Raw genomic sequence first — 227,500 nt, 5'->3', positions numbered from 1 at the left:
TATTTCCCATCAAGCCTACTCGAGAATTTTGCACGTGCTTTGGTCGTAATTTTCGATTTCGGGCTCATTATCGATAAGAGCAACAGGGAGTGCCGGAGATTTATGTTAGACAGGCAGGATGGGGAGGTGTACACAGGAAGTCGTCAACAATTGAGTGTTTCCTTTTTCACTTGAGGTTGTCATATCAACGATACAGTAAACAATCAATCAAGCAAAGCGTAAATAGATAGCGACATACTCTGTTAAAAGATGTAAAACACTCAATACTTCTTAATATTCCCGTTGATTGGCTTCATTTAAAAGGTTAAAAAACTGTCAACATTTACTTGCCGGTTATAAACAAAAGTACTTTAATTTGGACAGATATTGTGATATCGCAGTGATTTAATACCGATGGTTTTCATAAAGCGTCTAGTTTCACCTTAAAGTCCAACAAATACAAGATGTCAAGATAAGAAAAAATTGTGCCGCCATTTTTACTGTATTTCTTGATTGTCCTGACGTCAAATTCAGGTCATTTTTTACACCTCTCATGTGCATGGATTACTTTTGCAGAACGCAGTATAATAGAAAAGGTGTTTGAAAATTTCATATTTTGTATCTTGCTATATATTTCCGTAGTATTGACATAAGTGCCAGTCAGTGAGCCATCTTTCTCTTTGCATCAGACATGACTGTTTGTGAATATTTGATATCTTAACGAGTGTCTGTCTCGGCAAATATTGAACAAACGTGAGGGCGGAACGTAGGGATCATTGCAAGCACACGGGGTCATGGAGTCCGACGGTGGAGGCCTCGGGGCGTAGGAATATGCACTTTTGCTGGTGTTCCTCAGATATAGTTTGTCATCATAGAAAGGTCCTTGTTAGGTGTTGCTGAACCTTTTGACAGACTTAACCGTCGAACACACTACTTTATTACAAATGTTTCGGTGTGAGGGAGAGATTGACATGTTGAACATGGATCGACTCAGTATATACGCTGCTGAAACTTACAGCAATATTCATGCACCGAGTCTTTCAAGTGTACGTGTCCTTCCTTCAAGTTGCGTAATAAAATACGTTTCTTTCACTGATAATAGCTTATAAAGGTTAAAAGTTAAACAAGTTTGGATATGGCCCACAGACGCACCTTTCTCGCGCTCTATGCATGTATAGATCACGGGAGTAGAAGCATATGAGGTGCGCCTGTGATGTAGTCGTCCCAAAGTGCATCCGCCGCGGTGTCATATAGATGACATCGGTAAACAACACTCGTTGACATTGAATATTTTCACAAGATTATACACATGACGCTTTCCTCGCCACTGCTGTGTCATCATGTGTTTGTTCCATTTATCGACTACATTTTAGTGCAACTGCTAAACCTTGGACCAGGAAGGTACTTGGTGAATAAGTGTGCCTGTGCATACTTAATGCATGATAATGAGGGGCTTGCCTCTGATTGGTCGCGATGTATGATACGGAGACCCAGGGTCTGCGACAAGCCCCAGTCACCAAGAAACCCTGTTAAAACCGGAACTCCAACGAGTTGTGCAGGGGATAGATGACCACAGCCCTGTAAATGTATAACTTAAATATTATTGGAAAAATTATGTCAATAAATGCAAAGCCATCATGACAAAATGTAGCGTACATGTATTCTTGCTAAAACAATAAATTGTGCTGCACCATTTATCAAATCGATAGCCGTGCTGTTTGCTCACTTAGTATCTAACACTTTGATTGCAAAGACAAGTAACAATGCATTAAGTCGCTTTTGCCAGTTCAAATGCGCTGTAACTAGCACTCTGAAAAATCGAATCCATTGTCATGCGATTGGAAATTCATGAGGAAGATAAGGAAATGTTGAGTTGAAGAAGTCGGTTGTTAAACCAATGTTATAACGAGGATTACGCCACATTTATTCGTCAATTGTTTCTCTCTGGGCTTCTTATCCAAAATAGTTCTATCATATGACATAATGGGATAAGATTCAAGGAAGACGTGCGGATATCTAAATCTGATTGGATCAAATATCAACGGGATGTGCTCATTACTTTCGAAACACTTGACGTCACTTCCTGGCCATGTTTATTCATGTCGAATTTATTTCACTGATCTGACCTGGCTTAAAATCTCGTATAGTTTCATCAGTAACGCAATGGTAATTAGATTTAAAACTGTTCTGTTTACGTGTTTCATGTTGATTGCACAATCCGTGGGAGTAATTTATGTTTTATTAACACCAGAGGGGGAAATCTACTTTAGTTACATTCTCAAATCGTTCCCAGTGTGTTTCATCTCTCACTCCGTTGATTGTCGGATGTTGCCCGAAGTAGAGATGATGTAAAACTATTTACATCATGTGTGTAGTGTTATTAAGCAGTGGAGAGCAGCTCCTTAATTCGATTATAGCTTTTTCATCCAATAGAGAGAGCAAATAGGATAATATATCCGTTGGGACATTCCAAATAAAAACAATTAAATAATGGACAATCAGTTCCACTCTGGATTACTCGCAGGAAAACGTTCAATTACATGACAAGGCTGCAAAGAAATTGTTGAAAGCATAACGGCTTAAACGGTCGTTTGTAGGACTTACTGTTAGGCTGCTTAAGTAAGCTGTGGCGTACTCGTTTTGTTTCAAGTGCAGTTTTACTGGGTCACTTAGACTTGGTTCAAGTCTGTGATTTGTGAATGTTTGAGTGGAGTGAACACAATGATTTGTATTTTGCTCTCATGTGAAACGCGCGTGTGAGTGGACGCGATGAGTAAGGTGAATGCGATGAGTGGAGTGAACGCTATACAGCGGAGTTTCACCCGGAATCACAGACTTGGCTTTCTTGCAGGGTTTGCGTTGCTATAAATTATTCATGAGATGACGTTTTCTTTACTCATATTTTATTCATAAGATGACATCACTAAATTTTACACATTGGGAGGAGTTACCAATTGACCCAAACGAGACGTGCATAAAACTCACACGGCGTTGTTGATTAAATGTCGAGTGCGGGTACGACCTCTGTTCTATCACCGAAAACGCGTGAAAATATCTGTGTTGTTTGTAGCTCTGCATGGCAGGGCTGTAACGCCGGTAACACACAGCCCTGCCATGCAGAGCTATGTTGTTTGTTGGGCCCATGTTACAAAATGCGAAAATCGTGGCCGGTTATTCAAGGATGGAAAAAGACACCGTCCTTACAGTTGTAGCCTGTTCTCTTACGTGCCCAAAGCGATGGAAATCAAAACAATGTGGAGCGACTTCGTATGTCAGTGATTTTCCGCTGCCGGTTGGTGTGCAGACGAACACATCTTTTCCTTCAATGTAACTCTCAACAAGCTTTCTTTGGTAATCTCGCATGATTAGCGGTGGTCGACCGATCAGTTGTAAAACGCGGTTGATGTACGAACTTGATGCCATTATTCGCCCAGATATAAAACGTACTCGATGTCTAGCTTTGCACGGAGATGACAACAAACTTTTTAATGCATGCAGAGGTTTATTAGCAAGCGTTCTTCTTATTGGCCAGAATAACGGCGGGGGCTGTCAATCATTTTGTATTTGCTCTACGTCACTGTGTACACAGTCCGTCTCACCGCCTGTACTTTGCAAGAAGTCCAAGTCGGTGAATCCGGCAGAAACTAACTCACTACTGCGCAGACTCAAACGTGACGCATTCAATCGCTGGGAAAACCTGGCGTGAGCTGCCAAATTCCGGATAGGTTTGTACGAAATAGGAGAGACACAAGAGAAACTATTATAAATGATTTTATTTTTTTTAAATTCACCGACTTGAACCAAGTCTATGGGTCACTCTCTGTCGCGGAAGTCCTGGCAGCTGTTTAAGAGTTTAAAGTATGACTACCCTCTTCAACTATACAAGGCCTCGTCGATGTTCAGCGAGTCCCTCAACAGTGAGCTCGGTCAATCACAGTAAAATGGTCATTCTATGTTGTGTGGCTGGGTTCATAAATTTCACCACCGAACGATAACGAACTGCGAGAAATGTGTGTTTTTAGAACTCAGCATAGTCTTTTTGATTCTGTCGTTCATTATAGTTCACTGGCGTGCGACAGAGAAACATCAACAAAATATATCAGAGTAAAGCATAAAGTACCCCATCAAGCACACACTTGCATAAACAATCAACAAGCTATTGCGACAGGCTAAAATATTTCTAGCATTGGAGTGTATACTCTGCCAGCAAAGACCACGGCTTAAACACTGTTTATCAAGTGTTCCATCAGTGTCTATATGCGTTGCAAGATATTACAGGGCGGATGTTAAAGGGTTTCCATGTATGTCTTTGTTCAACGTGATTTTTTGGAGCTAGACATCAATTCACATTTACGAATCATGAATCAATGTTTTCAGCCACTCCACTTCATGTGAAATTGAAAACCATAATCAAAATGGTGTTTTGCAGAGTCGATATTACGGTGCAATTATCAATATTCTTATGAAAGTTTCTAAAGTTTAAACTCTTATAGACTCCGCGCTGGACAATTAAAATTAATTTAATGATGCAAAAACAGCTTGACCTTTGAACCAATATTACTGACAGTTCCTCACTTCGACGGCAGCGGCGGACTAACATGCAGCCGGGGCATCGGTTGTCAAACGTCAATCACGAGTGAACACACCTTTGCCCTGCAAATCTGTGCGCTTTTTTGTGCGAAAAAGCTTTCGATGAGCTCAGGTTAGACCTCGTTTTCTGAACGGTATTAATTTGGACGTTGTGTTGACCTGTATGATACAGCAATTTAATTCTTCCGTAGCGGTTAATGCTCGGAGTGAAGTGTGCATTTCAATAACTATATTCTCTAATACGTGTGTGTATACTTGAGTGGACGCTCTAACTCAGATAAAACGGTTACTGAGTTCATTGCATTATGTGTCTGTTAGATTGCCAATTTACCTTAATTCTAACTTAATATTTTTTTCCAATTTCTTCATTTAGGTTGTCAAGACAACTGAGAGCTATCCGGTAGTGTACAAGACGGTTGTTTTAGTCAGACGGAGCGCAGATGTCGAGGAAGTCCATTGTCTGGGGGAAGTGTCATTGAAATACGACAGACTTTGCAGGAGCTAGAGACAGTCTGCGACGACCAAGTTGACAACTTTACATCCAGCACACATCGAAGTTATCTAAAGGAAATCAGTTGGAAAACATGGGGAGGAATGTAACTTGCCAAGTGGCGTTCCGATTTGGTGTTTGTTAACACCGCAAGATATTATGGCTACGCCATTTGCTGCAATGGATATACGAGTAAACATGAATCAGCGTCATCACCAACAGTACCCGATGCTGGCTTCAAATTCTCCGCCAAGCTTTTCAAGCAACAATGACAGGATACTTAGTTTCATACAACTTGAAGATTACTACGAGACTGTTAGAGAGCTAGGCAGTGGTACCTACGGGAAAGTCGATCTAGTTATCCACAGAGAGACTGGTACCAAGCTAGCGCTGAAATGTCTACCAAAGAAAACTACCAAATTCAAAGACTTCCAACGCGAGTTTACGCTTGGACTTTGCCTCTCCGTTCATCCAAACGTCATCAATGCTAACGACGTCGCCTTCGAAACTGCCAATGCATACGTATTTGCTCAGGAGTACGCGCCTTACGGGGATCTGTTCGAGGCGATACCACCGCAGCGAGGTCTTGACGAAGACATGGCCAAACGGTGCATTCAGCAGATTGCATCCGCTGTTGATTTTATGCACAGTAAAAACCTTGTTCATAGGGATATCAAACCGGAGAACGTTCTGGTGTTCACTCAAGACTGTTCTCAGGTGAAAATAATGGACTTTGGTATGACTCGACGAATTGGAACTCACGTCAGAAAGATAAGTGGGAGCATTCCATACACGCCACCTGAGATTTGCGAGGCGGTCAAGAATGAAGGGTTTTACGTGGAAACCAGTCAGGACGTATGGGCATTCGGTGTCCTCATATTTTGCATACTGACTGGAAATTTTCCATGGGAAACGGCTGTGCCCGATGACGCTTACTTCCTGGAGTTCGTGCAATGGCAACGGCGTCGAACAGCAATGGTGCCGACCCAGTGGAGAAAGTTCACGCCGCGCTTGATGCGAGCTTTCAGGAAGATCTTGGACATAAAACCAGAGAAGCGGTGTTGCGCTCGAGAGATTTACAAATACGTTGGCGACGACTGGATCATACACGAGAGAGAGCCTCCACCTGAACCTGAAACATTTCGCAGATACAGTAAATCCATGGATGAGTTGAGTGTGCTCCTGGAGGCACACGGTGTGAGCACGGCGTCCGACCCGAAGGGACGGGAGAAAATGACCAGCGAGTGGGTGCTCACGACAACAGAGAACTTTAACAAACGCAGCGCAGAGAACATTGTGACGGTCGGTACTCCACCCGAATATAGACACCAATACAGGCCAGCTATAGCAGAGCTAGAGGAGAAAAGAGACCTCCAACGAATAAACAACGACAAGACAACACAAGAACATTCGAATGAGGGGCATCGATTCGCTAGGAAGATATTGGCAAAGCTCAGACGATCAAAAGAAATTTTAGCGCCATCATGAACTGATGGTCGCTGCTTGCCTATGAAAGGCAAACTTCCAAGTCAGGCAAGACACGAAATGAAACAGCTATCAAGATTTTATTGTATTCCTCTCTAAAGTGGACACTTGAACATTTCAAAAGAGTGCAGGTGATATCCATAAAAAATTCTATGCTTTACTGCATGTAATCTGTCAGTGGCAATTATAACACTTGTCATAGCAATAGAATTGAGATAGAGGGGTGCTACCAATACTCTGCATACCCACACCATTGAAATATGACATTATTACCTTGTTATACGCATTTAATTTACAGCGTGTACTCCATGTGTTGTAATGTCCCATGTTGGGAATCAAGGACACTTCTTGTTCAGTCACATTAAATAGAAAATATTAATCTATAACTATTCAGTGTCTTGTCCGCACGGGTCTTTTTTGTATTCCCTTCCCGCTATTTCCCGTTATCTGTCTTGTTGAAGAGCGACTTATTAAGCAATAAATTGTCACATGGATCCGATTCGTCACTAAATTTTACTCACTCCCTTGCTAAAGAAACATCACTCTTTCTAGACGTGTACATCCGTTCTGCTTACTGACACATCAATATCTATTGACTGCAGTGAAGTTTCTTCCGTGATATTCAATACTTAAAGGTGCCCTTAAATGTATACAGCGTATTGAACGGAATTCCACAAACACCGAGTACACGTCCTGTGTTGGAAATGCCTCGCCTCCAGGAATAGAACCATCAGCGAAACGGTCGATAGTAAAGTGGCTGTGTGTAAACAGGGTTTTCGTGATCCTACATTATATTGGTGTCCTAATAACAACTCACCATTGAAAGACATCTTTTTCCGCTTAAAACAATTGCGAATCAATAATTCAACAGATGATTATAATTATAAATGCTTATTTTTACGTATTGTAGATTAAGAACTATCATTGAAAGTCTGCTTTAGCAACATATTTATTTTCCAAAAGATTTGCATGAACGAGTTTGAAATGGTTTATGTCGATGGTGAGTGAGAAAAATCTATTTTTGTCGGCCGACTCCATCATGACTCGATAAAATTCAACGGAAATGGAAATAAATCGGCTGTGTATTCGGTGTAGAATTTAATGGTGATGAAAGTACAGTGACTTTGCATTCTATGAAAACAAATTTGAACAAGTCTAAATCACAACTACATCAGCGTAAAGTCATCCGTTTTAGCTCCTTGAATTTCAAGATATTCAGTGAACCCGATAATGACGCTATTAGTAGAATAATAAAGGCAAATATGATATGCTAGGTACCCTATTTATCAATGTTCTCAACAGTATGCAACATAATCCATATATAAACTTTCAAACCTCACTGCAAAAGCTCCCGCGAGTTTGAAATGTGTCTAGAATAACACTACAATTTACATGTTGTTTACCTTTCTCTCCAGAGCTAGAGGAATAGGTCACCATAGGTAGTAAATCGATTCATGCACTATAGCAAGACAAACACTATTTAATGGGTTAAAGCACAGAAACGTTTAGCTGTAAAAATTCAAAATGGGCCTATTTTTAATTACAACTCATGGTGCATTATATATATATATATATATATATATATATATATATATATATATATATATATATATATAAGATTTTCGACAACTGTTTATCCTATATATATATATATATATATATATATATATATATATATATATATATATATATATAAGAATTTGACAAATGTTTATCCTGCCCAGACTGTTGTTAATTTTGTCCTTCAAATGCCCTTGACCCTGTTGCATGATGCCTTGTCGAATATCTTTTCGCAGATGTTAATTTAACCTGTACTCTGAAAAACTGAGTTTTAAAGCGATAATACTCACACACGTGAACATTAAACACTCAAAATATAGAAGAGCAAAGCGTGATAGAGTTCAATTATGTCGATATATAACGGTGACAGTGCCCTGTAAAAGGAGTTTTCAGCAGCTGAAGATACTCAAGATACTCACTTGGCTTACTTTTTAGTAAGAGAAACGTTAAATACTTTGAGCAAACGATCTCATTTCATCAGTTGATTTTCGCCTTACAATAAACATGACATTATAGTTAAGTCACTTCAATCCTGAAGATCTCTCTCTCTCTCTCTCTCTCTCTCTCTCTCTCTCTCTCTCTCTCTCTCTCTCTCTCTCTCTCTCTCTCTCTCTCTCTGTTTGCGTGAGTGTGTTTCTAGATTAAGATTATCGCCAATAAACCTACTTGTTGTTTGTTACAGTATGGTTAATAACAGCACTTTATAGAATTCTCTATCTTGCACGTCAATATTGGAAAGGGACAGCTGAAGCTTTTATCGTCATGACTGCTTGCACCAGCTTATACAGCTTTTAATTCCTAGAAATATTGATTCGCTATCGTTAGTTACAACACGTTTAATAAAAAACAATTTAATTCCTGCTGTCCCAATTATCTGCTGAACCACACAGAATCGAGAGGAGTCGTCTATATCTGAACACAGTTCAGGAGTCAATCTCGAAAAATGAGCTTCACAATGGCCATCAATTCCCTTCAACCTTTTTCCTTAACCATTTTCCGGTTTGCTGACGTCACCATGGCAATGTCTGTCTCACTCAGATCCCATTTCCGGCTGTACTAGATAGAGTTGTATTAGGCATAATCTAGACGAACAAGTCATGATGGCCATGTCAGTGAGATGTGTTGGAAATTTCCACCAGATTCAATTTACCGCAATCAACTGCAATCCATCTGATGATTAAGGTGGGAATAAGTCTATTCTTGCACGCCAAAGCAGACAAATGTCATCTAACGTTTAATTATGTGTTCAATAGTGTGACTTCACAACGATTATTTTGAATACTCTTAAGCGCTTTTGTAATATCTCCCAGCTTTATTGCCGTCCGCTGTCCGCTCTCTGTAGGGTAACTTTACCCCTGAACACTGTGTATAGTAACAGATAATGTGTAGGTGTTTGTGGATGGCTTAAACACTTTCCCGTCCTTGTATTTTTCCAAAATTTAACTTTTAAAAACTGGAAATTGTTCTGATTCAAGCGAAGACTCTAAATATTCAATAAAGTCCTTTATATTCTGTGCCTATGCCGCGATTCAGTCTGGACATTTCCAGTGATACTGTATTGGTATGCAATGATTATCAAAGATATTTTATGACTGATAATGGGAGATGTTGCATTTGCTCTCTCTGTGATATCGTTAAGAAGACCTGAAAACAAAGACTTTCTGTGGTATGCCAAAAAATTGTAGAATTTACTGCATTTTGATTTAACGGTGAGAGCGTCACACATTGTCCTACGACAGACAGTGACTGGAGCTCTGTACCGTGTCGCAGGCATGCACTGACAGTCACGATGACATGTAACTGTCAATTGTGTTCATCTCTAAAATCGATTTGATGACCAATTATGCATATTTTTGTCCTGAATGCAGCTTTAATATGCACCATTATTTCTGCATCTGCCTTCACCGACACCTGAATAGCTATTTAGACAGCTGCGTACGGCTAAACCTGGTGACGTTGACAATGAAGAATTTGCCGTCTCTCACGATCTATAGAGTAAAAACAGATGAGCCGTGCATTTTCAACACTCTGATCTGTACCTGTCCTTTAAGAGTGAATACGGCGGTCGCAATTTCCCCTGAGTCCACAGCGGATTGTGTCGTTTCGTCGCAGCCGGTGTTACCGCACTCCCATGAGAACTCCTCTCTGTTCTCCCTGAGGTTCCCGAACGTCGACCTGTCTCATTTGCAGTGACTTATCGATGACTCTGACATGGAAATGGGATTGTGAAAAATTATTGTACAGCTTCTGGCAACAGTCGCTCAGCCATTACACTGTATACATACTATCAGTGGGAATGCTAAATACGTTCAGATATATCGGTATAATTTATTGCCATCGCTATACAAATTTAAAAGCCTGCGGCAATTTTGCTTCGACTTCTGGTCTTAAATGCCTCAATATATCGGTTATCAATAAAGATTAAGGGTAACTTTCTGTAATTTTCTCATGTTATATCCTACCTGACCTATAAAACATCCTATGGTAGACGGATTACCAATTGCCTAATCATGTAATGTGTCTAGGGCTAAATTCAACTTTTGTAAACATTCATGGTTTTAACACAAGAGTGTTGATTTATGAAGGCGACTTTGCACTCTTGAATATGTTTGCAACAGCAATTTGTTCGAAACAAATAAAGACTGCCATCATGTAGTTACCGTTTCAGTAATCTCCGATGGCCAGTGATCAATCAGCCACGAATTAACCAAATCCTGACATAACCACTTACACGCTGAAACGAGTAAAATTAAAGTGCCCACGGCACTACAGCAAACGCTTAATTTCATCAACGAATCCCAGATCGAGACCTCATGTCGATGAATAGCGCCTCCAGGGAAGTGACGTCAGGGAAATTTCATGGCAACAAACTTAGACCAATTAGCGAAAGCGAGTCACCATTTGAACTGCTGACTCTCAAGAGTTGAGATCTTACAAGATACCACAGGCGATGTCTGAGTTTCGAAGGTGGTTTGACCCCCCCAAAATTGCTCAGAAAGTTGCCAAACGCATTGGTCTACATTTTGACATCGTTTGCTCGATTCTAGAGAAGAGGTTTCCTGATGTAATTGAGCTCACCACAAGACGTGTGTTCTCTCATTATTACATGTGTACGGAAATGTATCAACCAGGTGATCTGAATGCAGAAATGCCATACGAGCCATCCTAAAATATTGCTGTCAAAGTACACTTGACGAAAGCAAGGCCGATTATGCTAAGCAAAATCAACTCTAAAGAATTATAATAAATTGATCCCTTTGAATATACGTTTTGCAGCAAACGCGTGGTAGTTTTGAAAATACGGCGTCTAGAAAATGTCGGCCATTATTTGTTACCAGGTGAAAATACTGAATGCTTTGTCGCACTGATACGACATTTGGAGTTTGCAATGCACCCTGGGATGACGCAAAAAGAAGTGGTGGTGAGAAACTATGGCAGAAGATTCGGCTATTGGGGCTTTTGATCGTTAATGGTTGGAGGATGACTTATAAGCCCATCACGGTCACGTGACCGCGGTTACGTCAAGGCTAACAAAGTTATTTAGGAAGAGCAGTAGCAAATGTTTGGAAATTTAAAATGAAGACCATTTTCATAAGGGATTAACTTTGCTGGAGTCAATCAGAACTTTTTCTGCTTTTTGTGAAACAGTGAAAGTCTAAAGCTTTCCTTTATGACACGTTTAGTACCCTTGAATTACTCTTTCCATGAGCTGGTATTGTAAATGTTTCATTTTCAATGTATTGCATGATAACTCTGCGAATTACATCATCCTAATTTCGTAAGCTCTTCAAATTAGCTTTCGAAATTTTGAATGCCGCTCTACTCTAGTTGACTTGTGTGTCATAATCACGCTTTCATTTTTCTATTTTAGCTCTTTGCTGAAAGACTTCCACCGACTCCAGCCGAGGATTTTCTGAGTCTGCGCACAGTGGTTCGTCGGACCTTACTGTCGCAGCTACGACAGGTATCACCGATAAGAAATGCAGTACCACGACCGGATTCTATACTTACGGGGGTCTTCAGTGTTTTTATTTTGTACATGAAGTGAACTCTGCTCCTCAAAATTTCCATCGATTTCGTTTGTGTCGAATCACTGCAACGAATACTCTACAGTCATTGCATGCATAAACTTGAAACAAACCAACACAATACTACACACACCAAACAGTGCATTCAGGAGACTGATCGTGTCAACAAAACGCACTAATTAGAGGATAAGGTAATGTAAAGAGTTGTAGCTTAGTGTACTAGACAGAGCAAAGACGACAGCTTGTTCGAGGAAGCTTCGAAAAATACCTAAAATTATAATACTTCGACGATGCTGACCCTAGACAAACTTTTGAGCCTCGCTCATAATACAGATCCAGTACATACTTTTTCGAACAGGAACCAATGCATGATAGTAGTACTTGTTTCCAATAGCAACGCTCTACTTTGGGATTGACGGACAAATAGGGTCCGAAATTGCCTGTTATTACAGCTTCAACGAACTCGACCACAACGTTCTCTTGGCAGCTGATTACTTTTCCCAGTGTTGTCAAATGTCTGTCGGATATATAACTGTTAACAAGCTGTTGAAGTGCTATAGTAATTACAGTCCTGTCTTTTAATCTTTGCGGTCGATGGTGATCAGCAGAAGAGCATGCTCACCGTGTGATCCGGACAGAAGCGCCGCGCCCCGTGTTGCCACACGACACTCATGGATCCATTGAACGCCAGTCTGGTTGCATAGAGTGCAAGCAGACGAGATAAAATCGGAGTGCCACACTGGCCTGGGAAATGAATTGCCGTGCCCATCTACGGATTGCATTGCCTGAATCTACCTTTTATCTGTTACCTAATTATCGATACGAAAATTCCATGCTTGCTGAATGTAAACCCTAAAAAGTACGTTAAGACTACGTGTGTCGCATAGTGGAATATTGTAAACTCGAAAATGTCGGAATTATCGGCGATTTCTATCAACCTTTCGCGCACTTGTAAATCGCTGCACGTAAGACGAACAGACTTTGTTTTATGTGTACCACTTATTCTTACTGTTACCTGAGTATTGAGCTCCAATTGTAGGAACGTTAAAACCCCATTAATCTAATCTTTTCTTTTGCAGTTCACTTACAATGATACCCCTCCTTATCTCCCAAGGTATGTTTTATTTCATTTTGATTTTGAAATGTTATTATTTCAATCCTTGGTAAACGGTTTGGTTAATTAAATTTCAGGCACAACTAGGGCGGCAATATTGAATTGCTGGTCACAAAGTTAATAAGTTGTTAAAATCTACGTCGTGCTTCGTCGCCAATGTTTGGAAATGTTCTGTGGGCACATTGCAGTGAGCAGTTTAATGTAAGTTGCTCTCACACCATCTTATCATAAAAAATGCGGAAAAAGATACAGCAAATGGGCCTTTAAAGGTATACTGTCACCTGTTCCAATTTTGCCACAGTTACCATGGAAAGAGAAAATCTAACCAATCACAGATTTTAAGCGGGTGACCGCTTTTTAAAAACAGCGCCCTCACATGGGCATTTTGAATACCAAGGAACGCCCCTTTGACCATATATGGGCATATTTAGATTACAGGTGACTGTATTATTACCGTACCTTGAACGGTCGATAGTACTTCTTTGGAATCAGTATTCTCCACAGCTGTGAGAGTGGGGGTGTAAATAAATGGCACAACAATTAACAGCTTGTAGATTATTTTGTTGTGGAAATGTATTCCCTTGTTTGGTTATCAACATTTGAATAGATTACCAAGAACACAGAGGAGTGCCTATCCCTCAAAACCACTTGTGCAGAACCCTTGGAATATAAAACAAACACACAGGAATCGAATGATTGCTGACAGCATTACTTGACCAATAAATGCTTCTAGAAAACACTAATTGATGACACACCACTTAGGTGATACATCTGCTAGATACAACTGTAATTGTTTGAAAACGTGAACAAAAAATAATCATTGTCGAAAATTCAAAATGGGAAAAAATTATATTTAAGGTAATATGCACCTCGAAAGTGAAAGACTTAAACTTTTGCTCTAACTTTCCTCAAGGGATCTTTCAATCATTCTCTTTCAAAATCAAGAATAAAAATAGGGGTTCACCGTGCAAATTTTGGTACTAGAGAAACAAATTACCCAAGATTTACCGATATTAGAAATTCAAAATGGCCGCCATCCCTGTGTTAACTCTATGGAGAAAAATAAAAAAAAATTAATTTCGAAAAACTAAGCCGGTAAAAAGTTTTCTTTCACCAAGAGTTTTAAAATGATCCCCAACATGTGGTATATCAGAAGAGAATTGTAAAAGTTTGAGAGTCCGAATGTCTGTCCCCGAGGTGCGTTCTACCTTAACAGGAAACACGTAATCATAATCTTGATCATTGCCTTGTTCTTACATGTACTTATACAGTTGATTTTGTTGTTCGCTCCCGCGCATTGAATTAATGATGCAATACAATGCATGCGACTGCGACAAACACTACAAGTGGGTGTCCGTGTGTCTGCCTGACTTTGTCGTTTGTCGAATGGGGAGAGGTTTTGGTACACTAACTGTGGGCAAAAGGCTTTATATTAATTTGGTGGGTGTGGCTTGAATAATTGAACATAATTTGCCTAACTAATGTTTATTGGCTGAGGTAAATATATTCAAGTTGTCAACATAGTACTGTTATAATTGGAAGGACAAATCTAGACATCTTAAAGGCATACAGTCACCAGTAATCTAATTATGCCCATATACGGTCAGAGGGGCGTTACTTGGTATTCAAAATGCCCAATTGAGGGCGCTGTTTTTAAAAAGCGGCCACCCTCTTAAAATCTGTGATTGGTTAGATTTTCTCTTTCCATGGTAACTGTGGCAAAATTGGAACAGGTGACAGTCATAATGTCAGTTAATATTCTACCTGGGTAATTTTTGCATATGCCACGTTTTGTTACATTACTCTGAACTAGACATGATGCGGTGTCGACTGGACTGTTTTTTGGTTTTTGTGCTGTGATAAAGTCGATTCGACAGTAAATGGAAATGCTATAAATGTGAAAGTCCTTTTGGCATGAATGTTAAGTACGGTACCGTTGTTTGTTTTTTAAATACTACTTTGAAAAAAAATGTAACTAGCTTACACACAGTATTGAGTGCTGCTATAAGGTCGTCTTGACAATTTTTACTGTCGCACTTTTCACCGTATCAAAGTTTCTGGTTGACGAAGGTAATGCTTGCGCCATAGTCCTTGAAGGAACTCAAACTTGAGAATCGTTGACCACCATGCACTACACATTTACAGTGTAGAACTAATTTTCTGTCCAGGAAAGTTGCAATGCAAGATGATGCTATGATATTCCGCTTTGTATCACATAGCACATGAGCATGGTTGCTTCACTACAGAATATAGAAACATAATTGAATTTCTTGTTAGCCACACTGCTTCGATTCCCCCGCCCGGGGGCATGTTTATTCATTATTGTTGGCAAAGAGAGATTTTCAAATAGAAGCAATATGGTAATGCGACGTAAGGGATTGTGCACCACCCTCGAGATACATGGATATTCAATCTAGCAACCCCAGAGCGTTCAAGTTTACATGGTACACCCAGTCAGACACAAACTGTATCAAAGCGCACAGCATCGCCAAGCAGATTTTTCCAGCTTTGTTTCTGAGGTACTCGAGTGACCGATTCGATCGAGAAAATGGAATTAGCTTCAAAGTGTCACTTGGCTGTCTGTATAGATGTCTGGAAGCATGGTTTGGCGCCGTACCTAATTTGTCGCCAGTCGAAAACTAGGCAGCTTTCATTTTCATCTTCAGTTTTGGAAAAAGAGTCATTTTTTATTTCAATATCCGTCATCTGTTCAAATGTCGTCCGTATTGTGTAATATGCCTTTTAGAATCAGCTCACAGTAGGTTAATGCTTTGTTCAGATAACGTTTCACGGCAGAAATTATAGAGCCACTCAGTCCGCTCCAGAATCCTCAAAATACCCGGAAGAATGACGAAAATGATCATAAAGAGAAAAACACAGAGGTATAGGATTTCAAGAAAACCTGCCCTCCGTTAAAAGCTGTGCAAATATGGCATGGTAAAACCTTATCTCCACGCACTATCTCTTGTTCGAGATATCAACTCCCATCATCAGTGCTCTCAACGGTTGGGAAAAATAGAGGGATGGCCAATATACATAACAATGCATAATTTGCTTATATTTTGTTGATAAAATGTTTTCTTTGTATGATTATTCACGCTTGAATAGATTTCTTGAAAAACAGAGGGTTGCACACCCGTTAAAATCCCCTTATGAACAAATCTGCACATCCTCTTACATAGCTTTGACTTCGGCGCTAGATAAATTCAATATAGCCCATGGCCAACCACGGCGAAAAGAGCAAAATAGTCGAGCGTTGGAACGGGTATTGGAGTTTTTATAGGAATGAAAAGGAAAGATTATCGCCGGAGGAAAGGTGATAAATAATCCAAAAATAAGTTTATTCTCGTGAAATCGATAAAATTTGTATAAATAACCAGAAACAGTTGGGATACAGATAGAGCGTGTATCAAACCTTATTAAGAATGGATCGGTTATGTTATGCACGTGTGATTGTATTGCTTATGGAGAGAGTAATATTGTCTACCAGCATTAAACGAGTATCGTTACATCCATCAAAATCGTGAATCACATCAATTTTTCATTATTTTGGGAAAAATCATCAATGAAGCCAATATGCAATCTCGTTTTCCAACAAAATTGATTTTGCAGCTCATTTCGTCGTTGTCTGCGGTTTCCCGATGAGGATGAATATCTGTTCATTCATTCCGCCCTGTCATTTTTATTGTACCGTGTGTGCGTGTCTGCGCATGCCCGGCTTCAAATTGAAATATATTACGAGAATATAGTTTTTAAAAGCAGAAATCTTGCGACAAGTTGACATCGACTGCTATTCCTTTTATGTGATTTTATTCCTTTCTTCTCATTTGAAAGTTGTGTTCAGTAAATTTATTCAGAGATAAAACTGATAAAAATGTCCCTTCCCTAAACGAGAATTTCTGTGATTGTACAACTCATGCCTGTAACATCTACAAAGCCCCGCTATTAAGGACAAACCTCTTGGGATTTCTATTTTGATCACGTGCACATAACGAAACGTACAAGTAGGTAGATGCAGTGTCTTGATTATTCCATTTACAAGAAAGCATCTCTTATTCCTTAAAGGTTGAATTTCCTTCTGCGCATCCACTCATCAGACTGAGAGTTTGCTAAAATTCCATTTGTGGTTTGCTCAACTGCATACTGACTAAAGGGGTCTCAGATATGTTGCCCTCTGATAAATAAAACTCAAAACTTTTCGTTGATTATTGTGTTGATATCGCGTCCAATGTCGTTGCGATCGGCCTTCCCTGGAATCCACGGATGTATTTTGACTCCCCTGTGCTTGGCTTAAACTTATGCCTGGTGTACGCAACACACGCACTCACTGGAGGAAAGAAAGCACGGATAAGGGATATGCAGTACAAGATACGAGGTACATGAATAATCGACATTGATGAACATTTGCATAATATTTTAATACAAACAATTCATGAAGTTATCACCGAAAAAAGGATGCACGAGGACCTTAGGACTGCGTAAAGCGCACCGCTGAGGGGGTGGGGGGGCCTAGGCATGGACGCTTAGAAAGCCGTCATTATTTACGGCCTGGGGGGGGGGGGGGTCGGAGGAATTGCTTTAGAAACTCCAAAATTTCGAGTAACCCCCTCTGCCAACCATGACGTGTTTGAGTAACCCCCCTCTCTGCTACAGAAATTTTGAGTGACCCCCCCAAAAAAAGAAAAAATTGAGAAAGTTAAATATCTATACAGTAAAATGGATTGCTTCTGTGACAGACCCTGTACAGACCCTGATTAAACCCTGTGGTACAGGTCTGTGTCGGAAAGAGGTTCCATTGCTGTGACAGGGGCTGATGTACAGGTCTTTATCCAGTGCTCTGATGACATGCAGTGTTCTCCGTAGGATGTTTTTACAAGAGGGCGAAGATGTGGTGCGAAAGCACCACAAGCGACCGCGCAATGGGGGGAGGTCAGGAAGGGGATGTCCCCCCTCCTGCCTTTGGAGCTTTTGAAAAATAGAGATTAAAATGGTGTTATTTGGTGGCACTTGGGGAGTATTTTTTTCAGATTTTTTTTGTATAAAAACTCAAAGGAACAGAAATCTGAGACAGTATTCCAAAACTTATATCCCAGTTCACTGATTTCAATGAAGATTACATTTTTTGAAAACGAAAAAATACCGACAGACATACATTTATTCACATTTATTATTTATTATTATTTTCCTGCAATAAAAGATTGGTTTGTTGTCAAGGCATTCCACTGGTTTTAAACTTTATAGAATCAGAATTAGCTTGCTTTACACATTTTCCCCAATCGGTAACCTATACAATGTAGAATATAGAAAGCAGACGTTTCTCATGAATGATCAGGCAAGTATATCAATCTTTAATCAGGAAATACTGAAAAATGTACTCAGTACTAGCCTCTAACATCTTGCCACGTCAAATAGCTGACCATTCTCATCTGAAGATCACAATAACGTGAAACACACACACACACACACACACACACACTATATATATATATATATATATATATATATATATATATATATATATATATATATATATATATATATATATATATATATATATATATATATATATATATGTAATGAAGTCTATTACTTAAGTTTCATGCATCTTGCAATCCTCAGATAGAGGATTGCAAGATGCATGAAACTTAAGTAATAGATTTCATTACTTTGTATTTGAAGTAATCTGTTTATTTATAACGTTTTGCTTCAGCATTGAGCACTGTAATTTCCCACGAGGACATCTGTATACTTCGATATATATATATATATATATATATATATATATATATATATATATATATATATATATATATATATATATATATATATATGTGTGTGTGTGTGTGTGTGTGTGTGTTTGTATATATATATATATTTATTTATTTATAAATAAACAGATTACTTCAAGTACAAAGTAATGAAATCTATTACTTAAGTTTCATGCATCTTGCAATCCTCAGATAGAGGATATATATTTATATATGGCCATAAAGCCATTATGGTGATAATCGGGAGGGCACATTGTATACATTTTGTATATATATATATATATATTTAAATAATAACACATGAGAGCGAGGGCATTATCACGATATATTGCCTGCCCAAGGGATGGTGGTCATGATCGAAATATTGATGATGCCCGAGCCGTAGGCGAGGGCATCATCAGTATTTCGATCATGACCACCATCTTACATTCGTGACTTGGCTGTCATATGGGTCTAACACTGTTTTCGTGCATTGTAAACAATTTTCTTTCCGATTCATATGGAACGCTAAGAACGCACTTCTGTTGTTGCACTAACTTTCCACTTCACGTAGACATTCTGGCAATCGTCAAAATGGGTCTCTTGAAACGGTTTCAAACGTGAACGCGCAGATGCCGCAGTAGCATGCACTGCACATGGGGTATGTTGGGGGACCCCTGGAAACGGTAAATGTTACAGAACGAGCGTTCCGTACTGACTTTTTCGCACACGCAAATTTCTATTGTTCTCGATAGTAGGTGACTAATAAATTTGCTTAAAAGAATACTGGTGGTCTCCGTCACGCCTTGCACTGACGAGAGAAGACGAACTATAAACTGAACTTTCTCAAAGTACTCCGTCTCACAACGACAACACCATAACAACACTCAACCATTTTCTGAGCCCCGTGACCTGATTGGACAACAGTTTGAATACGCCAAATTTTGAAGGTCAGTACTGGCCGGAATTTTTGTCGATAAATGTCACCATGCTTTGCACCAAAGGCATCAATTCTATAAATAAATTGGAGAGTGAATTTGAAATCGTATTCATGGCATGGTAATGTACACAAATTAAGCTGACCTGCGTTAGCTCTAAATACATAAAATTGAAGTTCCATTAAGGGCTTCATACATGAACTGACCCCTTTTGAACTTCGTTGCAAAGTGAATGCTAATGTCATGAATCTAGTACCTGTGTTACACTCTAACCGCAGGTAGCGCCTTGGGGACAACTTTACCGCAGAGATTGGATATGATTCAAATCTTTTCATATTCGCTACATATCTGTAGGCTGTAGCCGTGCAATTAAAGCCACCATTCACCTTGGTGACTAATATCACCATGGTGACAGATGTCACCTTGGTGACAGGTGTCGCCTTGGTGACAGAAATTTGGATTCTAAAAATCTTACCCTTCATCAATCCGCAGTGCGTATGGAACAAGTCTGAACCCACGAAAAATATTTCAGTTTTCAGATTTATCTTTCTCTGACAGTTAAAAAATCAAGCTCTCTGTACAAAGTTAATTCAGAGAATGGGTGCTATTCTAATCTTTGGTCAACTTGATATGCACGATAAACCCTGATTTCCATTCTTGATTACAAATGATAGTTTTATTTCTTTGATCTTCCAAACAAATTTCCCAAAGCAGAGAACAAGTTTATAGAATTTAATTTGCTAAAGTGGTACTACTGTGTGTAAGATATTATATCTTCTACTTTGGAATAGTTGCATAATTATTAAAATCAGTGATGCTGTTTCACAAGTTCTACTATGCTCAGGGTCCTATACTTGTACAACATAAGAGACCTTTATTTTTTTCAACCTAAAGCATTATCAAAATGTAAAGTAATTTTATGCAATTATCAAACAATTATTAAAGGTATACAGTCACCTATAATCTAAATATGCCCATATATGATCAAAGGGGCATTCCTTGGTATTCAAAATGCCCATGTGAGGGAGCTGTTTTTAAAAAGCAGCCACCCGCTTAAAATCTTTGATTGGTTAGATCTTCTCTTTCCATGGTAACTGTGGCAAAATTGGAACAGGTGACAGTATACAGTACCTTTAAAACCGTTACCTCTTTACTCCACAATGAGAATCAGTGTTTCCTTCCATGTACTGTTTTTACGTGGAATGCTTTCTACGATTTCAAAGACCAAGTCCAGAAAATATTCACACTGTTTAGTAAAATTTGTAATTGATTCTTACGAATCTTGGCTCATCTGGGAGTCTTAGTGTAATCTCTATTATGAGTTGAGTTTCATACCTACATGGGTATGATTGACATGATTTCCTCAATAAATCAATCAATTCAAGTTTCAGAACAAAATTGCAACACACACATCCCTATCTAGAGGATCAAGGATTTTGTAAAAGTTCACAAGAGTGCAGCTAGAAGTTGACATCTAATTTGAAGAAACTTTCTTAGCCAAGGCTTTCAGGCACTTGTAATTACAAATCATTTGAAGAACACTGACCACTCAATGGTGTGTTTTCCAACTCATGAACATTTTGAGTCAATATTTCACAATATAAGGAAATTTCCTTGTGCTGAACTATATACAGTATATGAAAATATTCCTGCATCAGAACTTTTATTGAGTCTGTTGTGGATCAGTTTAAGCTGAGAAAGTGCTCTGCCACTGAATGATGAAAGCGGACACATGTGATCATCTTATACACAGTGTGAGACTGTCGGTGAAACAGATCTCATGAATTTTGGGGAATAATTTTGTAATCGCCAAAAGTTTCGACATATAGTTAAACCTGTCTTACTGGTCACCCTAGCAGAGTGGTCACATCTCTATGGTGGATACTTAAAGGCCCCCTACAGAACAACCTTTAAATGTGATCAGCACCCACATGTAATTGCTCTAAATTCTGATACAAATCTGTGTATAATGGTCAGCATATCTGACTCCAAATGACCTGTGTCAGAAAATGTTTGGACTGAAAGCAAGAAATAAGTCTGTTTTGATCAATTTTATATATCTGCATCACAACTGTTCTTGAGCTAAATGGATGTATTACTAGTATGATGTTCAAGAGATTTACGTTATGTAATTTGATTAGGCCAATAAAAAAAGTAGGGGTGACATGCCTCTGAAAATTAGGTTGGTGGAAATTTTTTTTTATTTTTATTTTTGTTGGCCGAGACCCATAAAATACAGTAAAAATTTAGAGAATTTAGCCAAATTTTGTTTTCAAAATGTGAAAAAAAATGTCAAGGGTAGGCAAGTTATTCTATGGTAGATTGGGTTACCAGAAACACACATATTTTTTATTTGGCCTTATTACTGTTATTACTGTTACACACAGTGCAGTTATTAAACTGAAAGTAATGCCACACCCACCCTCTATAGAAAGGCCGCCTAAATTTTATGGTCACTTTTTCTTGGTCCCTTTGGTGACCACTAGACACAGGTTTGACAGTAACATCACAATTAAACTTTATATATTTGTGATTCTTGTGTCTGTGTATGTCTGTGTCTCTGTGTATCTGTGTCTCTGTGTGTGTGTAATTATGATGTCCCTCTTCAAAGTAACATTAATTCACAAAGACCAGTGAAGCAAAATGACTGTCAAAACGGTGTGCAAAAAAAGAAAACCTTGATTGGATGTCTAACCACCACACAAGAAAAAAAAATGCCTTCCATCGTTAATATGCATTATGCATTTTATGTTCCCTCTAGAAATGTCTGTAAACATCACATGGCTTCAAATATTCATAAAATCATTTCATATTCTGCTATTAAAAAGGCCACTTATCGTTGATAGCCTTCATAATACATTGAAATTTACAGATACTGAAATTTACCAATCTGCAAAATAATAACGCTCAGAAATCATCTGAATTTACAGGACATACAATTTCTGACTAAAGCCTTTCTGTGTCCCGGTGAAATTGTGATAATTTCTGGCAAATGAAAAGTGACAGAAAATATGCCAGTACTGTGATGTTGAGAGCCATAACAGATCTTGCTAGGTGACATTAATGACCGTGTTGCTACAGACTGAAATAAGCTTTTCACTTGATGCATATTTCATGTCTAGTGTTGTTACAATATTGATGTACGGCTGCCCGCATCGCATGCGCCAATTATTTCAGCAGACGGCGATGTCTGTACCACATGCAGAGGTGTGGAAATCCCTACACAGATCCATCTGATGGGATGACAGGTATCGCTACCCTGGCATCGCTAACAAGATTTGTCATCTCTGTTCTGTTGTTTATTAGCATGTCAAATATGCACCTTGATGAGCAGTTAAATCTTTGCATTAGCATCTGTGCATCAAAAAATGTAAAGCTGTATCCATCTAGTCGCAGCAGTCGTAAATGTCTCAGTGTGACCTGAATGTAAATACTTCCAACTTGCTCTGCATCAAAATGAGGAATATGCAATCGTTTCGCAGTCCATTTCACAGCGGTTCCCACACAGATGGTGTAGCAATACTCACAATGGCTGTTCAATATTTGCTGTTTTTGTAAATTTCAAAGAGATATTGATTCAGCATTGGAAAAAAAAATTGTCTCCATTCCGAGAATGACTGTGCTTAAAACTTGTTCGATATTCCCAGAGTTGTAGTGCTGAAAGGCTGCATACCTACAGCATTGTAAACCAATTCTGTGCTACACAGTGTGTGGCTCCACTTCAAAGCATCATAATGGTACACACAGCAGAACTCCACTGAAAGTAGTTTGACATTCACAGTACATGTACACACAGTGAGACTGCACTGAAAGTAGTTTGACATTCCCAGTACAAGTTCACTCATTCTGAAGCCTTAAGCGATTTTTTTCACGTTCATGAATTGTCAATCAGCGTAAAGTGGAGAGAATTCGTGTCCTGCAAAGTGCTCACGTTCGTCATGTATTATTCTACATGACATGTTGCTGGGTATTTTGAAAAGCAAATGAAGAAATTGTTATGGCACTGCACAGATTCCCCAAGAGACTTTTAATGCATTGAAAGGGAGAGAGATGACAATATTCAATGATTATGACACAGGATTTACAGTGATGAAGCCTGACACTTTAAGATTTCTGCATCACCCTGGCAAACTTCTCATTACATGTCTGGCTGTACACGTTTAGTCTCTGACATCTATGTGAGTCATTTCAATCACATCACCTGGGGGCGGTAGAAATCCATGGCACTTTTCAGAAACAGCATCATCTGATAGTTTTTTTCTGGCATATCTTTTTTTGTCATCTCTTCAGTCGTCATCTCCAGCATCCATATGGTATGGTTGCCTGGGAGATTGGACTGAGCGATGGATTGAGAGTCTGCTTCAAATGATGGGAGTGAGATATGCAGGCACTGTAATTGCCACTTGTTCAGCAGAAATTCTATTGACCAGTCAGAGCTGAAAGAGATTTACAACAGACAACAGAGTTACGTTTCTTCTGTATTTCTATTTTTCTTCTCTGAGAGTCTGACAATGGATGACATCATGACTTATGCATTCTGTGATAAAAAGACTGAAATATGGATGTTTTCTGGTCCTATTAACAACCTGAAGAAGCCACACGCAGCATTGATCATGCAAAACAAAACACACATTATGTAGTCGTGATAACCAAGCCTATCACTATTTTCACCTGCCAGCTAACGCAAATGTCAAAGTGTAAAAATAAACATTGTAGATTGTTGGGCAATTACAGCAAGAGTAAAAATATCCACAGAGGCACACGACTCGGAACAAAAAACTGATGGAGTAAAATATTGTACCCATCTAACTTTTTGAATGATACAAACAAAATTTCTATTTGTACTTTCTGTTTTGTTTTACTTTTGTTATTATTATTATTATTATTATTGTTGTTGTTGTTGTTGTTATTGTCGTCATTATCACAGTTTGTTTTATCATTACTGTTGTTGTTGCTTTTGTTATTGGGTTAATGTAAACCTAATTTCTATAACTATATTTCACAACTCAGAAAATATTATTCATGGTTTATTTGGTTGAAAATAGATTTGAACAGAAAAGCAAAGAAAGAATTGTTGAGGTAGTGGTGCATAGCTGAATTTCCCAGAATCCAATCTGATCACAGTGTGATGAAGCAACTGATCAAAGCCTGATCTATGAATGCATGTCAAAGATGTGCAGGAAACTAAAAATTCCCAAACAACCTACATGCAGCAATTCCATTTGTGTAAAAAGAGGTTATCGGAAAAACATAATTTTTCTTCAATTGCCATGGATTTCTATAATGCATGCTGCCAGACGGTACCTTCCGTATTGCAATCGCATCGGCCATTACTTTGTAATGAGGGGTAAATGGTATAGAAAAGTGACTCACACTGCAAACTGATGATTTCTCAGGATATAGTGGTGTTGTTTGACAGCAATTTCACCAAAATGGAAAACTAGTGCCGGTATCTGCATTAGCAAACCTCACTTCACTAGCTCAGATACAGTCACGTATGATGGTATTAAAATATTTATGAAATGTCTGAAAATTATGAAAAACATGTTTTACAGTTCCTACTATGGCAGGTTCAAATGTTGCCAAAAACATTTTGTTGAATATAAGTGAACAAGTTAGAAATACTGACCATATGCAAAAACAATTATTCATTCATTAATTTATTTTTATTTTTCTAAAATTACATCAGAGTTGCAAATAGTCATGACTGCTGGCCATCTACAGTATCCAAGCTTTGTAGGGAATAATAAATTATATCACAGACCTTCACTCTTGGGTCAATGCTAATATTTAATTGGAAAAAATTTCAAACTACCTGACATGAGATACATGTGAATACTGAGAAACATGATGAAGCTCTTTGAGTCGTTTCAGTTCCAAGGATTTTTTAATTTTATGGTTTGAAGGGACAGTAGCTGTACCTTTTGATGATTTTCTTTCACTCTTTTTGTTTTTGATGTCAATTGAAGTTTCTTGTTCTACTCTCCAACGCATCTTGAGATACATAATGTTGAGCATGTCACCTGGACCTCTGTACAGTTTGTATAGACTGCACTGTTATGGTTGGTAAGTGAATTCTGGTCCGGACTAGAATTCATATGTAAACACTAACAGTGCATTTTACAAGTATAGAAGCTGTATTGGTAAGCTAAATAGAGGGTGTTTTACAGTATCATGATTTTGGGTGTGGACAAGAACTTGTGACTCACATATAAAACAACAGTGGTGAGAAAAAAGTCATCAAAAATTAGAGCTACTGGTCTCATGACTGAAGGGCCACACACAAATAGCCAGTTAAGGTAAAGGGCGACGAATTGGGACGCGCACACGCTTTAGAACGTTTCTGCGCAGATTTAACTCCAGCCTGTCGCAAATGGGTTACTTTGTAGCATGTATTTAACATCACCTGTCATTGTTGAAATTGCGCTTTTACCTAATTTTTTGACCCAGTCTCTTAGAAATACATGTGACCTATAACCTTGTCATATTTTGACCCCCTAGGAAGCTGGTTTTTATTCAATATGAGCGAAAAATTAACATTTCTCTCCCATTTACATGGCGCATATTACCCATTCATCTAGAGAAATTGTAAAAAGTAGCGTGGTGACACCCTTTTATTAAAAGAGTAAACTTAATGGTATTATGTCAGAATTTTATTCGCCAAGTTTGGTCAAAATGCCACCATTCAAAGCGACAGGAAGAAAGTTCGAAAATTATGTAGTGATATAATTTCGATACTGTCATTTTGTAATCGATACTTATATAAAAATTTCTTTACAAACATCATGAAAACTATACATTCGATAGATATGGATCTTAAGTCTTGGTATTTATTAAAATTAACTCATTTGCTAAGCTTTTTATAATTGCTTTCTTTAGTTTAAGTGAATTATATCATTTTTATTTATTTCTAGCGACGCCATTTTAACGTCCGTTTCCATGGAAACGAGCATGGTGACCCCCATTTTTTATTTTATTTTTGCACTTGCACAACTTCCAAGAATATTTTTGCAAAGTTTCAAGAAAATGACACCACAACTTAATTTTGACGTAATTCGTAGTACTTCACCTTAAAGAATGAAAAAAACCAAAATTATATACCATGTTCAGACAATCTACTTGAATCAATGAAATGCACTTTTAATAGGATTTGTTTGTTTGGCTGTCCTTGACTTTTCCTAAAACCTACCTTCCCACTAGGTGAAACAAGCAAACACAGAAATAAAACAATGTAAATACATATACTCATTTTCAAATGTTTCTTGATATACGACACAGAAAATAGCTATTTTTGATTTGCAATACCTTACACACTGTGTTTGTTTTTCATCATTTTGTTTGAAAACATACCTGTTAAGAGAACTGTTGACCATTCCTTTTCGTAAGCAAAAACAAGTCATCGTTGATGACACAGTCCCCACTTGTTAATAATGGGTACTTTGATGACATGTCCTCAGAGAGGATAGAGTCCTCTTCATTAATTAGGTCTGTGATAAAAATACTTTGATACAGATGGCGCTCAATGGCCAAGAATGAGTTCCATGGTGATGAAAACATAAAACCAATGTAGGCCACCATCCTAAAGTTCATAAAATGAGTCAACTAGGAATTAATCAACAGGATGTTGCAAAACTTTTTGCATACAATTCTAACACTTAACAGATTATCACTGGTACCATATTTCATAAAGTTTGATGCAGTATTTACAACACTATGAGATCAACATCTGTATCAAGTTTCATCACATTTGACGTTGTATTAATTTGTGGCTATATCACCCTAATTAGGAAAGTTCATTACTTATGCAATTACAAATTAATTAAAATGACACTGATAAATGTCTTTTTCAATGTTAAAGCAATGTGAGCTTTACATCGGTTAACATCTGTATAAAGTTTCATGAATTTGATGCAGTACATATTTCTTGACATATCAGCCTACTTACGAAACTTCAATAATTGACATGTTACTGCTACATGACGTGAAACAAATTGACGAGCATATGTATGAAATAGGTCAATGTCAACTTTGAATGATACTGGTGGAAATATGTCTGAGTTATGGCTCTGTACATGAAAACATCGTAATAAAATGGCTGCCTAGCGACCATATTGGATCGTATCACATAAAAAATTGACGTTCATATGTATGACATAGGTCAATGTCCTTGTACCAACTTTGAATAAAATCGGTTGAGATATGCCTGAGTTATGCCTCTGTATATGAAAAAATTGTAACAAAATGGCCACACAACAGCCATATTGGATCGTATCACAAAACAAATTGACGTGCATATCTATGACATTGGTCAATGTCCTTGTACCAACTTTGAATAAAATCGGTTGAGATATGCCAGAGTTATGCCTCTGTATATGAAAACATCGTAATAAAATGGCCGCCTAGCGGCCATATTGGATTGTATCACAAAACAAATTGACGTGCAAATCTATGAAATTGGTCAATGTCCTTGTACCAACGTTGAATAAAATCGGTTGAAACATGTCTGAGTTGTGGCTCTGTACATGAAAAAATCGTAATAAAATGGCCGCCTGGCGGCCATATTGGATCGTATCACAAAACAAATTGACATGCATATCTATGACATTGGTCAATGTCCTTGTACCAACTTTGAATAAAATTGGTTGAAACATATCTGAGTTATGGCTCTGTACATGAAAAAATCGTAATAAAATGGCCGCCTGGCAGCCATATTGGATCGTATCACAAAAAAAATTAACGTGCATATCTATGACATTGGTCAATGTCCTTGTACCAACTTTGAATAAAATTGGTTGAAACATGTCTGAGTTATGGCTCTGTACATGAAAAAATCGTAATAAAATGGCCGCCTGGCGGCCATATTGGATGGTATCCTAAAACAAATCGACGTGCATCTGTATGACATATGAAGTAATCCTTGTACCAAGTTTGAATGAAATCGCTTCTTGCATCTCTGAGATATCTGTGTGAACGGACGGACGCACGCACATACGCACGCACGCACGCACGCACGGACGCACGCACGGACATGACCAAACCTATAAGTCCCCCCGGACGGTGTCCGTTGGGACTAATAAAACTCAGGATTCAACGTGTAAATTCAGTACCAAAGAAACAAATTACTCTCAGTATATTTCCTGACACTTGAAATTCAAAATGGCTGCCATTCCTGTGTTAACTCCATGGGGAAAATTAAATTTGGGATTTTCTCAAAAGTAAAATGGTGAAAACTTTGCTTAATCCATTAGCTTCAAAATAAGGCCCACAAGATAACAATTCATCATTGAAGACACAGTCATAGAGAAGCTGATAAATGGAATGGCTGCCATGGGGCCATATAAAATCAAAATCAAAATCAAAATCAAAACAAATCAACACGCACAGTATGTATCTTATGTCGTGTTTTCTTTGAGCCAAATTTAAAGGAACGTCATGGCAACAATATTCACACACAGGCAATTTAAATTTGGATCAAAATACAAATCAACATGGTCATGTACCTTACACTAACAAAAATTGTACCATGGGTTTTACTTACTTCCTCTCTTGGTAAGTGCAAAGAAACCTTGCATCGGGATTTCGGTCCAACAAAAAATACACAGTTGCCAGAACATCCTCAAAATCTATAAAATAAATACAAGAGATGACAGTTGCTAGGGAAGTGTATGGTGTAATAGGAATGACAGAGACAGAAACACACAAACAGAAATATTTCATGGCTTTTGCAATGATGCAGATAAAATATACTGAGAGCAAGAACATTTGTAGTCATATTGTACTTTTTAGAATTTCAGTATTATTTTGTGAGAGAGTAAGTCTGAAACTGAAATTAATGACTCTGAAGAGAGATTGTTGTGGGCTGAGACGACCTTTACTATCATTGCAGACAAAACTCTGTGTTCTATGATATAATCAAGTACAGTTACACTAGCTGTGCATCCTGAGGACAATTCATGTCATGTCAATTATCGTTATGCATTGAATTGCTCTGCATTTCTTTCAAATGAAACAGAGACGATGTAAATAATTTATCCTGTTTTCATTTTTCAAATGTCAAATTTGTTCATGCAGTCAACCAATATTTGCTCAAGTGATGTTCTTTGTGGTGGAAAATGCCATCGATGATACACAGTTATTTTACCAGTAAAATTTCTGTACACTGGCAGTGAATTGGTGTCAAAGATCGGTGTGCCATAATACAAACCACAGCCTTGTACCCTGTTCTTGACCACAATGCTGTTATCTTTGCAACCTGGTGTTCACAGTATTGTATCACTTTATGATTATTCAAGTAACTGCTTTATACTGGTAGGAAATCTGGATAGCACACTGATATTACACACATACAATTAATTAACAGTTATAAGGCAATGGATATAGTGAATCTGTTGTGCTTCAAGTTCAATGACAGACGTGTGGACTATTAATCTGTTACAATGATTTTCTTATCTAATGCTTCGTGTGAGCTCATTTTGAAGCTCTTGGAATGAATAAAGTTTTCACTGTCTCATTTTTGCTGAAAATTGACACTTTAATTTTTCCCCATATAATTAACATATGGATGGCAGCCATTTGAATTTCAAATATCGGTAAATGTTAGATAATTTGTTTATCTCTTCTACCCTCATTTTTATTTGTGATTTTGAAAGAGAATAGTTTAAAGTCTCTCTCAGGAAAGTTTGAGCAAAGTTTAAGTCACTCAATTTCGAGGCGCATTCTACCTTCATATATTTTTTCCTCACTTGTTTATGTTGGGTACTTGAACAAAACAATACCGTCCATAAATTACCTTTGGTATCATAAAAGCAATCCGAAGCTACAATGAAATCCAGCGTAGGCAATTCAAACAACTCTCTAGAGAAATCTCCCCAAGTAATGCCAACGACATCAACGTCTTGTAAATCGTTTGCTTGGCAGCTTCTTTTACAGTTCTCCAGACACCGTGGAAACTGCCTGGCATCCGACAGTATGACTTTGGCTCCACATTTTGCCGCTACTACTCCGGGAAGACTGGTACCTGCACCGAGCTGAAAACAGATAACATTGACAGTCTATTAGCTCCGAGACCCTGGAGCAGTTCAGCACTTTGATTGGAGCCATCAGATATGAATGTATATCAGCTCCACTGAGCTGATGCTATCCATTTTGTTAAGAAAATGCCTCTAGCAATTGAGTGTTACAGATTGGCAAAATTTCACTGTATTTAAATGTTTGCCTTCAAATAAGAGTGTTGAAGCTTAACTAAGATACATGCACAGCCACATAAAAACAATATCCTGCTGTCACACTATACACGCTGTCAAGTATCTTTAGATTTATTAAAGTAAAGACCATTTTTCAGAAAAATATCTTTCTTTTCAACTCAGATTATTAAATTTTCCTTGTCAAGTTTTTTCTAACTTCTGCTTGACCATGACTGGAATATTTTTAGATTGTCTCGAAAATAATCTGAATATTTTTTAATGTTCTGATGATGGCTATCATGATAAGATCACCTTTCAAGTTCTCCCAGTCAATGACATACAAATATTGATTCCAAATAAATATTTTTAATGTCACCACATTTATCTCATTTTTACATATTTTTATGGTTGATAATTTTTTTTACCTCCTCAGTCTCAACCATTTTCATGATTTAATTTCATGTTAAGTTTAGTCACAGAGTTTGTCATTTGAATGGTGCAACTACAGTATTTACAGGAGATTGGGCTTGAAATGAACAATGCCATATATAAAACACAAAAGGGAAAATTACCCTCTGGCTCTTCTTTCCTAGACACTATCAGAACACATTAATTAGCCGATGCAGATGATTCATCTGACTAACTGCATTCAGAGGTGAACAAATCCAGTGGTCTGAATTCCAGGACTATCAATGTGTTTTGTTAAAACAATTGAGTTTGCTTTTCCTCTGGTTAACAGTACTGGGGAAAACTAAGGCACTTGTATGATATAGAATGCATGAAAGACTATCATTAAACTAGACTAGTGTAGGACTTTGACTTGCAAACAAGACTACATGACTAGCAAACTAGACTACAGGACTTGCAAACCAGACTACAGGACTTCAACAATAGATGGCAGAACTAGCTTAGTAGACTGTAGGACAAGCAAATTAGACTACAGGACTAGCAAACTGGACTACAGGACTAGCAAACTGGACTGCAGGACTAGCAAACTAGATGGCAGAACTAGCTTAGTAGACTGTAGGACAAGCAAATTAGACTACAGGCCTAGCAAACTGGACTACAGGACTGGCAAACTGGACTGCAGGACTAGCAAACTAGATGGCAGAACTAGCTTAGTAGACTGTAGGACAAGCAAATTAGAATACAGGCCTAGCAAACTGGACTACAGGACTAGCAAACTAGATGGCAGAACTAGCTTAGTAGACTGCTGCAGGACTAGCAAACTGGACTGCAGGACAAGCAAACTGGACTGCAGGACTAGCAAACTGGACTGCAGGACTAGCAAACTGGACTGCAGGACCAGCAAACTAGACTGCAGGACTGGCAAACTGGACGACAGGACTAGCAAACTGGACTGCAGGACTAGCAAACTGGACTGCAGGATTAGCAAACTGGACTGCAGGATAAGCAAACTGGACGACAGGACTAGCAAACTGGACTACAGGACTAGCAAACTGGACTACAGGACTAGCAAACTAGATGGCAGAACTAGCTTAGTAGACTGCGGAGCTGGTAAACTAGACTGCCGGACGCATTGGACCAATGTTGATGATGGTCTGTCGATTGTACTGGTAGGATTTGCTCACTCCTTACTGTCATGTCAAGTCCCACTACCTATATGCTCTGTTCAACCGTTGAGGGCGCACATCATTAAGAAGGAGTCAGCAAACATACTCGGGAATTATCTTCTTTTGTAGCAGGAACAAGAATTTTGATGGCACTTACATGAGTGAGATATGATAGAACTAGACTGCATCATTAAAAGGTATGAATCATGGATCTACGTGCTATAAAGGACACTGCTTATTTGAACACTCTCTCAATGCAATTCCGTGATACAATTTCATTGCTGACCCTCTAATCTTTTTCAAAGGAAGGGGCTTAGAGGCAATCATGGTATTTGTTAAAACAATTATCAATGAACTTAAATGATCATACAATTAAGCTCTTAGTAAAGCTTTTTATGGAAAATGTTGAACTATGATCACTTTCCTCTCACACGCAACTTTTCTTTTTATTGTTGTCATTTTCCTTTCACAATTCCCATAAGGTTTGTGACTTTTTTCAGTGCAGTCTCTGGATACCAAATATCTACAAGTGAATTACCTGGTATGTTGTGGAAGTATGAAAGTCTGTATAACATATCAGACAAATTTTGAAGGCATATTCAGACCACATTTGTAAAGCTAAAATATTATCCCAAGGTTGGGCCCATTACTATGTGACTTTAAAACTTCAAAAAATATTATTAATCTATGATATAGGAATGTTTTCTAATAAATTCACACGCAATGAGCCATTGAAGTTCCTTTTGGACAATTTCTCTTCAGGATAAAGTTTCAATTATTGCCGAGATGTTTACCTCCAAGATGCTACTTCCGTTGATCTTGTGTTTGTTGTACCATAAATATTGCGCTAAAACAGGTGCACACGGCCAGATGTACATCCCGTAATGGGGATCTAGAATCTGAAAGTTACGAGGAAAAAATTATTTAAAGCTTTAAACTGATAATAATGCCAGGGTAAATGACCATATCAATGCCTTGTCACAGATCTACAGCGTGTGTGCATGTCTGATAATCAGCATGATGACATACCAAAACTACAAAGAGATTTCATATCCTTCTTGTTTTCAGAAAACCGTTTATAAAGAGGCATATGCCTCATGACACTGAAAAGAAAACTTGATTGTATGGACAAGTTTGAAATTCAGAGGTAACCAAAATGCATCAGGTACTCCTGGAGAGCAGTGTGCATCGTACTTTTAAAGTTGTGTACCCTGAAATACCAATGCATGGAGCAGATGATTACTTCTACTCGGACTCTATTTCTTCAGGGTTCATGCTTCTCCTGCAGTTCAGGACATGCTTTATTCAGTTACATGTACACTCTATGGCCTACAATAATTTTTCATTTCCATATTCCAAAGGCAAAGGCAATTACACGTGCTATTATATTAAGTGGTGATACAATGACAGTACTCAAGAAATTAATTATTTTTATTTCAGCTAATTACATATTTGAATACTTAATGACCTTTAGAATTGATCTGTGGTGAATATGATTCATTATGTTGACCATAACACTTTCAGTTAAGTTGCAAACATGAGGCAAAGGTTCAAATTTGCACAGAAATGGAATACGTAATGAAACAAGTGAGCATTTTCAGTTCATATCTGGTTGAGAACAAGTTTTCTTGACCAAAAATGACAAAATTGTTTTGAAAATATGTTTTCTTGATCGAAAATTACAAAATTGTCTTAAACACACAAATTTGCATATTTCTGGACAATTTCCACATATCCAACTATTGTCATCCCTGGGCAACTGTACACCAAATGTAAAAGCTGTCTGTCCAACAGTTCTAAAGAAAAGATATTGTACAATTTTTTGACCAAAAATGACAAAAATTGCCCCATAACGGTAATTTTGCCAATTCTGTCATAATTTCAACAAATAAGAAGGGTAACACCCTTGCAAATATCCAACCCAAATTTGAGAGCAATTGGGCCAGCGGTTTCTGAGAAGAATTTTTACTTAAACTGAGAACCAAAAAATTCAGCAAAAATACAAAATTCAAGATATCTTCACGAAATGCATATAACTGTATAAGATCTACCTTAGGTACTTGCCCTCTAATTTTCAAAGCAATCAAAACAGTGGTTCTTGAGTTATTAATTTTTGACCATTTCCACATTTTTAAAGCTCATTTTCATAATTTGGCTATGCAAACTTCATTCGAACCAAATCCCATCTACAGCCCGGGAAGCATCAACACACTATATACCAAGCTGAAAAGTGCAGCGGTTCGCAAGTTTTTGATGTTGACAGACATACTATATGTACACACATACATACACATAGACCACATCGACTTCAACTTATACGATAACCTCACATTGGTATACCAAATGTGAGCTAAAAATTACATCTGCACTGGAATAACTTTATGGAAAGGATTCATGATTGAATTTTGACCAACTTCAGGCAGCCCGCAAAATCTGCAATTTCTGGATGACACTTCAGTTCCACCATTTTCAGTCTATCTGAAGTGTTATGAACTCTGGTATTAATTACTGTACACTAAAGTCAAAGAATTTAAGCATGTGCAGTGCATTTTCATGGACCTTCAACTCCCCTTTTTTATACATGTATTTGTGTGTTTCATTTAGTTTTAAAACTAGTAATAGTACGGCAAGGGACACATTAATTCGAGTATGTTACCACTGAACATGTAAAATAAGGGTTAGGACATACATATTTGCATGTAAATCCTAAATTTTACAATATCGCGTTTAGCTTACGTAATCTCTAGATGAACACTACATAACAGTGACCAGTAACATAACTAGGCGCGTGACGAAAAGCAATTATAATCTACTGACCTCTGGTATTGTGACCTCTAAACAGTCTTCTTTCTCTCCACCTGCACCGCCTTGAAAAATCAATTTTCGGTAATTAATGTTTGACGCCATTCACCAACCACAAACAAGGCCCATCTATTATCTACTCAGCTTTTTAAAAATATCTTTCCAAATTATTCCCAAACGAAGCCTTTGGATCTGAATCAGTCCTGCCCTTGCTGTTTTTCACGTAATTCTCTCTCCTCTGAAAGACGCTCCGTTAGTTCAATTTGATATTCCAGGTCTTTGATGTTTTGTTGTTTTCTTTCCCGACGTTCTATATCTCGAAGCACTCCTTCAAACATTCTCTGTTTAGTTGAAGTTTTGTATTGATGCACCCCATAAATGATTCCAATCGACGTGATCACTGAAAGCCCAAGGGCAACTTTTGAAGCAGTCGACATTTCGCGAGTCTTCGGCAGTCCTCAGATCATGCCACACGTTCCGAGCGATGGACAGCAGACTTCAAAGTCCCCACCTGGGAGTCACCAGCAGTTGAAGTTTTGTTAATGAACGGTAAGAGCCGTAAAGCGATGTTTTCGAGATTGATACGGACAGGAACACTTAGCGATCATCAAATATTTTGTTGAAAGTTGTTATGCACGCACGGCTACTTCATGTGCGCAGCCATATTAGTTTAACAATGCATTGTGGGTCAACCGGAAGCGTAATTTATTTACTTCCAACATGGCAGCAAACGATGCAGTTTGGCTTTGTCTATTTCTAGTAGTACAAGTTTCTTTTCCATGTAAGTATTCAGTAGTGTGTTAGTGGGTCGGTGTCGTCGTGTATGAAACAATGATTCTTTACTACTAGCATTCGGATGTATTTATTCCCATGATCCCGGAATCCTGACTTGCCTTGTACCATGGATTCACCCAATCGATTCCACACACGGGTAGTACAAATTCACAGAGACCACAATCTCCAACCCTTTCTGAAATGAGTGAGGTCACAATCCTACTATAATGCAACTTGATACTCCCACAGTGTGTCGCTATACTTGGAGTAGTCATGGAGCTGAAGAACGGTGTAGTTTATGCGAAGCCATTAATCGAAATTTAGTTTCAACAGGCATTCACATTCTCTTGCCTACAGATTCAAAGAGTGAAAAGGTGTCCATGAGACTTGTTGATGAACCGTCCAACTTTGGGTAAGTCTATATTTTGCATAGACTAGGTAGTCTATCATGCAGGGAGTTCCCACAGGGAATAGAGTAATCTTGGTATTTAATGCTATTGTTTTTGTTGTTTATTATGTTATTGGGTAATAAAATCGGATATAATTAACACAAATATTTTCTTTTTGTTTATTCTCTTCTTCTGTTAACCTTCAAAATAACTGTAAAAAAATAATTATAGAGCTTCCAAGGCTTTGAGGTGCCAAGAAGATAGAGTACAGGGCTTTATACAAACAGAACCCGTGCCGGCAGAGTGTCTATTCTTTCCTACGTGTATGTTGGAAAGAAAAGACACTGGCCTTGTACTCTATCTTCTTGGCACCGCAAAGCCTTTGAAGCGCCATAAAAACTGTTTTACCTGTGCTAAAACAGGTCCCATAAATAGCATAGAAGCCCAATACAGAGATAGAGATAGTTGCAAGAGTAGTGTAAATGTTTAGAATGTCGCTTTTAGCAGGCGTGATGTCCAAAGGGGATGTCTGTCTTGTATATCAGGTTTGACATCAAAATCATTACTCCAAAAGAGTACATCTTATAGTCACATTAGTGTTGCAGTGATATTGAGAAGTCATTTCATTTCATTGCAGATACAATCAGGATAGTTTGCAGCAACCGTCAAGTTTGGTTGCCAAGGTGAAACCAGCCAATGTATCAGGTAAGTCATCAACTGAAATACAAGAATTCTATAAATGGTTCTTTGTTACCAACATAGGTAATCCCTCTCCCCACCACATCATGTTTCAATCATAGAAAGAAAAAAACAATATTGGTCTGTAAATATTGAAAGAAGTACATGTATGTACACTTTATGTCTAGGAGTGATGAGTACACAGACCATTACTTGTACCGTCATAAATGAAATCACAGCCTATGTCTGAGTGTGTCTATTTGTAAGCTGTCAGTATTGGCCTACTGTAGAGTAAAATGTCGCACTCAGACTACTACAGTGTTCTATAGAAAATGGACATTGAAGATGCCAAGTGAAACTGGTCAAACAAATAAACTTATGCATAGGAATGCACAGAGTTACATCTATGTTTCTGCACTTTTCTTTGTGCAGTAGTTAATTGGAATATCCGTGAGTCCAGTAAACTCACTTGGGATGAAATGAGGAACTATTTTTAAAAAACCTTCATGATAGTTTGTAATCTCTCCAAATGAAAAAGATGTCAGGATTTGTATAAAACCAAGGGATCATGATTATACTAATATTGAAAGGTTTTCCATTACATACAAACATCAGAAGTTACATACATGGTGACTTCTGATGTTTGTATGTAATGGAAAACATCAGAAGTCACCATGTATGTAATTTCTGATGTTTGTATGTAATGGAAGTTACTAGCATGTTACTTATTCAAGGTACATGTGCTTGCATTTCAGGAAAGATTTCATTCATCGTTTAGTTACACTACACAAAAGTCTGTTCTTATTATCTTTTCCAGGTCCAGTTTTGTTGAGAAGGCTTGCAGGACACTGCATTGAGGAAGTTGAGGGCCAGTGAGTTATTTGTTTGTCGTAGTCAGATTACTCAGATTATATATTTTGTTGGGCTTCACTTGATTCAAAGTATAGTATTATTTTTTTGAAAAAGATACGTCAGTGATGAGAACAGTATTAGCGCCCTCACAGTTGACTTCTACCAAATCACATTTAAAGTTCTTCAATACGTCGGTTTCGAGTTGTCAGAAAACGCACGAATTTTTAACATCGGTTGCATGGGGGCGCTCGAGATTTTGCAAAAGTGAGGGCTAAAATTTTAGTCATGGAGGGAAGTCACAACATCACGCGTGAAGACGTCCGCAAAATGAACATGAAAGAGCTACGAGAATTTTTAAAAGCAAGAAAGATTCCCCTTTCCAAAGCTAAAAAGGCTGAGTTGGTAGAGCTTGCTGAGAAATCCATTGACCTTGGATTAGAAACTAATGTAAAACATGTGAAAGAGGCTCCCCACCATACTATCCAAAATGTTTTTTTTTTATGCCGAGTTTGTGTTTGATTCGTTTTGAATATGTGTTCCTACATTCTTATCCGATTGTTTGTGTTAATAAAAATGTTTGTTTCGTTTCGGATATTTGTAGGGAAGTTTGGATTTGTGTGTACGGTAATGTTTTGTTCATGTGGAGAAAGCTTATGGCGAGACGAAGCCGGGCCTATCGTGTGACAAAGTTGATAGAGTGGCCCTTTGATGCTTGCGTTTTGAAACCCGTGTGGTTTCTCATCAGTCGCAGTGTAGATTCTTTCCTTAGTTTGTGTTTGTGAAAATTTATTTTAATGCATTTTAATGACCTTGCTCTTCAAGTAGCGAGGCAAGTTCCCGTTTTACATGCGTTGGCAAGACGCCGACATCGAGACTGTTGCCGTTTCGTTTAGTATTATAAGAATCATCGCCCTCGAATAAGGTCGAATAATGTCGCTCACGCTTATGTTTTGGCGATGTGTCCGTCGAATTTGGCAGAAGATCACACGAAACGAGAGATTTTGAAGCAAATTAAGTACCAAGTATGAATTTTGAGAATGATAGGGAACGGTCGACGGTTACATGATAGATGAACTTGCTACTTTTCACAGTAAAATCGAACGTCGAAGATGACATGGTGGCATAATCCCTATATATAGGAAATATAGTCATTTGGTTTCCTGACATACTTTTTCTCAGGCATATGTACACACGTCTATGGGGCGCATAGTCTGAGAGCGGAATAGATCACAAACATGTGGAAACTGTTAGGTACCCAGCTAAGTTCACGTCGTATCATCCTTATCCATGTCGATCTCAGGCGTTTCTCTTTCTTAACATCGGGGAAACGGTGGAAGGTCATGCTATTCATCCATGGGTATTTGTCGAGTTTGCCGGCTTTGCAGTAAAAGTTTGGCATAGTCAAACGCTTACGGTGACAACAGAGCAGATGAAAGTAGACTAAACTTAGGTTAGGAATACGGAGTCTGTGTGTTATCGCAATGTACGCAGACCGAAGTCCAGAAAGTAGCCCTCACTTCCGGTCAAAGGAAGAGCGCCCCTAGTGGCGAAAGCTTAAAATCCTTGAATTACCGCATGGTCTTATGGTAACTCGAAACCGACGTATTTCAAAGCTACAGAGTTGATGGCTACATGTAGGACATTTTACACTGTCACTTAAAGATTTCAAAGTTAATCAATGATAATTAATCTAGTTACATATTTCAGGAAGATATTTATTATGTCTTTGTCTTTCAGGTACAAGTATATGTTTTGTCCATTTCATAATTTGACACAACATGAACAAAGTCTACGGTGGAATCCATACAGTGGCATTCTTGGGTAAGCCAACTTGTACAGAGATTCATGAAATCTAATCGAGAAATGATAGAACTAGATTTTTTGTTTATGAATGAATATTATGCCATTTATTGATATGGATCTTCAATAAGTTAAAAACTTCAGAAATTGTCAGTCATACCATGGTCCCTCTGTCAAACAGTCCCTCTATTGTGTAGAGGGACAGTTGTCATACAAACTGCGGGGAGTAAAACACAATATCATCAAAGCTACAGAAAATCAAGGGGGAAAAATTGCTGATAATCAGTCAAATGTCCACTCTGGGCATTCATGAATTCCGAATGTCTGCTTCAGTTTATGGTCGTGTGAAGATAAGAATGGACAGTGAAATTGATCCAAATGTTATCACACTTGTGTAATTGGTTTGTAAAGTTGTTCCAAAACTTGCTGCAGTATCAGTACTTGTAATTAACTTGAGGCAAAGAACAGACGGATGATAGTGTTGTTTCACAGCAGGCTTCAGCTGTAATTGCTGAAGTAAAGCAATAAAACCTGTCGGCCGGTAGGAACTGATTAGTGTCTATGTGTGGGATAAATGTTTCCTACAAGTGTACACACACTTGTATTTCAGTAGTGGCCATGGCCGAGTATATGTTCAAAGTCGAGTTCTCGTACTATTCCCAAACACGGATAGTGCCCGTCTTCATTTCTGAGGATGACTTACACAGCATGTCTTACACTGATGACTTGCCAATGCCGGTCACCATGCACTGATATCTGTCGAAATGACTTTCCATCCACGTACATTTCGAGAACTTTCTCACGTACTGCTTCTGGCGTATGTACACCTCTTTTCCCGTGGATCATGATTTCTTTTGCACAAAGAACTTCGTACAGTGCGAAGACAACAAGAGTCTAATGACAACTAAACACTGACTTGGCTGTGACACTCAGGGTGGCGGTAAGGAATGTAATATGATTCTGCATATGTGAAGTGCACCGCAAAGTGTACTCCCATGGTGTGTGTTTATTAGGGGTCCATAAAAGCTCTTTGATTTTCACCGCAATTACAACAAGTCCGTGTAACTTCTAAGGCCAGTTTTGAAACAACTTCACAAACCAATTACACAAGTGTGATAACATTTAGATCAATTTCACTGTCCATTCTTATTATGTTGTGTTGATATTTATGGAATGTAGAAAGGCCCAATGAGTCCTCATCTCTGATTGATGTTTCCATTGAAGTACTTGTATCTATGGTCAATGTAGCCCCATGTGGTGTATTACACTTTCTTTTAGTAGCTGGAAGTTTATCAGTCAAACAGACAAAGCTCTGCACAAGTGATTTTGTGAAAACATTTTTGTGTCTTGCATTGCTGCTTAGATACTGACCACGCTAACAAGGCAATACAGACAATATTTGTAGAATTGGTTGTTGATACTCCTCTTGGCATTAAAGTTTCTGTTTATGATAGCATGTTAAATCTACATTTTGTTTATTTCTCATGAATAGCATTTGGCAGGAATGGCTGATAGGGAACAACACATTCAAGGCTATGTTATTGAAAAGTGGTGATGCGTGTGGGGAAAGAAACAGACAAGCAACGGTACGGTAATAATATCTCACAGCATGTTAAACTCTACAGATCATAATCTGGGTTGCAATCCTCATTCCCTTATTCCTTTAAAGGTGAAATGTAAGAATAATTTTCAAATTTTCAAAAACTATAGCATTTTGCTTATCCTATCTCACATATGCTTGTATAAATAAAAAAATTGTCGGCGAGGCAAAAAATTATCGCAATTCTTGAAAAAGTAGTTGGGTGTCAGCCCCGCCCACAGACCCCAACAGACCCCAACACAGAAAGAAGCAGTCCAGAGAAAATATTGGCAGCTGAGTCAATACTCACGGCTGTGCATGTGTTCGGTGCACTTTGAAGACTCGGCATTTGTCGTTTCGCCGAGCATCATAGCATCAATTGGATTACAAAAAAGTCATTCCGCCAGAAGCCGGATGCTATTCCAACAATTTTTACTACCACAATACTGATGAAAACCATTTGAAGGCTCCTCCTCAGGCAAATACTCCAGCTAGATCGGAGAGGTGTACGTGTATGATATCGAACGACCGCGCACAAAAGGTTCATGCAGAAACATCGGCGAGAAAAAATTATCAGCAGGCCGGTCCCATGTTTTCCTTTTCCTTATCTTAGACTATTACTTTTAACTGTGACACTGGCATTACATTTTGTATCGGAGTCATTGATGATCGCGTGTACAATTCAGTCATAATTTTAAAGTAAAATTGAAATGTAGGCGAAAAAATCCGACCTCAGTCATGTTTTATAGCATTTAGAACTGCAAGTTGTTTGTTTACAGTCAAGTGGATTGTACGAAAAGACAGTCCTTCCTGTGACAGAAATAATAATTGTATTTTTCATATTTTCAGTGGTTTAGACCATTATGTTTTCAAACACAAAGTGATGAAAATTTTAATAAGTTTAGAGCCCCACAATCCTGCAAAATTCGGCTCGTTTGGCATCGCCGCCACTTCAATGTCGCAGCACAGCATGCTGCGGTTTAGAACACTGACCGCAAAAAGTAGCAAAATGTGTGACATGAATGCGCCAATTTTTGACAACGCTTGCATGTACTGTGTGTAGGACAAATGAACAAGTAAGTTTTCTGTGAGTGTCAGTGATAATCTTAACATTATTAAACAGATGATCCTCTTTGGGGGATGTGGTGGCCTGAAAGGGCTGTTTGGTTTTTGATCATCTAATGATCAGTATACTGCTTCAGTATCAGGCCATGGCCAAAATACCGTTGTTCTCTGGCAAAGTCTTCGCGATATGGTGTAAACGTTCTCGCTGTCACTGAGCGACATTATGTTTGACTCACATGACGCCACTAAACGCCCTCTGGTAGCGAATTTGAGAAATCGACTGGCAAACTGATTCTGGGTCAGTCTTTGAGATCGAGTTTTTGGCGAAAAGAAAAGTTGTTTTTTAGACGTTTTATTTAAACTTAAAATAAAACTTAAAATAAATCATCCCACCCATCAAGTCCCATTTCTCAAGATATCAACTGGTTTTACTGGCCATCCATTGAATTTTTTTATGTCAGTCTGTTATGCTTACAGGAAATAGCTCAGAGGGAAATTTGATGTGAAGCAAGTGTCAACAATGGAAAAGCTAAAAAATAGGTTTCGTGTGTGCAATCGAACTTTAATCTTCAATATTTTACCAATTTTTATGAATTTTTATGTAGTTTTTTTGATAATTTTGGACCAAATAGACATCACATTTCATCAGCTACAGCTTTTTATCAAAATTTTGGCACAAATCTGAAAAAAATGGATTGGGGTGTATTTTTTATGGTTGACACAAAAGTTGACTTTGGCGCTCAAAGGGTTAATCCTGCCATATTGAATGTTTCCTTATTGTATGCATTTCAGGTCTTTTTCAAATGTAACACTGAGAATAAACTAACAGAGATATCGGAACCGCAAACCTGTCAGTATGAGATGACATTCCAGACACCTTTAGTATGCCATCCACATTCAATGCTCGGTAAGAAATGGAGGTTTTTGGGTCATGGAACAACATTACAAAATTATGAGTGTAGCTTTATCTCAAATTTGTTTTGCAATTTAAATATTTGCCCAGGGTGACAGTTTGATTGTTGTTAATCAGTTTGAACCTAGAAAAGTACATGTATGCAGAGAACAAATACAACTGTTCTGTGTAGATTAAACCATCATGAGCAGTCTGCTTTTTCAAGGACTTTTTGTCTGTCCATTTATGATAAATACTTGGCACAGGCATTTTCTATTTACAAATAGTTGTAAAGATTATATCATGATCATCTTGATCATCTAGTATTTTTATACCTGCCAGTTTATCCAATATTATCAGAAGAGTTGCGAGATAAATGGGACAAACTGGAAGGAGAACTTCAAGAGGAAGAAATCACTGAACAGGTAAAATAGAAATTATAAGCGATACAAAAATAATTAGGTACTAATGAGTGTTTTCAGTAGAGTGACAATGTAAATACAGTAAATACCTGCTAACTGCCATCCTAACAGGGTAGCTGCTGTAACAAAGTATCCAGTTGTCTTCAGTGGATAATCAATCTTCACATAGCAGATTTCTACAGATAAAACAATATTACAGAAGTCAAAGTAAAGTTTTAGGTCATACAGGAATTTCATATCAGAAATGCCTTAAAAGTTGAAAAGATGTATGAGTTGAGCTAGTTTCACAAACAAACAGGACTTTTTGCCACGAAAATGTTTGCATTTACATTAAAAGTATTTATTAGATCACTATCTCAAACTCTGGCTGTGGTGAGAGGTTGACTTTTTACCCACAATGCATTTGAATATCATACAGTTGACCCCTTGGCACAAGACAAAAGCTATGTTCGGTAGTGAGAATTTTGTTCACATACAAAGCTGTGTTTTCTTATCAGGGTTATAATAAAAGTCTGCATACAATATTTGAAGAAGCTGGCTTTGTGCTTCCACCGGATAAAACCCTGACACCAGTGAAAAATGAAGATGAAGCTAGAGAAACAAAGAGTTTTAGTGATCTAGAAACCTGCAGTGAAGTGAGTAAACTTAAAGAGTTTTAGTGATCTAGAAACCTGCAATGAAGTGAGTAAACTTAAAGAGTTTTAGTGATCTAGAAACCTGCAATGAAGTGAGTAAACTTAAAGAGTTTTAGTGATCTAGAAACCTTCAATGAAGTGAGTAAACTTAAAGAGTTTTAGTGATCTAGAAACCTGCAATGAAGTGAGTAAACTTAAAGAGTTTTAGTGATCTAGAAACCTTCAATGAAGTGAGTAAACTTAAAGAGTTTTAGTGATCTAGAAACCTGCAATGAAGTGAGTAAAACTTAAAGAGTTTTAGTGATCTAGAAACCTTCAATGAAGTGAGTAAACTTAAAGAGTTTTAGTGATCTAGAAACCTTCAATGAAGTGAGTAAACTTAAAGAGTTTTAGTGATCTAGAAACCTTCAATGAAGTGAGTAAACTTAAAGAGTTTTAGTGATCTAGAAACCTTCAATGAAGTGAGTAAACTTAAAGAGTTTTAGTGATCTAGAAACCTTCAATGAAGTGAGTAAACTTAAAGAGTTTTAGTGATCTAGAAACCTGCAATGAAGTGAGTAAACTTAAAGAGTTTTAGTGATCTAGAAACCTGCAATGAAGTGAGTAACTTAAAGAGTTTTAGTGATCTAGAAACCTTCAATGAAGTGAGTAAACTTAAAGAGTTTTAGTGATCTAGAAACCTTCAATGAAGTGAGTAAACTTAAAGAGTTTTAGTGATCTAGAAACCTTCAATGAAGTGAGTAAACTTAAAGAGTTTTAGTGATCTAGAAACCTGCAATGAAGTGAGTAAACTTAAAGAGTTTTAGTGATCTAGAAACCTTCAATGAAGTGAGTAAACTTAAAGAGTTTTAGTGATCTAGAAACCTGCAATGAAGTGAGTAAACTAAAGAGTTTTAGTGATCTAGAAACCTTCAATGAAGTGAGTAAACTTAAAGAGTTTTAGTGATCTAGAAACCTTCAATGAAGTGAGTAAACTTAAAGAGTTTTAGTGATCTAGAAACCTGCAATGAAGTGAGTAAACTTAAAGAGTTTTAGTGATCTAGAAACCTTCAATGAAGTGAGTAAACTTAAAGAGTTTTAGTGATCTAGAAACCTTCAATGAAGTGAGTAAACTTAAAGAGTTTTAGTGATCTAGAAACCTTCAATGAAGTGAGTAAACTTAAAGAGTTTTAGTGATCTAGAAACCTGCAATGAAGTGAGTAAACTTAAAGAGTTTTAGTGATCTAGAAACCTTCAATGAAGTGAGTAAACTTAAAGAGTTTTAGTGATCTAGAAACCTGCAATGAAGTGAGTAAACTTAAAGAGTTTTAGTGATCTAGAAACCTGCAATGAAGTGAGTAAACTTAAAGAGTTTTAGTGATCTAGAAACCTGCAATGAAGTGAGTAAACTTAAAGAGTTTTAGTGATCTAGAAACCTTCAATGAAGTGAGTAAACTTAAAGAGTTTTAGTGATCTAGAAACCTGCAATGAAGTGAGTAAACTTAAAGAGTTTTAGTGATCTAGAAACCTTCAATGAAGTGAGTAAACTTAAAGAGTTTTAGTGATCTAGAAACCTGCAATGAAGTGAGTAAACTCACACTTTACAATATTTGCAATTCAAAATGGCCACCATCCCTGTGTTAGTTTTAGGGTGAAAAAATTAAAGGTTAGATTTTTAGGAAACTAAGTAGCTGATCAGAGACAATAATATCAAAATTGTTAGATCCTGATATGGCTTTGCTTACTGTCTCTATCCAAGGAATACAACAAATTGGTTGAGGAAGTTAACAGGTTACGGGAATTAATACCAGAAGACACAAAGAAGGAAGTTGGTGAGTGAAGTTGAGTTTAGAGTCCTGCAAACTTATACCAAGGGTTTTTCACGGTAAGAAAGCTCCAGTTTCTGCAAGGTTTCAACACATCCTGTCATTTTCCATGCATGTTACATGCATGTAAATGTCTTAGACGGTAAGAAAGTACCTTTCATGCAGTGTTTCAACACTGTCTGTCATTATCCATCCATGCATGTTTTGTCAGATGTATGCATATCACTGATCAACCAATTTGTCAACTAACAAAACACACTCATATTGAAAATCATTGTAATTGATCTGCAATTGACTACTGATTCCAATAATACATTATCCAAATATTATTGATGATTACAAAAAACTGGAAAATCTTGTTGTGCCATTTGCCAATGCTGTAAATTTTTAAAAGATTCACCTTTTAGTCCATGAAAACTTATAGAATGAACTCTTTGTATTGCTACCAATACAAGCATTTACAGCTGGAGCCCCATATGTCTCTACTCATGCATCTCTGACAGATAAGCCTGAACTGACTGAGAGATAATTAATTGTTGTACAACAATGTTTACACCCACTTAGCTATATACATGAAGTATTGTATACAGTTATTAAATTTTGCAGAAATTTGAGTCAATGATGCCATAAATATATCTACATTACGGCCAACTGCTGCTTAATATTCAGATAGTTTAGTGTTATACATGATGCACAAATCTACACCTTCAGAAAGGTTATCGGGTCAGTCGTGTCATCATGTGTAAAACATTGCCAGTAACTCCAGCAACATCTCCTATGACTTCATATTTATTCAGTTTTACAGTAATTTCAAGGATTTTCAGTTTGATGTACAAGAGTCACGGCAGTTCAGGCAGCAGTGCAATACGCAGAATAGCAATGTGTTGCCGACTCTAGTTTGCATGATGTGGCACCATTGATCTCCCGGACCTATCATGACTTGACACAATTGACCCTCAAGACCTATCATGATCATGGCACCATTGACCTACCTGACCTATCGTGATCATGGCACCATTGACCTGCCTGACCTACCATGTAAACCCAAGGCAATGCACAGAAGTGCAGATCAGCATAATATTATGAGAGAGCTGTTTGATGAATCAAATTTACCCCTAAGGAGGTAGCACGTTCATTCTAGTGTAATATCAAGAGTGACAGGTGCTGATAGGTATGATTTAGAATCAAAGCTTAGTCCTAGACATGTGCCAGAAAAGAGATGATGAAAAATGACTTGAAATCGATGTCTCATTCCAAACTGCAGGTAATGAAAATGAATTTGCATTCAAAGATGGAGACTTTGAACACTATGCAGCTGCCGATGGCGATGGAGAGCATCATATGTATGATGAATTGTATGACTATAGATGAAGGCCAGATTGACCAATCAGAGGTGACGCCCATGATGCAAAGCATGTCAAAGGTCAAGGTGGATAACACATTCAAGAAAATTCACGACGACTGTGAATATTTGTAGACTGAACCAAGACATCCACATTTGATGACTAAAACTCAACAGTCAACCTGCTGTCACTGTTCCTTATTCCAATTCATTTGTAAGAGTATACATATTTATTTATCCTATTAGATATTAATGTGGAAATAAAGTCAAATTAAAGGGTGAGCTATAAGAATAGCAGGTTTAGGGTTCCAAATCTGTGGGTCATAACCTACAGTAATGTTCACAGTAAGATAGTAGATGCCAATGTGTTACTGTTTTGTATGCATAGTCATCTTGGTTGGCCTTTTAATTGGTATGCCGGTTTTGGTTGTCCATCTTTTGTGAACAAATGTTTAAATTCATTTTTTCTGCAATTGCCCTTCAGTCATGGACTTCATGGTCTTTGAGTTTCTTATGAAAGTCAGTTGATATGTCACTTTGAGTCAGTTATGAAAGTCTGTAGATATGTGTGTCACATTTCCATTCTTTGAGTTGGATAGGCTAGATACAGCCTTGCTTTTTACACTGCATCATTGGCATTGGATAAAATCAACACAGGTGACAAAGAGCCAGTGAGATAGGTTTATCTGTCAGGGGCATACAGACAGCACTTCTTCAACTTTCAGTAAATGCAATGACAAACTTACAGTAATGGACTTTTAGTTTGAATTAAATAAACGTGAAAAAAATACTGGGTTTGTGTAGGTTCTCTTCTGATTTTTAGCTCACATTTGGTATATGTATGTATACCAAAAAGAGCTTGTATGGTAGGTCAACAGCGTCTGTATGTATGTATCGGTATGTATGTTAGTTAGTATATGTGAATGTATGTTCGACCACATCAAGAAGTCCAAATCTGCAGCACCTAACATCTTTGTATTTGGTGTACAGGTGCACGCAGGGGTGAAGATGTAAATTTATTTAAATGAACATGTCAGTGTCAAAAATATGCAAATGAGGTAAAGAAAGAGAAAATCTTGCAAATTGCTAAAACTCTGTAACCATTGGCTAGATTTGGTTGAAACTTGGTATGCAGGTTGTTTATGGTGACTTTAAGTTAGATTGTAAACATTGTGGTGAAATTTTGATTTTTGTAGTTTTGAGGAAATTTTTCCCATTTTTGGTCAAAAAAATCTTCTCTGAGAGCGCTCATCCCATTGCCTTGAAATTTGATAAGCATGATCCTCAGGCTGGCCTCTGTCGGATTTGTTCAAATAGTGGTGAAATAATCATACGTGTATTTTTTGTCAATTTTTCCCATTTTTAGTAAAAAAAATCATTTTCTCCCACTGTTCTTATTGGATTGCTTTGAAACTTAGTACTCTTGATCCTAGGGTTGTCGTCTGTCTGAATTCTTAAAATTGTGGTGAAATTATCATATTTGTATTTTTGGGGCAATTTTTCTCATTTTTAGTCAAAAAACCATTTTCTCTGAATTAAATATTCTGATTGCTTTGAAACTTGGTATACATGTACCTAGAGGCAATCTCGGTCGAGTACCTTCAAATTGTGGGTGAATTTTTTATATTTGTACTTTTGGGGCAACTTCCCATTTTTGGTCAAAATATCATTTGCTCTGAATTAAATATTCCGATCGCTTTGAAACTTGGTATGCATGTTTCCAGGGCTAAACATAGTTAAGTATACTCACTCTGGCCTGCCATATCGAATCAAGCGTGAGCCAAGTGTCATTGATACTGTTTTGTTTCAAAGCACTGTGGCAGTTATCTTATATGCAGTGTCAATATTTTGTATCATTTCTTGACTATTTATTTCAACATGAAATTTACATACAAATTTTCATCTCATCAATGTACCTAGTAATGAGGTATTTATAGCCAAGGTTCATATCAATGGCCAACACAATAAACACTATACTTGCTCCAAGTCTTTGGCTATATAAATATCAAAACATAATAAATTGAAGGACTAGACATCAGCAGAACGTCGCGCTAATATGGTTGGCTGTTGCGCTGCTCGTGGGGTGAACGTCTTGGCCAGCTAGTAACCCAGTTGCCGAGGAAAGCCAGAAGACTGGGAGCTAGTCTTCATAAACACCTGAATAATAATTTACTTGTTTGATTTCGCACAGTCCGTATCGCCATTGTACATCGTTCACAATTCTGAACCTGATCATTGACCGTTATGCAGCTGAATAATTGAGGTCAACGACCTCTGCAACAGTAAAACAGATATTCGCGCACATACGCAAGCTTTCTTGCGGGACACATACATAGTCTTCCACCGACGCGACCTGCCCTTACAAGATACAAAGGTTAAATTATATTCAGGATAACCGTAACGGCAGTTCAGGACACAGTTTGATGTACTGCAGGAAATCACCAAAATTATTACCAGGTTGTGTTGTCTTTCTCTTGAATATAAAGTTGACCAAGTAGGTTGCCAAAAAGCCATTTGCATCCCTTTCCAAAGGAGAACTTTCGAGAGGAAGACAGGAATATATTACAAACAGGAACCCATGGATTTATTCTAAAAAGAATAACAGAAATATGAAATTCCTCGTATAAAAATTTCTTACAAAATACCAACTAACACAATTGGAACTCATTTTGGATAATTGGATAGTGAAGTTCTGTCGATTTAATATGCAAATGTAAGATCATCTGCTTTCCTTTTTAAGTTATACACTTGTTTTTATGAGTAATTTGTAGTATTACAATATTCAGCTAACACTTTTGAGAAATTTGAACAATATGAAGATCCATTGTTCCAGTGGTGTTAACTCCACTAAAGATTCGCTAAGCGGCAACATGGACTAAATTTCTATTATTCCTAATCCGCTGAAAACCCACAATGTCAACTGTTTGTTTTCCAGCAAATGAGTTTCATTAACAGAAAAATGTAAGCGTTTACTGGTCAGGATTTTTCACGAAGGTTTGCGTTCCCTGCGTTCATCCACCAACGTTAAGATGCTCAATAAAGGCGGCTACACCCGGCGCTATGGTCTGTCCGTACTGACATTTTGTGCGCTCGACTTTCGCATGATCCTACTTTTTTATCGGCTGTTATTCGGAAATGTTGACCATTTGGTAACTTATATAGAAGGCTACGAGAGTTGAATTCGATAAGTCACTCAGTATGTGTTTTACATGACCGTAAGTAGACACGACTGAACTCAGCCGAAGCTTTCAAGCGATATGTTCTATTCGAAATACTTTTCTTTTTTGCTCATCATTTTCTAAGACAATTTTAACACCAGCTTATATTTCTTATTGTCGGCAAGGTGCACTCACCACCTGCATCACTTTTACATCATCGTCAACATCTTCACCAAACACAGAAATCAATCCATTTACTTTTTCAATGAGTCCTTCATTCTCGTCTTGCATTAGGCCCAAAGCTATTACTGTGATATATGTGTTGTCAACTGGGCTTACTTCTCTCGTACCTCGAGTGGGATTTTACCAGGTCCTCTATGTTAACCCTTTGAATCTTCTGATCCAAGTCCCTCAGCTTATTATTAGCATCGATTCGGCTAATTTCCAAAGTAAAAGCATCCCACAATTCTTTCAACGTTAACGCTATAGTTGTCGCCATAGTAGTAGTGGTAGCATTTTACAATCTTACAATTTCACTGTCAATGTTTCCACCATGGAGGTAGAATCTTTCTATCTCCATGGTCCTACCAACTCGTTGCTAAGGTTATGCCTATCACGATGGCCGTAAAACAATTTTTTACGTCCCATAGTCTATCGATATATCCATAGTGTCATAGGTCATGACATGTATGTTCTATTTTTACCTCCATGCTCCGTTCTTATCCTGATAGCGATATTTCGTGCGATACAAGAAGTTCTCTTCATTTTGTTGCTTTTATGGGGTGGCACTGGGCAGATACGTTCTAGATTTTGATTCACGATCCCAAGAGTGAGCCCACAAGCACGCACGGCTCTTCGCCGAGCTTCACGGCATTGGAATGGTGAAAAACTCCCGGGAAAACTATGCCCCATTTCATGCATATTTATGAAGCAAGATGTCAATTTGAATTATTAATCACAACTCGAACTCTGTAAAGTACACTTCAAGTCTGAGTTTCGCGAGCATAACACTACGTGACACCTACTCGTATCGACAGTCTAAACAACTGACTTGGAGGCTAGTCTGGGATTGTACTAGCATGGCTACATTTAAATACTTTGGCTACGCAAGTAATCTGCTGGAAGAACGTATCAGAGTGGGATGTCCAACGGTCAAATTCTGCACTATAGCCAAACTAAAGGTACGGTCATTGTGCATTTCCAATTGTATTTTCAGAAATTGCTTACGTTGTTTAAACAAATACTGTCCGTGATTTTCCTTGTGGGTCAACAACATGCGATAGATTGATGTCATTGAGGCATTTCACCTGATTTTCAAGATCTTTTCAAATCGCCTGTTCCATGTGACTGTAGATTTATTTACACCGAAATAAGGTATACCCATGATAAAATCGAAGATTTATGACACCCTCTTCGATAGACGGTCACATGGGAAAATCCACCTTTCTGATGTTATTTCTCGTTGGTATAGGAACCTCCGTGTTGGGTTAAGACCAACTGACTTTCTATGCAAGGGACAAACAATTTACTTCTTTTGACCGATAACATGGACCAAGACGAAAGGCGTCCATTTTATTAATGAACGTTAGGCCATGTTCTCGGTGTGAACTCTGTACTCTATTCAATAGCCAATGATGGGTGGCACATTTGATTGGGGGGGGGGGGGGCTGGACGATTATAAAATGTTGCTTGCCATTTTTAGGGAAAAAACGTTTGCCCAGTGGGCAAGGAAAAACATTTGCTTCAAGTATTACAAAGGCTGTAAAAATAATTTGAATGTACTAGTACCTAAGACAGCAAATTTTTCTTCAGTGGTATCTGGAGGTGCCGCGCCGCCAACGGCGGTTGATTACAGCCAGGCTTTCATAGATTGTTTAATACTAGTACTTAATCTGCTTGATAGGATATATGGTATAAATAGATGATTGGAAATATACAAGTAGAAACCTGAGTGTGCATGGATGTGTAGTTGTATTCTAGTTATAATAATAATTAATAATTAATAAAGTATTATATAGAAATAATAACACGAATAATAATAGGTTCAATTTCCGTGAAAATTTCACCATAAGGGTATTTTGGGTCAAAAAGGCCAAATATGATATCGATTTCACAGCCCCATGTTTCCATGGTAACCTTTTTAGGTGTTGAAAATTTCAGTTTTTCTAATATCCCATGAAAAGTTACTTTGATTGATATGAAAATTATCTAGCGGGGAAGTTCGGGTCAGAGAACAGAAATGCCAGACTTATTTTAATGTTTCGAGTTGCCATAGTAACTATTTTGGGATTGAAAATGTTACTTTTTCCCTAATTCCTATTAAAGAACTATGAATTGATGTAAAAAATTGATAATAAGGGGTTTTCTGGTTAGCACACCAAAAAATCACACTCACTTTAATGTTAGATGTTTCCATGGCAACCATTCAGGAGTAACAACACCTTTTTTCAGAAGTCCCACAGCTTCAATTAACTGTTTTTAGATTTCTATATAATACTTATAGCCCCTAAACTTGTAATAATAATAATAATAATAATAATAATAATAATATTTTATTGCTTGCTTGTAAATGTAGGATTTACATCACATTTGTGCCAATAAAAGTGTGATACAAAAATAAGTTCAAATTTTTCTTCAATAAAGATAAAGTAATACAGTATAATAATAGTAGCTAATAATAAATATAGCTAGGTATTTCTTTGGTTATTTGAAAGTTGTTTACAAATACATTAGTGCTAAGCATCAGAGATGATGCATTGTCAGTGTTTGTCAAATATCAGTTTAATAAGTGTATGTATGTTAAAGTTGAACTTTTTCTTTTGAACTGATTTTTATTGCAAAAGAAAGCACTGGTAATACCAACGACATATATGTTGTATGTCACTATTTGATAACTCATTTCATGAAGAAAATAAAACTTCAGCTGCAATATTAACTCAAATATCTGTAATAAGTTTGTTTACGATATTCATTGCATATGTCATTGCATCAACCAGTCTTCTGTCACAGATGTTGACACTGACTCGGTTTTTAAACAATGGTGGAAATAGTTAAAAGCAATAAAGCACACCCAGTGATGGTACACCATGAGATTTTTGACCAGTTCACGACATATAATGCACGACCAATGGCGAGTGCATACATGAAGTGGACTGGTCAAAATCAAGTGGCATACCGTCGTTTGGTGTGATTAATTGCTATTATATCATAACAGTATATTGGAATTCTGGGATGAAACGTCAAAAAAGGATTTTTGTACTTGCCGAGAGTTCGCGCGTGTGCCAACCGTGGTAAGGTTATCGCGAATATACCACGGTTCTTTTCACGTCTCGACCAATCGGATCGCTGCATTTGCACCATCAATATACTGGTATGATATAATAAAAGATATGAACTGTAACACTTTCAACACCCTTACAGGTTAAAAGTAAAAACCACGATATCATTCTACATCATAGAAACAACTCTCTTATTAAAGCAAACATTGTAAACAGTGGTGAAAACTGCTAAGGCATTGAAAGAACAACTAACATGCATGAAGCCTTACCAATAACCATAACCTGTAGAACTTTATACCAAAGTAAATCTTCGCTGAACCCAAAAACATTTCACAAAATTCAACGCTACAGACTTTTTAAACCCAAAAATGCTCACTATACATGAGGAAAAAGGTAAAAGAAAAGCTACTTTGTCCCTAAACAGCAAATTTCGTGGAATGCTTGGTAACTGTTCACCAAAGTTCAAACTTCAAACAATCAGAAAAAACATTTTCTGCAGAATATTTTGTTGATATCTGAAAAGCTAAGCTATATATCCTAAAATCAACACAGCTAATTTTGTCACAACTTACAAGTTTAAGTATCTGGATGTGAAAATCTGTAGCAACCAGCAAAGTGAATTTTAAAAGAACTACGCAAGCTGTTTCTAGGAAGATTTATTATGACCATTAATTAAAGATAAAGACAAAATATTATAGGAAATTGTAGATGGGAAGAGGTGAAATTATTCATGATTTGTATATATTGAATAATCGGGAAGTGTCCAGATATGTTTTGGGAAAGCCCACATGATGCACCCACATGCCAGACACCAGTTTTGGTCATTTCAAAATTTAGTGATGCTCCACAGTACCAATTGGAGATTCCTTAGTAAAGTTGACAATGTTTCCCGTTTGTTGTCAAATTCATAGATTAGTTTTGAAAATCTTGAAACTATGCTTTTGAGCACACCATTCTTCTCCATTCCAATTATGCTTGATTTTGAGAAGAGATAAATAATTTTGTAAAATTTCCCACAGGTTGTGTCAACAGCAATACAGAATTATGTAATGGAAAGCAGGGATACTACTAGTTGCACCTGTTTTATTAAACAAAAGGATATTGATTTTTTCCAATGGAAATGACAAAAGAAAGTTACAGCCAATACTCAGACAGGTTTTGACCAATGTCTTTCAAACTTGGCACAAGGACAACACAATATAACTTGCATTTTGATGTAATGATCCAATGTTGCTGCCAGAGGGCCATATTTGATTTTGTTAATGGTGTTTAATGAAAATGAGCTACAACATGTCAGGCCCTGTACTTTGTACCAGTCAAAATGTTGTTAGTAAATGCATGTTTGTTCGTTTGTTGTTATTGTTTTATTGAATAAAATTGACACAAGAATATCAGCTTTGGAAGTTTGCAGTGTATTTACTACGAATCCGATTTCAAAACTTTTCTGACTTTCACCATGACAGCTTAAACAAACTCTGAGTTTAAATATATTGTACACAGTTTTGTGAAATACAGTTTTGTTAGTTTTTATGATTGTATTGTCGAATAACAGTGAAGTACAGGGATGTCAATCGCCTTTTATGCAGAGTATTTTCTTGTAATACAACAGGGAAATTTGCTGAATCTCATTACGAATCTGAATACATTTTCGATAAAGCTGCTACATTGACAAATATAATTAACAGCCCTGTATTTCCCTTTGTGCTCTACACTTTCAAGTCAAGTTTTACTCTTGTTCTTGTAAAATTAAGCTTCATTCATTGCAAGGTCAACAATATGGAAACAATTACGATACCTACAGACACATTATCATTCCATTTGAGGGACTTCTACATATGTCCACAAATTTCCATCTTTATAACTCTCAGATTTCATATAACCGCATTGCAGTCGTTGATCACACACCAAACTACATTTCTGAAATCTAGCTAATTCCATCGATGCATCAGCTATCAATTACACATATACACCAATAAACGTATTCTCCACCATTGTCCGGACTTGTATCTGATGACCAATATCACTTCATCATCATTTTCATCAATGGTTTATTCATTGACCAGGTGGGGGCTGTCTCAGACATTGACTTGTTTAATACATTTTATCTCCAGGACTATAAGTTTTCCTTCAACAATGCACCAGATTTCGAGAGTCCTTGGCAAGGTTCTACAGCAAACATCCTACCCTCACCCGGTGACGTGACATGGGGCGCTGTTTGGGAGATCGGAACTCAGTACATTGACGCACTTAATCGGTAAGGGGTCACTAGCATATGACAAACCTTGCGTTTGATCTCAATTCCCCTCTCCATCTCTGAGGTTCGAACGAAAGCTAATGAAAGCTCATGGAGGTATTTTCATTAACACTTTAATTACATTTACATGCAATATAAACCTAAAACCACAATCGCTTGCGGTTTGGTACACGGCGAAATACTCTGTCCTAGGTGAAGGGGACATTCGCCGAGAACGTAACCACATGCAATACACAAAGACGGCTAATTTATTTATCATCAATTGTATCTTTTTGTCTTTCCATGGGGTTCACTGTAGGGAAGACGCAGTTGACAGGGGCATCTATCGCAATATCGAAGTCCAAGTGGAAACGCCAGAAGGTGAAAAAATATCTTGCCGCTGTCTAGAAATGTGTAGCCCACTGCCTGAGGTAGGATTTCCCTCCCCACAGTATCTGAGTGTTATCGTCGATGGAGCTGTTCAAAGAGGCTTGCCCGAAGACTACATCAAAATGTTGAAGTCAACTCCTCATAATGGGTTCACGGGCGAAGTTGCAATCATGGAAGAAATAAAAGAGAAAGGCAAAAATACTCATCCGTTGTAGGAGATGGTATACATCAAGACGAGGAACAAGTATCAAGTATATGAACCGATGTACATGTATATTCGAAGTTTCACAATATCACCGAAGCATTCTCCAACCAATCAACAACCTTGATTAAAACTGAAAAAACAAAAAAGTATTTATATAATTCATCCGAAGAATTAAATTGGAGATCGTGTGTTTTCTAGCATATGCATATGAAAAAGAACACTCCTAAATTGACACCAAGTGAGGTCGACTCTGAGTGACCCTTCGCCCATATGACGATTTCCCAACATAGCCCTGGATATATGTGAGTGGTGAGAGTAGACTGCTGCCATTTTTGTTTTCCATCACAATGGGCTGAATGAAATTCGAAAGCCTTGATAATCCCATCGGAGAAACTCTAATTAATTTAATAGCAAGCACGTGAAATGTTTGGAACAGCAGTCTTCAACGCTGTTTTGCAAGTGAAATATGAACTTCAAACGTTTCGTGACTTCATGTCTATCGATGATCGAAGTGACAATATTTTTCTCGTTATTATAAAGATGCTACCCAGGCCTTGCAGGTCTTTATATGTTGCGAGTACTTGTACGGGTAGACAGCTCGACAGCATGGTGTTCCTAGTAATGGGATAGGTCTCAGTAATTCGAAATATGGCGAATCTCTAATTTAATCTGTTTCTGTTATACAGTTTCGAAAGGGGGCTCGGTTATGTAGCTTTCCCGTTGACACAAACACAAAACAACAGTTACAGTGTGCTACAAAGACCTAAACTTTACAGCCGACCCATAAATATCAGCATTTGCGTCTCTTACCTACTTACATATACCCATACATATTAAGTATGTATTATATGAAGGAAGGAAAGGGTGGCGCCACAAACTGATGACGTAAATCGCCGTATACAATTAATACACAGGGCCATAATTACAACTCGAAGGCACGTAAGGCGTGATTACAAGGCGTCTGTGTTTTGTGTACGGCGATTTGACGTCATCAGTTTGTGCTAAAAAGGTACTGAGCGCAAGGTTATATATTTTGAGGTTACAACGTGAAAAAAAGAAGGTAGGAAAATTGGTCATCTATCCATGCGGTAAAGGAGATAAGGAATCAGAACAGCTATCGTCTAAATCTGCGAAATTCTCGATTGAAAGCCAACATAAATGACCAGGATAGGAGAAATTTTATTAATAAACACGAAGTAAATTTTTGTGCAGATATTTCATTTGAATGTTAAAATCAACATCTTCGTTCTTACTTATGACTTTATGACGGAATAAATGACTGCTAAGTTAAAATTTAAAGCCGGGTCACATACTTTGAGGTTGCAACGTGAAAAGAGGTAAGGAAACAATGAAATTGGTCATCTATGTGGTATGCTGTTTATGAACAGTAACGTAGTTATGTGTGCACAGATTTCGAGTTAGGTGCGGAATTGTGTCTCTCGTCGTGTTCCTGTTCTAAACTCTGTGTATTGTCAATGGGAGCTAAATAAGCTAAACACGATAAAACACAGCTAAACACAGCTAAATTACGATATTTAGCCCGATCTAGAAAGCGTTCTAAACTTTCTAATTTAGCTGGAGTTTAGCTCGGCCCTGAAGAGTCCAAAATTTTTTTCCAGCGATATATCCGATAATTACGATATTTAGCCCGATCAAAAAAGCGTTCTAAACTTTCTAATTTAGCTGGAGTTTAGCTTAGCCCTGAAGAGTCCAAATTTTTTTCCAGCGATATATCCGATAATTACGATATTTAGCCCGATCTAGAAAGAGTTCTAGGCTTTCTAATTTAGCTAGAGTTTAGTTCGGCCCTGAAGAGTCTAATCTTTTTTCCAGCGTTATATCCGATAATTACGATATTTAGCCCGATCTAAAAAGCGTTCTAAACTTCTAATTTAGCTGGGGTTTAGCTCGGCCCTGAACAGTACTCCAATATTTTTTCCAGCGATATATCCGATAATTACGATATTTAGCCCGATCAAAAATGCGTTCTAAACTTTCTAATTTAGATGGAGTTTAGCTCGGCCCCGAAGAGTCCACATTTTTTTCCAGCGATATATCCAATAAATACGATATTTAGCCGGATCTAAAAAGCGTTCTAAACTTTCTAATTTAGCTGGAGTTTAATTAGGCCCTGAAGAGTCCAAAGTTTTTTTTAAGCGATATATCCGATAATTACGATATTTAGCCCGATCTAAAAAGCATTCTAAACTTTCTAATTTAGCTGGAGTTTAGCTCGGCCCTGAAGAGTCCAAAGTTTTTTTTCAGCGATATATCCGATAATTACGATATTTAGCCCGATCAAAAATGCGTTCTAAACTTTCTAATTTAGATGGAGTTTAGCTCGGCCCCGAAGAGTCCACATTTTTTTCCAGCGATATATCCAATAAATACGATATTTAGCCGGATCTAAAAAGCGTTCTAAACTTTCTAATTTAGCTGGAGTTAAGCTCGGCCCTGAACAGTCCAATTTTTTATCCAGCGATATATCCGATAATTACGATATTTAGCCTGATCTAGAAAGCGTTCTAAACTTTCTAATTTAGCTGGAGTTTAATTAGGCCCTGAAGAGTCCAAAGTTTTTTTTAAGCGATATATCCGATAATTACGATATTTAGCCCGATCTAAAAAGCATTCTAAACTTTCTAATTTAGCTGGAGTTTAGCTCGGCCCTGAAGAGTCCAAAGTTTTTTTTCAGCGATATATCCGATAATTACGATATTTAGCCCGATCTAAAAAGCGTTCTAAACCCGCTTGGTTCCTTTTAACTAATCCTTTTTAACTTTTAAAACAGTCATGTTTTGTGGTTTTTTATCGTTCGTTTTTCTCGCTGCTTTTCTAGTCTGGCTGCTTTATTTGTTGTCTATAATATGTATCTATTCATACTTGCCTGTGTTCTTTTAATTATTACTTTTTTATACCATAGTAAGATATGTATTTTTGATATGGGATGTATAGATTCCTGAACTAAATAAATAATAATAATAATAATAATAATAAACTTTCTAATTTAGCTGGAGTTTAGCTCGGCCCTGAAGAGTCCAATTTTTTTTTCCAGCGATATATCCGATAATTACGATATTTAGCCCGATCTAAAAAGCGTTCTAAACTTTCTAATTTAGCTGGAGTTTAGCTCGGCCCTGAATTAGCTGGAGTTTAGCTCGGCCCTGAACAGTCCAATTTTTTTTCCAGCGATATATCCGATAATTACAATATTTAGCCCGATCTAAAAAGCGTTCTAAACTTTGCTAATTTAGCTGGAGTTTAGCTCGGCCCTTAATAGTCCAAATTTTTTTCCAGCGATATATCCGATAATTACGATATTTAGCCCGATCTAGAAAGCGTTCTAAACTTTCTAATTTAGCTGGAGTTTTGATTTAGATTTAGACAATTCTAATTTAGCTTTCTAGACTTCTAGCTAAACTTTCTAAAAACGATAAAATACATTTCCGCACCTTACTGCAGATTTCAATATTTTGTTTCTGTTTACACTGAGACTGCATAAACCCAAAACGAAACGACATATCCTTCGATAACATTAAAGTCATAAAAAACAGAAATTATTTTAAGTTTTGCTTTCAATAGCAAACTTTCATTCACTGTATTGATCGTTGTTCAAGTTCCAAACTTTTATATCTTCTTATTCTGATTCACTTTGACGATTTTTTTTATTTTTCATTTTCGATAGCTTCTTCCTTTCAGTGTTTATCATGTTTTATCAGGTGAGCTCCTAATTTAAAAGCCATGCATGCAACGGAATAATCAAACAATGAATAAATAAAGAAATAAATAAATAATAAATAAATAAATAAATAATAAATAAATGAGTAGTAGATTGTTCGCATAACTGTTATACTTTATTTATATACTATAAAACACTGCTCGCCTCTTGACCAATCTTACTGGCCATCTATCATACTCATAGCTGAATGTGTGAAAGAGCAATTATGGCGGAATCTGAATAGTGCATACTTGTATATATGGCTGGGGACAAATATTCCAACCCACTGATTTTTTACAATACGTAGCTCATTGTATCCTGGCAGCGTTGACACCTTTGGAGCAAAGGGGTTCATATGTATTGTTAAATTCAAACATTTCATCGTCCCATTTAGTAGAGTTTATGGGTCAGTATGGTGCAACTTTTGAATAGAGCTTTATCAATGCCATGCAAGATCTTGTTCTCCCTAAAGCGAAACACCGGTTATTCAGCTAGCCAACACTGGGTCTTCAAGTGTACAATGCACTGTTATTGTTGACATTTGTATTTTAGTACGGACCAGAATTCATTTATCATCAAAAACAATGTCGTCTACACATGTACAGACTGAGTTTACGAACTGACATGTAACATTGTGTATCCCTATATGATATGAGTAAAGCACGGATCGAATCCGTAGTTTACATTGAACACAAAAATAGAAGAAAAATTCATCACACGTTATAGCGACATCCCATTAGCTTTGTTACATGTATTTACAAAGAGCTCAACGATATTAATTATTATTATCATTGTTTTTGTTATTATTAGTGTTGTTATTATTATTATCATTATTGTTGTTGTTATTCTTGTTGTTGTTGTTGTAACAGCGTCGGTTTAAAATTTTCGGTAATTTGTTTCTGCCAGGACAAACATAGGCCTACACGGTGATTCCTGTTTTCACAATCTAGACTTTGAAGGGCAATCATGGTCCCCGGGTCATGGTCTCAAGCTTCCTTGAAGGATTTCAGCAAAAGCCGAGACGCGTCCAACCTAACAACAAGGTTTGACGTGTCAACGAACTATGTCGGCCTTGTTACAATGGGGATTGAGTTGTTTATCCATAAACGGGCAGCGCGCCCTCTGACTGCGCTGGTTTCACTTTTCGAGGGCACCGATAGGGTGATTATAAACCTCCAGAAATACACGGTCGACAGTGAACCTGCACAGCCAGCGATCGAGATTTGGTATTCTAACAGATGGAATTGGACGGTTTTGCTTCGGGGAGTGGCGGAGCTGCATCTAGCGCAGCTACAGTTCCACCGCCGTCCTATGAGGAGGCCGTGCCATTGCGTTCGCTCGAAAATACCGCGGAATCATCATCAGACAGGTCGTACGTTCTCATGTTCAGGGATTTCTTTCCAGCTTGCCTTCAACGGGGTGGATTCCTTAAGGAGATAATCTACGAGAGATTCAAGTGAGTCTCTTCAAAATATTTATGATATGCGCGATATACTTAATATGTACCAGAATGCAGCAGGCATTACAAGAGATCAGAACGTAACAGACGGCCCTTGATCTAATTGATGGGCCATGAACTTTGACGTAGAATGCAGCCACAGATGTTGGGGTATCTTTCAAAATTACTGCATTACTACTATCTTAAACGACCACCACCATAATCTGTAGACTACATTGTCTAGTCTGGCACCTTGTTCTTTAGCGGTCAATTTTCTCTCATCCCCCCTCGCAATTCTCACGTGTACACTGTACGAGTGCTGTGTCCTCGGCTTGTGTGGAGTCTGGGCCTATAGTCCCTGTGTTGACGATCGAACAAACTTACAAAGTCCGCTTGCGCAAAAATTTTACACCTCAAAGCTTAAACTAGTCATACAGCGTAACGAAAGTTGATAGCTTGGCAAAATCCTCGAGTCTCTTGACACTCGGTTGTTGGGAAAAGCATGTACCTATTCTGTAACTCTTGCCCCACTGGCTATCGTACGTCGGTATTTTAGGCAGACAAGGCATGAGGGACAGTTGACAGTCTAGGAAAATTACAGTATTCACACTGTTAGCAATGCGACGAGTTGCCATCTTATATCTTGATTCCCACTCGCCCAAATTCTGTTTTTATTTTTACAGGTTGTGTGCGCATTTACCAGCTACTTGACCAAGAAATGTTCGAGATTTTGTTTTAATGAGCGCTGAGGGCGGTATATCGTGTAGTAAGGGGTGGATCATTTGATATTCGGGGGGGGGGGGGTGTGCTGGAAGATTGATCAGGTAGCATTTTTACCTGATCCATTGTACATTATTTTTATTTTTTCCCCTCTTAATTTTGATGGATTTTCCCCAACAAATGAACTGAGTCCTTTACTACGTGTGGATTAAAATGTCGTACATCAGATAGTCACAATCTGTTGGGACACAAAACGTTATATTACTAAATTTACTGGCCAATATTATTGCACCATTTGCTATTCTCTGCTATGTGACAATCGATATTTTGTACCTAGGTTTTCGACACGTATAGAAGAATGCTCTCGCTTAGTTTACTTGTGAAAATTATTGCGACTGTTTCATCTCTGTATACGCTCCGAGGACTGTGCTCTGTGCAACTCAAATACCAAGTACTTGGTCCTATTAATGTTCAGGGAAAACGTAGTTCTATAAGTCTGTATTTTTTAAAAAATCTGTGCTTAGTGTGGTGATGGACAGGGCCAACGAATGGTTGCGTATCAACCCCAGTGTGGAAGTCAAGAGCTGCGAGAGTCTGGAGAAGAAGGCAGACCAGAACAGCCAGGTCGATCCTAATGAATCAACGAGGTACGAGAGTGGAAAAGCGCCACAGTACATGGTACGGGGGTTGAGGTAAGTAGCCCTGTTCAGTGCTACCATAGATTAGGGATGCAGATTTATCTACTACATGTAGTATGTGGCGTTTGGGTGTAAAAAGCATGGATCATCCTGCACGTCAAATGGCTCATTTTGTAGCGCTACAGAATGTTTCAGATGTTTTTGTGTTTCGGTGTGACCCGGAGAGAATTTTGGTATATGCAGGGCATGTTTATTCCAATCAACGAAGTAAATCCTCTAATAAGCATACTCACACAAGACTTTGTAAAGCGCCAATGGCCATTTTGATGGATACCAGGTGCTGTATTAATTTTCCATCGTACCGTACCGAATCATAGGTTTCAAGGTGTCATAAAACGTTGCTACTTTGACTATTTCATGCATTCATTTGTCAAGCACGCACCCATAATGCATCGATTGTCAAAACTCTCGTGAACACACCATTTCGGCAATGTAATGCACCCTCACGAGAACTATGATACCAGAACTTCCTCAGGTGTTAACAGGCATGTAGTTTCTTCAAGACAGCAGTCTTAATTTCAGCACCAGCAGGAAGAGAGAAAAGTCAGTCAAGCCGGACTCGGTGTTCAAAAACGGGGAAACTAAGTGGACGTGGACTTCCGACGATCCCAGCACTTACCGAAAGTCCATTGTACACGTATATATACAACAAAAATAAATTATTCATAAATACCTGGTCACGCAAATAAGCAAAAGAAAACAAAAAGAATGCAAGTGTGTTACCTGGTCACTAGTAAAATGATAGAGGGCGTTTTTCTCGTAACATAACACACCATTATTCTACCAACGTTTCTCATTACAACTGAAATGCTTGTGTTGTTCGATACGCAGGCTGTGGTTTTGTCCTCGACGTTCCCCTGGAGGACCTGACCAGCTGGGGTACATCAACTGTGTGCCGGCTTGTCTCAGAAAAGGCGGGTGGCTTCACTATCCGGAATTCGAAACGATGGGTGTCACGTTAGCCAATCTCAACAGATTTCTGAGAGAAAGGCCGATACCAGGTGTCATTTTTGTTTATTTTTTGCGCTTCAGGAGAAAGCACAATACTGTAGATGTCCCATAATTCATTACGATTTGTATCTTCAGCCACACAGAATGTGATGGAAAAGAGGAGACTAGTTGCACCTGTTTTATGAAATAAGGGGATATTGATTTTTTCCAAAAGAAGTTACAAAAGAAATTAGCATGCTAAGTTTTCTCAGAGAATGGCCCCTTCAGTTCGTCAAAACGTGCTGTACAAAAGTTGGCATTTGAAGTACCTGTTGAATGTGACTTTTACGGTTGTTTAATGGTTATATGGAAACTTTCACTAAAATATGTAAACGTACTTTTATCAGATATCATCTAACAATTATTCTGATGCATTATTGCTTATATGCAGAAGCAGAACTGAAAAAGTTACAAGAAAAGTAATTTTCAAAGATAGAAATCAAAGAGAATTGTGGGTAATGTTTATTGTTCTGTGGAAAGCATCTCAGATTGTTATACAAGCATAAATCTTGTTATTTTAGCGTTTTCTATACACTGATTCGGAACCGCACGTAGCACGCCAATTTGGTACATTTGTAAACTTAATCTTTCCTCGAGCAAGCAATTTTAATATCGTAAAGACATGTTTTCTTCTTTTGTAATGTATTTGGAACAACACATCTGGGACAGAGAATGTTGTAATAGAAATGAAGAGCTCAGATCAGAAATACAACATTGCTTGGAACTCTCATGATTACAATGCGCTGATTATATATATTGATATGATGTGATAAAATACCTGCAGTTGGTCATCAGCTCTTCAGAGAATGTACAAAATCAATTTTAATGTTTATACGACTGTTTCTTCTGTAAAAGGTCACATCGTAACAGTTGAAACACAGGATATTAAAGTTTATGGGAACTGGTCGGCGAAAGGAGTTGACCCTGATCAGAGCTGTTGGTATGAGAGCGGAAAAGCACATAAACTCTTTCTGTTTATCGTTCGTATTTTCTACGTCATTGGTCAGCCACACTACGAGCAAATAGGTAACAAATCAAATGAATATGTGTATATCCATATTTTGGCATGAAATATGAAGGATTTGTGTGGTTAACAGACTTTTTACCATTTTATTACGTATTTAGTGAAGAAACGAAACACTCCTCTCTTTATCAGAGATATGTGCGAGAGTGCAGTCACGTTTTCTTGTTTCTTTCGTTTCTATTGCCTTTCACCCGTTGCTGATAGCAACGGACAAGGGAGGAAGTCTCGCAAGCAAGATGAGTGATGTATATGTGATGGAAATGTCAGAAATCTCGCGAGATTTATGATTAAAAGACAAGCCAGGAGTAATCATGGCGGCCAGTTTGTCTTGCATCCTATGATGACAATTGAGTTTTCTGACAAGAGACAATTGACAGCGTTGATGCTATTCTCCTCTTTGCGTAGATATGGCAGACTTTGTACCGGAGGTGCTTGGTAAAGGGGGAATGTTCAGCGAACCAACCGCCGAGCCCTTCAGTGCAGTAGTAGCCAAAGCACACAACTGGATACAGGGACACAATGTCAGAGTCTCCAATGTTCAGACAGTTGATGTTAAAATACGCAGAGAGTCCTTCTCAGGCAAGTTTCATTTGTTCGTGATTGAATGTGCAGACATTATTTCCGCTGGCAGGCTCACGTGACATTTTAAAGGAGCGTCGCATTGTAATGATGGTTCTTGCATCTCAGGTTTTAAGATCGCTTAATTTGAAAATATCATCATTTCCATTGTAGTTACTTAAACTTTTTCTGTACATGAGTTGCTAGTACAACAATCCACAGGAAACTAGCGACCATCGGGCTGCAGTCAGGAGGAAGCTGGCACACTGAGCCAACTTTTGTCACAGATTTCTTTTCGATTGGCAACTTGAAAAAATAGTAATGAAGGTGTACATCAAAGTTACCATAATTCGATTTTGCAAGTGTTGTGTAAGACCACTGAATTTATATCTATTAACGTAAACATTGAAAATGAAACGAAAATGCTTCAAAGGTATCCTTTCACCAATTTTGCTCGTAAACCAGCGAAATGAGACAAATTCGTCGGTTATATCGGTCGCGCGGCAAAACACGGAACTAAACAAACACAGTGGTGAAATTATTTCCGTTTATGAAAACACATCAACTGATCATGGTTTTTTTCTTTGCAACAGTGATGACTTTGTTACATGGATGATCACAATACCAATATGTTTGGTCTACAATCCTAATTCATTTTTGACATTTTCAGGACCCCTTGTTATCGATGCACAAAAATCATCGTACACGGAATACGGCAAAGCTAACACCTACTTCATTCGCATACTTCGTGTTATATTACTACAGTCAGGTGTATCCATTCCACCGACTCCACCCTTGACCCTAACCTACCGGACGTTTGTTCCGTGCCAGCTTACGACCGGAGGAGCTCTAATTATGGCTCAATATGAAGATCAAAAACAGACAATGTTTAGGATAATGGCGTGGCTACGAACTACCGGTAGGCTATGTATGTTGTCTGTCAGCTGTGCTTCATATTGGTTTGCTATTAGACTGTAGACTGCCCTGCTCTTCAACTATTGCTAGCTTTTAATTTCTATGTCCGTAACCTCAAATTCTTTTTTTTTTTTCAAATTTGTAAACTACCAATTTCAACTCTCTTATCGTATTTGCAATTGCTATAACGTATTGCTGAAGATCGTTGACGTCATGCATGAAATGACACTACACTCTCATCCAGTCAGTCATAAGCAGAGTGGTAAAATAATTCAGTGTTTTTTTTCTTCCGTCCTAAGGAGCCGTTGTCTTCGGAGCAGAAACATTTGAAATAAAGCTATGGTATTACGACCGTTTTGCGGCGAACATAGAACGTACAATTTATTACGAGAGTGGCAAGGCAGCAGACTACTTCGTAACTGCCATTCGTGTCTACATAAATGGATCGTATCGAGAACCATCAGCGGAATTACTGCCCTCAGTTCCAGAGATTCGAAACGACGATTGCTGTCTCATACTGTAAGACCATACAGGGATAACAGCGTGTACATTTACCAAATGTTATTGTCAACGTCTGTCAATTTAACAGGAAATCTCGAAAGAAAATACAAATTGCCGGCGGATAGTGGCACAAGATCAATACAACACAAATATCAAAAGCTAAAAAAGAGACTTAAAAACGTTGCATCGATTCCCTAGTAACCACCGATTTTGAGCGTCGAAGTGATAAGCGTTTGAGTGTCAACATCAAAGTTGCTGACTATATTTGATGAATTGGCAATTCAGCTAACAGTCACTCCGATGTATTGTGCAGGAGAAGTAAAGAACGTCTTGTTTATAAAAGTAGAAACACTACAAAAACTCATCAAAACATAAAGCTTCTTCCAATGTAGTGTTTCTGATCGTTGTTTGTGGTGACAGTGGCTTTGTATATTACTGAAGAGATGAGGCAGTTTCCTGAAAGTGGACAATCGTCTTTTTTGCGGCAGTTGCACGAATTCTCTTGTTCTCTGTCTTTATGTAGTATTTGGTTGCTGTGGGCTTTAATTATGCTGCTCATGTTTCTGGAGGCTTACTTTTACGTTGTTTTTGTTGAAGAGCTTGTGTAGACGATTGTCCACTTTCAGGAGACTCACGGACTCAACCTTCAAACAAAGATACACGTATCACAAATACACATTCAAAACACCCTAGCATAGAAATGGCACAGAACTCTCAAAATTCATATGGAAACTCAAAGACAACAACAGAAACTACGATATCAAATGGTCAATTATCAACAGAGCTCCCCCCTATTCAAATAAAACCAAACGCTGCAATCTTTGCATAACAGAAAAACTCCATATAATTTATTCAGACAGCAAATCAGAATTCCTCTCAAAATGCACACACGGCAGCAAATTCCTCCTCATTAATAACTGACCTGCCATTGGCCGCAACCGCCTATTTGAATATGCATACTCACCTGAAACACAATATAGACAGTCCCATTCCCTCCAAATCCTCATTCCTGATGATTGCTTAGCGCAGGAAACAGCCTGTAGAGTGACAACTGGTTCCTAGATTCGTAGTATATATATATATATATATATATATATATATATATATAATATATATATATATATATATATATATATATATATATATATATATGTGTGTGTGTGTGTGTGGTGTGTGGGTGTGTGTGTGTGTGTGTGTGTAGATATATATATATATATATAGTTATATATATTAGGAATTTCAAAGTTTCAATTTTAAAGTTTGAATACAGTATTGAATGAGTGTATTTGAATGCTACTGTGAGAGTATTTCACACTTTCTATGCATAACCAGATGTCCAGTATTATTGTACATATAAATGGATGTCATCATTAATATCAAAGAGAGAACAGCAGTAAATCAAAAATTTCAGTTGGTAATTAGACTGTTGCCAGTCATCCAATTACATCTCAGAAGCCATACAGAGCTATTTTATAAGTTTTAGCCAAATCTGATGTGGCTAGTGTCTGAGAGGATCTGTTCTTTTAACATTCAAACCATAAAAACAACGGGTAACGATGACAAAAACTGCATTTTGTTAACATTTTTTACAATCATTTTACTCATGAAAAATACCTTTTACTTAAAAACCTGTGATATGGGTTGAGGGAATAAAGTTGCATCAATGAGAACGAAAAATATCTTGTCATTTTTTTCTTTCTAAAATATATCACTGTATCAAATGTATCTTGTGATATTAGTGCATGTTGCTCTCTTACACTGAATTCTCATAGAGAAAACAAAAGGATCAGGAATACTTGTCATGCTTTTCATATGAACAGCAGATTTCATAGTGATTAGTACACTTTGCAAAACAGACTTTCAATTTACAGACATCAAGATATTTCTGACATATATCTCTGATAAATTGCAACCGAAGGTCTCGTCGAAAACTATAACTGAATGATGCAATTTGTGACTGGTATGATGCTTTAACACCTGACGGCCTAAATCTTCACAGCTAGCTGCTCCTATTGTCTTTATTCAAATTCCAACACTAGCGCCCTCCCAGCCATACTATAAATACACATCCAAACATTCTCTCAATTGCCATTCAACATCTGAGCCATTCAAATAGGTAAGAAACAACTGTATTTTCACCATACTGTCACTTAGTATTTTCTCTGACATGTAACTTTTGTACGAAAAATACCAATGTAACTCTCTCCGAGTTGAAACTTTTTGTTCTGTAGCACCTGAGGAAGTCCTACTTTTAGGACGAAACGTTGTGAAGATATAATAAACTATTTGAACCAGCAGATTGGTACGTGTGTAATACCCTATACACGAATATTTCATAACCACGCCACCGACAACACTGAGGACAACCTGAAAAACCATAATCGAACATATATATTATATATATTTCAAAAACATAATGTAATGTACCAAGGTGTCAGATATAGATTGTTTTAGGGCGAGAATTGTTAGTAGTTTTTCCAATAGACTCGCGTGTATTATGATTTGATATTTTTTGAAAAAAACACTATATCGGCCACATCTTGCCATCTAATAGTTGCTCAAAAAATAGTGAATCTCCCTCAAGTGCATGCGTGAAATTTCATAAGCATTAAAAAATGCTTGCGCAAAAAAAAAAAAAAATACGACCCACTCGAAAATCCTTGCCCCACTTAATTTCTGTCCAGTCCCTCAGAGAGGGTTTGAAATTATAGCAAGTCAGAAGGGGGCACCTGAGTGCTTTTGAGTTTGTTTGGGGGCATTTGAAAAAATCAGACAACATTTTTGGATTCCCCCACCCCATCTTCCAATCGAAGTACATTCTTATTTAATCGTTACGAGGGTCTATGATTCTACCTTAACAATCTTGCGTAAACGTTTTCTCACCATGCTGCATCTATTAACTGAAGAGTTTGATTGCCTAAGTCGCAAAAGCAAGTAGGTGTAAGTTACTAATCTATCTGTGGACGCTGTCACCAGATAATCTCTGATAATCTGGTGACAGCGTCCACAGATTTGTACTTTGGCAAATTAGGCAATCAAACTAGTCAGATAATAGACGCAACACAGCGACAAAACTTAGCGTAAGATTGTCAAAGGACAAATAGGTGGCACGGCGAAGGAGAAAAATATATCGTTACGAGACCAGTGCTAAGACAAAGACACCAAAGCTGCAAAGAAAGGTTGGTAGTATAAATCTTTATTAGCAATACATATCATAGTCAAACGTATTAAAATAAAATAAACCATAGCAAGAATAACCTTGTGCTTAGACCAAGACACCCTTACCAACATCCCTACCCCTGGGACAGACTTTTTGTGCGATCCCCTATGCTCAAAACGAATGTGCAATGGCATTGTGTAAATACACCAGTATACAAAGAAATTGCAACATTTCCTTCAAACCCTTCCATCACTTTAATTTCGACAACTGCAATGCAGTATATATGCAGAACACTAGGTTTTAGTGTGTTGTCAAATGCGACAATCAATGTATGTATAAACAACTGTGAGATTTCAAGTGTTTCCAGTCACAACCTTCTCGGTATTGAGATTGACAGTAGTCTAAGTTGGGATAATCATGCAAATAAGTTGTGTAAGAAATTATCTATGAGAATAGGAGTCTTGCAAAGGCTGCGTCCTTTAACTCCTTATAGTGTCCTTATTTTAGTTTACAACGCCACTTTTCTTTCTGTTTTCGATTATTGCTGTACTGTATGGGGAAACACCACAAAGAGTAAGAGAATTTACAGGCTTCAAAAGAGAGCGGCCAGGGTTATTTTAGGTGTTGACATTACAGTTTCTACACGTTCACTTTTATCTCGCCTTCATTGGCTACCCATTGACTTTCGAATTGATTATTTCATTGCTGTAATGACCTTTAAAATCTCGAATCGGCTTGCACCTGATTACTTAAACCAGTTCCGTTATATCTCTGACGTGAATAATATTAATACCCGTGGTTTTAGAAACAGGAATTTATACGCTCCAATTTTCAAAACAGCTACTGGACAGAGATCGTTCATTTATCGAGCCACCACGATTTGGAATAAATATTCTTATTTCCATCCGAAGTGTTGAAATACTATCGCAGTTCAAATCTCAATTGCGCAATTTTTCTTTTTCTCATTCATTAATGAGGGTTCATCACTATAGATTAGATGTTTTCGTTGTATCCTTTCTGTTGATGTATAATTATTTACCTTGTATTATTTTGTTTGCTTTCTTGGCGAGGGCTCTCAGTGATGTAAATTACAATCATTTGTAACTCAGATTACCCTCTATAAATAAAGAGTAATAATAATAATAATAATAATAATAATAATAATAATAATAACATGAAAACGAACTGCACGCCAGGTGAGAAATCCAATATTATAGGGATCAGTTTCAATAAATTATTCTCAGTTTATGGGAACTGTAGCTGCAACCTCTATGTTAAATATCGTGGTAATATTTCTGCCTAAGTCAACAATACAATCTTCTCTTCAGCCTACCTTGTTCCACCCGGTACCAGCGACGGTATACAAGGGGGGTTTGATCAGTTCACGACAAATATGCACGAGCACCAATACTGCGATCTGTTTGGTCGAGACGTGAAAAAATACTTTTGTGATATAATAGCAACAAAGCACACCCATCGACGGTATACCACTCTGTTTTGACCAATTCACTTCATATATGCATCGCTATCGCTCGTGTACATTTAGTGAACTGGTCAAAATCTCGTTGTATGCTCGGTCCCTCCACAAAAGGACGGCTCAAAAGGACCGTGCTTAGATATATTTGCGTCACATGAACAATACGCAGGGTTATTATTGATTAGTGGATTCTACTCCGACTAAGATTCACGCACAATATTTTAATAGGGTATATCGACAAGTTGAACAATATATGTTTTCAAACAGAACGAACTAATGGAAGTACATGTACATTTTCACACAAAACTTTCGACCTAAGACGTGAGCTTCAAAGTGTTCGACTGACCTGTTTCAATAACGATTCATAGGTCTTCCTTTTCAGTCCTGATGCCTTTCAAGAGCCCTTCTCACGAAGACTTCCAACCTATGTTACCATTCTGATCTGCTGACTTAGCCACCTACAGATTGCCCAAGCTATCCCTACGAATACTTACTGGTTTTCACAAGCAGTGTCCCGTGTTTGTCCCTGGATAAAAACGATGGACCAAGATACACTGATTGGTTGATCAACTGTACGGTCCTATTTCGAAGTAAAGTTATTATGAAATTCAAAGTGACGACAAAATACAGATATAAAAGCTCCCACTATAACTCAGTGTCCAACCACATAATATTGTTTAATTTGGATGGGTATCATGACAGGGTTTTCACTAGGATATCTGACTGGGTGGAATTCTTGCGTGGAAAATTTTGAGAAAATGATGTGTGCAACGGTACAGTCTGGTGCAATCTAAGAGGTGTTTTTAATTTTCTTTTTTACTGAGTAAAACTGTAACAACACCACAAGGAGGGAGAGTACGAGAGGGGATTGTCCCCCCTTTCGCATCGAAAATTTTGTGAAATGTGTGCAATGCCGCAATGGTGCGATATGAGAGGTATTTCAATTTATTTCGCACCAAAAATTGAGTAACCCCATTCTTCCTCTCTACATTTTGAGCAACCCCCTTAAAGTTTTCATTTTTTAGTGACCCCCTCACATTCTTCCGACCCCCCCCCCAGCCGCAAATAATGACGGCTCCCTAAATACAAGCCATTTGCATCATTTGCATACAAAGCAAGCACAGACTTGGCGACGATTGTACTGCACTGTATGAGCTTGTTCAGTAACTAATCTAATAACAATGTAATGTTATGTAATGTGTCACACATGAGTAATTATGGTGTCAGGCAAACGGCAATGCATTGAGAATTGATAATTTAGGATAAAATTCTAATATCGCATTTGTTATTAGGGGCCCAAGCCTACCGGCTGGGCCCCTATTGGTTTCGTAGGAGTTCAATATTTAGGGGCCCAAGCCTACCGGCTGGGCCCCTATTGGTTTCGTAGGAGTTCAATATTCTTCTTCTTTAGGGGCCCAAGCCTACCGGCTGGGCCCCTATTGGTTTCGTAGGAGTTCAATATTCTTCTTCTTCTTCTTCTTCTTCTTCTTCCGCTCTTTTTTGTCGACCTAGAACTCAACCACCGCTTACCGCAAACTTCTGAAACTTGCAGGGCTAATAGGTACCTATGAGATCTCGTGCACCTGGGTATACAAATTTCGATTGGTCATGTGACCTGGCGGCCATATTGGATTTTCCAAAAACCTAAAATGGCTTCTCCAGAAGACCCAGGGGTCTAGTCGATTTGAAATTTTTTGTATAGCAAGCATGGCCTAAGGTCTTCAGAATTTGCCAATAAAATCGCATGCGGTCACGTGACCTTGGCCGCCATATTGATTTTGCGAAAATCGTGATTTAATCTTTAAAAACTTCTTCTCCAGAACCAAAACACCGATTTGACTGAAATTTCACATGTAACATCTTAAGTGTGATCTCTTTCAAGTTTGCGAAAGGCGTTTTGATCGGTCACGTGGTTTGGCCGCCATATTGGATTTGCAAAAATCGTGATTTAATCTTCAAAAATCTTCTTCTCCAGAACAAACACACCGATTCAACTGAAATTTGACATGTAGCATCTTACGTGTGATCTCTTTGAAGTTTGCGAAAGGCGTTTTGATCGGTCACGTGGTCTGGCCGCCATATTGGATTTTTGCGAAAATCGTGATTTAATCTTTAAAAATCTTCTTCTCCAGAACCAACACACCGATTCGACTGAAATTTGACATGTAACATCTTAAGTGTAATCTCTTTCGAGTTTGCGAAAGGCGTTTTGATCGGTCACATGGTTTGGCCGCCATATTGGATTTTGCGAAAATCGTGATTTAATCTTTAAAATCTTCTACTCCAGAACCAATACACAGATTTGATTGAAATTTGACATGTAACATTTTAGTGTGATCTCTTTCAAGTTTGCGAAAGGCGTTTGGATCGGTCACGTGGTTTGGCCGCCATATTGGATTTTTCGAAAATCGTGATTTAATCTTTAAAAATCTTCTTCTCCCGAACAAACATCGAATTGACTGAAATTTTGCATATACCATCTTTAAAGTGATGTGTTTCAAGTTTGTGAAATAGGTTTTGATCGGTCTCGTGGTTTGGCTGCCATATTGGATTTTCCGTAAAATATTAAATTCCAAGTGAAACGTACAGTAACTATTAGATGATGTTCAAAATCCTACTTTTTCAAGCTCGAATTTTGCACATAATATCATTATTGCAAGATTTTTCAACCATGTTCACCGCTTGGGCCCCGCCAACGCTGCTTGCAGCTTTAATTAGGGGCCCAAGCCTACCGGCTGGGCCCCTATTGGTTTCGTAGGAGTTCAATATTCTTCTTCTTCTTCTTCTTCTTCTTCTTCTTCCGCTCTTTTTTTGTCGACCTAGAACTCAACCACCGCTTACCGCAAACTTCTGAAACTTGCAGGGCTAATAGGTACCTATGAGATCTCGTGCACCTGGGTATACAAATTTCGATTGGTCACGTGACCTGGCGGCCATATTGGATTTTCCAAAAACCTAAAAATGGCTTCTCCAGAAGACCCAGGGGTCTAGTCGATTTGAAATTTTTTGTATAGCAAGCATGGCCTAAGGTCTTCAGAATTTGCCAATAAAATCGCATGCGGTCACGTGACCTTGGCCGCCATATTGGATTTTGCGAAAATCGTGATTTAATCTTTAAAAATCTTCTTCTCCAGAACCAAAACACCGATTTGACTGAAATTTCACATGTAACATCTTAAGTGTGATCTCTTTCAAGTTTGCGAAAGGCGTTTTGATCGGTCCCGTGGTTTGGCCGCCATATTGGATTTTGCAAAAATCGTGATTTAATCTTCAAAAATCTTCTTCTCCAGAACGAACACACCGATTCAACTGAAATTTGACATGTAGCATCTTAAGTGTGATCTCTTTCAAGTTTGCGAAAGGCGTTTTAATCGGTCACGTGGTCTGGCCGCCATATTGGATTTTTGCGAAAATCCTCATTTAATCTTTAAAAATCTTCTTCTCCTGAACCAACACACCGATTCGACTGAAATTTGACATATAACATCTTAAGTGTGATCTCTTTCAAGTTTGCGAAAGGCGTTTTGATCGGTCACATGGTTTGGCCGCCATATTGGATTTTGCGAAAATCGTGATTTAATCTTTAAAAATCTTCTACTCCAGAACCAATACACAGATTCGATTGAAATTTGACATGTAACATCTTTAGTGTGATCTCTTTCAAGTTTGCGAAAGGCCTTTTGATCGGTCACGTGGTTTGGCCGCCATATTGGATTTTTCAAAAATCGTGATTTAATCTTTAAAAATCTTCTTCTCCCGAACAAACATCGAATTGACTGAAATTTTGCATATACCATCTTTAAAGTGATGTGGTTCAAGTTTGTGAAATAGGTTTTGATCGGTCTCGTGGTTTGGCCGCCATATTGGATTTTCCGTAAAATATTAAATTCCAAGTGAAACGTACAGTAACTATTAGATGATGTTCAAAATCCTACTTTTTCAAGCTCGAATTTTGCACATAATATCATTATTGCAAGATTTTTCAACCATGTTAACCGCTTGGGCCCCGCCAACGCTGCTTGCAGCTTTAATTAGGGGCCCAAGCCTACCGGCTGGGCCCCTATTGGTTTTATAGGAGTTCAATATTTAGGGGCCCAAGCCTACCGGCTGGGCCCCTATTGGTTTCGTAGGAGTTCAATATTTAGGGGCCCAAGCCTACCGGCTGGGCCCCTATTGGTTTCGTAGGAGTTCAATATTCTTCTTCTTCTTTCTTCTTCTTCTTCCGCTCTTTTTTGTCGACCTAGAACTCAAACACCGCTTACCGCAAACTTCTGAAACTTGCAGGGCTAATAGGTACCTATGAGATCTCGTGCACCTGGGTATACAAATTTTGATTGGTCACGTGACCTGGCGGCCATATTGGATTTCCAAAAATCTAAAAATGGCTTCTCCAGATAACCTAGGGGTCTAGTCGATTTGAAATTTTTTGTGTAGCAAGCATGGCCTAAGGTCTTTAAAATTTGCCAATAAAATCGCATGCGGTCACGTGACCTTGGCCGCCATATTGGATTTTTGAAAAATACCAATTTAATCTTTAAAATCTTTTCTCCAGAACCAAAACACTGATTCGACTAAAATTTGACATGTAACATCTTAAGTGTGATCTCTTTCAAGTTTGCGAAAGGCGTTTTGATCGGTCACGTGGTTTGGCCGCCATATTGGATTTTGCGAAAATCGTGATTTAATCTTTAAAAATCTTCTTCTCCAGAACCAACACACTGATTCTACTGAAATTTGATAAATTGCATCTTAAGTGTGATCTCTTTCAAGTTTGCGGAAGGCGTTTTGATCGGTCACGTGGTCTGGCCGCCATATGGATTTTGCGAAAATCGTGATTTAATCTTCAAAAATCTTCTTCTCCAGAACCAACACACCGATTCGACTAAAATTTCACATGTAACATCCTAAGTGTGATCTCTTTCAAGTTTGCGAAAGGCGTTTTGATCAGTCATGTGGTTTGGCCGCCATATTGGATTTTGCAAAAATCGTGATTTAATCTTTAAAAATCTTCTTCTCCAGAACCAACACACCGATTCTACTGAAATTTGATATGTAACATCTTTAGTGTGATCTCTTTCCAGTTTGCAAAAGGCGTTTTGATCGGTCACGTGGTCTGGCTGCCATATTGGATTTTGCGAAAATCATGATTTAATCTTCAAAAACCTTCTTCTCCAGAACCAACACACCGATTCTACTGAAATTTGATATGTAACATCTTAAGTGTGATCTCTTTCCAGTTTGCGAAAGGCGTTTTGATCGGTCATGTGGTTTGGCCGCCATATTGGATTTTTGCGAAAATCATGATTTAATCTTTAAAAATCTTCTTCTCCAGAACCAACCCACCGATTTGACTTAAATTTGACATGTAACATCTTAAGTGTTGTCTTTTTCAAGTTTGCGATAGGCGTTTCGATCGGTCACGTGGTTTGGCCGCCATATTGGATTTTGTGAAAATCGTGATTAAATCCTTAAAAATCTTCTTCTCCAGAATCAACAAACCGATTCGACTGAAATTTGACATGTAACATAAAAAGTGTGATCTCTTTCAAGTTTGAGAAAGGCGTTTTGATTGGTCACGTGGTTTGGCCGCCATATTGGATTTCCGTAATATATTAAATTCCAAGTGAAACGTACAGTAACTATTAGATGATGTTCAAAATCCTACTTTTGCAAGCTCGAATTTTGCACATAATATCATTAGTGCAAGATTTTTCAACCATGTTAACCGCTTGGGCCCCGCCAACGCTGCTTGCAGCTTTAATTAGGGGCCCAAGCCAACCGGCTGGGCCCCTATTGGTTTTATAGGAGTTCAACTTTCTTCTTCTTCTACTTCTTCTTCTTCTTCCGCTCTTTTTTTGTCGACCTAGAACTCAAACACCGCTTACCGCAAACTTCTGAAACTTGCAGGGCTAATAGGTACTTATGAGATCTCGTGCACCTGGGTATACAAATTTCGATTGGTCACATGACCTGGCGGCCATATTGGATTTTCCAAAAACCTAAAAATGGCTTCTCCAGAAGACCCAGGGGTCTAGTAGATTTGAAATTTTTTGTATAGCAAGCATGGCCTAAGGTCTTCAGAATTTGCCAATAAAATCGCATGCGGTCACGTGACCTTGCCGCCATATTGGATTTTGAAAAATACCCATTTAATCTTTAAAAATCTTCTTCTCCAGAACCAAACACCGATTGGACTGAAATTTCACATGTAACATCTTAAGTGTGATCTCTTTCAAGTTTGCGAAAGGCGTTTTGATCGGTCACGTGGTTTGGCCGCCATATTGGATTTTGAGAAAATCGTGATTTAATCTTCAAAAATCTTCTTCTCCAGAACCAACACCCTGATTCAACTGAAATTTGACATGTAACATCTTTAGTGTGATCTCTTTCAAGTTTGCGAAAGGCGTTTTGATCAGTCACATGGTCTGGCCGCCATATTGGATTTTTGCGAAAATCGTTATTTAATCTTTAAAAATCTTCTTCTCCAGAACCAAAACACTGATTCGACTGAAATTTCACATGTAACATCGTAAGTGTGATCTCTTTCAAGTTTGCGAAAGGCGTTTTGATCGGTCACTTTGTTTGGCCGCCATATTGGATTTTGAGAAAATCGTGATTTAATCTTCAAAAATCTTCTTCTCCAGAACCAACACCCCGATTCGACTGAAATGTGACATGTAACATCTTAAGTATGATCTCTTTCAAGTTTGCGAAAATCGGTTTGATCGGTCACGTGGTCTGGCCGCCATATTCGATTTTTGCGAAAATCATTATTTAATCTTTAAAAATCTTCTTCTGCAGAACCAACACACCGATTCAACTGAATTTTGACATGTAACATCTTAAGTGTGATCTCTTACAAGTTTGTGAAAGGCATTTTGATCGGTCACGTGGTTTGGCCGCCATATTGGATTTTACGTAAAACATGCATTTCCCACTGACACATACAGTAACTATGAGATGATGTTCAAAATCATACTTTTGCAAGATCGAATTTTGCACATAATATCATTAGTGCAAGATCTTTCAACCATGTTATCCGCTTGGGCCCCGCCAACGCTGCTTGCAGCTTTAATCTTCTTCTTCTTCTTCTTCTTCTTCTTCCGCTCTTTTTTTGTCGACCTAGAACTCAACCACCGCTTACCGCAAACTTCTGAAACTTGCAGGGCTAATAGGTACCTATGAGATCTCGTGCACCTGGGTATACAAATTTCGATTGGTCACGTGACCTGGCGGCCATATTGGATTTTCCAAAAACCTAAAAATGGCTTCTCCAGAAGACCCAGGGGTCTAGTCGATTTGAAATTTTTTGTATAGCAAGCATGGCCTAAGGTCTTCAGAATTTGCCAATAAAATCGCATGCGGTCACGTGACCTTGGCCGCCATATTGGATTTTGCGAAAATCGTGATTTAATCTTTAAAAATCTTCTTCTCCAGAACCAAAACACCGGATTGACTGAAATTTCACATGTAACATCTTAAGTGTGATCTCTTTCAAGTTTGCGAAAGGCTTTTGATCGGTCCCGTGGTTTGGCCGCCATATTGGATTTTGCAAAAATCGTGATTTAATCTTCAAAAATCTTCTTCTCCAGAACGAACACACCGATTCAACTGAAATTTGACATGTAGCATCTTAAGTGTGATCTCTTTCAAGTTTGCGAAAGGCGTTTTAATCGGTCACGTGGTCTGGCCGCCATATTGGATTTTTGCGAAAATCCTCATTTAATCTTTAAAAATCTTCTTCTCCTGAACCAACACACCGATTCGACTGAAATTTGACATATAACATCTTAGGTGTGATCTCTTTCAAGTTTGCGAAAGGCGTTTTGATCGGTCACATGGTTTGGCCGCCATATTGGATTTTGCGAAAATCGTGATTTAATCTCTAAAAATCTTCTACTCCAGAACCAATACACAGATTCGATTGAAATTTGACATGTAACATCTTTAGTGTGATCTCTTTCAAGTTTGCGAAAGGCCTTTGATCGGTCACGTGGTTTGGCCGCCATATTGGATTTTTCAAAATCGTGATTTAATCTTTAAAAATCTTCTTCTCCCGAACAAACATCGAATTGACTGAAATTTTGCATATACCATCTTTAAAGTGATGTGGTTCAAGTTTGTGAAATAGGTTTTGATCGGTCTCGTGGTTTGGCCGCCATATTGGATTCCGTAAAATATTAAATTCCAAGTGAAACGTACAGTAACTATAGATGATGTTCAAAATCCTACTTTTTCAAGCTCGAATTTTGCACATAATATCATTATTGCAAGATTTTTCAACCATGTTCACCGCTTGGGCCCCGCCAACGCTGCTTGCAGCTTTAATTAGGGGCCCAAGCCTACCGGCTGGGCCCCTATTGGTTTTATAGGAGTTCAATATTCTTCTTCTTCTTCTTCTTCTTCTTCCGCTCTTTTTTTGTCGACCTAGAACTCAATCACCGCTTACCGCAAACTTCTGAAACTTGCAGGGCTAATAGGTACCTATGAGATCTCGTGCACCTGGGTATACAAATTTCGATTGGTCACGTGACCTGGCGGCCATATTGGATTTTCCAAAAACCTAAAAATGGCTTCTCCAGAAGACCCAGGGGTCTAGTCGATTTGAAATTTTTTGTATAGCAAGCATGGCCTAAGGTCTTAAGAATTTGCCAATAAAATCGCATGCGGTCACGTGACCTTGGCCGCCATATTGGATTTTGCGAAATTCGTGATTTAATCTTTAAAAATCTTCTTCTCCAGACCCAACCCACTGATTTGACTGAAATTTCACATGTAACATCTTAAGTGTGATCTCTTTCAAGTTTGCGAAAGGCGTTTTGATCGGTCACGTGGTTTGGCCGCCATATTGGATTTTGCAAAAATCGTGATTTAATCTTCAAAAATCTTCTTCTCCAGAACAAACACACCGATTCAACTGAAATTTGACATGTAGCATCTTAAGTGTGATCTCTTTCAAGTTTGCGAAAGGCGTTTTAATCGGTCACGTGGTCTGGCCGCCATATTGGATTTTGTGTGAAAATCGTGATTTAATCTTTAAAAATCTTCTTCTCCAGAACCAAAACACCGATTCGACTGAAATTTCACATATACATCTTAAGTGTGATCTCTTTCAAGTTTGCGAAACGCGTTTTGATCGGTCACTTGGTCTGGCCGCCATATTGGATTTTGCGAAAAAATCTGATTTAATTGTTGAAAATCTTCTTCTCCAGAACCAACACACCGATTCGACTGAAATTTGACATGTAACATCTTAAGTGTAATCTCTTTTGAGTTGCGAAAGGCGTTTTGATCGGTCACATGGTTTGGCTGCCATATTGGATTTTGCGAAAAATCTGATTTAATTGTTGAAAATCTTCTTCTCCAGAACCAACACACAGATTCGACTGAAATTTGACATGTAACATCTTAAGTGTAATCTCTTTTGAGTTTGCGAAAGACCTTTTGATCGGTCACGTGGTTTGGCCGCCATATTGGATTTTTCGAAAATCGTGATTTCATCTTTAAAATCTTCTTCTCCCGAACAAACATCGAATTGACTGAAATTTTGCATATACCATCTTTAAAGTGATGTGTTTCAAGTTTGTGAAATAGGTTTTGATCGGTCTCGTGGTTTGGCCGCCATATTGGATTTTCCGTAAAATATTAAATTCCAAGTGAAACGTACAGTAACTATTAGATGATGTTCAAAATCCTACTTTTTCAAGCTCGAATTTTGCACATAATATCATTATTGCAAGATTTTTCAACCATGTTCACCGCTTGGGCCCCGCCAACGCTGCTTGCAGCTTTAATTAGGGGCCCAAGCCTACCGGCTGGGCCCCTATTGGTTTCGTAGGAGTTCAATATTTAGGGGCCCAAGCCTACCGGCTGGGCCCCTATTGGTTTTATAGGAGTTCAATATTCTTCTTCTGGTTCTTCCGCTCTTTTTTTGTCGACCTAGAACTCAAACACCGCTTACCGCAAACTTCTGAAACTTGCAGGGCTAATAGGTACCTGTGAGATCTCGTGCACCTGGGTATACAAATTTCGATTGGTCACGTGACCTGGCGGCCATATTGGATTTTCCGAAAACCTACAAATGGCTTCTCCAGAATACCCAGGGGTCTAGTCGATTTGAAATTTTTTGTATAGCAAGCATGGCCTAAGGTCTTAAGAATTTGCCAATAAAATCGCATGCGGTCACGTGACCTTGGCCGCCATATTGGATTTTCGAAAAATACCCATTTAATCTTTAAAAATCTTCTTCTCCAGAACCAAAACACCGATTCGACTGAAATTTCACATGTAACATCTTAAGTGTGATCTCTTTCAAGTTTGCGAAAGGCGTTTGGATCGGTCACGTGGTTTGGCCGCCATATTGGATTTTGAGAAAATCGTGATTTAATCTTCAAAAATCTTCTTCTCCAGAACCAAAACACCGATTCGACTGAAATTTCACATGTAACATCTTAAGTGTGATCTCTTTCAAGTTTGCGAAAGGCGTTTTGATCGGTCACATGGTTTGGCCGCCATATTGGATTTTTGCGAAAATCGTGATTTAATCTTTAAAAATCTTCTTCTTTAGAACCAAAACACTGATTCGACTGAAATTTAACATGTAACATCTTAAGTGTGATCTCTTTCAAGTTTGCGAAAGGCGTTTTGATCGGTCACGTGGTTTGGCCGCCATATTGGATTTTGAGAAAATCGTGATTTAATGTTTAAAAATCTTCTTCTCCAGAACAAACACACCGATTCGACTGAAATTTGACATGTAACATCTTAAGTGTGATCTCTTTCAAGTGTGCGAAAGGCGTTTTGATCGGTCTCGTGGTTTGGCGGCCATATTGGATTTTCGAAAAATACCCATTTAATCTTTAAAAATCTTCTTCTCCAGAACCAACACACTGATTCGACTGAAATTTGACATGTAACATCTTAAGTGTGATCTCTTTAAGTTTGCTAAAGGCGTTTGAATCGGTCACGTGGTTTAGCCGCCATATTGGATTTTGCGAAAATCGTGATTTAATCTCTAAAAATCTTGTTCTCCAGAACCAACACACCGATTCGACTGAAACTTGACATGTAACATCTCAAGTGTGATCTCTTTCAAGTTTGCAAAAGGCGGTTCGATCGGTCACGTGGTTTGGCCGCCATATTGGATTTTCTGTAAAATATTAAATTCCAAGTGAAACGTACAGTAACTATAAGATGATGTTCAAATCCTACTTTCATGCTCGAATTTTGCACATAATATCATTAGTGCAAGATTTTTCAACCATGTTAACCGCTTGGGCCCCGCCAACGCTGCTTGCAGCTTTAATCTTCTTCTTCTTCTTCTTCTTCTTCTTCCGCTCTTTTTTTGTCGACCTAGAACTCAACCACCGCTTACCGCAAACTTCTGAAACTTGCAGGGCTAATAGGTACCTATGAGATCTCGTGCACCTGGGTATACAAATTTCGATTGGTCACGTGACCTGGCGGCCATATTGGATTTTCCAAAACCTAAAAATGGCTTCTCCAGAAGACCCAGGGGTCTAGTCGATTTGAAATTTTTTGTATAGCAAGCATGGCCTAAGGTCTTCAGAATTTGCCAATAAAATCGCATGCGGTCACGTGACCTTGGCCGCCATATTGGATTTTGCGAAAATCGTGATTTAATCTTTAAAAATCTTCTTCTCCAGAACCAAAACACCGATTTGACTGAAATTTCACATGTAACATCTTAAGTGTGATCTCTTTCAAGTTTGCGAAAGGCGTTTTGATCGGTCACGTGGTTTGGCCGCCATATTGGATTTTGCAAAAATCGTGATTTAATCTTCAAAATCTTCTTCTCTAGAAGAAACACACCGATTCAACTGAAATTTGACATGTAGCATCTTACGTGTGATCTCTTTCAAGTTTGCGAAAGGCGTTTTGATCGGTCACGTGGTCTGGCCGCCATATTGGATTTTTGCGAAAATCGTGATTTAATCTTTAAAAATCTTCTTCTCCAGAACCAACACACCGATTCGACTGAAATTTGACATGTAACATCTTAAGTGTAATCTCTTTCGAGTTTGCGAAAGGCGTTTTGATCGGTCACATGGTTTGGCCGCCATATTGGATTTTGCGAAAATCGTGATTTAATCTTTAAAAATCTTCTACTCCAGAACCAATACACAGATTTGATTGAAATTTGACATGTAACATTTTTAGTGTGATCTCTTTCAAGTTTGCGAAAGGCGTTTGGATCGGTCACGTGGTTTGGCCGCCATATTGGATTTTTCGAAAATCGTGATTTAATCTTTAAAAATCTTCTTCTCCCGAACAAACATCGAATTGACTGAAATTTTGCATATACCATCTTTAAAGTGATGTGTTTCAAGTTTGTGAAATAGGTTTTGATCGGTCTCGTGGTTTGGCTGCCATATTGGATTTTCCGTAAAATATTAAATTCCAAGTGAAACGTACAGTAACTATTAGATGATGTTCAAAATCCTACTTTTTCAAGCTCGAATTTTGCACATAATATCATTATTGCAAGATTTTTCAACCATGTTCACCGCTTGGGCCCCGCCAACGCTGCTTGCAGCTTTAATTAGGGGCCCAAGCCTACCGGCTGGGCCCCTATTGGTTTCGTAGGAGTTCAATATTCTTCTTCTTCTTCTTCTTCTTCTTCTTCCGCTCTTTTTTTGTCGACCTAGAACTCAAACACCGCTTACCGCAAACTTCTGAAACTTGCAGGGCTAATAGGTACCTATGAGATCTCGTGCACCTGGGTATACAAATTTTGATTGGTCACGTGACCTGGCGGCCATATTGGATTTTCCAAAAATCTAAAAATGGCTTCTCCAGATAACCTAGGGGTCTAGTCGATTTGAAATTTTTTGTGTAGCAAGCATGGCCTAAGGTCTTTAAAATTTGCCAATAAAATCGCATGCGGTCACGTGACCTTGGCCGCCATATTGGATTTTTGAAAAATACCAATTTAATCTTAAAAATCTTCTTCTCCAGAACCAAAACACTGATTCGACTAAAATTTGACATGTAACATCTTAAGTGTGATCTCTTTCAAGTTTGCGAAAGGCGTTTTGATCGGTCACGTGGTTTGGCCGCCATATTGGATTTTGCGAAAATCGTGATTTAATCTTTAAAAATCTTCTTCTCCAGAACCAACACACTGATTCTACTGAAATTTGATAAATTGCATCTTAAGTGTGATCTCTTTCAAGTTTGCGGAAGGCGTTTTGATCGGTCACGTGGTCTGGCCGCCATATTGGATTTTGCGAAAATCGTGATTTAATCTTCAAAAATCTTCTTCTCCAGAACCAACACACCGATTCGACTAAAATTTCACATGTAACATCTTAAGTGTGATCTCTTTCAAGTTTGCGAAAGGCGTTTTGATCAGTCATGTGGTTTGGCCGCCATATTGGATTTTGCAAAAATCGTGATTTAATCTTAAAAATCTTCTTCTCCAGAACCAACACACCGATTCTACTGAAATTTGATATGTAACATCTTTAGTGTGATCTCTTTCCAGTTTGCAAAAGGCGTTTTGATCGGTCACGTGGTCTGGCTGCCATATTGGATTTTGCGAAAATCATGATTTAATCTTCAAAAACCTTCTTCTCCAGAACCAACACACCGATTCTACTGAAATTTGATATGTAACATCTTAAGTGTGATCTCTTCCAGTTTGCGAAAGGCGTTTTGATCGGTCATGTGGTTTGGCCGCCATATTGGATTTTTGCGAAAATCATGATTTAATCTTTAAAAATCTTCTTCTCCAGAACCAACCCACCGATTGACTTAAATTTGACATGTAACATCTTAAGTGTTGTCTTTTTCAAGTTTGCGATAGGCGTTTCGATCGGTCACGTGGTTTGGCCGCCATATTGGATTTTCCGTAATATATTAAATTCCAAGTGAAACGTACAGTAACTATTAGATGATGTTCAAAATCCTACTTTTGCAAGCTCGAATTTTGCACATAATATCATTAGTGCAAGATTTTTCAACCATGTTAACCGCTTGGGCCCCGCCAACGCTGCTTGCAGCTTTAATCTTCTTCTTCTTCTTCTTCCGCTCTTTTTTTGTCGACCTAGAACTCAACACCGCTTACCGCAAACTTCTGAAACTTGCAGGGCTAATAGGTACCTATGAGATCTCGTGCACCTGGGTATACAAATTTTGATTGGTCATGTGACCTGGCGGCCATATTGGATTTTCCAAAAACCTAAAAATGGCTTCTCCAGAAGACCCAGGGGTCTAGTCGATTTGAAATTTTTTGTATAGCAAGCATGGCCTAAGGTCTTCAGAATTTGCCAATAAAATCGCATGCGGTCACGTGACCTTGGCCGCCATATTGGATTTTGCGAAAATCGTGATTTAATCTTTAAAAATCTTCTTCTCCAGAACCAAAACACCGATTTGACTGAAATTTCACATGTAACATCTTAAGTGTGATCTCTTTCAAGTTTGCGAAAGGCGTTTTGATCGGTCACGTGGTTTGGCCGCCATATTGGATTTTGCAAAAATCGTGATTTAATCTTCAAAAATCTTCTTCTCCAGAACAAACACACCGATTCTACTGAAATTTGACATGTAGCATCTTAAGTGTGATCTCTTTCAAGTTTGCGAAAGGCGTTTTGATCGGTCACGTGGTCTGGCCGCCATATTGGATTTTTGCGAAAATCGTGATTTAATCTTTAAAAATCTTCTTCTCCAGAACCAACACACCGATTCGACTGAAATTTGACATGTAACATCTTAAGTGTAATCTCTTTCGAGTTTGCGAAAGGCGTTTTGATCGGTCACATGGTTTGGCCGCCATATTGGATTTTGCGAAAATCGTGATTTAATCTTTAAAAATCTTCTACTCCAGAACCAAACACAGATTTGATTGAAATTTGACATGTAACATTTTTAGTGTGATCTCTTTCAAGTTTGCGAAAGGCGTTTGGATCGGTCACGTGGTTTGGCCGCCATATTGGATTTTTCGAAAATCGTGATTAATCTTTAAAAATCTTCTTCTCCCGAACAAACATCGAATTGACTGAAATTTTGCATATACCATCTTTAAAGTGATGTGTTTCAAGTTTGTGAAATAGGTTTTGATCGGTCTCGTGGTTTGGCTGCCATATTGGATTTTCCGTAAAATATTAAATTCCAAGTGAAACGTACAGTAACTATTAGATGATGTTCAAAATCCTACTTTTTCAAGCTCGAATTTTGCACATAATATCATTATTGCAAGATTTTCAACCATGTTCACCGCTTGGGCCCCGCCAACGCTGCTTGCAGCTTTAATCTTCTTCTTCTTCTTCTTCTTCTTCTTCCGCTCTTTTTTTGTCGACCTAGAACTCAACCACCGCTTACCGCAAACTTCTGAAACTTGCAGGGCTAATAGGTACCTATGAGATCTCGTGCACCTGGGTATACAAATTTCGATTGGTCACGTGACCTGGCGGCCATATTGGATTTTCCAAAAACCTAAAAATGGCTTCTCCAGAAGACCCAGGGGTCTAGTAGATTTGAAATTTTTTGTATAGCAAGCATGGCCTAAGGTCTTCAGAATTTGCCAATAAAATCGCATGCGGTCACGTGACCTTGGCCGCCATATTGGATTTTTGAAAAATACCCATTTAATCTTTAAAATCTTCTTCTCCAGAACCAAAACACCGATTGGACTGAAATTTCACATGTAACATCGTAAGTGTGATCTCTTTCAAGTTTGCGAAAGGCGTTTTGATCGGTCACGTGGTTTGGCCGCCATATTGGATTTTGCGAAAATCGTGATTTAATCTTTAAAAATCTTCTTCTCCAGAACCAACACACTGATTCTACTGAAATTTGATAAATTGCATCTTAAGTGTGATCTCTTTCAAGTTTGCGGAAGGCGTTTTGATCGGTCACGTGGTCTGGCCGCCATATTGGATTTTGCGAAAATCGTGATTTAATCTTCAAAAATCTTCTTCTCCAGAACCAACACACGATTCGACTAAATTGATTCGACTAAAATTTCACATGTAACATCCTAAGTGTGATCTCTTTCAAGTTTGCGAAAGGCGTTTTGATCAGTCATGTGGTTTGGCCGCCATATTGGATTTTGCAAAATCGTGATTTAATCTTTAAAAATCTTCTTCTCCAGAACCAACACACCGATTCTACTGAAATTTGATATGTAACATCTTTAGTGTGATCTCTTTCCAGTTTGCAAAAGGCGTTTTGATCGGTCACGTGGTCTGGCTGCCATATTGGATTTTGCGAAAATCATGATTTAATCTTCAAAACCTTCTTCTCCAGAACCAACACACCGATTCTACTGAAATTTGATATGTAACATCTTAAGTGTGATCTCTTTCCAGTTTGCGAAAGGCGTTTTGATCGGTCATGTGGTTTGGCCGCCATATTGGATTTTTGCGAAAATCATGATTTAATCTTTAAAAATCTTCTTCTCCAGAACCAACCCACCGATTTGACTTAAATTTGACATGTAACATCTTAAGTTTTGTCTTTTTCAAGTTTGCGATAGGCGTTTCGATCGGTCACGTGGTTTGGCCGCCATATTGGATTTTGTGAAAATCGTGATTAAATCCTTAAAAATCTTCTTCTCCAGAATCAACAAACCGATTCGACTGAAATTTGACATGTAACATAAAAAGTGTGATCTCTTTCAAGTTTGAGAAAGGCGTTTTGATTGGTCACGTGGTTTGGCCGCCATATTGGATTTTCCGTAATATATTAAATTCCAAGTGAAACGTACAGTAACTATTAGATGATGTTCAAAATCCTACTTTTGCAAGCTCGAATTTTGCACATAATATCATTAGTGCAAGATTTTTCAACCATGTTAACCGCTTGGGCCCCGCCAACGCTGCTTGCAGCTTTAATCTTCTTCTTCTTCTTCTTCCGCTCTTTTTTGTCGACCTAGAACTCAACCACCGCTTACCGCAAACTTCTGAAACTTGCAGGGCTAATAGGTACCTATGAGATCTCGTGCACCTGGGTATACAAATTTCGATTGGTCATGTGACCTGGCGGCCATATTGGATTTTCCAAAAACCTAAAATGGCTTCTCCAGAAGACCCAGGGGTCTAGTCGATTTGAAATTTTTTGTATAGCAAGCATGGCCTAAGGTCTTCAGAATTTGCCAAAAAATCGCATGCGGTCACGTGACCTTGGCCGCCATATTGGATTTTGCGAAAATCGTGATTTAATCTTTAAAAATCTTCTTCTCCAGAACCAAAACACCGATTTGACTGAAATTTCACATGTAACATCTTAAGTGTGATCTCTTTCAATTTGCGAAAGGCGTTTGATCGGTCCACGTGGTTTGGCCGCCATATTGGATTTTGCAAAAATCGTGATTTAATCTTCAAAAATCTTCTTCTCCAGAACAAACACACCGATTCAACTGAAATTGACATGTAGCATCTTACGTGTGATCTCTTTCAAGTTTGCGAAAGGCGTTTTGATCGGTCACGTGGTCTGGCCGCCATATTGGATTTTTGCGAAAATCGTGATTTAATCTTTAAAAATCTTCTTCTCCAGAACCAACACACCGATTCGACTGAAATTTGACATGTAACATCTTAAGTTTAATCTCTTTCGAGTTTGCGAAAGGCGTTTTGATCGGTCACATGGTTTGGCCGCCATATTGGATTTTGCGAAAATCGTGATTTAATCTTAAAAATCTTCTACTCCAGAACCAATACACAGATTTGATTGAAATTTGACATGTAACATTTTTAGTGTGATCTCTTTCAAGTTTGCGAAAGGCGTTTGGATCGGTCACGTGGTTTGGCCGCCATATTGGATTTTCGAAATCGTGATTTAATCTTTAAAAATCTTCTTCTCCCGAACAAACATCGAATTGACTGAAATTTTGCATATACCATCTTTAAAGTGATGTGTTTCAAGTTTGTGAAATAGGTTTTGATCGGTCTCGTGGTTTGGCCGCCATATTGGATTTTCCGTAAAATATTAAATTCCAAGTGAAACGTACAGTAACTATTAGATGATGTTCAAAATCCTACTTTTTCAAGCTCGAATTTTGCACATAATATCATTATTGCAAGATTTTTCAACCATGTTCACCGCTTGGGCCCCGCCAACGCTGCTTGCAGCTTTAATCTTCTTCTTCTTCTTCTTCTTCTTCTTCTTCCGCTCTTTTTTTGTCGACCTAGAACTCAACCACCGCTTACCGCAAACTTCTGAAACTTGCAGGGCTAATAGGTACCTATGAGATCTCGTGCACCTGGGTATACAAATTTCGATTGGTCACATGACCTGGCGGCCATATTGGATTTTCCAAAAACCTAAAAATGGCTTCTCCAGAAGACCCAGGGGTCTAGTAGATTTGAAATTTTTTGTATAGCAAGCATGGCCTAAGGTCTTCAGAATTTGCCAATAAAATCGCATGCGGTCACGTGACCTTGGCCGCCATATTGGATTTTTGAAAAATACCCATTTAATCTTTAAAAATCTTCTTCTCCAGAACCAAAACACGATTGGACTGAAATTTCACATGTAACATCGTAAGTGTGATCTCTTTCAAGTTTGCGAAAGGCTTTTTGATCGGTCACGTGGTTTGGCCGCCATATTGGATTTTGAGAAAATCGTGATTTAATCTTCAAAAATCTTCTTCTCCAGAACCAACACCCTGATTCAACTGAAATTTGACATGTAACATCTTTAGTGTGATCTCTTTCAAGTTTGCGAAAGGCGTTTTGATCAGTCACATGGTCTGGCCGCCATATTGGATTTTTGCGAAAATCGTTATTTAATCTTTAAAAATCTTCTTCTCCAGAACCAAAACACTGATTCGACTGAAATTTTACATGTAACATCTTAAGTGTGTTCTCTTTCAAGTTTGCGAAAGGCGTTTTGATCGGTCACTTGGTTTGGCCGCCATATTGGATTTGAGAAAATCGTGATTTAATCTTCAAAAATCTTCTTCTCCAGAACCAACACCCGATTCGACTGAAATTTGACATGTAACATCTTAAGTATGATCTCTTTCAAGTTTGCGAAAATCGTTTTGACGGTCACGTGGTCTGGCCGCCATATTCGATTTTGCGAAAATCATTATTTAATCTTTAAAAATCTTCTTCTGCAGACCAACACACTGATTCAACTGAATTTTGACATGTAACATCTTAAGTGTGATCTCTTACAAGTTTGTGAAAGGCATTTTGATTGGTCACGTGGTTTGGCCGCCATATTGGATTTTACGTAAAACATGCATTTCCCACTGACACATACAGTAACTATGAGATGATGTTCAAAATCATACTTTTGCAAGATCGAATTTTGCACATAATATCATTAGTGCAAGATCTTTCAACCATGTTTATCCGCTTGGGCCCCGCCAACGCTGCTTGCAGCTTTAATTTATATATTTGTTTTTCACGCACAACCAGCCTAGTCTAGTCACTTCCACTCAAATCATCTGAATTTTTCATCATGACATATGAGAAATTTCAGGTCCCTGTATACTCATTTCTTGATATCGAAAAAGAGTGCCATGGCAACTTCAAAGGCGACGGGCATCAAACCCCGGGCATCAAACACAAGGCGACTGACCCACTTCAGACGTGCAGACAGCGAGCTGCACTCTCACTGTGACATAATCATTCTTGACCTATCTTTGACCTCTATATATCTGCACAGACGCGTGGACGCCCTCTAGAGCTTTAGCTAAACAGGTTCTAAGCGTCTACCTCCTGTTGTTATATTCCTCATGATTGTCAGTAATCAGCGTAACAAGATCAAAATTTAATAATCGAAGTCGCTTATGCTTACAGATGGAAGTCGAAGCATTTCCTACCCAAAGTGGGGGAACTGCTCCAGGTGCAGCCACCGCCCAACCGCCGTCCTACTCCGAGGTGTCGGGTAAATATGCAGCGCCAGGGCATGAGTCCCCCTTCGTTCTCGCGTACGTAGATTTCATTCCTGCCTGCCTTCAACAAATGGGATTTGGTAAAGAAGTTATCTTTGAGAGGTTTGAGTGAGTATCTACATATTATGATGATTTTTACAACGTTTTAGCAACGACATTGCTGTTAACGCCTGAAGGTCATAAGGTCATCAAGGTACAAAGACTACGTACGTTTCTGTAATAGGTTTCAACGCACTACCTTATGCAAATTTTTGCTAGCCGTAATGAGGTCAGAATCACAGAATCAGCATAGTAACAGACAACGCTAGTTTTCGTTTACCGCCTGACAATTCAGCTCAAGGTCACAAGGTCACACTGTCAAATTCCTCGCGAGCGAAGTGGACCGGAACGTGTCTGGGTCATTCCATGGAGCCATCGTGAATTAGACATGATGAGACCATTTTACATCGCCATTCACACTCAGCTGTCAGCTGATCAACAACCGCAGCTGCTGTCTAAACTGCGCTTGCGCAAAACTTCCTGGATATTCGTGACAACTAGATCCAATCGCTTTGCAGAATTTATTGCAACAATTGCATCGTCTGCATGAATGGACAGGGTGATCTTGATTCCACCCGAATTGTAAATTAGAAAAATGTCACATTGATATTGCGTCCAATACTCATACGTTTCCTCTTTTCGTGTCTGTTTGACATATCTATTGCGGAAAATCATCTACTGGTACAGTTTCCCTATATCAGTACACCGCTCCGCACCGCTCACACCACAGATCCAGTAGGCATAATTTGTGATGATTTTTTCCTATTTTTATCATAAAAAATAATTATTAATATTAATAAATTATTAATATGAATGTTACAAAATATTAAAACTTTTTTACACACAATGTCGTCTACTTTGTGTAAATGCTGTCTGGAAACTCCATTGTTGTGATAATTATGATTATGAATAAATTATGATTATGATTAACAAAGTCATATTTTACACATTGTAATGTGCTTATGTGAACAACCCTCTGGGAACCCTCATACAGTTTCACAATCTATGCCAAAATATACAAGTGACACCATTGCCCAGGTTCAGTCTACGGCGAGAGTTACCATTGCCCAGGTTCAGTCTACGGCGAGAGTTACTACACAGTGTATATAATGAGCATTTTTGAAGGGTCATAAAATTTTGGGCAAGGCTATGGGGAGGGTCACCTTTTTTCATGCATCAAAGCTGAAATTGCATGTCCACGTATTGAAGAATATGGAATACTGAAAAACGAAAAAATTTCCTTCTGGCACTTTCATTTTCTGCCATTTCCATTTTCGGCGCAGCCTTCGGGGCAAATTTCAGGTATAATAAACAATGTATTGATGATCCAAGCAGCCACATTGATTTATGTTGTCATGATTTCAACTTATTCAACTCCTCTATTGTGTATAAATGTCCCCTATAATGACTCTTTCAATAACAATTTGGGAGACCACTTATTTGACATCATTCTCTCATTGACAATACATTGGGTGTAGGTCGGTGTCAAACGTTCATGTCGCTGTATATACATTTTTTATTTTTTGAGGACATTGACAGAATACAAACTATTCAGAATAGTGCATAGTGTCATCAATAACAACTGCAAGCTTCAGGTCGAGCTACTTTTGAATAACAATTTAGGATCAGATAACCTATGAGTTATTTGTAGTGTTCTCACAATGCATAGTGAATCAACATTTCGGTGAAATTCCAAAATCAAATTTCTTGCACAACCATTGACTTGAAACCACTCTAGTCTAATCATGAATATTAATACTAATAATCAGGTGTGCATAAATGCACAGGTTTACCTAGTTTTGTATTGGAAAAAAATTATTCATAGGCATAGACTGCCATGTATAGTGAATCGACATTTCAGTGAAATTCCAAAATCAAATATTTGCCCAACCATTGACTTGAAACCACTCTAGTCTAATCATGAACATTAATGCCAATATCAAGTGTACATAAATGCATAGGTTTACCTAGTTTTGTATTGTAAAAAAATTATTCATAGGTTCATCTTAGACTGCCATGTATCTTGAGTTGACATTTCAGTGAAATTCCAAAATCAAATTTCTTGCACATCTATTGACCTGAAACCACTCTAGTCTTATCATGAACATTAATACCAATAATCAAGTGTACATAAATGCACGGATTACTTAGTTTTGTATTGGAAAAAAATTATTCATAGTTTCATCATAGACTGCCATGTATAGTGAAGCGATATTTCAGTGATATGCCAAAATCAAATTTCTTGCACAACCATTGACTTGAAACCACTCTACTCTAATCATGAACATTAATACCAATAATCAAGTGTACATAAATGCACAGATTTTCCTATTTTTGTATTGGAAAAAATTGTTAATAGGGTTTCATCATAGACTGCCATGTATAATGAATCAACATTTCGGTGAAATTCCAAAATCAAATTTCTTGCACAACCATTGACTTGAAACCACTCTACTCTAATCATGAACATTGATACCAATAATTGAGTGTACATAAATGCACAGATTTTTCCTATTTTTGTATTTGAAAAAAAAATTATCCAGAGGGTTTCATCATAGACTGCCATGTATAGTGAATCAACATTTCAGTGAAATTCCAAAATCAAAGTTCTTGCACACACATGGACGTGAAACCACTCTAGTCTAATCAAGAACATAAATATCAATAATCAAGCATACATAAATAAACAGATTTGCCAAGTGTTGTATTTTTAAAAAATTATTCATAGTTTCGTCATAGATTACAATGTATAATGGATCAACATTTTATACGAAATTCCAAAAATAAAGTTATTGTGCACAGATGCACGTGTTACCACCCTCTTCTAATCAAGCACAATTATGTCAATTATTCAGGGTCCATATATGCACAAATAGTGCATATTTTTAATTTTGTATTTTTTTTTTACAGTTTTGTCATAGACTCCCATGTATAGTTGATCAACATTTTGAGCGAAATTCCAAAATTAAATATCTTGTTCACATGTGCTCTTGTAAACAACCCATGCTAATCAAGTTTATCTATATCAGTTATTAAACATCTATAGATGAACAGATATTGCTAGTTTTATACTGGAAAATACATGTTCGTAGTTTTCTTATAGTCGACTACCATGTATAGTGAATCAATACGGCTAGTTTTCAATCGGGTTCGAACCCACAACATACGGCATCAGTCGCCTAGCAGAGAGGCCAAAGAGAGAACCGCTCGGCTAAATCTCCACTCCCAAGAAAGAGTGGTTCAATAGCCGGCTAAGTTGTTACATTTTTCTGACTGAGACCACTCCACACGTTGTAGAGTTCATGAAGCACTCACGCAAGCATGCTCACTATCACACATCGCACATACAAACTTTATTGAGGTGAAGAAACGAATTTCATTGCTTTAACTGGGCGAACGATAACCTCGATGAAAATTAGATTTTTTGTACAAGCATGCATTTTTTACCTGCCGCTTCAAGCAAAGTACATTTCCAAGGATTATCACACACATATGATGTGATATTTTTTGGACAACGTGTTATATTGGTCACATTTTGCCTTCCTTTCGGAAGGGTGACTTAAAAAGTATAGCAAGTCAGAAGGGGGTCTTGAACTCATTGCAGGTTTGTTTTGGGGTATTGCGTAACAGGCGATGGTCACTTATTTTCATGCACGGATAAGGGGGAGGGTCACTAATTTTTGTGCATGAACTTTTGAAGGGTCACTATTTTTGACGCAGCGGTGTTTTGAAAAACACCGCCCCCTGTAATTTATGTCAAGTCCCTTATATCTTTTGCATTTTAATAACTCTTCTTGGTCATTAAAAGTGTGTTATTTTTGCAATTCTGCGGACATACATGGACGTAGGAACTCATAGTGCCTTATTTAGCGTCAAAGGATACATGCACTAAACGTAACCGTTAACCGCCAACGAAATATCAAACATTGCTATTTTTGTCCCTTGTAAATGCCAAATACTACCGCCAACTTTGCTAATTATACACCGTACCATAGGACTTACCTAGATTTCGATATTAAGAAATATCACCCTGCTGCATCTACACTTTCACTTTTTACGTCAAACACATTTTCAACACCATGTGACAAAGATTTATCAGATCTTGAGTAAGCTTATTATCCGATGGGGAAGTCAATTTACTCTCGGAAGGGGTGAACATAATTCCGACATGCAATTGTTTTTTTGAATGCTAAATTTGATTTTTCTACCTTCAGAATTCTCAAGGAATTAGTCATTCTCTTGTTTTCTTCCCGGTATTCTGGAATTAAGCCTTTTGTTTTCAAATACACTAGCTCTTTCTATCTATCTGCCTTCATGTGAACATTTTCTCCTCTTAGAAAGATAAATTTTGTCCTATTTTCCAAGATGTCACGCTCGAGCTCTTTATTCTATCCACAGTGCGGTGATGGCAAAAGCCAATCAGTGGTTACTGAGCAACCCTAATGTCGAAGTCATGAATTGTGAGAGCCTTGAGAAAAAGGTAGAAGGATACGGTACGGTGGATCCGAGTGTATCAACTCGGGTCGAAAGTGGAAAAATTGGGCAGTACATGGTAAGGGTGTTGAGGTATGTAGTCCAGGTTTTAATGTTACTGCTATCATAATCTAAGCACGGCCACTGTAGATGGTTTGTCTGAATCCATCACACCTCAGTATTAATACTTTCATATGTTACTTCGCTAGATTTTGAAACTTTACAATAAGATGGTGAATGATCTAAGAGGGTCATTGAAGTTTTGTGGTATTTGAATACTGACATACGTTTACATGTAAATATATATCTTTGTGTTTATGATGCAATACTTGAATCTAGTCAACCATCTCTAAGTCCTATTATAACCTATGGAAACTTTCACTGTCATTTCTCAGAGCTTCAGCGACAGGGAATGAATGAATGAGTATATATATATATATATATATATATATATATATATATATATATATATATATATATATATATATATATATATATATATATATATATATATATATATACACATATATAATTTGCATATATAATGAGTTTTCACAGTTCGGAATAATTATATAGCTTGATCGAATGCATTTTACACTTGCTATACATAGTAGTGATAGAATGACAGCAGACAAAGACTTTTATTTTAACTAATTTATATCTTTGTATACTTAATAACCTTTTGAATTAATCTGTGGTGAATGTTGTTCATGGTGTTGATCATAACATTTTCGATGAAGTGCAGATAATATCAGTATATACTAAAACAGTGCCGTTTCAGTATATATCTGGCATTCTCGCTTGTTAACACTATATCTTGACACAAAAGTATGAAGGAGCCACATCTTCTGTAAAATTTTTGATATGACTCGTGGATGCCACATTGTCAAAATAAGTTTACAAGAGAACAATGTGAATTCGCTCATTAAAATATCTTTGTGCATGTTCTGCTCGTAAAAACATATAAAAACTATGTTTCCCTATTAATTGGCTGTGTTTTTCGACACGCAGGCTGTGGTATTGTCCACGACGTTACCCTGGAGGACCTGATCAGCTAGGATACATCAACTGTGTGCCGGCTTGTCTGAAAGGAGGCGGATGGACTCACTATCCGGAGTTTGAAAATCTGGGTGTTACATTAACCAATCTCAACACATTTCTCCAAGAAAAGCCTATTCAAGGTATACCTTTTTTGACAATGCCTTTGTCTTCAAGTACACATGTGTACTTTCATGTCTGCGTGGTATTATGTTGGGTTTGCATTTTATCTCTAGATCACTGTGCTCAGCAGCACCTTTGGCAACTGTTTCTTGAAGAGTATCAAAGGAATAATTGATGCATCTTTTGATAATTTTTATGTTTTTTCTTTTTCTAGAAAACAAGTTCGCTTGTTTTTATCTTCTTCTTCCCAAATATTTTGAAAGAGGAAGGACATGCCTCAGCGCTTTGACTATAGAAACTTTAAAAAGTTAATTCGAACAGATTGAAAACTTGCCGTATTTTCTACTCTGGGTTGATACATGTAGCTCTGCCGGTGGACAGAATTGTCCCCGAGGCTGTCTTTCCATGTATTCATTGCTTGGATAAAGTTTGTGTGCGACATGTGATAGTGCTGAGTGTACGAGTGTGAGTGCTTCTTAAACTCTACAACGTGTGGAGCGGTCGCAGTCACTCGGAAAAATGTAACAACTTAGCCCGGTTATTGAACCACTCTTTATTACAGTAGGAGTGGGGATTTGGCCGAGTGTTTCTGTCTGTTGCTTCTCCGCTAAGTGATGGATGCTGTATGTTGTGAGTTCGAACTCGATTGAAAACTAGCGTATTCTCATCCGTACCAAAATTCGGATCGACTGTAACTTAGACTTTGGCAGTAAAGTCACTCACTTCAATATGATTTGCTGAGTAAAGTGAGAAACTTGATTTTAAAGAAAGATCGCGTTCACAAGTACCTCTGGAGGGAGGGCGAAATAATATACAGAAGGAAATCCAAGAATAAATGGTTTTAAATCACTTTTAATATTTACCCGCATGCTATGTACAAAATCGTGGCTGTGTTTGTCTTTAATCAACCATCACACTTGCACTACAATTTTGATAAACATGGGGTCGATGAACATGGTCACCAGTAAGAAAGTAAAAAGTAGTTACACGATGGGTTATACACATACCATTTTGTTATCGTTTATACGAACAGTAAATTTCTGAATTCAGTTGCCCCAGTATGGTGGCCTGGAGTTGTCACCAATAAAAATCGTCAAAATTATTGGCGTGTTTAGCTTTATGTGAAATATCATTTTACAAGTGATTTTTATAAAAGAATTCACGCTAAATAAAGTAATGTCCAAACAAAAACAAAAAAACAATGCAAATAAATAAAATGAATTTGAGAAAAAAAATCGGTTTTTCAAAAGGAAAAATCAAACTATAGGATTGGAAACAAGAATTGTTTGTTTTATGTGTTTATTTGATGAAAAAAGCAGGAAACAAGTTTCTCGATATGAGAAACAAAAAAAATCGTAATTTAAATGAAAATCAAGATTAAAGTAAAATGAAACCCCCCAAAATAAAAGGGAAATAAAACAATGAAGAAATTCGAAGTAAAATGAATAAAATTCAAAGTAAAATGAAAATCCTCAACATCACCATCAAGAATGGAAGTGAACAAATGGTTGTATTTTGTAGCAAGTTTTCCAACAAATAATGCCAATAACCGTACATTAACAGACAGACGTTCCCCTATGTCGCAGGTCGCATCGTCACTGCTGAAACCCAAGAAATTAAAGTTTACGGAGGTTGGAAGACAGCGGGTGTTGATCCAGATCAAGGATGTTGGCATGAGAGTGGGGATCTTCAGAAACTATTGCTGTTTATCATTCGTATATTCTACGTCATTGGTCAGCCGCACTACGAACAAATAGGTAACAAATGTACCACTTTTTAGACTTATATTATATCTCATGAAACTGTTAATTCATCACAGTGTCTTTGTCTATGACTGACACTCGTTTTGTTCACATTAGCCCCTTTTTCTGATTTTTCATTGTCCATATGTACTCTGAGTCGAAGTGAAACACGATTTGCGAAAAGCTATTTTTTGACTCCTATTGCCATTTTTATCTTTTAACCGTACAACGTACACACTCTTTAATTGGCAATGAAATGAAATGAGATACCAAATCAAAGTTCCCGTCATTCCATTCGGTATGTTTGTTGTCATCGCATAATACAACATAAAAACTTCATGACGATAATTGAAATTCGATTTTCCAACCAAGAAAAACTTTCTGATTACTTCGCTCAGATATTGTGGACTTTGTACCAACTGTACAATTACCAGGCGGAGCGTTTGGCAAACCAACTGCCGAGCCATTCGCCCAGGTGATGTCAAGAACTCGTAATTGGATACAACAAACACCGAACATCAGAGTAACTAACATTCAGACTGTTAACGTTAAATTACGCAAGGATTCTTTCACAGGTAGGTTCTCCGCTGCTGGCACCAATGTTTGTATTTAAAGCTAGTTTCTTAAAATGACCCATGCAGCATGTAATATTGATTTAGACCCTGCAGGTAACTCGGACAAGCACTTGAAAGAATGTGACTCTCTGTCCGTTGATGGTGTGATCACATTATTGACACCTAAATTTCCATGGGCCAAACCTGTGAACAGTAGATGGTGGAAATGTATTTGCTTGATGGCTGTAAGAAACTGCGACGTTGAAGTGATTGAGTTGAAATGAGCACTTGGCTTAACATGAGTTTTAAATATTGATGGACCTTTACTCAGCATATGGTCAAAATGTGTGATTGACAAGTCGGTTGTGTTGCCATTTTTTCTACAGTCATAGTAACTGTACAGCAGTGGAGTAATTTAAACTCTGGCAGTTGTCTACAGAGGCCTCATGGATGGTTAATAATGATTTTGTTTCGAGTTAATTGTGATTTCAAGAAATACTAATTTCCAAAATAGGTAAGATGACTAAAATGGAAGTCGAAATAGTAATGGTTGTCTAGCAATGTTCAATGGAATCAAAAAGAATAATTTGATTCGTTTGAGTCGTTCTGTGCGCGTTAAGACTTATTCAACCCACATGTTTCTTTATTATTATTATTATTAATCTTTATTTAAGGCCATGAATGCCCATAATAAAAAATAATAGAAGCAAAAAAATATACAGAAGTTAAAAAGAGCAAAAAACTATGTGAAAGAATCAATTAAGGTCGCGATTTCAACAGTGTCGTTCGCAGTGAGTGTAATCTTTATTAATGCTATGAATATTTTGGATCTTCTGATAAGTTTATTTAATTTCAGGACCTGTTGTCATCGATACGCAGAGAATGTCGTTTTCTGAAGGTGGTGCAGGAGGTACCTGTTTCGTTCGCACGCTGCGTGTAGTGTCCGTGCGATCGAACGTCCCATTACCGCCAACCCCGCCATTAAATTTAACTTACCGGACCTTTGTCCCATGTCGTACGACCACTGGGGGCGCTTTCAACATGCCTAAGTTTGAAGATCATCAACAGACACTTGTTAGAATAATGGCCTGGCTCCAAGCGTCCGGTAAGCTACAAAATATTTTTATCAATCTGCTGTTTTGGCCAACCATGAACTTATTGTTAATGCTCTTTCCAAAAACATCGATATCTCTTCAGTTCTATGTGTAAGCACAACTTTACTCTCTAGGTTACTAAATTTTGCACCGTCAACGAAGTGGAGCATACTTTTTAAGAGACAGAACGCAGTTTTCGGTCAGCTTTTCTCTGAAACAGTTTGTGCGATAATCTTTTAAACTGGAGTGTTAGTTAGATTGCAAAGGTAGTAATCCAGGAGAAGTTAACGTTTCAAAAACCTACGAGTACTGGCGGTATACGGAAACTGGGCCAGTGACCGTTTATTGAAGCCCAATTCAGTAATTTCTAGATCGAATTCGAATTCACAACGTACGGCACCAAGTCATCTTGCGAAGATATCACAGTCAAAGAAGGTCGGGTGATTCAAAAACCGGAGCTACGTTGTAATTCATATATAATTATGCAAAAGCTTATCGTTACAAATTTTATGAATAAGAATGTCCTTTTATATCGTTAAATTGGTCACAGTCTTCGTGCCAGTTGTTAGAACAGCACGCAAATGTGAAACGGTAGACGCAGTTGATAATTCTTGAATGGATGGTGGTCAGACTTGAATTTTTAGATTCTCCAGGGTTCAGATTGATTTATGAGTTTCTGTGTTTGAAAGTTTCCGGGAGTACAGTTTAACGTCGGACTCGTCCTAACAGCTCTTCAAGATATCTTCCTGCTTGATTTTTAGAGGATGTGAACTGATTTTCAATGTAAATTGATGATATCCTTGTAAAATTGCCTGCCTTGTTGATATAGTCACATCATTACAAAGTCATGCTAAAAGCCCCCTATAGCTGTATGTTTTGCATTTTGCTTACCAGAAAAATACTGTCCCATATTCAGCGAGAGATTTTTGATTCCCGTTACGCCATCAAAAAGATACAGCGAATTAGGCTATAATATGCAGCAGTTTGGTGATTTAAAGATAAAGTCTGGCACTCTAGTAAAATATCACGGCAGGGCTAGTGTCCACTAATAAGCCAGGCCTGTTGGTACATCTGCCCTAATGCTCCGCAGTTTTGTTACATCATAAGCTCTTTGTATTTCCCCAGGGGCCCAAGTTGTTGGGGCCGAAACGTTTGAAATGACAATGTTTTACAGTGGCGGTTATATGGTTGATGAAGAAGCTACAATTCATTACGACAGTGGTATGACAGATTATTTCCTAACCGCCATGCGTGTTTACATCAACGGAACATATGAAGAGCCACCAGCTGAATTATTGCCAACATTGCCTGAGGTATCAAACGATGACTGCTGCAAAAATTGTCAGATCCTTTAAGATCGTGCAAGGAGTCGAAGGATGTTGACTGATAAAGTTCAATAGAAAGAAGTACTTGTACGCTTAGCTAAGCTAGACCGTCGACTGTTGTCAGCCTCTTGTGCCGTGACATAGTCACTGAATTTAACTTCCTAACGGTGGAAGATTTTACTTGGCACAACCTGCCTTGGAAACTTGCCCTCTAACCTTTGGGGTCTTGATTGTTTATGAAAACATACTAATAGTAGCAGCTACGTCGATGTTGAAACGGAAATTATAGCCACTGCCTCTATGGTCAATGCAACATTTCTGTATCTGTTCATATAATAGTCATTTAGATATTCCAATAGCTCATTAAACACAGTATTTACACCGCAGTATTGTAGGTTATTTATGCATTCACATTTAATGTATATGAGCCAATATTACAAGAAATAATAGATCTTTACACCGATTTTACATCTGTCTTCCGTAAAACATGTTAAGCTTTCCACGGGCACAGATATGCATGTATCCCGATACAGTGAAAAACATTCTCAAATATATAGAGTCATAAATTTGTTGACAGACCTGCGCAGCAGTTATAAATAATAGTTATTTATGATAGTGGTGACATTTTCCGATAAGATTTATGATTACTTGATAGTACTCACACATTTCTATAGGACATGATTTGTTAAATACTTCTGTTACCGCTTCGACTGTGACAGAGGACACTTAGTAATAAACACGATTGGAACTAATTCGGGATAATTGAATCTCTCTGTTTTTCACATTTCTCAAAAGTGTTAGGTGTCCTATAGCTGAATGTTCCAATATTACAAATTAGTCATAAAAACAAGTGTATCACTTAAAAAGAAAAGCAGATGAGATTACATTTGCAGATTAAACCGACATTACTTCACCATCCAATTGTTCCAAATTAATTCCAATCGTGATAATATTACGTGTGATAATTGCATAATGTAATCACTCCATTGTTGTTTAATATTTCACGATGATAATGTTATTTTAGAAGTTATCTTTGTAATTGATGATGTAATATGCGCGTTACTGAAATCTTCTTGTGTATGTAAAACTGCATTTACAAACACTTCTGGAGGAAGACCTAAGAATTGACGAGGGGTTTGAAAACATCAAGGGTATTATGGGGCATTTGAAAAGATTTGCGGACTTGACGAAACAAAACTGTCTGTGATCGATATGAAATGTTTGTTGGGTTGTCAATTTATAGCTGTAACTTTTGGCTTTTTTGGGTGGTTTTGTTTTGTGTATCCACTTCAGTTTCTTCTTCTACTCCCTGAAACGTGATTAAAAGTTCAGCTTTTAACTTAAAAACACAGCTAATTGTCTACTTTAAGTGTTGTTATTGTTTAAAATTGAATTCAAGTCCCTACTAGAATTCAAAAGTCATCAATGACAGTGATTACGGTCTATACACCTATACAGAATATTTGAGAAACAGAATATTTGTTACATGTTATTCTAGAGATTTTAGCATGCATTGGGGAGTAGAAAAAGAAACTGCGGTCGATGCACAGAATAAAACATAGATGATTGGCCAAAACTACAGCTAATGTCATAATGTTAATTCCTGACAGGTGACGAAAGTCATCATGTTTTCAAACCTTTTTATGTGATCGCAAAATAGCTGTAATGTATACCTTCATTTATTATTTAGCTTGTAATAGCACAGAGATCACTATCAAGAAATTTATTACCGCCTAAAGCCAATGTTTAACAGCATTTACATGTTTGCCAGGAAAAATATTTGATAGTTTACCCATAGACTACCATGAGAAATGAATCAATATTATTGGGTGAAATTCCAATATCATAATTGTTGTCCACATCTTCACTTTCAAACACGCCATTCTAATCATTGCAAGTACATTTGTATCAATTGTCAAACACTTACAAAAGCACAGACTTAGCTAGTTTAGAGTTGTAAAAATAGTATTCACAGCTTTCTCATTAACTGCCATGTTATGTATAATGAATCAACATTTTCGATGACATTGCAAAATCAAATTTCTTGTATACATGTCCACCTGTAACCATCCTATTCTAATCGAGTACATTTAGATCAATTATCAAACGTCTATGAGTGCACAGATATTACCAGTTTTATATTTTAGAAAAAAATGTTCATAGTTCTCTCATAGACTACAGTGCATTATGGATCAACAGTGATTGATTTTCGATGAAATTCTAGAATCAAATTTCTTGTACACATACAAGGTGTAACCACCCTATTCTAATCAAGTACACTTATGTTTATTACCAAGCATCTATAAATGCACAGATATTGCTAGTTTTAGATTGGAAAAATATTCATAATCATCCCACTATCATGTATCGTGAATTGATCCACATTTTCGGTGAAATTCCAACAATCAAATTTCTTGTACACATTTCCCTTTTGCCACCCACTTTGACCAAAGCAAATTTACATAAATTATCAAACATATACAAATGTACAGATATAGCTTGTTTGTTGGGGGAAATTGTTAGTAGTTTGCCCAACAGACTCCCAGGATCCCGTGTATTATGATTTGATATTTTAGATGAAGCACTATGTCGGTCACATCTTGCCGTCTGATAGTTTCCAAATAATGATGAACCTCTCTTAAAGGCATGCGTAAAATTTCAGGACCCTTCAAAAGTGCTTGGGCAAAGAAATTGTGACCAATCACAAAAACACCAGCCTTACCCTGTAATTTCCGTCCAGTCTCTTAGAGAGGGGGATTTCAAAATTATAGTAAATTAGAAGGGACACTTTAATGCATTTTGAGTTTATCAGAGGGGTATTTAAAAACAGACAACATTTTTGGATTCTACCGCCTCCTCTTCCAGAGGTGGAGCTTAAAGGGCGGTGGTCGTCGGAACGGCGCTCAAAGGTCGCTAGGGACCCCTACGACCGATATAAACACTGTATCCAAGGTACGTTGGCACTTGATGAACGTTAAACATGTTTGTCTTAATGTACATTGTAAAATTTAAATGTTGCAGCTATTTTGACATGATGCTTCTTTATATAGTTCATGGAATACATTGCGCAGTTCCGACGACCACTTCCCTTTAAGTACATTTTTTATGTAAAGTCACTCGAGGGTCATTACCTGTGTTCATGTTTGATTCCAAGTTACAAATGATCTTTCGCCCAGTAAAGTGATGTATGTATTGCTGCCATTATAAAGTTTGTGTGCGATGTGTGATTGTACGAGCGTGATTGCTTCTGAACTCTACAACGTGTGGAGGGGTTACAGTCAGAAAATTGTAACAACTATAATTAAGCTCGGTTATTGAACCACTCTTCTCTTTTGAGAGTGGGGATTTGGCCGAGCAGCTCTGTCTGTTGCTTCTCTGCTAGGTGACTAAATACCGTATGTTGCGAGTTCGAAACCGATTGGAAACACCGTATTAACAAAGTCCTACAACTTTACTATGCTGATGCTGTAATCATCCTAGACTATATGTGTAAAATGAGAGAGAGAGAGAGAGAGAGAGAGAGAGAGAGAGAGAGAGAGAGAAATAGAGGGGGTAGTGGTGGTGGTCTGAAAGTTGTGCAAGAGTTGTTTCCGATATCTGTTACTTCCCGATGCGCATGAACGAAAATGGTTCTTCCTTACTTTCAGCATGCATGTTCAGATACAAAGTACAGATAAGGATTATATTTGCGTGTATGCTTGTCCCATCGAAACATGTACATGGTAATTTGTTTGTTATGTAGAGGCAACAGATATGCATTAATGTACAATGCTAATAAACTATATAATTCTAGCATATAACACATTTAAGTGTGAAAATAAACCACCCTCGAAAGTTTTGGACAAACCTGCAAATACTATAACATCAAATACATGTGTATTACATATATACATGTTTCCATATGTATAATAACCGATTAGGTGTTATAGCTAAGACTATATAAGAGTTCACTTGGTAATATTAGGTGTATACATTATATCGTATTGTTTCTCCATCGGTGTAAAGTATTTCTTGATGTAAATGTAACTTTTGAAGTGTTGTTTGTTACTTTTGGTGCATTTTTTAAAAGTATATATCACATTTTAGGTCATTGAGTTGTTATCCCCATAATGAAGACTGATTTATGTAAACGTTGGATTTCAAATTACGTTTGATCTGACCTTACATCTTTACAATTCTGATATTGTACTCATTCTTGAAATCTATGCTTTACATGTGTTGTGTGTGTGTGTGTGAGAGAGAGAGAGAGAGAGAGAGAGAGAGAGAGAGAGAGAGAGAGAGAGAGCGAGCTAAGCCGGAGACGTTGACCTCTGATGTGGCGTATAAGGCTTTATTTGTATATTATTTTCAGTTTGGTAATATTAGGTGAATACATTATATCGTATTGTTTCTCCATCGGTGTAAAGTATTTCTTGATGTAAATGTATTTTTTGAAGTGTTGTTTGTTACTTTTGGTGTAGTGAATGATATAAATCTTTTAAGTTAATTTAACCTCTGTGTTCAATTTGGTAATTTTTTTTGCTTAAGCCAACAACACAGTCTCTCTTTCTGCCTACCCTTGCTGATTAAGCGATTAAGGTTTACCAAGTGATTTTGACCAGTCCAAATATGTACACTCGCTATCGCCCGTGCACATATTGGGTGAATTGGTCAAAATCGAGTAGTATACCCGTTGCTGACGTGATTTTTTGCTATTATATCTAAATATTAAATTGGAAGCATGGCGGAAAACGTCAAAAAGGATATTGAATTTTTCTTTAGCGGACAGCTCGTGCCTTTTCCGACCTTGCTTTATTGCGAATACGGTTATTTTCACTTCTCGACCAATCTGATCGCAGTATTTGCGCCATCAATATACAAGTATATAAGATAATATATATATCAGGACCTATATCATACCAGTATATTGATGGCGCAAATACAGCGATCTGATTGGTCGAAAAGTGAAAAAAAAAAACATCGTACATTTTGATATACCACGGCTGGCACACACACGAGCTCTCGGCTTGAGCTAAAATCCTTTTCTGTCATTCCATGCCTGAATTTCAATATACTGTTATGATACAATAGCAATAGGGCATATATGCCGTGAACAGGTTAAAATCTCGTGGTATGCCGTCGATTTATGTGCTTTATTGCTTAAGTATATTAGCGTGACAAAACAGACTGTATTATGAACAATACGCTAAGTTATTATCGACAAGTGAATTCCGGTCCGAGCAAAGATTCACTTCTCGGCTATAATATTTGATATACACACGAAAAAGCTATGTCGACAAGTTGAACAATGGTTTACGAACAGAATGAAATAATGGAAGTACACCAAAATTTCAACCTATGGTGGATCTTGAATGTGTTTCGACTGACCAGTTTCAATAACGATTTATAGATCTCCCTTGCCGATATCTTTCAAGTACCCTTACTCTTCAAGTCTCGCAACCTATGTTTTAATTACCGTGCTGAATCTGACTTCATTGTCCAAGTCACCTAGCGAAGACATCACAGTCAGAACCGCATTTCATCCGAAAATGTCAATGATCGAATTGTTACAATATTTCACAAAAGGTGTCAATTGTGCAGATAACAGCGACGAACCAAGCTAACGGTTGAACACTGATGGCTAGGATCAACTGTACGGTCTTATTTAGAAGCAAAATAATTAATGCTATGACGGAAATATAGCTCACAAAGAGTGTAATGCATGCACACAGAGGTAATCAACACAGATATTACTTATGGAGATGGTTATCCCATACAAAGCTTAATAAACTTAACGGTCATTGATACCAGTAAAATTGTTAATTAAAACAAGATCTCAATAATAAGTCGATATGCATACAAACCATATTTGCGACAAATGTACAAAGACACAACATATGTTTGAATAAAAATAGTGAATACTTAATGAAGGAACATGATAACTTCACGTGATGGGTTTGTAACGTGTCACAGTGACGTTGAATATTAATGGTTCTACTCCGGAATAAAAAGGACGCGATGCGTACGCCGTTCTACATACTCAGACGCCCAAATAATCACGTGATGCCGGTACAAACAAACCCACATGTGTACTGAACGCGTATGGAAATACACGTACGTCTGTGCGCGTTTGCGCACATGGCTTTGTTTGTACCGTGGTCGATTCGAATTCCGGGTTTGGTCTATTGTGACATGTAAGATCAAGACTTGTATTGATGTTTATGATTGGATGTATCATTTTATCTTTAATTCATATCTATCGTATGATCAATGCCACGCCTTAAAGATAACTTTTAAAAATCCCATTCTAAAACAATACTGATATTGCGAGGGCAGGAGGACAGAACGACCAATGAGAAACCCAATACATTTAGACAATGGGAGAAGCGTATCTTTGGCGATGGCAACTGTCAAGCTTGTCTATACCTAGTAATAAAGTTTATGCAATACCAACGAACACTGAACGTCTCGTGTTGTCAATACACTAAAATCCCAGGTACCTCTCAGCAAGCCACGAGTCTACTTGACGACGAAACAAACTCTCCAAAGCAAACGTGTAGTAACACAACACCAGGACCATAATTATAAGCCCCATTTGCATTATTACAAAGAAAATTTATCGATAACAAGTTTGTATCGTGCTCCTAGAATATTTCATTTGAAAGTAACGTTGAACATCACAACAAAGACAGCCGTAGGTGGTGTCGTTCATTTTGATTTTTTTCATGACAAGGTTGGTTGAGATTCAAAACCTTACAATGACATTTGCTTTCACAATTTGGTTAGTGTTTTTTCTGGGACAAGTACGAGACAAATTACTTGCATCTATTTTGAGTTGGACTTTTGATCGACCGCAACGAGCCTGAAAATTGTTCTGTAAATTCCCAGGACTGATGTCGGTAGAGGGTCTTTCAAAATTCATGATGATGAAATTTGCAATCTTTTCGGGTTTTTTTTATTTATTTTCTCCCTTAACTTTGGTCAACACAAAACTATTTCATAAATCTTGTCCGACACCTTTCAAATTAGACTTCTAGAAGCATGGGATCCATGGACAGCAACTGCAGTCGCTTGTAAATCGATACACGACGACCACTGTGTAGTACGCATCATACCACACGGCCGTCGTGAATCGATTCACAGGCACTGCGTTTCGTAAATTTTTGGATGGATTCGTTAATTATAAAGAAAGCTGACACTAAATGTGAAAGCTCCTTATTAATATAGCGTCTTGAAATATATTAATCTGGGAACTTTTCATCGACACAGTCACAGCTGCCTCCAACCTGAAGATGTTGAGATGTGCGCCAGCTATGAAACACTGGGTATCTTCGCGAGAGTCTGCGTGAAAGCACGAGATGGAAACTGCTGTACTCTGTCGCACTGCGCATGTGCACATTTTTCAGCAGATGCTTTCAAAATGTCGTACAGGGATCTCAGAAGTAAGTAGAGTCGATTTAATTTGACAGCTACACGACAAAATTTTAACGTTAAGAACAGTGCAGTGGCGCGTTAGACATTCTTACGATCCCATATGTCGTTTGTCTGTGCTGCCGTTTTCCGACGCGAGGAGTGCTGTGGTGAAATAGCGTCATGGTTGTCGTGGGTAACGACAGTCGACAACATGTCCATCAAATGCCTCGGTGCTGTGTTGTTTTGGTCTTCATCGTGGTGATGTTACGATGATCTGTGAGCTTTTAGCGTTGATGGTTGAGTTTAGGTCATGTCATGGGAACGCTGCCCCTGAAAGTATCATTCTGCAATATCTGTGCCATTTCATGATACATCGGCAATGGCTGCTGTGTTAGCTGTGTGAGCATTAGGCCATCAGTGATATGCAAACTCCATCATAGTTTCTTTCCAAATAAAACGGAGGTATTTCTGGTGTTTTTCCCATATGGGAACTGTAAAATAGGCGTCTTTCAGATCTATTTTCGCCATGTAGTCCCCCGGTTGAAGGAGGTCTTTGATCATGTGCAACCCCTCCATTTTGAAATGGTGGTACTGCTATAGATATGTACAATAAAACATAGCATTTTTATTTTAGTAATCTGGTAATAGTGCGTAAATCGCCATGTTTTGTTACGCCAACGGTACATCTAAGACATACATAGCACACTATAATTAATTATAAAATGGAGTACCACTGTGTGAACCAACCATCCTCCCATGTGATGATCGTATTAGGGGTTAAAGTGAATGTAGTCATGCACAGTATCTGTTGACGTTCCACATTGATGATCTTTGAAAATATGGTAACATAATAATTGTGATTCAGTCTCATGTTTAGCATCGCAATGAGAATTAATGTTTGTAGTATGGTTAAAATATACATTTCTCTACTCCATAGATTTCACTGAAATGATGAGGGCGTTGGGTTATCCACGCCTCATCTCCATGGAAAATTTCAGAACACCAAACTTTGCCTTAGTAGCAGAAGTGTTGATATGGCTTGTAAGACGGTAAGGGTGCTATTTTCTATGAGTGTAACACATCCTATTGGTGCCCAAAAAACACCCAGACATCCTGTATGGTATACCGTGTGCCCCAAGCTTTTAAAGAATACCTTGAATAGGCAGAGTCATCCATACTTGACAATGTTAATTATTATGGTTGTGATGGCCTATGGACGACTTAGACATATGCAAATTATGTATTTTAGGAGGGGAACGGTCAAAATACTAACATACAACTGGTATGTCAAGCCTTGAGGGTATTACTAAGAATTATCGTGCATAGTTTTCAATGTACAGAGCATAATGTGACAGACCTCTTTTTGTTAAAAATAAATCTAGTTCTACAATTTAAAAATGATATTCAGACAAATATCTTTGCCACCAAAGAAACCTCAGAAATGCAAAATGCCTGCCTTTAAGATGAGTACAATGGTCCTGAATCTTACAGAAGTAATGACATTCCATCTTGTCATGAAATGATTTTCAGTTATTTAATTGTTTCCTCAAAAGGTATGATCCGAACACTGATTTACCCATGGACACAGATACAGAACAAGACAGGGTTATATTTATAAAAGCGGTTGCCCAGTTCATGGTAAGATTGCTGTCAATGTTCAACGTTATCTGATGTAACAGATAAATTAGTGTTTTCTTGAAGATATGAGTGATACTTGCTAGTCAAAAGTTGCAAGGCTGGTAGTGTGTCAACACAGTTATTGTGATATTTTTGGCAAGATACCAAAGTTTAAGATAGTATTTTATCAGTGGTATCCATGATTGAGGCATTTTCTTTAAAATTTAAAATTTATACCAACACAAATCGTTGTTTTCTGCTGTGTTTATGAAAAACTGAGTGGCAAACAATGTGAAAGTCTGAATCACGATATTTATATGCACCTCACTCGACATGCCATTTTGGTGCACAAACCATTGGAGTGAAAACAAGAAACAAAAGATCAATAGTCTGTTTTTGTGTCTCATCCATTGTAGGCTGTGAAAGCTCACATCAAGTTGAACACCAAGAAACTGTACATGGCTGATGGTTATGCTGTCAAGGAACTCTTGAAAGTGACATCAGTGTTATACAATGCCGTCAAAACAAACAAGACTGGTGATAATGATGATGAAGACTCTGCATCTTCAATATCGTTTGACATTTCATCAAGGGTAAGTTCTGTTACATATAAATCATAGCTTTGTTGCATTATTCACATGTACATGCAAGGCAAGAACCTTTAACAAAAGAGTCATTATGTAAATGTTTGATTTGGAAATAACTATTTAATACTAGAATGTTTCTAATTTTGATTATCGTAGCATTTTATGTATACATATGCTCTCACATACACATGTGCATGATTATCTCTCTCACCAGTCAGCTTTGAGCTTGCACACTTTCATCTTTTGAAACTGACAGTATTTCTAATACAGCTTGTTCATCAGGTTTGGTGTTACCATAACAATACTGAGTATGAGATGGGGACATAAATTTAGGCTCCAAGGCTCCAAAGATTGGACTAAGTATTGCTTTGCCATTGTATTTTTTTGGCAATTCATACTAATTTAACATAGAACACTCAGAAAGTAATAGCTGGGCAAACGTTTGATCATAAAGGATTCAGTAGATATATTTTGAAATTGTTGCGTGAAAAAAACAATGTTTATTTGTTGTCTGTATTTCAGATCTCTGATTTGAAAGCAACCAGACAGCTAGCATCGGAGATTACCAGCAAGGGAGCCTCTCTGTATGATCTGTTAGGGAAAGAAGTGGAGCTTAGGGTGAGTCATATCAGATCTCATACCAAATAATACTGAGAGCTATACTTAATCGAAGTTCATGGTTGCATGAATTCATCCTGTGTACCTGTGATTTCTCATTCCCAAGATTTACAGCTTGAGATGGGTTCTGTTTTGATGATTCTCTATAATTTCAGAGACTCTGCCATACACAAGTGATGTGTACTGTGTTTGTGTGTGTGTGTGTGTGTGTGTTTGTCGAATCTAGACCATATGCAGTGGGCATGGGTAGGGTATTACCATCATAGTCAGTTACCAAACTATCACTTATAGATATGGCAAGGCAGCCTATAGGTCTGGTCTGTGCTTGCTGTGCTAAACATCAATGCTGTAGACTTAGGTTCAACTCCTGTTGTAATTGTTTATTCAGCATTTGATCTACCGAGTTTGACTTATTTCAAATTTACATGCCAATGTTTTAGATTCTTTACGCTATTAGCTTTTTCCACCAAGAAGTCTCATGATCATGGAGACATATCAAGATTATTTAATGATATCAAGGCCATAATAGATAGGACTGAACATTAAGTAAATACTTACTCTAATTATATTAAATATGACTAAACAGTGTCCACAGCGGAATAACACATACCTAACTAAGTCAGGTTTCTCAGTTTGACAAAACTAATTTTTCTTCACAATATAGTATCTTGAAGTATCATATATTGTCAAGTCTTTTTGATAAAACCCATACCATAGACTAGCACGTTATTAAGATTATCCTATATGAATAGCTACAGTGTATATGATAATAGTTTACATATCTCTGACTCATCAAGCAACATTCCTGATTGATTGTGAATGGTGCGTGTAAACTGGATGAATTTCTGCTCTTTTGTCTCCCAGGAAGCGAGAAGTACTGCCATCAATAGACCCTTGGAAATCAATGAGATTGAAAAGGGTCTTCGAGGTAGTGTCAAGGCTGTGGAGGTAAGTCATCACTTTGAAAAAAATCTATTTCACTCGGATGTGTACCTTTAATCTTGAAAGTCATTGTTGCAAACATAGACTGTGCAGCCGGTAAATTATTCAAAATTAGCAATTGAATAATTTGCAATGTTAGGAATATTCAAAATTAAAATTTTCCCTTGATATCCATAATTTGTACGGCCTAAGTAATAGTCATAGAGCTTTTGTTTCTCTGTTGAATTGCCAGAGGCACCCTGTGAATTAGCTGAGAGTAAAAAAAAATTAATTGAACATCAAGACATCATACCTTTATCTTGCTATTAGTAAAAGTCCAGATGTGTTCCATAGTTGGATTTACTCATTGATTTCCAAACATCATGTGCATTACCTGTGACAAAACTCTTTCAAAGAAATGTCCCCACCCCTGAGCTTGCTGTCGTACCAAATAAAGTGTTCTTTGTAATTTGAGTTGATAATTCTGAGTATATTATTAGTCTCACATCAGTTTGGCAGATGCCAACATTGAAGCAAACATTTTGTGCTGACTGTCTCTGACCCCAGAGCACTGGATTCATTGCTTGTGTTGAGTTTGTGTTGCTTTTCACTTGATTTACAAGACTGTCTTTGTTTTCTTGCAGCATCAAATAAAGAAAACGCAACAGATGCTAGACAATGTGGCCTCAGATGAAGCCAACCTTGAAGCCAAGATTGAAAAGAAAAAAAGCGAATTGGAAAGAAATCAGAAAAGATTACGAACATTACAAAGTGTCAGGTACAATCAAGAAATTCTATGTGACCTGTCTAATGTTGTGTGCTCAACTTGGAATTTCTTGAATGTGGTTTTTCACTTTGTGTGTTCTCATGTGTACTCTTGACTACCACTTGATAATTGGGTTTGTGGTTTACAACGTGAATCACAGGATGAAAAGTGCCAGAGTTGTACAAGTCTCTGTGTATTACTGATCTCTTTGTAAATGTGTAAAGTGTCATGTGCACATAAAAAATATTGCATGACTTATGTTTCCTTCACATGTACAACGTATATGTGTACTAGATATATATGTATACTATGTATATATGTGCTTTCATGCAGACTTTAAGATAACAATGTTACTGAGTGCATAATATGGTTGGTACACGTACCTATATTATTGTAAGGAACTCATGTATGTTCTCATATAAATCATCCTGTTAGCAATTCCATGACAGTATATCTTGATGAAGGGCCATTGTGGGCTGTCTGCAACTCTTTCTGTTTTCTATAGTGATCTTCCCATTCATCACATCTTTGCCATTGGAGTATTGACTTCTATTCAGCTCTTTTTTATCTGACAGGTAATCTCCCATACTGTTTAATTCTATTCACAGACCTGCCTTTATGGATGAATATGAAAAACTTGAAGGAGAACTGGAAAAATTCTATGAGGTAATTATATTATTGTTTTAGTTTTTCAGAAACATCTCATGTTTTACCTGAGCAAAAAGAAAGTTTTTCCCATAACCAACTACAGTGTACTCTGCTGTTAGTTTTTCAAGTGTTATGTACTATACAGTAAATTTCAAAGTGTTGTACCCTTTCTAATATTTTCCTCCATTTTCTTTACAGATATATATTGAAGGGTTCCGTAATTTAACATCATTGGAACAACAACTTGAAGAATACAATCGGGCAGAGCAGGACAAATTTGAGGTGAGACAAGGAAGGGTATAGTCTGAGATCTTTACAGTAACTTTTGTCTGATGACACCAGAAAGATATTCTCAAGTTGGTTTGGCATCACTCCTGTCTTCACAAAATTAATGTATCATCAACAAAACGCTTTCTGTCATGTACTTGTAGCTTTGATTTATATCATGTAAGGAAAAGTATGAAACCAGTCTCACAAATGCATATGTTGTGCTTTTGTCACTGGGCATAGTAGTTGTGCTGATGTACAGGAAGTACTTGGATTGGTAGAAGGGTGTACTATTCACCAGGAAGGATCATTTCAAATTGCAGATTACTATATCAGTAATGTGGCATTGCAAGATCCAGTCTCCACACACTGATTGGATTGCAGTGGGGATAATTCTAATCAAGCTGGAGGGTCTCTGAGTCATTGATCGCACACCCCCACCAATCTCTGCTGCAGGCTAATTTAGATATTCCAAACTGGGACTTCTTTCTGTCCTTCGCGCCCAACTTGCTCAATAGACATGGCTGACATCTCAGATATTGATAGGAGCTGTCCGGCTTATGATCGCACTTTCCGTACACTGGTAAAAATAATACATTATACGCTTGTAAAAATAATACATAATCTGCTAAAACTTTGACAATCGCGTCTGCAAAGCTGACAGCCGTGGGAGCATGCATTTCGAATCATCGATAACATTCATGTAACCTATAGCAAGGTCTACGTTTTGCAAGTGTTCATGGAATTGAGGATCAATAGTGAAACCAGTGTATTCTTCATTCATCCAATTTTTATTTGGTTTGAAGTATTATATATAAAACAGACAGAAAATGTTTATTATGGAAACCACGCAATACCCAAAAAGTTGGTGAAAACCGTCGCCTGTGGCAGAGATTAGTGAGGCTATTGCTGAGACTCCCTAGCTACATGTAGTTATCCACACCGCACTATAATCTCTGTATGGAGATTGTGCAAGACCATTATCCACTCAGGCATGTAACTGTTATTCCCATTTGCTGTACCGGTATATGTATGTAAAGCATGGCAAGCCATCAGGATCAGTCAAGTGTCTTTCATTTGTACAGGTGTATATGTCTATGTGTCCACCCTCTTCAAAGATTTGTTATTGATTTGTGTGAAGGGACCCGTAAGAATAACTACATGTACTGCCATTGAGATCAGATCTACCGGTAGTGTGCTGCCATGCTGATCTCTCATTGAAATCAAATCTAGTATGCTGCCATGCTAATCTGTCATTAAAATCAGATATAGTGTGCTGCCATGCTAATCTGTCATTGAAATCAAATCTAGTATGCTGCCATGCTAATCTGTCATTAAAATCAGATATAGTGTGCTGCCATGCTAATCTGTCATTGAAATCAGATCTAGTGTGCTGCCATGCTGATCTGTCATTGAAATCAAATCTAGTATGCTGCCATGCTAATCTGTCATTGAAATCAGATCTAGTGTGCTGCCATGCTGATCTCTCATTGAAATCAAATCTAGTGTGCTGCCATGCTAATCTGTCATTGAAATCAGATATAGTGTGCTGCCATGCTAATCTGTCATTGAAATCAAATCTAGTATGCTGCCATGCTAATCTGTCATTGAAATCAGATCTAGTGTGCTGCCATGCTAATCTGTCATTGAAATCAGATCTAGTGTGCTGTCTTGCTAATCTGTCATTGAGATCAGATCTAGTGTGCTGTCATGCTAATCTGTCATTGAAATCAGATCTAGTGTGCTGTCATGCTTACATGTCATTACTGTTCTGTTCATGTCAACAGGAAACAGAGTCATCATTAAAACGGATGCAGAACAAACTTAAAGAGGAAGAGAAGAGATTACAGATGGGTGGTACAGATGAATTTGGTGGTGATGATGATTTTGCTGGTCTAGATGTAGAAGATGACGATGATGATGGAATGAGTGATAGCGTCAGTGATGAAGATATTGGACAAATCAAAAAACGTCGTGATAGACCATTGGGTAAGGAGAGATTGAAATCATGCTAATTGAATGGTGCATTTTTTCATGTAATTTAAATTTTTGATTCTCAAACTATCAGTAGATTCCTGAAGTGATCTCCGGACAAACATCATAGACAATCATTGCCACAAGATTACATTTTCGTCGGTATCAAACGCTGTCAAGAAGACTTCACTTGCACAGAGATCTTTTTGCTAGCAAAGCTCTATCATGTTGTGCTTTTTATATTTAAATTGATAATTAGGATATTCAAATAAGGTTAGTTTTGTGTCACTCTTCTATTCAACAGCTGGCTCTGGTGAAAGAAAAGCTCGAATGTTTGGAAACATGGGAGTGGACGATGATGACGACGACGATGACGATGATGTGAGTAGAATGTTTCACTTTGCCGCTACAATCGTCTTAATGCTGACTCAATGCCATTGTCAATGTCATTTGTTCAACATTGATTTGATCAGTTAAATGTAACCCCAAAATGTTTTGTTTGCTAACCATGTTCTTACGTAACATATTTCATTTTCTGTGAAGACACAATGAAACTTGTGTGGAAGGAAACCTCTGTAACAAGGACCCTCTCTAACAAGAACCCTCTCTATTAAGGATACTTGCAAGTTGACTGGATTGTAATACTTTCTTTAAAAGGGACAGCTCTCTGTGTAGGACACTTTAATATGCTGCTATCACCAAGGGTGTCCTGTACAAACAAGCCTGTTCCACTTTGTATTTAACCCCTTGACTACCAAGGCCAATGTATTCCTATATACCAGGCCCCTTATGTAAATATTGATAAAATCTTGGGTGTGGTCATTACATGAACACTGCTTAGAGTAAAAGTTAAGTAAGTATCTATAAACCATATATTTTCTGAATCAGCATGAAATTTCCCACTTTTTCATACATAAGTTTTGTATTTCCAGGTCACGTGACTGATCACATGACACATCATGTGACCAGAGTTGGCAAAGAATATGAATATTTGAAGCATCAGGACGTGTTTTGAATCCATAAAATGACGCAAATTTGAATACAGTTGCAATTTTCATGACATTGTCTTTACATATATGTAATAATAACTACCCTTTACTTTATTTATAGATGTACCTATTTAAGATTTTTCTCACAAAAGGCAGAGTAAATGAACCACAAACATCAGCATCTGACATGATTCTGTATTTGAAAATCAACACATTTTATATCTGTAAACACCTGCTTTATGTCTTCCTTGCAGAAACATGCATCTAAAATGGTTATGATTTATCTAAAAATAATTCACAGTATTTAAAAATACATTTTAGGGAACAGCATATCACATGACCAAACACATGACCAGTCATGTGACCAGTCATATTGATAATATGGCTGCTATAAAATTTCATTGGTTTATAGTAAAAAATTGTATTTCCTCTGGTTTAATTCACGAATATTGCTGTTAATAAAACATATTTTTATATAAATCATTTGTTTTCAATAAATAAACATTTCATTTAATTAAAAAAACAAACCATAAACATCTTCGCTATCGTCCGTACGTCTGAAAACTTTGAACAATCATTGCGACGCTTCTGTGATCAGCCTGACCTTTCAGGGTCGAGGTCATGGGTCACGACATTTGCTTTCGGATTTTGGCCGTACTCGGACGTACGGGGGCGCAATCACATTCACGCCGGATCGGAATACATAATTCTTAGTCACGCTGCGTGCCGACGCCAAAATTACGGGACTTTTAGCAACAAAAACGAAGCAAATACGCCTATTTAACTGTGCTGGATATTTCCGGCACTCAAGGTATATGGTAATTCAATATGGCGCCGGATATATCCGGCGCCATAGGTAGTCAAGGGGTTAATACTAAGACAGACACAGCATTTCTCAGTCCGAACTAATAGCACCATTGCTTCACAACCACTAATGGAAATATTGTTTATTAAGTGAGATAAAGTAGTTGTATGATAGATTGATACTCATATCAATATAATGGAACAGTACCATTTCTTCATCACAATGTATAGAGAAATTCACAAGCTGCAACAGTGAAATTAGCCATTGCCACTAGAGGGCGCTCACTAAAGTTTCTATATCATGAGTGACTGTTCACAATGTTTTGTAGAGTTCCGTGTGTGAAAACCTTCCTATGTTAAGTCAGTTGTTACCTTGACTGTCTTGAACATTTTTAGCTACTATAGACTAGTCTATAGAAGCTATTGGGATGGGTATCCGTCCGTCGTCAGTCTGTATGTATGTATGTATGTATGTATGTATGTATGTATGTATGTATGTCCGTTTGTGAGGCGTCCGTCCACTCAAATATCTTGAGAACCGTTTTACTTACTGACTGATATTTTCTCAAAAACTACTTGTCTGATGTCTTTGATATTTGGTAGACAGGTTCCTAGGGGTTGTCTTAGTGTGATATATTGAAGTTTGATGAAATATTCAATTTTTGTATTTTTGGGTCAATTTTTGTCATTTTTGGTCAAAATATTTATTTCTCAAAAGTTAGGCATCTGATAGCTTTGAGATTTGGTATATAGGTTCCTAGGCTTTATCTTAATTTTATATATTGAAATTATGATAAAATCATCAATTTTGTATTTTTGCAGCTAATTTTGCCATTTTTGGTCTGGCCATCCTGAAATGAGCTATCAAAGATATCCACCTTCTTCATCAATACATGTTATTCTCTACATAACACAGCAGAGCTCTGTCAACTGTTGGGTCGCTTGTTTTTTCAAAACCCCTGGTCAGACAGCTTTAATATTTGGTGTACAGGTCCCTAGGATGACCTTAGTGAGATAGTTTCATACAGTCAGGAAATACTTAATTTCGTATCCATGTCTATAGTAGCTTCAGGGACTTTGTCCATATGTTTTAGACGTTCCCTTGGTTATGATAGTGAAAAAACAACTGTGTAGAGATTGAGCTTTTTTCCCAAATTGAAATAAACTGTGCTTGTCATCTTGTATGCAAAGCTTAATACCATACAGTGAGTTCAAATGTCCTCAGACTAAAGCTTGTGACCAAAAATCTGTAGTTTTCATGCCTACTTCCAAATTAAAACTATTTGAACCTTAAACCTCACAGTAGGACATACAGTTCTCCAAGTTGCAATGACAATTTATTCAACATCTTTGAAAATATTCTCCAAAACAAGCTAATCATGATATGAATACACTGTTATGGTGTAGACATGAATGTGTTTTATTCGAAAGTTGCACTCACCATGTACCAATCAGCTGTCTGTTAATCTTCAAATCACAGATGTCCTGGGTAATACCGGTATAATTTTCTTTCTGCCACATTTCAGCGTCCAGTATTATCAAATTAATAAATATCCAGGAATAGACAAAATTTATATTATTATCTAATGTTCTCTTATTGTCAGATTTGCAATACAGAATACATATTACACTGACATATGGTCCAATATTTTGACTTTTGAGAACTCTGCTGTAATTAAACCTCCTTTGAGCCGTTGATGCAAAATAGTGAAAAGAGTGTAGTTTGTAAGATGATATCAAGTAGAAGTGATGTGTGAATTAGTGACATTGATATGACTTCACTGTCTTACAGGCAGTGGAGTGTGACTTCTTCACACAAGGCTACCTTAAAGACGATGCTCTTGAAACACAGCTGAAAATCATGAAAACTAGTTTTCACAATGACACAAAATCTTGACACCAAACAATTATCATCAACCATCCTCTGCAGTTCATTAATTATTACAAAATGAAAAACCACCCCAAGAAATCTGTTACTGAACAAAATCAAAGCAGATATTTTAAGATTTATGTCAGTTTTCGGATTGATCATTCAAACTTCAGCTTGACGGCATGTAGGGACATTAACCCTTTCACCACCATGGTTTAGCCCAAACCCGTTGTTATCAATGTGAGTATGGACTTGTTCACATGGAATTGGGGTGAACAGGTTAAAGAACAGATTACTTAGATTCATCACTTAAATTCATCATTGGATCTGTACATGTTCTTTGAAAGTTGACATACTTAAATGTATCACTCTCTGCTATTAGGATTAGATTTAATGATGTTATTTTCCATGTTTGTTCATCCCTGCAGGATGACACTGATTCTGACTTGAGTGGCGACAGTATTGATGTGGAGGACGACGACGAAGATGTGCTTGATGGTCAAGGAATGGACAGTGAGGAATTGGAAGTGGATGCTAGGTTGGCCAGGAGACAAGAACCCAGAAGAGATGAACTCAATGACAGTGATAATGATTTCTAACAAATGTCAAATGCAACACCTTCAGCTCTGTGACGTCTTTAAAGAGTATCAAGTGCGGCTTGTTTATTTCCTCTCTCACTGATTTGTTACCAGTACCAAAGAAAGAGTAGACTAATTGGCTAAAGTAAGAACTTGACAAGACATGCTATACACTGTCACTTCAAGGATAGTATCACCTTGTTTCTGTGCATTCAGTTAGATTTGTCAGATACATCAAATTGGTTAACCAGCTTGCACACATCACGTGTATTTAAAGTTATATGTGCCTTGAATAGAAAGTCTTAAATATTGCCAAACTGTTCTAAAGATAATTTTAAGCTTCTCACCCCAATACCATGTAAACAGGTCCAGCAGCATCATTGCTGACAATGCGTTTGGACCAAACCATGGTGCAGAAAGGGTTAAATCATTCTCTTTCACAATCAAGAAAGAAAGCCAGGTTTGCTGCACAGAGTTTAGGATTACAGATTCACAGAATTCCATGAAGTAAAATATTATAAATTCAATATCAATCCCATTGTTAACTCCGAGGGGAAATGTTGAAAGTTTTGATTTTCACAAAAGCAAGAAGGAGAATAAACTCCTCAGGTTTCAAAATGTGTCAACACAAGCGGCAGGCCACAAAAGAAATATGAAAAATTGACATTAAAAAAACTGTCCTTAAGGTGCATTCTGTCCAAATATTACAGTGTTGGTATGTGCAAGGACTGTTTCTGTGATCTCTCTGTAACATTCATTCACTCCGTATCAATCCCAACCAAGGAAAAGTCAGTGTTTTATTTGTGATGAAATAACTCAACAATGCCAACTTTAAAATTTTCGAAAATATTTTGACAGTTTGCTCTTTCACGCTTTGACAGTTTGCTCTGTTGAGATCAGTAGGCATGTGTATCACAATTATTTACTGCAAGTTTGAGAGGGATGCACAACTTGTAACTTGCAATTTTCTTATATGTCATACACTGTACAAGTTTGATTATTGTATACTCTCGCTGTGAAAAGCTCAGAGACACTAGCCAAGCAGAAAAGTTAATGAAAAACATAACAAAGTACCCCCAACAATAGTCAGATAATGGACTTTTCCAGGTTCTGCTCCGTGAACTTTTCCAGGCTTTGCACCATAGACCTTTTCCATTGAATCTGCTGACAATTTTTCCATGTAATATATGAGAGTTCACCCTATACATACTTAAATGCTGTGTAAATATCTGTGTTATTATGATGAACATTCCATTATACATGTATGTAATAAAAACATTGTTTACAGTAATTTGATTTTGTGTGCTGACTTCACGATGATGCTTTCTGGCTGCTATCATGATGTCCTTACAACACACAGTACTGTATTAAATGTTGCTTCATTTGAAGCCATCTTACAAAGCCATTGCCAGGGCAGATGTATGAAATTCACATAAATACTGTCATGTTAGGTAATCTAAAGACAAAACTGAGCATTCACATACACACACAGACCCATGAGTAATGTAACAAAACTGACATTGTTCCTGAACAGCGTTACTGTCACAATGTAAGAGTTAAACTCTAAAGCGTAGATAACAAACAATGATGACCTCTGTGATTGTCATTTGTGTCACGGAAGTATCACAGTGTGATTGTCATTTGTGTCATGGAAGTATCACAGTGTGATTGTCATTTGTGTCATGGTAGTATCACAGTGTGATTGTCATTTGTGTCATGGTAGTATCACAGTGTGATTGTCATTTGTGTCATGGTAGTATCACAGTGTGATTGTCATTTGTGTCATGGTAGTATCACAGTGTGATTGTCATTTGTGTCATGGTAGTATCACAGTGTGATTGTCATTTGTGTCATGGTAGTAACACAGTGCTATTAATGATTTGATTGGATCTTGTCAGTCAACTGAAATCTGAAAGGCAGGTTAAAGGCAAACATGAAAACACGAAAATAATTTATGATCTGAAGGGACAATAACTGTAACTTTTCACAATATATTCATTTCATTCAATCTATAAAACAAGTACGCTTTCTCACTCTTTACCAAAGACTGGACCCAGTCACTTGACTAAACTGGGCAGCAACAATCTATGCAACAGCCTACCACTGACATGAGTCTGCTAAAGTTTACTTGTTATGGTATGGTAATTGAATTTGTTTCGATGTGTATGTTATGTCCACAGATTTGGAGAAAGTCTATCTTCTCCGTAGAGTAAGTTGACAATACAAATAGGCATTACCCTAGCCAACACAGTACAGGTATATTGTGAGCAATTTACATGTTGTTGTTGGCAGACCAATTCTATTCCAGAGCAGAATTAAGTTATTTTTAATAACGTTTGATGTTTCATTCTCACAGGATGTGTTTACAAGTTTTACATCAGACCTTTAGACAGTTTTTGGAGTAGAACAAGAAATGGAGTTTCAACAGCATTAAAACTAATGTGAAAGACATGAAAAGTTACAGCAATCAGAGCTTGAATAAAAATATTGATTTGAGTTTCTGAAAAGTTTTAATTTTCCGAGAGCTTTGTTGAAATCAATGTAGTACTGTATTAATTTATGATATCCTCAGGGAATAGCAGAACTTTGCAATGAAAAATGATGCTGATCAATCTCTATGTATCAACTGCAAGATTTGTTTGGCACATGTCAGACATGAATTTACATGGCAAACAATATACAGGTGAAAAATCTAGCTTATTACTCACTGTAACATTGATTATCTGCCAGCCAATACACTAGTACTGGTGAAAGTGTCTTTGTCCTTAATAAGATCATAAATTTACATTTCACTATAAATGGGATACGAATAACAACTGAAAGTTCTAATTATTACCCTAATTTGTGAGTCAAAACACATATGACATAGTGTTGTCATGAGCTGCATAATATCTTACAATTGTGATGTGATTTAGGTATCTATAATGGTTAACTAATCCTTTCAATGCTCTATTATGGTAAAGTTCCAGTGTTGTCTATGGCAGACTTGGCCAAAGAAAACCAACTGACTGAGCTGAAGTGGGATGATAGCCGAGTTCAAATAAGGTTTGTTATTCTCAATGCTGTCCCATAGATGGCACGTAACAGACAAGAGTGATGCACTCTAGGGGGCAACCTGATGTATGATGTAATTATTATGTTTTGAGACAAAGTCACAGAAAATATAGTCTTAACATGTTCAAGGTTATGTAGAAGTGGCTTTCGAAGTCTCTCTTTGGTAATGAGTGTGAACTATGAGTTTTACATCCTGGATCAGTTGTATCATACTGTGTGTACTTGTCCGTAAAATGATCAATTTAATCCATTGTGCAATACAAAAATTATAAAATATAATATCCATAATGTACACCTTACCCACCCACTATGGAGCAAACTTTACACGACATGAGGCAAATCTGCATGATGTTTTGTGCAAAGGGAAGTTTGCTTTTGTCCATTATGGACCAGGAAGGGTACATTATTGCTTGCATATTTATTGACTTATTCTCTTCACCAGTGAGCATGCATACGTCACAATCACTCATGGATACCAGCTCTGCTCTAATAAGCTGTGCATTCATTTCAGTGACAGATTTCCTTGCAGCCTGTATGTAGATCATAACAGTGCCTGTACTTTTTGTAGAATGTCAGCAGAACTTGGTGATAACATGCAGAAAGATTTCAATGGAGGCATGGGGAGCCAATACATGCATAATATGGTGCACATGAAAACTTTGAATAAGAAATAAATGAGCAAAAACAGATCTATCAATTCCTCTGAACGTCAACAATGCCATGCATGATGCATTTCTTAGTCAATTGATATGAAACTGACAACCAATGTACAGCGACAAAGTATCACTGATATACAATTTGCCAGCTTTGTATTTTAATGTTAAATGTTTTCATGCATACTTCTTGTGTTAAACAAAGCTCTTTGTGATGTAGAGTGATGTACATGTACATGACCGCATGTACCAGTATATGTAGTCTGTCCTCAGGTTGCACGTTCTTAAACATTATGTTGGTGGTTTCACCGGCAGTACGGTTATTACATGCCTCATGTATCGCGTGCTCCATGGAATTCAATTGTAACTCAATGATGACGTTGCGGGCCATATAGTCATCATTTGACTGAAAGTGAACAGGAACTATTTTCAACAACTTTGGGATTTAAAAATGTTAAAATTACAAGTTTTACATAGGAAATCCAGTTTTTAGAAAAAAATGCATGGAAAAATTGATAAATAGCATATTAAACAGCAGTTTAAATATATCAATGCGCCATTCGACGATGAAGATCTATTTTTCTATGGATTTTCATCTGACATAGAAATAAAGCATATGATTGAATTTGCAAATAAACTCAAACAGTTTAGGAGAAAACTATGTAAGAAAGACCTGTAATAAAACATTACAGCCCAAACAAGGTACATGTACTGTATACCCCTGAGGCAGGAGACCATTTGTCCTCTTGACGTTGGGCAACTGATCACCTACCCTGCAGGCATACAGTCCCTTGTTTTGGCTATAATATATATTATTACATATGTACCACAGTTTACTTGCATCGAAGCGCGCGCGTACTACCGGTATTTGCACTGCAGTGGGTGTTTGCACTCGTGTTTGCGTTGAATCTGGCTGTCCTTTCACTCGTTGCGCTCGTGAAAGCACGACCACCGGATCCCCCGCAAACACTCGTGCAAATATCGCTGGTACGGCGAGCTTGCACTCTCTCGCCATGGGGTTCTGTCATAATCTTAAATGCTACAGTTTAGTACCATACTGAAATGTTGATAGACGTATGCTTTGGTAATAATTGATTTCAACTTAGTCAACTTTAATTGGGAAAGTATCTGAATCTTAAATATCCAATTTCTTCATTGAATTTACATTACCTAATTATCAACATACAGTCAAACACTGTAGAGTATGATTTGTATGCAAACAATATTTATTCCAGGAAAAAAAGGCTGCAGTGATCCGTAGTGACCACCCTAAACAAAATACAAAATACAAATATGAAGACTATTTGAGTCAGACAAAAAATGTGAATACCCCAATGCATGATGGGATACATGTAGATATGTACAAATACAGTTACTTCAGTCTTCATTTTAAACAGAATCTGGTGGTAGTTTATCCCACAAAGCATCATGGGGGAAATAGCATCTATCATTATCACAATGGCAGTCTTTCACAGAAAACATCACATCGAGGTAGAAAAATAACAAATAAAGCCTAGCAAATTATTTTGCTCTTTCTTTACACAAATAGCTATCTTAATCCACAGTAATAATTTTTTTCTTCAATGTAGCATTCAATAAGTTATATCTGACAATCTGTTACAGGAAGATTTACTGCAATATTTATTTTGACGCTTTCTCTCTTCTGACACAGAAAGAGAAAGCAGAAAATCAGATAGAAAAATTATTTCCGTACCTTCTGCAGTTTTTGCAAAAGTCACTACTTGCAGGCAAGGTGTTAAACATTTCAAACTGTAAGCTATGGATTGCAAAGTTGACTAGCAGCCGGGAATTCATGAAGTGAGACTGTATTGAATATGGTACTATTCATGGAGACATTGTAGACAACATGTGAACACTAGTAATGTGTACCTACAGTCATTGTGTTGTGTGTTAGGAATCTATCACTTAATTACCAATGATAGATAATTGTAATTTACCTTTTTTTGGCCACAGAACCCTGAGTGATCATAAACCTGATATGGGCAACGATGAATGAAGGCATAGATGTGTTACCACTCTGTAAAGCATGGCCAAAAACTCAGCTCTCAGCAAAGTACAGACTTAAGTGCTACTTTGGCAAAATAATGAAAATGACTGTGCATGGCTAGGTGATGTCATGTACACACTGTCCCATTATTTTCATCTTGTATGCAATATTACATGCAAGCAGTGGTCTATGATACACAGACAAACCAAAGACAATCAAAGTAATCATTGCTTCGGAGAAAAAAAACCCTCACTGTTGGGAAGGAATTCATCCATTAATTATGTTCTCCTGTTGTGCCTGGCTGACGGAATCCCCCCCCCCATCTCAAAGCATGAGGAACTCTTTCTTACTCAGCATAGTACAACAATGATAAATACATATGTCATGCAACAATGTCATCTACCTGCCAAGTTATAGCAGTCTCACCCAATGTTCATTAAAAACTCACTTGGAGTTCCTTTGAATTTTAGCTTTCATATATGTAATTTCTGCTGTATGAAAGCATCTTCAATATTGATGCTAGTCTCGTGTTTCTCAGTTTCTTTTATGCCACTCTTTGTAAGAATCACAACTGGAAGCAAATAAAGCAAACTTTTCACAAAGTAAAATAGCTCAGAATAAATGGATCAGTTTTTGTGCTTATACTGTTGCAAAATAAGAGTACGCTGCATGATCAAGAAATCTGCAGCAACTTCAGCATTAACTCAACAGAAGAAATAGCCGTGTCCAAGAACAAAGTGACAGTCATGGGATGTCTTTGATATTGTGACGACGTGATATGAAAAAAAACACATATACAATTGGTTCAGAAATGCTAGCAGCATTCCTTCATTGTGAAAACAGTATCCTGATAAAAAATCTTAATTTAGCAAATATTTCATTTCAAAAATAAATTCTACAGAATTACAGAGATAATGTAATTTATTGACTAAATGCACATTCACAAACTTGGCAATCAAGGGCCATATACATATATTATCTGCTTGGACAATTTAATCAGAGAGTTCCCTGACCCTCTAATTAAAACTTCACCTTTAAATTTCAAACCAGTAAATATCATTTTGAAGTCGTCTATCATTGAAGTTACCATGGCAACTGACGTATTGCGGGAAAATCAATAGTCACCATGACTTGTTCTGATCTCATTTGCATCATCAATGCAACAATTTATCTCATTGGTCATTATACATGCACCGTCATTACAACAGACCATCTGATTGGTCAAATAAGACTCATGTGCACACACAGCAGTCATGAGTACAAATCAGAGGAAAACAGGCCGGTCAAAATCAGATTGTTGAACAATTATTGGATAATATCGCCGATAATAATTAATATACTTTCTCAAATGAGAAGCCAATATTTTATATTTCAATAATCAAGAGGATCATATTAATATTTATCTACATGCTGATTTGAGTTTTCACAAGGCATATTATTTCATCCAATTGTTTACAAATATTTCAAATGTTACTTTTCTCATAAACGGGGAAAAATCTTGGAATTTGGAAATCCAGCTAAATTTACAAACATGTATGCATGCATGTTGCATTTGGAGTTTGGCAGTGAAATATGTTCATAACAATCTGCATCATTTGAAAACAGCACAAGATATACATTCTAATCTACTTAAAAAATATTTCAGTAATTTTTGTGACTGGCTGCCATATGGACAGTCTAAGAGTGAGACATCACTTTAAACATCAATTCCCCATTACAGCACTTGAAACACACACATGATTTTGTAAATATCAGAATCTCTCTACCATTGCACATAGCTAAATATATCCTGGTAGTCCACTACAAACTTTTTGAAGAAAACACTCCCCAAATCCTCCCAAATTGACCTGAATAGCTAAACGATCAAAATCACAGCTCAAACACATTCCCTAAGCCTCTGCCAATTTCTAACATACAGATCGGACACTGGGTAGAAGACACAATTCATTTTCAGTAATTCCACTCCATGACTGAAATACATGCATCATCTTTATTTTTGTATCCTCCACTGATGTTTTTCCTCAAGGTAACTTCAGCGTTCAGTATTTCACATCTGCTAACAAAAAACACTTTCAGCGTACCTGCAGCAGAGTTTTGTCTCACCAAAACTAGCATCATTTGAATACTGTTGGCAACATACACCTACAAGTATGAATATTCCATAGTCACTGTTCTCAACTTTGTGTTAGTAACAACATGAATATCAAATATGAACAAATACTGGGAGAATATCTGAATGTACATGAAGATCTCAGGTGATCTTCACTCTAAACAGATCTCTTTTGTTGATCTTTCTTTCTCTCGACATGGTAAAAAGTGTTCCGATCGATCAACTGACAAAGACATCCTACACACTATTAGCATACAATCATATGGAATACCTTCTCCTTGCTTTGGATGTAATGTACGGTAGTGAAAGGCTGTTGTTTCACCAACCTTAACACTCTAGAATGTCCATTTGGCAACTGTCTGCTAACCTTCATAGGTAGGAAGACACTCACAAACAAAACACTTGATCTCAGTTTTAATTTCCAAAGCACGCTATCTTGTTCCAGTCTCATCTGTTGACAGCTGTTCCTACTGTATCATTGAGTTGACTTTGTTGATGACGTGGGTGAGATGTAAAAGTGCCATTTTTACATCTAGATGACAAGCAACTTTACATGAAGTGGCAATTTCCTCATTTGAGTCTTTTGCATACTGGATAAAATGTGTCTCATTGTTTGTGACCAATTCAGGTTGATTTTCACATACTTTGGCAAGAAAACAGCATTGAAACCAAATGTAGTTTTAAGGTAGTACGCGCCTCGAAATGGAAAGATTTAGACTTTTGCTCAAACTTTCCTGAATGAAACTTTCAACCATTCTCTTACCAAATCAACAATAAAAATTGGGGGTCACCGTGCAAAGTTTGGTATTGGAGATACAAATTACCTAAGATTTACCAATAGCTGAAATTCAAAATGGCCATCATCTCTATGGGGGCAAAAATTAAATTTTGGATTTTGTGAAAAAATGAGACGGTGAAAGTTTTTCTTTCTCCAAGAGCTTTATAATGAGCCCCCACAAATGGTAGATCAGAAAAGAATTGTAGAAATTTGAGAGACCGACTGTCTGTCCCCGAGGCACATTCTACCTTACAGGACAGCAGGTAATTCTAAATGTATTGTGAGGGTGAAAACCATGAAAACCTTGAGGCTGTAATTAAGGCAGAGGTGTCTGTTTTTACAATTGTTTCACACATTCAAATATACCGACTGAAGGTATTTTCAAGAGGGCAGGTTTTTGTGGGCGTTGTCAATCTCCAAGATAATGAGATTAAGGTTCTTAAATATGAGAGCCAATCTATCTGCCAGCAATAGAGTGACAATGAAGAAATGCAAAATTTAGAAGAGATGCAACTACCACCTTCGTGACATGATTTGTTTTTGTTCCAAAAATATCAAATACACCGGAAAAAAGGTAACAAAAAATAAGCATAAATACGATAGAGAGTGATACAGTTGTGAAAGTTTTCAAAGTATGCACAAAATACAATCTGGTCTCACTTCAGATTTCAGTCTAGCTTGCATGGAAACAAGCAAAATGTTTGATGTTTAGGAATAAGCCCTTTGTAAAAGGCTCAGTCCACACAGCAAATCTGCTACATTGGACATAAACTGGCCTCAACGGGTCAAATGGCATGACAGCACAAAATGATTGGGTATCCATTTTGAAGACAATAGCAGTCCTTGGTGACACTAATGGCTGGATTCACATGGTACACACTTGGTCAAGGACACATCAAAATCACTAAAAGCACTACCATGGAACACACTGGTTACACACACTGGGCTGAAGACGATATCGAAAGGTGTTGGTCCACGCTGACATTTGGTTCACCCATGGTTGAAGTGCAACCTCGATGCATAGACTGGGTTGTGAAGAATGCAACGAAGATTGATCCTAGTCCCCCTGTGATTCACACGGTTGAAAATCACCATCACTTACAACAATGGCACTTTGTATATCTTCACCAGAGAGGTTTGGGGACATGTTGAGTAGCGGACTTATCCAGAATTGAAGAGCTTTGTCAGTTTGAAGACACTGGGTTAATGGAGGGTTCCAGTACCATCCTCCAGCCATAGAACACTGTGTACATGTACATTGGGTTAAAGTGGGTAACAATGTCATCAGCCAGAACACTGGGTACACAGTGGGTGTACAATAGGGTCCATTTGGGTAGTCAGCCAGTCAGTCAGTCAGAACAGACTGGTTTCAGCACCATTTTAAATATGTGCATCTTCAACAGAATCGAACTAGTACCGATAATGGTGAGTAGAAATGCATCCCTCTATGGTAGGTGAAGTTGAATCGAAAAAAAGACGGTCAGTGGAAAAATCCAAACCATCTATCGGAACACTTCCTAGCAAAAATCCTTGTTGCATGTGTGGACAGCTGCTCACATTAAGTAGATCCAAGACTTTCAAACTGGGTTTTTTTACATAAATTAGCACAAAACCTGGTGTTTTTGTAATGAGATTGCATCCGTTGTGGGAGTGGTGCGTATAGTTTGTATGGTTGTATAGTCAGTTTATCAAGTGGCTTTGAGGATAGTCGTCTGTCACACTTCTATCACCACCTGAGCCTGGCCTAGTCATTCATACTCCAACACTTGTTTGTGATAGAATAGTAAGTACCTGCAAGAAGAAAAAGAAAAAAACACAGCAGATCAGAGAAAGAAATCTCTCATCAGTCTGTATATCCCTGTTAAACCTATTTTGTTGCATACAGAATACACAGGACCGACATAGAACAATTTGAAAATGGATATTTTCAATAAATGAACAGTAACAGAAACTTTGACACCTGGAGTTGGATTAGTGTACTAGTTTCCTGAAATTTACTGTAACTACATGCACATGTATGAGAGTCTCAGATTGAAAGTCTGCATTCAATGACATCAAACTGATTTGTTTCTTTGTTTTCAGTGTAGACAGAATACTGTATCATCATTTGGTCATCTTCTTATCCAATGCTAGCCCATGGAGCGTATTCTTTGTGATTTGATACAGGCTGGTGGAAATTTAAGGACACACATTTTCCAAAACTGTGATTTTTTATTTTTTGTTTTGAAAAAACTAAACATGTTTTGGAACAACAAAAGAATGAAGATTCCAAGCTTTTTGAAAGGATGTTATAGTTGAGAATACGTAACACTATTGCCCTTGAGATAAAAACCTGACATCATGATAAATACTAACAAACCTCTGAGATATTGACATAAAAAATCCAAGCAAAAAATTCTGAAAGTTGACATTGACATTGACTGTTGGCATACTTACCCTTCACTGTCTAGAACATCTTGTTGACTAACTTTTGTAATGACAGCGTCATCGCACCTAAACCACTGGTCCCTGTGTTGTCTTACAAAGCATGTGTAATGACCAGTGTCTATTGTTCCTAAATGGTTTACTACTGCAAATAATGAATACCTAGAAGACAGAAAACAGGCGGAAAGATTAATGGAACATACTTTTGTACTATATTGAATATATTTAATATTGTCTCAATATATATGAAATTTCATCTCAGCAAATTTCTTAGCCTGGACTATTAAAATATCAGAAAATTGGTATTATCACCCACACAAAGGGCAATAGAGATTTACTAAAAGGTTCATCCTACAAATTTGTAATGCAAAGTTCAACAACTTTTGCATATTGAGGTAAAATATAAGTGTTTGTGATGATTGCAAAGATCCCATAATAGACTGCCTTCCTCATACCCTCACCGGCTGTGCTGTGAAACATGCTGAACTTCAAAATAGGCAACTCTAATGACTTAAACAAAATTCAAACCTTTAGAATAATAGTCATTTCCTTAGCTTAAAATGCAACTGAAAAACCAAAAAGCCATGCTCTAAACAATCATAGTTTTGTGATCTACCGTAAATGTTTTGTAGATACAGATGCAGGTGTGAGTTCACAGTTTTTGGTCAAGTCATATAGTGTCAGTGGTGGTTGAGATTGATTGCACCATGTACTGACAGCTGAATCAACACAGCCAGTGTCAAGGGAATTTCTTCTATTGTCAGCATGCAACTCAATAGTCTGCTTTGAAGTCAAAGGTCACAGTCAAGGTCAGAGTTCGACTTACAAAGCAAATGTAGAGCACTAATATATTTTGAAATATTCTGAAGGGTTTACTGTTCATATTTTAAACACTAGATTCCCTTTTTATGAAACTCTTCCAATAGTACAAAGGAACAAACATCCTGACATTTATTTTAAAGATGTACATGTAGGAATGGGCTGTTAAAAAGTACTTTTTATTTACTCTGGATACACAGAACACAATGTGAGGCACATGTAAACAGAAGAATTTCAGTAACCCAAATTTATATATACTTCTGCCAGGATAGCTAATGATTCTACATGTACCATAGCATGGTTGTTGAAGTTCACTACATTTTCATTTCTTTGTGATGGCCTATACAGTATAACCAAGAATTTACAGAGGAGCTCCTTTCCAAATGAGTTTTGGGTGAAGTACTTATTACTTTCTCACTATTCCAGATCCAATAATTGCAACTTTTGATGTATTTTCTAATTATTTAGTTCCGTTGTGATCTAGTTTCTTGTTTTTCTCCCAAAATCATCTTTAAAAGCCTTGTGCTCAACTAATAAACACAGCTTACGAAGTACTAGTATTAGACTGTACTCTCCAAACGTTGGTGTTGTTGACAAATGGGTTCTAGGCCTGCCTAGGACTTTGTCAAGAATTACACTACATATTGTTCACAGTGCGTCATCTTGGCAGGACCGATACTTAATATTTTGATGTACTTTTGGGACAAGAGACGGAAATGTAGTTGTCCTTTGGAACAAAAATATCACATAGCAGTAGAAATACTCTGAAGCACTGGCACAGTAGGTGAGGACAGAAACAGTATTGTAGCTACAAAACCAACGTACCTGAGTACCCAAATTAAGGACAAAGAAAATGTTGTGGGAATGTTTAGTGACTTACTTGTTATCACTGGTACTAAAGCTGTCCATCTCTTGAATATTGTTATTTAACCCGTTTTGTCTACGATAAGGAGACATGAAAGGTGTCATGTCCAGTTCTTGTGGAAAGGATATAAACGTTGTTATTTTCTTGCGGAATTTGTTGGAATGCTCAAAGCGCTGCAACAAAGGACAATAGAAATAAGATGATTTACAGGTCTGTACATAATTTCTCTCTAACTCCTCCGACCACTCCCCTCCACCAACCAATCAATGTGACAGCTGGGAGATCAAAGACTTCACAATTGTACTCCGTGTCACAGTGAGGCAAAGAAAAGGCTTTCCAGGGAGAAGTCATCGGTGCCATCAGGAAAGAAAAGAGTCGGTCAACGCATTGTGATGTTGATGCTTTGCCTTTTTGTCACAATGATTTACTCATCTATATTGCTCAGTGTGAAGCATCCTCAATGATTGACAGTAGTTGAATGCTACTTCTATGCCTTGGAACAGGTCAACATGTCTTTTTTTTTCCATATGACGTCAGATTCTTTGCGTTTCCATTGTTAAACTTTGAACTTGTACACCTCAATAAATGTGGTAAAATTGTCTCAAAATTTGGACTTACAACACAGTGCATCTAACGACTGCTTAAAATGTCACCATTGATAAGAAAGTTATGAGATCAATCACTTTCTGCACATTTTTGTCAGTCAATAGTTGTGTAAACAGCTGAATGGTGGTGTGGTGGTTATGAGGATAATTATTAACTGATCTAATCAGAAAATAGCAATATGATGAACAATTTTCATTTTCTGCAGTTGAAAATACAATATGAATATGCCATCAATATGAAAAGTAATTTGTCTGAAGCAAATACGGTGAGAAATAATTTTGCAGTAATGAAGATAAAATAGAAAACAATCTATACCCCTGGGAATGTCAAAGTCATTTTCACAGCAATCACTGGTAATACAAATTTCTGATAACTCGGCATGTGTGTCAATTATGCAAGTCATGAATGGAATTTGACCTTTTTCCACAAATAATTATTGTGCAATAATTTGAACCAACCATCCTGTTACATATTGGGTTCACATTTTACAGTTCATATTTTACACAAAATACACGTTATTTCACCTTTGTCGATGCAATCACCAATAAAAGATAACAAAATCTACCCAGTTTAAAGGCACTCCTTGTTCATTGTGCAACAATTCATTCATTGTTGATAAATGCTTTTACTTTCCAAACCTTCACTACATTCAATGTATTCAATCTGATTGTTAGCGCAATTTTCTGGGAAATCATGTCATGAACCCATACTTTATCAAACATAAAGGTCAAAGGTTACAGACATACATGTATACCGTATATATGTTAACCTGTCATCCCTGTCCTCATACAGTTGATTTTTAAAAAACTCTATTTTTGTCACAATATGGGATATGATGATCACAGTGGACATTTTAAACACCATTATGCTATTTTGATGGCATTATTATTGACTCTGAAACTGTCAGTGCAAGCCAAGTATTATGGCATACCATTATTAATAACCTGCACTGTAGCTACTGTAAATAACCAGTGGTCAGGCAACCAAATAATTGACAGTTGTTCATAATCAAGACAATCATGGAACTCTGAAAACTCAAAACTAGTAATTTACTGTACTGCTATTAAACTTGCTGTCAGACAGTTAACCCTATTTCTCCAAGGAGGGGACAGGCTACAGTTCATAGAATTGAATTTAGTTAAAGTATGCTCTATTCAAACCTGCAGGTCAAGCTATCTTCCAGGAGTCTCACTTAATTTTATAGGTCATCCATTTACTGCTTTGTCCACAGTCTTCATATTTATGTGTATTTTGAAATATCGTAATTACACTTTCTACTGTTGGTTTCTTGAACTACAAATTTCTCATGTTTACATAAACATCGGCAAAAATTTACAAAATTCAACTTGGTATAGAAAGAATTAATTTTCCAGAATAATTAAAAAAAAATAATATCTCACAACACATATCTGTAGCAATGGCTCTTGGGTGAGAAGACAGCCAACACACTGATGGGTAGATAACAGTTCTGTCAAATTGAGAGATTAGCATGCAAAATGGAACACAAGTACATACCTTGAGGTGAAAGCAGGCAACGATAGGAAGTTTTTTCATTGTGAGTTGTTTAGTAGATTCCTGGTAACTCTGGCATTTGCTGCATTTTATTTTGGCATGAGATCCTAAATGTTCAGGTTTGGTGAATCTGAAACAAAACAACACCCAGCATGCACTTCATTTGATTTTCTGTGTGGATGTACAGTTGCTGTATGTGTGTCTTGACGGTGCAAATAACAACAGGAGTATACAGTTGGACAAAATTGACTTGAACTAACGAGAAATGGGTAAAACATTGAGTACAACCAGAAAGTATGTTGACACGGTTGAAACTGATGCACAGCAGAAGTCATTGAAGGTTACAGTACACACTGCAATCTAACAATCATACAGCTTCCAGGCAGAATATTTCTCTCTCATTAATCTTTGTTTATTGTTTACTTTTCTATGACAAAAGTATAGTACCAAGTGTACCTGAGAAATTTCTCAGACTTTTTAAAAACAATCAGTGACAAACCAGAGATGTTTTAATAAAAAGAACTCTGAGAAATACCTTCTAAGGCAGTCTAGTAGTGAGGTAGGTGATTCTACATCTGTCCCCTGTGAGGAAAGCTCACCATTAATTAAATTACCATAGTCTGTGTGGATATAAAGAAAAACATCCAGGACAAGTTAATCTCACATTTGAAGTTTCTATGTGATGTCATCCTCAATTTTGGTGGAAATTGCAAAGAATATTGTCTGTAAATCAGCAGTGATATTCTGTGATATGCAATAGCCATTTATGGCCAACATATCTTGACTTACTCCTGAAAGGTGTCTCTGTTGTCATCACCTTTGACCTCGGCAAATATTCAGATCAGTCAGTCTAACGCTTTTACAAACACCATTGTTTTCTGTCACGCAAGTTAAATGACAGCACAACAAAGTGTCCAATTCATTGTAGCAGCATTAATTTTCAAGATAACACTTATGTAAGTCAATTAAATCTTGTTCCATTTCTAATATGCGGAATAAAGTGATTTCACAAACATTTTGCCATCTAGTTTGACTGTGACATGAAATTGGGTGTGCCTTGTTTTACCTAACCACTAAATGAAATTAAGTGACATGACATTTGTACTGTTATTGTTTACAAAGCACTTTGATAGGGTCATTTTGTAATAATAATTTTAAACATTGTTTCTCAGAGTCATGTACTAGCAGTTTAACTCATGTTAAATTTATCAATTGAAATTACTTCATTTCCTTAATTCATCTTTTAAAACAGTATTTTTTTGTGATGGCAGAAATCTGAACATTGCTGGTTTGTAGAGAGTGTGCATCGTCAACAGTTCATCTGGACATCACAACTGGACATCATAGTATAATTTGATTAAAATTTTAAATGAGATCTCAGAGGTAGCACATAGACTTCTTGTCTGGCAATTTAGAAATTCATAAAGACTTCTTGTCTGGCACTTTAGATATTCATAAAATACCTTACCTGTCAATGCACTTGTTGACGTACTACTACTTAAGGTGGTCGATGAACTCGCCGTCGGTATATTGCTAGGTCCTAGGTCTAAGGAAATATCCCAAAATGGATCTATAGTTGTAGACACACCACTGAAAGATCAAAACGGAAACTTGCTATTACAAGCAGATCACACTACTCAGCTTTACACAACCTAGATGAAATACATGCCAGTTGACGAACTGTACCCTTTATTTTCAACGTTTTTTTTTTTTTTTAATTTAAATTTATAACTCATGTTTAAATTTAATGTGTTCTCTCACAAGTAAATTTTATTTATGGTTTACTGTTAACTGCCTTTGTACAACTTATCAGATGACAAGAGTCCTTCAATTGAACATTATTTCCTTTACATATCAATTTAACAGCCTCCCCATAACATCTATAATGGCTTCTGTATTACATTTTCTGAACCCTTTCTATTTTTTCTTCATGAATTCACCAACAGAAATTTTTTTGTCCTCTACAGTGCTGCTTTGGTTCAATATTCTTTGCTTTTGAAAAGGAAGAAATCATCGTTTCTCTTTTATTTTTTTTTCCTATTGATTGGTTTTTTAAAAGTCAGAACAAAAGGCTTCCATGGCATCTTCATGGGTTTTTAATGCAAGCATGACAAATGTGTGGATTATAATGACTATTACTTTGGAATATGTTTCTGTAAAAATCCAGTCAGGTGATGTACATATACAATCCCAAAACAGTACAGCGGTAATACATTTTGCATCCAACCTAATATACCCCTTACAAAACCAGCTGTGCTTCCATTTCTACATATCTTGTTTCAGAACACAATGTGAGGCATACCAGCTCCTATTACTTTCAACAATGCCAATGAAAAATGTCATTTTGGGTAAAAATAACTAATATGTACACACTATCCAGACATTTACATGTACAGAACAACTAATACAGCACTGCGCAATAGCAACAAATTCATCCCAATATGATGACAGTTTGCAATTCACGACACAAACTCCACAGGCACACAACATATTTTTACTTTATGAGGCAAATTAGATGTCACAAACACAGTCAGAGTTCTTGTATTATTGATGAGTGAGCTCTGACAGTGAACTTGAAAGACAAAATCAACATAGTCACACATCACACATCACACAGGTTCTGGATAAGGACAGCAGTGACCTATGACCTTTATCCTTGTATACAGCAGACAACATGACACAGAGGGGTCATTGCTTGACACCAAACTTATCATCTGAACTATTTCCTATGAACATACTTACTGGCAATTCTGGCATGTGACATCGGATTGCAATCCCCCGGTAAAAATTTGATCTATAATACAGTTACAGTGATTTGGATTTGTACTTGCATTGCCATTCAAACCTGAAACACAATCACAAAAAAGACCATTAATTAGCTCAACAAATTTCAATTTGGGTGAACATGCCTGTGTATAACAGGTATTTCATGATCACATGCTCAAAAGTGAGTACTTTAAACAAAAAGAAGAAACTGCAATTAAAAGCGTAATTTTACAAGACATATGAAAGAAATTGACTCTTGCCTGTAATTTTGACCTGATTAAAGACAAGTTTTTAAAAGAAAATTAATGAAGACAGATACTTTGTATCATAAAATATCCTTAGTATTCAAAATATTTATAATGAATGCCGTCTATGATGAAAGGCTAATGGTAATTTCAGTGTGGAACTGAATAAAACTAGTTCAGTACAATACATCATTGTGTCAAGACACAATACAAACATGTGACTCCAGGGACAATTACTGATACCTGTATCATTTTGACAAATCGTTACCTCATCTGTTGTCATGGCAACTGTCACTGCTATCTCTGAGTATGCTCTGAATTTTAGTTTTGTTGCATTACTATTTCATGATTCAATCATACGCGGATGAGAAAAATCAACCTTGCACCATGCATTTCTCGTCATTGGTATTTATGTCCCCGACAAGACATTTACGACTTGTGTCCGTATGTGAGATGAATGACAATAGGATGTCATAGACAGCATGGCCAATCTGATAACAATGAAATTTTGATAGTAATCTCATCATAGGCCATATCAATTGCCCTGAGTGTTTGTTAATAAATGGTAGGGAAAAAAAATTGAGCCGACAAGCCATCATGAGGAGCACTTGAAATTCAGCGTGTGTCTAGACAGATATGCAGATTCTAATAGATTTGATTACTTTTTCTAGTGATGAAAAGTCAACAGTTTACAGAACTCATTAAATGATATGATTGCCCTGTGGTGTCTATCCATGTAGGGAGATCACTAAGATAAGCTGGGACTCCACACCGGAACATCACACAAAATGACAGGCACATTTTTTATGAGGTTAAATTTGCAGGATGAACGCAAGCAGTCAAGGTTCATAGTACAAGCGTTGGCAATGAAAGACTGTCACAATGACTATAATTTGCATGGCAGATGAGCTACCTTCAAACAGTCAGTGATACTTTCATACAGTCATGTCTTTTTGAATCCATGGTACATGCCTTTGATTGAGTGTGAGTGGCAATGCAGTCAATTAAATGAGGAGTTGGACAGCATTTGAGTGACCCAACATTATCTGAATGAAGTTGCTGAAATGAAAGATATCAGCTGAGTACCATTGGCAATGATTGCTTTAGACTGTAAAATTATGCAGAGTACCACAAGCCATGACATTGAAATCACTGTGATATACACAAATACATCACCCTGACAACTCTCACAGGCTACATCCAACAATGATCCAGATTTGTATCATTCTATCTTTGTCTCAATCATAGACTTCATAACGTTGAAGACTTTTCTGCCACAAAACAATCTAATAATGCACTGTGCTGTTTGACAACTTCATAATCATGTCAGATATCAACAAACCTCAGACAGTGATCAATGTAAAGTAAGTATAGCTCAGTTGCAAATTGCTCATGGTCATCATTTTAAGATGAACTTTAATTTACATAATGGGCAAAACTACAATGCCGCCAAAAATGCTAGAACACATTTATATTATCAGAAAGTGCCATATATCGTGTTGCTGAAAGAAACACATTCCCATTTACCCTCCCTGATTCTAATATAATTGACTGACCTTTACAATGTCGATGAAGAACATCTAAAGCTGCTATAAAGAATTCATGTGCATCTTGTTGTTCATATCCCGCTAAGTGTCTTGCATGCGTCCATACAAGATGAAGTAATCGATATGGAATGTGTACAGAACGTAAACCTGAATAAAACTGTAATTGAGAAGAAAAGAAACAAATGATAAATGACAATATCTCTCGTTTTTTTACAATCAAATTTGATTTTGCACAGAATATTTGCCAACATATCCACTGGAAAAAAACATTTACTTTCAATTTATTTACAATGTCTACTTTCAATTTCACAAGCAAAAGCTAAACAAGTAAACATTGTTCATGATAACATAAAGATGACAGAAGGTGAGAAAAATTTCAGGGGGTCAAAGTTGATCACCATGGTAACAAATTAATGGAGTCAAAGTTGATAACTGTGGTAATATATTTGTTTGTTAATACAAACCTCTTGAAACAATCGTGACATCTCACAGACTAGACACTGATCACTTTGTTGCTCACAACGATGTCTATCAGACAGGAAGAAATCTCTCAAAAGAGGTGTATGAGTTAATGCTTGCACTATACAATTCATAAAACATGTATTGCCTAAGTTAATTAAACCTCGAAGACCTGCAAGAGACAGAGAGAGCAAATAATGTCAAGCATAATATACCAGGAATCATTCAGGAAATGCCAGAGGAGTTTATGCAGCTAACAATACATCCAGTCTATGACTCATACAGGATCAATTTGACTAAAATGCATGACGGTTTTCAAATTTTTAAATCTGAGGCTTCAAGGACGCAAGTTAATTTCAATTTATGGTTCAAATGAAATCAAAAAGAGGAAATCATTTTGTAATGATATGACGCTGATTGACTGTGATTGGTACAACATTTTCAATGATTCATATTTGAGGAATGTCCACAGGAAATGTGTCATCTTCTTGCATGAACTTTGAACAGAAGTTTAGAAATTCATCGTTTACTTGCTTGATTTGATATCTTCTACAGTAAACAGTCTCCAACAACAGGCCTGCACTTACCTATTGTAGAGTTTTCTGTAATTTTCCTCCTCTTGGGATTTTTTCGAAGAAGTTCAACTTCCCGTTTACTGGGTTCCCAAGCGCAGAACAAGGCTTGATTTAGTCCTGCAATCAATGATAACAAACGACTGCATTAAAGGCTACATTGTCACTCTACTTACTACCCATTTCAAGAATTTCCTGATCATTAACAATAGAGGACAACAACGTGGGGAATTCCACGACGCAATAACAGTTTGACCTTAGTGACCTTTTGAGAATTAAGAGTTCATTAAGAGGTCATTGAGAAAGGAGTCTTGTGGTTTGTGTTCAGAGTGACATTAACACAGTCTGCATGCAGTTGTCTTCAACAAACCAAGCTGAATATACATTGGAATAAAAAATTACCAGTGACAAAAAAATGATTTCATGAGTCTCCTGTATTTGTTTGAAATGCAGGAGGGTGTTGTAAACTCTGGAAAACAGAAAGATAACTATGAACCAATAATGCTTGTAAAATACAAAAGTGGAGAAATTTTAACTTGAGTTGTCAAAATTCGACTTCAGCTCTTGTTATTTCCAAAAATATCTGTTAGGCTTTTAAAACGAGGTTGTTTTATTTGCTGACATAATGTTGATAGTCATGACAATGACCTTGGATTGATACAAACCTTGACTATACAAAGATGGATGAAGGATAGAGTGGGCCATTCTGAAGACATGATACATTGAGAACAATTTCTGGTACAAACACGCATTATTTCCAAGAACACTATTAAATGGACATAAGCTGAAACCTTTGAAAACATTTTTGATGTTGTTGTTGTGGAAAACAATAACTTTTACTTCTTTATCTGCCCAAAGTATGTTGATATACCAGGTATTGGCCTTGTGAACACACAGCACTGTGTACAAATACAAAATGTTATTGTTGACAAATGATTTCTACTCTGAGCTGAAATAATAACATCGGCTGTAACACATACGGTATACTGCTGTGGTGACAGTTTGGTCACTGGGTGTTTAAACAGGATTTTGGGAAAAAATCAAGAAACTGTTTTAAAAAAATAACAAAAACATTGAACAGTACATTTAAGTTATCATGAAGACAACTTTGATGATCATGTACGTGTCATCTTGAAGGATACCGATAATTTTTCAAATGATAACATTTCTTAAACACCTTTTCTGGCCTTATATACTATCTGATGATGGAGACCCTTTAAAAATGTAGAATAAGGTTAGTCTCTCATTTGAAATAAGGTTAATCTCTCATGGGATAAGGTTGTTTATATGCTTTACAGAACAGAATCTATCCCAAGGGAGACTCCTGGAGAACACCGCCAGAAATAACAATGCTATGTTGAATGGTGAAAACAAAAGTGGTCAAGTGATAAATTTTAATGAGGTCGCCGGAAAAAAACATGTTACCATGGAAAAGCAAAGTCATTAATTAGGAGGACATTAAAATGAAGAGTGAGATTTTCCCTGATGTATATTTCCCATTTCAAACACAGTAATAACCTTGTAGGAGTACGGCATCAACAACCTAACCTTGAGCTCTAAGAAATGATATCGTTAATCTAACTGTAAATCTATATATTTAAAGTTCTCAAGAAAACAGTTTGATTAATAGCCTCTTTTCATTGCATGAATTTGATCTCTTGAAAGTAACAAAAGTTCAAGTTCAAAACATCTAGCCTTATGGTATAAGTATTATTTTGACATTGCAAAAACAACCATCCATTTTTAGAGAGATCATGGGTATTGAGTGAATGGTATGACAAATCACATCAAAGAAATCTTATGAAAGATTGGTTGAAATATAAGTTCATTAAGTATTTAAGTTTCTTTCATCTACATTTGACCTAACTATGGTGAACTTTGACCCTTGGGGGGAGGAGGGTTAAAGTTTCCAATGAAAGACTGGAATAGTAAAGTTTTTCCAGATTAAACAAAACTCACTTGATGCTCTCATAGTGACAAATTTGAACACAAAGGTCAGTGCAAAGACTTTTCTCATTGTGATGAATTGGCGCATGTTAATCTACTTATCTTACAGAATAAAATTGACTTTGCAAAAGAAATGGGAAGAGGTAATGTCAGACATGATTTAGAATATCATGCATGGGATATTGAGTGCTGCTGTACATTATGTATTGGATATTCAGTATTTGTAGAATATCAAATAGTGTATGCTCCATCACCATGTTTACAATTTATAAAACAAAACATCCAATGACTGAAGGCAAGGTCTCTCAACAAGCCTTCAAAGTGTACATTTACTACACCTTCCTCACTGAAATTATATCAATTATTTAGTTTCAGGTGGATTTTTAAACCAAAAGGTTGTCCAATAAAACTTAAATTTGGGATTTGGTAGCATTCTAAAATCAACTGAATACTGCAATAAAGGACCTTCAAAGACACATGCTGGTCCCCACCTTGTTTGTTGATATTAAACGTGAAGTTGATGTAAAACTTTTGTTCATAATAGGCTCAAGAAATTCTGTAACTTACCAAGCCAATCAAACACTGAAATATACAAATTGATTCATTTCTGGGGCATCATTTTTAAACTGTATACATGTAGTTGCCTGTAAACAATACATCCTATTCTATAAACTTTCATAAGTAATGCAAAATTAAAGGGAAAATACATGCACACCTAAAAATGAAACCTGTATATAAATCCCTTTTCAAATCCAAAGTTGAGTCATTGTGCATTTTTAGAAATAAGACAATTACGGCACCAATTTTGATATTATTATTTGTGGAAAATCACAGTGTGAGCTCTATTGAACTGGTCATCATTTTCAAAATGACATTGTAAAAAGCTGATTTTCACACAAACCAAAGTACAGGAAAGAATGATAAGATGTTCAGGATGTTCACTTTCTTTCTTTCTTTCTCCAGATCTGTAAAGTATTTTCTGCCTTGACAACGAAAAGTATCAGTGCTTCAATAATCTGCAACATTGCAATAACACTGTGCAGAATTTAATCCTTCCAATAAACCAGTAAGACTTCAAGTGAGCATTGATGTTGATATTTACTGTTTATATTTTTACACTGTAGACAGAGTGAAACTCCAACACTATAATCATATTGATGTGACCATCAGAATGCAAGGTTCTTTTACTTTTCTTCTTAATTTTCATGACTACACTTCATTCAAAATATTATCACTTCCAAGCTTCTTCTATCAAACCATAGACAGTAATCCAGGGTCCTGTAACTTCCTGTTTAAAGCATAACCAGTATAAATCAATGTTCCACTCTGAGCTTGTATATCCCAGATATTTCCAAGGGACTAAGCCCTCCTTCTTCATTGGGTCCACTACAGTCACTGATCTCGAACTGCCACCGTCAAGTTCAGAACTCTTTACATCCTTTTCACTAAAGCATAACCACATGAAGAAACACAGATAAAACTACCGGTATGTGTATTGCTGTGTGCACTTTATCCACAGTACTTTGTATGTAACGCATTAACACAGTGTCTTCAGCATCCGCTTTCAACTGCACATAGTAGTCAGAGGGCGACATTTCATTCATAAGTAGGCCCATTATACCAGTACAAACATCACAGTTCCACTACCAAGTGCTGGCAAGTCAGCCTGACCACAAATAAATTTGCCCTGGAGAACTTAGACACAGATGCTGTATGTGTTTTTGAACTAACTTTAAAGTTTTCATGACCATTTTTGAGCCATCATTGATTTGCACATTCCTGACATATCAGCTTCACTTGATTTCACCATTGAACAAACATCTCCATGTCCAGAAACATGCTGATGGATTGCAACTTCTGTTCCAGCAGGTACTTCATGTCTACCGCACACAAGAGAAATTAGCTGAGCAAAATTTCATTTGTTTGCTCAGGCCATTTAACTCTTGTGTAGGTGATTTTTCTTCTCTCGTGCGGTTGAGCAAAATATTCAACATGTTTGATAATTTTTGCCTCGTGAGGCAAATTCCTCACACATGTGCGCCAGAGAAAGAGATTTTCGTCACGTCTTCCTGACTAAGGCGTGCATGGGGAATTCACATGACAGAGCAAAATGACAGCCCATACATGTAGCCCCGTAGCATTGAAAACACAGTTGTCTATAGTCGATTCACAGCGAAGGCTGTTGTACGAATAAGAAAGATAGACAAACCTATCATGTTTGCCATGTGTCTTTACAGCCTTTGCTGCTGTGTATCAAACCACAAGCAACTGTGTTTTCATTGTTACAGGCCAGGCAGTTCTTGTGGCCCAATATCAATATATGATGTAGGCATAGCGAGGATTAATATCTATGATTCCTGCAGCATTACAGAGATAAATCAAATCTGCAAGTTTATATTGTGTGCTACTTCCTCTTCAACTTGGTGATCAATAATTCCCACTGTATTATCTGCCAACGGGCTTGCTCCTTAATACAGAATTGCAAACAGGTGCAAGCCTATGTGTTGCAGCAAAGACACTGGTGACTGTGAACTTTATGAACACAACTTTTCGCAAACACACAGATGAAGACATATACCCTTCAAAGTCATCTGGTTCTTTAACAGTTGACACGTATGTGCATTTTGACTTGTGAAACACCTGTATGTATTTTGTACAAATGTTAACAAAAGTCCCAAAATGATGAACAACTGAAGCAACTGTCTTCTGTAAGCAGAACATGACAATATCCGTTTCCCTGGTTACACTTAACTTCACACGATGCCATATGATGATATATGAAACCAGGTAAAGATGAAAGTCTTTGATGCGATCAGTCTGCTAGCATCCTAAACAAAGGGAGCCTGCAGCATATGTAAGGTGTTTTGACAAGAGATGGATATTCTAGAATGTACCAATTTGATAATCATGAGGTGAAATTGTTCTAATCCAATGTTTGCAAACATTATCAATATAAAACGCTTGTTTTTGACTTCAGGGGAGAATCCTGCATATGTCATAGCTTTGTAATTGATAATGCCTTACATTACAAAGAATATTCTATGTAATAATATATTGTCCCCTACACTGAATCTTTGCCTATGCAAGCATGCATGCAAAACCTGAACAGCACCTCTTCCCATACTATTTTTTTAACATTAATGACATAAAAGGGCTAAGACCTGTAAATTTTGATGATTGTTCACTACTTTTGTTTTAATGTTAACTACAATTGTTTATTCTACTCCAAAAACATGTTGAGATACAGAGTATTTAGACAGCTTGTCAACTCAATTTATATATTTGTAGACTGCATTGCTATGGTTAACAAATGAATTCCGATCTGGACCAAAATTCACATGTAACCAATAACAGTTCATTTTCAAGTATAAATGCTGTGTTGACAAGCAAAATAGTGGGTATTTCAACATGCTTGGAGAGTACATGTAGAAAAAGAATCTGCAATGGACATACTGATAACTGAGTACACGTGTAGTGAAAAATATCACAAGTCACATATCTACTGGCCGTCTAATGACCCTGGCATCAGACAGTCAGCAGATCACCTTGCTGCTTCAAAGTTTCACAAAACACGCATTTGCCGTTTCATTTCATTCCTTACCTATTGATTTGGCAGCTTTGGCTTTGACTTCCCTGGCGATAAATTCAAGGTCTCTGTCATATACGTAGTCTCCACACAAAAAACAAAGAACAGCACCATAACTTAAATCAACAGCTAAAATGAGAGATGACATGAGAGAAATTAATATGAGATTCATATCATCAGAATATGACCTGAAGTAACATTAACATGCAACTTTATATAGAACAACACTTGTTGCATTTGCCTCAGAGGGAAATGGAAATTTTATGCAAGAAGAAATTATTGAAGATTTTCATAATGCTAATCACATTGCTTGTTATCTCAGCATAAGCAGGCTGTGTTGAGGATATTTCTACCACAAACCTATGTTTTTTGTAAAACATTCATAAATTTCTACTTCCCTCTGCAGATGTAAATATCAAGATTCCAAACTTGAACACAGCTTTGAACAAGCAGACGCATGCATCTACATGTGACAGTCTGATACCACTATTATATTGCATCAAGTATTTGAATTATTTGTATTGTGACAGGTAACGTCAATGGAATGTAATCTTATTGAGGATTTGTTTGATTAACCCCCCTCAGCGATAGGATGTACTCTTGCTTATCTGTACAGGAAAGGGATGGCAGATCGCCCATCAGGAATTACATTGAAATGCTAATCTTTCTTTCTTTTGTCTTGCAGATAACTGACTACAATGGACATTACACAAAGTACTGAACTCTGGTTGTCCTTGGTACAACACAACAAAGGGCATGTAGACTATTGTTGTCATTGAAAGATTCTGTTATAAAGATGTGTCACACATAAAGCTGTAAATCACTGGGTAGGCTATAAGTAGTTATAGGGACTTGCACAAATATGTGATATGTGGTACATAATTATGGCAATGACATTTGTACTTTATTTAAATTATTCTAATGATGGGTAGATAAACAAGAACCGCCCAAAGCTTAACCCTTTCAGGTCTGACTTTTTTACAACATGCCCTAGATCACCCTTATGTACAGTCTCAACTGGCCTGAAAAGGTTAATGTCAATGTATTAAAATTAATTCACGTAAAGTAATATATTAAGTTGCTGCAGATGTAATTATGGAGATGCACATAGTTACATATGGATTAAAACAACTCTGTTATTAGGTGCACACTACAAAATCACTTTCAGCGAGCCACAACAGTTATACTTGACATGTGATAAATATTAACTTTCTAAAAATTTAATTTTTTCAAAATGCAAACACTTTTCTCTTTTCTGGAACAAATCATCAGCCCTTTAATGCCTATGTCAATGAGGCAGACTTCTTGTCAAAGCATTCTGGTCACACTGCAAGCCAGACAGGGTTGTATACTAAAGCCTTTAATTATGGACCACGGATGATGAAAACATGGGCATGACAAATAAAAGTCATTGCATTTCTTTTTGGGGAATGAGTTTACGTCTACTTCAAGTATCACGAGCAAACATGTGTGATCTATGCATGTCACAGACATGCCATGGATAGTGTGTATATATACTTGATATTCAATTACTGAGTAGATTTTCTTTTGAAATGTGTTGTTGTTAAAAAAAACTAGTCATTAAATTGCAAACTTTTCTTCGCAATTTATTACATCTGGGAAAGTTCAAATCATAATTTTATATTCTAGCTTTAAAAACCTTTGAGGTAAAATGTAGTACTAGTAAGCCGTGTTTACCATGTGGGGGTTGCATTATCCATGCTTCCTCGAGATGCTGCTTGGAACTTCATTATTAAACATTTAACCCTTTCACCCCATGTCCCTACATGTAGCAGTCCAACTTTGCCATAGAGAACAAAAGGACTGAACCAAATTTTGGTGGTGAAAGGGTTAAATATTTGCGTTGATGGTGGGCCTCCATATACTTACCTAAATGATGTCGTTTTTGTCTTGCATGTTCTTGTATATGTTTTCTACCGTAGCACCCAAAAAACACACAGTGTAAACATGAATGAAGACGTTGGTTATGATTCCCGCATATATGACAAACACATGCTTTTGCCTGTATATTTTGTAAAAAAATAAACATTGAAATAAAATTGTGTTATTATGCAACATATTCATATATAAATCATTGATCAAGAAGACTTTTGAAATAGGGGATAAAGCCAATTTATCAAATCTTGTGTGAAAAGAATTAAATAAAGGAAAGACCAGATTTTCCTCACACCTGTTCAATAAATAACAATTATCTGCACGAGTATCATCTTGAGGGCATTAAAATTGCTCTCCCATAAAATCTGAAAATACTCTTACTCAAACTTTGAAGCTGCCTTTGAAGCAGGCATAATAACTATTTATCTGATGGGTGCAACTACTTTATAGTACTTTGCCCCCATCAACGTAACTGATGTGGTATGCATCTCATATATGCAAACCTCTCTGATACATGGTAATCACAAGGTCGAACTGTACAACACCCTCTTCAAATCTCATATTATTGCAAGCTTGGTCTTCTAACATTGCTCGTAAAATTATACATGATATTGAAATTATTTATGATCTTCCTCAGTCCCTTCAAAGTCCTGCTTTCTGCTACAAACTGTGAAAATATGTGATTGTTGAGTATAACATAACACAAAGTGTTGACTGTCATGTCATTGTTCTGTAGGGGGTGGTCAATTCATATCATTCGAAGATTGTTTCACTTCAGTGGTAATGTAATTCCAAAAGTTCGTATTTTCCATTATTATTAAGTCCATCACGGAGGATCACGTTTGCATTTTCTATCTGCTTGTTATGGATTGTTGGAATAGGCAATGTCAACCTTGGTGTTCGTTTGAACAGCTACCGTGACGGTAACCTCCAGAATTAAAGGTAAACTAAGGCCACCGGTGGCACGGCGGTGGTCGATCACGCTCACAGTGTTCTCAGAGTAAATCTGACAGAAATACGATCAACTTACGTGAATAATTCACCTACTGAGACAGTTTACAAATTACCTATGTATTGTAAAATTCGACAAATTTAAAATACAACGAGCGGAATACTGTTTAAAACTCACAACATCGTCACAAGCAAGGAGAGTGTCAAGGTCGCACATGACAAAATAAAGAACTGTCTGTCACGTACTCTCACAGTTATAAGGATTTTTAGGCCTTCCGGAGTATTGGACAGCCAACCATCTAGACGGCTGTATTTATGTTACTTTAAGGTATAATGTTGTAAAACAATAACAATACAAACTAAAAACAAACAAAACTTGTTAAAATCAACGTTAAACAATGACATGACAACTGGAGTAGCGGCGATTTACAACACAGGGCTTCTTTGCTCAACTTGGTACGTGCGTAGTTAGTCGGTATAAAAGTGAACAGACGTGATTTATTCCATTGTTTTCGAAAATCCGACTATATCTACGCTTGGTGTGAAAGGATGCTCCATTTTCCGTGGTTATGTCTTTGTGGAGTGGTTGCTAGAATACTAAAACAAAGAATTCATTGCACATGTCAAAATTGCACCGGTGCGTCGGCCGCTACGAACTGCGTCTCGTGCTCTGGCCATGGAACGGTACAAAGAAAACGCGAAAAATAACGGAAAACGGACAAATGCATGAGTGGAATCACTTTAGTGACACCATACCGATAATGGATGACACATCTACACAATGTTCACCAGTTTATTTGACGCAAAAACCGGAAATTTTGACTAAGAAATGACGTACCTTTCGCTTCCTATTTTCGGGCGAACAGCAGTACACAAAATACGACTGAATAATTCGGTATGGTCGTGTGCCTTTAGACGCCTTGAAGCTGCTCAAATGTTGGCAGCCTGACAGGCTCATGTTGGCAGCAAACGGTGTGAAAACTTTGCAGCCGTTGTAGCCAGTGTGGTAGAATTTGTGCCGGTCAATTTTGAAGCCAGGGACGGAGAAGTTTGTGATTGAGAATAAAATGGACACAATGTTACAATGTGTAAGTGTGCAGCTGTGTTACTGCGCACCAACTCAATGCGCATACAAACACATACCAAGCGAAGGTTTCCGCTTCCGGGGTCACTTTGCGAGGAAGATATCACAAGTAGGTTTCACGCTATTTTGCCGAAAATCTCGGTTCGCAAGAAAAGCGTTGTACATCGCAAAAACAACCTGCGATATAGAGTTGTGTCCGATCGCGCGTGAGATAGCAAAAATCAAACAAAGAACACAGGCATTCCCTTTTGACAGATAGGGGCTTGCACGTGCACCATGTCGAGTCGTGACGTAGACTCGGTAGAGGTAGCACGCAGAAAGAGAGGTGCGGCAGATGACTGAAGGGTGACCTTGCCTTGGTCACTGCGGAGCTGGTGCTTAGCAACAATAATATGACGCAATGAGGATGGAGTGGTGATTCAAGGGATGACTTGTACGAAGGCCATGTTCGTAATGAGAAAGGCAACGGCAGTAACTACTACAAATGAAGTGTTTTTGAGCTTGACGAATTTGTCAGTTGTCACATCACCATCAAAAGATGGTGAAGATGGTCATGCTTGAACAGCAACACGTATGATGTGAATGCTTTTGTTGATGTCCAAGTCAGAATATGTAGATTGTGAGAAATACCATAAAAGTTAGATGACATGGTCTTAATTACATTGTACAAGCAAATCTATGAATTCAGAAACAACTATATTGGGACAGTCACACCAGTCATGTTGATAATTATAGCAGATTACCCAATGTTAGGAGTAGCTCATGTTATGATTTGAAGATATTTCCCAAGTGTGAAGGTTTGTCATGCGCAATAAGAGTGCTGAAAACCAGTAGTGGTTCGTGAGTGTATAAATGAACAAACTGGCACTTAGCAATATCATATTTGTATGTAAACGTGATCAGCAGTTTTCTGCACATCAGCAAAGCACAGTATACTGATTTGGAGGGTTACGGTATTAGCATCGTTTGGACTTGAGGTTTGACTTTTTACTGGGTGATAATCTCTTGCTGAAGTGTATGTATCATAGACACCAGATTGTGAATTATGCGTAGCATGGTTAAAGGCGCAATAGTTGCAACTGTGCATGAGTGATATTGTTGCCATCCATCATAGACTGGAGGGAATGTCCTAGACTTTGCAAACATACATTAAGCTTGCTTAATTGTAGTATGAGGACTGATAGATAGTACTATTTTGGGCACTGCAAATTGGTACAAAATTTTCCCCAAAATACAGTTCTATCTGCATGGACTTATGTTCATAAATTGCAGCCCTGTATGCATGAGGGCTCAGTAAGTGAGGTATTGGACAAGCCACGGGTCAGTCCAATAAATCTCTAAACCCTCATCCATACAGGGCAAGTGTATAACCTATCATTATACACCTTCCTCCATTAAACACTCATCTTACTTCATTTGGGTGTAACTTTTTGGGTTTAAAGACAATTGTCCCATGACTTGAATTGAATGCATGATGACTGAAATAAAATTTTCACAAAATTCATGCACAGAACCTTACAGCAGTTATTGGTACAATACCATCCACTACTCTGAAGGGATGTCTCCAAGTATTTAACTTGTTTTCTATTTTCTCCATTTGGAAATAAATTTATTTAGACACAGTTTACTGTCACATGTTATAATCATATTTATTTAACATAATACTGCTACTTCTACAGTGCATCAATTAATTACATCATGTTGATGTTGTATTAATCTGCAGGTCAGAAGTCAAACATGCCTAACACATATCGCTGTTATTGGAATTTTGCCTAAAACAAGCTTTTCCCAAAAAGTAATCCAATGGCTTTTAATATTCTTATGAAAGTTGTGGATTTGTTCAAATAATAATGAAATTAGCCTATATTAGTATTTTTGGCCAAATTTGTCGAAACAAGTTTGAAACGGCTTGTCAGATAATGCTGTTGAAAATTGATTAGAAATTAAGTTGTCTAGTTTAGAGCAGTTTCTGCAGACAAGCCACTTGCTACAGTCATTGCAATGCTGTACCTCTCAATTTACCCGTATTTCAAATAACTTGACTATTTTTTTCATTCTCACAGCGGTTTCTTGTAAATTGTGTCAGAACTACAACAGCTATCAGACCACTGTTATACAATGAATGATCTCACTCCAGCCGCAGCGCTTGCAGCCATTGCTGTTGGTGGCCTTGGATTATTATGGTTACTACGACGAATTCGTTATAAACAAGGTTTGGAATCGCTAAGAGACAAGGTAGTCTGGATCACAGGTGCAAGTTCAGGTGTCGGGGAATGTAAGTGATAAATCAGTATACCCGTGTCACATACATTTTGCAAACGAAGTGCCATCCATAATTCACCTCCATTCACTCTGCCACTCTCCATTCTTACTTTGTACGAAAGTATTGACAAAGTCTGTAAATTATCGTAAATGACAGAATATGTAGTGTATTGAATGTAGAAAACAAGGCCAAGGGAAGTAAATTCTTTGTTTTATATCGACTCAGAATTCTGAAAGGGAATGTTGGTAAGCGGTAGAAAAACAGACAGAAAATTTAACACCAAATCAATTGGTCTTTAATCAACAGGTTTCTCACACAACATGCACATTCTTTAACGATATACTTCTAGAGGATACCAATTTACATCACCACATGGTTCAGTGGTTGTATTATGTTGTAAGTCATGGCTTGGTTGTGCAAAAGAATATCACCAATGATGGAAAAGTCTGCAAGTATTGTTAGCTGGTTTTCTTGCCAACAACTCAGAAAACCTATACACGCAGATACAAAACAAAGAATTTATACTGGCTCGTTATTTATATTGCACAATTATTTACTAAGATAAGGTCTGCTACAGGCAAGCCTCAACTAACTCACTGGTAATCATTGTCACATTATAGTAAAATGAATTACACAAGCTTGTTGCATGTTACAGCATGTGCCCATGGATTCTACAAAGCTGGTGTCAAGTTGATCCTGAGTTCAAGGAGAAGTTCTGAACTTGAAAGAGTTAGAAATGACTTGTGTGCCCTGAAATTGGTAAGTTAGAGTTCATATTCCACCATCAGGTCAAGTTGGTTAAAACTATTGAGGCAGAACATGTCTTGTATGGTGCATTTTAACAAAATATTGAACATTTGGAGGGCTCTGAAAACATAGATACTGTAAACATGATTTTTTACAGACTAGAGCTGTTGTAACAGGTCAAACCACTGGGTGAAAATACATGTGGTTTTGGCTCAATACCGCTTTTGACTGACTTGGCAGATGGGGAAGTGATACTGTCTGGCATCAAAAGGGTTCAAAACAGGAAAAGGTCAGAGACATGTATAGACATCAGATACCTATTTTTAGCTCACATTTGGTATATACCATAAATACCAAAGGGAGCTTATATAATAATAATGATAATAATAATAATGATAATAATAATAAAGCTGGGGGGCCTTACGTAACTGCCAAGCATGCTACACGTGTGACAGACCAGCTCTCCACATTTTCATCGAAAACGCTGTTCATGACCTGGTTTTTGAGATATTACCGAGTTTGAAAGGTACAACATATTACCAAGGCACTTTGCCGTGAAATGGGAATCTCTACAGCTCAATATCGGGCCAAAATAGGCACTTTTGGAGGAGGTAACCCGTTTCGCCACACTAAGTCATTCAAGATGGCTACTCTCACTGTACCGCTGATGAACTGCCACATGTCACTGTCCATCAAGCTGTGTCTTGTATGGCTTCTGGTGGTTGCAGGTGACGTAGAGCGCAATCCTGGGCCTCCAAGATCTAAACCTGATTTGGCTACAAAGGATGACATTGTTGGGATTCATGAAAAACTTGATAAAATAATCACCGAATCAGAATTTGTTCACCAAAAGTTAGAACTGTTACAGAATCGAATGGACGGCATAGAGGACGATATTGCAGAACTACGTGACAACTTACAAAATAATTCAACGAAACTTGCCGACATAGAATCAAAACATGAAGCCTTTGGTGGGATTACCTCGACGTTAGACCAATTAAGGAAAGACAACTGTGTTCTTCGTCGTGCAAATGACGACCTAGAAAATAGAAGCAGACGAAACAACCTGGTGTTCTATGGTGTTAGTCAAGAAGAACCAAACGAGACCTGGAACACGTCGGAAGAAAAGGTAAAATCCATTCTATCAAATAACCTTGGCATCACTGATGACATTGATTTTGAGAGAGTTCATCGAATTTCCAACGCGCCAGAAATCCGTGGTTCAAAGCCAATCATTGCCATGTTTACACGCTTCAAGGACAAGTCCAGAGTTTTCTCGGCCGCTAGCAAGCTGAAAGGCACGGACATAAGTATCGGGGAAGACTTTTCTAAGCGAATACGAGCAATTCGGTCTAAGCTACTGTCTTTTCGTAAGTCACTCCTTGATGATAATCCATCTTTGAAGATACAAGTACGCTATGACAAGTTGACATACGTCGATAATAACGGACAGAGGAAAACTTACAAAGTTAATGAAGAAACGGGTCAGATCGTTGAAATTAAAGAACCAGTACGGTAGGGGTGTGGCCAAGGCCCTGTGAACTCTAGCTTATCAATATTAACTTGGAATATACGAGGTTTGAAGCAAAAACTAGGTAACAGTGACTTTATTTCTTTGTGTTCAAAGTACGATATTGTAGGCTTACAAGAAACATTTTGTACTGAGAGCGACAATCTTGATATTTTACAAAACTATGTTGTATTCTCATCACCTGCCAAAAAACGTTTTGTCAAAGGTAGACCGAGTGGTGGATCTGCCCTCTATATTAAGAAAAATATTGCTGATAAAGTGAGCAGAGTTAATGTTGATATAGATAATTGTATATTTATCAAGCTACATAAGAGTTTATTTCTATTTGATAGCGATGTAATTTTTGGTTGCTGCTATTTACGACCAGAGTCCATTCTTGATACCATTGACACTCTGGAAAATGATCTCATTGCCATGAAAAGTAATTTTCCTGATAGCCTCTTTATACTTGGAGGCGACTTCAATGCCCGAACGGGTACAGACGATGATTTCATTTTTGACGATTCGCTGTCTTTTCTACCCATTGATACTGATATGTATAATTCGTCAGATTTTCATGCACCTAGAAATTCGAAAGACACATTGGTAAATGAGGCGGGAAAAGCTCTCCTTAACATCTGTCGCAATTTTGGCATCCACATTGTTAACGGGCGCACAGCCAATGATATTGAAGGTAATATTACCCATGTATCGTCGACTGGTGGCAGTGTTATAGATTATGTAATTATGTCATCAGACCTTTTCAGTTATGTTAACCATCTTGAAGTCCTCCCTCGTATCGAATCAGATCACTTTCCTATCACTTGTCATCTTAGGTCTAAAAATATCCATACACAGAAAGCAAACTGTCCAGTTGGTACTGTTTCAAATTCTATAGTTTACCGTATGACTGAGAAATGTAGAATTCATTTCAGTGATAATTTACGGTCTGCGTCTGTGCACAATCTGCTGGAAGATTCAAAAAGGGCATTGCCAAACATAAGTCGTTCTATTCATATCCTGAATGACGCTTTAAAGGTAGCAGGTGCAGATGGGCGCATTCAGACGAGCTCTCAGAAGAAACAAACGACTTTTCAGCCACCCTGGTTTGGTGTTCTTTGCCAACAAGCTAAAAATAGCGTTTATGATAAGTTAAAGTTGTTTAGACAACTGGGTTGCTCTGATTCACTAAATCAATATAAAACTGCGAAAAAATCCTTCAGACAGATTTGCAAGAACTGCAAGGCAAACTATCAACAGTCTGTTCGAAATCGCTTTCGAGAGGCTGCATTAAATAATTCGGGTGAATTTTGGACCATTTTAAAGTCAGTGACTGGCCGTAAGAAAAGTTCTACGAGTGATATTGACATCCAGACATGGTTTCAATATTTCAGTGATTTGTACAGAAAATGCAACGATTTAAAGTCGGGAGATTTGGAGTTCTTGCAATCTGTCGAAGATCAATTGGCTAATTATGTAAGCGGGGATGGGCCAGAGGAGATCGTTCATGATACAAATGACGTTTTAAATACTCCAATAACTGAGGATGAAGTGTTAAAATGTCTGAAAAAGCTGAAATCTGGGAAAGCGCCCGGTCCAGATGGCATACCCAATGAGTTTTACTGTTCTGCTGCAGATATAATTTTACCAGTGCTTGTAGAATTATTCAATCTAATTTTCGACTCTGGTATTTTCCCTTCAGAATGGTCCTCTGCCATTGTGATCCCATTATTCAAAAAAGGAGACACAGGGGACGCCAATAATTACAGAGGTATTTCCCTCCTAAATGCTCTTGGTAAAGTCTTTACCGCAGTCCTCAATGTTCGTTTAACCACATGGTCAGACAGTTCAAATATAGTGTCAGATTGCCAATCAGGGTTCAGAAAGAATCATAGTACTGTTGACAATATTTTTGTTCTGCACTCTATCATTCAAAAATATTTAAGCATAAGACGCGGTAAAATTTACTGTCTCTTTATCGACTTTTCCAAGGCCTTTGATAGAATTAACCACTCTCTTTTGTTATATAAACTTTTGTCACTGGGTATGAAAGGCAAAATGTTTAAAATTTTGCATTCTATGTATAGTGGTATCAAGTCTTGTGTGCGGGCTGGTAATGTATCGTCTCAGTATTTTGAATGCCCAGCTGGTGTGAGACAGGGATGCATTCTCAGTCCAATACTATTTAGTTTCTTTATTGAAGAGCTCAATCATATGTTCATGTCATCTGGTCAAATGGGTATTCAGCTGACACAAGAGATATGCGACCTTTTTGACCTCCTGTATGCAGATGATGTGGTAATATTTGCCGATTCGATTAGAAATCTCCAGCGTCTAATTGATATTCTTTCTACATTTTGTACAAAATGGCGTATGGAGGTTATCTCGACAAACGAAAGTTATGATTTTTCGAAAAGGGGGTCATCCCTCCCGTTTAGAAAAGTGGTATTTCCGTGGTGAAATGCTTGAAATAGTCTCGTATTACAAATACTTGGGTCTTCTTCTTTCTTCAAGGAATAGTTGGTCGAAAGCGGTGTACACTTTAGCTTATCAAGCCAGTAAGGCTTTGAATATATTGTCCGCATCCAGACGGAAATTAGATTTTCTGGATATTAATGTTCATTTTAAATTATTCGATGCAATGATAGTACCAATTTTATCATATGGGGCAGAAATTTGGGGATTTCAATATTTTGAGGTTTTAGAGAATGTACAGAGGAGGTGGTGTAGGCTACTGTTGGGAGTACCTAAACACACTACTACAGAAGCAGTAATGGGAGAATGTGGACGTCTACCTATCTATTGTATCACCTTAAAACGCTGCATCGCTTACTGGTTAAAACTCCTCGAAATGCCACCCCATAGAATTCCAAGACAGGCATATTTGATGCTGTGTAATTTAGACAGCATGGGTAGAAATACTTGGGCAACTTCTGTAAAGGATATTTTATTTTCTTTCGGATTTGGGTTTGCCTGGGTTTCACAGGAAGTTGGTAATAAAAATCACTTCCTGCACATCTTCGAAAATAGAGTTAAAGATGTATACAAACAACGCTGGCTCGAAAAGGTTTCAATGAAACCCAAACTCCGTACGTATATACAATTCAAAAGTTTACTAGAGCCTGAGAAATATCTGTACCTTCGTTGTAATCACCAAGCTATCCGAATGTTTACATATTTTCGCTGTTCAATACTTCCTCTTGCGATGGAAGAGGGCAGGAGAGATAACATTGCTCCAGCTTTTAGATTTTGTAAAATTTGTAACACAAATACTGTAGAAGATGAATACCACTTTCTTGTAATCTGTCCACTGTACAATAGTTTGAGACTTCGTTATTTGCCAAAAGATTTGTTTCTGGAACCAAATTTCTGTAAATTTATAACGTTTATGAGGTCATCTCTTTCAGATGACCTACTTAGTCTTTGTAATTTTGTCCACAGAGCTTTCAGACTTCGAGAAAAAGCTGTAATGTACGTTTACTCACAGTGATGTGATCTGTGTACGTTGTCAGTTGCGAGTCTATTTATAGTCTTTTCTGATATATTCTGTGATTCACTCAACTCATATTTTTTGTAGTATTTTTGTTTTGGAAAAAAAAAAATCCAATGTACCCCCTTTGCATATGGGCCGGAGGCCTTGAAACGCAAATAAAAGATTATTATTATTATTATTATTATAATGATAATAATAATAAATACTTTATTGATCTCCGTAGAGAAATTACAATATGCTAAGTCGGTGGCATTTGTATGTCTGTACATATATGTGTATGTATGTCTGTCCACATCAAAAACTCAAAATTATACCATCTCAGTATTTGTTGTACTGGTTCATCCAGGGGTGGAGATGTGAATTTGTCAGAATGAACATGTCAGTGTCAAAAATATGCAAATGAGGTAAAAAAAAAAGGCAAATCCTGGAAATTGCCAAAGTTCTGTAACCCCAGGTCAGATTTGGTTGAAACTTGGTATGCAGGTTCCTTAAGGTGGCACTGCATGAAAAACTGCATTGTTTTCCAAATGTCACTTGTTTACATAAATGGGTATGTCTTATACTGGCCGTCATTATGACAAATGTGTCTTGGAGGAAACGTTTACCAATCATAAAAAACCCACACTTTCCTGAGAAAGCTGGCAATTTCAATGTTCTGCGTTTGTTTTTGTTCAGTTAGTGAAGATAACAAATTGTCATTTATCATAACCATTTCTGTCCTGAGTCGTGATTAGCATGGATTATGCGAAATGGTACTTAGAGGTTAAGTAAAGATTAGCAATAAAAAGTAGCAGCATATCTTTATTTCTAACTGTGAAGATGATCGGTATTAAAGACTGCCAAGTGCAATTGCAAATCAGAACTGTGAGAAAGCGGAAGCCTGAAGATATGGAGGGAGAGTGAATGTTGAACGCGTATATACCGGGTGGCAAAATGGTGCCATTGAGCCCAAGACAGAGACAGAATCTAATGAACTGTCTGATTGTTTTAACATTGATTTGAATGATCGCTTTTATTGTAATCTGATCACATGGCAACAAGTTATTTTCAGCTGTCACAACATTCTAGCATTCATGCACATGGAGCAGACCTCAGTCGCTTGTTGTTCAATACATGGCTAAGGGTGGCTGTATGCATTAGAAAAGTGGGAAGTTTGGAAACAGAATTTTCAATTCTTACAACAGCAGTGGCACATTTGAAAGTAGCAGTGCTCTGATTGGCCATCTACTGTCAGTCCGCGATCACTTGAAACATTTACGTTCAGATATGCTGAACGAGCCAATGAGTGTGCGGCAGCTATTGTTAAAAAGGGTTCCCTTGGAAATCATACCCCAAAATGCACAGAAAACCAATTTTGATTCCAAGAAGATAGCAGGTAAGAATCATGAGATGTAGTGGAAGCCATTGATGATGGTTTTTGAATAAATTGTGCCTGTAAGGGAAATCAGTCTCCAAACTCGGCGATACATGTTTATCATGGCCATTTTGTTTCCCAACTTCCTTCTTTTCCAATACATACATGTCTTAACCACAGTGTAGTGATCATGATGCTTCTTATACAAAGCATGTTAGCACTTCACAATATAGTGATTAAACTTGAAGATTCTGTCACTCGAGGGCACTTCTTTCTTCATTTCCTTTTACGTGGAACTGCACATCCCTCTTACGTAAGAGAATTGCCCCAAGTGACATGTCTTCCCATCCATCTAGATATGTACGATATTTAGTTCTATCTACTGTTTTACTTCATGATTTCAAACATAAAATCTGGCAATGAAAGGTACAGTTGATTCTACTGTGAATATTCCATCTCCCTGTCAATTACATGCATATGCGATAGGCAATATCAACATTGAGGTGGTGTTCTCAGGGGGCAGAGTGCCCTCCAAATAACATGATCACTGAATTTTCTATAATATCCAAGAATCTGTGGTATGTCAGTAGCAGTACCGTATGTGTACCTGTACATATAAATGAGACTACACAGTTGCTGTGCTTGGCCATAATAGATTTCTGACCAAGCACCAGTGCAGAATGACAATGCAAGATCTTGCTTTGTTGCCAGATACAAACAACAGTGCTTTTCTGCATAATCTCAGTTGATATTTCCAGTGCAGTTTAATAAAGAATATATTGATTCAAACAGAAATCAAACTGATATTGCATAAGGGCAAGACAAGACACTGTGATTCATGCTGCATCTGCCATAGGTTCCATGAACACATGGAAAAGGAGGGTGTTCAAACAGTCTTAGTGCAGGACCAATACAATATACCATAGAAAACTATCTTTTTGCAAGTCATATTGGTACACCATACAGTACAGAGGTAGCAATACTCATTTTTCAAGGGACAGAGTAGATGTCTTTTGTATTTTAATAATGCATTGTTTAGAAGGGTCAGCAGTGCTGATCAGCAGGCTGAGATAGTGTAAACAACAACATTTGAGATCCATTCATAGAAAAAAAAGCAATAAAGAAAAGAACGTTTTGATGTCTGCAGTCTTACCAGAAATATACTCTGATGTGAAGCCAACCTGGCTCCAAGCTGTGCTTTTCAAACATGCCATTTAGTTTGTGCAGGACATTGCATGCATGCTAACTACAAACCACAGCCTAATCTGTACAAATGTCCCCAATTTTTTTGAGATAGTTATACAAACAATAGAACTCTCATTGGTGGTGTGACTGAAGTAACAGCTATGGCCCACCAGTGTCAATTCCAGGACCCTTGTACTAGGTTAAATTTAGTAAAGTACGGTATGCACGATAATAAAATTAACAAATTTGTAGTGGTACACCATGATTATATCAATGCTCAAAGTATAATATGCCAATAATTGTTCTGAATGGACAAGAACTCACACTGACTGTGGTGAACTAATAAATGAAATATAAAAGGGCCCCTCAACTAGCATAGAAGGTTTAGTGCTAAAACAACGGGTGTTTAGATAATAGAGAAATTCAGCATCAGAAGAAATTAAGTGTAGAAAGGAATGGTTTGATCAGAAGAAATTAAAGTGAAATCATGGCGATAATTAACTAAATATCAGCATGAACTTTTTGAAATTTTGTTTTCAGAACTGCCTTGTTTAAACACTTCACCATACCAGCATTGTCAATTTTTGTTGTCAGCTTCACTCCTTACTGCTGTAGCTCAGTACAAATACTACTCAAACACTACCCTCTACACTATACTCAGTACAAATACTTATTCTCAGTGCTTAGTCCAGGGTTCTGGATTTCTGTCCAAAGGCTATCATGAAATGCTGATTTTTAGCTACTATAGACTATAGTCTATAGAAGCTATTAGGATGGTTCCCTTTTTTGATGCGTAAACCATGAATTAAACAACTTTACAATCCTGCAACACATACTGTGTATATTGATCTAATATAGCATCAATAACGCCTCTGCAGGCTGGTATACTGTACATACTCAATCTGTACATGCCTAGCAATTCATGATATCCATTGTACATTGTCCACAAATCTTATGTATACCTCTCTACAGTGATGTACATTATGTATACACCATCGTGGTTTTTTTTCCATGTTTGGTTACTGACACCATTGTATTACAATAGGTGAACGTTAATTTGCATCCAATAGATGACCAAGTCTGTGGTATTTTGCATGTAGCAAGTTACACACACAGTAACACATACAGAAGTAAAACAAATAAGTAAATATCATAGCTGTGTCTTGAGCATTTCTAACTGATGAGGTGTATACTTAGTGAACTGAAAATCTTGCCAAACAGCTTAGGCACCGTAAATTAATTTATTTGTTTGCCGTCTGCCTGCTGATAGGTTTTCAGAGAAAATTAAAAAAACAAACAATGTTAACACTATTACAAATAAAAATATCATTTTTCTAAAAGAAACGAAATTGAAATCGAGCTTATGTTAATGCACTTGTGTTTTTTGTCTGTGTTTGTTTTTTTCCCTGGCTGGCTGGTCAGAAGTTTTTCAAAAGTCCAAGGACTGCAAACAAAGAATTTTCTTTAAGTGGCCTCAGAGATTGTAGCATACACCCACCCATCACGTCATACATCTGACACTGTCTGTGTTCATGGACAGGTTGAAGAACTTTATGGTATTTCATCATTCCCTAACCTCTGTGATACACACAGATATTGATCTGTTCTTTATGGTCAAGAAAGCAGGCTCCTGTAAACAATATAATGGTCATAAAATCTGCTTACAGACAGCATCTGCGGTTTTCAATATGAACTTACATGCATCTATTTATGATTTTTTTATCTTAGACAACTCCAACTCATGTCCCAAGAATCCTTCCTCTTGATTTGGCTGATGTCAAGAGTCTTGAGAAGAAATCTAAGGAAGCCATCAGTTTCCATGGCAACATAGACATCCTCATCAATAACGGTGGTATCAGTTTCCGCGGCACTGCTGTGGATACAACACTTGACGTGGACAGGAGGTTGATGGACGTGAATTATTTTGGTGCTGTTGCTTTGACAAAAGGTTTGTAATTGCACACTCTTTACCACAACATTGTTAGAAATGTAAGCCAAGTGGTCTGTCCAGTTTTCAAAATTAGCTGTATTAAAAACAATAATGCAAAGAAACATGATATGGTACTAATTATGCAGGAAATTATTTTCTATTGCTGTAAATATTATATTACAGCAAAATATAACTGACCATAGTTTAGGTATTTTCTCAAGTTGTTACATTGAATAGACTATTTTGAATTATAATTTTGAATTATTTTTTATGTATAGAGTATATGTTGCCATATGATTATATAATCTTACAAAATCATCTACCATGAATAAGGAATGCTTGTGTTACCTGGAAACTGTAGCTTCCAGTGTTCAAGATGTCTGATTTATTGGAATTCCTATAGAGCGTGTGGTAATTGTGACCTCTGGCCAATACATGTATTATGAACCATATTCTAGTATGTTAGAATACCCTTGTGTGTTAGCATCACTGTACATCAGCTTGCCAGGCATATTGCTTTAGTACTGTTTTTTAATCCCCAGAGTTTTTTGAACTCCAGCATTTGATCAACCTCAGTATTTTGAGGAGATAATGTACGCCTTCTAGCAATGTTCTACTCATTTCAAGCATTTTATTGTTCCAAATATGTTTGATGACTTCTTAAAACCTTCGCAACTCAAGCAATTGTACTCTTGCTTTGTTGTTGTATACTTGATTTGACAAAACAGATAGGCCACATTAAAAGAGATAAATGTTACATGTTGGTACATCCAGGAGATCATTAAAAGCTTGGAAATTTAACAGATGTTCTGTGACATTGTGACTTTTGATCACAGTTGCGTTAACATTTGATCCGAGACAGAAAGCAAGCAGACATGTAGAAACATACCATCAGTAATGATAAAACTGTTCTACGTGTCGTTCATTTACAGTCCGTGGTAAATGGCAGACTCCCAAATGTAGACAGCTTCATCCAAAGTAGACTTGCAAGTACAATATTCATTTTGTCGTTTCAATTGTTCAATCAAAAGAATATGTAGAACCATGTTACTAAATAATGCTCATTGATGAATTGAAATTCCAGGTGTTCTACCATGTATGTTATCCAATGGCAGTGGTCATATTGTAGCTGTTAGTAGTGTCCAGGGCAAGATGGCTATACCCTTCAGAACAGCATGTAAGTTCTAACAGTTTTTTTTGGTCAAGCAAAAATGGACAGAAAATACTACCAGCTTGGTCATTTTTTGTTTCTCTCATAAATGGATACCATATGTGATTATGGAAATATTCATAATTCCTTGGCGAATGTGTAAATTTGAATCAGTGTTGAATTACGTAACATGAACTATATTTGCAAACAGAACTACAATTAATATGTAGCACTTTCATGACCCCAATATGACCTTACATCCTTACGTTGCAGTTGCTATGAATCCACCATTTCCTTAAACAATCTGTTACAGCCTACCATATGAATTCTATATGAAATTGCCAATGCAACTTAGTGTTATGCAAATATTTGCAATTGTCAACGTTGAATTTTAGATGCAATACCCTTCTGAAAATACAGTAAAACCTGTCTAAACTGAAACCTTTAGGGACTGAGAAAATTGTTCAGTTTGGAGAGGTGTCTGGTTCATAGAGGTCCTTTAACATAGAGTTATATTGGAATGGGACTGGGAAAAGGGTACAGTTTAGACAGGTTTCAAGTTTAGACAGGTTTCATTCTACCAGAAGGTCATTTATTAAATAGTCAACGCTACCCCACTCTGAGATGACCCAATATCAACATTTTAAAACTTACTTTTGATTTTCCAAACAGACACAGCGTCGAAGCATGCACTTCAAGCATTCTTTGACAGTCTGAGGGCAGAATTGGCAAACCGAGATATCCATGTTACAATTGTTAGTCCAAGTTACATCAAGACAAATTTGTCACTAAATGCTGTCAATCCAGATGGCTCTAAGTATGGAAGTAAGTTACCGTACAGTATATAACCAGAACAACATTCTATACTGGATATTACTACTACAGTTCTGTACATTTTTTTTGCTTTACTATACTGAACATTAAAGTTCTTAATCTTTACTTTTTGTATTTTATTGCCTGAGGTCATGCTATGGAGGGCCAAACATTGACAAACATACAATTTAGGGTGTCAAAATACATATCAGGGCTGTAAATAATATGAAGAGTGATATTTGAATGCGTTACAATTCTTGCAGCCATGTTTTGAAGGCGATGAATCTGAATAATTTAATTATTCAGAAGTCCGTAGAACAGAGAGTTACAGAAATTGATACGAGATGTGATAAAAGCATGGACAAGTTGTTCTGTGGCAGATCTCCATGAATATTTTCAAATACATTCAATACATCGTAGATGAAAAGTTTTTTTCAACACATCGTAGATGAAAAGTTTTTAACGGCCAGAAATTTTTGAAGTCAGTGATAACAGAATGGATCAATGAATATTGAGCTATTTGATCAGCTAGCAAGTATGTATATCAAGCAGAATTATGTGTAAAGTAAAGGATATGGTGGAGTGTATTAACAAATATTTACAATTTTAAAATCTATCCCAACGAACACATGTCTCTGTAGCGTAATACTAATATGAAATATTATGTTCCTATGCATTTTTGCTGCATTATGTAAAATTGTGCCATAGTAGAAGAATTTTACTTTCAAATTTCTTAACCAAAGAAACAATTCTGCATAATTTATTTACTATTATTTTATTTTACATGTATTTTACATCAACTGTGTCTATTACAGTCATGGACTCAACCATTCAAAATGGCATGTCAACAGAATATGTTGCTAACAAGATACTGCAGGCAGTTGCCCACAAGGAAATTGATGTAGTCCTTGGACCAATCACCCACAAAGCTGCAATCTATCTTCGCACCCTGGTTCCAGGAATATTTGCCAAAGTCATGGAAGCCAGGGCCAAGAAGGGTATGGGGTCAGAAAACTGAAGTGGTAACTGATAACAGAGCAGAGATCTCGTCAATCATGAGAGAAGATGAACAATTGTTTTGAGAGGTTTCAATTCAAGAAATTGAAAATGCCAAATGTGAACAGCAAACAAGCATGGCTTCCTGTAATAAAAATGTGCAAATGACATGAAAATCCTAAAGTTTACAGCAATTGCACTAGCTCTACCAGCAGGGTGGATAAGAGTTAGACAACTGCATGTTCATGCAAATCACAATGCAAAACCGGAATTGATGAGAGTGATGTGTTTTACAGCAATGATGATGTAATCACAACGGAGGTGAGATTGAAAACTGATGATTTAATCATTCAAAGAGAGAGAGCAAGGAAGTCTTCAAGATTGTGAAGACATGATGTAGTGATTGTTGTACAAGATGGGCAACCTTGCTCAATTAAAAGAAGATCAATTCCGACAGTTTGATGAAATATGGATCAGATTTAGATTGATTCTAAAATGTATCAATGCAGCAAAATCATAAACAAGAGTGTTCTGAAAGCTGTGCACTTCCATACTTTCTACCAGTCATTCAAACTCACCAGTTGTTAATGATTGTAGAAATGTGCCTTTGAACTTGTGAAACACAGTGCAATCATTAACAGCCAACACTGAGACACTGGCTAGGGTTTCCTCATGTGTCCTGCATGCAATTCATTTTTACCATTGAATGGATGCCATGATATTGGTATGTGACTGTGACATGATGACAGGTACAAGCTGAAGGTATTGAAGTGCAGAGGTTGCCGTCAAATGAAATTTGCCCGGAAGATTTGGAAAAGTGATGATGACATGACAACCATGACAACAATAGGTTGGTTCTTTTTTCCCAACGGAAACTTGCATGGATACAAACAATTATTATCAAGAAAATAGCTTCAAAACCAACCTTCAGTCAGAATTATTTACACAAGAATGAAGATATTTTAATGTGTTTTGATTTTGCCAAAGTGAACAAAACTTTTTTGACTTTATACTTTGTACCGTGATTGCACCAGTAAGCACACACAGTGTCATTTAACATAGAGAAGCCTTCGGCAGCTTCAAGTCTTTTTTGGTCTTTTGTTAGTGAGTACTCGAAATGAACTCTGGTGATTAAAAGGGAAATAAGATGCATAATTTGTGTTTTGATCGTTTCACCCCATTTCTCTGTGTGGACCACAATGGTGAAAGGGTTTGTGCCCAAAATACCATGAATCCTTGCACATATTTGTAGTTACTGAATATACAACCAGTAGAACTTGTAACAGGGCAACACAAAATTCCAGTTTATTTGAAGAAAATGAAGGAATAGCCACAGCAGTCTTGTCTGTGGTTGGTCCATTTCTACATACTCCTTTATATAGAGCAATCTGTGAATTTCTACAACAGGTGCGTAAAATGTACAAGAACATTACATTTTCTGAAGCACTGAAATCAACCCAGAACTACAGTGTAAACTTAGCCTCGACTAACATTGGATCAGGTAAAGTATGCAGGGACTATTCAGATATGAAAAAAACTCAAATCAGTCTAGAATTATAGCAGTTTGTAGGGTCAAAGCTCCTTTCCAGTCTTCTCAGAGGCGGCTACAGCTGATATTTACAGAACATCCAATAGACTGCTTTTCATATCATGAATAAAGATTGGTTTTGGAAATTACAATTTGTGGCACTGACTTAATTGTTATGGTAAATGATCAGTATCAACAAATAATACATGTACTTCATTGTCCAACTATTATAATTACTGTATTTTGCATTGCAGAACTATTTACCTATAATCAAAATAAATGTCAGTGGTGTTTCATTACTGTACTGCATTAACAGTAATTGTATTCTGTGTATTGAGACAACATGAATTTTTAGCGATAGCCAAACGATGTAACTTTTGACGCATTTGGAATGGTCTTATATTTTGCAGTAAGCATTGCAAACTTCACAGAAAATGATACTCTTATCACCAGCTGTAAACTCACCAGATATGTTAGGAATGTACCATGAAGCATTGGCAATATACATACCGGTATATGTACAAATTTTCCCCCTGTATTCCTGATTCTACAGATTATTTTGTGATTTGTACTCTGGCAATGATTCCACAAAGTTGCCTATTGTTTCAAAGATATGTATACATTCAGATGGATTCTATACAAATTTACCAATTTCATTGCTCAGTTAATTTCAGAGTCCATATGCTCCTGGAAAGTCCATGAGAGTTTGCGACTTTTAAAGCCTCAAGTCCTGGAAAAGTCATGAAAACTAAAATTGAGTCCTAGGAAGCCCTTGAAAATTGATATTCCACCCACAATTTGAAAAAATAGCAAGATAATCAGTCATGATAGTGAAAAAATGAAATGTAAAATGGTATAAAAATGAGATATGTTTATATAGAAATCTGGAAATTTTGTGCCTCAAAAATTCCTTGAAAGTTGCTGTAAAGTCCTTGGATTGTATTTGACTTATTAATGTATGGACCCTGTAATTTGTTGCCTTTCAAGTGTGTAAAATTAAGATCCATAAGAACTGTAACATGAATACCTGGTAGATTTTCCATATTAATGATCTCAGACCAGCTGAAACACCATGGAAAAACTGTCTTAATTGTATGCCCACTTGATAAATTGGATTCCTTCACAGTATCTTAGTAACTCTGATCTAGATTTGAATTTGTCGATACTGACTTGATACATGCCTTCAACAAGAACACCTTAAATTTGGTGTTGCAAACATATAGGTTCATTTTTGGCATGTTTTCTAGAAAGTGCCAATACTTTGGGCTTTGAAAACATGTATGTTGTAATGCTGTTGAAACCTTGTATCCAACAGGATCTGTTTCTTGAATTTGTTTGATGGGTTGCTTGTATAGCCTCTGACATTAATGCAGTGTCAGTTGACAGCACAGATGTTGTTCAATCAAATCTCAAACGTTTTTTGTTCTATTACTTGCAGGGAAGATCATGGAACAGTGCTAAATAAGCTTATGGTGTATTTTAGAAACTTACAAATGCAGAGTATGCACCACAATAGAATTGTACCATCAATAGGTCTTCTAAGTACCAATGCCTCAAATGTACAATGTCTTTAAAAAAATCGCAGGAAATACAGGGACGTACATTGTATGATATATTGTATGTAAATATGACATTTTGTGGCAAAATTATGCCACATTTTAGAGCCAGGATTGCAGGTTATGAAAAAAACAAAACATACCAGGTTAAAACACAAGTTTTGATAGCATATTTACCGGCAAATTGTTTGAACCATTGTATTTTCTCAGCTCTCCATGCAAAATATATAATGGTCATACAAGGAACACAAGGTAACATTCATCTTGATGACATCAACACCCTTGAAGTGCCACATAATGGTATTTCATTCATGCAAATAATTTATGTACCTTGAATCATGCACTGTATATCTAATCAATCAGTTAATCAATCAATTAATCAAAACAGCATCCTTTCAGTGTGTCCTTGAATTACTGCATCCACTTTAAAGACAGCAAACAGTATGCTGTCTTACATGTATTTCCATTATCTTTTTCAGAAGGTGATGTCAATATCAGTGTCATACTTTTCAGAATGCATTCACATTTACAAAACTAAAATATAACTTTCCAAATTGAAATTACTGTGATGGATAACTATATTAATTTCATCACATTGGCATGGAATTTCATAATTCATTTGCTCATAATAGATTGTGCAATCATGTGAGACAGATGTCTTCAATTTCTGCACTTTCTGTCATGTAATGATTGATTAGTCCAGGTTTAATCCCTGAAATATTGCAATTATAGCTCCATTAGCTGTAATTTTTGTTTTTCATTTAATTTGTTCTGTTGGTATAAAACAATGCGTTTTATTCTACTCAAAACACCACATCAAAATGCCCAGTGTTCTTATTGTATACAAGTCTGTCATGTTCAATGTTACTGATGATAACTGAATTTTTTTTTTCAAAAGTTGCATAATAAGAATTGTAGGGAAAATGATGAAATGTTTTCAACAGCTACAGCTATTGTTCCTGTAACCTTTCCTCCCCATATTCCTGTGTATAGGTCAACCAACCATAGTGAATACAATAGGATTATACCACTTTCTAGTACTGAAAGACTTTATGAGACATCATCAGTGTAATTTATGTGTTTTATTTCTGGTAAAAAGGATCATATGCAACTCACATATTTCACTGTTAACAGCAAAAGGTTAATATTGCAATTGATTCTGATGACAGTTTTGAGTTCCTATTTGAAAAGTCACTAAGCACAACACCAGGCGCGTATTTAAAACTGTTTCCGCCAAAGGATAATCAATTTTCCCTGTATACAGTCTGAAAGAAAAAGTGTATATACAAACATCTGAACTGGAAGTACATAATTTCAAGTACTAATCTGTGACTGTCAGTAAAAAAATGAGCCATCTGGTACCTTGTCACATCGTCAAAGCAATGTCTTGTACTTACAGTACCATTTATAAGAATCTCATACTCCTGAGATAATGACAATTTAAAGTCAACGTGATTATCAGTCATATAGGGTGGAAGATCTTTTTGCATGTATAATTCCTCTCAGTTAGCCAATTTCATCTATTGTAGGTGATATTCAACATTCAAATTCAACATTTCATTGAGAAGAAAATGCACATTTTTGATTGCAGCTCGCATTGAAAATGCTGTTTTGACGAACCAAATTAAACAGGCACTGGTTTGAAATGTACCAGGATGTTGATGAAGAGAATAGTCATTGACAGGGTTATCACTGCATAGAGATTTCACTTGTTGTCTAGCAAGAAGGCATTAATTGGAAAATTAAGGCAGACTGCAATGAATCACGTGCACGACATACAACTCTCATACCACACTTCCGAACAACTTCATCACACAGATTGAGGGATATATGATTTTTATTTCTGACAGAAAAACTTGTGACAGCCCACTCTAATCAAAATCAAGTTTGTGATTTGTAGCACAAGTCATATGACAAAATCAATTATTAAATATTGACAATATTGATAAGGTACTTGGGCCATAGAGTCAATCAAGTACATTTGATTAAGAATAGCATATCATCAATCTAACCAGCATATTATATATATATATATATATATATATATATTTATATATATATATATATATATATATATATATATATATATATATATATATATATATATATATATATATATCAAATGTAGTTGTCCACAATTTCTCATTAGTTCATACAATTTATTTCAATGTTACATAACACAAGGAAACCTGTCATAATACAAATGATTACAATCAAATAATTATGGTTCCTTAAAACAACAACTTAAGGAGTGTAAAATCTGCGGTCTCTTTTAGGGAAGAATAAAGGTCATTGAGACGGCGCACATCAAACCAACTTTAGCTGATCCGTTAGTTCAGTTGGTAAAAGATCCAAACTGAATTTGGGTGAGGTGGGTTCCAATCCTACATGGGTATTTTTTCAAGCCCAGTGTAGTGGAGTGTATAGAGATGATCAGATATAGTTGTGTGATTGCATAGAAGCAATCAAACCATGTCTTGACTTTTGGGTCAGTCTGGATCTTTGGTTGGAACATCTATAACTGCATAGCCATTGAATATGTTAGAATTATACTGTAAAAGAAGGCAATTTCAAATATACAGAAAACACAAAAATCATCTACATTATTTAAAAATGGAGGAAGTCTCTTTCAAATGCATTGTAACAGAGCAATACAAAAGTTTGGCACAAAGAATTCAATTACTGAAAAAAATTAAGAACAGTATGATTGTCTTGGTCTATTTTTTTGTCCTAACTCATTGAGAACACCTTGTCAAAATCAACCACATTGTTAAATGCTGTTCACCATGCATGATATGACCTGGAAAGTAAATCTGTACTAGCAGTAACATTGAAATTTGCATTCTATCAGATTGACTGGTGGCTCATCACACTGCCCACTGCCACTAGTGTCACTAGTGCTGTGGCCATGCTTTGCTTATGCAACAGTGAGAAAGCTGTGAAGCTTAAACCTAGCTTTCACTGGGCACGAGCTCATGCCTTTGGCTCTATGTATATATGGAAAAGCATATAATGTGTAACTATTATAAAGCATGTGCCACACTAGCTTTGTAGGTATTTTATGGGAAGAAGGCAGACTAGTGACTCATCAGTGTGTACAGGTCGTCGAGACAAAAATCAAGATAGATGATCCATTGCTCAAGGATGCATGCCCCTTGCCTTGCACACCTGTATGTCTCACAGTGAATGAAAGGAGACCCTCTACGTGGCAATTTTCCAATTTCATCCAGAGTGAGAAAAATCCACAATCCAAAGCTAATGGACAAGTCATTAGCTTCCATGGCTGGTCTGGTGAACTTGTTTGTGCACCTTGAAAATAAAATGTTGACACACAAGCCAATGGAAACTTTGGTTGGAGTTCAAGCCATGTTTTCTTATCCATTCTATGAAAGGTCAAGGCCTAGTGCATGGGGTCAGAGTCAATATCTTCTGACGGCATTTTGGTTAGTTTTGTTTCATATAACTATTCATGTTGTTCTGCTCACTGAAACATGCCACATTGTCAATCATCAGGTCTCTACTCCCTGTTTATAAATATAACAGTAAATGCTTTGATGACATTATTTATGGTATGTACCAGAAATTATGTCATCAGCACATTTACATATTATTTACAGACAAGGTGTGAGTAGAGCTCTCATGATTGATAATTCAACATGTTTAAATAGGCAGAACAATATAACTTCCCACACAAAACAAAAATACACAATTTGATTTGAAAAGATGGCAACCTTGTCCAATTACACAACTTTAAAGATTGAGACGAATGTAATTACATTTTTATATTATGTAAAACTGACGAACATAATGCCCAATGACAATTACTCTATGCCCCTTGTTGTAATACGTGCTTCAAAATAAAGTTTTAAGCTTTTGCTCAATTTTGCATGTGGAAACTGTAATTAAAACCATTTTCCTTTTATAATCAGTTGTAAAATCTGAGGGTCACCATGTATTTGTAATATGAGACACAAATTACAAATAGACGTATAGTAAAATGTGATGATTTGAAAAAACTTGTTCCAAAGATGCATTCTACCTTATAAAGGTATGTAATGTTCAATTTCCTAAGAAATGATATTCGTCTGCATGCAAAGTGTATTGACGAGCATGGTTTGAATATGCAAATGAAGATAATGAGTCATTATCAAAGGAGAATAATCATTGGTCATGGCCTAAACTTCTGCATTATGTACATAAAGCTATGCATGTAATGATTGTACAGGCAATATTGTATTGCATTGACTAATTTTGGCTTTGAAGGTCTGACCTCACCACAAAAAGGAACGTGTAACAACACGCTTCACTGTCATTTTAAAGCTTTACTTGACAAAATAATATAATGAACAACATTTTGAAAAGCATAAATGTAAGAAGAATGCCACACTGTATGTACCAATTGTAAACACAACTCTACTATTGTTCAAAGTCAAGGACATAGACTGAATAACGGAGTACAAACTCTGACCTTTGGACAGCTAATGTTATTATCATGATAAGTACACATAGTTTTACACAAATTACAAATTTGTGATGCAGAGTTCTGAAAGCAATATTTCATCAAGACGAAACAAAAGACATCTAACCATTTAAGGGAGGGGGTCATCGGAACTGTGCCTGTGTGACTTTCTTGTATACAAACAATATATTTTATGCGTGATATCTAGATGCATCACGTCAACATTATCATGTAGCTGTAACATTTAAATTTTGCCATGTATGTCATGACAAACGAGTTTTAACTTTCGTAAATCACCAACATATTTTGGATACAGCATTTACATTGGTCATATGGGTCCCTTGCAACCTTTGAGTTCTGACAACCCCCTCACTTTAATGAACTGTACAATATTTTAAAGATAAGTACAAGAAATCCATGGGTTCATCATCTGTATGACAGAATACACAGAATTGTAACCTCCAGGATGAAGAAAATATATTACATTTATGTGGCCTTCAGAAACTGACCTAAAAGCTATGCTCTCATCTATACAATTAGAATTTTAGTAAAGTTTACAGAATATTTTAATGGCATAGTTCTACAGTGGTCCATGTGATAAAGAAAAGGCTGGTTCAACAACACAATGACTACTAAATCAACATGAATTTTCCTCTGCACAAATATGAATATGACAAATTAAGAAATTGGTTTGTAATTGTATTGACAAACAATTCTTTTGTTAAGTTAATTGGTTCAATAAGTGTAACTTTTGTCTTTAAATGGAGATTTCACATTTGTTTCTCTTTACTGGTACATACACGTTGTGCATTGGTGTATTTCGTGATTGGTCCCATATCAAGTGGTCCACCAGTACCAACTGAACGGAAAACTTCATTGTTTCAACTGGTATCACTTTGTTTCTTCAAACTCATGTTTGTGAAACCCACCAACATCTCCTGAATTTCATCAACCTGAAAAATAAAACCAAATTAGTAAACATTAAACAATAAGTCGGTACCACTGCATAGCCATATTCTCTATGGTATCATAAACACAGACATATAAACATATAAACACACACATACATCAGTATCAATTCTAGCCAGCACTGCCAGTGGCAAATGTTCATTTTGTATATGGGTAATCATCTTGATATTAGAATAAATCCATGACGTTGACTTATTGTACATTCCTGTACATACTTCCTCATACAACATATTCTGTTGATGTATTACTAGGCACACAGACTCTCTCTCATCAACTGATACATTCAAAATATATTCACTACACAAATTCAATGGCCTTGTATCCTACAGTACATCAGTGGTCACTTCAAAGCCACAACACCATGCAGCTGAAATTTCAGTTTGGTTGGTACCATTAGGTACTGTATGGATCTTTGCATCAGTAAAGTATGACCAGACTCTATGTTCTATGGTAAATCAATAAGCATTTCAGTAAATTTTGATCGAATGGGAGTATTAGTGACTGTGTGTTCATTTGCATGTGAACAATCTAGTGCCCTGCTGATAACTGTAAACACAATCAAACAGGAAACATCTTTAAAACTTTCACAATTTATGAAGTTCAGTTGATGAATATGTGCCAAAGTATGACTGATGAACTCAACAGTTTACTGCATGTGTTAGTCAGATTGCTTGTCTGTTTGTCACACAATACAGGTACCTCTTCCTTGGTTGTTGTTCCTTCTAGTTTGACACTGAGAGCCTCCAGTTGGTGAACTTCTCCATCACATCCCATGCTGGACATGTACATCTTCAACATACCAATAATCTGTCGTAAATTAAAAAAGGCATAATTGATCAAGACTACATTGTACATGTACATGTAAACTCAGTATGGCAAATGTGAAATGGTAAACTACATGATGTTATCCTTTAACCTGTTCACCCTAATTCCCTGTAAACAGGTCCACAATCACCATTGCTAACAATGGCTTTGGGCTAAACCATGGTGGTGAAAGGGTTAAGTGAGATGAACAAATCTGAAAATGAGTGTCATTAAGTCATCATCTAGAACTTCTAAAAAATAATACTTAATGACAAGTTTTCAAGTGATGAAGCACACTACATGTAGCTTCTTTTGGTAAATATTGGGATAAACTTACAAGAAAGAGATGTGTTAATGCACAGATGGTTAGAAAAACTGATACTTTGATGAATGAACTGAAGGGTTTATTCATGTTTCATCTTGATGTTCCATGGATGTAGATAGGACAGTGAGGCTGATACATGTAGGTCTCAAAATTACTGACGTATACCTTGCAATGTGCAGTGGCTCAGAAGGTTATACATGATTGGTATATTGTCATTATTTACAGCATCTCATGGCGTCTGAAACCAGGTTATTCTCTACCTGATTGGCTGTTTGGAAATAATTCAATATGTAGTTTCAGCCAACCAACCAGCTAAAAGGTTCTGAGACACTACTGACAGTTCTATTTCAAGGCACCTAGGTGGTTCTACTTTTGATACCTTTCAAGTTTTTTATCAAATTGCTACATGTTCCTTGCTACATTAACACATATTATTGCTTTGATTGCCTCTATTGAATCAGAGTCCTGATTCGATCTCTTGTATGGCCTATTCTTTGTAAATGGATAGAAAAGAGAACTGTGTGAGAAGTTTACATGTATCATGCAGAAACATACCTCAATGACTTCTTTTCTAAGTTGCTGTGATGTAAAACAAGCTGGATTTTGATCCCTGGTCAGTCTAGAATGTGCAAGGTGTAAGGGTGTTCTACCATTTCTATCCAGAGCACCTGCATTGGCTCCACCTCTCAACAATGATGTGATCACACCAATGTGATTACTGAATACAGCTGTACAATGCAACAAAACAAATATGATCATTTCAGTTGAATGTACCATTAAAAGCAGCAAGTAATGAAAACAATCCATTCACCGGCTCCTTTGATTATAGTCAGTCATTGTATTGCATCATTAAACATGTGCTGTCGGTGATATTTTGGAACATGCCAGCACACTACATTGTAATACATGAATCTAAATAGCAATACTGCAGTACTCTCTTACAGTTCCCCATTGGGTAAACTACTGTATGTGGCCCTATCTTTCTATCTTTGAAAATTTAGGCTTAGCAAAGCCCAACTCAGCAAGCTGGCATGGACAAGCATGTATGCTATGCCCTGGAGCCTTGTCCAACCAGTCTCTTCAGGGAAAAGAAAGGCAGAGAAAGGTGTTTTGATAGTCTCACTGCAGTAAGGTTTGAGACATACTTTCTACAAATGCACTCATCTGCGTTTCATGTTTGACTGATATGATTTCTACATTACATCATCAAAATCTGTTCAATACAAAGTAAAAGCAAAAGTTCAAGACTTTGGTGTATATTACTCATTGTCTTAGATTACCTTAATCCTACCAGACAGGGTCACTTCCCCATCTGCTGAGGCAATGGAAAGTGGCATTGAGGCAAACCTATGTGTTCAACGTTTTGACCGACTTGGCATGATGTATTGTAGGTTTTGTCAAGAAAAATCATATTTACAGTATCTAGGTTTATCATACATGCTATGCCTGTATTGCCATTCTCCTATTGTTTAGACGGTACTAGTATGAACCCGTATTTTAACTAGTGAAAATACGAATTATATTTTCACTGTAACCGAACTACTTACAGCTACGCGTACGCGTGACCTTTGCTGGGATGTTCACATACAGTAAAACTGCTGAGCGAATATACTTGTGACACTCCGAAACGTCATTGTGAATGTGATTATGGTCAAAATTTTGTTGTTTGCAGTCAGTTCATGGGCATTGCACTTAGGTACACCATGGAGGTAGAAGGAGAGTGTTTTACCGACCCGACAACTGTAATCGTTCACGGCCAGTCCCAACACGGTGGTGTTTTCATGTCGTCTACTCTGCGCTGCCGAAGATTACGATCTCGGTTGGCAGAACCGTTATATGAAAAGTTTCCTGTTGACAAGTTTAAGTATCTGAGTGGTGAATTACATAGTTTACTACCATAAATGAGCCACAAAAATCCAACCGCACTGAAAATACTCGCGACAGACGATGTGCACATATTATATTCCCGATTTTTACAGGTCTGTCAGTGAGATTCACAGGTCATGATTGTGCCCGGTGGCACCGATGTGGGTTTCGGAGACAAGTAAGATACTAGGGAAAGTAAAACTTTCGTTTACGTTGTCGTGAAAGAAAATTAGTTCATTTAGGCAAGCCATAAGGAAAATATAAGAGCAGACGATGAAAATACCTTTGAAATGTTTTATTCATAAAGCAACATAATCACGAACGAGTTACGACGCTACAGCTTACAGTACTCACTTCACGTTTTCCCTAATCCGCTCACAAATTCCTTTCTAAGATGGTAAATTCGGCATATTTGACTTCTGGGGACATGTATAATTCTTGGAGATAAACTGACTGGTACGGGTACTATGTCCACTGTGCATTCATAGATGTTGCAGAGCTGCTTGTTTTTTGCTGATCAGCTGCTGGGTAGAGTTTGAAATCGTACGTTGCGGCGCGAGTATTTTGACCCAATTTTGGCCGGCCTCATAACTTTCGCGAACGGATGAGTGTATGTTTCAAAACACAAAAATACACTCATTTTACACACTCAAGCCTATTTTTTACTTCCACCGCCAATTTAAGCTAAAAATAAATCTTCTTCAAAGTGTGAAAACCTGTGTCGACATCTTAATATTTATATTGTCGCTTCAATGTGTGCCATAAACCCTCGTTTGAAGTTGAATGGCCCAACAGTGGAATAATATCAAGAACTGATACGGTTGTCATCACTCCTTAGCAACCACTTTTTATCAGTACAGCGATGAGTAAGCAAGGTCGATTTCAGTGGATTTCGTTGCTAATTTCGGAACGTCCGTAGGGAAACAGTCATAACCAAAGCATGCATGTATGATAAAGGGTTATTACATGAAGTTTGGGCGATACAGCATCGTATTCTCGTGATGTGTCCGCATTTTGACTCGTTGCTGACGCAACTCGTCAAAATACGGACACACCACTCGAATACGACGCGGTATCGCCCAAACTTCGTGTACTAACCTCTAAATAACTAGTGAGGGGCCTTCAAATATTGAAGTTTTGTTAAAATGTCTCATACAGGATTAGTTATGCCATTTGGTTTTAACCAACTGGATGGAATGATTACATTTGAACTTGGTAGGATAAGGGTTATAACAAATGACAGTATATGACATTAAATTTCTGAACTGTCAGAATTTGAGTTTTCCACGGTTGCAGTCATGAATAGAGAGTATTGACTTACCTAAATGTAGAGGAGTATTCCCAAGAATATCCTTCATGTTTGGATCAGCACCATAGCTCAGAAGAGCCCTTACTGAAACCAAAAACATTATATTTTAAACACTGAAGGTAAATACATTATTCACATACCATAATTGGTTGAATGGTACCCAATGTATTACATTCCTGTTGTAAATAACACTTAGTACTGAATTATCAAAAAAGTTTGAATAAAATGTTAACTTTATATGGAGGAATGAGTATTTTTAAAAAGAAAGAACAATTCTGATTTTTTTCATTCACAAGGTAGAACTACTTTCTTCTAGAAAAAGATAATAACAACTATTTCAGTGTTTGCAATGCCCTACCATTGTAAAGTGGAGAACATTTTTTGAACAGTTGTGTGATTATATGTAAACAATGATAACAAAATGACCTTTCATTCACCTTGCCATTCCATTGTCATGCATTGAGTAAACATTGGACATTTCAATCAATCAGGTTATAGTAATAATAGAGTGTGGTGTTGAAAGGGTAGTGAGTTTGCTGCTGTTTTTCTTGCTTTCAGCTGAAAATTTGAAAAGTACAGACCTATCTCACAACTGTTTGTAATTACTAAAGTCTTATTGAATTATTCTTGTGATATTTGAACAGGCGTCTGATAAGCAAAGATTTGTTATCAATAATATTGGTCAATAAAAATTTAGCAGTTTCATTACATGTGTAAATGTCTTTGGGACTATGGTAGCAGAGCCATAATGCCTAAAAATGATTCTGTTGTAATACTGAGGTCTTGAAAGGATTGAAAAACCACAGAAACATTTACAGAAACACTGAATATAGATTGTACATCATTCATGTCAGTGTTCTCCACAGCTTGCATAAAATAGATGGAAGGCTATTTGACATAACAATGTATGATTTGAATATTGTTTCGTTTTGTTTTAAAAAACATATCCTCTTATATGGTTATTAATTTATGAATAGACTGCTCAAAAAACAGGCGGTTGACTCACCCCTAAACATCCCCTTGTGAAAAATGGTCAACCTTGCATGCGTCATTAGTAATTTCTGCTCAGAGTCAGGGTTATGGAAAGCTTTGACATTACGGTCGTGAATTCACGGATATCCATTTTACTTTTTTGGAAAATGTCAGAAAACATCAATCAAGCTTCCACAACTTTGTGGGAGTTTGTGTCAGAAAACAGTTGCATAATGTGTAGTGCATTCTCATTCTGACTCAGTTCACTTTTGAAAACTATAAGAACAGCTATTTGTTGTAGTTAGCTAGATCAAATGGCTAAGTAACTGATTTGGATTGAAAATATACAAGAAAACATATTTTGAGACATTTCACCCGGGAATCAACTTTTACAGACAAAATGTTGTATCAATGCTGTTGTATGCACAGAGTTGCATGGTACTCACATCTCAAGATGGCAGCCTATACCCTGTAACTCTCAGAAATAAAATACTCTAACACCCTGAACCATGATGGTTTGGCCCAAGTCTATTCTTTACTGTCCTTTAGTTGGACCTCTACACAGTGTAATCGGGCTGAGAGGGTTAAAATTTCATTCATTATTGGACAGCTACAATAAAACCACTGTCATCATTGAATGTGAAATACACTTCTGTATCCCTCCTTACCAATATCTTCCACGCCTTTGGCTGCGGCAACATGTAATGGTGTTCTGTGCTTGTCATCTGCGGCACTTGGGTTCACGCCATCAGTCAATAACTTGCACACTAGACAAATGAACAACAAATAAACAAACTGCTGTAATTCAACGATGCAAATTTTTGATACTGACCACCACTATTGCTGTCTTGACATCATACTAGCGACCCAAGGCATTCAGAATAATGAAAGCAATCAATGGACAACGGAAAATGTATCCGAAGTTTCGATAACACTGGTTACCTTATCTATACAATATGTTAAATATTGTATTTGCAAAATTGAGGTCCTGTGAAAAAGTTGAAACTTCGCTGGTTGAAAGCATTCCAACCAATGTAAGCCAATTTCATTTATGTGCATGTACAAATGCAAAAAAGTCACTGTAACAGTGTATCATTTTTTTTTCTTTAAAAGTTCACAAAATACTTGGTAAAACCATACACAGTAGAAGCGATGTCTATGGTACAGCTACAAGAAGCAATTTGTAAGAAAATGTGTTCAAAAAGTAATGTCACTGTGCTTGATTTCAAGATAAATTGGCAGAAATAATATATTTATTCAAGAATGAACCTACATGTATGAATTAAGATAAATAGGCCGTTTTTCTGAGTGCTTTCAAGATAAAGATATCATTATGCATCATTGCTTGGTCAGTAACTCATTTGTTTCTTCCAATAAACGAAAGTCATTTGCAGAGGAACATTTTAGAAATCTACAACGAAACCGAATGAGTATGCTTCTTAATCAGGTCTAGTTTTCTGAAGTTTGAAATTTGTCATTATGAAATATGAGCTGTATAAATTCGAAAGGTATGATGTGTTTCTACAACACCTATCTCAAAAAGTAAAATGGAAATATCTATTTTGCTCATTAGATTTGTCTACTTACTGCTACCAGATAAAAATTACACTATTTTTTTCACATTTGCTTATTGACCCACCTTAAGAATCTGTCTAAAACCTCTCCATAGTTTGGCATGGGAGAGGTTCTGGACAACTAAAGAATAAAACAGTTTGATCGTGTACAGTGTTTCATCCAGGATGGTATCAACAGGGATTTTTCCCCCTTCACTAGAAAATTTAAGGAGATTTCACCAGTTCATGTGTTATACTTGTATCTCTAAGGTGTGACTGGCACCATTTCATGGGGGGGGGGGCTGGTCCCCCTTGACAAATTACTAGGGGACGCCAAAATGTCAGTGGGGACCCCCATCCCCTTGGCCATGTCTAGATGAAACACCGAATACACACAATCAATGGAGCTCTCATTTGGATAGATGGCAGGTATTTTTGCCAAAACATTCCCTCATCACAAAACAGCATAAAAGCTGACCTGCTCTGTAATCTCCAGCGCTCACGGCAGTGTGTAATTTCTTCTCTGCTTGCCACTCTTTGCCAAGGGGGTTACTGTGCAACACCACTGCACCTCGACGATTCCATAGTCTCGACTTTCTGTTGTTCCTCTTTATTTTACCCGTGTAGTCGTCAATTCCAGGGGCGAACTCATACCCTGCCCCGAAGTAGTCAATTGGTATTAAACTTAAATAGCTTATTCCAGCGGTCGGCTCCGGCGACCAAGCGTCAAATCCTACCCTGAAACCAAAATCGTCCGATTCGTTCTGAGATGCAGCAGCTGGATCGGTGTGACTGCTGCCACCACTGGTAGCAGCGGAAGAACTGCTGTTCGAAACTGTGTACTCTCCTTCTTCTGAACTACACGACTTGTCGAGGCTCTCTTCCAAAATTTCCGAATCTCCCATCCTTCACAACCCCGCTCGTGATTCTGTCGGAACCGTCAATAAATCTACATCGTACTGAATCGCAACGAAAATTACCCAATATGACGGGGAACCGACGAACGTACGCCACAGACCGTGACCCGCAAATGACCTACCTTCAGGCTCGTTCACGGTTCTCTTGTAATAGTCGCGGTCATTGAACTTCAACACCCCCCCCCCCCCCCCCCCCATAAACCTTTATGAACAAGACAAGTTTGTGAAGTTTATTTTTTAGATTTTTTTTTTATATTTTACAGTTTGTTCGTCGAATGTAATGACTTTCTTCGTGTCAAACATCTTACCACAGGTTTGGGATGGTCCAGGCTCCCGATGAAAAATCGCGGACTTTTTAATTTTCTCATGGTCCCTCTTGCGCTAAATGTATAATGAGGGGAGCACCGTTTCACAACGGGGGCTGGAGGATTTAGGGGAGGGAACTGTCGGCCAGTGGAGGAGAAAATGTAATTTGCTGTAAAACATGAACATTACAAATAATTTGCCGCCAATTCTCTCTCTGAGAAAAGTGTTTGTCAGGTGTTGAAGAGGTTGTCGAGAATTTCCTCCACCATCCCGTAATTTAATGTTTCTACACTACATACGGCATATTTGTGCAAATGGACAAAAATAATGTCCTCCAATGATGGCCGTCTTAAGTCTTGGTCATCTGGTGGTGCGCTGTTTGCAGGAGGCCAGACGTATTGAGTTTTTCTAACTGTTTTCTCAATCAGTTCCGTAACCTTTCCTATCTTTCGCAATGTTGACCAACCCATAGAATCCATGATAAGACCAAGGATTAGCATAATTAGCTGTGTTGACTAATTAATTACAAGATGTGTATATGAGAGATAAACGTCCTCGTAATGGGGTGTAAAATCACCGTCCCACTAGGGACGGTGGTAAAATAAATAAAGAGCCAAGAGGCTAGGTTAGGTTATAGAATCATTTATTTTATTTACTCTGATCAGTCAGAGCATGTAAAAAAAGGAGAGGAACTGATAGAGAAAACAGTGACAAAAACTCAATATGTCTGGGCCGCCTGTGCCTTACAGGTTTTTTACCTCCTCTCTCTCTCTCTCTCTCTCTCTCTCTCTCTCTCTTCCCTCTCATCTCTCTCTTCTCTCTCTCCTCTCTCTCTCTCTCTCTCTCTCTCTCTCCTCTCTCTCTCTCTCTGACGCCGCTCGCAAATCATTTCGGTAGAGTGAACAATTAATTATGAAGGTAGCCACTTAAGTTGATTCAGTCAAATGAAGTAGAAAAAATCCATCAATGATACGTACGAATGAATTAATAAAAACAACTTAAATAGTGAACAGGGAAGTTTGCATCTGTCTTTATCAGTAAGTCGACAATGTCAATGTAATTTGGCTTCGAGTAGAGAATAATGTTGCTGACATGTTATAAATGGCATTTTCTCAGGCTAAGATCATGTTCAAGTTTATTAGTCTACGCGACAGTTGAACGCATGACAGAAGCTGGTAGACTGGCCCCAGTCACTTGGCTTTTCTCGGCAGTTGAGTTACTGGCTGACCAATGGGCCAAGGCGTTCACTCCACGATCTACAAAAACAGCCTACCACTTAGTGCAACAGTGTGCTGAAGTTAAGTCCTCCAGTTTATTCTTTTTGATGAATTAATATGCCCATAGACTTGGCGCAAGTCTATGTGAAAGGCTGAATGTGTGAGAATCTGTCAAGTCCTGCTTCTCATAATGCTCACTCAGATTTTACAAAAGTTATCACTATTAATTCACCATAGTCTTTGCACATGTCATATAGTCATTCCACAAAATTCGGAATGACCGTGATTTCATACATTTTTTGTGTACGTACAAAACGATTGGCAACTTATTTTTGTTTTTACTTTGCTTATTTATTTCCCTGGTGCCAATTAAAGATTTTATCGAGATTTGACAATCAAATTTGTTATCCAAAGCTTACGGTATACATAAGGTGTGGTAGAAACATTACACTATATGACGAAAACATGAATTTTCATCGCGATGACATATTTATTACTCAGAAAAAAAACAAGACAATGTTCTATTCCACAGAGTATGTCTTTCCTCTGACAAGACGAGCACCAGACATCTGTGCTGACTTCATTCAATATGTTGATGTCGTTGGGAGGGGTAGCGATTGCAAATCTATGGGCCCAATTGAAAATATGAGTACACTTTCGGTCATCTGTCTGTGAAATGATTGTTTTCGGAGATGTTTTTTTATAATTTATGACGACCGAGGTACTACATATGGAGACAAACATGTGACTAGGACTGGAACGTGAAAACAGAATGACAATAAAATGTCGACTGGAAATAGTTAAAACATTCTGTCTGAAAGATCTTGAGTAACTGTAGAGAACTTCTGTTGAGCATCCTTCCCTACTTTCGAGAAGTTACCTTTAATTTTCAACATTTACTCCATTAATACATTCACTACAAATGGCCATTTTTAAGAACGTCAGGGGTAGCAAAGTACCAGACATTTTCGAGAAATTACAACTAGAGATTCTTCATGTGATATTTCGAACAAAACACAAATTTGGAGGGAAAGTGCGAGTGAGAACTTTTACGCTACAATTTGAAACATTCCTTCCCTCCCATTATTTTCCTTCGTATTTCCCTTAAGGATGACTTCCGATTGCTCCTCTCCCCATCACAGAAGCTTCCTCCTGCTCATCATGTTTTACCACAAAACCCCCACAAATTAGTAAACAGTAAACATACTTATACTCCTCGCCCGCCGCTGAGCAAAGATCTAAATCTCTCAGATGACAACAGCCAACCCGCCTTTCCGATCTGTCCGCTGAGGAAAATACGATTCCCTATTATTACCAGATTATGGGGTGGCTCGCCGCATAGAATTCGCTTGCGATCGACTTATTTCACCGACAGCTTTGTTGATTCTTCCTTGAATGTACAGAAATACTCGAAATAGTTGAATTGCAGACGCTTACTCGACGGTTTCGCAATACATTTGAAGAAGCGATACGAATTATTGGTGGCCAAGCACTGTAAAACGCATCGTATCTAAACTACCCTGGCCTGAACCCTGGAAGCATGACTGTCACGATAACTGCAAGTTTTTGATAATATCGTCATTATTGTCGTTCTGTAAAACAACTACATGTTACCTGTTCTCACAAATGTCCTAGAATGATGAAATATATTTATTTATTTATTTTTATTTATTAAGATTTATCCGACGTAAACTAAAAAAAGGGTCTACATAGGATTTGGTGACCAAAACAGGTGCAAAACACCTATACAAAGTCTATCCCCATAACACACTAACTACATAACGAGCAATTAAAAGAAAAAGCTGACGTAAAATATACAACAGTTTAAATTAAAAATGAAACACTGAAAAACATTTTTAAAAATCAACCAAATTTACATAGGTCTACATCCATGTACATGTGTTCTGAGGATCAAATGAACTATGAAATTTGTTCAAATACCATTTTTATCGCCCGGTTAAATGTAAGCGTTGAAGTAAATGGTCCTCAATGCCCAGGGTAAAATATTCCATAAATTGGCTATGTGATTAAAAAGAGGTGACGCTAATAATCGTAATGAAGTTGAATCAGCACTGAGACAGGTGTGAATATAAAGTAATCAACCATGTCGGCAAACGGAACTGTGTGGTGACAAAATGTAACGGTATTGTTGACAAATGAATTCTACTCCGGACTTGAAATCTGTTGTCAATAATGACATCCGATTTCACATAAACGCTGAAATGACGTCAGGGAGATTTCGTCACGATTATAGAATTAGAACTAGACACTGTAGTTTACAGCCAGAACAAAAGTACTGAAAAAGCATTAAATCTGCAGCAAGTACACTTTCAATTTTGATATTTCTGTTACTAATGATAGTTAAATTTAATAGACTCTAAGTCCTTTGGATCGAGATTTTCTCTTCAAATCGAGAGGACTGTTGATGTAACTTTACAGTTTTGTTTTTTCTGTTGTCTGTAAGTTACACATTAAGTCTGATTATTTGTCTGTATAGTTGGTGCGGCATGGGCTCCTAGGAGGGGTCACTCACTCCCAAATTGGTCGGTATAGAAGTATACCCGGGACCACAATGTGTAGAGAGACTGTGTCTGAACAGATCAAATCGCAAATCAAATGATTACATTTTCCCGTTAAATCGAGGACAAGAGTCTTTATTTTTGCCAAATCTTGGCGTCAAAACAATAATTTCGACATAAATTATGAGTCGAAATTGCGTTAGAGTTAAAAACAGGCGCCAAATGTATATATTTTATCAATACATCCTTGGTCAACAGTCTAAACGAGGCAAAAGGGGAGTTTTGTCCCTAAAGAAATTTCTCTAGTGTCTGTGGGTAAGCTTATATATGACACATCCTTCCTATTAGGCAGTGACCCATGCAGCCCTCTGGAGTTTATTTTATGAATGAATTCATGTAAAATAGGGAAGAGGTCAAAGAATTCGGGCTAAGACTCCTATATTTTTCAAGTCCAACTCCTTTACCATGCAACATTATATTTTACTTGTAAAGTACCTCGTTGGAACAGTAAGTGTCAAAGTTTTAAGGGAGCGTTCAGTTATTACGGCAGGGGTGGGCCGGCAAAATCCGGGGGGTCACCTTAAATTTGAAAACTGCAAAGGGGGGGGGGGATCGGAGTCATGTATTTTTCAAACAACTCAGAGGGGGGGGGGGGTCACTTAATTTTCATAAGTATCCGTCCCATCAAAAAGCAGTTTCAGTGTTCAGAAATATTCTGAGATATAAAAATGATTCGCTGCATGATTTCATTCTTTGAAGTTATTTAAGTGTAAATCTGAACAAAAGTATAATTATCTGTCACATGAACATCTTGACTAGGCAACTCTGAGGCTTGTCTTATTGTAAATCGAGCTCAATGAGGGCAATGAACAATTCCTATTACTTACATATTAGAGATATAGCAAGTTTTGTCATGGAAATTATTTAACAGTTACCTGTAGACTAATAGTACCATGAAAAGTGAAATTATACTTTTAGGTGAAATTCCAATATCATAATTGTTGTCAACATCTGAACTTTCAAATACCCTATTTGAATCAAGTACATTTGTATCAATTATCGAACACTTATAAAAGCACAAATTAATGTAGTCTGGCATTGTAAAAAAATATTCATAGTTTTCTCATAGACTCCAATGTATGGTGAATCAACATTTTGGTGAAATTCCAAAATCCAATTTCTTGCACACATATCAACCTTTAACCATCCTAGTCTAATTAAGTACTTTAAAATGAATCATCAAACGTCCATAAGTACACGGATTTAGATAGTTTTGAACTGGAAAAAAATATTCATAGTTTCCTCATAGACTCCCATGTATAGTGGATGGACATTTTCAGTGAAATTCCAAAATCAGATTTCTTGTACATATAATATGCACCTTTAACCATCATATTCTAATCAAGTACAATTATGTTAATTATTCAACGTCTGTATATACACAAGTATAGCGAGTTTTTCATTGGAAAAAAATTATTCACAATTTTATCATAGACTCCCATGTATAGTGGATGAACTTTTTTGGTGAATTTCTAAAGTCAAATTTCAATCATCAAATGCAAATATAGTTTTGTATTGAAAAAGTATTACACAGTTTTCTCATAGACTACCATGTATAGTGAATAAACATTATCAACAGCTGATTATCAATTAAATCCAAATATCAAATTTTTTACACATACGCTTGCGCAAAAATATTGCGATCCACCAATAATTTCTGTCCAATCCCTTTGAGGGGTAATTTCAAAATTATAGCAAGTCAGAAGGGGAAATTTGAACATTAACACCTTGTGAGTTTGTAAGGAGGGTCATTTAAAAAAATCTGAGAATCTTTTTTGGGGGATTCTATTGCCCCCCCCCTCCAGAGGTGTATGTGTGTGCAGCTTTACTCAAGCAATGAGGGGGGTCATGGAATTTTTGTCATCTTAAAAGGGGGGTCATCAATTTTTTGGTGCAATTGGTAGGGGGGTTCACTTATTTTGACTGATGCGCAGGAAGAATTTGCCGGCTCACCCCCGGTCATAATAACTGAACGATTCCTAAAAGTCTCAGCCAACTAAAGTCGTCCTCGTAGGGCTAGGCTTTCGCAATGTTGGTCAAAAGTTAAATACGTTTCTAAGCTACTGTTGTGGCTCTTTACCTGTGAAACAGAAAATATGACAAGAGTGGCAGCGAGAAGAAAACTGAAGAGTGGATGATGATGATGATGATGATGATGATGATGATGATGATGATGATGATGATAACAATGCTTTGTAATATGTTCTTTGTGAAATCCGATATTTTCAGACTAGTTACATGCTGTTAAGTAAAATATATGCTCCCCGACAGACTGGCAGAGGAAATGACACCATTTTACAACGTGTCTACTGCATTATCTTGAATTTCGGCAACCATCGTATCCAAATTCGGAGTTTCCAAAAGCATCAATGTTAGCATTAGCTCTCATCTTAGTAAACGAAAATGGGAGTTCAAATAAAAACCTGAAAATTAATGTCTTGGGGAAATATGATAATGTAAAATATTGATATAAACAAAGCGATCAAGCTATAAGGATTGACTCGTTTGAAACGTTGACTTCATTTTTCACATTTCTATTCGAAAATAAGGAGACAAATCCAGCTACCTTTTACATAAGAGTACAGTTTACATGAAAACATACATATTCAGTGACTAGTTAAAATGTGAAACAGAAGGTCTGAACTTGGGAGGTAGTTTAGCTCAATAATTATTAGTGCTGTTTTGATAAAAGAGTTCGTGCTGTTGTTTTTTTATGTTATTCATATTTTTATCCCGACATGTTGTTCTTCGTCATGATGTGTAAAATTGCATTACATTTGTTTCTGTTTCTCTTTGTCGTTATGGGGACAATACTATCATTTGACTTCATGAGCGATTGGTTCCATGGGGTTAGGGCCCACTAAGGGACCGTTCAGTTCTTACGATCGATGTGAGGTAACAAAATCAGGCAGGGGTAACTTAATTTTGGAATCAAAGAAGGGGTCTTCTTTTTTACAAGCACGTAGGAAGGAGGTTCACTACATTTTAACCTCTGTCGTTTTGGCAATTGCATTTCCACTGAGGACAAACTCACAAAGAGCCATAAACTGAGAATAAGTATTAGTGAAACCAGCTAGAAAATAAAAAGAAGATAAAATCATTTGACAAATTTTATTCTTTATTGTTTCTTCCTCTCTCTTTTTAGTTTCCGTTTTTCCTTTGTAGCTTGACATATTTTGTGAATAAGGGCCATTGTTTCCATTTCTGTGTAGAGCCAGAGGAATATCTAAAGTTGGCCGTTGAGGGCGTATCTCATGCCCGTCGTCGCAAGTTGGTTAAACAGAACAGAACATACAAATAGCCCGAGGCGAATAGATTGCTAGTCCTAAGGCACTATAAAGACACACAGACACATTTTATCTTTTTCCAATGATATTTATAGATGTACTTACATTATTTATGTGTTATATATTTATGGCTCCCTGTGGACTAACATTACAATGGAACTGGACTTACTGTGATTTGTTTAAGCTCATACATCATAGCCATATGAAGTTGATTCTGCACATCAAGGACGATACTGATCATGACTTTTGTCTTCTGCAATGTGTGTTGTCTCTTTAGAAAGTGATATCTACATACTATAACATACATAATTTGGAACAATTTCATAGATTATAAGGTAGTTCATAATTTACTTATATATTTATATGCTGTGTTATAGTTGTTTAGCTTTTTTTTCTCGGGGATATTTTTTCTTGGCAAAGGGGTCATCATTTTTGGTACTGCGTGGATGTGGGGCCTGTCTTTTTTAAAATCGTCGGCAAGAAGTCACCCCCCCCCCCCCCGAGCTGAAATGCCGATCGGTCTGTAAGACTCCCTCCTCTCGCTCTCTTATTCAGTAATGGTAATTTGCCCGCTCAACGCTCATACTTACACTAGCTATCTATAGGGACTGTATTAGGCTAAAGTACGATTAAACTGAGGATTGTTCTGGACACATGGGTATGTTACGAGCTCGAGAAGGCGATTTTTGGAGCCAACTTTTCTCATTAGGTGTACATGTATGCCCACAATGCAGCAACAAACACTGAAAACAAGAAAATTGACATCATTTTCTCAATTTTTGTTCATAAGCTTAATAGTACGAGGCGCATAACGTGAAAACAAATGAGATATTTTTATCGAATTTATTTATTGAAAGGCAACACTGATAATTATTGAGCCCCTGTGATCCGATCATCCAGTTTCGATGGCTGCGCTTGACCCCATCGTGACTGATACCCTGTCGTTCCTACCACCAACAATAAAAAAATCAAATGGAAACCTCGAGCTAGCTCAAGGTAATGGGTTAGGGAGCCGTCATTATCTGAGGGAGGGGTCACTCAGAAAATTGAAATCTACAGGGGGGTGCTCAAATGCGGAGAAAAAGGAGGATTACTCAATTTTTTGTGCAAAATAAATTGAAACACCGCTCAGATTGCACCATTGCACACGTCAATTTCTTAAAATTTTCAATGCGAGGGGGAACTCCCTCTCATGCTCTCCCCCTTTGGGTGTTCTATAAGTTTAACTTAGTAAAAATAACAAATTAAAAACACCTCTCAGATTGCACCATTGCACACATCAATTTCTCAAAATTTTCCTTGCAAGAGAGGGGACATTCCCTTTTACACTTTCCTCCTTCCCCTTGTACTATCAAATTCTGCCTTGTCAGATATCCTAGTAGGCCCTAAAAGCCGTCACTGATACCCCTATCCAAATTAAACAATACTATATGACTGGATAATAGTTATAGCTAAGCTTTATTATCTGTATTTTGTTGTGATTTGGAATTTCGTCTTGTTTTTTCACCTTTTTCAACCGCGCCATCATGAGATGGCAGATAATAATCTAGCAGGGTAGGCCTACACCAGGATTTGAATGGTCTTTTACTATTGCTGTATTTTAGTAAATTTTATAAACACATGTATTGATATTTAACTTATCTCAGGGGGTCAGTCAAAATTTATGTGTTAGAGAGGGGGTTTTACTCATATAGTCATATAGTCATCGTGGTTGGCAGGGGATTACTCGAAATTTCAGTTTCCGATGAACGACCCCTCCCCAGGCCGTAAATAATGACGGCTCCCTTAATGTAACTTCTGGCAAAATTCAGTTGAATTTTTGCTGGCAATAATGACCCTGGTCATAGGCCGAACGACGTAAGCATGATGTATATTGGACTGAGCTTGAAAATTAATTTTTCCTTCGCATCTCTGAGATGAAACTATCGCTCATTGACCATCGGTTGTGCACACACAATCTTCATCAATCAAATAGGTCAATTTGCGAACGAGCCCACAAAAGTCATCCGGTGATAAGGTGAGGCGAAAAAAATGTTGAGCTGTTCAGCTTGGCATAGCTGCACACTCGCATTCACCGTTCCTACGAACAAAAATACCACTGGGTTGTGCTGTAGTATATATATAGCCAAGACTGCGCCGAGCAGCTGATCGAACTTGCAGCGCCATTTCTGGGGTCACTGTCCAGGTCATGAATACACGTGTATTGTGGGATAGCTGTTTACATTTCGCAAGATGGCCGCTGCAGATTTCATCGACCTGCGCGAAAAACTCAAAGCACCTCACAGATACAGTGACGAGAAAAGACTAACTTACAAAGAAGACTCCAGAGAAACAGATACGTATTATTCTTCATATTCTAAGGCATTCAAGGAAGAAAGATGGCCCAGGAGTCGACAGGAAGAGCTGAAACTTGTTCACTCTGGCATCAAACAGAGGCGACTGTTCACCGCGGAAGAGTGTGATGTTATTGAGACGAAAATCGAAGAAGTGGTGGCGGAAGCTGACCGTGGCATGTACAAAGACCACACCGTAGACAGAGCTCCGCTGAGGAACAAATACTTCTTTGGGGAAGGGTACACGTACGGATCACAACTGGCAAAGCGAGGGCCTGGCCAAGAGAGACTTTATCAGAAAGGCGAAGTGGATGAGATCCCCGAATGGATAGATGAGTTGGTTATCAAGAAACTTGTAGATAACAAAATCATCCCAGAGGGCTTCGTAAACAGTGCTGTAATAAACGATTACCAGCCCGGTGGCTGCATTGTGTCACATGTTGATCCAATACACATTTTTGACAGACCCATAGTTTCTGTGAGTTTCCTGAGCGATTCTGCTCTGTCATTCGGCTGCAAGTTTTCTTTCAAACCCATCCGAGTGTCCAGTCCTGTATTGAACCTACCCATCTCAAGGGGCTGCGTCACCCTGCTCAGGTAGAGTATAGAAAAGTACATTTATGAATGGCCTTTCGCATTATCCTATAACCTGACTGAAGGAAATGTTTAAGAGAGGTGTGAGACAAACGGTGGAAACCTCACCAGAAAGTTACCTTACAGGAGAGATGGTGGCAGGGGATGTGTAAGTCGTAAACAAGCCTGCCATATTTGATGTAGTTTGAGCACTGCCCCAGTCACCCACCCCCACAAATGGCATGCACACCATCTCTGTGCCTACAGAGACTGTCTCTCTCTCCTCTCTTGAACAGGATTTCTTCAGTATATCTCTTTGCAAATCAGTTTTTGTTGAATTTTTCTCCTGGATTTTTATTTTCTATCACACCATCAATACATCAATGTACCAAAACATTACGGATATTTGCCTATGCACGGTTCCTTTGTGGAAGGACCGATGGAGCGTGGTCTATGGAAGCAGAGGTACATCACTACAAGACAATGCCAAGGAGAATACTAAAAACCATGGAGTAAGAGTAAAAAGAGTGCAGTGACCAGCAGCCAACAAATAATAAGAAATATGAATAGGCTAGACATACGTAGCACTGTGAAATGGAATTGACATAGCACTGTACATAATCTTGCCCCATCTTATTCTTCATTCTATTTGTCACATAGATAAAGGGAACTGTAACGTCAAGTCCTGTACACTTATTCATTTTGCTGTTGTCATCAACTACCTCATTTCACTGACTTAAATTCCAATATCAGTGAATCTCTGTGAAATATGAGAGACATGATCATCGGCATATTTTTTTGACCACCAAACCTAACCAATTTTCTGTTGAGTCAGAAGAAAAGTTGAATTCCCAAATATACATATGATGAGGAAATCATCCCACAGAACATGGTCAGTGTTAGAGGATCCATCTGATGGCGCATAAAAAATGAGTTTCGTCAATCTTCCTCTGTCGAGCTTTTACAGAGTTTAATTAATGCAATTAATGGGTGACAATTAAGATTCCCTTAATGAAGGTACATTTCTTTTTAAAACAGTTCCTAGAAATGACCCCAAGTGGTAGGCAGTTTTTTTTTTATGGAAATAATAATGATAATAATTACATGGTCATATTAGTGATGTCATCAAATTTGCATGGCTTGACCTTTTCGGATTTAAATTCCCATTGTTCAAGTGCCAGAGGTTTAGCAGTGTTGGTTTGGCAGATCAGTTTGAATGTGATGTTACATGATTCATAGCAACTGGTGTATTCTAATAATGTTACAGTGAGTGGATGAGTTGACAAAAATGGCATTACATCAAATTCTATGTGGGTGTCCATGTAAAGGTATCTTTGTCAATTTCCATGAAACACCTTTTATTTAAAGGCAGTTAGTAAGAGGATTACCATTCTGTACGTCATTGTTGTCCATGACTGTCACATTTAAGGTAGAACGCACCTCGGGGACAGACATTCGGACTCTCAAACTTTTACAGTTCTCTTCTAATATACCACATGTGGGGTTCATTTTAAAGCTCTTGGTGAAAGAAAACTTTTTACCGGCTTAGATTTTTGAAATTCGAAAATATTTATTTTCCGCCATAGAGTTAACACAGGGATGGCGGCCATTTTGAATTTCTAATATCGGTAAATCTTGGGTTATTTGTTTCTCTAGTACCAAAATTTGCACGGTGACCCCCTATTTTTATTCTTGATTTTGAAAGAGTGTAATTGAAAGATTCCTTGAGGAAAGTTAGAGCAAAAGTTTAAGTCTTTCACTTTCGAGGTGCATATTACCTTAACCTCTGGCCATGACTTTGGCAGTGTTTGTAGGTTGGTGTGTTAGGATTTACTAATCAACTTACCAGAGTTCCTCCCTACAAAAGTCTTAGAAAGTCTTAGAAACTCATCATACTTAGCTTTTTAAGTCCATGTGTTCTTCTATTTCACAAACTAAACTTTTATCCATGCCATAACGTTGCAATGAAGCATCTTAGTCCAAAGATGGACACGTCAGCCACAGGAGAATGCTGGGTTGATCTCCAGAGATGCTTGACATGGTTAGCCTTAACAACATAATTCTGTTCATTTTAACTGGTCAAGTATTAACTGAAAGTGTTTATGAGGTTACATCCATATTTCAGGCTGTGATTTACAGCATTCTGCATCCTTTTATGCATGTACAGAGCAAATATAATTATGACCAACTGATTACAAGCCTTCATAAAGTACATTCAGAAAGTTTTGTCCACAGTATGCTATAGTAGATGTGGTAAAAGGTGTTTTTATGAAGTGTATGTACAGTATATGCATTTTACCTAATAACAGTAGCACTCTAAGGTGAAACTGAATTAGATTGTAGTCGCTGATACTTCTGATGGCGTGTCGTGATCCAGTTTTGAAATCACATGTTTCCAATTGTTCTTAGAAGTACAAACATTCCTTTTTAAATTCATATAATTATAAGTGTGTCTGATAACAATCAGATCCTCAGAATGAAGCTACTTGTACCAGTATTTTTCTAAGGCAGCACTGCTGTTCTTCCGCTAATTGTACGTTTGTCAGCTGTTGTATTGGCTTCACAGCTGCTGGTCAGTTCTCTGTAAATCTGTGATTTCTATAAGGTGCACACCATAGTTTAGGAGAAGGTGTACATTTTACCGGGTGTTTACAGACACTGGTCAGTATCTTTAATTTAAAGTTGAACTAAGTTGTACACCACTATCCAAAAAGTTTGGTTAGGCCATTTTGAACACATACAAACACATACATGCTCACATAGAACATAAGAATGGTGCCGCCAAAATCATGTTGTTGTCTTCAACTCAACCTTTTCAGCACCATGGTTGGACTGATCCAAATGTTTCCCAGGGCAAAGTTGGACCTTTGTACAGAGAAACAGGGGTGAAAGGTGTTGAAATGATTCATGGCATTTCTTGTTGAAATTGGGGAAAATAAAGGAATGTAGGACACGTTATTCAGACCACTTGATGGCTCTCATAAATATTCATAGCAACTGAGAAGGACAATTACTCATGTCTGATGCAGTGACAGGGTGTGCAACGCTCTACAAGAATTCATTATCAGTCTGTCGATCACTGTGAACTGTTCCGATTTTTTTGGAACTTGAACATCACGATTTTACCTTCCTCACTTAAATGGCAAATGATTTATGAGCTTGGTGATTCTGAAAATGTCATAGTATCCATTGAGCACGCACTGTGACCAGGAATTGGCACAATGTAAAGTACAGATGTTTAATAACGTCCAGTTGGTGTAGGTCGATGACAGTCCTATGCCATGCATGTTACTTCCACTTATGCTGGCATTCTTGAATTCAACTGACAACCCAGAGTTGAGAATACTGTCAGAAATACATAGTGTAATTTGTTAGCCTAACCCTATGTTAACCTAACCCTATTTAATACCGTGTACCATGTGATACTGTTATTGTGTCATGTTGCTTAAAGTTGGAATCATTCCAGTGTCCTTGTTGGTGACACCTGGCTTCAAGTGATTTAGTTTAGTATTAAATGTAACATGATTGAACTGAGTAACGTAAGCATGACATCTTACTGTTACTAAGCAACAACCTTACAAAAATTGTCAAATATATTTGAATATTACTTTTTTCCAAAATTCATACTTTTAAGGTGTCAAATGTTAAAATCGAAAGCAGGTCGTCTCGGAATTTTGCTTCAAAATTTAATGTTCTTGAAAAATCACCATTAGCATTCTACAATGATCACTGACATCAGAGGTGGCTTCTTGATAGGGCTTTTGATTTTCTTACCAGTTTTTTAGCAGGATTTGGAAGCTTACATTTTTCTGAGAAAGGTATATTAATTCTGTATACAGAGAACTAGTGAAGTCAGAAAGCAGGTTTTTCCTCAACTCAAGGTTTATACCCTGGAGGATACTTGACAATCCTTACAGATACTGAATCAGACAAACAGAATTAATACATGTAGTAATTATATGATAATTCATCCAGACAATTTCACATCAAGGTTTCTGCTTACAAAATACTAAAGGGAGTTGATCTTTGATGCAGACTAGTAAGCTAGTCTGTTAAATGATGCTGCATGCATGGCTCAAATGCAATTTCATCATCAGCTCTCAAACAGTCCTTGAAGATTGTGGCAAACACAATTCCGAGAACAGTATGCTGATTGTGAAACCAGAAGCGCAAAAAAATAACTTCCTGTTTCAACCTTCAACCTTGTATATTGATGTCAGTCCATTGACCCCTGGTGTATCACGATTACACCAGCAGATCTGGTGTGTTGCAATCAGCGGGTTTGAATTTTTTTGAGTTATGCTGATATCGTTTTAAACCTTTCTCACAGTGTTTGCCTGTTAGTGACTACCAAATAAAATTGTCATAGGCACTTTTTGGACAGTAACTGTTTTAACTCTGTACCTGTTGATGACCCTGTGATTTTTTAAGAATTAGCCAATGTCAGTCCGCTTTGCTAGACATAAAGATATTTTCAACTTATGATGTCCTTCCGTAGCGATTTGGCTTCAGAAATTTTCATCATGTTTTCAGACAGGATTGTTTAAAGTCATAATGTTCAAAAAGTGACAGCTGTCCAGCGTCAAGGTTCATTTTTTCAAACAATATTTGACGTATTGTGCCATTTCAAAGTTCACAACGGGTCAAGATTTAAAATATTCTTTATTAGCAGAATATACGACCTTGAAATTTATTTCATTTTACATATGGCTACAAGCAATTATTTCAGTTGGACCGCAAATATATTTTCTGATGGTCTACTTGGATCAGTGCATGTAAATTTGCATACAGTGTCAAACGTGTAACAAACAGTGTACAAGCAAATTTGGACAGTGAGTTATGAAACTGGCACTGTAGATTTCTTCTAGAATGAACTTGTTTATTTCACAACAAAAACAACAAAAATAGACTGTGTTGTTGGAAATGTGTAGGGACGTGTTCTGCTGTTCGTTCCAGAAATTCAGCATAGTTCAATTCATGGTTTTTACGCATTTCTATATATTTTGAAACACAGTGTAAGTGAAAAATACTAAGCTTAAAGTGAAACAAGAGAGTTATCAGAGTACATTCAGTATTTTTAAAATTGAATTTCTGAATATAAAGACAATGTTGTCATAGATTCCTCCTATTTATTAAAACAACAGTGTTAAGTCAATTAAGTTTTGACAGTTTTTGTTGACAGCGAATCAGATGGCAGATCTAGATAATGCAGTGTAATGTGGAATGGACAGATATCAGAACTCTGCAGAAGATAGCTATGCTGTGAGAATTTAAGTAATTGATACAAATTCTATAATAGCTAATGACTAAGGTACAATATGTACAGGTTTTTAGTTGTGCCTATACCTTCTTGCCCTGTTGAAGGTATGTAAGTTGTTTGAAAGCCAGTCAGTAAACTATTTTGGAATGTTAATGTTCATTCTGTTCCCATTCCTCAAAAAATGTTTTTTTTTTGACTTCCATCATGTACATGCACATAGTAGTTTAAGAAAATACTGAACACAAATTTAGTAAGTGTTGTAGCACTTGAAAATGTCCTGTCAATTTGAAATCCATACAAAATCATTGGATTCACAGCAGCAAAGGCACAGATAGTCGGCTTATGTACACTAATTGAGTCTAATTATGTTGCTACAATATGCTGGTTGATTTCCAAAAATAACCTGTTTTGCAGTATACATTTGCATACACAGACAGGTATGGGGATATAAGACTGCACTTTTACCATATGTTTTGGAATTCAAATCTAGTGAAAGAAAGATATTTCAAGATTGTTGTCATAGGGATTTTAAACTTGAAGAAACTGTTGTAACCAATGTCTTCATGTGGAAGATGGTGTCCTCAATTGGACACAATTGAACAGCATTTCCAATTTTGTAACCTAAGAAAGTAGAAAATATATGTAAGAAAAAAACGAAGTCCATTTCTGATGTTTCCAATAGTGCAAAGTTGACTAATATGTTCCAGGAATTAAATAAACAAATACCATTTTGAATAAAAAATGGACTTATCTGACATCCACTATTTCATGATAATGTGTGGTTTAGTGTTCAAATATGGTAAGGTTACTCATGCAGCTTACTAAATTTTGTTTTTCATACAACAACTGTTTTTCTTTGTGTTGGAAAGATAATCTATGTCAATGTTAAGGTAAAGTTTTGAAATCAATTATATTTATTGATGTTTTTGCATTCCAATTAGATGGCCCTCTAGCGCAACCCTTGACATGTTGCACATTCAAAATGTTCTGTACTTGTATTCTATTCTTTTTCTTTAAATTTTCTTACGCCAGAATTAATATTGCTTTTCCTCAGATACTTCAAAGTTCTTTGTTCAGCAGATTATCACAAACCATTATATTTGCCAACTGCTGTCTGACTTTAATGTGTCTCACGCAGTATTGTATCCCTGTTTCAAATCATAAACAAAAGAATGGCGACGGATAATAACATTTAAGTGTCAAAGTGTCACAAAGCTAATGCGTAGCAGTGTACGTGTATGCATGTTTGTTGAAATGAGATACATCTACATATACGTATGGATATTACCGATACTGAGAATATGGAAGTGCCACTATAATTCCCTGTTCTTCCCTCTGTAACATGTTTAACCTTAGTTTTCATGACATGGTTTGTGAACTTAAGTATCCCAGCGGCAAATCCTTAAGAGAATTGGCATAACGATTCTGTTTGTCCACTTTCTGTTTATATGCAGAAATTATGCAAGATGGACGGCCATGTACACACACACACAAATGTAAGCTGTTATCCGATTGGTTGATGACAGATGCATTGCGGCAGACAGTTACATCAGTATTAAAATTAATACTCTGGACAAGCACGCAATTTGGTGTTTTTCAAATCAGCAAAATCTCTTGATATTTTACGTCTCGCTGGAATTAAACAAGTTTATAATAACAGTAATGACTTGTCATGCCCAGGTACAAACTACGTTGCATAAATTTAAATAGTTAATTACATGTTGCCATAATTAGCTTACTGGTGCCGTGCAGCTCTGTAGAGTCTTGGCTGTATTATGTGGTGTTGTGACTGTATATTAAACCGTGATTATGAATGTATCACCGTAAGTTTAAAATAGGAACACCGCTCATTAGAAATTTTGCATCTCCTAATGTGTACCGCAATTTATAGGGCTATTGTTCCAATTGTTTAATTGCAATAAAAGCCATTTTGAATCGTCTGCTGTCCCTGAACCTCTTAACCCCTATTGATGTAAACAGCTCCACACTCACCATTGATAACAATGGAATTAGACCAAACCACTGGGGTGAAAGGGGTAAGATAAAACAGAGTAACTTCAATGCTGAAATCAGATTTGATCTGATTGAAAGGTCTTCATTTTGATGAAAAATTATACATGTAAATTAGTAAATCAGTTGTCAAAAATGCAAATATCATTTTTGCCAGGTCAGTCAGGACATGTATATCATAATTTTATCATGCCTAGTTCATACGCCACCATCAGGCCATGTTGGTTAAAACCAGTCAGGCCTGACAAGTCCCATCTTTTGCATTTCAACAAAAACTTGAACATTTAAAGGCCAATAATAACATAGAAATATTGCTAACATGACTTTTACTGACTAAACATGCTCTAATGTATCATACCTAGTGTAGGTGAAAATACATACATTTTGATTCAGTACTGCTTTTTACTGACTCAGCAAATGGGGAAGTGACAGTCCTGACAAGATAAGGATCATTAATAATGTGACTGAACCTTAAGAAAATGATATAATGATATCATGTTGTGTCTCAGAGAGTACCTTGGCAATAGTGTACTGTATTGGCTGAAAAAGTGTTACTTGGAATTCTGCAAGTATTAACTGTATTTGATCAACAGGTTTGTCACCTTAATGCAAAAAGAACTGAAAAATATTGACTTGACATTGTTGTTGTTGTTTTTGCAGTGGTTATGCTGCTGATGGTATAACTCATTGTATTCGACCTCAAGACACAAAGGAAAGAAGAGCAGTTATTATTCTCAGAAGGTATGCCTACATGTATTTATTGCACAGTTGTTCAAAAAGACTCAAAAAGCTCTCTGTACGGAAGATTTTCTCAGAAAAAGAGAGCACATTATTACATCATTACCTCACCCTTTTCTGTCACATCTTCATTCTTATTTTTTTCATACATTCAACTTTATACTGTGTACTGTTAGGTAATGGCCTAAATGTATAACCTTCAAGAGTTGTGTCAGTTCCTGGTATAGCTGTATACACATGAATTCCTTTATACTGTACTTTCAAATTCAGTTTACAATACCAGTTGACAACAAAGAGTAAGGAGGTACCACTGACAACAAACTGAACAACAAGATTTCAGTTTCACTATGTCACCAAGAAGGAAGTATTGTGCTGAAACACACGGTACCCACTTTCAAAATCACCCTGGTTATGGGCCGCCAAATGGAGCTTACGACCCTTGAACTCTGAGTTTTAATGAGAGACCGATGCCTGGTCTGACAAGTGTAAATGGAATTAGGTCAAGAGATCAGAGGTAGCCTGTTGTCAGCTGTTTATGCTGTGACAAGAAACACAGACAAGAATTAAACCCACCATTGGCCTTTCCTATAGGGTAGTTCACAGTCTCTACATTGCGTTACATTAAAGTAAGACATATCTCAAAATCAAAATTTTGAATTTTTGCTCAAAGTTTGCTCTGTGAATTATTTAACTATTCCTCTTTTAATAATGAATAAAAAAAGGAAGTCAATGGGCAGATTTTTAGTATGATAAAGGTAAGTATCTCAAATTAAGTGATTTTTGAAATCCAAATAGCAGTCCAAATATTTATTAACTGTCCATTAAAATGAATTACCCTGTACATGTTATAATGATAAGAGAGGGTATTGTTAATGAATATAAGACCACCCGGGGAAAATTAGCATATTTGGCGGGAAAAAGTCACTGAGCTAGGTGAGGTGATTACCGCTATTTACGCTTAATATGCTAATTTTTCCCCTTACAGGTAGTACATCCACTTCCAAATATACAAGCACACTGTTCATAACCTCATTATAATATGACAAAACTTGACAAAGTTACATGCAAGGGTTGTTCTGAATGAAGTGGGATGCGATTACATCAGGGGAGTTTAGTGACTCATTATAGAACACGTCAAAGGGCCATGTGCGCTTGTGCTAAGACTGGTACTGCGTGCTAATGCCAATGCTACGAGTTGTTTATCGTTATATTGCTGTTGTGATAAGCTCTTCATTGGTCGTTTTATGAGCTGGTTGGCAAGTCATGTATTTGTCCGTGGTAAGTTCTTCAACGGCTGCAAAAGACCAAGACAATTAAGCGTAAATAAATCAAATTTATCCTACACTCACAGGCTATGGAGCAAACTATTTTACTATTTCACAGTCACTTAGGTACAGTTTTAATCTTTTGACTGCTGTAATTTTGCTACCAAAATTTTTATGCAATATTTTACCAATTTTTGTGAACTTTTCTGTAAGTTTTTTCATAATTTTTGACCAAATGGATATCACATTTAATCTGCTACAGTTTTTTACCAAAATTTTGGCAAAATCAGAAAAAAATTGACTGTGGTATATTTTATAAAGGTGACAAAAATAGACTTTTGCGGTCAAAGGGTTAAGTCACTATTCATCGCTCAGGGCCAAGTCTTCCAATTGAGATGTATAGAATATATACAGGTAATAGGTGACTGGCTTCAGACAAGGTATACTGGTTTTACAATGAGGAAAAAGAAAATCTTTTGGTGTCATAACAGCAATTCAATGAAACCTCAAATGGCCTTCACTGCTTCAGTGAATCCAACAGCTTTAGCTTGTTTAGACAATCACAGCATTACAAGATATTTAGACTCTGTTGTCTTAATCCATTCATCACCATGGTTTGGCCCTATGTTACAGGTATTGTTATCAATTATTGTGGACCCGGTGAACAGGTAAACACACATTCTGTCAGAACTTTATTACATTTGGGTATGAAGCTCACAACAACAATGCTATCATATATCATATGTTATACTAGTACTCCATGACAGTTCATACATGTATGTACTATGAATAGAACAAGGTGTTTTATTTGTCATTTGAACAATAACTCAATTGGACAAATGTAACACAAGATGTAACGGTAAAACATGTTATTCAAATGTCTTTTAAGTTTTCAACCCAACAAAGCATCATTTTTTTGTATACATAATGTAAGTCCATTTTGCATCAGTCTGAATACTTTACTAGTGGCATGAAGTTTTTCAGATTTTATGGCACAACAAATGTGGTCTTTTGGGGGTTTTTATGACCCAACATGTTGTCTGTTACAGTCTTTTGTCATGTTAATCTTATCATGTGAAATGTTGTGTGCTGGCAAGGGTCACCAGTGACACCCTGTGTTACCTAGGTTATATACACAGGAATGCAGGCGTTGGTTTCATTAGTGGTTTGTGTTGTGACCAGATTTGTTACTCTGTCCATGTACTCTGACGTCATACTCCTTGTACCTATAGTACACAGGTTGTCATCATGTGGAATTTTGTCAGAGTCCTTGTACCATGAGTATGCAAATTGCCAGCATATGATATGCCTAGAGTTAAATGGTTGGATCACAGTGTGGTTAGATGCTGCGAATTTCACTGACACAAAGTGGTGGCCCTAAATAAAAAGGAAATTGTTTCAATGATGCTAAATTCAATAAACAAAAAAATCATGAAATGGATAAAGATAATAGGCCATTATTATTTATTTAGCTATGTAAATACTAGCAGCAATTTGGACATCAATTATGAGTGTACTAAGTGTATACATGTATTGAAGCCAAAGTCAGGTAAGTGTTTGCAGTCACTTTTCATGTATAAGTTCATCCTATGATCTGTGTAACATCATGGAGATAACAAACTGAGTGATTCCTCTATGGACACAATGGGTTTATTGTGGGTTTTACTTGACTGTAAGATTTCAAAAGTTTTTGTGATGGTTGTTTTGGAACTCCAAAAGGAGCAGACAGTGTCCGTTAGTAATTGTAATTTAGTTTGGTCATGTTAATGTTATATCGTCACATCAGACCAGAAGATTTGGATTAACCAGTAGTATGGTAGAACATGACAGATAGGTGTTGTGGATAATTAAAATGAACTTGACAAATGAAATTCATTGTTTTAAGGGTTGAGGGAGTTAATGTCTATTTGGATACTTTGCTCAAAGTTTCATTAACCATAAGCCAGAGTTATATCATGGAAACCATGGTGTACAGAGTTATATCATGGAAACCATGGTGTACAGAGTTACATCATGGAAACCATGGTGTACGTGTGTATGTGCACTAATCAATCAATGTTGGCATTTTGATTTAAAGTGTTTGCTTTCCAAAATTCTGTATAGTAGTGTGTAGTTTGAACAGCATCCAATATGTCTGCAATTTATAACATTCAGGAAAAATTCCAATCAGCATTTCATTGTCAGATTGTCTCACTTCCACAGTTTTGTGTAGTGCAGGTAGTCTAAAGTCAAACACAGTGAGATATGTTTACCATGGCTGTGGTTTAATGTTCCATTGTACCTTATGCTGGAAATGTTAGCCCTTTTGTATTGTCTACTTACATTATTTAGATCAGGCTGGCTGATTGCAAAATGATAGCACATAACGTTTTTATGTAGTTTCCCATGCCAACACATTTACGCCATTACACTCGACCATTAGTAGATTCAGCGTATACAGCTCGGCAGGGATCACCTTGATGATTGCTATATACCTGTACAGCACATAGCGTATAATTTATTATGATTGACTATCAATACATGTGATGTGTCATCTACATTAAATTTGCATACTTAACATGTCAACCCCAATTATGTATAAACAGGTCCTTAACTTCCATTGATAACAATACTTGCAATATGTGGGCTAAAGAATGGAACGCTATGCTACAGAAAGGATAACAGATATAGGACCTTAGGGAGGGGGAATTAACATATTTTGCAGGAAACAGTCACCGAGCAAAGCGCATGGTGCTGACGTTACATTGTGTCTCATAGCTAGTGTGCCATGATGTTTCAATATAATTACCATGGAATTTGCATATGATGTGTCTACCTCTAGAATCAAACGTTAACAATTCATTGGCAGCCTATCTCAGAATCAGTCAGTCTTTCCAAGGAATTATTGACAATATGTCCCTTCACATACAGGAAGTACTCTAGCATACCTTCATAAACCTCTCACCAAGGCACTCTCTACACATGATGATTGGCCACCGGGCTAAGAATCCTCTAAACAGAATCAGATTCTTTGAGTGATCAGGTTTAAAGTATTCACCCCGATTCCCAATGGTCCACAGTCATCATTGATAACAATGTGTCCAGGCAAAAACCATTGTCAGGAAGGGGTTTAATTAGTACAATGTGACCTCATACATTGAGTTGCAAATTGTCATATGCAAAGTAAATGAGGTGAACAGCAGAGCTACATGACAGCAGTATCTAGCCCAGCAAGCAAATGTGTGATTGTAGATGTTTACCAGTCATTGACAATTTTATGTTAAGGTACATGTAGAATGTGCCTCAGGGACAGATAGCCGGACTCTCAAATTTCTACAATTCTTTTCTGATCTACCACTTGTTGGGGCTCATTTTAAAGCTCTTGGAGTAAGAAAAATTTTCATCATCTAAGTCTTTTGAAAGTCGAACATATATTTCCCTTGGTATAGTTAACACAGGGCATTTTGGATTTTAAATAGTGACCCCTGATTTCTATTCTGTGATTTGTTAAGAACATGTGAAAAGTTTCGGGAAGGAAAAGATTTGAGCAAAAGTTCTAAAGAAGTCTTTTACTTCTGAGTTGCATACTATCTTAATATTGTAATTGGGATATACTGTGAATGCAACACCCTTTGAAGGTACAGTATGTCCATACATACATGTAGGATAGGAGACGTTTCATAGGAACATTAACCCTTTTCCTGCCAAGTCCATATTTCACCATCAGGTCAAGATGGTTAAAATTAATGAAACAACATATTCCATATGGTGTATTTTAACATAATACTATACATTTGAAAGCTGTTGAAAGCATAAATACCGTAAACTTGATTTTTTTGGACAAAAGATGCTATAATAGCCCAAGCCAAGTTGGTGAAAATATGTCGTGTTTTGGCTCAATACCGCTTTTTACTGACTTGGCTGATGGGGAAGTGATACTGTCTGGCAGTTTACTGACTTGGCTGATGGGGAAGTGATACTGTCTGGCAGGAAAAGGGTTAATGCTTAGTGAAAGAGAAACCCATGTCCATGACACTTATTGGAAAGTTTTCATGGCAGAGTGTTCAGACTCTAAAAATCTTATATTAGTTTATAGCTTGTGTGGACTTCTTTGGAAACTTGAAAAGACACTCAGTTTTCTTAGTCTAACTTACAAGTGGAGTTGTTGAATAACATTGATTAGTGTCCATTTTGACTTTCAAATATAGTGGTAAATTTGAGATAATTTGCTTTTTGAGCTTTAATCAAACTTCAGCCGTCACCACTAGTCGCCATTTTTAGCTTTTGACAGAGAAAAGTTCAAATGGTTAAAGTATGGGTAAAATTTTAGAATTTACATCTTGTAGGTGTTGTTCAGCTGTAGTGCCATAGGCAATGAAAAGCTATTGTGTATTTGTGTGCACACAGACTGTCAGATGGAATACTGATCTATTACTCTACACTTCCACCTGAATATTTTCTGGATTTCCATTTTGATGAAGGTAGTACTGTTCCAGGAAATTGAAAGATTATCAAGGTGACAGGAACTGCTTCTTGTTTCTTGTCAATGGTTTGAGAACAGTTCAAAATATGTTTCATGGGATGAGTTGATTTGTCAGCTAGAAATGTACATGTAAAATGTCCTGGGCAACCAGTGGGATCTGCCACCATAGAGTGTATGAGTTATCAAGTGAATAGTAGCTGTGTGGTGATGGCAGTACATGGTTTGCAACCGTGAAAGTATTGTTTTCAGCAGCTTTTAATTCTGACAACAGATATTTGTAAGGTTAACTTTTGGCTCCCATATGCATGTGGAGCTATTAGAATCAGTCAGTGCATGTCTGGGGCCTTTGGATGACATACTTTGTTTTAATGACATCATTGTGAAATTCCCATGCGTTATCTGTGGGGGCAGTATTCAAATTTTTTGTAAATTGCTCCATTTTTACGATCCCATATATGCATATGTATATATGCAAATGGGAGGTATTCGTATAAGGTGGCAAAATGGCGTCTATGTGTATGTATGTATGTCTGTTAGTCCGTCCACATCAAAAACTCCTAAACCGTAGCACCTACTGTCTTAGTATTTGGTGTACAGATGTACCTAGGGGTGGAGATGTGAATTTGTTCAAATGAACATGTCAGTGCCAAAAATATGCAAATGAGGGGAAAAAAGGAAAAATCCTGCAAATGGCTAAAACTCAGTTAGCATTGGTCAGATTTGGTTGAAACTTGGTATGCAGATTTCTTTAGGTATTCTAAATTATGTGTGCAAAAATTGGGATGAAATTTGCATGTTTGTATTTTAGGGTATTTTTTCCGTTTTTAGTCAAAAAATCTTGTTCTCTGAAATCGCTCATCTGACTGCTATGAAACTTAATATTCATGTCCTCAGAATGACCTCAGTCATGCTCGTACAAATTGTATTGATATTGTCATATTTGTAATTTTGGGGCAATTATCCCAATTTTTGATAAAAAATATTTTAATCCAAAAACTGCTGATTTGATAGCTTTGATACATGTATTTGGTATACAGGTATCTAAGATTAATCTCAATATAATGTATTGAAGGTATGTTGAAACTGGCAATTTTTTTTTTATTTTGGGGCAATTTTTGCCTTTTTTGGTCAAAAAATTTTTCTTCTAAAACTTCTGATCTGGTAGCTTTGATATCTAGTGTACAGGTTCCTAGGGTTTATGTTAATTAGATATATTTAAAATTAGGATGAAATCTGCAATTTTGTATTTTGGGGGGCAATTTTCTCATTTTTGGTCAAAAAATTTGTTTCTCAAAATTTACCAGTCTGATTGCTTTGATATTTAGTAAACCGGTCCTTAGGGTTTTTGTTAATAAGATATATTGAAATTAAGTTGAAATCTGGAATTTTGAATTTTTGGGGCAACTTTGTGAAACTTTCAGTTTTACTGGGATATCTTTCATTTTGTATTTTTAAGATTTTTTTTGGTAATTTTATACCTACTGGAACTAAGAGTATATAATGTGGTGATTCTTGGTGTTGAAATGCGGTAAAAAAATCCTGGCAGATTTTGAAAAATTCCAAACAAATGCCAATAAAAAATTCAGCCAGAGAAGGTTTGACAAAAAGAAAAGGTGGGAGAGTGGGGAAAAAAGAATGTACAATGGATCGGATAAAAAAGATAATGTACCTCATCGATCTTCCAGACACCATCCCTTATCAAATGGTCCACCCCGATGTATTTTTTGTGCACAATTAACCATGCAGTGTATTTTAGTTTAAGATGTGAGGTTAGGTAAGGATTTGAAAGGAATAGTCAAGTTCACCACAGTTTAACTTTATCTCTTGTTTCATCATCCTTGTGTAATTGGTTAAGTTTGTAAGTTGTTCCAGATGTGGATGTACCAGCTGTTCTGGAAGAAAACAATGTTTACTTTTTCCTGTAGGGTTTCTGAGTTGATGATTGTATGTTGAAATTTCTCCATGTATCTGGTGTATGGGCAAAGTGTAAACATTGGTTGCATGTTATGTATTTTAGTCTATGTCAAATATTGTAAATGAAAAATCAAGAACAGTTTACTGCGTGCTTGTAAAAGATAACATATTTGTCAATACATAAACTGCCTTGCAGATTGATTGTCTTAAATATTATCACAGAAGTAGAAAAGGAAAAGAAACTAATCAAATTGCTGTAACATATTCACTCTCAGTGCCTGTAGGCCTATACTTAATTATTTTATCATTACATTCAGCTATTTGTTATATCTTTATCACTCTCCATGGGCCAAGGCACACTTGGGGTCAATGTCATCACTCTGTGCCAATCTGTGTATGTCAGTCTGTCTGTATATGTATGTCCATGTTTCATACAATTGTTGACTTGTTTTGATAACTATATGGGAGCGAACAGTGATGTTGTCACTATTTTTTAATCCTAACAGTGAAGAATAGATACTAAGAAAATTGTGATAAAGCTGAAGTGAAAACTAGTCGTTCTACAGTTCTGTTTCTGTACTGTTTCAGAGTGAGGGATGATGCTCCTCGTCTGGGTGATCCCATTGAAAGAACACTGCAAGTCAGCACAAACAGGGACAGCCATGAGAAGAGGGTCACTGTTGTCAACGGTCAAGGTCGCCTCAGGTCAACCATCTCTGTGCCAAGTTCTGGAGCCAAATCTGAAAACCGGTCATCAACCTCACAGAAGAGGTCGTACACCAGCGAGGAGAGCGACAGTGATGAAGATATTCCATGGAAGAAGGGATCGTCCACTATGTATGCAGACAGAGAGCCTCAATACAGAAGAGTATCATTACCATCTCACAGGAAGTCTTTTGACCAGGTTTCATCATTTAGGGGGTCCAAAAAATACAAAAGAAGTAAGTTAGGGGATTATTCAAATGATACATAGTAGCAGGTAGGTTATAGGTTACATTTTGTTTTGAGCCAATCAGAGTGAAGTTTGTTATCAATAACCAGTTGAATTGTATATACCGAGTACTCATATAGTATATGAATACATCGTTAGATTTGGAGGATTCTAAAATGTGAATTCTCTACAGTGTGGTTGATACTTTTTGCAAACTTCAGTAGTTAATAACTCTCTTATACAGGATCATTGTAAAATTTGAAAGAAGTTTTGTACCTCACTCGAAGATTTCTAGGCCCAAAGTGTCAGCTAACGCAGAAGTAGGACATGTTCAGTTGAGAGGTCATGACCTTTGACCCCATCTGGATACAGTTTACATATAGCTTATTAGTAAATTTTGTATTTATTAGATACACAGCTTCAAAATTGACTCAACGGCAGGTGTTTTGAATTTCACATTTAAGAGGCACTGTCTGTAAAAACCTGCAAAAGGTGGCCAAGGTCAAATTTTCAATTAAGACGAAACATATCACATATGATAGGGCATAATTTAACTAAGAAGGAATGAATTTTAATTTTTGTTTAAACGGACCCATTTTGATGTTACAGGCCATGTCACGTGATATGGTGAGGACCTAATATTTCCTTACGATTTCCCCTTTAAAAAGTTGAAAATTCTGTAAAAATGCAACATATTCACTTTATTGTAGATTATTATCTAACAAAAAGTGACGGTATCAGTATATATATTTGTCATGAGTAAGGTCCCCTCAGTACGTCCGTAACCTTATATTGACCTTTGACCCTTCTCTGCCGTAGAGGGCGCTCTAATGCCGGAGAGGTGAAATCTGAGCAAATTTCAGCATTAAAAACCTCCAATTTTATAAATTAAAAATGGTAACCCTTGTGCGAGATCCCGTAGTGACATGTACATCATGTTACGTAATATGACTAATGTTTTGTGAATCACTTTTAAAACTTGCGGGCAAACAGTTATTTTTTATGTTATGCTGTCATGAAAAGTGATGAAATATTGCTACTTTCTTATTTTGATTTTTGCTAAAGCCTGTCTTAATCATTTATCAACAAGTTCGTTTTTTATACCATTAACAAAAAAATAAACCCAAAAAACATGATTTCAAATTTACAAACAACAAAAATAACAACAACAACACAAGTAGCAACTTCGTGACACGTTTTTTTGTACCATACGAATACATATACTCCGGGTGTAAGGGTGACGAATTCATAAATTAATTTCTTTGTTATTATCTTCATCATCGGTTTATTGCTAACAGTTTACTTTCGAAAAAATGGAATATGACATTTAACACACACAAAAAAATAGTTTGAAAAATTTCAAAGTCCAAACTAAACAAAATACGATGACACATTTCCTTGTAAGCTTGAAGTAGCTTTGAGTACTACAAATAATGGTTAGACTTCTTGTAGGTATTTACTGAAAGTCTGTCGCCTTGGAAAATATTTGACATTAGGAAGTGTTTAGATACAGCAAACAAGTAAGCACTGCTTCTTCTACAATTATAAAAATATTTACCGTCATTGGAACTGCTCGTGGGATTCCTTGACGTTTGTAAGTGAAGACATAAAAAGCAAATAATCCAAAGGTTTCTGTCACTATGGGGTCAAAGGTTAATGACATTACGTAACCATAGCTGCAACACGCAGTCCAACGTAAACAATAGACGCGCTTGCCGCAATCCGGAAGCAGCCGCCGGTGCACTCCGAGAAAATTTGTGAGTATTGGCATTTTTATCCATGATATTATCAACGAAAATAAATTCGACACACCAAACAGTTTTGTTTCTTTAGTTTTACAAACATCGGAAGTGAAATTCAGTGATAAAATCCAGGCAACCTGCATTGGTCGAAACAGCGGGAATTTCAAATTGGTGATAGCGATCCCGGTGTGTTGACTTGACGTTTATTTATCAAAATATGAGTCAATGTCAGTCAATGTCATATTTCAGCTTGATGACTTGATGAATCCTAGCAATGTACTGCTATCTTGAATTGCTGTGACATATCAGCAATCGCTTTACCTGGAAACATGGAGGCAATAGGAGAAACTCTTGCTAGCAATGCCCTGAGTGTCGAATGATTAGACCTACCGTCGCATCACATTATCAAATGCTGCGTATGAGAGCTTAGCCGTTCATCATTCTAAATGGGCGAGTGTGTACAAGTGTCTGAGAGAGGTACAAGCAAATAATCATTAGGAACGTAATTTTGTTTTATTCTCAATTCACAATAATTTCAGATCTACCTGTTGTCATGAAATGGATATCTCTGTCACAGCTGTGGGTTGTGATGGCGGCATTGCTGCCGGAAAAGCAAGCGAATGCTATGGATCTCTAACAGCCCTTGAATTGTGTACTCGAGACATCACTGCAGATCTCAAATCCCAATGCGCTTTCAGAACGACTTACAGAAACCCTTTTCCAAATTCGATTCAATACAAATATCAATGCAATGAGAGGTACCAGGTGGTCTATAAACACCAGCAACTAAAAAACTATTACTTTTAAGAGGCTTGATCTCAAGCCACAAGATTTCCAAGACATCAGATTCCAGGTCAGACCTTCTCGTGTAGCAAACATTAAAACGAATATAAGCCAAAAGACAACCACCCTTTTTTCCGATCCTATCTTTTCTTTCAATTTGAAAACCGGCAATTTTAAAATCATTGACAGAGTTCGTATTACTTAAAAAAGGTTTCAGCAAGAAACAATACATCCAATGAAAACGTTTTGTCAACAGAAAGATGAGTAATCTGATCAATTTTGTTAGTTAAGTATTGAACATTCCAATATCCAATCTTTAGACCATTCGAAAAGCTTGTCCGAGAAGCGTGTGTGTCCACAGAGTCCACGGCTTGAGCTTCCTCGCCGAGATTCTAACGTTGCCGAAAGTTCACACAGTGTTGTGCTTTGTGACCCGGAAGACCACAAGCCCAGCGGTTTATACGGAGTCCATGTCTGCAGACTCTCTCAATATGACCAGATTCGCCACACAGATAGCAGTATACCGCTCCTCTAGATTTCGCTTGATCGCTATATCGTTGAGAATTCGAGTGTCGACGGTTGTAGACATTGTTGTGCTTACTGCAACCAGATGTAAAGCGCCTTCCCACAGACGGAGATTTCGTTGTGAAACAGCAGCTGGAGAGATTTGCATTTGTGAGGAGCTTATCACATCCAGAATACGTTAGGTGCACACCATCACGCAGTAACAGAGACGTGACATGTCAATTGAACCATCCCGAAATCGAAAATTAGCATCATTATCAATAAATGCAGCAGCAAGGTCCCCATTTTCAGACCAGAAGGTCAGGATTTGACTGGTCAATCCTGGGACAGATGCTGAGAATACTAGTTTTCTCAAGCACAATCTTCTTTGTTTCATTTAAAAGTAGATAATAGTCAGCAGTCAAGTTTTAGCCGCAAGTTTTCAACAGTGAGGTCTTGTGAACTGCAGTCATTTCCACCTACTTCTAAAAATAACCTCCTTGAAAGGATCGTTGCCAGAGTATTTCGAGGCGATGAAGTGGTGCATTCTATTTATGGTAGCACCTGGCAGACGCTTGACAATAGTGTCAGTTGAATTGCTTGAAAAATTGCGTAATAACGAATCACCGATGAACAGTACCTTATTTACATTTTTCTGGCGGCCAGCTGCAGAGTGGTCCTTGTAGGCTGTTGAGGAATTCGTACGCGATCGAATTGATGCAGATTGGGCAGAGCTTGTCCGTTATCTGCGCTGTAATTAGAAATGGAGTCATTGTTCACATCGGTATTCGTATTGCATGGCGTATTGATGTCGCATGGACTCGCAGTTAGATTCAAGTTCATGACATCTATTTCGTAGTTGTTCATTTTCAGTCGTTTTCATAGAGAGCTGTGTTATTAAATCAAAGTTTACGGCCTGAAGTGAAGAAAGTTCAACTCTGAACTTGGCCTGTTCGTTCAACATTTCAGTTAGTTTCAATTCAGTGGACTTCAACAATTTTGTGATAGTTCTACATTCAGGACACGGCCAGAAGTACCGCTGCGTTTCATCCTCAGTAGCATTCACACAGCGAAGATGAAACCAAATAAAGCACAGACTACATCTTACCATATTACCCGTACTACTGCGGTCGAATCTACAGAATTTCGTACACAATGGTGGATCGGTATCTTTCTCCTGAACACGATTGCTGCGCTTTTTCCCTTTAGTTATTTTCCATTGTTTCATCATTTACGTTCACAGACGATGAAGATCGCAGCCGAAGTCTAGATGTAGTTTCATGTTCATGGTTATCCAGTCTTTCTTTAGCGATAATAGCGTCTAGCCTTTCCTTAGCATTATTGTTCAAAGCATTTCCGATATAGTGGCATTTGGATTTGATTTTGTCCATAGGAAGTCAAGTCTCTTCATATAAGGCCATTTGCTGAACTTTTTAAGTTGATCTAAGTCAGCGTTTAATGATGCCTGCTAGTTCGGTTGCTATGGTAACAAATGATGATATGGTATGGGAATATCATGGGTGTACATAACAAACAATAATGTCTTATTATAAACCGCATCATAAACAACAGAGCGAAATTAAAGGCTACTATTCAAATGCCAAATTACTCTAAAAGTTCCACTGTTAGTGCGTTATTTCACAGCATAGGGCATATTCTGCTTCTATGCACTCACTGTCTTTATGATAAAACACTTCAAAATGCAGCCATAACTTCTTTATATGATTTAGTCTCCCATAATTGGACTGGTTGAATCATATTTGCAAGTGATAAATGGTGGCGATAGAAATGTGTACACAATCATCGAAAGAAAGGGTTGTTTTGGCATACCGGAAATGAGCTGTGACATACTGCGCATGCGCAGAACTATGTGCAAAATTCAAAAATAACTTAGGCGCAGTATACTTTATCAAGACTTAATACACATTGGATTCTTCCAAAACGTGTTATAATTTTGTATGTGTTCGATAACATAAGGTTGTATATTTGTGAACACTAAAATAATCCTGTTCGCCAAATACTCGTTTCCCCATAGATCCCCAATAAAATAAAGCATTTCTGTTGGTTTAACAGTGACCTTTGACCTTTGACCTTAACCGAAATTTGGTGCCATATCGAATAAATAACAAAACATTTATATTATTTTTTGTGACGTGTGTAATATTTATTCATATTAACAACTATGCATGAAGCAGAATAATTGGTATAATATAATTTAACTAATTGTATAATTATTGCAAGAATTTACAAAAACATTAATAATTTCAATCATTTATACTACTCTGATCGATATCAATGGAAACAGAAATAAAGGCAGTACAAGGAAATTTAACAACTAAAATGTACGTATTTTAAGAATAATAACATATGAGCACTATCCATTGCTACAGGGACACGCGGGATTGTGCTAGAATCAGTGAAAATCATTGAAAATGACGAGAAAACGCCATTTTTAGAAGTGTTGCCATGGCAACAAACTTTGCCAAATTAACATGATTTTTAATATTTTTGATAGAACTGAAAATGATGTTTCATAGTATACAAGATATCTTAATTCAATTTAGTTTTTCTCCACTAAACAGTTTTTTAAAAAACGGGAAGGCTTAGCAAATATTTCTAATTTTCCATAATTTTAAAGTAAAATTAAAGCAAAAAAACAATGAGTGCCCGCACGTTTTTAATCGGATTATTAGACATCGGTCATGGGTTAAAGTAAATATTATATCTGCTTATTACGGTCCCGCTTCCTTTTTGAGTTAAACACGTTTGAATTTGAGAAGTTTCCTCTCTTTCCACAAATCCGAAAAACATGGCCACTTGAGGGCGCTATCACGAACTTAAGATGGGGTCAAAGGTCAAATAATAGCCATTGTCTTAATTGACTTGACCATTCGCGTAATTATTTTACTGTACCTGTACAATTGGAAAATTAGACAAGACAAGTAATGATTGGTGAAATATTGGTATATTTGTTATATAGAAATGTTGTTTTTGACCATTTGATGTAAAATTTGCGCCATTGACGTCTTTTTTTCAAATGCTGTTACTATGGTAACAGAAGGTAGCACAACAAAATTATTATACTGGTACTTTAGTTAGGTCACGGCCTATCTTTTGGTATATAATTTATATGTTTTTGAAATTTACCCTTGGCCACCTCATATAGGCGCTCTGCAGGTTTTTACAGACAGTGCCTCGAATTTCACATTTAATTTGAATGACCGCTTTTGATAAAAGTTGTTCAATACTTCAGAGTTTCAAATTTTCAAAATTTGGATAGTGATCATAAAGTCCCAAATCCTGGCCTTACTTGGAAAATGGAATAGCATGTACAAGTAGCCATAAAGTTCAGTGTATTTTTTGCTGCAGAATATTGATCATATACATTCAGTCCGCCTGCATCACATTTCTATTTACCACATTGCCTTTATGATCATGTATTATGTTGAGGATACAGAATCATAGAAAAATTAGTTCGGCCAAAACTTTTTGAAGTCTGTCAAAATATCAACATATAGTTGATTAGAGTGGCGATGTTCAGTTTTTCTGTACATACACATTACTTTTGAAAAATTTTAAGAAAAGTCCTGGCCACAAGTCATACAGATAGCAACAAACTTATGATGGTGTATTATTTACATCAAGATATTTTCATAAAAGACTTTTGTAAATACTTTAAAATGAGAGAGGAGAGTCACTTGGCTATCACAGAATGATTTGACAGCAGCTGGAGTTAACTGAGTGCTGGACTGCTAAACCAAACATAGGGAATTCAAGTTTGTGATATTTTAAGTAATGGAGATTGAAAACGAGTGTGAATGGAACGAAATTCAGAAGTATGAAGTATAGAAGTAACATTTTTTTTCTTCTTTTTTTCATTTGTGTTATTTGTTGTAACAAGAGATCCCAATGCTGTAGAATAATGAGAATATATATACTCACTGATCAGAAACATTTTTATGATCAGATCTAACAAGTATTCATAATTACTTAAAACTGGAATCATTATGTTGGTTACCTAAGATGTTAGGGTATTGAGATATCGTCAATGATACCATTATATAACACAAAGTATCAATATTTCAGTTGACTTTGAGAGAGAAATATTAAAGTAGTTTGACATGTAAATAGTGAAAAGGATAAAGTTGAAAGCTGAATGAGTCAATACAAAAAGTTTCATAGTTAACACATTTGTCTTTTTATTTTCTCATGATGATGTAAAAGTGGTAGCTAAAAATGGTATACACGGCAAAGCAGTAGATGCTAGTTTGACCTTTGATTTAATTTGTATGCCGGGTTGAAAAATGCTGCATGTAGTGGGGTTGCTGTTTGAAAGTATATTTTGTATGCTTTGAGGAAAGTAATGTAAATATCTAAACACATACTGACTCACATGCAGTAACCGATTTTCACATCAAATTTTTCCATCAAATTTTTGTGTTTATCACCTTCTCACATACCTATACACATTGAGACAGCATAAAACACATGATATACATCAGTTAGTCATCCAATCCAATTTGTTTTGTCATCCAATCCAATTTGTTTTGTCATCCAATCCAATTTGTTTTGTCATCCAATCCAATTTGTTGTGTTATCCAATCCAATCTAATTCAGCACTGACTGAAGGATGTTCCTTTAAACTCAAGATAATTTTACGTATTACACATTTTGGCCGTGGACAAGGACATTGCAAGAAATTCATCAGTTGATAAATAATAAAAATCTTCAAAGATAAGAGACATACCCACTCACATACACAATTGTCCAGATACCTATGCAGAGTACATTCCCAGCTACTGTGAATCATAAATCCATTGATTTGGTACACATACGCAGGTAATGATAGATCATGAACTTGGCACATGTACAAACAAATCATGAACATTAATGTATACAAATGTACCAATGCTACATTGCCCACTGTAGTGTATTGCGTTGATCCAGTGTGTGCATGTGCTGACTGCGATAGATTATGCAAAATCTCGCATAGTTTACACACTTTGCATTCTTAGACATGAAATATAAGGTAAACACAGGTGTCATGAGTGAGGAGATCCTTTCAGTACGTTAATGAACCCCTTAAACAAGGATTCAGTCAACAGATAGTTTTTATATCAGTATGGATGGCCCCTGGCCAAAATATAGAAAACACTAACAATTTTCAGTATGTTCACCGTGTGTTTCAGTACTCACTGCTAGAGTCAGCTGATGCAGCGGTATGGTCAATGGTCAGCACTGTAAACATTTTACAGTTGGAGAACAACTGGATTTATTCAAAGTTAATTCAATATTTGACCAGCGTAAGGTGTTAGAAAACACCGAGTCAGCCTACAGCATTCTTGATTTGTACGTCACCTGCAACATACACAATGCTAGTAGTGCAACATACTGCAGAAATGTTCCATTCAGACAGCTGTGACGTTTAATAGTTGCAAGAAATTGCTGTAAATTCACTTGAAATTGTAACAATTATCAGTGACCAGCTTGGTGGTTGATTACAGCCACTGTGAAAATGTCCTTCAGGGCTCATACACTGTATACAATTGTATATTAATAGAGGCACAGTCCTACCACACACTGTGACTGGAATTGTAGTTTATATGTTACAGTTCTTGATCCGGTATCTTTATTCTGATCTGTCAATGTACAATTGATATACAGTGTATGTAAGACCACTTTTGAATAAATATTTTTTTCTGATGGCAGCCAGTCTCAGACAAACTGGAAGTCGCTGATAATTGTTTGCAATTTCTTGTGTCCTTTAAAAAGTCCCAGAAAGGCAAATTGTGATAATTTTCTACAGCGTACACACAGCATCATAAACCTCTCTCCCTCGTGAAATTTCATTTGTACTATGTGTACATGACAGATAGTCTGTGCACATTGCCAGTACCCTTGAAAATGAACTTTCAGTGATACCATAACTCTATCTGAGAATTCTGTATTTGACGGCAGGAACATTTAAAGCGATTCCAATAGCATTGACACCTTATGTACATCAGAACACACAAATCATTACTAAAAAAAATTTATTCAGTTTTTGTTTATCATCATCCAGCTTATTTTTTCAATAAGTTTTCACTTTGTTACATAGCTAGCAGTACCATCCATGTAATGTTTTGGAAGCATGAAATTATTTTCACAACTATTTAGTCAATTCAACAATTGAATGTGTTGCTGTATCACTTGATGATAAGTTCTGTAATTATCCATACAGTGAACAATTTTGTGTTATACATTTCATTTCATAAGCATTTCTTTACCATATTTAGTTTGTGGAGTGTTATACCTGTTATGATAACTGTTACGTTCGATATAATTTGTATCATCGTCTGCTTGACATAATCATTGAGTTCTAGCAAGACTGCTTTCATAATATAATGATCATTACCAAAACAGCTGTATACATGCAAGTAAGAGGTCAAAGGTTAGTGTGAAAGGTCAAGTTGGGGAAAGGTTACTATGTATATGTCCAAGACCATTTCTATATAGCAGTCAGAATACAAAAACACATTAATGATCAAAGCACACAGTGTGACTGGTTTTTTCGACTTTGAAACAGTATGCAGTGGTCGGTCTAATTACGTATACTTGTAAACACAGGCCAGGAATGACTTATGTATGATGCATTTCATATAGTTGTGGAGATAGGTTTGCAGTCTGTCTGTTTTTGTTGCCAGGGGAGCCATGACGATGTAGAATTACAAAACTTGGCACATCTGAAGAATACTGGGTCCAGTCTCCCTCGTGTTAATTTACTCAAACCTAGGGTGCCTTCCTTTAAAAATACCAATAAATGATCCCCTAGGATGATTTTGAATTTCAAAACTATGGAAAGCCAAGCAGAGTTCTGGTTCTCTTCAGTCTTGACTAATAACCAGCATTCTTCATTGATAAGTGTCTATGTTTTGTCAATCAGTACAAGATTATTCAAGGGGTTATTTTCAGATTTTATTCATGGAAACACTATCACTGAGGTAAATTACTGCTGTTGTTTTTCAATGAGTTCAGATTTTATTCATGGAAACACTATCACAGAGGTAAATTACTGCTGTGTTTTCAATGAGTTATTTTCAGATTTTATTCATGGAAACACTATCACAGAGGTAAATTACTGCTGTTGTTTTTCAATGAGTTATTTTCAGATTTTATTCATGGAAACACTATCACAGAGGTAAATTACTGCTGTTGTTTTTCAATGAGTTATTTTCAGATTTTATTCATGGAAACACTATCACAGAGATTATGTCTGTCCTTTTGGTTTTTGTTGTCACTATTTACTATTCGTGTCAGATAGACATAAATTCAAAGTTGTTGATTTCAATCAAATGATATCCTAGATTATTACAATATTTACAATGGGATCTTTACAACATTTGATAAATTTTCTGCATGAATTTTGTTTTAGTATTTCACTGTATCAAGACATGAAACACTGTACAATATTCTGTCCATTGTTTCAGCACAGTTCATAGTCAGCTTGTGTGGTATATCGTGTCATGTGCAGGCTGTGGTTCCATGATGGCTTTAATATTGTCACCCCCATTTCACAGTGTAAAGGTCCAATGTTGCCATAGGAAACAAAGCAAATTGGGTGAAACCATAGTGGCAAAAGGGTTAAAACAAAGCTTTCTTCTCTGAATTTGTCATATAACATGTGTATATTATTTTCCATGTTTGTCTGATCTTGAGTAAAATGTCAGCATCGGTTCAAGCAGATGTCAAGATTGGTTTGATCTAACTATGACCCAATCTAACAAGAATCACCTAAAGAGGTCTGTCAGGCTTTTACTGTCATCTGTTAACCTGAACATCACCCAATTCCCTGTAAACAGGTCCACAATCACTGATGATAAAATAGGTTTGGGCCAAACCATTATGTTGAAGGGTTACTTGGATGTTTTCTTTCTCACAGCCTAATTACACCAATATGCACACATGAAAATCTTTCCACTGTTTGATAAAATAAGAAAAAATATACATTTTAGTTGTTCAGCGTGAACAGGGAAACAAAAACCAAAAACAAAAGAGTATTCATGTAATGAAAGTAGAAACTGAGAGCGCTGTTCATCTTCATTTATCAGATGTCAGTAACATTGACAACTGAACAAGTAACCGTGTGCAGTATTATTCATGTAAACCAAATGAAAGTGTGACAGCCCAGTGTGTGTGGATTAGTCAACACAAACCTATGGATTCACATGTAAGGGTGCCCCAGTGGGCTGTAGCTAATTATTCTGTCTTTGACTGACAGACTCCCCAGGTTTCTTGTGCTTAATGCAAAATGCTGACTTGCGTCCACTAATCTGCAGTCTTGCGCGACAATGTATGTGTTATTTCTGATCACCGAATACCTGTGCTTTATTCGAAAAAAATTGATTTCATTGAGTATTGAATGAAAGTAGATATACTACCGGTACACATGTGCTACAGACTGTTATTTGTGTTATTTGTTTTGAATTTGCAGCATCATTACTCCTGGTGTTTTAATACTTCTTTTTTTGCCAAATAAATATTCATGAAACTGTACACAGGAAAAGTGTGTGCGTGTTATACTGTTTGAGGTACATGAGTGCATGAACATCACATGCTAGTGTGTAATATTTCCAATATATTGTACCCTCTCACCCAATTTAATTTGTCACAGAGTCATGAAAATTCACTTTACATATTGTCCGGTAAATGTATTAGTATTGGGTTATTAAAATGTGAAGGGTAAGCAATACTCCTCGTAATTGACCACACCCTCCTCCATCCCTGCAATAAAAGCTTCGAAGAACACAAATCAAACAATAAAGTGATTTCAACTTCCTCCAAACAAATTGATAAATAGATCATTCAAACACATTTACGTGTATACAGCAATAATGTCGTTCCAGCCCCCTTCCCCTGAACAAAAGTTTAGAAGTATTTAAATTCAACAAATTGTAATTTGAGTGCCCCTCTCACAGTGCACAGTGCACTCTCTGAGTGCCCCTCTCACAACACCATAAATGAAAATAGGTTTTTAGTCACCACAGACACCGTCCAGGGGGACTTATACCGGTAGGTTTGGTCATGTCCGTGCGTGTGTCCGTCCGTCCGTCCATTCACGCAGATATCTCAGAGATGCCTGGAGCAATTGCATTCAAACTTAGTACAAGAATTATTACCTATGTCATACATATGCACGTCAATTTGTTTTGTGATATATGGCTGCTTGACAGCCATTTTGTTTCCTGTATTTGATGTTGGTGTGTATGTTCACACAAATTTCTCAGTGATGCTAGGAGCGATTCCATTCAAACTTGGTACATGGATTACTCCATATGTTATACATATGCACATTGATTTTTCTTTTGATTTGGTCTAAAATGGCTGTTTCCTATATTTGACGACTGTACATCTGTTCACGTAAATTTCTCAGCCATGCTGGGTGCGATTGCATTGAAAGTTGGTACATATATTAATCCCTATGTCATATATATGCAATATGTATGTATGTATATTGTAATCATTTGATCAAAAATGGCTGTGTGACAGCCAATTTTTTCCTGTAGTTGATATCCATCCACAGGGTTGCCAGGATTCATCCACAGGGGTTCAAGGATGGTATTAATATTAATGCATAGGGGCTCATGAATGCAGATATCTGAGATATGTCTGTGCCACAGGGATACTACACCATGGCATACATACGCAGGTCTATTTATAGTGGTGTGGCATGCATAATTAGTGCTAATTTGCATAATCGGGATTAGAGCGCTGTTTTTGTACGACTGTGCCAAATTTGATGAAACTTTGTGCAGATGTTTTTCACACAGAGTTCTGATACCAGTCAATGACATATATCAGTATTGCATCAATTGATTACTAATTTGCATATTTGATGAATTTTTTGTAATTAGGGTGATGTCTAGAAATACTGCAACAGATTTAATGAAACAAATTATACAAATCTTCAGCACACAGCCCTACAATAGTGTACAAAGACACTTAGCAGTATCATGTTAATTAATTGCCAATTTGCATATTTCATTACTTTTCCTAATTAGTGGGCTATCCCAAGAAATACTGCTTTAAATTTTTTGAAACATGGAGCAGATGTTGATCTGTCAGTATTATAATACTATGTGAACACATTAAGGAGTATCATGTCAATAAATTGCAAATTTACATATTTAATGGACTTTCATAATTATTGTGATATGTCTAGTAATCCTCTATCAAATTTAATGAAACATGGTACAGATTTTGTACTTCCAGTAGTCTAATGGCACGCAAAGATATGGAGCAGTTTATTGTCAATTAATTGCTTATTTGCATACTTAATGAATTTTCGTAATTAGGCTGATATGTCAAGAAATAGTTCAACAAATTTCATGAAACTTGGTACAGATGTTGAGCTCACATTGCTTTAACAGTGAATAAAGACATTTATCTGTGTCATGTAAATTAAGTTTTAATTTGCATATGAAATGAACTTTCATATGCAAATGATTAGAGTGATATGTCCAGATATGCTGCATCAAATTTGATGAAACATGGTACAGACGTTGACCTCCGATTACTGTTATACTGTGTGGAGACATGAGGAAGTATCATGTCGATTAATTGCTAATTTGCATATTTGATGAAATTTCATAATTAGTATGAAATGTCAAAAAATGTTGCATCAAATTGATGAAACATGCTACAGATGTTGACCTCTGAGTACTGTAATACTGTGTGAAGACATAAAGAAGTATCATGTCAATTAATTGCTAATTTGCATATTTGATGAACTTTCATAATTAGTATGAAATGTCAAAAAATGTTGCATCAAATTTGATGAAACATGGTACAGATGTTGACCTCTGAGTACTGTAATACTGTGTGAAGACATGAAGAAGTATCATGTCAATTAATTGCTAATTTGCATATTTGATGAATTTTCATAATTAGTATGAAATGTCTAGAAGTGTTGCATCAAATTTGATGCAACGTGATATGAATGTAAATCTCCAATAGTGTAATGACATGCAATGTTATGTAACAGTATCATGGTACAGATGTTAATCTCACAGTACTGTAATACTGTGTGAAGACATTAAGAAGTATCATGTCAATTGATTGCTAATTTGCAAATTTGATGAACTTTCATAATTAGTGTAGTAAGAAGCGCTGAATCGAATTTAATGAAACGTGGTATGTATATTTATCCTCCAATAGTGTAATGGCATGTAAAGATATGTAGCAGTATCATATCAATTAAATGCTGATTTGCATATATTATTAATTTTCGTAATTAAGGCCAGTATACCCAGAAACTTGGTACAGATGTTGTGCTCTCATTGCTTTAACATTGAATAATGACGTTTATCAGTGCCATGTTGATAAATTTCAATATGCTTAATTAATGAACTTTCCTGATTTGAGTGATATGTCCAGAAATAGTACATCAAATTTTATGAAACGTGGTATAGATGACGTTGATCTCATAGTGCTGTAATACAATTCAGTGACACTTAGCAGTGTCATTTAAATTAATTGCTACTTTGCATACATAATGAATTTTTGATTTTAGGGTGTATGCCCAGAAGCACTGCATCAAATTGTATGAAATGTGATACAGGTGATAATCTGTCAGTGTTATAATTGAATGAAAAATGATTTGCAACATCCTGTCGATTAATTACTACTTGAATCATTTTTGTAATTAGGGTGGCAGCCCAGATTGGTTTTACATTTTCACCACCATGGAGCTCATTCTCGGCCATTAAGCCTCATCTGTACTGCAGTATTTTAAATCACAGACCCAGTTAATTAACAAAACTCTATCTTCACTCTCCGAGGACCTGTAATCAGATTACCAATTAACAAGTGGGGACTGTGTCATCAACGATGACTTGTTCTCTAAAGTTTAGGATTCTTGAACAATAACATTTCAAAACAAAATTTGAACAGTGTATCACTCATATACTCTCTTTCCACGGCAATCTATAGCTTAGTTATGTTCAGTTTCCCTGAAAGGTGAGGGAAGTCCTGTTTTCAAACGTTTTATGTGATAGTTGTTTTTCTTCTTTACAAGATGGAAGTTTCCCTTCCTTCTCAGAAGAGAAACACACACACATTGAAAAAAATCTCTCCATTCCAAAATCAGTTTTATTTTGAGGGAGGATTTCAAAAGTAAAAGCAAGTCGGAGGGGGCCATTTGAACACGTTTTGAGTTTGTTAGAGTTTGTGAATGTCGGCTATGGAAAACAAAAACAAAAAGAATTTTACAACTTTGTGAATTTGTCTAAGCAGCTGAACTTTCCTCACAATTTCTTTTCAGTTTTTACGTTGTTATTGTTAAGGATCGTCTTGTGCTATTAGCCTTCGTTTCTGTAATTTGCAGGAAAATCTTTCAAACAAATACAGGTCAGACTTGTTATTGAGGGCGCTGTTCTATGCATACCCTAAAATTGCATGCGTTTCGACAGTGGTTTTCAAACTTATACATCATTATATCTAAAACACTGTGTGACTCAAAATAGATCTTTTGTTAACTGGAGGAGATGATTTGGTCGGGCAACCCTTAGAATCAAACGTTACATGCACAAATCTGGGAAAAATCTGCTTTTGTGAAACCAATAAGTATGGCACGTGGTTTTAACATAGGTCTGCACCTCACACTTTCAAAGCATTGGTAAGCTATATGATTCTGAAATTCGGTATCGATGACGACGAGAACAGACCTACATGTATGTGTTTATCACTCAAGCCATCATTTGATCACAGTCTCCCCTGTGTTGAAGCGCAGTTTTCCATCAGTGGAAGGACAATGTAACCAGGTAAACTACTTCTTATGTCTCTCCTGTTACATCGCTTTTTTGTCTCTTAGGGGGAGGGGGGTGCAAAATTTAGTACGAGGGAAACAAATTTAAATTTGCCCAATATTTACCGATATTTGAAATTACAAATGGCCACCATCTCTGTGTTAGCTCCAAGGGGAAGAGTACGATTTTTAACTTTCACAAAAATAAGTCAGTGAAATTCACTGTTTTCAGACCTTATACTCCATAAGCTTCAGCATGAACCCCAGGTGTGGTAGATCAAACATGTATTGTAAAAGTTTAAGAGTCCGGATATCTGTCACCCAGGCGCAGTCTATCTCAAAAAGTTGCAATTCCAACTAAATTCCCAGCAGTTCCAACAACAGAGGGAAAAGTGAGTAAAGCTCCTTAATTCACTGAGAGGTGGTCTGATTTTAAGCAAATCAGTGTGTATTTATTTGAGAGTACAGAGACTTCCATGCTACTCAAATCGTAAATTTTTTAAAATTCTTCCACGATATAGTCTTCGATTCAATAGAGGACTTGAGGAGTGATATTTCCAGTCTTTATCATTGCATGCCGACTCTGACAGTTGTTATTTTTTACAATAGATTTGAGTATTTAGACAAATAAATTATTCATCTCCAAACTACTTGTAAAGGAAATCCTGACAGGGTCGTCGGAGCTGCGCTCAAAGGTCGTATGGGACCCATACGACACATGTGTCGTATGGGACCCATACGACACATGTGAACACTGTATGGGACCCATACGACACATGTGAACACTGTATCCATGATTCGTTGGTGATTGATGAAAGTTAAAGGGTCAGTAATGCTAAGTCTTGTAAACCATAATTTCTAGTTCTACCCTACTCTCCAATGCATGTTGATATACACAGTGTTCAGCTTGTCAACTCAGCTGTACATTTGTAAACTGTGTTGTTATTGTTGACAACTGAATTCTTGTCTCGACAAAAATTTAAATGTGAACAATAATAGTGAATTTTGACGTATGGACACTGTCTTGACAAGCTAAACAGTGGTGTTTCAACGTGCCTTGGGGAGTCAAAAGTTGACATTACAAACCCTTTAAAACAAAACACGATTGGAACTCATTTGGAATAATTGGATCTACATATTTTTCAAATTTCTCAAAAGTGTTAGGTGCCCTATAGCTGAATGTTGCAATATTACAAATTACTCATAAAAACAAGTATGTAACTTGAAAAGAAAAGCAGATGAACTTAAATTTGCAGATTAAACCGACATCACTTCACCGTTCAATTATCCCAAATTAGTTCCAGTCGTGTTACACTTTTTGTCATAAAGTACACAGTAAACATTAAATGCTGCAAAATGTAGACCTAATGCATGGAGTCATCGTACATGAAATATATTGTTTGTCGCACATGCGCAGTTCTGATTACTCCTCCCTTTAATGACAGCTTTCTTCCCACCGACAAAGAATATTTTTTCATAAAATCTAGTGAGTGGCTCTTATTTAGTGAAAGTGAGCAAAATGTACCAGCCACTGAAGGAAGGTGAAGCATGGCTAATTCTACACATACCCTCTGCAGTTTGTACACATCGGAAACTGCAATGATTTTGCACACTATGACACGATATCAGTTGGTAAACGTAAACGGCTGATATTTAGGCTCGACAAAAAACGGCAATCTTTTATTAAGTTGTCGACAAACATCATTCCATATAGTGCTCTAGCGAGACGCGTTATACCAGTGGCTGAAGGTTAGCCGTC

General features: G+C 37.1%; 11 protein-coding genes and 1 long non-coding RNA gene across 28 annotated transcripts in view; 9 read left to right on the top strand and 3 right to left on the bottom strand.

Moving 5' to 3' along the window:
* LOC139150858 (serine/threonine-protein kinase SBK1-like) overlaps positions 1 to 6,930 on the top strand; it is a 46,271-nt gene extending 39,341 nt beyond the window's left edge. For 5 of the 6 annotated variants that reach the window (XM_070723278.1, XM_070723281.1, XM_070723279.1 and 2 more), the window contains exon 2: positions 4,943 to 6,930. In XM_070723278.1, the coding sequence (XP_070579379.1) occupies positions 5,219 to 6,547 (1,329 nt within the window). In that variant the 5' untranslated portion in view covers positions 4,943 to 5,218 and the 3' untranslated portion in view covers positions 6,548 to 6,930. Of the gene's footprint in view, positions 1 to 4,552; positions 4,682 to 4,942 lie in introns of those variants that run through there. The other variant, XM_070723282.1, reaches the window with a different exon arrangement.
* A 15,328-nt stretch (positions 6,931 to 22,258) lies between these two features.
* On the bottom strand, positions 22,259 to 36,172 carry LOC139150861 (histone-arginine methyltransferase METTL23-like). Of its 3 annotated transcripts, XM_070723288.1 has the most exons (6): positions 35,506 to 36,170; positions 33,483 to 33,587; positions 30,721 to 30,958; positions 29,470 to 29,554; positions 27,282 to 27,510; positions 23,946 to 24,367 (listed from the first exon to the last, which is right to left on the bottom strand). In XM_070723288.1, exons 1-5 carry the CDS (start codon positions 35,593 to 35,595, stop codon positions 27,285 to 27,287), a joined length of 744 nt encoding a protein of 247 aa, XP_070579389.1. In that variant the 5' UTR covers positions 35,596 to 36,170; the 3' UTR covers positions 23,946 to 24,367; positions 27,282 to 27,284. The 3 variants fall into 3 exon arrangements, with proteins under 3 accessions (XP_070579388.1, XP_070579389.1, XP_070579390.1); XM_070723287.1 differs by lacking the exon at positions 27,282 to 27,510 and having other exon boundaries at positions 22,259 to 24,367; positions 35,506 to 36,172; XM_070723289.1 differs by lacking the exons at positions 27,282 to 27,510; positions 33,483 to 33,587 and having other exon boundaries at positions 23,959 to 24,367; positions 35,506 to 36,157.
* LOC139150860 (N-acetylglucosamine-1-phosphotransferase subunit gamma-like) lies at positions 36,165 to 48,513 on the top strand. Of its 2 annotated transcripts, none has more exons than XM_070723285.1 (11): positions 36,165 to 36,271; positions 36,622 to 36,676; positions 37,291 to 37,358; positions 38,149 to 38,203; positions 39,921 to 40,004; positions 41,476 to 41,569; positions 43,420 to 43,534; positions 43,862 to 43,944; positions 44,439 to 44,576; positions 46,315 to 46,387; positions 47,646 to 48,513. In XM_070723285.1, the coding sequence occupies exons 1-11, from the start codon at positions 36,211 to 36,213 to the stop codon at positions 47,750 to 47,752; spliced, it is 933 nt and encodes a 310-aa protein (XP_070579386.1). In that variant the 5' UTR covers positions 36,165 to 36,210; the 3' UTR covers positions 47,753 to 48,513. The 2 variants fall into 2 exon arrangements, with proteins under 2 accessions (XP_070579386.1, XP_070579387.1); XM_070723286.1 differs by having other exon boundaries at positions 46,315 to 46,440.
* Positions 48,514 to 51,642: 3,129 nt separating this feature from the next.
* LOC139150857 (gamma-glutamylcyclotransferase-like) lies at positions 51,643 to 59,873 on the top strand. The gene is made up of 3 exons (XM_070723277.1): positions 51,643 to 52,062; positions 56,271 to 56,413; positions 56,712 to 59,873. The coding sequence occupies exons 1-3, from the start codon at positions 51,961 to 51,963 to the stop codon at positions 56,995 to 56,997; spliced, it is 531 nt and encodes a 176-aa protein (XP_070579378.1). The 5' UTR covers positions 51,643 to 51,960; the 3' UTR covers positions 56,998 to 59,873.
* Positions 59,874 to 61,823: 1,950 nt separating this feature from the next.
* On the top strand, positions 61,824 to 68,638 carry LOC139150855 (uncharacterized). Of its 2 annotated transcripts, XM_070723275.1 has the most exons (7): positions 61,826 to 62,161; positions 63,388 to 63,555; positions 64,393 to 64,562; positions 65,407 to 65,577; positions 65,981 to 66,146; positions 66,796 to 67,052; positions 67,348 to 68,637. In XM_070723275.1, the coding sequence occupies exons 1-7, from the start codon at positions 61,944 to 61,946 to the stop codon at positions 67,569 to 67,571; spliced, it is 1,374 nt and encodes a 457-aa protein (XP_070579376.1). In that variant the 5' UTR covers positions 61,826 to 61,943; the 3' UTR covers positions 67,572 to 68,637. The 2 variants fall into 2 exon arrangements, with proteins under 2 accessions (XP_070579377.1, XP_070579376.1); XM_070723276.1 differs by lacking the exon at positions 65,981 to 66,146 and having other exon boundaries at positions 61,824 to 62,161; positions 66,804 to 67,052; positions 67,348 to 68,638.
* A 23,185-nt stretch (positions 68,639 to 91,823) lies between these two features.
* Positions 91,824 to 106,934, top strand: LOC139150854 (uncharacterized). The gene is made up of 7 exons (XM_070723274.1): positions 91,824 to 92,164; positions 96,494 to 96,661; positions 97,580 to 97,749; positions 99,316 to 99,486; positions 99,870 to 100,046; positions 100,882 to 101,130; positions 102,245 to 106,934. The coding sequence occupies exons 1-7, from the start codon at positions 91,962 to 91,964 to the stop codon at positions 102,472 to 102,474; spliced, it is 1,368 nt and encodes a 455-aa protein (XP_070579375.1). The 5' UTR covers positions 91,824 to 91,961; the 3' UTR covers positions 102,475 to 106,934.
* Positions 106,935 to 109,715: 2,781 nt separating this feature from the next.
* LOC139150853 (clusterin-associated protein 1-like) lies at positions 109,716 to 122,766 on the top strand. The gene is made up of 12 exons (XM_070723273.1): positions 109,716 to 109,865; positions 110,774 to 110,885; positions 111,390 to 111,474; positions 111,870 to 112,046; positions 112,563 to 112,658; positions 113,523 to 113,606; positions 114,224 to 114,357; positions 114,954 to 115,011; positions 115,192 to 115,275; positions 117,048 to 117,249; positions 117,539 to 117,615; positions 121,326 to 122,766. Exons 1-12 carry the CDS (start codon positions 109,724 to 109,726, stop codon positions 121,494 to 121,496), a joined length of 1,422 nt encoding a protein of 473 aa, XP_070579374.1. The 5' UTR covers positions 109,716 to 109,723; the 3' UTR covers positions 121,497 to 122,766.
* Positions 122,767 to 126,385: 3,619 nt separating this feature from the next.
* LOC139150850 (ubiquitin carboxyl-terminal hydrolase 22-like) lies at positions 126,386 to 151,377 on the bottom strand. The gene is made up of 13 exons (XM_070723262.1): positions 151,112 to 151,377; positions 149,317 to 149,449; positions 147,442 to 147,555; positions 141,909 to 142,013; positions 141,327 to 141,493; positions 140,872 to 141,019; positions 139,047 to 139,149; positions 137,773 to 137,894; positions 136,840 to 136,924; positions 136,308 to 136,434; positions 134,202 to 134,359; positions 132,515 to 132,664; positions 126,386 to 131,869 (listed from the first exon to the last, which is right to left on the bottom strand). Exons 1-13 carry the CDS (start codon positions 151,229 to 151,231, stop codon positions 131,827 to 131,829), a joined length of 1,575 nt encoding a protein of 524 aa, XP_070579363.1. The 5' UTR covers positions 151,232 to 151,377; the 3' UTR covers positions 126,386 to 131,826.
* Positions 151,378 to 151,392: 15 nt separating this feature from the next.
* Positions 151,393 to 168,478, top strand: LOC139150852 (dehydrogenase/reductase SDR family protein 7-like). Of its 8 annotated transcripts, none has more exons than XM_070723267.1 (7): positions 151,393 to 151,466; positions 153,421 to 153,632; positions 154,276 to 154,379; positions 163,638 to 163,857; positions 164,924 to 165,016; positions 165,662 to 165,814; positions 166,618 to 168,478. In XM_070723267.1, exons 2-7 carry the CDS (start codon positions 153,476 to 153,478, stop codon positions 166,818 to 166,820), a joined length of 930 nt encoding a protein of 309 aa, XP_070579368.1. In that variant the 5' UTR covers positions 151,393 to 151,466; positions 153,421 to 153,475; the 3' UTR covers positions 166,821 to 168,478. The 8 variants fall into 8 exon arrangements, with proteins under 8 accessions (XP_070579368.1, XP_070579371.1, XP_070579370.1 ...); XM_070723270.1 differs by lacking the exon at positions 151,393 to 151,466 and adding an exon at positions 151,628 to 151,803; XM_070723269.1 differs by lacking the exon at positions 151,393 to 151,466 and adding an exon at positions 151,637 to 151,819.
* Positions 168,479 to 172,935: 4,457 nt separating this feature from the next.
* On the bottom strand, positions 172,936 to 183,176 carry LOC139150851 (ankyrin repeat domain-containing protein 54-like). The gene is made up of 6 exons (XM_070723263.1): positions 182,618 to 183,176; positions 181,255 to 181,353; positions 179,627 to 179,698; positions 176,995 to 177,167; positions 176,010 to 176,117; positions 172,936 to 175,294 (listed from the first exon to the last, which is right to left on the bottom strand). The coding sequence occupies exons 1-6, from the start codon at positions 183,042 to 183,044 to the stop codon at positions 175,223 to 175,225; spliced, it is 951 nt and encodes a 316-aa protein (XP_070579364.1). The 5' UTR covers positions 183,045 to 183,176; the 3' UTR covers positions 172,936 to 175,222.
* A 9,470-nt stretch (positions 183,177 to 192,646) lies between these two features.
* LOC139150847 (RNA demethylase ALKBH5-like) lies at positions 192,647 to 210,583 on the top strand. The gene is made up of 3 exons (XM_070723261.1): positions 192,647 to 193,375; positions 201,282 to 201,362; positions 209,589 to 210,583. Exons 1-3 carry the CDS (start codon positions 192,678 to 192,680, stop codon positions 209,971 to 209,973), a joined length of 1,164 nt encoding a protein of 387 aa, XP_070579362.1. The 5' UTR covers positions 192,647 to 192,677; the 3' UTR covers positions 209,974 to 210,583.
* Positions 210,584 to 216,149: 5,566 nt separating this feature from the next.
* Positions 216,150 to 221,492, top strand: LOC139150848 (uncharacterized). The gene is made up of 2 exons (XR_011556291.1): positions 216,150 to 220,003; positions 220,070 to 221,492. It is a non-coding gene; the product is annotated as an uncharacterized lncRNA (long non-coding RNA).
* Positions 221,493 to 227,500: the final 6,008 nt, after the last annotated feature.

The sequence above is a fragment of the Ptychodera flava genome, chromosome 15, assembly GCF_041260155.1.
Source record: "Ptychodera flava strain L36383 chromosome 15, AS_Pfla_20210202, whole genome shotgun sequence".
Classification (NCBI taxonomy): domain Eukaryota; kingdom Metazoa; phylum Hemichordata; class Enteropneusta; family Ptychoderidae; genus Ptychodera; species Ptychodera flava.
Note: the sequence above shows the minus strand (reverse complement) of the source record. Positions and strands in the feature narration are given on the sequence as shown.

Bases quoted from the DNA above. Each gene is read 5' to 3' on its own strand.
- LOC139150861 (XM_070723287.1), bottom strand. From the start codon at position 35,595: ATGGCGTCAAACATTAATTACCGAAAATTGATTTTTCAAGGCGGTGCA. The intron at 33,588-35,505 runs GTCAGTAGATTA...CGTAACTTTCAG, and splicing joins TAGAGGTCACAATACCAGAG to ATTCTAGATCCCCATTACGG. The intron at 24,368-29,469 runs GTAAGTAAAACC...AATCTCTTTCAG, and splicing joins TGCACTTACCAAGAGAGGAA to CTCTGACTGGTCAATAGAAT.
- LOC139150860 (XM_070723285.1), top strand. From the start codon at position 36,211: ATGGCAGCAAACGATGCAGTTTGGCTTTGTCTATTTCTAGTAGTACAA. The intron at 41,570-43,419 runs GTACGGTAATAA...TATGCATTTCAG, and splicing joins AAAGAAACAGACAAGCAACG to GTCTTTTTCAAATGTAACAC. The intron at 43,945-44,438 runs GTAAAATAGAAA...TTTTCTTATCAG, and splicing joins AGGAAGAAATCACTGAACAG to GGTTATAATAAAAGTCTGCA.
- LOC139150857 (XM_070723277.1), top strand. From the start codon at position 51,961: ATGGCTACATTTAAATACTTTGGCTACGCAAGTAATCTGCTGGAAGAA. The intron at 52,063-56,270 runs GTACGGTCATTG...TTTTATCTCCAG, and splicing joins GCACTATAGCCAAACTAAAG to GACTATAAGTTTTCCTTCAA. The intron at 56,414-56,711 runs GTAAGGGGTCAC...GGTTCACTGTAG, and splicing joins TACATTGACGCACTTAATCG to GGAAGACGCAGTTGACAGGG.
- LOC139150855 (XM_070723275.1), top strand. From the start codon at position 61,944: ATGGAATTGGACGGTTTTGCTTCGGGGAGTGGCGGAGCTGCATCTAGC. The intron at 66,147-66,795 runs CTTCTCAGGCAA...TTCATTTTTGAC, and splicing joins GTTAAAATACGCAGAGAGTC to ATTTTCAGGACCCCTTGTTA. The intron at 67,053-67,347 runs GTAGGCTATGTA...TTCCGTCCTAAG, and splicing joins GGCGTGGCTACGAACTACCG to GAGCCGTTGTCTTCGGAGCA.
- LOC139150854 (XM_070723274.1), top strand. From the start codon at position 91,962: ATGGAAGTCGAAGCATTTCCTACCCAAAGTGGGGGAACTGCTCCAGGT. The intron at 92,165-96,493 runs GTGAGTATCTAC...TTCTATCCACAG, and splicing joins GTTATCTTTGAGAGGTTTGA to TGCGGTGATGGCAAAAGCCA. The intron at 101,131-102,244 runs GTAAGCTACAAA...GTATTTCCCCAG, and splicing joins GGCCTGGCTCCAAGCGTCCG to GGGCCCAAGTTGTTGGGGCC.
- LOC139150853 (XM_070723273.1), top strand. From the start codon at position 109,724: ATGTGCGCCAGCTATGAAACACTGGGTATCTTCGCGAGAGTCTGCGTG. The intron at 110,886-111,389 runs GTAAGGGTGCTA...TTTCCTCAAAAG, and splicing joins TTGATATGGCTTGTAAGACG to GTATGATCCGAACACTGATT. The intron at 117,616-121,325 runs GTGAGTAGAATG...TCATCCCTGCAG, and splicing joins ACGACGACGATGACGATGAT to GATGACACTGATTCTGACTT.
- LOC139150850 (XM_070723262.1), bottom strand. From the start codon at position 151,231: ATGAGCCTGTCAGGCTGCCAACATTTGAGCAGCTTCAAGGCGTCTAAA. The intron at 142,014-147,441 runs GTAAGGAATGAA...CATTGATTGCAG, and splicing joins CAAAGCTGCCAAATCAATAG to GACTAAATCAAGCCTTGTTC. The intron at 141,494-141,908 runs GTAAGTGCAGGC...TGTCTCTTGCAG, and splicing joins TACAGAAAACTCTACAATAG to GTCTTCGAGGTTTAATTAAC.
- LOC139150852 (XM_070723267.1), top strand. From the start codon at position 153,476: ATGAATGATCTCACTCCAGCCGCAGCGCTTGCAGCCATTGCTGTTGGT. The intron at 154,380-163,637 runs GTAAGTTAGAGT...TTTTTATCTTAG, and splicing joins ACTTGTGTGCCCTGAAATTG to ACAACTCCAACTCATGTCCC. The intron at 165,017-165,661 runs GTAAGTTCTAAC...TTTTCCAAACAG, and splicing joins TATACCCTTCAGAACAGCAT to ACACAGCGTCGAAGCATGCA.
- LOC139150851 (XM_070723263.1), bottom strand. From the start codon at position 183,044: ATGGGAGATTCGGAAATTTTGGAAGAGAGCCTCGACAAGTCGTGTAGT. The intron at 176,118-176,994 runs GTATGTTTCTGC...AATTTACGACAG, and splicing joins TTAGAAAAGAAGTCATTGAG to ATTATTGGTATGTTGAAGAT. The intron at 175,295-176,009 runs GTACCTGTATTG...TTTATTTTTCAG, and splicing joins GAACAACAACCAAGGAAGAG to GTTGATGAAATTCAGGAGAT.
- LOC139150847 (XM_070723261.1), top strand. From the start codon at position 192,678: ATGGCCGCTGCAGATTTCATCGACCTGCGCGAAAAACTCAAAGCACCT. The intron at 193,376-201,281 runs GTAGAGTATAGA...TTGTTTTTGCAG, and splicing joins GGCTGCGTCACCCTGCTCAG to TGGTTATGCTGCTGATGGTA. The intron at 201,363-209,588 runs GTATGCCTACAT...GTACTGTTTCAG, and splicing joins GCAGTTATTATTCTCAGAAG to AGTGAGGGATGATGCTCCTC.